The 288,358-nt window shown below is 37.9% G+C and overlaps 2 protein-coding genes, 1 non-coding gene and 2 pseudogenes across 27 annotated transcripts; 3 read left to right on the forward strand and 2 right to left on the reverse strand.

Annotated features, from left to right (window-relative positions):
• Positions 1-593: 593 nt before the first annotated feature.
• Positions 594-79,630, reverse strand: KCNMB4 (potassium calcium-activated channel subfamily M regulatory beta subunit 4). Its single transcript, XM_069584642.1, has 3 exons — positions 78,703-79,630; positions 43,950-44,077; positions 594-3,978 (listed from the first exon to the last, which is right to left on the reverse strand). The coding sequence occupies exons 1-3, from the start codon at positions 79,036-79,038 to the stop codon at positions 3,810-3,812; spliced, it is 633 nt and encodes a 210-aa protein (XP_069440743.1). The 5' UTR covers positions 79,039-79,630; the 3' UTR covers positions 594-3,809.
• Positions 23,774-23,845, forward strand: TRNAR-ACG (transfer RNA arginine (anticodon ACG)). The gene has a single exon. It is a non-coding gene; the product is annotated as a tRNA-Arg (tRNA).
• On the forward strand, positions 45,871-47,157 carry LOC138435837 (acidic leucine-rich nuclear phosphoprotein 32 family member B pseudogene; annotated as a pseudogene).
• Positions 72,424-73,811, forward strand: LOC138437394 (protein Mdm4-like; annotated as a pseudogene).
• Positions 79,631-94,431: 14,801 nt separating the features above from the next.
• Positions 94,432-220,800, reverse strand: CNOT2 (CCR4-NOT transcription complex subunit 2). Of its 25 annotated transcripts, XM_069584652.1 has the most exons (18): positions 220,222-220,292; positions 175,885-176,027; positions 151,272-151,329; positions 143,961-144,062; positions 135,780-135,902; positions 124,924-124,990; positions 115,747-115,894; positions 114,815-114,997; positions 112,508-112,587; positions 109,808-109,933; positions 107,916-108,040; positions 106,814-106,934; positions 106,561-106,717; positions 105,359-105,420; positions 105,220-105,269; positions 103,348-103,448; positions 101,471-101,615; positions 94,432-95,582 (listed from the first exon to the last, which is right to left on the reverse strand). In XM_069584652.1, the coding sequence occupies exons 5-18, from the start codon at positions 135,888-135,890 to the stop codon at positions 95,496-95,498; spliced, it is 1,563 nt and encodes a 520-aa protein (XP_069440753.1). In that variant the 5' UTR covers positions 135,891-135,902; positions 143,961-144,062; positions 151,272-151,329; positions 175,885-176,027; positions 220,222-220,292; the 3' UTR covers positions 94,432-95,495. The 25 variants fall into 25 exon arrangements, with proteins under 25 accessions (XP_069440753.1, XP_069440754.1, XP_069440746.1 ...); XM_069584653.1 differs by lacking the exon at positions 151,272-151,329 and having other exon boundaries at positions 175,885-175,957; positions 220,222-220,475; XM_069584645.1 differs by lacking the exons at positions 143,961-144,062; positions 151,272-151,329 and adding an exon at positions 171,785-171,846 and having other exon boundaries at positions 220,222-220,303.
• Between the last annotated feature and the right edge of the window lie 67,558 nt (positions 220,801-288,358).

The following is a 288,358-nucleotide window of genomic DNA, read 5'->3' on the forward strand; positions in this document are numbered from 1 at the left end:
AAATATTTAAAGCAACAACAAAGTTAATTTTTTTAAAAAAAGAGTGATGATGTGCATTGACTGCTTTATTGCTGTTTTTTGGCAAGGAACTACGAAAAATAGTGAAACAAGAAAAACAACTTACAAGTAGGTAATTCAGCCTTGTTTTAGGAACTAAGACCATACCATTTCTATGCACCAAAAAGCAAATTATTATGCAGTCTCTCTAAAAGTCTCCACTGAGTATCCCAATATTACTGGCCAGACAACGGAAGTCAGCTGAGCAGAAGAGACCAGCTAAAGGGTGCTGCATTCTCACGTAAACCCGGTTTTCCAGACGGCTTCAAAGTGGCTGCCACTCAATTGAGGGATGGAGACATGGGTCAGGCACAGAAACTAGTAAATAAGATGCTGCTGCATTAAGAAGTACAACAAGAGTAGCTCTTTGGCTATGAATATTTTTGTGTGAACTAACAAAACTAAAAGCAAAAATACCAAAAACCATGTTTTGATGAAATTTCATCACCAATGTTGTAAGCACCCCTTCAGAGGCCACATGAAAACCCATTACCTAAAATTTGGTTTGAATGTTGAGACTAATAACCATACACACATCAAGAGGGAATGAAAAGGTTTATTATTCACATAATGAATGAGACTTTCTAGGAGAGTGGAGCAGTTCCCAAGCAGATCCAAAAATGACTTGACTGGGTTGGCTTTATTATTCTTAGGGTGTGGGGCAGGGAGAGGGCTCCTACGAGCAGGCCAGGGCTTGTATGATTTGAACTTCCCACCGAGTCCAAAGAAGGGGTACCCAGGCTCACTAATCAGCTTGCCCAGATATGGAGCAGAAGGGGAAAGGAAAAGGGGAGCAGAAAGGGAAAGGTGTTAGCATCCCAACATCAAAAACAGAGTCAGACTCCTTACTGCAGTCAATTAAACACCAACCCTATAAACTTGAAAAATCTATATCGGTTCAGTCTTTAAAGAAATTTAGGTCTACTCCACAAATCTGCACCAGCAGGTGGGGCCTGCAATAGCTGTGATGCCTCCCAAAAGCTTCAGATGTGGCTATGGAGTCTGATGAGCAAGAATCCCCTAGAAGTCCAAGTAGAGAAAGGTCTAACCAAGGACTGTACATCTGCCAGGGCAGCAGATCTTTGTCATCCCTGCCCAGATTTTCATCGTAGCATGGGCCACTGACAGCTGCCCATCATTCCTGTCTTTAACTCTAGTATCATTCTTCCCTTTTCCTTTTTGCCTGGAACTTTAATAGGACATATGTCCCTCTAGCTGGAGACAACGTGGCCCAGTCTTCCTTGAAGCAAGGTATACTTATGTAATCAGTATTCACGGATGGACTATGAGCAAAGTGATGGCTGGAACTTCCTAAAAAGGAAGCTTTGGGTTGGCCAAAAGAGCTTGTACAGATTTCTCCAAAAGGTTAATACCTTATGAAAAAACCAGAATGAACTTTTGGTCAACCCAATAGCCAGCTCCCAAATTGCTCTCTTTTCACTGTCTGCAGAATGGGTGAGTATCTTTGAGCCAGCTTTGACCACAGGATGAATAACACCTTTGGTAATGAGAGGACAAAGTAGACAAACTTGGGTTCCTGCATTACCTTAAGAAATAGACCTGACCTCCCTGACCTGGATGACTTCTCAATTACGTCTGGATTGCCATATGAGAAAGAAAGAAATTTCTGTCTTACGTGAGTCATCATATTTGGGGGTTTCTGCTCCAGCAGCTTATACCATTTCCTCATTTATATTTACAAAAAAGAGAGTTGAAATATTAAGAAGTTAAGCTTCTTTGTCTTCTGTGATCTTAAAAATGTTCCATTGACTTTTATCTTTAATGATAAGTGTAAATAAAGTACTTCAAATTTAACTGGCTACAAGCAAGGAAGACTTTAAAACTATATGTGACCTCAGTAATTCAGCGTGCTTCTCCCTTTTTCCAAAAATCAACCTACAGAATATAACCAGGTATACTCTTTGAGCCTAAATAGAAGCATTTATTTAATATAAATGGATGAGTAAAAAACTGGTAAATAAAAACTCACATCAATATATATCAACTTCCCTTACCAACACGTATGTTCACGCACTGTTTTTATCAACTCCCTGTAATCAATTAATTACAGATTATTGGATTTAGATAAAATGGATAAAGAGACTTCGTCTACACAATACATCTCCCACAATGTAATGCAATGACGTTGACTTTCTCTGAGGCCCAGTTTCATGTTACTCTGTGCTTCAGAATGGTTCACTTTGTTGCTGAGACAACGGGGATACTGCAACAGAAAATTGGGATTGAAGTCAAGGCACTGTAGCTGCCTCAAAGGATGTCATAAATAGTGTGTTCAAGGCTTTTCTCACAGTGAAATCTGTAACACTTGGAATGGAAGAAAAATATCTTACTCATCCAACACCCTGGTCTTCCACAGATGACAATGGTTCTTTCAGTGAGTCGAGTTTTAAATTTAAGAAAACATTGCTATGTGGACCCAAAGTCAGGAAATCATCAAGCCACTAGTATCTTTCTTAGAATGCTGAGCAAAATAATTGAGGGAAGCTTGTCCTTACATTCCAATTTGGCTTTATTCTACCAGAAACACGTCTGAAGAATATAAGAAGAAAGCAAATAGAGTGTATGTTGTCAGTTTTTCCTCAACCAAAAATTTGTACATCTCTTGTAAGCAAAGGTTTGATTCTACATGGTAAATAAATAGAGGAGATTAGATAGTCACTGAGATTGACTGATATTCGGAATCTGAGTTTATGAACAGATGCAAAGAAGTATTGTCTCCTCCATGAACTTTTGATAAAGGCACAGAGAGCTCAGCAGCAGAGTGATGTGAGCTGGCTTGCATCTCCAGGCTTGTCTAGGCAAACATTAACAACTGCAGCAATATTCTCATTTTAAAACTGAAAACATCAAGGCAAGGACAAAGAAGATAAAATTAACTGATTTTGATCATTTTTTTCCTGACCTAAAAGAAAAATGAAAACAGCATTTAACTAAGCTGAAATGTGTCCTTCACATCATGTACATTCTACTGCAGAGAGACAAAAACCCATCAAAAACAACCTGAACAGGTGAATAACGAGGCACAGTGCTCTTAGAGCTGGGACAGGCCTTGTTCAGAATCACCTCCGTAACTTAAGAAATAATCTGGTGAGAAACAATGGAGTGTAGGGAGAATGTTTTCCTCTTTGAGGGTTCCTTGTTGGAGAGTCACAGAAGTGACTGGACACTGAGTCAACAATGCAGTTTTCCTTTTCAAATAGGAGTCTAAAGGTACTCTTTCATACTAGAGACTGGGGGTTACATTGTGAGGTCAAGATTTGTGCAGGAATCCCTGTGTCCAAGTAAAAGTTTCACCTAGCAAAATCAAATGAAACCCATAAGACCCTTTTTTAAAACCCTGGTGTTCAAAGCATAAAAAAGGAACTAGAAAAGAACACAGACCACTCTACTTTAATATTTTTAGGTAGCATAAATCATAATAGTTTGTATTCTACACTGTACAATTATATACTGTTACTTCCCCGAAGAAAATTAACTTCTATAGGATCTTCTGAAACAGATACTCCATACAGCTCAGAGCTTGACCCTGCAGCTATTGCTACGACACGTGGAAAACAATCGACGAGGTTCCAGGTCTTCCAGTTGTGCCTGCTTCCGCTGTCATTGAGGGGAAGCCTCTCGGAGACCTCTCACAGCCCCTTCCACCTCCTGGGCCGGGAAGCAGGCTCTGCAGGTAGCTGTGTGCAGACGAGAGCAGCTGCTGGGCTTCACTTCCCACGAGCCGACTCCCCTTAAGAGAACTTGCGCTTCTTCATCGCTTCTGCCTTGACTGCTAGGCTCTTGGCACAGATGGTCAGGACCACAATGAGAACACCCACCACGAACGTCACTACGGGCCAAAGGAAGCAGTGCAGGAGGACTATCTCGTCATGCGTGCGATGCAGGAGCACGTCGTCTGGTCTGCAAGACAGTGGAGAAGAGGAAAGAAAGAGCAGTCAACTGCCTGGGCATGGCAGAACTCTTCACAAGTGGAGCTCAGCTTGCTTTCTAGCCCCAAGGGTATCACCATCCTGGAAAATGAAGACTCCACGCTGGCTATAAGTACTGTATTTTGTGCTTCAAATCCATTACAGAAAGGTCTGAGGTCCTGAATTAAGTAACTGGTGCATATTATTTATAATGCAATTTACATGTGAAATGTCAAAAGTGCAGTGCTCTCTTTTTCTATTATTTTCCCCCATTCTTAGTTGCTTAACATATTCCATTTTCTCACTCATCCTTTAACGTCTGCTGACTCAGTCTAAAAATTACTTATGAGCTGGCGCTGTCAAACAAAACCAGACCCAAAGGAGGTTTTGCTTTTTACCTTTTCACACTTTTTGCCCACCTCCCCAACGCTCCACCTCTGGCAACCACCAATCTAATCTCTAAATCTATAAACTTGGTTGTTTGTTGTTTTTGTTATTTGTACATGTTGACATATTTAGATATAATTCCACATGTAAGTAAAATCGTATGACACATACAAAGACATTTGGTTTTCTTTGACTTATTTCACTTAGCATAATACCCTCAAGGTCCATTCATGTTGTCTAAACAGGCAAGATTTTGTGTTTTTTTATGGTTGAATAGTGTTCCACTATATGTACTATATATATATATAAAATCACATTTTCTTTAGCTCCTCCAATTGTTGGACACAGGCTGCTGCCATGTCTTGGCTATTGTAAGTAATGCTGTATTAAACATGCCAGGTACATACATCTTTTCAAATTAGTGTCTTCAATTTCATCAGATAAATACCCAGGAATGAAACTGTTGGATCATATGATAATTCTTTTTTTTTCCTTTTTAAAAAAATTATTATTATTTTTTACTTTACAATATTCCAGAAAAATAAACAACCCAATCAAAAAATGGGCCAAAAAACTAAATAGACATTTCTCCAAAGAAGACATACAGATGGATAACAAACACATGAAAAGATGCTCAACATCACTCATTATCAGAGAAAATCAAAACCACAATGAGGTACCATTTCACACCAGTCAAAATGGCTGCAATCCATGATAGTTCTAATTTTTATTTTTTGAGGAAATATTTCCATACTATTTCCATACTGTTTTCCATACTTCATACTGTTTCCATAGCGGCTGCACTAATTCACACTCCCCTCAACAGTACACAAACAGTTTTTGTTCCAATCCCAAAGAAGGGCAATGCCAAAGAGTGTTCAAACTACTGCACAACTGCACTCATCTCACATGCTAGCAAAGTAATGTTCAAAATTCTCCAAGCCAGGCTTCAGCAGTACGTGAACCTTTCCCTTCTCCACATCTTTACCAATACTTATTATTTTTGTCTCTTTGATTTATTCTGACAGGTATGAGGTGATATTTCATTGTGCTTTTGATTTGCATTTCCCTGATGATGAGTGATGTTGAGCATCTTTTCATGTACCTGCCAAATGATCTTAATTTACACAAAAAGTCAGCTAATAAAAAGGAACACATTTGAATCAGTTCTAATGAGGTGGATGAAACTGGATCTTGTTATATAGAGTGAAGTAAGTCAGGAAGAGAAAGACAAATACCATATGTGCTCAGTTACTTCAGTCATGGCCGACTCTTTGCAGTCTATGGACTGAACCCTTTGTCCATGGGGTTTTCCAGACAAGAATACTGGAGTGGGTTGCTGAACCCTCCTCCAGAGAAATACTGTATATTAACGTATATATATATGGCATTTAGAAAGACAGTTATGACGATCTTATATGCAGGGCAGCAAAAGAGACACAGAAGTAAAGGACAGACTTTTGGACTCTGTGGGAGAAGGTGGGGGTGGGATGATTAGAGAGAATAGCACTGAGACATGTATATTACCATATGTAAAACAGATGGCCAGCGCAAGTTCGATGCATGAAGCAGAACACCCAAAGCCAGTGCTCTGGGACAACCCAGAGGAATAGGGTAGGGAGAGAGGTGGGAAGGGGGTTCAGGATAGGGGGACACAGGTGTACCCATGGCTGATTCATACTGATGAATGGCAAAAACCATCCCAATATTGTAAAGTAACTATCCTTCAATTAAAATAAATAAATTAATTTTAAAAAAGAAACACTTGTGTAGGTGTGCTAGAATCAAAGATTAGAAGCAATAATTATGCATCAACACTCATACCCTCTAATGAAACCTTCACATAGATTTAAAAAAAGTCAACTAAAGTCACTATCTGAATTTAGTCATGAAGACCTACGGTGTAGTCTTTGGGTCAGCTTCACCACAAACAAACAGTGAATAGTTGGATTTAATGCATTTTCCCATTTGAAACCACTGATCACTTTCTTGATAAATTTTGCAAAGTCTTAACAACATAGCTTAAAATGTGGGAGTTCTTTTTGCAATTCCAACATTGGTCTCATTCACATGAAGTAACAATATCTTCCACAAACCATGATATGTCATCTTTGGCCACTTAGAAAGAGATACTGGGAATTTTGCTTTCATACAAGAGGTTTACATTTTCAAGGTGTTGGGTTGACCAAAAAGTCCGTTCATATTTTTCCATAAAATGGTACAGAAATGCCTGAGGGAACTTTTTGGCCAACCCAATATTTCTATTTTGTCCACAGAAAAGTTTGTTCCATTATACTGGAGTAGCAATGCTTCCACTAGAAAATAAAATAATCCAGTAAAATCAGTCTAATTGCCCTCAAGAGCATCGGAGTCTTTAGAGTACAAAAGCAATGCATTTAACAGAAGAAGGCATTCCTGAGGCGCTCTCACTAATCACAGCTCTCATAATTCAAGACCTATTTTCCCAGAAGACTGACAAAGAATGCTGGGTATGTCTCTTCTGTCTACAGTGCAGTCATCATGTAGCATTAATAACACTGGTTTGGCAGATTGGCTTTGAAATTACATAATTCTTGCCCTTTTTGGGGAATAGTGTTTCAAATTCTATAAACAAAGTGAGATTTTTATTGACATTTGATTTCAATTAGAATTTGAACTAAGTGAATGCAGAGTCATTGTAACAATTCAGCAAAAATCATTCCAGCTTGCAGAAGTTACTCCTTTTTCTGAATTCTTGTACCAAAACATTGTCTTCAGGACTTGTGCTACCATTCAGAGAAGTCGGCTCAGTATTACGTGGCAGCATGGACAGGAGAGGAGTTTGGGAGAGAATGAATACATGTGTAAGTGTGGCTGAGTTCCCTTTGCTCTCCACCTGAAACTATCAGGACATTGTTAATCTGCTATACTCCAACATAAAATAAAAAGTTTTTTTAACAAAAGACTTCTGCTACCACTGACTTGTGATTTATATTAATGTGCATATCCTTTGCTCCTGTAAGACCCTTGACTGTGTCATTGTCTGTTATTCTGAACATAGAAGGTGCTTAGTTACAGCTTCCCACTGATCAGGGGAAAACCATCCCAATTGCAGTCTTGTTATCCATGCAAAATTTCAACAAACTTCAAGCCTTCAATGTAAAAAAGTAGAGACCTGGGCCCCAAAATAGGGTGCAACACAGTTTGAGTCATATTTTACAGTCTTTGAAATCCCACCTATAGCACTGCCATGGTTCTTTTTTCAGCTATGAGGGCTCACAGCTGTCAAACTCTCCATCTAAGTGTGTAAGGCAAGTGAAAGCTAAAGCTACCTTGGGATGACCCTCCTTCTTCCCTTCCTTCTTTCTGATTTATTTATGGCTGCATGGGTCTTGATTGCTGCATGGTGTGGCGAATTGGGGCTGCTCTCTAGTTGCAGTGTGTGGGCTTCTCATTGTGGTGGCTTCGCCTGTTGTCAAGCACAAGCTCTAGGCACACAGGCTTCAGTAACTGCAGCACATGGACCCAGCAGTTGTGGCACATGGGCTCCAGAGCAGGCAGGCTTCAACAGTTGTGGTGCATGGGCTTAATCGCTCTGCAGCATGTGGGATCTTCCCAGACAAGGGATTGAACCCATCCACATCCCCTGCACTGGCAGGCAGATTCTTAACCGCTGGACCACCAGAGAAGTCCCTTCCCTTCCTTCTTACCTTTACTCCTACCTACCTGCCTCCTTACTTTCCTTTCCCCTCTACTTCCCTCCCCTTCTTTCTTGGTTTGTTCTACTCATGCAGATTTGTACAAAGATGATCTAGAGTTTTCATCAAAAGGTGAGTGTATAGTAATGTGAATGTACTTAACACCATAGACTATGTAATTATACATGGCTGAAATAGTTAAAAAAGGGGGAGGTTGGTGGAAGGGGACTTGGATTTTTAATGCTGTTTAATTAATTTGCATGTGATTTCCATAATTAATGTGTTTTGCAGCTAATTTTCTAGTAAACTAATCCAGTATCTCTTCTATGCTTTTTCTAGACATTATTCTTGAGGTTGAATCCTTTACCACAGCACAGGCGTCCGCTCCCCTTACCTGTAGTTTTGCTTTCCATAGTTTCAGTTACCTTGAATCAACTGAGATCTGAAAATATTAAATGGAAAGTCCCAGAAGTAAACAATCCATAAGCCTTAAATTGTGTGCTGTGCTGAGTGTCATGGCAGAATCGCTTGTCATCCTGCTCTGTCCGACCCATGATGTAAATCATTCCTCTGTCCAGAATATCCTACCTGATAGTCACTTAGTAGCTGTCACGGTTATCAGATCTACTGTCACGATATTGCAGTGCTTGTGTTTGAGTCACTCTTATTTTACTTAATATTAACCCCAAAGCACAAGAGTAGTGACACTGGAAATTCAGATATTCTCTTACTGTGCCTAATTTACAATTGCCATAGGTATTATGTATAGGAAAAAACATAGTACATATACGGTTCAGTTTCAAGTACTCCCCCACTAGGGGTTTGGAACATAGCTGTATAGGGTTCAGTTTGAAGTACTCCCTCACTAGGGGTTTGGAACATATCCCCCACCTGCAGGTAAGGGGCACCACTGTACTGTACAACTCAGCCAGGAAAACAGTCACAGATGAAAGGTGGTTGGAAGCATTAAACATATTTCTGAAACATAGTTTTGAGGAAAAGAATGAATAAAAGGAGGAAAGAAACAATAACTGGAAATTGCTGGACCCAGATATTTGCTTTATTTAAAAACTGTTTAGCATTCCACACCTACTAAAGCCCTTGGGGGAAAATTTGTTTTTAATATTTCAAATGACAAAACAACATCATTCACTTGAGTTAGCCATGTTGAATTTGTAAATGCTTCAAAAGCCTTCTTTGAGGTAGAAATATTATATAAAAATGTACCTGGTGTCTTTAAAAATAACCAGTATCTGTTTCCGTTTCACATGGTCCTAAAATGCTCCACGGTCTCCTTCAATGGGAATGAAGGGTACAGAGCATCCTACTTTAGCATAAGGATTATTTTGAAATGAAGACAATTGAGAAGAATCATATTCAAGGAAAGCTCTCCACACTTTCCCTGTTTGCCTGAAAGCAGGACATAAATTCGTAAAGGTATCCCCCTCCTTTCTCTTCCTGGAAGGACAGAAGTTAATCACTGGAGACAACTCTAGACCCTAATAGCCCAGGGATGGCACCAATGGAATCTATAAAACGAACTTTATTAACTCAGCACTTATCTTCTATTAGCTCCTCAAATATTTACCTCCCTACAATATGCTGCCCTAGCAACTCAAGGTCCTTCTCCTTCATCTTGCCACTTCTCTAATCATTTATCGCTTTCTTTTCCTTTTTTTTTAAAGATGCCATAAGCTCAAGTTCTAACCATCTCTCTGAATCTCACCACTGAGTGCTCCCTTGCATACACATGGTGCGCATGTTACTAGACTTCTCTGTTTAATCAGTCTTTTTTCAGGCTAATTTACAGGGCCCCAGGCAATGAACCCCTGGAGCAGGAAATGGAAACCCACTCCAGTATTCTTGCCTAGAAAACTCCATGGACAGAGGAGCCTGGTGAGCTAGAGTTTATGGTGTCTCAAAGAGTCAGACAGTCTGAACATGCACATAAACACAAGAAAGGAACCTAAGATGGGTATAAGGAAAAACAGTGTTTCCTCCACTATAGGAAAAACTTATTTCTCTGCAGAATAATGCTTAAGTCCACAGTCAGTTTTAGGTTTTACTGAGATTATCTCTAAATTGTCTTCATGATATAAAGTCTGGCTCTTTCAAACTGGGCAGTTAGTGCCTTAAGGGAAGGGAACCCCCAACTCTGCCCCAGCTACCTGCAATTTCATGAGGCAGACTTCAAATGAGTTATCAAAAATTATTCCCCAGGGGATTTGGACTTAGAATTCAGCTTTCCATAATTCCATAATAGTGAGACTAAAGGGAAACATTGGGGAGAAAAAAGAATCATTATTTTCAGCATTTGCAAACTAGATAAATGGCTTGATGAGATCTGAATATTATGTATTAAAATCAGCATGTTGATGAGGATATAGGCAATAAGCAAAAAATTAAAAAAATCAAAAAAGGATGACTACTTTGTATCTGGAGACTTCAAAGAAGTAAGCAAGAGATTTCTTTGGGGTTGTATAGAGATGCTAATGGAAAGCACTTCTGTGCCCCGAGGAAGGTGCAGACAAATACCATAAAATGAGAGTAAGTGCTGTCTGTGTGTTCCCTTAAAAATACTTTCCTAAGGGTTGGACTTACCCTGAATAGAGCTTTGAAAGTATATTGTGAAAACAGTAGCCAGCATTTATTATGTGCTTACTACCCTCCAGGTACTCTGGTAGAATATTTAATCTGACCTCATCCTTAAAATAACCCTGTGTTGGAAGAATTTTTAATTGACACTTTACAACCAAAGAAACTGAGACAAGGAAAAATTGGTTTCCCAGACTTCCCTGGTGGTCCAGTGGCTAAGACTCCACACTCCCAATACAGGGGGCTCAAATTCGATCCCTGATCAGGGAACTAGATCCTACATGCCGCAACTAAGAGTTCACATGCTGCAACTAAGACCTGGTACAGGCAAATAAATAAATATTAAAATAAAAATAAACAAAGAAAGGTTAGTTTTCCCAAATTTACACAACTTACAATGATACAATGATTTGAAACTCTATCAGTATGATTTTTAAACCTGTACTACTTACTCCTTGGCCAGCTTTTCTCAAATTGGAATCACCTTGCTTTTTGTTGAAATGTAGCTTCCTGGGTTTCAATCCCTGGTTCACTATATCAGAATTGGAGGTTGTGGTATCCAGAAATATGCATTTTTAAGAAGCTCCTATGTGATTCTAGTACCTAATAAAGTTTAATAAGCACTGTGAAAAATTCTATTAGTTAAAAAAAATGAGGGTGAAACATGAGGTTGTTTAGCTGGCTATTTCTGAAACTACCTAATTGATCCTTCAGTCCATTTTCATGACTGCCTCATACTTCTGCACATGTGCACTGCACAAAATGTGCCCTGGGGGACGTCCCTGGTTGTCCAGAGGTTAAGACTTTGCCTTCCAACGCAGGGGTTGCAGGTGCGATTCCTGGTCAGGGAGCTAAGATCCCAGATGCCTTGCCACCAAAAAACCAAACACAAAACAGCAGCAGTACTGTAACAAATTCAATAAAGACTTTAAAAGTGGTCACATTAAAAAAAGTTTTTTTAAAAATACAATAAAGGTGCCCTGAGATAAGACAGGAGTGGGGAGCAGGAGGGCTGGCTATGGGAGGAGAGATGGGGTGGAAATCTAGATCTGAATACTAGATTTGCCTAGGGTTAGGGGGGTGGTCCTTTGTTGTAATTGGTAAAAAAGCACCCTATAGCCTAGCAACTGACCTAGCGATACCAGACAGGAAGACAAAGATTTGGTGTCTATCATCCTCAATATAAAAAACTGATTCCCTTTGATTTTGTCTCACCAAAGGAGATTTCCACCCCACAATGCTTGTTCTTTTGGCTAACAGGGAGAAAAAATGTTGATAATCTCTTTTTTTAATGGAGTGGAAAATTTCTTAAACTTATCTTAACCAGTTCACATAAAAATCTGAACTGCAATGGCACCCCACTCCAGTCCTCTTGCCTGGAAAATCCCATGGACAGAGGAGCCTGGTAGGCTGCAGTCCATGGGGTCGCTAAGAGTCGGACACGACTGAGCGACTTCACTTTCACTTTTCACTTTCATGCACTGGAGAAGGAAATGGCAACCCACTCCAGTGTTCTTGCCTGGAGAATCCCAGGGACGGGGGAGCCTGGTGGGCTGCCATCTATGGGGTCGCACAGAGTCGGACACGACTGAAGCGACTTAGCAGCAGCAGCAGCATCACATGATGGTAACAGTCCCCACTGAAAGACAAGACGATCTCCTTCAAAGTGCTTTCTCCATGAAGATCTTATAGGAAACAGAGATCTTTCTAGATTTACGATCACACATACTTCTTATCTGAGCACAGAAACTTCCTTTTCATACGGGCCGCCAGAACATTAAAATTTTCCCATCTCCAGCAAGACTATGTTGACTTTTTTGGTGCCAATCAGACCTTTCATGCTTTGTCTTATTTTTTTCACGCCTTTCTAATTTATCTTGCAAAATTCTGTGAATCTTTAGAGCACTCATTGAACCTTTCTTAGAATAGGCGTGTATCAATTATGTACATTTACACATCAGGTATACAATAAACATTGGAAATTATTTTAGTTGCCAAGCTTTACCCATATTTTTATGAAGAAGAATATGCTACCTCACTACTGAAAATTGCACTTAAGTATTTTGATGAAATCTCATTTCAGAGTCTACAAATGCCTCATCATTATCACAATCACAGAATAATTCTGCAGGCATAATGTCAGTTCATATATGCCAGGCCTCTGGTATAGCAGCATAGCCAAATGACATAAAAAAGGTCATGATTTCATCTTTTGAACCTTTTGAAGAGATTCTACCTATTCCTGCTCTAAATCTTGTTTATTATTGGTAACATGACCTACTTTAAAAAAAATCTGAAACAGATAAAAATAAAAACAAAAAAACTTAAATACAATAAAATCTTTAAATTGACAGTAAAGAACAAGTACAATGTAATTAGGATAGAGATAAAACAGAAATCCCAGGCTAAGAAAAGCTCCTGCCTTAAAGCATAAGTGGAACTTACCTCTCGAGCATCCCAGTGCCCAAGGAAAAAAGAACAGAGATGAGTTACACATTGTCATTATATAAAAAAAAAGAAATGTGTCAGTTCACCAGATTGAACTTTTTGCTAACGCTAACCTCCATAAATCAGGTTGTGTGCATTTTCACATGAAGCAATCTATATAACACATTTAAAGTCCCTTAACAGCAGGTTTACAAAGCTGGTTAATGAAACCATGTTAGGGGTTTTCAAACACTGATTTCAAGGTCTCAGTTCTCCTGAGGTTTTAAATACGTTTTCAGGCGAGGTTGATGATTACTCACATTTGGTAATACATGACCTAAACATTATTTTACTCCCAGTTTTACTAAACCGCACACACCTAAAGTACACAGTCTGATGAGTTTCACAGTATACACCTGTGAAACCATCACCAAAATCAAGCTGGTAGATGTATCCCTTGCTGCCAAAGTTTCTCTGTACTCTCCGATAAGCCCTCCCTGTCACTCATACCCCGGAGAAGACAATGGTACCCCACTCCAGTACTCTTGCCTGGAAAATCCCATGGGCAGAGGAGCCTGGTGGGCTGCAGTCCATGGGGTCATAAGAGTCGGACACGGCTGAGCGACTTCACTTTCACTTTTCACTTTCATGCATTGGAGAAGGAAATGGCAACCCACTCCAGTGTTCTTGCCTGGAGAATCCCAGGGATGGAGGAGCCTGGTGGGTTGCCGTCTATGGGGTCGCACAGAGTCAGACACGACTGAAGTGATTTAGCAGCAGCAGCAGTCACTCATACCCACACCTCCTACCAACAATGCTTTTTAAATATCAAATGTATCAGTCTGGTTTTCCACAATAACAAGAGCAAGTCATTCAAGACTGAAATCACTGAAAAGCAGTCTCGGTTATGGGCTGAAAGGAGAGGCTTCTGTCAGGTTAGATTCCTGATATTGAAGTGACAACACATTTTATGTCTAATACTGAAGAACCTGACATGTATTCATTCCCAGAGAACTTTGCATGGGGTTGGGCTTCAGTGTTTGAAAGTTTTCTATAAAAGTCTCTAATGTATAGACAAATATTCAGTTGATATAAATCCCTGGCAGTTCAGTGGTTAAGACTTGGTGCTCTCACTGTCGTGGGCCCTGGGTTTGATTCCTGGTTGGGGAATTAAGATCCCACAAGCTGTGCAGCATGGCCAAAAATAAATAAATGAATAAAATAAATATTCAATTGAATTGCCACAGGTGCGAGGTGGCTATGACACACAAGATTTTCAGGTAGGAACTCTTATTTAATCATTGATACCTAATCTGGAAAACTTTAATGTGGGTATTCTTAAATGTTTCTGTTTTCAGCAACATTGAAACTCATATGTTTCAAGTTTCAGAGCACATGGCTCTATAACCTGTGCTCGCTGCTGCTGCTGCTGCTGCTAAATCGCTTCAGTTGTGTCCCACTCTGTGCGACCCCATAGACGGCAGCCCACCAGGCTCCCCCGTCCCTGGGATTCTCCAGGCAAGAACACTGGAGTGGATTGCCATTTCCTTCTCCAATGCATGAAAGTGAAAAGTGAAAATTGAAAGTGAAGTCGCTCAGTCGTGTCCGAATCTTTACGATCCCACGGACTGCAGCCCACTAGGCTCCTCCGTCCATGGGATTTTCCAGGCAAGAGTACTGGAGTGGGGTGCCATCTAGAAGACCAAATTAAAATGTACCCCATGAAGAAACTGACTTGATCCACTGATTTGTGATTTTTTAAAAAATTGCTTGCTACCTATAGATGTTGAAGATTAGCCAGTAAAAACACTGAATTTGGTTTTGGCATAATTGAGCTGTCCTTACTAAGAGTAATTAACCAATGTGTTTATTTAGTTACTGTCTGAAGCAAACATAAGAACTTGGCAAGAGAGGACAAAGCATGTTAATTGTCCTGTCTTATAAAGGATTGTATATCTTCTTATACAATCACAGGAAGGCACCTGAACAGCTGATCCAGAAGCTGTATCAAGTTATTGCTATAAATTACAGTAGGAAACGGGGACCAGAATACAGACCCTTTGTAGTATTCTTTAGGGTGATTTGCTATATGGTGAGCCCATCTTTGTCCACTTGCTTTCAGCTATGATATTGTGATATGGGCTTTTTTTTTTTTTTGGTTGCTCTGTATCTTCCTTCCAGAATGTGGGCTTTCTCTAGCCACAGCGAGTAGGGAACACTCTCTAGCTGTGGTGCCCAGGTTTCTCATTGTCGTGGCTTCTCCTGCTGCGGAGCACGGGCTTCAGTACTTACAGGGCCCAGGCTCTAGAGCACAAGCTCAACAGTTGAGGTGCACGGGCTTCATTGCTTCATGGCATGTGGAGACTTTCCAGACCAGGGATCAACCCCATGTCCCTTGTACTGGCAGGCGGATTCTCATCCATTGTACTACCAGGGAAGTCCTGTAATAGGGGCTTTTAAAAGCTTGAGAGGTATTCTATTGACATCACAGCTTTACTCCAGAGATGGCATCTATTAGGGTGAAAGGTTCATTATAGGTCTATAAGTGTTATGCTGCTGCTGCTGCTGCTAAGTTGCTTCAGTCGTGTCTGACTCTGTGCAACCCTATAGACGGCAGCCCACCAGGCTTCCCCGTTCCTGGGATTCTCCAGGCAAGTACACTGGAGTGGGTAAACATCCTTATATTTTCTTAGCTGTTTTATCCAATTAGATGAACTTAGAGAAGTAAATGTTTTCTTTATTTTTAATTGGTGGATAACTGCTTTACAATGTTGTGTTAGTTTCTGCCATACATCAACATGAATCAGCCATAGGTATACATATGTCCCCTCGCTCTTGATCCTCCCTCCCACCCCATCCCATCCTTCTAGGTTGTCTGGAGTAGTAATGTTTTTTTTTTAAAAAAATATTTATTTATTTGACTGCACGGGGTCTTAGATGTGCTGTGAGGGATCATCGGTCTTCGCTGCTGCTGCTGCTGCTGCTGCTGCTGCTAAGTCACTTCAGTCGTGTCCGATTCAGTGCGACCCCATAGACGGCAGCCCACCAGGCTCCCCCGTCCCTGGGATTCTCCAGGCAAGAACACTGGAGTGGGTTGCCATTTCCTTCTCCAATGCATGAAAGTGAAAAATGAAAGTGAAGTCGCTCAGTCGTGTCCGACTCTTAGCGACCCCATGGACTGCAGCCTACCAGGCTCCTCTGTCAATGTGGTTTTGCAGGCAACAGTACTGGAGTGGGTTGCCATTGCCTTTTCCTCCTTTTGGTATAGATAACCTCATTTCCCTCAGGTTTTTTTGCCCCTTGTAGTCATCATTCCAGTCCTATACAGACAGGCTTAAAGGTAGCAGTGTGAAGAAAGAGGATAGAGGAAGACTTCCTGGGAGGTCCAGTGGTTAAGACTATGTGATTCCACTGCAGGGGGCCCGGTTTCAGTCTCTGGTGGGGGAGCTAAAATCCTGCATGCCATACAATGAGGCCAAAACAATTTTTAAAAAAAGAAAGACAAGAAAGAGAATTCATTTAACAAGCTAATTGTTACAATTGCCCCTGAAAAGCTCAGGGCTTAGGGGTACTAATATCCACATAGTCAAAAATCCCTATATAATTTTACAGTTAGCCATTCTATCCCAAGTTGCTCATCCATGGATTCAGCTAACTGCAGATAATATGGTACCACAGTATTTATTGAAATAAAATCCATGTATAAGTGGACCTTTGCAGTTCAGACCTGTGTTGTTCAGGGTCAACTATACTTTCCATTCTGGTATACGTATCTTGAATAGAGATATGCAAGGGGAAAAAAAATCAGTAACACTAGTTGCTTGATTAGGAACACAAATAGAAATTATCCCCTAAATTTATCCCAAGCCATCATTTAGCAACATTAAATTATTATAATAGTTGGGCTTATTTAGCAAACATTTTCCTACTCGTTAGAATGATTGTCCCTACAGATGCAGCCCAGACAAGTAACTGTCTCAATCCAGCTCTTCTAAAGCAGAGGCCTAGGAAAACCATGGCAATCTTGTGCTCCCAGAGTAAAAAACTTCTTTTAAGTTTTTATTCACACTAGGTAGTAATTATTTTTTGTACATCTGTCTATTTTTGCAGCCTGAGTCTAAGAACCCTGAAGTCATTAGGGATAATCCTTGCCTGAGAAAATCTCTCCTGCATTTTCAAGAAAAAAAGAGGAATTACTGTCAAGACTTGCAAACCAAGAGGATGCTTATTACTTTTTGCCTTTAAAAAGGGCAAATCAAGGAGCTGATTTTATCCTACATTCAGCTTGGCATAATTATAAATCCTCTGTTTTTGTTGTTCGTTTTGTTCCTTAAAAAAACTTTTTGTTTTGTTTTGGGGTATAGCCGATTAACAATATTGTGACAGTTTCATGTGAACAGCGAAGTATGACTCAGCCATACATATACATGCATCCATTCTCCCCCAGTTCCCCTCCCATCCAGAATGCCATATAACCTTGAGCAGAGCTCCATGTGCTATGCACTACGTCTTTGTTTAGATCCTTTGTGTTGTTCCATTTGAAAAATGGAAAAATAATTTAAACTATCTAGATAGTTTCTAAGGCAGAAACCTAAGACTGCATTACATTTGCATGAAATCCTTTCCTTTTCCACCCACCTCTGTGAATTGTTCAGGAAGAGTCACCTGTACCCGCAACTGTGGCTGCTGGGGAGCATGACTCTCAGCTCCATCAAAGAGGACGAGTCTGTAAAGTGGATGATGGTTTCGGCCCAGTACTTCCTCTGAGCTTTTCCTAAGAAAAGCTGTTCTTTGGGGTAATTTGGCTTGTGGGCCTCTGAATTACCAGGTAAGCTATTTATTTCACACAGAGCTGTGTTTTCTGGCCAGAGTGCTTAAATTTAAGATTTAAACAGAAATAAACTAGAGAAAGGAAGACATCTACATTCTATTTAAGACAAACTGTTCCCATAATAGTTCTTACCTGTGTACCCTACTTGGTAGTTCCAGTTTTAAAGTGAAAATCTATGCCATTAAAAATAAATCACCATAGGAAAGATGGGTTATTCAATAAATTGTATTGGGACAATACTGATCATTTGGGGAAAAGGTATTGGTTCTCCATCTTATTCTTTACCAAAAAAGAAAAGAAAAATTCCAGTTGGACTGAAAACCATGAATGCTCTAGAAGAACACCTGAATGTTTAAAAATAACACTGGAATGAGAAACACAAAAAGTCTTTGTAACGGAGTTTTTTGATACAAATATGTCCCAAGTATTCTACTGGACTTACTTATACTAAGAAGTTACTAATTGTTTATCAGAAATTAAAATTTAACAGGGTTTCTTGTATTTCAGTTCACTAAATTTAGCAACCCTAATTTCTAAGACATGAAATATAGAAATTACTGAGAAAATATGAATGATCCAATTATAGAAATGTATACATTTTTTAATAGCCAAAAAACTCCACGAACACCCATAGGTAAAATAAAAACAACTAGCTAATAAAAATAAATTTCTTTTCATATGAAAAAGGTACTCAATTCTTTAATAAAAGAACAGGGTAGTGTCATTGGCCAAGATGGTGGAGTAGGAAGACCCTGAGCTCACCTTCTCCCAAAAGCATCCAAAATAACAACTATTTACAGAGCAACCATCCATGAGAACAATGTGAAGACAAGCAGAAACGATTTTCCACGGCTATAGATGTAAAGAAGGAACCACACAAGATGGGTGGGAGGAATGGAGCTGACACATAGTCAAAATCCACAAGCTCGGGTGCTGCTGCTGCTGCTAATTCACTTCAGTCATGTCCAGCTCTGCGCAACCCCATAGATGGCAGTCCACCAGGTCCCTCTGGGATTCTCCAGGCAAGAACACTGGAGTGGGTTGCCATTTTTTTCTCTAATGCATGAAAGTGAAAAGTGAAAGTGAAGTCGCTCAGTCGTGTCCCACTCTTACCACCCCATGGACTGCAGCCTACCAGCTCCTCCGTCCATGGGATTTTCCAGGCAAGAGTACTGGAGTGGGTTGCCATTTCCTTCTCCAACAAGCTAGGGTAGACAACTCACAAACAGAAAGATAATCACAGCCGCAAAGACTCTTCCCAAAGAGTGAGAGGTCTGAGCACCACACTGAGCTCCCCAGCCTGGGGGTCCTGCACTGAGAAGACAAGCTTCCAGAACATCTGGCAGTGAAGACAGTGGGACCTGACCACGGGAGAGCTGCAGCACTATAGGAAACATAGACTCTGTGCTTAAAGATGCACAAAAGATATCGTGCCATGAGTGCCAGCACAGAGGCAGTGCTTTGAAAGGAACCTAGAAAAACCCACTTGCTGGTGCTGGAGAGCCTCCTGGAGAAGAAGAAAGCAACTGGAACTACCCCTGGGGACACCAGCACCGGTAGAAGCCATCTGGGGGAGCTCATTCTACCATGAGGACATTGGTGCTGGTGAGTGCCATTCTGGAGTCTTCCTGAGCCTATTACTGCTAGGGGAGTATGTCCCCACCAGCAGGCCAGGGCAAGCCCCGAGTCCTCCACGGCAGGATGGCTGTCTTATAAAGCAGGGTCTGACAGTCAGTTGGGGTGGGGCTAGCCCCACTTACCACTGCATCCACAGTAGTCGGCCCTATCACAGCAGATGGATGTAGGTAGCCCAGAGTATAGCTCTGGTGGCTAGATAGGGGTGTGCCTCATCAAACCTCATGGACCTCACAGGACCTCCTAAGACCTCTCTTCCACAGGATAGAATTTCATAGGATCAGAGGATCGAACCTCATGAGATGTCTCTTACATACTGCCATTTTTCCAAATCAGGAAACAACCCACCTACCTGAAAGTGAAAGTTGCTCAGTCGCTCCGACTCTTTGCAAGCCCATGGGCTACACAGTCCATGGAATTCTCCAGGCCATGGGGTGGGTAGCCTTTCCCTTCTCCAAGGGATCTTCCCAACCCAGGTCTCCCGCATTGCAGGTGGGTTCTTTACCAGCTGAGCCACAATCAGGAAACAACCCACCTACCTAATACATACAAATCAACACAGAGAATGAGGTAAAATGAGGCAACAGAGGAATACGTTCCAAATGCAGGAATAAGATATAACCTTAGAAAGAGAACTTTGAAAAGTGGCAAAAGCAAGCTACAAATATTTAAAGGTAATGATCATGAGATCAACAAACTCAAGAGAAGGATGGATGAACCAAGTGAGAATTTTAACAAAGGATTAGAAAACATGAAAAACCACACAGAGCTGAAGATACAAGAGCTGAAAGAAAAGATACACTAGGAGGAGTCCACAGGAGAGTAGATGGTACAGAAGGCTTCCCTGGTGGTTTAGCAGTGAAGAATACACCTGCAGTGCAGGAGACAGAGGTTTGATCCCTGATTTGGAAAGATCCCCTGGAGAAGGAAATGGCAACCCACTCCAGTATTCTTGCTAGGGAAATCCCACGGACAGAGGAGCCTGGGGGGCAGGGGCTACAATGCATGCAGTTGCAAAGAGTTGGAAATGACTTAGTGACTAAACAACAACAGAATGATACGGAGGAACAGATCAGTGAGTGACCTGGAAGGCAGAGTAGTGAAAATCACCGAAATTGAACAGAAAAAGAAAATAATAATGTTTTTCAAAAATTAGGATATTTTAAGGGACTTCTGGGACAACATCAAGCAAACTAACATTTGCATTTTTGGAGTCTTAGAAGGCAAAGAAAGAGAGAAATGGGGCAAACTTATTTGAAGAAATATTAGCTAAAAACATCCTTAACTATAAAAGGAAAGAGACATCTAAGTACAAGAATCACAAAGTCCCAACAAGAGGAATCCAAAGAAGTTCGCGCTGAGAGACACTGTGATTAAAATGGCTAAAAGACAACTTTCTCACACCATAAACTTAAAATGTAAGACCTGAAACCTTAGAACTCCTAGAAGAAATCACAGGGAGTATGCTCTCTGACACGGATCTTAACAACACTTCTTTTGGATAAGGCTTCTCAGGCAAGGGAAACAAAAGAAATACTAACAAATGGGACTACACCAAACTAAAAAGCTTTTGCACACACACACACACACACAAACAAAAGCCTACTGAATGGGAGAAGATATTTGCTAGTGATATATCTGACAAGGGGTTAATATCCAAAGTACACAAAGAACTCCTGCAACTCAACATCAAAAACAAACAAACAGAAACCCTGATTAAAAAATGGGCAGAGGACTTGAACAGACACTTTTTCAAAGAAAACATGGCCAATAGGCACATGAAAAGATGCTTGACATCATTAATCATCAGGGAAATGCAAACTAAAACCACAATGAGATGTCGTCTTGGTAAATCTAAGTAAGTGTTTCCCTGAGTTCTGTGAGCCGCTCTAGCAAATCAAGCCTGATGTGGAGGTCATAGAAACCTGATTTGTAGCCAAGTCAGACTCCAAGTATAGTTAAAGCTATGATTTTTCCAGTAGTGATGTATGGATGGGAGAAGGCAATGGCACCCCACTCCAGGACTCCTGCCTGGAAAATCCCATGGATGGAGGAGCTTGGTGGGCTGCAGTCCATGGGGTCGCTAAGAGTCAGGCACGACTGAGCAACTTCACTTTCACTTTTTACTTTTATGCATTGGAGAAGGAAATGGCAACCCACTCCAGTATTCGTGCCTGGAGAGTCCCAAGGGCAGAGGAGCCTGGTGGGCTGCCGTCTATGGGGCGCACAGAGTCGGACACAACTGAAGCAACTTAGCAGCAGCAGCATGTATGGATGTGAGAGCTGGAGCATAAAGAAGGCTGAAATTGTGGAGCTGGAAAGTCCCTTGGACAGCAAGGAGATCAAACCAGTCAATCCCAAAGGAAATCAACCCTGAATATTCATTGGAAGAACTGAAGCTGAAGCTCCAATACTTTGGCCACCTGATGCAAAGAGCTGACTCACTGGAAAAGACCCTGATGCTGGGAAAGATTGAGGGCAAGAGGAGAAGGGGGTGACAGATGGTTGGATGGCATCACTGACTCAATGGGCATGAGTTTGAGCAAACTCCAGGAGATAGTGAAGGACAGGGAAGCCTGGAGTGCTGCAGTTCATGGGGTGGACTTAGAGACGGAACAACAACAACAGAACCCAGCTAGTGCTAGTGGCAAAGAACCTGCCTGTCAACACAGGAGGCTTAAGAAATGTGGGCTCGATCCTTGGGTTCAGAAGGTCCCCTGGAAGAAGGCATAGCAACCTACTCCAGTATTTTTGCTTGGAGAATCCCATGAACAGAGGAGTTGGCAGGCTACGGTCCATAGAGTTGCAAAGAGTTGGACACGACTAAAGCGACTTGGCATGCACACACAGAAACTGTGGGTAACCTAGTTCAGTTCAGTTCAGTCGCTCAGTTGTGTCTGACTCTTTGCAACCCTAAGAACCACAACAAGCCAGGCCTCCCTGTCCATCACCAACTCCCAGAGTTTACCCAGACTCATGTCCATTGAGTCAGTGATGCCATCTAACCATCTCATCGGACTGGAAAAGGTCAGTTTTCCTTCCAATCCCAAAGAAAGGCAATGTCAAAGAATGCTCAAACTACCACACAATTGCACTCATCTCACACGCTAGTAAAGGAATACTCAAAATTCTCCAAGCCAGGCTTCAGCAATATGTGAGCCGTGAACTTCCAGATGCTCAAGGTGGTTTTAGAAAAAGCAGAGGAACCAGAGATCAAATTGCCAACATCCAATGGATCATCGAAAAAGCAAGAGTTCCAGAAAAACATCTATTTCTGCTTTATTGACTATGCCAAAGCCTTTGATTGTGTGGATCACAATACATTGTGGAAAATTCTGAAAGAGATGGGAATACCAGACCACCTGACCTGCCTCTTGAGAACCTGTATGCAGGTCAGGAAGCAACAGTTGGAACTGGACATGGAACAACAGACTGGTTCCAAATAGGAAAAGGAGCACATCAAGGCTGTATATTGTCACCCTGCTTATTTAACTTCTATGCAGAGTACATCATGAGAAACACTGGGCTGGAAGAAGCACAAGCTGAAATCAAGATTGCTGGGAGAAATATCAATAACCTCAGATATGCAGATGACACCACCCTTATGGCAGAAAATGAAGAACTAAAGAGCCTCTTGATGAAAGTGAAAGAAGAGAGTGAAAAAGTAAGACCTACTAATAATTGGTATCTGAAGTGGCCTAGAAGCCATCTGGTGCAATTGAGCCCTTAACCTTTGGGCTCTGATTCTGTCTCCAAGTATATAGTGTCAGAACTGAGTTATTAATAAACTGTAGGACACCAGCTGGTATGATGGAAAATTGCTTGATGTGGGGAAAAACCCACATACATTTAGTGGTCAGAAGTGAAATTTTTGTATGAAGAATAAAGGAGACACACAGGAAGGAGACTGAACCGAGATTTTCTATTAAAGCTTCAAACCAAGGCCATACCCAAGTTTCCTAACTTGGAGAAATGAATTCGTCAATCCACAGAACACAACACAGATTCAAAATCTTTAGAAACTTGGGGCAATTTAAAAGCTTTAGAATTGAAGAGAGGCTCATAGCCATTCATTGTAAAAGATAATTACACTTAATACTATCTACAGTTTACTACCAGTATGTTTCCTACTGATGCTCTAACAAATTTAGCAGCTTTAAGGAGCCTGGTGGGCTACAGTCCACGGGGTTGCAAAGAGTCGGACTCGACTGAGCGACTTCACTCTCACTTTGGCTTCCCTGGTGGCTCAGACGGTAAAGCGTCTGCCTACGATGCAGGAGACCCAGGTTCGATCCCTGGGTTGGGAAGATCCCCTGGAGAAGGACATAGCAACCCACTCCAGCACTCTTGCCTGGAAAGTCCCATGGACAGAGAAGCCCGGTAGGCTAGAGTCCATGGGGGTCGTGAAGAGTCAGACATGACTGAGTGACTTCACTTCACTTCACTTCAAACAATGCAAATTCATTCTCTTCTAGTTCTGCAGGTTAGAAGTTTGATTCACTGTGCTGAAACGGAGGTGTTAGCAGAGCTGTTCCTTCTGAAGGCTCTGGGGAGAATCCGTTTCTTTGCCTTTCCCAGTTCCTAGAGGTTTCCCGCATCCCTCGGCTCCTGGCCCCTTCTCAGCATCACTCCAGTCTCTTGCTCCCACTGTTTCATCTTATGCCACTCCTTGGATCTTCACCACTCTCTTATAAAGACCCTGTCAATTCAGATCTGCCCAGATAACGCAAATAAACCTTTCATCTCGGGACCCTTTACTTAACTGCATCTGTGAAGTCCCTTTTACTACACCAGGTAACATAAGGTAACAAGGTAAGGTACCATAAATCCATGGAGACCAGGATGTGGACATCTTCACATGTATGTGTGCTAAGTCACTTCAATCGTGTCCAACTCTCTGTGACCCCCTCTCTGTGACCCCATGGACTGTAACCCGTTAGACCCCTCTGTCCATGGCATTCTCCAGGCAGGAATACTGGAATGGGTTCCTATGTCCTCCTCCAGAGGATCTTCCTGATCCAGGGATGGAACCCACATCTCTTATGTCTCCTGCATGGGCAGGCGGGTTCTTTACCACTAGTGCCACCTGGGAAGTGCTGTGGATATCTTTAGGGGCCATTATTTAGACAATTACATAAATTATCTACTCCTTTCCCCAATTAGTCATTCAGAATTAAATCATCAACAGAAGGAACTTTTTAAAAAGGCAAGGGAGTACTTCCCTGGAGATTCAGTGGTTAAGACTTCAATGCAGGGAGCGTGGGTTCAATCCCTGGTCGGGGAAGTAGGATCCCAGCTGCCATGTGACACAGTCAAAAAACAAAAGTTAAAAACAAGACAAAAAAACTAAAGAATAAATTCTTTTCTAATATCCCAACTTGAATTACTTAAAAAAAATCTACTTTTTTCATTTTTTTCAACATTTGCTCTTTTATGACAAAAGCATTTACACACAAAATACACATGATGAAAAATATTACAAAACACCTCTCTTTCCTGCACCCGCACCATTTTCCTGCACTGTTTTCCTGGAGTTCCAGCACATCCCCCAGTACCCGCTGTTCCTAATCATTAATAGAGCTCCAAAAATTTCAATCCTCCACTTTAATCCTCCCTAAGGAACTGCCTCCTTATTTTTTATAAACTTTTTTTCATCTTAATAATACATTAATATAATACCACATCAACTAATACATTAATAATAATAAAATAATACATCTTTTCTGTTTTCCTTTCAACTTTACACTTTATCAAATATGTCCAAAGATTCTTGATTCTCCTTTACTCAGTCTTTCATGAAACAATGTCATGAGTAATTCTCTGTATTAATTTTAACTACAATGCCATACCACATTATAAATTTGACCCTCTTGAACTTTTTCCCCATTATCTTTCCTTCAAATCTTTTCAAAGCTCTGAATTTTAAAACTGAGGTAGAATTTCCAGAGAAATTCAGAGATAATAAGTGCATAAGTTTGATCATGTCATGTTAATATTGTTGATTTCTGGTCCTTTTATCTCTAGTTTATAAAAACAGTTTCATAATTTCTATCCAACACATTCCTAAAAGCATGCATTCTTCCATACAATTATTTTTCTCATATTTAATAATTTAATCTCATATTAAACAGATTTTAATCAGAAATGGGGAAGTTGAAGAGTGGGCCTTTCTGTTTCCAAAGGAAATCTCTCAGAACCTGTTTTCCATTTCAGCAATGCCTACTCCTGGAGAGAAATCCTTAGAAATTAGAAATGTTGATTTATGATGCCAATGGTCAAAATGCTCTTTGGCTTTTCAATTTCTTATTTAGAGTGACTAATACTTTTTAAAATAATTTTTTGATGTGGGTTATTTTAAAAATCTGTATTGAATTTGTTACAATATAGATTGTTTTATGTTTTGGTTTTTCGGCGTGCGGCATGTGGGATCTTAGTTCCTTGATGAGGGATCAAACCCACACCCCTTGCATTGGAAGGTGAAGTCTTAATCACTGGACTGCCAGGGAAATGCCTAGACTAACTAACTCTTAAACATCAAAAGATGCTTGTTGTGATCTAGCATGCCTGAGCATTCAGTGATACAAGCAAGACTTCCTAGCAAGCCAGGGACTGGGAGGGACTAAAATCAACAGTACTGATTAACCAGGATATCTCAATATTCCTCCTGCTGAAAGGTAACAGGACTCTTTAGTCACTTTGTGAAGCCAATACCAAAGTAGAAAGAGAAGCTCTCTTTATAGAAAAGGCTGAAAACACTATATTAAAAAAAAAATCACAGATTTTATTAAGTGCCTTTTTTTTTTTTCAAAATCTTCAAAAACAGGGTAGAGGCTCCCCTTTGAAATGAAATAAAATGATATCCAAAGGCCTACAATTGAGCTAGTGTCCCCCAGGCCATCTGATTTCGTGATTCTGAGATTCTCATATTCAAAGTTACTCCGCTGTTTCAGGTAAAGGAAGACTTGGCTGCACCCAGCATAGTAACTGCACACATAGAAAGGACTCTTTTGACAGATCACTTTAACAGCCATACTTTGTATCATTTCCCTAAGCTGAATCATATTCGCAGCCCTCCCTCCAGGCAAAGAGGACATGAAAAGTAGCAGGAGACAGAATCTCAGATCACACACTTGCAACGTGGGTGTGAGAAACCGTTTCCAGGGAGAAGATGACAAACATTCTGATGCACCCCAGATATGCATATAAGCAGGGATCCCATCGGGTATTTGTAAGGCTGGCAAGAGCCTCAGAATTTGGTCTCAAGGAAATGAGGCAGGTAAGGAATCTCCCCAAATGTCAATGTGTCTTCTTCCCATCTACAGTATGCTGGGCATATTGTATACAGTTTGAACAGTGGCATTTAAAGGGCGGTAGAGAAAACATTGCCCCCATGATTTCTGACATACAATCAAGATGGCAGGGGTTCCTTAACTAGCAAAACTGAAGCAGAGGCAGAGCAACGAGGGCTCACTCACCCACCTTCAGCTCGAATGCAAACGCCCCCACAAAGCGTGATCTCAGGACGTCTGCCCAACTCAACAAAGCCTGGATTTTCTTCCAGTGGTTCCCACACCTAGAAGAGCGTGACACTGAGCTAAGCTCAAAAGGAAAGCTCGGTAAATGTCAATGGAATAAGAAGGGAGTGAAAATCCAGCAACACAGAGTTTCAGTTAAGCAAATCTGGGGGATGGGGAAATGGGATGGGGGGATGGGAGAGCAGGATCCTAGACTTCATGGGAATTCTTTCAAAGGCCATGTATATTTGTTTGGAATTATAAATACCATTGATGTAGTTGCATAAACAGTCAAGTGTATTTGCTTGTGTTTTTACCAACTGTGCCAACTATTTCCAGATAATTTCCAAGAGTGATCGTGTACACTATGCTTTTTGTCATCACAAAATTTCTTTTCTTCTCTTCATGCTCGGTTATTTAAAAATCTGTCTCCAGCCTTTCCAAGCAACACATGTGCATGTACCTACTGTCACTAGTGGTTCCCGTTCCTTCGACTCATCTGCTCCAGCCCTGCTTGGTCGCATTACCCTTCCCAAGAAGCCTACCAGCGCTGCTGTTCCTATGACGCTGCTTCAGGACTAGCATGCTTGGAAATGCTGCCAGGACCTAATAAAGCCAATACCAGATGAGCCCAAGCAGATGAACAGACACTCTACTTTTTCCAAACCTCGGAAAAGGATCCTGTAACTCATTTCACAACTTACTCTCAGGAAATCACGATTAATGTCTGATTGGGGGGAGCCTGGTGGGCTGCCATCTATGGGGTCACACAGAGTTGGACATGACTGAAGTGACTTAGCAGCAGCAGCAGCAGCAGATGAAGTCCAATTCCCTGTAATTAGATCCTCAATGAAGAAAAATCAGCCAGTCACCACAATTTCTTTTCCTTTCCACCTCTCTCCCATCAGCCTCGCTTCATTATTTTGGCAGTTTTGAAGAGAAGATCTAACAAACACATCCTGGGTCGGGGAAGAGTGAACTGCAAGTCTTTTTGATTAGTACAAAAGCTGAAGGAAACAGGGTTACTGCCTATTATAATATTGTCATTCTAGAAGTTTCCCAATTGTTAAAACCCATTTCATTAAAATGTATTATGCACTAAACAGTTATTTTTTTAATTGACTAATTCACAGAGGATCTATACTTTGCTGCTGCATGTAGGAAAACAGAAACAGGCTAGCATTTCTATCAAGGCTAGCAATGAATCCTTCAACCTAACCCCTAAATTATACAGTCAAGAGTACATGAATAATAGCTTTACGTTCTGTTTTGCTGCAGTCTGTAATGCAGTTATTTTTCTTGGTAGAAGTGCACTGAAGAGATATTGTAATACTTCAGCCCAGTAAAATTAGCTAAATTAATTGTCAAGCTCTTTTCCTAACTAGTAAATTGCTTTTATATATATATATGTTTGGAGGACAAAAGTTTTATAAAGAAGTGTGTATAACAATGAAAGTGATGACTTACAGTACAATTGTAGAAGTTTTTAAACTTGAGAAATTAAAAAGACCCTATCAGGCAATCATAGAGTCTCTCTTGGATGTGCCAGTAACTTAACGTTACCTTGGTAGCAGGTGATTTTCAAGATTCAAGAAAGTACACATACACAGTCATCAGATTGTTGGACTGAACATGATAAAGAGTTTGAAAATCACTAAAAACTTTCAGCATGAGTATTCCTAAGGAAACGTGTGTTCTTTCCTTCTGTCACAAGACTAATATTAATGTCCCAGAGAGGGGGACACCCCTTCAGCTGGGATGCTGCAGTGATAAAGGCAGGGGTTGAAGCTGCATGGGGCCCCAGACAGACAGGCACTGTAAGCAGAAGATAAACTCTCATTGTTATAAGCTACTAAGATTTTCAGGTTGCTATCCCAGTGCAATTTAGCCTCAGCTAACTGAATCACACAGGTACAGGTTGGGGATCCTAAAATTTCACCAAGTCAACTAGCCTTCTCTTAATCTCAAACACAGTTTGCAGGTGAACATCTGAGTATCTTAAATGAATTTCCCAGTACTCTGTTCCCTTCCATTCAGCCATTCAACAACACTTGCAGCAGCCACAGCGTGGCCAGCTCCAGGGCGGTGCCTGTGTGTCGGTTCTTATGAGTTAGCGGTAAGCCTGTGGGCAGAACACTGTCTGCTCCTGTATTCTCATCGACCAATGCCAGGCACATACTCCAGGTGCTCTGTAAATGTCTGTTGTTTGTTTACTGTTGAGATATATTTCAAAATGCATTTGTACAAATGCAGAGGCGATAAAAGGGAAGGAGAACTTCCACGTGTCTGGGGAAAGAGAAGTATTATTTGAGCAAACACAAAAGAAGAAGAGGAGTATGGAGCACAAGTTTCTGGGCAGAGGACCCAGCACATGCAAAGGCACACGTTCCCTTATCTGCCATTTCAGGTTATTTTGCCACCAATGGTACAATTAAAGAATGTTATAATTACAATGTCATTGATAAGATTCCATGGAGTCCCTGATGTTATCCGACCTCAGTATGGGCTAGAATCCTGGCTGATGTCAGCAGCTATATAGCAGAGTGCGTAAGAGCCTGGGCCACAGAGGTAGACTGCATAGGTTTGAATCCTGGTTCTGCTACTTGCTAGCTGTGTGATCTGTGCAAATTGCTTTACCTCTCTGTGTTTCATTCCTTTATGCAGAATATGAAAACTATGACAACAATGCTTTATATGGATGCTGTGCAGATTTAATGAGATTCAATGTGTAAAGCACCTAAACTGTTTCTGGAACAGAGTAAGCACTATATGAAGGCGTTGGCTACTATTGGGTAAGGACAGAGGGCCAGATTATCAGGGAAATAGTCACATCTCTGTCTGTGACTCAGTATTTTCCAGCATTTTTATCAATAACTTGCATAAGAAAATTGAAGTCACTTAGGTTTACAATTAGAATAACATTTTTCAATGGAAGAAATAACAACTGTGTTCCAGAATCAAGATTCAAAATAATCATAAAAGAATGGAACAAACAGGAAAACAGCAATGGTATGTATTTATATAGATATCAAATTCTTGCACTGAAATTCAGAACATCATTCTTACAAAGAAATGTTAGAAATGAGGATAGGGAGAGACTTCAAGAGTAGCATGTATAAAATAGATGTGGGTCAAGTAAGTTTGATTAATCATAAGCTCTGTATGAATCAACAGTGTGTTGTTGCTTCCAAAATAATAATAATGCCATGTCAGGCCTCATTAACTGAGTCTGAGTCTCTAGATTGAACAATGGGGGCAGAAGTGTTTTGCCTTCCTCTGTACAGGCCAGCTCAAAGCAATAGTAAGAATAGCATCACAAGCAGTGAGAACAAGTCTAATCTCCACAGCAATGGCATGTGGAACGGAGGACGCCTTCGGTCTGAGGCTCAAGGACTCGGGTTCAGATCCTTACTCTACTCCTCCCACGTAGTATGACCTTAAAGGCTATTTCTTCTTCTGTAAATTCAGATAATATGGTCTACCTTCCTTCCAAGACCATAGTGCTAACCAGGATGAAGTTTTTTTGTATGTGTGGTTAAAACATACATATACATACATACATACATATATATATGGGGGCTTCCCAGGTGGCATTAGTGGTAATGAACCTGCCTGTCAATGGAGGAGACATAAAGAGACACAGGTTCGATACCTGGGTCAGGAAGATTCCCTGGAGGAGCACATGGCAACCCACTCCAGTATTCTTGCCTGGAGAATCCCGTGGACAGAGGAGCCTGGTGGGCTACAGTCCATAGGGTTGCAAACAGTTGGACATGACTGAGTGACTAACACTTTACTTTATATATAAACACACACACACATATATATGTTATATATATATATATATATACACACACAATCTGCCTGCAACACGGAAGACCTGGGTTCAATCCCTGGATTAGGAAGATCCCCTGGAAGAGGGCATGGCAACCCACTCCACTCTATTCTTGCCTGAAGAATCCCCATGGAAGGAGGAGCCTGGTGGGCTGCAGTCCATGGGGTCGCAAAGAGTCTGACACTACTGAGTGACTAAGCACATATATACACACATGATAAAATTTGCCATTTGAAGTATAAAATTTAGTGGCATTAATTAAATTGACAATGCTGTACAATCATCACCATTATCTATTTCCAAACAGAAGCTCTGTAACCATTAAGCAATGACTCCCCTTTTCCTCTTCCCCCGAGTCCTTAATAAACTGTAACCTATCCATCTCTACTTATGTTCCTATTCTAGGTATTTTCCTTAAATGAATTATGGACAACTAAAGACACTGGGAAATGGAGTGGGTTGCTTCAGGGGAGGTGACATATACTATCAAAAAGTTGTTAGAGAATGGAAACTATTAATACCTTCAAAAAAATGGCCAGAGAGTCACTCTGGGTTGTAGTAAATGGCTAGAAGATGTTGCCTAGATTTGATACCCTCTACATGTTCAGTTCAGTTCAGTTGCTCAGTCATGTCCGACTCTTTGTAAGCCCATGGACTGCAGCACGCCAGGCTTTCCTGACCATCACCAATTCCCAGAGCTTACTCAAACTCATGTCCATTGAGTTGGTGATGCCATCCAACCATCTCATCCTCTGTCATCCCCTTCTCCTCCCACCTTCAATCTTTCCCAGCATCAGGATCTTTTCCAATGAGTCAGTTCGTCACATCAGGTGGCCAAAGTATTGGAGTTTCAACTTCAGCTTCAGTCTTTCCAATTCAGGAATGATTTCCTTTAGGATTGACTAGTTGGATCTCCTTGCAATCCAAGGGACTCAAGACTCTTCAACACCACAGTTCAAAAGCATCAATTCTTCAGTGCTCAGCTTTCTTTATAGTCCAACTTTCACATCCATACATGACGAATGGAAAAAAGCATAGCTTTGACAAGATGGACCTTTATTGGCAAAGTAATGTCTTTGCTTTTAATATGCTGTCTAGGTTGGTCATAGCTTTTCTTTCAAGGAGAAAGCGCCTTTTAATTTCATGGCTGTAGGCACCATCTGCACTGATTTTGGAGCCCCCCAAAATAAGGTCTCTCACTGTTTCTGCTATTTCCCCATCTATTTGTCATGAAGTGATGGGACTGGATGCCATGATCTTCGTTTCCTGAATGCTGAGTTTTAAGCCAACTTTTTCACTCTCCTCTTTTACTTTCATCAAGAGGGTCTTCAGTTCCTCTTCGCTTTCTGCTCTAAGAGTGATTCATCTGCATATCTGAGGTTATGGATATTTTTCCTGACAATCTTGATTCCAGCTTGTGCTTCATCCAGCCCAGCATTTCAGCATATAAATTAAATAAGCAGGGTGACAATATACAGCCTTGACGTACTCCTTTCCCAATTTGGAACCAGTCTGTTGTTCCACGTCCAGTTCTAACTGTTGCTTCTTGACCTGCATACAGATTTATCAGGAGGCAGGTCAGGTGATCTGGTATTCCCATCTCTTGAAGAATTTTCCACCATTTGTTGTGATCCACACAGTCAAAGGTTCTGGCATAGTCAATAAAGCAGAAGTAGATGTTTTTCTGAAACTGAAACTCTCTTGCTTTTTCGAAGATCCAGTGGATGTTGGCAATTTGATCTCTGGTTGCTCTGCCTTTTCTAAATCCAGTTTAAACATCTGGAAGTTCACAGTTCATGTACTGTTGAAGCCTGGCTTGGAGAATTTTGAGCATTACTTTGCTGACATGTGAGTGAGATGAGTGCAACTATGTGGTAGTCTGAGCATTCTTTGGCATTGCCTTTCTTTGGGATTGGAATGAAAACTGACCTTTTCCAGTCCTGTGGCCACTGCTGAGTTTTCCAGATTTGCAGGCATACTGAGTGTAGCACTTTCACAGCATCATCTTTTAGGATTTGAAATAGCTCAGCTGGAATTCCATCACCTCCACTAGCTTTGTTCATAGTGATGCTTTCTAAGGCCCACTTGACTTCGCATTCCAGGATGTCTTGCTCTAGGTGAGTGATCACACCATCATAGTTATCTGGGTCATAAATATCTTTTTTGTATAGTTCTTCTGTGTATTCTTGCCACCTCTTTAAGATCTTCTGCTTCTGTTAGTGAGAGGCTTATTCTGCTCCCATTTTGTCCAAGATGAAACTGAGGCAAGAGCTCTTCAGTAAGTAGCCCAAGGTCATCCTCCGAGTCACGAAGAGAGCTATGGATAGAACTCAAGTCTCCTGACGCACAGCCCTGCCCTGCATTCCACCCTCTGACGGCACTGCTCTCTGTGACCTACTTGTCCTTTGGTTCCTGTAGTTTTCCTCCCAAATACCCTCAGGACTTTGTTTAATAGCTGCATAAACTATCTTAAATGAAAAGTGATTTAATAACATCAAATTCTTGATTTTACTGCCATGATGATAAAAACTGTTAGGAGATGAATTTGCAAGCATTAAGAACACTTTGAATAACCATCAGAAAACAGACTCTCCAATTTATATCCTAAGTAATGTATGGCCATTTGGATGTCAGATTTTGGAAGAACACTGAAATGAATTCCATACATATTCTATAGCATGCTAGAGAAGCCACAGAAATCATTGCTTGTTTTTAAAAAAGTACAGGTTTTGTGACCAAACAGAGCTTTCAATTGGAACCAGACACAAATGTACACAGAAAAGAATACAGATTCATTGCTTTAGTTTTTAAGACTCAAAAATACATCATTGGACTTAATGTCTAAAAAGAAAGCCATACTCCTTAAAAAAAAAAGAAACAACTTTCGAATCAGTCTCTTATTTAATGAAAGATTATAAGAAATATTTTTCAGAGTAAACAGAAAACCAAAGTAAAAAGCTCTATTAAAAATTAAATTTTTGTTAAATAAGTCTAGTATGTAGTAATTCATCCAAAAGTCAATAAAATTTCCCTATAAAATTTATTCAAAATATCCTTTTCCACATTTATATGCACATTTCTCCCCATTTGTATCCTAAGGGGTCTACAAGTAAAAATAAGTTTATTTCTTTATTAATTTGTCTTATAGAAAAATGAAAGGAAAGCTTAGAAGCCATTGGAACAATTAAATTCAACCATAAATATATTAAAAAGAAATCTGGCAGATTCTCTGCCAGTTCAGTGGTTAGGACTTAGTTCGCTCACTCTGGGGGCCAAAATTCAATCATCGATTGGGGAACTAGATCCTGCAAGACGAGAGGCATTGCCAAAAAAAGAAATCTGGTTTTAGAGCTTCATAAGTCAAAAACAGATGCAAAGACATAGCCAAAATCAACTATAACTGACCAATCATTTTTCACCATATTGGTTATAAATGCATTCAGCATATATTATTAATCTCACATAATAAGAAATCCAGAGGTAGGTGGGCCAGGGCAGGGGTAGCTACTCAGTGATGGTGTGGGAAAGCTGACTTTTTCTATCTTTTTTGCTCTACCTTTTATAACGTATGCATGCCCACCTTGGCGCATATCACCTCAAAGTTGGAATATGGCTTCTGCACTTCTGCCATCAAGCCACTTCTACCAATTCTCTGCCAGGACAAAAGTAGTAGAAACACGAGGGGATGGTGCTTCTATTAGGAAAGCAAAAGTCTTCCCAGAGACCCCTAATTGATGTTGCCTCCAATACCCAGGACAGCAAACCAGAGTCGTGCAATCCATCCTCCTCTGAATCTGACTCCCAGTCATGCACAGGTGTATCTCTAAGTCTGCGAGCTCCACTTCCATACAGTCTTATACCCAACCCCTCCTTCACTTCTCCACTAATCCTGCCTTTGCCCAAGCTCTTTTCATCCCTTGTTAAGAATGACTCAATAATTTCCAAATTGTTTAACCTTATATCCTGTCTATCTTCCACGCAGTCACAAGACTGGTCTCCCTAAATCACAAACGTGAGTGTTGCTCCTCCACTGCATACAGGGTAAAGTCTAAAACCTCAGCATGCCACAAAAGCAGAGCACTATCTGATTCACCCTCTTCAAGTTTATCTATCACTTTTCCCCTAAATGTACTCTCAAAGAATATGTAGAGCCTTACATTTCATTCAGTTGTCTATGACATTTCAAATCTTCATGCCTCTGTACATTCTTTATTTTACCCGAAATCTCTTTCCTTCAGTTCAGTTCAGTCACTTGGTCTTGTCTAACTCTTTGTGACCCCAGGGACTGCAGCACGCCAGGCCTCTCTGTCCAACACCAACTTCCGGAGCTTACTCAAACTTATGTCCATCGAGTCGGTGATGCCATCCAATCATCTCATCCTCTATCATCCCCTTCTCCCACCTTCAATCTTTCCCAGCAGCAGGGTCTTTTCAAATGAGTCAGTTCTTCACATCAGGTGGCCAAAGTGTTAGAGTTTCTGCTTCAGCATCAGTCCTTCCAATGAGTATTCAGGACTGATTTCCTTTAGGAATATTCAGGACCAATTTCCTCAGCCTTCATTTATCTGGAAAATTCCTACCCATTTATCTGGAAAATTCCTACTCATTTTTTAAGAAGATACAATTCAGAAAATACTCATTTTTTAAGAAAACACAATTCAGACTTTCTTCTATGAAGGTTTTTCTCTCTCCACTCCTTTTCTCCATTCAAGTAGGTCTAAGCACTATACTGTGTGGGTGTGTGTGTGTGTGTGTGTGTGTGTGTGTCATTATGGCGCTTACCACTGAATAAATTACCTTTCAAGTGTTTGTTTACATGTTGGTCTTTCATAGTACTCAGTGAGTTCCCTGAAGACAGAAACTAAGTCTTATTATATCTTATTACCATCACCTGGTGTAAGGCTAGTCATTAATAAATACTTGAATAAAAGAGTAATAGGGTATATGTGCTCAGGTGCTCAGTCCTGTCCAACTCTTTGCAATCCCATGGACTGTAGCCCACTGAATTCCTCAGTGCATGGAATTTTCCAGGCAAGAATATTGGAGTGGGTTGCCATTTCCTTCTCCAGGGGATCTTCCTGACCCAGGGATAGAACCCTTGTCTCCAGCAAGTTTCCTACATTGGCAGGCAGATTCTTTACCACTGAGCCATGGGGGTAGTTCTAATTCCTAGTTTTTTAAGGGATCTCCATACTGTTCTCCATAGTGGCTGCATCAATTTACATTCCCATCAACAGTGCAAGAGGGTTTCTGTTTCTCCACATACTCTCCAATACTTATTGCTTATAGATTTTTAAATGATTGCCATTCTGACCGGAGTGAGGTGATACCTCATTGTAATTTTGATTTGCATTCCTCTAGTAATGAGCAATGTTGAGCATCTTTTCACATGTTTGTTTGTCATCTATGGCAGAAACCAATACAATATTGTAAACCAATTATCTGCCAATAAAAAAAATTTTTTTAAAGAGTAATAGACTAAAATGATGGTAATTCAATGGATGAAATCGAGGATGCTAGGAAGGGTAATACCATGATAGAAGAGTGATTAGCTATTTTGTGGCAGGAAGATTTTGGACTCCCTAAAACAATATTGTTTATTTCAAGGGAAGGAGGTAGGTATTCACATAAGTGATTCTTCCAAATAATTGAAGTTTAACCTTTTAAGTTGAATAAAAACCAATAAAAATATTAAAATATAATTGGTAACATCTTTCTAAAAGTGCCATTACACATTTCCTTACCTATTAAAGAGAGTATATTGAACCAAATTTAACTTTTTTGATGACTCAGTGTCATCATTATGAAACTCAATTACTGTTGAGGTAGGACACTTTGCTCCTACACTTAATGGCTCCTGACTGCTAACCATTTGGTTCTTTGTTAATTTTCTTTCTCTTTTACCATTAGGATTTGATCCATCATTTTAAGCTATTGTATTGTACACACCTTCAGAATCAGGGAATTACAAAATCATAAAACTTGAGAACTTAGAGGACTCTTAGAGATCATTTAATCTATGAAATTTTGTAGGTAAGAAAACTAAGCCCTAAGTAAGTGAGCATTCCTTTTCTATGACTTTCAAACTGTACTCTAAAGAGCTTTCTATTCAACTTTAGCTCAGACCACTATGTTCATCTTTGTCTAAAATGCTAAGGACAAATTTAATTTGGAAAATATATATCACAGGACAAACATACTCTGGGTGAACTTAAAAATTAGGATATATTTGTTCAGGATCAGAAGTACAACATATTTATTTTATTTCACAATAGAATTCTTTCCTTGGAGTTATTTTTGTGTGTTCCATCACTTTACTCATTAATCAAATTTCTATTATGTATTCATTCAAGATCTCACTCAGCATCTAATCAGTGAATAATTAGGCTATGCTCTGACTAGTTGTTTCCACCATTGATGTTAGAAATTTACAGGGCAAGGAAAGAAAAGCATATACATATACTAAGTACTCATTCTTGTGCAGATATGATCACTACCAAAATAAACAAATAAAAAGTAAAATCCTTAAGACAGACCATGTTGTCTCATTTTACATATAACAAAATCAAGAGCAAGAAGTTCCACAATTTACCCTAGGTCACATAGTTATTAAGTGGTAAAGAAGAAATGTAAACCAGACACCTAAGGCCACATGGTTGCTGCATTAAGGAAGTCATAACCTATCCAAGGAGAAAGAGACATATTCAGCCAACTCTCTAACAGAGAGATAAAAGCAATCATAGCCCTGTAGGAACTCAGAAGAGAGAGGGACTGATTATACCTGAAAAGGTGAGAGAAGTTTACACAGTGGCCTTTGAGGCAAGTCTTAATAGTAACAAAAATAAAAATGGCAAACACTTCCATAGGAATTACTCAGGGTTAGGCATGTGCTATCTCATTGATAACCTCACAATAACCTTATTATTTCTCCCTCTACAAAGGGAATGGGGCACACATAGGACCACATGCTAGAAAGTGGCTAGTTTCAGCCTCTCTACCACTGTAGTGTGCTAATTCCTACAAAAGGGAAAAGCTGAAAGAAGGAGAGAGAGACAGGGCAAAGGCATGAATGTGTGTGTGAAACAGGGCGCCCTCTGAGGTGGCTGGCCTAGGTGGAATGAATGCACAAACCTTTAAGTCAGGTCAAGTCACCACGCCCCGTCACTGGCTACTCATTGAGTTTAAGAGAAATGTAAACCCTGCCTATTCTCTCCAGAATCAACACTCACCACTTCCGTCTCCCTAACAGCTCCTCTGTCATGGGGGCCTTTTGGGTCCTAAAACTCACCAAACCTTCTTGCCTCAGAACTTCTGCACACAGTGGTGTCTCATTCTGAAATACTGTTCCCCTTGTTTTTTGCCCACCTAACTCTTGACCATCTTCTGGTCTCCATCTAACTATGATTTATGCATACAGGCCTTTGAAATTCCCCACCTTGTTATAAGATCTCATCGCAGCATCCCTGGCTTTTCCTTCATGGTGTTTACTCCACTTTGCAATTATCTATCTAATGTGACGATAGGCTATAAGCTCCATGAAGGCATGGATCACGTCTGTTTTTCTTTTTCCAGCTTATGGACATGTGAGTAAACAGCAGAAGTTGAACCTGGAATTGGAAGGGCATAGTCTTCATCCAATGAACAATAAGAAGGCAGAAAAATTTAATCAAGGACTGTGACAAAATCAAGGAAGACTTAAATGAAGTACAACAAAACTTAGTGTAGTGTAGATGACTGATGAGAGAAAGGCCAGGCCTAAAAGACCAGTTGAGGGGCACTTCAACAATCTAGATGGAAAACAGTGAGGGCCTCAACTGAGAATGAATTCAAGGCTTCACGGGTGAAGTGGCTGGATCTGTTCATTTGACAGTTGTGTGTGTGTGTGGGGGGGGGTGCACACGTGTGCATGTGTAAGCCTGCTCTGTGCCCTCTGTGAACTATAATCCACTTAGGACAAAAAAAATAAGTATTAAAAAGTAAACCTGTATAGAACAACACAATGCTTTCCTTAAGAGGAAAAATTCAAAAACTAAGGACGGATCACTCTTCCTTGTCTCTATATCCAAAGGGAATTAAGGAATCAGTACCCATTTTCCAGGGACATGTCCTCGTCAAGGGGAAGCTGGGGAAGGCAAAGATGAGGGAGGAAAATTGTATGGAAAGACTAAGTAAGACTCAGAGATGTTTTCGAGCAACTGAATGGAGATTTCAAAACAAACTTGGTGGGCTTCCCTGGTGGCTCAGTGGTAAAGAATCCACCTGCCAATGCAGGAGACACGGGTTCCATTCCTGGTCTGGGAAGACCCCACACACCTCAGAGCAACTAAGCCTGTGTGCCACAACTACTGAGCCTGTGCTCCAGAGCCCAGGAGCCACACCTACTGAAACCTGAGCTCTTAGAGCCCGTGCTCTGCAACAGGAGACGCCACTGCAACGAGAAGCCTGCACACTGCCACTGAAGAGTAGCCCTCAGTCGCCGCAACTAGAGAAAACTCCACGCAGCAACCAAGACCCAGCACAGCCAAAAGAGAAAAAACTGTGGAAAGGGAGCATGGAGCCGTGTGGGCTACAGTCCATGGGGTGGCAAAGAGCTGGACATTACTGAGAGGCTTTGAGAGAGAGAGAGAAGTGGGCACTGCTAGGGTTTTGCTGAGAAAAGATAAGCCAAGGAAAGGCTAACAAGAGACAAAAATATATAGGGAAAGTAACTGTGACCTTGCCTATAGTAAAGGGTGTAAAATAAAAATCTACCCATTGTATGGAGATGCGATGCTTCAAGGTTGAAGGAGTCATAGAGCCAAAAGGCTGTATGGGAAGATCATGAATAGAGGCAGCCAGGGCCTGGTTCCACGAGCCCTGGGCATGAAGTCACCAAACCATGTTGTGCTTTTTGGGTGGCACAGAAGGAAGGGGTGATTTCATGGGGACCATCCTTCCAGGGCAGGCATGGCTACTGACGGCTGCTCTGGCCACTGCAGATTCTATTCCTGAGTGTAACTCACCTAAATAAGCCTTCAACAATGGAAACCTAAGACTCCAATCATCTTTGTCTTAGATTTTTAAAATAACATCCTTTTCTTGAAAACGGAAACTTCTTGATAAATTTTCTCCCCAATCCTGCATTTGAGTGAAATCTAAAGGTTACTTTAAATATAAAGTTCACCTTATCAAGAGCATCTGGGAGTCTTTACAGTGAGTCTATTTTTATTGCATATTTTGCAGTAGTAAAAAGAGTACTAAGAGTAGATGGCACCAAGGAGCTGCCATTTTTCACACCTCCAACCAGCACTCTTGTTTCCTCTTGCAAATGTCATGATAAAAGAGCCAAACTTCAAACTTCTGTTTTCTCAAAGTCACTTAAAATCATGTCTGGAGTGCTTCTGAGTTGTGAGAGACCACCCCTACTTCTGTCTATACCCCAACAGTTTGAAAATTGGGCAGTGAGATGATGGATGGGGAGTGGGTATCTGTTCCAAAGAAGGAATGATGAATTTAAATATACCACTACTAAAGTTGATATACTATAATTGATATACTGTGTTGGCCAAAAAGTTCGTCCAGGTTTTTCCATTAGATGTTACAGAAAAACCCCCAAAACTTTTTGGCCAACCCAGCATAATGCAGGGTGAGTTCTTTACAGATAATTCTCAGCATGCCAGGGAATGGTCCTGTTTGATTTCGTACTGAGGATGTTCAGAGTTCATGCCCTAGCAGAAGGCAGCCCTATTTGGAGGAGGCAGGCTTTAGAAAACTTGGTACCTGAGTGTGGAGTGAGGGCAAGTTACCAAGATGACCAGCAGCTGGGTAGCACAGCCCGTGGGAGGGGGTGCCTCTCGGCTTCCTCCTGCAAGCTCAAGGTCATGCACATTCAGAAACCAGCTGCGGGTCCAGGGGTTGGGAGCCTAAAGGATCACCTGGTGCAGACTGTGGTGGGTTCAGTATCAAACTGTCTTGACTGTTAGTGCCTATTTCCCATGGCTGGGCTCCCCGTCTCACCGGAAAACATATCCCCACATCACCTTTGTATTTCATTCCTCCCCTGTTTTCCTCAGGGAGTGTTCCCTTTTTTCCTTATTTCCTATGTGTAGTCAATATTTCCTTCTTCCTCAGCAGTTTTAGTCCATACTCCATCTCATTTCTCTGTATCCATTCCTATTTCCCTCTCAATTACTCATCTCCTCCCTCCAAGTCTTTTTCCAGTCACGGCAAGCTTCTTGAAAAAGTAGTCTGCACTTGGTAAAGCCTTCACAGGCTCATCTCAGCCTAAGACAAAGTGATTGCAAACCCTTTGCTTTAAGGCAGTACCTAAACCGTGTTCACAAAGATCATTTACACACTCGGAGCTGCCACAGTTGACGACTTCTCAGCAGTGGATCCTGATTATTCTTTTCCCCTTAAAACACTCGCCCTTCCAAATCTGTTCACTTTCCTCTCAGCATCTGGCCACTCTCTCTCCATCTCCTCCCCCTCATACCATCAACACAGAGGATCCCAAGATTCTGCCCACATTCCTCTCCTCACTCCAGGGCGCATTCTTTCCCAGTGTGCATTCCTTCTCTTTGCTTCAACTGTGGCTTGGGTGCCAACGATTCCCAGATCCTATTACACTGACCCTGACTTCTTGCTCTTGAACTGAAAGTCTGTACTTCTACCTCTTTCTTTTGGATATTTTGAGACTCTCAAATTCAGCATAGTCAGAGCTAGACTATCCTTTTCTCACACTCAGTCAAATGTGATACCTCCCTTTTCCTCATCACTCACATGGCTGCTAAGTTATGTTGACTGTGATTCTAAATGTCTTTTCTGATATATCCCTCCATGGGCTACTGCCACTGCCGCTCTCTCAAACTGCTTTACTGGGATAAGAAGATGGCTAACAGAAGGAGCTCAGGGAATCAGATGAGCTGGTTTCAAGCTGCATTCTGTTTCTTTCACTTCAAGACTTCAGCTGGAGTCTTTAAGGCTCAGTTTTCCCACCTGTCAAGTGGGGCCAGTATTTAGAACTATTATAAGAAATTTAGTGCTCTAACCAAAATGTTATTCACAATGATTGGCACAGGTAGCCACTCAGAAATGCTACGTTTTTCACTCAGTACTCTTATTACTTCCCCCCCATCTCTGAGCTGGAGCTCCTTGCTTTCAGCCATCTTTCCTCTCCAATACACATTCAACTCTCACACCCCTTACTTTCTATATCAGAGATCTACTCAAGTGAGTCTTTGGTTCAAAAAAAGAAAATTTTCTCACAAATTTTAATTGCCCAAATGACAAAGATCATTCTCCTTAACATGGCATTTACGACCCTTTGGAAGTCTAACCCTAAGCTACGTTTCCAGCTTACAAATTCACCACTCCTTGCTATATATAACCTATGCACTGCATGTAACTTATACTGTCAAACTTGTTTTTTTTATCACAGCCACCCCATCTTCAAGGTCTTCCTCCCTTTCATTTCTAACTGATGAAATCATACTTTGCATGAAATTCTTGCCATCTCTTCTTAATATCTTCTGCTTCTGATAGGTAAACCATTTCTGTCCTTTATTGTGCCTTTACATTGCATAAGCTCTGTTTCCCCCAAGAAAGTCTAATTCCTTGGAAGCAAAGAACCCTCCTTATTATTCTGGCACATTGTGTTCATTGATTCATTCCTTCACCAAACATTTCTTAACTGAGAACCAGCCACTGTGTTAAGTACTAGGGATACAAAGCCAAAGAAGATATGGTCCATACCATTAACCAGTAGGCAATCTGGTTGGGGAGATGGGCATACAAACAATTCCAGTAGAGGGTTATGGGTGAGAGGATAGAGCAATGGTTCTCAATCCTGACCGTCTATTAGAATCCTTAGAATTGATTTTTTCAATGTTAATACCTGGGTTCAACCACCAAAGATTCTAAGTTAATTCATCTGTGATGCATTTTTTTTTTTAAGTTCTTTTGGTATAGTTAGGACAGTGAGGATTGAGGAAGAGCTCTAGACAGCACAGAGAGGTATATCTTGTAGCTGGCACTTCTGGATGTTCTACAGATTGCCCCTTTTACGTACCTCCTTCCTCTGCATGAATTAGGAGACTCTGCCATATCCATGCCCCAGATGTAGATCCTACCTGCCTATTCTTGCTTCCAAGTTTAAGAAAGATAGTCTTGGCAGCAACGTGGAGAATGTCTTGGAGTGGGGCAAAGGGTGAAAGTAGAAGGGCTAGTTAGAAGACTATTGTGGTGTTAATAGTTAGAAGACTATTGTGCTCTCAGATTCACGAGAAATAACATGAATCTGAACCAAAACAGTGGCAGAGGGAAGACACAGAAGAGTTAATACAGGATAAAATCAACAGGATGATAAATATAGGTTATAGAGCATAAAGGAGAAAAGTGAGTTAAGAATTGCTCAAGGTTTCTAGACTCAGTAAATGAGTAGACTATAGTGCCATTCACTAAGAGGGATTATGAGAGGAAGAGGAAAGTCTGACCTAAGTGTGGAACACCCAAATGGAGAGGGACAAAAGAGCTGAGACTACTCAACATTCGATGAACAAATTACTATGATTAATCTGGGTGGATACTGGAGTATTCTAGTTCAAGGAACTGTTGCTGTATGCTATAACTTGAGTTCTCTCTAGGTCAAGTAAAGTTTTAATGATGGAAACATTTGAAGATATCTGGTCAGAATAGAAAGGAAAAAGAAAGATAAGATTTGATGCAGCCCAAAATGATGATAAATCTGAATGTTGTTCAGTTTGTGATCATTAATCACAAATGATTCGGGAGAACACTCCTAGTATACAGTCCTCCTACCTAAAGGCACTTCCTTAGTGTATCCAGAGGGTAAACTCTATGACGCATGATACAAGTTCTCATCTTTCTTGGCTGGCAGGTTCTTTACATGCCCCTATCCTATAGAGTAAGAAAGGGCTACCCTAACTACATGCTAGGAAGAGCCGAGACTATCTGTCTCCATGTTGTATGTTTTGTCAAGTGAGCACAACCTATGATTTATTAATATAATTAGCTACTGAGGCTACAAACAACTTTAATATGCACATGTAAATATTCGCTTACCTTTGAAATTGATTAAAATAGCAAGTAAATGGCTGGGAACCAATCTCATCTTTCCAGTACTGTTGCCAATTCATGACACTTTCCAAGTTCTTCTGATTTTCTCTCTTACAGGGAGGAATATAGGAGCACTAACAAAACAGAACACAGAAAGTAAACCTATTATTCTATAGAATATTGAAATATAGGCCGTTTTTATTAGATAGATGGCATTATGCTTATGGTAAATCTAATTTGACCTACTTAATTTTCAACTTAACCAAATTGGAATTGCTAAACTATATTTCAAATTTTGAATTTGGCGCAATTACAGGAAGTATTCCAATAATAAAGGTACAGCCAAAAATAACTTTCAGCCATTACACTATAAAGATACTTTATAAACAATTAGTTACAATCTACTAGTGGGTTGAAAGCATAATATGGGCCTGCTGATCAATAAGGGGAGGAAACACAAAAGTTGATTTTTATCCCCAGTCTCCAGCGGACTTTGACATTTTCCTCTTCTACTTTTAACTAACAAAGCAAGCACACAGCTCTCCTCTGATACTGATCTCAGCCGATGAAACTCGTTTCTTTTCTTACATGTTCTTGAACAGCAAAATCAAAGGGAAAGTTCATCTCAATTACATAATCAACGCATTTTGCTAACTGTTGCCCTTTCTAGCCATGCCTCTGACAAAGTAGTTCTCTGTGAAGGGACTTTATTACTTGAAGCAATATACTCAGCAGAGTTAGAAGACTGCTCTTAACCCTAGATGTTACAGTTAACCCTTAGCATTCTAATCCATTTTTCCCATTTCAGTCTTTTATGATGATGATCATGGCGAAGACGATGCCAGTTTACAGCTATTGAATGTTTATTATGCCAGTGAAGTGGAAGTCCCTCAGTCATGTCCAACTCTATATAGTCCATGGAATGCTCCAGGCCAGAATACTGGAGTGGGTGGCCTTTCCCTTTTCCAGGGCATCTTCCCAACCCAGGAATCAAACCCAGGTCTCCCGCATTGCAGGCGGATTCTTCATCAGCTGAGCCACAAGGCAAGTCCTTACTATGCCAGACATGGTAATAAATGTTTAGTAGCCTTTCCGCTACTTCTTACAACAGCCCTATAATGACCCCCACCTTACAGATGAGGAAACTGAGATTTCCGTCAGTTCTATAGCTGCAACTAGAGTCTGGTGACTCATCACATTCCACTCTCGGATGTTGTGTCAAGGTGTTCAGTATTAAGGAGCAGAAAAAAATCCACTAGCTCTATAGAAAAATTTGAGTCACATGATTTTAGAGCGTCTATTTTCTCAATGTCTTCTAGCCATTTTGGGGTAAAATACAAACATTTTAGTATGATGTACAAAGCTCTCCATGATCTGGTCCCTGCCTGGTCCTCATTCTCACTCAAGCCTGGGATGCAGTCGTACAGAAGCTCTTGCTCCCAAATCTGCCATGTGGAATCCACAGTATCATGCTTGTCTGTTTTATGTCAGCCTCTCCAATTTGTTGGCAAGCTGGGACAAGGGCTATTATTTTCTCTTCTGTATCTTTAAACCTAGGACTATACCTGGTTAACATGGAAGTTTCAGAAATGTTGGTAAAATTAATTAATAATAACACATGTGGATACATCTTTATTCAAGAAGAGGAAGATACTTTTTATAGCAGTTAAACATTTTAAAGTATATATAACATGTTTTAAATTTTATTTCATTTAAATTTTAAATATTTTTATTTAAAATTTTTAAAACTAAACTTTTAATTTAAAAAACTAAATTTTAGCTTTTCCCTCCATGGTTTCTCTCCGCTCCCGCGAGTAACTTGGCTCCGGGGGCTCCGCTCGCCTGCCCGCACGCCGCCCGCCACCCAGGACCGCGCCGTCGGCCTGTGCCTCGAGCAGACCCCTTCCGACCCCTTCCGACAGCCCTCGCTGCGCAGGCTGGGACGCCTCTCCCCCCTCCGCCCCCGCCGCGGAAAGTTAAGTTTGAAGAGGGGGGAAGAGAGAGAAACATGGACATGAAGAGGAGGATCCACCTGGAGCTGAGGAACCGGACCCCGGCAGCTGTTCGAGAACTTGTCCTGGACAATTGCAAATCAAATGATGGGAAAACTGAGGGCTTAACAGCTGAATTTGTGAACTTAGAGTTCCTCAGTTTAATAAATGTAGGCTTGATTTCAGTTTCAAATCTTCCCAAACTACCTAAATTGAAAAAGCTTGAGCTCAGTGACAATAGAATCTGTGGAGGTCTGGATATGTTAGCAGAAAAACTTCCAAATCTTACACATCTAAACTTAAGTGGAAATAAACTGAAAGATATCAGCACCCTGGAACCTTTGAAAAAGTTGGAATGTCTAAAGAGCCTGGATCTGTTTAACTGTGGGGTTACTAACCTGAATGACTACCGAGACAGTGTCTTCAAGCTCCTGCCCCAGCTGACCTATCTGGATGGCTATGACCGAGAGGGTCGTGAAGCCCCAGATTCAGATGCCGAGGTGGATGGTGTGGATGAAGAAGAGGATGATGAAGAAGGAGAAGATGAGGATAAGGAGGAGGATGAAGATGGTGAGGAAGAAGAGTTTGATGATGAAGAGGATGATGATGAAGACGAAGATGTAGAAGGGGGGAGGATGAAGATGAAGTCAGTGGGGAGGAAGAAGAATTTGGACATGATGGAGAAGTTGATGAAGATGATGAAGATGAGGATGAGGACGAAGATGAAGATGAAGAAGAGGAAGAAAGCGGGAAAGGTGAAAAGAGGAAGAGAGAAACAGATGATGAAGGAGAAGATGATTAATAAGACCCCAATAACCTGCAAAAAAAAGAACTGTTCAGTATTGGTTGGACTGCTGACATGGATTTGGTAGCTTTTTTTTTTTTTTTTTTTAAGAAAAATAAAAGGGTAGCTGTGATACAAACCCCAGGACACCCACCCACCCAAAGAGCCAAAGAATAGTTCCTGTGACATTCCACCTTCCTCCATTTAGTCCCTCTTGGAAATCCACCACCAAGCTTGGGGACTTCACCCCAACAAAATTGTAAGCGTTGTTAGGTTTTTGTGTAAGACTTGCTGTAGCGTGTGTAGCTGTGATTGGTGAGGCAACTGTCCGTGGCTACCAGTTACACCAAGATTGTAACAGCATTTTTACTTTCTGTACAACAAAGAAGCTTTGTAAATAAAATCTTAACATTTTGAAAAAAAAAAATAAAAATAAAAACTAAATTTTAAATTAATTTTAAAAATATTTTAAAATTTCTTAAATTTAAAGTTTTATTTATTTAAATTTAAAATATTTTTCTATTATATGTAACAAAATTCACATGTTATACAAATATTGTCTCAATGCATATTTACCCTCTGCACATATAGTTTCACTTCTACTAATAACAATAATATATAGCTAAAAAATTCTGTGAAATTATGAATCCTGAGCTCTTCAAAGCAGCAGTTGGGCTTAGAAGCAATGGAGACCGTTAGATAGGGTTTCAGTCTTATTAGTTGTTACATGTTTGGGCTTGAAGTAAATTACTTTTTTTCTGAATTTCATTTTTCCTAATCTGCTAAGTCTCCAAAATAAATTCTAGCTCTATATCTCTATGATTCTCTTCTTGGAGATACAGCAAGAAGGCAGGACTGCAAACACTGTTGCATATTTTCTCCAGAAGAGATCCTGCCCACTGGGGAGATGGTCAGGAAGCCTGATGAAACCACCATTCCAGCCAGCAAGGAGGACAAGTGTGGTTAGTCTTTACTTGGAGACATGTATTTTACATTAGGAAAATGTTTATAAAGGGCTTCTGATTTTCCTATTGCTTATTTCCTATAATGTGACAGATGTTCCTTTCCTTCTATTAAAAATTCATTTTCTGTATCATGGTCAACTAGTTTATGAAGTGAGAGTAGCTGTGTCAAATGACTATGCTCTTTGTAGGGGCAGAAGTTTCTAGATCTGGAGGTAGAAGCCATGAGGTGTGAAACTTGAAAAACTCATCAGAGCTCTTTTTGCAACAGGCACACTCAACACAGGGCTTCCCTAGTGGCTCGGCAATAAAGTATCCACCTGCCAATGCAAGAGATGCAGTTTCAATCCCTGGGTTGGAAAGAGCCCCTGGAGAAGGAAATGGCAACCCACTCCAGTAATCTTACCTGGGAAATCCCATGGACAGAGGAACCTGGTAGGCTACAGTCCATGGGGTTGCAAGAGTCGGACGTGATTTAGCAACAAAACAACTGATACTCAAAACAAGAGGTACGCTAAACATTTTGGGGAATAACAACCAACAACCAAGTGTAATTAAAGCAGATTTTAAAATTCTGTAATTATCTCAGTTTGAAAACCTTACTATTCACTTTTGGGAGGAGGTGGAAAGAAGTGGATTTAAAAGAAATGTCTTTACTGAATGACAGCTCTATAGTCTGACCAGGAGAATTACAGCTACACATTTCTGAAAAAGTTAGACTAAAACTTTCACTGAGGGCGTAAAGTTTTATATTAGGTATGTTGTGATTTTATGTGGGATAAAAGGAACATTTATTGCCTCTAGGAGACTTTGAGCTAGTATAGATGGATTTTTGGAAGCAAAGTACTCTCTCACATTGGGGAAAATAAGCTGTGATCAAAATTTAAGTATTTTTTCCAAGGACTGCATTCTTTCCAAAGAGTATCATAGATTAAATAATGAGTTTACAATACTCCAGTAACTTCTAAAGTGCACATCTCCTTGAAAGGAAAATTGTTAAAAGGCTAAACTTTAAGGCTCTTAAAAATCATTATTATCTCTTTTGTTATACCTTGATTGTCCATTTAATTGGTCTTTAAAATTTCTATGAAGCCTAACTCAGATTTGCTCTGGATTCTTTCTCAATTTGGTGGATCAGTGTAGATTGTTAGAATTTTAAAATAAGGTATAAGAGAAAATTCGAAGCAGTGTTCCAGAAAAAAGAATTCAAAAATCAGTCATAGAGATTTTCTTTTCTGGGTTGTTCAAATTGTTCAAGGTTTTCCTGGTACCAAATAGCATCCTCATAAATCTCTCTCCTTTGGAGGAGGGGCACAAACAATGTGTGTGTTATCACCATTATCATCACTATCACCAGCATGGTTAACATTTATTGACTATATGTCAAACATTTAATTAATCCAAATCTCATTCAATTCAAATGAGCAAATATTATAATCACCCTCAATTTACAGATGAGGAAACTAAGGGACAGAGGGGTTTCAGAAAACCTTCCTAAGGGCTTCCCTGGTAGCTCAGCGGTGAAGAGTCCGCTTGCCAATGCAGGAGACACGCGTTTGATCCCTGGCCCAGCGTGCCATGGAGCAGCTAAACCCGTGTGCCGCAACTTCTGAGGCTGTGCTCTAGAGCCCAGGAGCAGCAACTACTGGGCTCGTGCACCTAGAGCCTGTGCTCCACAGCAAGAGAAGCCGCCGAAATGAGAAACCTGCTCACTGCAACTAAAGAATAACACCCACTTGTCACAACTTGGGAAAAGCCTGAGCAGCAACAAAGACCCAGTACAGCCAAAAAAAATTAAAAATTAAAAAAAAAATCTTTTCTTAGATTACAATGGTAAATGGAACAGCTGGGATTCAAATCGCAGAGAATTCTTTTTTTCCTGAGCTTCTTGAGTCATTTTCTTATTTTTTATTTATTTATTTTTTTTTTTGCTGCTTATGGGGTCTTAGTTCTCTGACCAAGGATTGAACCGGGACCCTCGGCAGTGAGTGTGCAGAGTCTTAACTGCTGGACTGCTGAGGAATTCCCTGCAGAGAATTCTCAACCACTGCACCATAGTGCCTCACTTTAGGGCTTCCCAGTTTTCCCTTTTTGGAGCCCCCTGATTTAGCGATCAGGGAGATGGCCCAACTTCCACACCCCTCTCTTGGAGAACTAGTGTAATGTTTTCTTGGGAATGGACTTTGTGAAGTCCTCCTGTGGATCGGCAGGCTGAGGTTGCAGCCCTTTGGTTTCCCGTACATTCTCAGAGAAATGTATTGTAAGTCTTTGCTTGTTCCCTCTTGTCTCAATTTGGCTTCAGGGTTGGTTTTTGGTGCCACAGATGTAATTTCACTTAGGTGAATTTATAGACACAACATCTTCGGTCATGGAGGACACTGAGATTTCCCTTGGAGAAACTTCTTTGTGCTGTTATGACCTTTCCTTGTTTTTCATTTGCAAAGGCTGCATTTCCCAACTTCTAATACCATTATTGCCCAAATAACCTTCACTAGAGGCTGTGTCATTTGCTGCCTAGAATTGCATGAAATCACTCTCTTTAAAAAGTCAGGAGAAAAAGAGGTACATGATAAAATATATTTGTTTAATGCCTATCTTTTAGAAAGGAAATGTGACTTTTGCATTCATGAAGGAAATTGATGGAACTGAATGGGCTATTCTGAGTGTATTAATGTAAAAACTTTCAGGGAGTTTATAAAGGGAAGAAACTATCATCACTAGAAGTGAAATATCTGATTATGTATGCATTATCACTTATTTTACATTATCTTATTTTAGGACTTATCAAGATTCATAACAGCATTCTTTTTCAGCCTACCACAATGAATTTGTATTTTAATAGAACACTTCTTGAGTGGGTTCTTTGTGATGTGTCTTGAGGATTGCGTTTCAATCCTGTGGGCAGAGTAGGCAAAATTCACTTTCTTCCTTTACTGAGTCACTTTAAAAAAACCACTGCACAAAACACACCATCTACTTAACTAAACACTGGGGGCTGGGTTCTATGTTAGGCATTACCTAAGAAAGAGAAATGAAGACCTTTTTTTGGTTCCAGTTTCTTTCTTGACTTGACTTGGTTAGGGAGGTAATTATTGAAAGACATAATATTGGAATGGATTTAGTAGATTAAATAATTTCCAAAGTAAATTTGGTTAGAAAATGAGTTCTTAAAACATTATCTACTGGAACATAGATTTAATTATATTTAATACCATACTTTCCTATTTTCTGAAATCCCGTAAGACCTCTCTGTGTCAGCTCTGGTGTATAGTTTTAATGACATTTCTGAAAATATAAACATACAATCAGAAAAGCACTTAAAACAAAGGGGGGGGGGAATTCCTTGGGGTCTAATGGTTAGAATTCATTGCTTTCACTGCCATGGCCCAGATTCAGTTCCTGGTCAGGGAAATGAGTGTCAGACTTCATTTTTGGGGACTCCAAAATCACTGCAGATGGTGACTGCAGCCATGAAATTAAAAGATGCTTACTCCTTAGAAGAAAAGTTATGACCAACCTAGATAGCATATTCAAAAGCAGAGACATTACTTTGCCGACTAAGGTCCATGAGGTCAAGGCTATGGTTTTTCCAGTAGTCATGTATGGATGTGAGAGTTGGACTGTGAAGAAGGCTGAGCGCCAAAGAATTGATGCTTTTGAACTGTGGTGTTGGAGAAGACTCTTGAGAGTCCCTTGGACTGCAAGGAGATCCAACCAGCCCATTCTGAAGAAGATCAGCCCTGGGATCTCTTTGGAAGGAATGATGCTAAAGCTAAAACTCCAGTACTTTGGCCACCTCATGCAAAGAGTTGACTCACTGGAAAAACTCTGATGCTGGGAGGATTGGGGGCAGGAGGAGAAGGGGATGACAGAGGATGAGATGGCTGGATGGCATCACTGATTCGATGGATGTGAGTCTGAGTGAACTCCAGGAGTTGGTGATGGACAGGGAGGCCCAGCGTGCTGTGATTCATGGGGTCACAAAGAGTCGGACACGACTGAGCAACTGAAGTGAACTGAACTGAACTGAACTGAACAGCCAAAAAGAAAAAAAAAAAAAAGCTCTGTAGAATAAAAAGTTTAAATGAGTCATTTATAAACCCTACAATATTTCACATGCCTCATGACTTCATTAATTGCTTGCAAACGTGTGCACTGCATGCAAACACAAATTCCTTATGAATGTAGGTTAACTGAACAAACACATACGGAATTATTTGTCAGCTAGTGGAAACAGTGTCAGACTCTATTTTGGGGGGGGGGGCTCCAAAATCACTGCAGATGGTGATTGCAGCCATGAAATTACAAGACGCTTACTCCTTGGAAGAAAAGTTACGACCAACCTAGATAGCATATTCAAAAGCAGAGACATTATTTTGCCAACAAAGGTCTGTCTAGTCAAGGCTATGGTTCTTCCAGTGGTCATGTATGGATGAGACAGTTGGACTGTGAAGAAGGCTGAGCGCTGAAGAATTGATGCTTTTGAACTGTGGTGTTGGAGAAGACTCTTGAGAGTCCCTTGAACTGCAAGGAGATCCAACCAGTCCACTCTGAAGGAGATCAGCCCTGGGATTTCTTTGGAAGGAATGATGCTAAAGCTGAAACTCCAGTACTTTGGCCACCTCGTGCAAAGAGTTGACTCATTGGAAAAGACTCTGATGCTGGGAGGGATTGGGGGCAGGAGGAGAAGGGGACGACAGAGGATGGGATGACTAGATGGCATCACTGACTCAATGGACATGAGTCTGAGTGAACTCCAGGAGTTGGTGATGGACAGGGTGGCCTGGTGTGCTGTGATTCATGGGGCTGCAAAGAGTCCGATATGACTGAGCGGCTGAACTGAACTGAAGCTAAATTCTAGGGCAGTTGGTTCCAGTATGCGCACACACATCTGAAAGCTAAATGGAAATAATCTTATGGAAGAATCCAAAGGCCAAATAAATGGCTTAGAAAATGTGAAAAGTAGGGCTAAGAACAAAGGGGCGCTAAAATGAGCTCTTCAGAGAGAGCAGGCTGGACAGGTACAGAGCGGTGCCCAGCCTAGAATAGGGTTCATCCAAGAATGGTCCCACAGACCCCTAGACTGTCAAAAGATCCACCCTTCTGAGAATTTCATTCAGAGGCACTAGGAACCTGCATTTTTAACAGCTTTCTTTCTTCCTTGGAATGACAGGTTTGGGGAATTGATCATTTATGCACTAAACCATTCTTGATTGCTCAGTACAGGATACAAAGCTTAGATGTTACTCCCTAGCCCTCTTCTTCCTCCCTTCCCAGGAACATGTAGTGCAGCAATAGTGCTTTATAGTCACAAAAGAGAAAGTGAAAATTTTGGCTTTGAGGGGAAATAGAAGGCTTCACAAAAGAGACAACATGATTGTGTCTTTAAGGTTGAATGGGAGTTTGTTTCTCAGAGAATAGGTTGGGAAGGGGACATTCCAAGAAGAAGAAATGGAATGTTATGGATGTTCCAGAAAGACTGAATCATCTAATGTGCTTGAAGGTGAGGGACATGGAAGAAGACATTGGAAAATGCCCCAATTATCTGAACCACTCACTACTCATTAAGAATTGTTCTAGCCTTACCAGTTTCTGTAAAACACAACTCACTACCCACCACAGAGTATTCCCACCTGCCCCCAACTCTCCTTTAGTTGGACTGTATTATTACATGTTGAGACTACATCTGCATTTTTGTAATTTGACATTATTTATTTAACTTCTGGATTCAAATAGACTGCTAAAGTTGGTGACATTATGAAAACTGAAAAAAGTTTGGAATAACATTCCACTTTCAAGAGAAAATATTTCATTCAGCTGGAAAGTCAGGAAATAAAAATGCAGTGTCTTTGCCAAAAAATAGAGGTTGAATCTCAATAGAAGTCAGACCCAAACAAGAAGTTTTAATCTGGAAGATGCTCAACAATAATTATTTATAATAAGCATGGCAGTATATGTAAAGATGTGTTCAACGGCTTATGATGATAATTTAAAATCCTTGAGATGGCCGATCCTCTTATGACCATATAGAACACTGAAATGAAATGTGTTAAATGCTCTTGCATGCCTTCAGAAATGCCTCATAATGTGTGTATATGTGAGTGTGTTTGGTCACTCAGTCATGTCCAAGTCTCTGTGACCCCACGGACTGCCACCCCCTAGGCTCCTCTGTCCATGGGAATCTCCAGGCAAGAATACTGGAATGAGTTGCCATTTGCTCCTCCAGGGGAACTTACCAACCCAGGGATCAAACCCACACATCTCCTGCATCTCCTACACTGGCAGGTGGATACTTTACTACTGGGCCACCTGGGATTCATTGTATAAATGTGTGTGTGTGTGTGTGTGTGTGTGGGTATAAAATAAAATATTAACAACCATCATTTCTGCATGAATGAAAACAACAAGTCCTGTCTGTGGTAAGTCCCCTAGAACCAGAATTGATAAATAGTGGTGATGAAAAATTGATGCTTCCTATTTGTGGCAGAATGTATTTTTCCATAGATGGCTCCACCAATATCTATCCTATTTTACATGCTCTTACAATGTGACATTGACCCTCCTCTACTCAGTGTCGTGGGTTTCCCTTCCCTAGAATATGGATGAGTCTGTGATTACAGAGGAAGTGATGCTGTGTGACTTCCAAGGCTAAATCAGAAAAAGAGGGCATAGCTTCTGCCTGCATCTTTCTCTTGGGAATGCTTGCCCTTGGAGTTCTGACACTCTGCTGTGCGAAGGCCCAGAGTAGTCCATGCAAAGAGACCACGGAGAGGCCTGTGTGGAGAGGAACCAAGGCCCCCCACTCAACAGCCAACATCAACTCTCTGATACGTGAGTGAATGAGCCTTCAGATGGTTCTTGCCTCCAGGCTTCGAGTATTTCACTAGAACCTCAGACATCAGAGGGCAGAGATAAACTGTCCCATGACGCCATCTATATTTATGATCCACAAAATTTGTGATCACAATAAAAACAATACACGCTCCTGTGTAGTTGATCAGCTGTGTCCGACTCTCTGTGACTGGACTGTAGCCCGCCAGGTTCCTCTGTCCATGGGCTTTTCCAAGAAAACTACTGGAGTGGTTTGCCATCTTCCGCCTCCAGGGGATTGTCCCCACGCAGGAATCGAGCCCAGGTCTCCTGTGTCTCCTGCACTGCAGGCGGATGATATCATGCTGATGATACACACTGCTGATATCAGAAATTGGGAAGTACAAAGTGCTCTAGATTCCTTGGTAAAGTACAGGTGTGCCAGAGGGTGGGCAATGCAGTGGTCTGTTACCTAAGTGACAGGGGGTATCATGGCACAAGGAATTTCTGGATGTCTCCTCCAAAGTGAAACAGATTGCTGTCCCTTTCACTCGTTAAAACTAAGAGGAACAGTGCTTGATGGACCCTTGACATTTTGGAGGAAACACTTACCCATATTTGGGACTGTACCTCTGATCCCTTACTGAGCAATCCACAAACCTGACCCCTTTCAGTGGCAGCCAGAGCAGGAGAACTTGCTCTTTTCATTGATTTCTGTGGCCCAGGACCTCAAATGGTATCCAAGGAGTGCCGGATGGGAGGGATAGATGGAGCCTGTGGAGTTCTGATAGTGTAAATCAAACCCACGCTTTCTTTGACAAATTGCTATTCTCCTTTCAAGAAACTCTTGGTTTGTTACTGATGCCTAAGCATGGAATGTCCAATCACCATGTCATTCACTGTATATTGGGCTATTCGACCCACCTAGACATAGAGGTGGGGTTTTCAGGGCTAACGCAGCTCCTGCAGGCAAACAAGATTCATAAGAAAATGCTTTGCATTCCTGACACCTCTTCACTTTTGTACTATGGCCTTCTCAACTTATCGTAATGTGCAGTTGTTAATCTAGGCTTATTTTTCTCAGACTAAGATATTCAGGGAGGCCTGGCATACTGCAGAACATGGAGTTGCAAAGAGTTGGACATAACTAGGTGACTGAACAACAACAAGATTTTCATCCCTCTAGGAGTACTCTGCAGTGTGCTTGAGAGTGTTTAAAGCCTGTGACCAGTTCTGGTCGAAGAAAACATTAGACCTCAGTTTAGCATAACTTTGAGCAGAACTTCTAATCGTTTATTTCTCTTTAAAGGAATGATGTTGGATGTACAGGCCTATATTGACTTATGGGCAATAGATAAATAATAAATTGCATTTTGACTAAACTGATTAGAGTATCTTACAGCCTCAGAAAAAGAACTCTGATCAATACATAAGATTCAAAAGTTGTATTTCCCATGCACCCTTTCTCAGGAAGCTACCTGAAGATGTATCTCACCAAAGCAAAGATATATAGACAATGGCATAGGGTCAAGGAAACAGAATACCTAGTAGAGGAGAGACACAGCAGGCCCATGGTGCAGCCAGCACAGTTTGGGGCAGCAGGCTGAAGGAGTCCAGAAAGGAAAGTTTTTTAAAAGAGAAAAAAGTAGTATGAAACAGTTACACATTATGAATAAGCATATGGGCTCTCCAGGTATTGGCACTAGAACCCACCTCCCAGTGCAGGAAACATAAGAGACGAGGGTTCTATCCCTGGGTGGGGCAGATTCCCTGGAGAAGGGCATGGCAACCCACTCCAGTATTCTTGCCTGGAGAATCCCATGGACAGAGGAGCCTGGTGGGCTACAGTCCACAGGGTTGCAAAGAGTCAGACATGACTGAAGTGACTTAGCATAGAACATACATGAAAAACAGTATACAAAGGAGTCTTACAATTCTGTGGGAGAATTTTGTAAAAGTAAGAGAAAGGTACATAAGGAAGTAAGAAAATATTAAGAGCATGGTTATTATCGTAAAGAAAAAGTAGCAATAAAAATGAACATTAGTTAAAATAATGTTAAGTACTCTATGTTAATTTGGCCCAAAACTATGATATCTGAGGGATGAATGCCTGAAAAATGAGATGGACTGGGATGGTGTAAGAAAGTTAAATGCTCAGATTCAACCATTGGCAGGTGATTGTCTAAAATATATACACTGGAGAGACTATTGTTTGAACATGGATTTACACAATGGAAAAAGAGAAAAGTGAAATATAGTTGTCTCTGGACGCCAAAAGGGATTGGGACAGAGGAGTCCTCTTGTAGTTCTATTGAGATCTTTTTCTACTTCCTCCCTAGTAACTGGTCTACTTTGAAAAAGAAAAAATCATTACCAGGTTGTTGTAGTTTGGAAGTTTGTATTATCCTAGAGAATCACCATATCATCCTATGGTTTCAAATCTACTAGCATAGTATTTCATCCAAGTATTCAGGAATCAGTATAGAATAACAGGCAACTTGTTTTGGTTTTGTTTCTTAACCATACCATGCAGCATACAGGATCTCAGTTCACCCACCAGGGATCAAACCCGCGCCTCTAGCAGTGGAAGCCCGGAATCCTAACCAATGGACTGCCAGTGAAGTCCTCAGAGATTTCATTTTACAGCAATATTTCTGGAATGTCTCTCATTACAGAAATAATGGTTTACAAATATCTGGACATCCTTTAGCCCAGTTAAGTTGACACAGGAAATTAACCATCACATCTATAAGTCTCCCACTGAAAAGAAAGCCATTTATTGCCAAAAGCTCTTCACGTAATGAGTTTTGAATCACTGCTCTACCATAGTGCAAATATTCTCCCAAATTGGTATTTTTTTTCAATTTTAATATTTTTGAAAAATATGTTAACTTTTTTCTTACTGTGTCATTAAAAAAGTGTATTATTTCATATTTGCTCTTGCTTTAAAAGGCTTTGTCCAGTGACAAAATTATGTAAATATTTACCTATATTTTTAGGACTTTCACAGTTTTTGTAAATTAAAAGTTCATCCCATCAAAATTATAATTTTTAATTAAACATTTTCAGAATAATTTTGAGTATTTTGCCAATAAACTTTATTTGGAAAATTACTATTTAAAAATACATAACATTCAGAGATCAGATCAAAATAGCAGAGGTGTATGATATGGAGCCCACCTTCTCCCCTACAGATACATCAAAATATATCTACGTGTGTAACGACTCTCACAGAACATCTGCTGAACACTGGCAGAAGTCCTCAGACTTTCAAAAGAGAAAATCTCCAAGTAACTGGGTAAGACAAAAGAAAAAAAGACAGAGAAAGAAATTGGGATGGGATCTGCACCTTTGGGAGGGAGATGTGAAGGAGGAAAGGTTTCCACACACTGGGAAGTCCCCTCACTGGTGGGGACAGAGAGGGAGCTTTGGAGTCTTGGAGGAGAGCACAGCAGCAAGTGTGCTGAGGGCAAAGCAGAGAGACCTGCATAGAGCGTGGGTGCTGACCCACCTGAGAAGCTTGAGAAGCTGACCCAGCCTGAGAAGCTTGTCCACTCGCCCAGTGGAGCGGGTGGGGGCTGAGTACGGAGGCTCAGCTTCGAAGGTCAGATGCCAGGGGGAGGACTGGGGTTCACTGTGTGAAGATGGCTTGAAGGGGCTAGGTTGTAGAGCACCACAAATGAGGGAGTCCAGGAAGAAGCCTCCCACTAGAGAGGCAAGGGGCCATTGTGGGAGGGTGTGCATGGAGACAGGGGGGTCTGCCACAGGAGCTTCTTTCTGTGTGTGCCTACGGGTGGCGGGGCACTGCTTACAGGAGCTCCAGGGAAAACAGAACTACCAGATGACCTAGAAAACCCACTTCTGGACATAAACCTAGAGGAAAATCCGTAAGTCAAAAAGATGCATGTACTTCAAAGTTCACTGCGGCACTATTTATGATAGCCAGGATGTGAAAGCAACCTAAATGTTCATCAACAGAGGAGTGGATAAAGACGACGCGGTACATAGACACAATGGAATTGTATTACTCGGTCATTAGAAACAATGAGACTGTGCCATTTGCAGAGGTGTGGACAGACTGAGAGACTGTCATACTGAGTGAAGTAAGTCCGAAAGAGAAAAACAAATATCGTATAATATCACCTATATGTGTAGAATCTAGAAAAACGGACACAGATGAACTTAATTTGGAAAGCAGAAATAAAGATACAGACAGAGAGAACAAACATATGGATATCAAAGGGCAAAGGCGAGGTGGGATGAATTGGGAGACTGGGATTGACATGTACACACCACTGTGCATAAAATGGATAACTAATGAGAACCTACCACACGGCATGGGGAACACGACTCAATGCTCTGGTGAACTGAGCAGGAAGGAAATCTAAGACAAGAGAGGGCATTTGTATGCATACAGCGGATTCTGTACAGCAGAAACTAACACGACACTGCGTGTGCGTGTGCTCAGGCGCTTCAGTGTTGCCCAGTTCTTTTCGACCCTGTGGACTGTATGTAGCCCTCCAGGCTTCTCTATCCATGGGATTCTCCAGGCAAGAATACTGGAGTGAGTTGTCATGCCTTCCTCCAGGGGATCTTCCCGACCCAGGGATCGAATCTGCATCTCCTGCATTGCAGGCAGATTCTTTACTGCTGAAGTCCTCTAAAGCAACTACACTTCGATAAAAATTAATTTAAAAAAACAACAAAAAATCTCCTGGACTCCTACCACCCAGAACTCCTACTACTGGACTTTCTCCTTTGCTCCCCGCCCCAACAGTTTCCCACAAATTAAATAAAAGTAAAAACCGTATTTCGCGTTTGCTTCCCTCATTCACTATTAGTGAGTATACGTATACCCTGCATTATCCTTTTTGATGGCAGTGCTTCTTGGCTGCATCTTCATCTATTTCACCTTCTTTAATCAACAGACATCATCTTCCATTTTTTTTTAATCACTATATACAATGCTCATTAAATTTTGCTAACAAGTGTGGCATTGATTCTTAGGAGTAGAAATCCTACCTCAGGGGGAGGGGGGAGGGATAAATTAGGAATTTGGGATTAACAGATAAACATTGCACATGCAGGCTTAGCTGCTTCAGTCTTGTCCGACCCTATGTGACCCTATGGACTGTAGGGTGCCATCTCCTTTGTCCGGGGGATTCTCCAGGCAAGAATACTGGCATGGGTAGCCATTCCCCTCTCCAGGGGATCTTCCCCATCCAGGGATTGAACCTGGGTCTCCTGCATTGCAGGCATATTCTTTACTGTCCTTCTTATAGCCAAATAAAATTCCTTTGCATGAATATAGCACATTTTATTTGTCTGTTCATCAGTTGATGGACATATGATTTATTTACACTTTTTGGCTATTAAGAATAATGCTACTATGAATAGTCATGTACAAGTTTTTGTGTGGACATGTGTTTTCATTTCTCTTGGGTATATACCTAGGAATGGAGTTGCTGGGTCCAATGGTAATTCTGTTCAACTTTTCGAGGAACTGTCAACTGTTTTCCAAAGCAGCTACAAATCTTTTACATTCTTATCAACAATGTATGAGGATTCTAATTTCTCCACACCGTTACTGTCTTTCTCCACAAGTTATTGTCTTTTAATTTTTAATGGCCACTTGGTGGGCTAAAAGTAGTATCTTACTGCAGTTTTGATTTGCATTCCCCTAATGACTAAGGAGTAAGTGTCTTTTAATTTCATGGCTGCAGTCACCATCTACAGTGATTCTGAAGAAAAGTTATGACCAACCTAGAAGCAGAGACATTACTTCGCCAACAAATGTCTGTCTAGTCAAGGCTATTGTTTTTCCAGTAGTCATGTATGGATGTGAGAGTTGGACTGTGAAGAAGGCTGAGCGCCATAGAATTGTTGCTTTTGAACTGTGGTGTAGGAGAAGACTCTTATGAGAGTCCCTTGAACTGAAAGGAGATCCAACCAGTCCATTCTGAAGGAGATCAGCCCTGGGATTTCTTCGGAGGAAATGATGCTACAGCTGAAACTCCAGTACTTTGGCTACCTCATACGAAGAGGTGACTCATTGGAAAAGACTCTGATGCTGGGAGGGATTGGGGGCAGGAGGAGAAGGGGATGACGGAGGATGAGATGGCTGGATGGCATCACTGACTCAATGGACGTGAGTCTGAATGAACTCCAGGAGTTGGTGATGGACAGGGAGGCCTGGTGTGCTGTGATTCATGGGGTCACAAAGAGTTGGACACGACTGAGCGACTGAACTGAACTGAACTGAATGACTAAGGGGGGGGGGGGCATTCCGTTGTAGCTCAGTTGGTAAAGAATCTGCCTGCAATGCAGGAGATCTGGGTTCAATCCCTGGGTCGGGAAGATCCCCTGGAGAAGGAAATGGCAACCCACTCCAGTATTTTTGCCTGCAGAATTTCATGGACAGAGGAGCTTGGCAGGCTACAGGCCTTGGGTTGCAAAAGTCGGACACAACCCAGCAACTACACCACCACCAATGACTAATGAGGGTTTCCCAGGTGGCACTAGTGGGAAAGTATCCTCTTGTCAGTGCAGGAGACATGAGACTAGGGTTCGATCCCTGGGTCAGGAAAATTCCCTACAGGACAGCATGCCAACCCACTCTAGTATTCTTGCCTGGAGAATCCTATGGAGAGAGGAGGCTAGTTGCTACAGTCTATAAAGTTGTGAAGAGCTGGACACAACTGTGCACACTTTGGACGTGACATAGTGACTTAGCACACATGCATGCTCTGACTAATGATACTGAGCATCTTCTCATGTGCCTGTTGCTCATTTGTATACTTCTTTGGAAAAATATCCGTTTCTAACTTTTGTCCATTTATAAATTGGGTTGTTTTTGTGTTACTGTTGTTATTGAGTTGTATAGGTTCTTTATATATCCTGGATATTTAATTCTTACTAGATACATAATTTGAAAATATTTCCTCTCATTTTGTGGTTATCTTTTCACTTTCTTGATAGTATCTTTCAAAGCACAAAACCACAAATATTTAAAAAATTTTTATTATGTCCAATTATCTATTTTTCCTTCGGTTGCTTGTCCTTTTTGCATCCTATTAAGAAACTGTGCCTAATTTAAAGTCACAAAGATTGACAACTGTGTTTTCTTCCAATAGCTTTATAGTTTTGCTCTTACACTCAGGTCTCTCATTGATTTGAATTAATTTTTGTATTATGATGTGAAGTAGAAGTCCAACTTCACACCTTCGCACATGCATATACAATTGTTCCAGCATACTGGTTGAAAAGACTGTTTTTTTCCTGTTGAATGCTCTTGACACCCTTGTCAAAATCAATTACTTATAAACGTATGCATTTATTTCTGGACTCTCAACTCTATTCCATAGATTTGGAATCTATTCCTTATGCCAGTGCCATACAGTCTTGATTACTGTAGCTTTCAAGTAAATTTTGAAATTGGAAAGTGTGAGCCTTCCAACTTTGTTCTTGTTTTTCAACATTGTTTTGACGATCCTGGGTCCTCTGCACTTGTATCTGAATTTTAGGATCAGCTTGTCAATATCTGAAAAAGCAAATCCTACCAAGTTTTTTTTCATAGGAATTGTGATGAATCTATAGATCAATTCGGAAAGTGCTGCCATCATTACAATACTAAGTTTCCCAACTTATGAACAAAAGTTATCTTTATTTAGTTCTTTCTTTCAAGTGTTTTGTAGTTTTCAGGGTACAAGTCTTACATTGTTTTGTTAAATTTGCCAAATATATTTCAATTGTTTTATTATTTTGATGCTACTGTAAGTAGAATTGTATTCTTAATTTCAATTTCGTATTGTTAATTGTTACTGTATAAAATACAATTATACATGTACTAAAAATACTGACATTGTACACTTAAAATGGATGTATCCTTATGAAGATCTCAGTAAAGCTATTACAAATCAAAGCTTTAAAAAAACAAAAATACAATTGATTTTTGCACATTGACCTTATATCCTGCAGTCTTGCTAAATTTATTTGGCCCAGTAGCTTTTTTTTTTGGCTGGAGTTTTCAGGAGTCTCTATACACAAGATCATGTGATTTGTGAATAGAGAGAGTTTTATTTCTTCCTTTCCAATCTGGATGTCTTCTGTTTCCTTTTCTTACCTAGTTGTCCTGACCAAAACCCCCCAGTACTATGTTGAACAGGAGAAGGAAGAATGGACATCTTCATCTTGTTTCTGATCTCAGAGGGAAATTTTCAGTCTTTCATCATTAAGTATGATACTAGTTGTGGGTTTTTCATAGTTCCCCTTTATCAGGCTGACAAAGTTCCCTTCAATTCCTAGTCGGTTGATGTTTTAAGTCATGAAAGGATTTTGTCAATTTTTTTCTGCATATATATATGCATGTGATTTCTGTCATTTATTCTATTAACATGCTGTATTGATTTTATTATGTTTAACCAAGCTTGCATTCCTAAAATAAATCCCACTTCACCATGGTGCAATATCATAAACTCTTCTCAAAAAAAAAAAGAAAAAGGAGAGAATAAATCCCAATTCATTCTGTTACTATGATGCCAAAAAGCAGACAAAGATATCATAAGAAAACTACAGACCAATATACTTTATGAATATAGAGGCAAAAATCTTCAACAAAATGCTAGTAAACCAAGTTTTGGAATATATAAAAAGAATTATATATCACAACCAAGTTGGGGGAATTGGGAGTGGGAAATAATATGCACGAGATTTCCTTTGGGAGCAATGGAAATATTCTGAAATTAGCAATGCTGCTTGCACAACTTTGTGAACATACCAAAAAACTGTACACATTAAAAGGGCAAACATTACAATATTTGAAATATATCTTTTTTACAGGAAGCTGTCTTTCCTTTATTTTTCCTCTTTCATTCTTCTTTCTGCCCACAAGGCAGATGTGATGCAAGTTAGGAAAAGCATGTTAAGGGACATGTTAAGACAGTACGAAACTGGGTGTTTGAATGACCTTCCAGATTAAAATGGTTTAGCCCCATAGGCTGCTTACAAGCTCAGACATTTACAAAAGAAAAAACCTAGTACTTCCTTAGATGGAGGAGACATGGGTTCGATCCCTGGGTGGGGAAGATCCCCTGGAGGAGGAAATGGCAACCCACTCCAGTTTCTTGCCTGGGAAATCCCACGGATCGAGGAGCCTGGTGGGCTACAGCCCAGGGAGTGTCAGAGTCTGACACGACTGGAACAACTTAGGATGTGGTACTTCCTTAGGGTTTTTTTTTTGTTTGTTTGTTTAGGTTACTTTTGTTAGGTTCTTATTAAAGCATCCCATCCAATATCCTAATTAATTCAGTTAGATTGTTCCTATTTTTTCACTACTACAAACAGTTCTGCAATGGGCCAAAGAACTAAATGGACATTTCTCCAAAGAAGACATAGAGATGGCTAACAAACACATGAAAAGATGCTCAACATCACTCATTATCAGAGAAATGCAAATCAAAACCACAATGAGGTACCATTTCACGCCAGTCAGAATGGCTGCGATTTAAAAGTCTACAAGCAATAAATGCTGGAGAGGGTGTGGAGAAAAGGGAACCCTCTTACACTGTTGGTGGGAATGCAAACTAGTACAGCCACTATAGAGAACATTGTGGAGATTCCTTAAAAATTGCTCAGGTATCATGTATTCATAATCTCACACTTTTACTGATGAACTTCCTATACTATCTATGTCTCTCAGTAAAATTTAATCATTTCTACCTTAATTTCACTGAGGATATAATGTTCATTATTTCACTCCTTTGAAATTTGTTAAGGCTTGCTTCATGGCCCAAATGTGATCCATTTTGGGAAACATTATGTGGGCACTTGAAACCATGTGCACTGTGCTGCTACTGGATATATTAATTTATAAATATTACTTGGGTCCATTGTTAAACACGTTATTCAAATCTGTTGGAGGTGTCTTAATATTACTGTTGTCTGAGATTTATCAGTTAGAAACAGAAAGGTCCTAAAATCTCTCATCGTGATAGACATGTATATTTCTCCCTCAAGATATTTCTATATATTTCTGCTTTACTTTTCTGTTTTTATGTATTTTGAGTTAGTATTTTAGGTACATCCTAGTACAGAATTGTTATATTTTATTAACTTTTGTAACTATGTCTCTTTTTAGCTCTAGTGACACATTTTTGTTTCAAAGTCTCCTGTGTTTCATATTATACAAGTACTCCAGTTTTTCTTTCTTCATTTTTTTGATGGAAGTATTGATGTTTGTATAGTGTGTTTTCCAGTCTGTGATCTCTACCTTTAAATTGGAAGAGTTAGTCCATTTCTATTCAATATAATTATAAATTTGGGTTTAACTCTATCTTATTTTTTAACTTTTTATTGGAGTATAGACGATTAATGATATTATAATAGCTTCAGTTCAGTTCAGTTCAGTTCAGTCGCTCAGTCGTGTCTGACTCTTTGCGACCCCATGGATCGTAGCACGCCAGGCCTCCCTGTCCATCACCAACTCCCGGAGTTCATTCAGACTCACGTCCATCGAGTCGGTGATGCCATCCAGCCATCTCATCCTCTGTCGTCCCCTTCTCCTCCTGCCCCCAATCCCTCCCAGCATCAGAGTCTTTTCCAATGAGTCAACTCTTCGCATGAGGTGGCCAAAGTACTGGAGTTTCAGCTTTAGCATCATTCCCTCCAAAGAAATCCCAGGGCTGATCTCCTTCAGAATGGACTGGTTGGATCTCCTTGCAGTCCAAGGGACTCTCAAGAGTCTTCTCCAACACCACAGTCCGAAAGCATCAATTCTTCGGTGCTTCAAGTGGACAGCAAAGGAACTCAGCAATACATATATAGGTATCCTTTCTCTTCCATCTCCCCTCCTATGTAGGCTGCCAAATAACATTGAGTAGATTATTACTTTTTAAAATTTATTCTACCTGTCAACAGTCTTTTTACTCTCTTTTATTGCATTCTTCTAAACTTACTGTTTTACATTACTTCATTTTCCCCACCTATTAGCTTGGTAATTATTTTCTGCTATACAAATTCTTAGATTCCAACACAGAACTACTAAATCAGAAACTAGGGTGGAATCTCTGATTCAGTGGGTTTAGGATGGGTATTGAGAATATGCATTACTAACAAGCTCACAAATAATGCTGATGTTTCTTGTCCACTGATTGCACTTTGAGAATCACTGATTTGAAGGAAGAAATTAACTAGAAAAAGGGGATTAGTGAAAATATACCTTAATAACCAAAGAAAACTGTAATATCTTTGACCAGAACAGTTCAGTTCACTTCAGTAGCTCAGTCGTGTCCGACTCTTTGCGACCCCATGGACTGCAGCACGCCAGGCCTTCCTGTCCATCAAAAACTTCCAGAGCTTACTCAAACTCATGTCCATCACGTCAGTGATACCATCCAACCATCTCATCCTCTGTCATCCACTTCTCCTCCTGCCTTCAATCTTTCCCAGCATCAGGGTCTTTTCCAATGAAAAGGTGGCAAAGTATCAGATGGCCAAAGTATTGGAGTTTGAGCTTCAGCATCAGTCCTTCTAATGAATATTCAGAATTGATTTCATTTAGGATGGATCTCCTTGCAGTCCAAGGGGCTCTCAAGAGTCTTCTCCAACACCACAGTTCAAAAGCAGCAGTTCTTTGGTGTTCAGTTTTCTTTAAAGTCCAACTCTCACATCTGTACATGACCACTAGAAAAACCGTACTTTGACTAGACAGACCTTTGTTGGCAAAGTAATGTCTTTGCTTTTTCATACACTGTCTGGGTTGGTCATAGCTTTTCTTCCAAGGAGTAAGCGTCCTTTAATTTCATGGCTGCAATCACCATCTGCAGTGATTTTGGACCACCCAAAATAAAGTCTCTGTTTCCACTGTTTCCCCATCTATTTGCTATGAAGTGATGGGACCAGACATCATGATCTTTGTTTTTTGAAAGTTGAGTTTTAAGCCAACTTTTTCACTCTCCTCTTTCACTTTCATCAAGAGGCTTTTTAGTTCCTCTTCACTTTCTGCCATAAGAGTAGTGTCATCTGCATATTGATATTTCTCCCAGCAATCTTGATTCCAGCTTGTGCTTCTTCCAGCCCAGCGTTTCTCCTGATGTACTCTGCATACAAGTTAAATAAGCAGGGTGACAATATATAGCCTTAACGTACTCCTTTCCCGGTTTGGAACCAGTCTGTTGTTCCATGTCCAGTTCTAACTGTTGCTTCTTGACCTGCATACAGATTTCTCGGTCAGGTGGTCTGGTGTTCCCATCTCTTGAAGAATTTTCCACAGTTTGTTGTGATCCACACAGTCAAAGGCTTTGGCATAGTTAATAAAGCAGAAGTAGATGTTTTTCTGGTATTCTCTTGCTTTTTCAATGATCCAGCAGATGTTGGTAATTCGATTTCAGGTTCCTCTGCCTTTTCTAAATCCAGCTTGAACATTTGGAAGTTCATGGTTCATGTACTGTTGAAGCCTGTCTTGGAGAATTTTGAGCATTACTTTGATAGTGTGTGAGATGAGTGCAATTGTGAGGTAGTTTGAACATTCTTTGACGTTGCCTTTCTTTGGGATTGGAACGAAAACTGACCAGGACAGTGGCATTAAAAATCAGACAAAGTATTAATACCAGAGAATAATGATACCATTGCTAGAAACAAAAGATTCTAGAACAGAAGCTGGTTTTAGAGAGATAAACATGATATTCTTTTGCCATTTTTATCCCTGTAATAAAGGAAATAGAAGATAATTATAATCAAAATGGAAGATTTTAGTCTTAGTAAGCAGTATTATTTTCTGGCTTTTAATTCTTAAGAATTATCTTAAAATAAAGTTGTGTCGATAAGGACAATTACATAAATGTGTTTATTACACAGGAAAAAAGTATTTAACTTCCGAGATTAGAATTTAATTTTACAGGATATATTGATGAGATGGTTGGATGGCATCACCAACACAATGGACATGAGTTTGAGTAAACACTAGGAGTTGGTGATGGACAGGGAAGCCTGGCGTGCTGCAGTCCATGGGGTCGCAAAGAGTCAGACACGACTGAGTGACTGAACTGAACTGAACTGAACTGATTGATATCAGTTCAGTTATTATTATTTCCACTAATGAGATACAACATCAAGTGCTTCTACAATGTTGTTAAATTATAACTGGTATATTGGACATCAGATAAGGTTTCAAAGTCCATTTGGTCAATTGCATCAGTTAGATGAATGGATATTTCTTCACATGTGCTTCGAGGTACAGAGAACTCTCAGTGACCCAATCTGCTGGATTCTGCTAACCAAACAAGCAAATACATGAAATAAATGTTTGATTAGTTTATTTACCAAAACAGTCACAGATTTAAATAATTTAATAAACATATGGTTTTCAATTTTATAACCAATTATTTTAAAAGAAAAGAGGATATTACCACAACTCAAATTACAAATTTTTACACATTAGTTTATGTGTCTTAGAGAATACCAAAAGCACAGCATGAGGAACATTTAGAAACATATGTAATATTGAAAACCATTCTGTTCAGTATTATACTGTGAGTATTCATGGTAATCGTAATATAAATGTACTGTTTATCTAGGAACTCAATTGTTAATATGAAATTCTGCTTAAGACAGAGAAAAAAAAATTAAAACCCAAGGTAAATAAAATGAGTGACATCTTCACTCATAAATGAGTATTAAAAAACAGTTCAGATAAACAAAACTGACAACTTATAAAAAGCTTTATAATTCTGAGGTAAGTTTGTAATAATGGAAAATATATGCATTTTCCCCAAAACTTAAACTGAAATATATTGTAATATTACAAACCTCTCATGTAAAAGTAAAAAGTTTCTGATTAGAGTTTGAGATACATAATTTGAGAGTTCTTACAAATAATTAAGACCTTCATAAACAGCATCCACAAATGGATGCCAGAGGTGGCTCATGGTTAAGTACTCTCAGACAGGAAGATCCTAGCAGTCTGCAGAGTAGATTGTTTGCAAAGAGCTGTAATAGGTGCACATAATCTGACCAAGCTTTCAAATATCTAATCATATTAGTCACCTACTCAAAAGCCTTACTTGGCTTCTGTGTTAGTTTCCTATTGCTGCTATAGCAGAAACTTAGTGGCTCAAAACAAATGTATTAACTTGCAATTCTGGAGGACAGAATTCCAAAATGGGTCTCACTGAGCTAAAATCAAGACACCAGCTGGGCTATACTCCTTTCTGAAGCCTCTAAGAAAGAATCCATTTTCTTGCCTTTTCCCGCCTGCATTCTTTGGCTCATGTCCCTTTTCTGTATTCAAAGCTGCCAACAGTCAGTTGAGTGGTCTTCACATTGCATCACTCCGACCTCCTCTTCCACATTTAAGGGTGCTTGTGATTCTAGAGTCCACCAGCACATCTCCCTATTTTAAGGTCAGCTGATTAGCAAATTTAACTGCGTCTGCAACCTTGACTCCCCTTTGCTGTATAACATAAGATATTCACGGATTCTAGGGATCAGTATGTGACCATCTTTGATAGATAGGCATAGATTCTTCCTACCATGGGTTCCCAGTGTTCACTAAACCCACCCTGTCTGTCAAGGACCTCTACATTACTGGCCCCAATTTACTCTCCTGCCTTATCCCAGGTGGCACTAGTGGTTAAGAACCTGTCTGCCAATGCAGGAGACTAAGAGACATGGGTTCGATCCCTGGGTTGGGAAGATCCCCAGGAGAAGGGCATGGCTACCCACTCCGGTACTCTTGCCTGGAGAATCCCATGGACAGAGGAACCTGGCAGGATATAGTCCATAGGGTTGCAAAGACATGACTGAAGTGACTTAGCATGCATGCACACCTTTTCCCCAGACCTCTGCTCTTTGACCCCTAGGTTCCAGCCATACCAGTCTACCTGCTGGTTCCCCAACACACCTCATACTCCACAGCTCCAGAGCCTTGCTCCTGGCATTCTTCTCTTCCTTGACGTTCTCTTCATTTTTCCTAAACTTTCCTCCCAAGATAAAAATTCTATTCATTCTCAAAATTTCATGGCAAATGCTTCCTTCTCCAGGAAGCATTCCCCCTAGTCATTCCCCTTTAGATGTTTATCATATTCTTTGCACCTCCCAGTAGAACATGATGTTTTGCTTTGTTTGATAGTTATTGTGTTCTTATCTCGTCTGCTAGGTAATGATCTCCTTGAGGGCAGAAACTCAAGAATTCATCCTCATGTGTACATCAGTTGCCTCCAAGGGTGTTCAGTCGTTTCCGACTCTGTAATACCATGGAGTGTAGTCTACCAGGCTCCTCTGTCCATGGAATTTTCCAGGCAAGAATATTGCAGTGGGTTGTCATTTCTTACTCCAGGGGATCTTCCTGACTCAGGAATTGAACCTGTATCTCCCGAGTCTCCTGCACTGGCAGGAAACTCTGCACCACCGGAGAAGCCCATAAGTCAGCTGCTGCTGCTAAGTCTCCAGTTGTGTTTGACTCTGTGCGACCCCAGAGATGGCAACCTACCAGGCTCCCCCGTCCCTGGGATTGTCCAGGCAAGAATTCTGGAGTGGGGTGCCATTTCCTTCTCCAATATAAGTCAGCTGCTGCCGCTGCTGCTAAGTCTCTTCAGTCATGTCTGACTCTGTGTGACCCCATAGATGGCAGCCCACCAGGCTCCGCCATCCCTGGAATTCTCCATGCAAGAACACTGGAGTGGGTTGCCATTTCCTTCTCCAATGCAGGAAAGTGAAAAGTGAAAGTGAAGTTGCTCAGTCATGTCTGATTCTTAGCGACCCCATGGACTGCAGCCTACCAGTCCATGGGATTTTCCAGGCAAGAGTATTGGAGTGGGTTGCCAGTGCCTTCTCCACTAGGCATATCTAAAACTGAACACCTGCTTTTCATGCAGTGTGTTTGTGTGTGTGTGCTCAGTTGTGTCCAACCTCCAAAATTACTTCTCCTTCAGTTTTTCTATTTATAATGATAAAACCACCTCTCTTTTTCAGTTGTGATTGCCACAGACCTTGGAGCCATCTTCATTTTTTCTCCCTCATTCCTCACATCCGGTCCATCAGTGGGCCTTATCAATGCTACTCCCTGATCTAAGTCACCACCACCTTTTGTTGGTCCTACTGGACTCCTTGTTTCCAATCTTGCCTCTGATGCTCTCACCTTGCACAAGTGAGCATGAGTGTGTACACAAACGCTTCTCCCCCCATACAAATTCTATCCTCATCTCAGCATCCAGATGGATCGTTCAAATTGTTTAAAAGTCTGATTATATCTTGGTCCGGCCTAGTGTCAAATAACTCACCATCACACTTAGACTAGAATCCAAAGTCCTTACAAAGGTTTCTGAGACCCTCATCTCATCCCGCATTGTTCCCTGTTCACTCACCGTCGTCCTCACTATTCCTCACGCTTGCCTCAGCGCCACTGTACTTGCTGTTCCTGCAGCTTGTGGAACAGCCTTTCTCTGGAGAGCCACGTGATTCATTCCTCTATGTCCCTTAGGCCACTGATAATCCTCTCATGTCCTTTGGGTCTCTGTGGAAATATCACTTCCTCAGAGCCACCTTCCCTGGCCATCTTATGTAAAAGAACAGCTCTCATTCCTTCCATAACTTTCTGTACCTTTATGCGGCTTAAATTTTCTTTGCCCATCTATCATTATATCTATCATTACATTACATCTATCATTATCAATTCATTACATTATGAACTGATTTCTTGTCAGTCACTCCACCAAAATGTAAGCTCCAGAAATCTTCTTTTGATCTCTGTTCCAGTCTTATCACCTAGAAACACACCTAGAACCTAAGCAGGCATTTAATAAATATTTGTTAAATGAACTCATCTTTGTACATCCTCTCATTTCTTGCCCAGTTCTTTGATCATAATAGATGCTGAAGAAGTATTTGCGGACTTAAATTTGATGTACATCCCCAATATTAATTCATATTATCACCAGAGGAAAAAAAACCACGGTAAGTCACTTTTTCATGGAGAAATAAAGGCTACAGATAAGTTGTCACAATTCAGATTAGTCTTTTATTAATTTTGACATGATGGACTCCCTAGAGCACAAAGTATATCACGTTGAACATCTGACTCAAGAATGGAGCTCAGAAATTAACCCCAGCAGGCCTTACTGTCTATACAGGGAGTGTGTGTGTTGGGGGAAGGGGCACACTAGAATGGATGAGAAGGGTACCAAGAAGGTGACTAAGCCACAAAGGCCTATAGTTAATTACATCCAATTTCCGGGGATATTCTTAAAGCCTGAAGCCTCTTCCAGTTCTGTTCTAAGTTTGTCTTCTTCTCAACGCATTTCTCTTAGGTTTTTGGTAGTACTGATTTCTTAGAATAGACATTTGTCCTCTCTTTTTAGGTTTTTCTTATCAGAGAAAAAAAACTCGAAAATTAAACATACAGCCTCTAATCACCTACTTTCTCTGATCTTTCAAGAGGCCAGTTTTAATAATCCATCTTTTCTTGGCCATCCAATATCTACAATGAGGCAAAGGCAAATGTTTGGAACTCCATAAGTTCATTTCATTTAAACTAATTTTAAAGGATTCTCTTCTTTTCCTTCAGAATTTGAGTCCTTCCTTTCATGCCAACTCTCTATATTCAGTAGCATCAGTACCATCTTTTAACCTAAACACACAAATCTTAATCATGATGAATCCTTTGGGTTCTTATTTTACTTTTCTTGAACAACAGATGAAGACATTTTCTAAGCCAGTGTTGATTTTCACTCCGTCTACAGACTAGAATTACTTGTAGAACTTTTTAAAAATTACCAATACCTAGGACACACCAAAGACCAAGTGTGAATCTCTAAAGGCTAGACGCAGGCATCTGAACTTCTTTTTAAAGTTCCCCCAGACTACTGGCCGTTTCAAAATGTTGCTAAGACCTTAGGGACAGTTGAGTGACACCCCCATACCCGCCAGGCTCAGTGGAAAGCGACTCATGGAACGGCCGTGAGCAGACTTCACGTCACTTCACTGCCAAAATGACGTCATTTTCCACCTCTGCCCAGTGTTCAGCATCTGACAGTGCTGGCAGGATCTCTAGAACAAACCAATCGGGTACGGCCAAAACTGCCTCTTTTGAAGATTTTGCAAGCAGCAGGTGCACAAGATAAAATGTTCACTGTTAAAGAGCCCTCTCTATGGTATGCTAAGGAAGAATCTTGTCACATGAGCTACTGCTACTACAGATGCTGCTCAGACTCTCGCTATCGCACAAGAGCACAGTATGGATATTCCAAGTCAAGACCAACTGAAGCAAAGCAGAGAGGAAAGTTCCAATTCCAGGAAAAGAACTGAAGAAGGCAATATTCCCACGCTGCCTACCTCACAGTATAAATGCAGAAATTCTAGAGAAGATGAAGACTTGGTAGCAAATTGAACTCAAGAAGAGACGTCAAGACTGGACCTCAGGTTTGAGGAGTGGGATGTAGCTGGTTTGCCTTGGTGGTTTTTAGGAAACCTGAGAAATAACTATACACCTAGAAGTAATGGCTCAACTGATTTACAGACAAATCAGGATATAGGTACTGCCATTGTTTCAGACACCACAGATGACTTGTGGTTTTTGAATGAGTCAGTGTCAGAGCAATTTGGTGTTGGAATAAAAGTTGAAGCTGCTGATCCTGAACAAACAAGTGAAGAAGTAGGGAAAGTGAGAGACAAACAGGTGATTGAAGTGGGAAAAAATGATGACCTTGAGGACCCTAAATCCATAAATGACGATACTGACATAGAAGTTACCTCTGAGGGTGAGTGGCAGTGTACTGAGTACAAGAAATTTAACTCTCCAAGCAAGAAGTACTGTTTTCGTTGCTGGGCCTTGAGGAAGGATTGGTATTCAGATTGTTGTAAGTTAACCCAGTCTCTCTCCACATCTGATATCACTGCCATACCTGAAAAGCAAGAAAGGGAAGGAACTGATGTCCCTGACTGCAGAAGAACTGTATCAGCTCCAGCTGTTAGACCTAAAGATACATACATAAAGGAAGAAAGCTCGAAACATTTTGATCCTTGCAACTCGGTGGAATTCTTGGATTTGGCTCATAGTTCTGAAAGCCAAGAGACCATATCAAGCATGGTAGAACAATCAGATAACCTTTTTGAACAGAGAAAAGATACAGGAAACATGGAGGATTGCCAGAATCTTTTGAAGCCATGTAGTCTGTGTGAGAAAAGACCACAAAACGGGAACATTATTCACGGGAGGACAGGCCATCTTGTCACTTGTTTCCATTGTGCCAGAAGACTAAAGAAGGCTGGGGCTTCTTCTCCTATTTGCAAGAAAGAGATTCACTTGGTTATTAAGGTTTTTGTAGCATAGCTGAATCAGTGAATTACAGACAGATATTAACAGAGCTGGTCATGTATCCAAATATCAGTATTGAGCATCTCTACGCAGGGTGACCCATTTCATACTTTCATTTATTCGTGTGAACTTTTATGTTCTAGGACATTTTTACCTCTAAACTTATAGAATTTGAGAATGAGTTCTTTAGAACTAGATTATCAATTTGGAGACTATTAACATTAAAAAAGAAGTTAATCATCCTGTCTTCAAAGTTGAGGATCTGGGAGGGAGCAGTACAGACAGAAATACATTCATTTTTATTTAATTTAATTTCTTACTTTCTTTTCTGGTAGGGAATGTTCTTGGGCATCAAAATCCAAGGTGGCTATTAGAAATATATCAAAGCTATCAACGTATAAAGTAGATTACTTTATGTTGTGTGGTTCAGAGAAACGATTATTTTTGTAAAGAGCCTAGAACAGTGATATCCAACATTTTTGTTAACATACCTCAAAAAACAATTTTGAAAAAGTACATACGACTTTTTGCACCTTTTAAAAATTGAGGTGTAGTTAGCAAAAAATAAAGTCAATAAAGTGTTCCCTTCTGCTGAAAAAATAAAATAAAGTTCCCCCAGTGATTCTAATGGATTGTCATGGTTGAGAACCAAAAACCTTAGCATACACAACAGCTAGTCACAAAGAGATAATTCAGTGATAAGAACCGTAGTCAGAGGAAGCTGACCCCAAATTTAGATTTTTTTTTTGCAGTGGTCAACTCAAAGAGCAGTTCACTGCCCTGTGGATAATTAGGACTTGACTTGATAATTAGGATAACTGACTTGAGTACTACATTACATGAAGTACTACATTACTTGAAGGAACCAGAGATCAAACTGCCTTCATCCGCTGGATCATCGAAAAAGCAAGAGAGTTCCAGAAAAATATCTACTTCTGCTTTATTGACTACACCAAAGCCTTTGACTGTGTGGATAACAACAAACTGTGGAAAATTCTTCAAGAGATGGGAACACCAGACCACCTGACCTGCCTCCTGAGAAATCTGTATGTAGGTCAAGAAGCAACAGTTAGAACTGGACATGGAACAATAGACTGGTTCCAAACCGGGAAAGGAGTACGTTAAGGCTGTATATTGCCACCCTGCTTATTTAACTTATACGCAGAGTACATCATGTGAAATGCTGGGCTGGATGAAGCACAAGCTGGAATCAAGATTGCTGGGAGAAATATCTATAACATCAGATATGCAGATGACACCACCCTTATGGCAGAAAGCAAAGAAGAACTAAAGAGCCTCTTGATGAAAGTGAAAGAGGAGAGTGAAAAAGTTGGCTTAAAATTGAACATTCAGAAAATTAACATCATGGCATCTGGTACCATTACTTCATGGCAAATAGATGGGGAAACAATGGAAACAGTGAAAAACTTTATTTTATTGGGCTCCGAAATCACTGCAGATGGTGACTGCAGCCATGAAATTAGAAGACGCTTGCTCCTTGGAAGAAAAACTATGACCAACCCAGACAGCATATTAAAAAGCAGAGACATTACTTTGCCAACAAAGGTCTGTCTAGTCAAAGTACGGTTTTTCCAGTGGTCATGTATGGATGTGAGAGTTGGACTATAAAGAAAGCTGAACGCCAAAGAATTGCTGCTTTTGAACTGTGGTGTTGGAGAAGACTCTTGAGAGCCCCTTGGACTGCAAGGAGATCCAACCAGTCCATTCTAAAGGAGATCAGTCCTGAATATTCATTGGAAAGACTGATGCTGAAACTGAAACTCCAAAACTTTGGCCACCTGATGCGAAGAACTGACTCACTGGAAAAGACCCTGATGCTGGGAAAGATTGAAGGTGGAAGGAGAAGGGTATGACAGAGGATGAGATGGTTGGATGGATCATGGACACGATGGACATGAGTTTGAGTAAGCTTGGACAGGAAAGCCTGGCATGCTGCAGTCCATGAGGTTGCAAAGAGTCAGATACAACTGAACAACTGAACTGAACTACATTACATGACTGGATATAATTTCTGCTTTGGAAACTAGGACATGTTTCAAAACATAAGTTGAATAGGACTTAAAGATATTTTAAAGAAATTATTAGTCAAAGGTCAAATTTATTCACACTATCTCTTTAGTAGTCTGCAGCATAAGAAGTTATATATTTGCATTATTCTTTCCCCTTCCCTGCTTTTTACTATAACTAATGTGGTAAACTTGTGGGAGAGGAGAAAGCCCTTGTTCTCTTTTTCTAAGAAGAGATCTCCCAAATGGCTTCTTGCTGCAGTGGGTCATAAAGCAGAGAAGGTTGGAGGTGATCAGGATCTAATACATTGTAGGGAATCTAGACATTCTGCAAAGAGAATGGATGGGGAACCCAGACCTTCAATAAAGAGGTAAGTCCTGGGTAGCCAAGATGCAACAGCCCTTGGTGGTGGGTACTGCTTAACTGGAAGGGCACGGTGGAAACATTCTGCTCATGTGATGGGCTCTGGCACAATATTTTGGTTACACTGAATTTTTCCATCACTAATTGCTTACCAGAATTTCCAAACTGAGCATTTCATTGCTCAAAAGTGGAAAGGTGACTCCAAAAGAACATGTCTAATGTTCTATAAATGGTCCAATGCAATCATAATTTGGATAAAGAGACATATACTGCTTTGGCTGAGGAAAACTTGACTAAATCGAATGGGATCATTTTCTGTAACATTAATGTATCTTTCTCCAGTTCTGTCATTTCTTTAATGCTTTACTTTAAAAAAAAATCTTATTTTGTTCAGATATTTCTTCAAAGTAATCATTGCCAGGATCCAAACTGGCACAGGAAGGAAACTGCTTATTTGCAACAAAAAGAGATCAAATCTTAGGATTTCATATAAGCCATTACCACTCTTTCCAAGTGATTTAGAAATCTATGTCCTGCTGCTGCTACTGCTACTGCTACTGCTACTGCTAAGTCACTTCAGTCGTGTCCGACTCTGTGCGACCCCATAGACGGCAGCCCACCAGGCTCCCCCGTCCCTGGGATTCTCCAAGCAAGAACACTGGAGTGGGCAACCTATGTCCTAATAATCTATGTCCTAATGATTCAAATTTACTTTTTCAGCCAAATTCTACAAAATTACCTGGAAACTGTGAAGCATTCTTTGTATAGTAAATTCTGTCTTCTCGAAGTCTTGATTAGGTATTAGCTACTTAGTGGAATATGTGTATATAATTTATTAGTGCCTGAGCCACAATCTTAAACTAATCGCAATGTTTCACCAAATATAATACCTTCTAAATGTTAAACTACCATATAATTTCTAAATGACTACTACTGCTCTACACCTTTCTTTTATATTAATGGCTTAATCTTGAAAAAAAAAAAAAGTGACATTCCTAAAGCCTTGCAATTTGTTTTGAAATTACTGAGCACTGAGCTGCCTAACTTAAAACATCTGTCTTTGAGATCTGATTGCTTCTTTGAGACTTTGAAGTTTATACTCTAAATTCTGTATTTCTATACTTACTACTCATTTATTATCTTCATTTTTAAGATACTCTTCCTTTGTCAGCAAGAGCACTTTTTTTTTTTAAGAGAAGTCATTCTTTCTTTTTTTTTTAAAGGAATTCTCTTTTAAAAATGTCCCAAATTCAAGAATTAACTATTTAGGAGACAAGAACGGGAGTTTTGCTGCAGAGAAATGATAAGCTTATTTTTAAATACTTTAAAAATATTGATATAGGATTCTTCTTTCGGATTGTTCTAATTATATCCTGTCACATGCAAGGAAAGTTTTCCTGTGTACACAAGACTCATTCCCTTTTGGACAGTTTTCTTGATCTTCAAGCACTGCTCTAACAAACTGGGAAGATGTCAGTAACTTTAAAGAAGATACATACCTTTTCTTTGATAGTTAAGTAATCAGAAGAGTGAAAAAAGGCCAAGAGAAGAAAAAAACAAAAGAAAGAAAAGCCTTCTTGGAAAAGCAGGTGTACTACAAAGCTCAACTAGTTCACAGACTGAGGACACTGCTTTTTATAAGTTTTTTCTCCACTGGGAACGGTCTTCTGAGTCTCCCTTTCTCTGCTTTCCATCCCTCGAGTCCTAACCAGGTTTTTTTTTTCTTTTTTGCTTGCGAGAACGGAAAAAGTTGCCAAGGCAGGCATATTCGGTACATTTCACGGAGGCTTTTCTATTTTCAGAAAGTTTTACCGTTCCCCAGATGGCTCCCAATTGTTCTTAGACACACGGAGAACCTAGGCTTCCTCTAGACGCTTCTGAGAATCTATTTCGTGACAACTAGAAGTCCACAGTACCCGCCCAAGATGGATCTCCATAGAATTTCGCATTTGATTCCACGTCGTTTGTCCACCCACGAAAGTTCATCTTTGTACCCCAAGTTAAAAACATCTGTCTAGAGTGAAAAGGTAAGGAAACCTCTAACACCTCTCAAAGGGCTAAAGAACCCCCTGCAACCTCCAAATGCGAGTTCTGGACGCGGCCAATGGGAGCTCGGACCTTGACCATGCGCCGGAGTTGGTGGTATCCCCGCTACGCACTGGATTTAATCTGAGGAAAAGTTAACTTTCGGCTCCTCGCATCTCTGCAAAGCCCGTCCGGTAGGGCCCGAACCGAAGCTGGGCCAAGGCCTCAGAATCTGAGACCAGGCAAGACAGGTGTGTAAAGAAAGCCTCCGGGTTATCACAGGTCGCTGCACACAAACCCTCCTGAAGGACCGGGGGGCCCCGGGCTCCGCTGTGTACTTACTCCCGGTTTAAGCATAGTCCGCGACGCCTTGTCGCCTCCTGGTAACGTCTGCATACTCCGGGCCACCCCGCGCAGGGTTTAACACTGATCCTCCCCCAAACCCCAGCATCTCCGTAGGAGCGAGGCAATCCTCCTGGGGCGTCCTTACCTTGGGGTTGGTCAGGAGCTGGTGCTCGTCGCTGTGCAGCAGCGCCCTGGAGTTGGACTCGGAGTTGTTCACGTAGACCTGGACGCAGGGGTACTGCGAGGTGCCCCTGCAGTCGGCACCACAGGTGAAGGTGCACTCGAACACCTCTCCGATCTGCTGCACCGACAGCACCGTGCAGTTGGCTGCCGTGGCTTGCAGATCCTGCAGCGCGGGACTGAGCCAGCAGAAGCCGAAGATAAAGAGCGACACGACGCCGGAGATGATGAGAAACAAGCCGAGCCGGATGCTCTTGTCCTCGGCTTCCGTGTACTCGTAAGCCACCCGGAGCTTCGCCATCGCCCCCCACTCCAGGCGGCGGGCGCGCTCCCCCCGCCCCCTCCCGCCCCCGGCGCCGAGCCCGACTGCCTCGGCGGGAGGAGCCGCCGCCGCACGACAGCAGGGGAGTGGGCGGCCAGGGGGAGCGCGTGAGAACAAAGGGGCCGAGGCCGGCGACGCCCCCCGGCGGCGGCAGCGCCCCCCTTCCACCTCCCCGCCGCCGCCCGAGCCCTAGAGGCTCGCAGCGCGGCCGAGGTTTCAGAGCCTCCTGCACCCTCGGGCGCGAGGAGTGCACGGGCGGCTCCTGCCTCCGGCGCCCCCTGCCAGCCTCCGCCCCCGCGCTTTCCCCGCCTCCCCCACCCCGCCTCCTCTCGCCCGGTGGCTCCCAGTCTCCATCGCCCGCCGGCCGCCGCTCCGCGGACTCGCCTGGCAGGTGCCCGGAGGGCAGAAGCTGCAGGGCTGAGGCGAGCCCCGGGGCTCCCCTGCGCGGGAGGCAGCTCCGCCGGGCCCCACCCGCCGCCGACCCGGGTCCTCCCGCCCCGCCCCGGGGCGTTTCCCGTGGGCGAGGGGCGGGCAGGCGCTGGGGATCGCAGCGCTGGCGCCCGGGATTCTCGTTACATTCCCCTGGGAGGGACATCAGCGATAAGAGGTTAGGATCAATATAACTTAATGAAGTGAAAGTTTAAAAAACAAAACAAAAAACAAACGAGGGAGACGGTGTCGTGCAAGTGGAGCGGCGGGAATTTTGAACTCCAAAGGGGGACTGGTCAGCCAGCGGCGAGCCAGCGGCCGGGAGGCGTGCGCTCTCGGAGAGACTGTTCGCCGGCACCAGGCGGACAGGGATGGAAGCCCCCGGACCGAGCGGCGTGCGCCCGTGCGTGTGCCCCAGAGAGACCCGGGCCGCCGGTTCGCATGCTTGGGGCGGGCGCGTGCGCCGCAGCGCTGGAGGCGTGACCTGCCGCCGCCCCCCTTCCCTCGGGCGAGCGCGGTAACCGTCCGGCCTCGGGGTCCCGGCGCTCCCAACTGCCCAGGAGCATCCCACGATCACCCCCACCCGCGACACCGCCCACCTCGCCGACCCCAGCCGGTCCTGGAGGGCAGCAGGTCAGAAGTGAAACAGGCTGAGTCAGACGGAGTTTGCGGTGGAGGCAACGCGCGTGGGGGCAGGAGCCTGCGATCCTCCCTCCCCGACCCAGGAAACTCGCTTCCTGGGTCCTGGGTGGACCACGCTGCAATGCAGGTCTTCGGGCAGCCGGGCCGACCCCAGCTCTATGTGCCAAAGGCTGGGGCTGACTGAGTAGGGACCCAAGGGAGCGAGTGCAGAGGCTTACAGCCCTGGAAGGAGACACCATGTTCCCCATAAGGGCCGTCTTCTCGCTCCAAACCGAGAGCAGAATCCTCTCTGTCCTGGCTCCATCCTCAGGAGTCTTGCCGCCGTTGGCCCATCTCGAAATTTGTAGATGAGCTTTCCAGGAGCGCTGTACGAAGCGACAGCGGCGTGCCGACCCACTCTGGGACAGGTACCGTTTCTAGAGCTGCGCCCTGCTCTCCTAATTCTTTCTGCTGCTCCCTCCATGCCACCTCCCCACCTCGCCTGTGCATACCTCAGTCTCTGCTCTTTTCTTGACTTTTAAAAAGAAGATTATCTTTTTAAAATCACACTGCTATCAAAATATCAAACTTGGAGAACTATTTCGACCTACATTTTGAAGCATCAGAGTATTCACTTGGCAAAACATATAAACATGTCTTTTTCTTGACTTGCAAGTCCCAAATGAATATATTCTTAATTAAATTCAGTCATATATTCATATTCTGTTCCTGATGAATATGGAAACACCAAATTCTTGACTTCTCTTTCTTGGATTTCAAATGTTAGTTTACTGGTATAGTACTTTTCTACTGAGGTCCTGATCTGTTGCTTTGAAGCACTCCTTTATGTGGTATTTCCAAGCAAGGGGTAAAAGCAAATTTAATTACAGGAAGACCCCAAGTGTTTTTCTGAATAAATTAAGAAGATGCAGGGTTTGGAAATTTTCCAAGTCAGGAAGACTTTGTCCTTTAATACCTTTCAAGTTTTGCGAGACTATTTTATTATTTTCTTCCCTTTCTGTTGGCATAAAGACAATTGTTAGTGATTACACACACTACCTGAAAGAAAAAGTGAGTTTATTAGTTGAAGCATATTAACCTAAGATTACAGATTTTCAGTGTGAATCTCTTTCCTACAGTAGGTTATAATTATTTTCCTTTTCATGAAGGCTAAAGCCTTCTTGAGGCAGTGGTGAACAGATTAGATTTTTTGGATCTCATAGCTCTGATATGGTGAGCAACTTAACCTTGAGGCAGAATTAATTCCTATAGCTGTTCATAAAGCACAGGGATGGGGTTGTCTAAAAATAATTTAATGAATATGATTCACTTTTCAATGATTCTAAAGATCAGAGAGTTGTGTGAATGTAACCTTTGCCTCAAAACTGAGGCAAGATAGTCTTCCAAGTAAATCTAGAGAACAAACAACAGAAAATATTGTCTTAAATTCTTAAAGGCTTTTAAATCCATTTTTTTCAAGTTCTGCATTTAGTCACTTTTCTTCTTTATAATTATTCTAAAAGTATTTGAAGAAACTGTTGGCATCTAGCCTCCTGCTCTTTACTCATTTTTTCATACTTTTTTGCTTTTTCATACTGTTCATGGGGTTCTCAAGGCAAGAATACTGAAGTGGTTTGGCATTCCTTTCTCCAGTGAACCACGTTTTGTCAGAACTCTCAGCCATCATCCGTCTTGGATGGCCCTACACGGCATCTACATTTCAGGCAGAGATGAGCACAATAAAGGACAGAAACAGTATGGACCTAACAGAAGCAGAAGATATTAAGAAGAGGTGGCAAGAATACACAGAAGAGCTATACAGAAAAGATCTTCATGACCCAGATAACCACAATGGTGTGATCAAGCACCTAGAGCCAGACATCCTGGAATGCAAAGTCAAGTGGGCCTTAGGAAGCATCACTACGAACAAAGCTAGCGAAGTGATGGAATTCCAGCTGAGCTATTTCAAATCCAAAAAGATGATGCTGTGAAAGTGCTGTACTCAATATGCCAGCAAATCTGGAAAACTCAGCAGTGGCCATAGGACTGGAAAAGGTCAGTTTTCAATCCCCAAAGTTCCAATCCCAAAGAAAAGCAATGCCAAAGAATATTAAAACTACCAAACAATTGCACTCATCTCACACGCTAGCAAAGTAATGCTCAAAATTCTCCAAGCCAGGCGTCAACAGTGTGTGAACTGTGAACTTCCAGATGTTCAAGCTAGGTTTCAAAAAGGCAGAGGAACCAGAGATCAAATTGCCAACATCCGCTGGATCATTGAAAAAGCAAGAGAGTTCAAGAAAAACATCTACTTTTGCTTTATTGACCATGCCAAAGCCTTTGACTGTGTGGGTCACAACAAACGGTGGAAAATTCTTCAAGAGATGGAAATACCAGACCACCTGACTTGCCTCATGAGAAACCTATATGCAGGTCAGGAAGCAACAGTTAGAACTGGACATCAAACAACAGACTGATTCCAAATTGGGAAAGGAGTATGTCAAGGCCATATATTGTCACTCTGCTTATTTAACTTACATGCAGAGTACATCATGCGAAATGCCGGGCTAGATGAAGCACAAGCTGGAAAAAGATTTTCCAGAGAAGTGTCAATAACCTCAGCTATTCAGATGACACGACCCTTATGGCAGAAAGCGAAGAACTGAAGATCCTCTTGATGAAAGTGAAAGAGGAGAGTGAAAAAGTTGGCTTAAAACTCAACATTGAAAAAACTAAAATCATGGTATCTGGTCCCATCACTTCATGGCAAATAGATGGGGAAATAATGGAAACAGTGAAAAAACTTTATTTTATTGAGCTCCAAAATCACTGGAGATGGTGACTGCAGCTATGAAATTAAAAGACACTTGCTCCTTGGAAGAAAAACTATGACCAACCTAGACAGCATATTAAAAGCAGAGACATTACTTTACCAACAAAGGTCCGTCTATTCAAAGCTATGGTTTTTCCAGTAATTTTTAATTAATTAAAAATTAATTTAAAAAAAGGCAGAAAACTAGCAAATATATCAGAATGTTCTTCGTGTCCACAGGGAAATATGATTATATTCACCTTTTTGAAACATGTGGCCCTGTTGATGCAGCTTTTGTTCTCCCTTTTCAACAAAAACATAGGTAGTAGAAATATTTCTTTTCTGTTCTACTGTACCTGCATCCAAGTGTGTTCCATTCCTATCCTTAAGGCTGTGAAGTTTGGGCACCTGCTCCCGTGCTATGCTAAAATCATAATTGTTAAAGATCAAACAGTATCCCCGAGGTTTGCTTGTCATTCGGTAAACTGTGTCGGATGTCTGGAAAACAAAAATCCAACCCAGGAGCTGACTCTGTGGGTCAGCTTTGGTTAGGCATCACCCAAGCCCAAATGGGATGCGAATGCACTTTCCATGGCCCCACCCCAACTTGGCACTGCTCCCCTAAGGAACTAGTTTCCATTCATTCCCCTGACAAAGGATCCCCAGACTTCTTCCCCACAGTTTAGTGTATAAGTCAGTGTCCCAATATTTGAGTCTCCTGAGCATTCGTACTTATATTAATAGTGTTGTTGTCATATAATTGTCATGTAGTGTTGTTGTCAAATAATATTAGTATTATTTATTCTCATCTCTGCCCAAGGCACAGAACATCTGTGTCAGGGGCTAGGATTTATTATTCATTTGAGAGAGCTCAATCAGGAGTTGCGGGACTAAGGACTATTGTAGTGCTGTCTTTAGGCTGCCCCTTTGTGACCTTGTGATTCTCTTGGCTCTCTGATCATCTCATCCACGCTCTGGGCTAGCAGCTGAGGACCTATCCATCACACAACACAGCATGGTCCCAGGATTTTTAAAGCCGATGGCTTAACTTGGCTCTGAGGACCACAGTGACTGGAGGAGACAGACAGGTTATTCTATGGGTTACAATATCTAGGTTCTAGTACTTGACAGTGACCCGGGGACCTCCTGATTTCCCCAGGGCTGTTTTAGTGCTGAGATATTTAGCATTTACTGGGAAATCCATGCAGTTCCTCAAGGTAGAGGAAAGGGCCCCAAACTAGGGGGCTAAATTCCTGGCTCAGTAACGTCAAGACTTGGGACAAGTTATTGAATCTCTCTTGCCCTTGGGGTCATTAGCTGATGGGTGGGGATGACGTCAGCAGAGTGCTTTACTGTTTACAAAGTGCCACATGACTTTGGCTAATCCTTGATGTTCACATCAAGAGAGGTCTGGTGATTTGCTCAGAAGTCCACTAATGAATGGTCTCTCCTAAGCTTAATTTCAAGTTTTTCTCACTAGACTTTTGGCTAATAGCAATTCCTCTGCTTCCCTGGGAAGAGTGAATGGGCTGATGAATAAGAAGGTGGTAAAGTGTTGAAGGCTACAGAAACATAAGTGATACCAGGAAAGGCAATTCTTGGGCCTGCTCAATGGGAGGAGAACATAGAGATGACTAGATTGTGAACATTTGCTGCTTAACGCCTAATCACAAAGGAGAAACAGTTCTGAAATACCAAGCTAAACGAAGACTTTGCTTCTTCCAGTCCTGCTCAACTTTCCCCCCAAAAGCCCCCTCCCATTTAGGCTGAGGCAGCTGCTAAAGGGATCAGGTTAGAGGCTCCCTACTCCTCTGTCCTCCAACTCTTCCAACATCTTTGGTTTTAAACTAGACATTTAACACACGGGAAACCAAAGAGATCACCTTTACCAAATTCTAAAGTCACATTTTAAACTTGTGCTTTTGTGGAATTTTTCTATAGTTCTCAACACTTTTCGTTAAGTTTCTGTCCCTTATTAGTTTGAGTTGGACTATAATGAAAGCTGAGCGCCAAATAATTGATGCTTTTGAACTGTGGTGTTGGAGAAGACTCTTGAGAGTCCCTTGGACTGTGAGGAGATCCAACCAGTCAATCCTAAAGGAAATCAGTCCTGAATATTCATTAGAAGGACTGATGCTGAAGCTGAAACTCCAAAACTCTGGCCACCTGATGTGAAGAACTGACTCAATGGAAAAGACCCTGATGTTGAGAAAGATTGAAGGCAGGAGGAGAAGGGGATGACAGAGGATGAGATGGTCGGATGGCATCACGGATGCGATGGACATGAGTTTGAATAAGCTCCAGGAGTTGGTAGTGGACAGGGAAGCCTGGGGTGCTGCAGTCCATGGGGTCGCAAAGAGCTGGACACAACTGAGCGACTGAGCTGAACTTACTCCTCTTAATTCTTATTTAAATTAGCTTGCTTCTCTTCTGAACCTTTCATTATTTCATGTGTTTCTTACTAAAAGTCAAACATATTAAAAAGACTTTCCATACTTGTATTTTATCCTTAATGGAACGCTGTGTGTTAGAGTTTCATTTATTTGAACTGGGGCTGCCTTTTCACATTTCCGAGAAAGGTTGGATATGTCAGCCCCTCAATTTCTGAAAAGAGGTCACCATCGACTCTCTTAAGTTAGGATAATGGTAAGAACACTTAGGACGTCAGAGATTCTGAACTCTGAGGCCACTGAGCATCTTGTTTCCTGTGGAGGGCAGAGGCAACACAGGAAAAGGAAAAGCTAGTCTTTTCTTTGCATAGTTGTCCACCAATTAAAATTGAGATTTAAACTGCAGTTCTCAGGACCAGACTAACTTACTTGATGTACTTCTTTGATTACAGCAATGTTTTCAGGAGAATCGTGGTCAAGCCTTGATGAAGTTCTTTAAAAGAAAAAACATCTAAACAAAGACATTAAAACCATTGTTATTTATAGTTTGTTCTCAAGATCAATATTCCTCAAGAAGTCCTGTGACTGATGTTAAAGTTGCAATATACAATTTCATATGTATATGTACCTTTATTAAAACATTGTAAAAAGAATGATCATAAGTAGGGCTAGGAATAGAAGTGAATTTGGAATATGTTGGGAAAATGTTTTATAAATGATTTTCAACATCTGCACACTATGAAGTTTTTCAAACTGAAACTACACACTTGGATAGCTAAAATATAGGGGAGAACATTAATATTGTATCATCACCTTTTCTCATTAAAATTCACATGCTGGATAGGTTTTAGACATTTGCAATTCGAGAAGAGTAAATATGAATGAAAGCATGAGTGATCCAAAAACAAAAAATATATAGAAAAAATTTATCAAACTTTTTCATTTAGTAATGTAAATTTAGATTTTGTTATTGTCACAGAAAATTAAGTTTTCTTTCTTTGGTCTTAACTTTAAAAATGCTTAAAGTTGTAATAAATCATTTCCAGCTTGCTAATATTAACTTTCTTGCCATGCTTCATTGTAGAAGTAAAATATTTGCTATTAGCGTCAGAATTTTACATTCTAAATAAACTTCCTATGGCCACTGTCTTTTCTACTTGCTTTTATTTTTTCCTGTCTATAAACTTTACCTATGATATTGAGCACATAATTATCATTGAGAACATGACTTACTATTTTTAGATAGTTATAATCATGTTAGAACAGGAAGGAATCTTAAATATTACCTAGTTAAATATTAAGTAGGAAAAAAAGCTCCCAAAGACTTTGCATTTTGTTTTAAATAGTAAATAACAATTATTAAAAATATTTTTTCAAAGTTCAAATTTATTTGCATATAGCCTTTATCTTTGCAATTGAAAAAGAAAAGCAAAAAGCCCAGATAATCACTTCATATTAGTAAATTCATAATACTGTACTGGAAGTGCTGGTTGGATTTCCTAAATTCTTGCCATCTGTCAGTCTTTCATGTTAATGGAAGTGAACTTCTATGTATATAAATACAAATGTAGTAAAAGGGACATCAGCTTTGAAATTAGAAAGCATGAAGCTAATAAGTTTTGGTCTTAACATTAAGAATAAATAGTTTGACATAACGGATGTTTCAGACTGGAACATTTCATGATTTTTATTCCAAGTTGATTTTGTTCTTCCCATGTTCTTTGAAAACTTAGATATTACTCTCTTAACAGTTCCCAGTTCTGTGTCATTTAATAATTCCCAAATATGGAAAGTGCCTCTTAGTACAGTGACTAACAGGGGGAGTGTCTGTCTTTGGAGAAATGGACCAACGTCTACTGAACACCTACTATAAGCAAATGCTCTAATTTAATCTTACCATGAGATGAAGAGGAACAAAATTAAATACCTCTTCCAAGATTCTGCATGTGTTTATTATGGCATAGTACATGGCCCATTCTTTTACTCTTTTTTTACTCTACTAAGTCACATGCAACTCTTGTGACCCCATGGACTGTAGCCCACCAGGCTCCTCTGTCCATGGGATTATCCAGGCAAGAATACTGCAGTGGGTTGCCATTTCCTTCTCCAGGGTATCTTTCCTACCCAGGGATCGAATGTGGGTCTCCTGTGTAACAGGCAGATTCTTTACCAACTGAGCTACAAGGGAAATCCCTTCTTCTGTACTACACCATTGCTAAGGAATTATTGTCTTCAATACAAAAGAAGTGTAGGTAATACAAGTGGATTTCAAATGTGCTTTTATATGTATATTCAAGTATGGTTAGCCTTGATCAAAATCCATATTGTGAAACCTGACTATGAAGCAGCGGTGGCGGGAGGGCAGTGGGTAGAGAATGCAGGAGTTGATGACTTCATCTGGTCCTCCTCTTTAATTTCACTCAGAAATACTTGTGTTGAAAATAGCTCATTTTTAGATGCATAACAAATATAAGTAGTACTGTGTTATGCAGGAGAGGGAGATTAAGTGTAGTATTCAGGTTTCAGAGAGACTAAATTCAAGCTATTCAAAGCTTCTGTTACTGTAGAGGTAAACACAGGGAATGAGATGTTAACACAAATCATTAAATCATTTTAGGGTAGAAGAAAAGCCCAAGTGAGTGAATGAAAGTCCCTCAGTCATGTCTCTTTGCCACCCCATGGACTATAGTCTGTGGAATTCTCCAGGCCAGAACACTGGAGTGGGTAGCTGTTCTCTTCTCTAATGGATCTTCCCAACTCAGGGATCAAACCCAGGTCTCAGCATTGTAGGCAGATTCTTTACCAGCTGAGCCATCAGGGAAGTCCAAGAATACTGGAGTGGGTAGCCTATCCCTTCTGCAGAGGATCTTCCTGACCCAGGAATCAAACTGTGGTCGCCTGCATTGCAGGCAGATTCTTTACCAACTGAGCTATCAGAGAAGCCCCAGAAGAAGAGTCTATCTTCCTCTTAATGCAGGGAATCACCTAATACTTCTAATAATAGCTTCCTCGATTTTGCTTGGACACTGCCAGTGATGAAAAAGTCATTAACTCCTAATGCTATTCATTTGATTTTTGGACATTTAAAACATTTATGGTGTAGTATTTTCTTGTAAGTTGAAATCTGCCTTGCCGTAACATCCATGTAAATATCCTTATTCTGCCCTCTGGTGTTACACAGGTTAAAGATAGTCTGTCTCACAAATGATAATCTGCCTTACAAATTTAAGATATGGGAAGACCACTGTCATGTCCTTAGGCCCTTTTTTCTTAGGCTATTCTTAAATTTCTTGGTATTCTCTTTTGATATGGTTTAGAAAACCAAACCAAAATGCTAAGAAAAATAGATAACTGGAGGTTGGAAACATTCTCTAAAACAAAAGTCTGAACCTTTCTTTTCCATGTTTTCCTGCTGACAAACATTTCTGGGACAGAGGACATTGCTGTTCACTAATGAACAATATAACTGCAAAAAGATTTTGGCTTTATTCATTAGATAGAATTGGGATTCCAAAAAGTGATATGCAAGTCAACTCATTTAACATTCAAATATTAAATCATTTAGAGTGAGCTGAAAAAAATTATTTTTAAAAACAGGTATAATTTTCCACTCAATAAAGGGACATAACTTGTTTTATATCTGAAGACTATTAACCATTTGAAGATTATAACCTAAAACATTAAAAATAAAAATGTCTGACTCCTAAGAGGAAAAATATTTAACAGCTCAAATTTTCTCTTAAAACAGACCATTTTTTCATGCAACTGTTACATATGGTAATTACATCTTAAAATAAATGTTCAGTATGTAAGATTTAAAGGTAGCTTCAAAACATTCTGGCTGCCCTAAATCTTTATTTTTGTACAAAGGATAAAACTATTTATATCATTCCTGCATGTAATTTTTTCTCATTGAGCTGTATATTTTTGAATAATCATCAATTTCAAAGTTCAATTTAAAAGTCTTTTTATTATAAATGAGTAACCATAGAGCTGGTCCTAAAAATAATCCTGTACACCCGGCCATTTGTTGACATCATAACACTCTTTGAAATTTGATGCATTTCTTCCAAAATGTTTAAAGAACTCTCAAGTGTTATTCCTAAAATTATCTTCAGTATATACTAGAGAATAGATTGGTCTGGAAGAAAAACATCACCTGTTATAAGTTTTAAAAATTAAATTATGTGGTCAAAATGTTACTTAGGCTAAATACAAATGCATGTTAGCAGAACATTATGTTTCAGGGTATGCTTATGAAAATTCAGAGACTAGCTCTGATTCATAGTAAGAATTTGTTTTCCTCAGCTAGTTATCCTCAGTTGTTGCTTAAAGGAGCTACCATGTGGGGCAAGGGCTATTTTATCTCACCTTCTCTAACAAAAATGTCAAAATATATTTGTGGTGTGATAGATGCCTTCTCAGGCCTTAGAAGTGAAAACTTAAGTTTTGCTATAAAGAAGATAAGTAGTTTATTAGCTAAAGTATTAAATATTTTGGCAAATGCCAAGTTGTGGCCATAAGCTGTTAAGACTATGCAATAACTTGGGTTTTCGATAAATAGGAAATTATGACAGTGAAAACCACCGTTGACTTCTTGGCATTTTCAAGAAGTTATTTAAATGACTGGATTAAAAAAACAACTTTTCAGTTGATGGACATAGAGTTGATAGTGCACCTAACTGCCCTTAGCAGTTTTTACCCATATAAGTTGAAGTAGCAATCTAATGTCTAGCAAAAATATCCCAAGGAAATAACTAAGGTTTAAAAAAAAAAAAAGAGAAAAAGCATCTTTGCTGTGTTGTACTTGGAAATGGATTTAACTCCCTCAGTATTCTGCTCTAATAAATACTATTGTTAACAATGCAGCGTCTGTACTAGAACCCTGGGTGATGCCCTCGATACACAGTAATGCATTATCCCAAGATCAACTTGGTTTGAGTTTCACCAGGATCTGAGGATTTTATTCTAGTTAATACTTATACAGTAGGCACAGAATAGTATAAGTGGTACTTCACTAACTTCAGAAATGACTTGTGGTATGTAACTGAATTTTGTATTCTTGGCCTCTCCATAGATATTAAAAAATCAGTGTGTAAACATGAGACCTAAAATATATTTTTAATATGCTCCCCAGTTGATTCTTGTGCACATCCAGTTTGAGAATTGCCTAAGTAGAGGATAACTGGTGAGTGAGTTCCTGCAGCTGTCTCAATCCAAATTAGGCTTTCTATAATCAAATTTAATGGTTTTATGAATAAAAAATAGTATTGCTTAATCAAATTTTTGTGATCACCAATGTGACAGAAAACAGGAGACTGTACACTAATACAAGGTATTAGTGAAATTCACCTCAAAATTTTTAAAACTCTTCTCTCCTTTGAATGTAGAACTAAATGCAAACATAAATAAATCTGGGGAATATACACATGCACATGATTTACTAGTCTTTGTGCTTTACTGTTTCATGTTCCTACTCCAAAATTAAAAATGCAAGTTGCCTTTTTGGATTAAATCTTTCCAGAGATATTGCAGTAATTTAAAGTAAACCTTACCTATGACTAAGAGCACATTTTAGACTAATCAGTTTTCAGTATGTAATTTTTAGCCCTGATGACATCATGTTCTTTGACTTCAGATCAAGAAGAGTATCAACATATGAAAAGAGCTGAAGTTATCAAATCCAACATTTTACTCAAAAAGATAGTTGCCTCAACAGCAATTCTGACAGTCACCTAGTTTCTGCTTCAACATTTCTGTTGATGGAAATCTCACTTCATGAAGCATTTAACACTGTAGGATAGGCACCTTCATATAGAGAACAAAAAATTGTCTCAACTTCCATCTGCTGGTTTGAGACTTGCCCTCTTCATTTAAATCCTTCTTGTATTTGCAGACAGCCACCATGTCTCCCCATAGTTGTCTGCTGTCTCTCCTCCGAGGGCTGCATCTGATTAACTCAGTTCTTCCCATACGTGACATCTTTGAAACTGCTAGGCATTTTGAAATTTGTGATTTCTCTAACTGAACTACTTTTGTTCCTTTGTGAATACAAAATAACGGTACCTTAAAATTGTTGGCAATTACGTTTGCTGAGATACAGTAATTATCCCACTTAAATACGTTTTCAATCAATGACAGAAACTCAGTCATCCAGTTCAATTCCTTACCTTATACACAGAACACTGTCCAGCCAGTCTCTCCTTTGTTACATCATGTTGAATTTAATGCCTTACAAATGAACTCTTTTCAAAATCTCATCTCAGTTACATTTTAATATTGTGCTGAAATCTTTACTGGTTGTAGTTCTGCCCTTCAGTCACACAAATGAAATTTGTCTTTCAGCGATAGCTCGTTTGATACCTGAAGACAGATTATTGATTCCAAAGTTTATTCTCCAATGCTAAACATTCCTTCTTCCTGGTGGGTTTTTTTTTTTTAATGATACTTTAACATATGAGGATACTCAAAAACCTTACCTCTGATGCTATGCTTAAGACAACATATTAATCCATGTAAAACACTTAAAGAGTGTTGCTTGGTAGCTAGAATGCACGTCACATTTTCTCCTGCCTTCCCTAGTCATGGTAGCTCTTAAAATACATCAAACTTTCCTATCTTGTTCTGAGCACTGTACTTGTGTTAATGTAGTTGAAGATTAGATTAGTGTTTTTGGCAATAAAATAACAATTTGATCTACATATGAACAACTTTTAAGCCATGGTATATCCCACCAGGCTTTACTCAATAGCAACCAAAGTGCAAAACTAAGTAATTTTTCTGGTGCAATGTATCCTAGTTGATGTAATTTTAAGAGATTACTGGGTTAGATTGAGATTCCAATTTTGACTTTTAATGTGTTTATTTGCTTCATCTCCTAGATCTGTCATCTATTCATGGTATGATCTAATTCATTAGTGACGCTGTAGCACTAGCAGCAAAGAGACAAACTTGGCTGCCATTATGATCTACGTTTTAAAGACACTGAGATATATATGGCTCATGTCATCTTCCAGAGACTGTTTTAGAACCAGTTACCAGGTATTCCTGTATCTTCTTTGTTAACTCACAGACAAACCATGGTGAAGAGAACGTTAAAGACGGACATACCCTTTCTTTACACATATACACATTTAGTTTCTCAGCAATTTTTTTTGCAAGGTTGATGCTATTAAGCAAATTTAAGTTAAAATAAGTGAGTCCTCCTTTGCAGCCATGCTCAGAAGCAAAAGAATGGAAGATCTATGGTTTTGGAATGAAGGAAGATTCAGAAGGACTAGCTAGAGTGGGAAAAATTTCAACGTTTTGAGAACTGAAAATGCCTAAAAAGGTTCTTTTAAAAATGGAATTACAGCAGAAAAGTTATTTCAAAGCCCACTGCTTTGTTTTATTTTCAAATTGGAATTATCCATTTATACCAATCAACATGTATTTATCAAGCACCTACTGTGTCCCAAGTTTAGTGGCAAAAAGGAAAAGACCAGACAAATGGAAACTGGAAAAATTTATATACTGTGAGAATTTAAAATTTCATTTCTTAATTAAAATGTTGTATCCAGTGAAAACTATCTGTGCAGTGAAAAACCCCTAAAGGTGAAATTTATATTACAGTATCACCACAAGCAGCACATCTGAAACTAAACAGCTGAAAGGACTTTCTTTTGCAACTAAGTAGCTTTTGTTTCAGAAAGCCAATTATAGTATAATCACGACATTTATTTAACAAATGTAAGTGTCACTAGTTATAGAGGGAAAAGTTAACAGAATTAAATCTAAGGCAACTGGAAATATTAGTTTAGGTCAACTTCTGTCCATAGGTAACCACAAATTATAAAACCAAGGAATATAACAGTGTGTTAAAGAGTTTAATATAGTATTTTAAAGCTTTCAGATAGAATTTTAAAACTTGAAGTCAAGAACATGGCACTTTCTGCTATCAACAAGTTATAAAAAGTTTGTTTACATGTAAGAATTTTCTCATTTTGATGATTCAGAGTAAAAAGGAACTCGGAAAACGGGAAAAATATGCACTTAAAACTTTGCATTTAGCAGTTTAAACAAACAAGTAGAGAGCCAAACCACCTGACGAGCTATCTTGTTTTTGTGAGTTATTCATACAGTCCCAATCGTGATAGTGCTAACACTTGTTATGTTTATACTTGTAAGAATAAAGAGCCCCTTCCATTTTTTTCTACCCGTTTCTTTTGATTATGTAGGAAAAGTTACATTTTACATAGTATATTATTATGAAAAAATGTGATCTGCTTTTAAGAAATTGATTTCTGGATTTAATTCTTATTTATGCCAAGTTAGGTATGTGTTCTGTGAAGTTTTTTTATTTGCACAAAAGTTAAATTACATAAGTATCATCTTCCTAAAGAAGAGATGCTTTGGTTTAAATCTAAAGATTATAAAATCTTGATATTTTGATGTCAGTTTCTCCTATTTCAAAATATATGGAAAAAGGTAAATCTTGAGTGATTTTATATTCCTGATATACAAGTAAGTTTATATGTTTCATTTTCAAACATGATTTAGTAAATGTCAATAAACTTTCATTCTTCATAGAAAAAAACTGCTTAAAAATGAAAATTTTAAAGAATAAAAAATCATTGCTTTAAAAAAAAATTTCCATCTCTAGTTCTACTTTCATAACTTCAATATTTATCTTTAAGTGGAAAAGAATCTATCAACTTGTACGTGAAATAACCAGGCAAGCAAACTGAAGGGAAAGATGATTCCACTCCTTTTTGGCTTAATTTGTACATTATTTCTTAAAGATATATCTCAAAGGTCTATTAAATTTCTTACACACTTCTCACAAAAGCAAAGTGTTTTGACTGAGTGTCTGGAGTGTTCAGTTTTATTTCTAATGTTGTTATTATTCACTTAAAAAATAGTTTTCTTTGTTTAGATTTGGTTAACACTAAGAATGTCTACATTTTTAACCTGCAAATGATATGGTATATGGTTCCATTACATGAGCTGTCAAAACCAAAATAAAAAAAGACTGCATTTTAAATTGTTCAGAGATACCATTCAGTTGTAAAAGTTTTTCTTCTCTGTTTTTTCATGTTGAAGAAATAAGTTCACAATTTCAAATCAAAGTCAACACTGCAGTGAGGAGAGCTTTTCTACTTTATTACAAAGAGAAGAAGCCTTTATGTGGTCAGAAAATACAAGATTGATCTTTTTTTTCTCTTCCTATGAAACGCTGCTGTTCAAACAGCCAGAGTGAATTGTCTCAGTTCACTTCTTTAAGTCCCATCACATTCACTTGGGTATGGATGTCCTTGGCTGCTGAAAATCTGGCCCTTTAGTGCACAGGGCGACAAAGTCCCCTGACCAGCAGTTCCAGAATGTCCCATTTTCATATATTGCATCCATGCACACCTCCTAAAAATGAGGTACAGCAGGGCAAACATTTTCCAAAATAGATGTCATATATATAATATATACACATTCGTACATACATACCTTTATTCATGTGATGTCCAAAAATTTAAAAAAAATGTACACATTTATTACAAAATCGTAACAAAGACTGGACAGTGTTTTGCTCATTCTGGAAAGATGAAGCTCAGTAATAACACAACCCTGGAAACCATCCAGAGATTGTGGCAATATCTTTCTTCTAAACAGTCAGATATTCTTGCGTTAAGCTTGGCGAAACTGCCTTTCAAAAACAGAAGGGGAAGTAAAATGAAGGAAGCAGACCTTGCTCATCTTTCCAAATGAAATACGAGAAGGATCTTCACATAAAAATGCACAAACATTTGTTATTTTATTACCAATAGTGCTACAATGAACAATGCAAATTTTGTGGTCTAATTCTGTTGAGTCTTTTGTGGGTTTTCTTTTTTTACATTTTAGAAACTAAATGGTAAACTTCTGTCAGTGTACTTGCTTGTCTTTACAGACCCAAGTCTGTCTGCTGGCAAAAAAAAAGAAAATAAATGAAAAAAAATTCAGACCCTGCTCGAACTAGAGAAAAACAAATTACAAATTTAGTTGTTGGGCAGCACATAATTAGTAAGGCAGGACCTCAAATGGTGACCCTTTGCGTAAGCCAATTGCCAGATCCTCAAGGAATTAAAACCAGGGTGCCTGAGCCACATCAGTTCTGCAGTTATGTTGAGTATTGTGCTGAGACAGCCATACCCCAAGAAAAGGGAAGTCTTTTTTTAGAAGGCTTGCTGAGCAGGGTTGTAGTTGAAGGTGGATGGCAGGTGAGGCCGTTCTTCTAATTTGTCATATTCCAGATGGAACTCCTATAAAACCAAATTTAAAAATTTAGATGATTTCCTCTCTCTCTGATCTCAGATTTTTGTCAAAATATATTTTATTTACTATATGAACAAATTAAATACCTACAAGATATGTGAATGTAGAGATATACCAACTCTTTTTTTCCCAAGTAAAATATAGCTTGAAGAAAAATAATGTGCTGTAGTTTCTATCTGATAAATACAAAAATGTAGACTTTCTGCATAAAAGTCAGAGACTAGTCACGAGCATCTATTTTACGACACAAATTTTATGCATTTTTTGCTCAAAAATAAAAGTTTGAAGGAAACAATTACTGTATTGCTAATAAAAAGTATTAAAAATTATAATTTAAAGTAAAGCTACCTTCAATGACGTATAAAAGTTAAACATCTTTTTTTTTCATGAAAAAAGTTTAGAAATAAAGGATTTCTCAATTTGTCTTATCACATGTTTTTTAAAAAACAAACATTAAAGTTATTTTAAGGTCATTATCTGGGGAAAACTCACACCTCTCCAGACTTCTCACTTCACAATCCTCAAATCCTGAAAAGATGTAACTGCCACCCCAAAACTGACAGTGCTTTTGCTACAGGCACATCTGAAGATGAACTATATATAGCTCATTTTAATTAAACTTTCAAAACACTACATGAGCTTTAAAATTTAAGAATGATAAAGCAAATTCTTCATACTTCACCAAGATCAAGAAGAGTGATGAAGACTATAACTTTGTATATTAAAAAAAAGAAACAAACCTTTTTAAACCAAAAGGCCAGAGGTTCTAAAATTATTAATTCTACAACCTGAATTCAGGTAGCACAAACCATCTCAGTTAATCCCATTTAAAACATTATGAACCATTATATGTACTACACACTAAAGAAAGCCAAGTAATGTCAGTACCATGGCTTAATATATTTTACCTGTTTTATTTCAAATTAATTCATGATAGATATTTTCATTATTAAATTAAGTGAAAATTTCATTATTACAATGAAAACCTAGGTCATGAGTTCTAAAACCAAAGATTTAAAATTTTAGGATATTACAATAAGAATCATAGAAATAGCAGGTATCGGAAGCCTAGTATGTGTCAAAACTAGAGACAGAACTAATTTTGTTCTCATCTTCGTAACTGAAAAGTAGTCATCATTATCTTCATATTTGCACTGGAGGAAAATGAAGCTCACAAGTAACCTGCCCAAGTCATACAATAACTGGCAGATCAAGGAGTAGGATCTAGACCTGTAGGACACCGAAGCCCATGATTTTCCTGGTGTAACACATTTTTAGCCCCAAATCCAAAACTACTTAATTACACTTCTATCCAGAAATAACGTTGAAAAAATTCAGTCCAGTGACTGTAAGGAAGGCACACTGTGATGACTTTTAAAAAGTTCACTTTAGCGTTAACTAAGACACAGAGCTTATTTGCTTATCAGTAAAACTTCAGCAAACACCAGCCATCATCATCATACTCAACATAGCCTTCCTAAAGCTTTGTGTAGGCACCTCTCCCTCTCTCGATACCCTGTCTAGGTTTTAAAAGGATTTGTTGCCTGGCCAAAGTATCTAAATTAGTGGAGAAAGTATCTTCCTGTTGTATTATTCTTTAGCAATTAAAATCGGCTAACTTTAGTTCCAAAATATGTGTAGTTATTGGGTATAAAGTGTACTTGTAGCTGACAAATCATATAGTCCACTATCTGAGATACAGAAATTAAAATTTTGTTCCATTGTCCTGTCCTCATCATTGTACACTGGTGAATTACACTGTATTATCAGAATTTAAACTAGAGTAACTTCATCATATTAGAAGATCAGTCTAAACCTAGGGAGTAAATATGATAATTAAAATCTCAAAGACTTTATATAATCAGAGATTCAGAAATTAAAGAGATCAAATTCGGTCTCATTTTTAAAAACTTTTTGTCTTCTATGTCTTTTTTCTTAAAAGACATAAAGACTTACAAGACTTTTTCTTTGTTCCCTAACTTTACTGATCATATCTTTTATACGTGTTTATCTTACATGTACACATGTACCACACACCACACACACATTTTTGTATAATCTGTAGGGGCAAGAAGTGTGTCTGTTTTGTGTATCACTATCTACTGCCCAGAATACTGAGAATACTACTGAGTTGCGAGTCTCCCAGCAGGGGTATAATGAATGGCTAATGAATAAATGAACATAAATTTTCATTTGTTTTAGGAACAGAACACTTACAATTTTTAAATATTCAAAGATTAGGTATTTGAAGGTCTATCATATAATTGCTTTAATAGAAAAAAAGATTTGTAGATGACAGTTAAATGGTTTAAAGATTAGAAAGAGTTCTAGGCACTAAAAATCACATCTATAATAGGTTATGATATGATAAAGGATCCTAAACATTAAAAATCCTACTCAGTCTTGGACCCATAAGGTAAACTCAGCCTGAAAGAATTCTGACACTTTAAGTCTTTGTAGTTTGAGAAAGCTATTTTCACCTAAAAATTCTCCGTGGGTAAAATTATTTTTAAAATCTTACTCATTGAGACTGTATATAACAAAATTTTTAATTAACAGGATATTTAATAATTCCAACTTAATTACATAGGACAGATCACACAGTGTGTCAACAAAATAGATTATCTAAAAAAGAATAAGCAAATATGGTGTAAAATTTTTTTTGCATTTTTTTTTTGGTTACAGTATCAAAATTTTTATGAAAATACATTATTGAGATATAGGAAATTATTTATATAAATAATGGGGCTGTATCCTAGAACTCACAGAAAATTTTAGGGGAGAAAGTATACTTCTGATTTAAGTAATCTAATCCCTTTACTTGAAGGTATAGTTCTTCAGTTCTCTGAAAACATTAAGTAATTTGCAGAAGTGAAATACAAGTATGACTGAAAACATGATTACAGTCTTGATCAGGTCAATACTTTTCAATAATACCATAATATCAAGCTATTAATTTATAATACTAATTCATACAGAAGGCTTCTTATCAGTTGATGCTATTAAATTCATGTTCTTTACCTGTGAATAATAAACCACAACCACTTTACAGATGGGGACTTTGACTTGGGACATGGCACATCAATGGATTTTCTACAGTTTGAGGAAGTCTGTTAATAAATATACTATGGGATTCTTAATCCCTAATCCAATTTCTAGAAAAACAGTGAAAACATCCTTAAAAAAAAAAAACCAGAAGCCTTTGTGAAAAGTTTATTCTGTGAATATAACATAAAAGTTTTAAGTCCATGAATTTTTAAAATAGAATCAAAAGAAGAGAGCTGCATATTAATATTTGATAGAAACCAGTATTTCTGCTTATTTTCATTACTATGAAAATAATTTTGTTGAAGAATATCAGTGCAAGTGGCCAACAAATTACTTTAAGAAAGATTTCTCAAAAATAGTTTGATAATGATATTTCTCAAATTTTATTTTTCAACTTCACAGCTAAACATTTTAAAGGTAAAAGTTAAGGCAAATGCTCAACTTACACAGGAGAGATCAGACAAAACTGGGTAAAATTATTACTTTACATAAACACACACATATATAATTTTCTTTAAAATGACATTTACCTGAGAAATTGCTTTCGTGGGAAATTAGGGGACTTATTAATGTTCAAGTTGTTTCTGAATATTTCTCTTTCTGGAAAACTGATTTTTTTTTTCCACGTAAATTGATTTCCTCACAGATTTCAAATTAAAATTCAACTAAAATTACACATCTACTGATTTAAATATCTATTTCTTTTTGCATATGTTTGGAATAATTTATGATCTTGAGCAAAACGCTTCAAATGAGTAGAACAAACTTTAGTTATTTACTATTAGAATTTTTCCCTTCCAAAGATACTCCTCCTATAGAACCAGGTTTTCTAACTATGGTGTCAAGGACCAGCATTATCACTGGCATCACTCGGGAATTTGTTAGCAAAGCAACTTCTCATATCCCACCCATAGACCTACTTGAACCAGAAACAAAGCAGGTTGGCCCAGCAATCTGCCAGATGATAAAACAAGGCCTCCAGATAATTCTGAAGCAAGCTAGAACTGCTGACCTAACAACAATCAGAATTTCTCTGTCCTGGAATTATGGTAATAATCTATAATAATAACACTGATAAAAACAACAACAACAAACTACCACAACTACTCTCCCGTATCAAATACCTAATGTATGCCAAGCAGTGCACTCAGTGTATGTGTACCTGCGTAATCTCAATTAATCTACATGATAATCAGAGGTAAAAATCATTCTGATTTAAAAGATAAGGAAGAGAGAGAGAGAGAGAGAGAGAGAGAGAGAGGGAGAGGGAGAGAGAGGGAGGGAGAGAGAAGTCGCTCAGTCATGTCTGACTCTTTGCGATCCCCATGGACTGTAGCCTACCAGGCTCCTCTGTCCATGGGATTTTTCAGGCAAGAATATTGGAGTGGATTTCCATTTCCTTCTCCAGGGGATCTTCCCGACCCAGGCATCAAACCCAGGTCTCCCACATTGCAGGCAGACGCTTTACCGTCTGAGCCACCAGGGAAAGGAAGCAGGTATGGAAAGGAAACTAGTACAAAGTCAAAGTATAAACAGCATAAACAGGAGTTAAATTCAAATCCTGATACAAGAGTTATGGTTTTCTACTTCACTATATTTATTAAAGAACAGGTTAATATACACAATGTCCTATATACTATTTGTAATTAATTATTTGTATTCAACTAAAAGGTTAGGTCATGAATCTACCTTTTAAAGTCAAGAGATGCATATTAGAATTGTTAAAATAACTCCAGTACAGTGTAGAGTGATATCTGGACTTGGACTGAGAAGCAATGACATTTACCATTAGAGAAATACCCCAAAATAATAATAATGAGGAAAGGTTTAACCTTTTGTATGTGTTGTCGTCTTTTTTTTTTTCTTAACTCACCTTTTCAATTTTTTTTTTCATGTTTTATATGAAGTCTTTTAGGGATGTAAAATTTTGTAATAATTATCTGGTAAGCATCTTATACGATCTCTAAAAAATATTTTACTCTTCAGTTTAGTAAAGCTGATTAAAAAAAAACACTAAAAAATTATCCAATGAAAAGAAATAGTTTTTTCTGTTTAAATTTAATAAAACCAACAAAACTAACTCTTTAGTTGTGAATCCTTAGATTTGTCAGTGGAAAGAACACTCAGAGAAATCCTGAAGTTATGAAATCAGACACTGTGAACTGTATTTTCTACCAGGTAGAGTAAGTACCTACACAAAGAACTAAACACCAATGTGTAATATGCTACAGCACTGATGAAAACTGCATGCGGGACAGTTAGAAAGGTGAGGAAAAGTGGCAAACCAAAACAATTTTCCATTGGCCTCTTCCCCCCACTTATTTCACATACTAGTCAAATGAACAATCATGATTAATGCATGCAATTTTCTTTATATTTACCTGCAAATAAAAACTCAACCATATTTCCTGCAATGAGTGCAAGTGTTCAAAAAGTCTACGTCTATTTATATACTGGTTTTAGGGGAAAATCTCGTATTTGCTTAAAGTAATAATAATATAAGAATACATGACCGGGATTGAAAGAGGGTATCTTTATTTTACAACTGAGCAGACACAAAAATATTTCAAATGTCACCAAGGCTTGTGAAAAATTACAAAATTTCTTACCAAGTTCAATCATTTTCCTCAACTATAGGTAAAATGAACTACTTCCAGATACTCCCAGAATTTAAAACAAGCCAAGGAGGTGGAGACAACGGACTCAGCAAATATATGGCACATTATTAGAATGGATGTACTGGTACATATAAACAGATAAAAGAGAACACTTCTTATTAAAATCTAGATTTATACATTTACACATTTGCACACGGAAAAAAATATACCTTAGCTACTTTCCTCCAGTTAAGACAGTCAAAGAAGTAATATGTTCCCCTCTCATATGTATTGGTTTTCATTGTTGGCTCCATGCCTGGTGCCCTGGTAATCCATACTCGTTCTTCTTTGTGGTATCTCCAATCACGGTTAAAACTTCAATTTTTAAGAGAAAAAGACAATTAATTTTTTCCTGTAGCTCACATCAAACATTTTCTACATCTTGTAAAACACTTTTCAGAAAATAATCAACACAACAACTATTTGAATATTGATGCTTTTTTACCCTGATTTTTATTGTTATTAAATACAAACCTAGCAAAATAAATATAGGAAAGACTTTTTAAAATTTCTCCTAAAACCACACTCTTTAATTAATACACACATCTTTATTTAACTGGAGAAATTTTTTATGCAAACAAAATGAGATCTTAAAAGCTCTACGAGCAATGTGATAAAAACTTTGGCAGACCAAATAAAGATCCAGTGTTCCAAAAACTTCATTCCTTTTTCATTCTTAATATTTAATAGAAATTGAGATATCTATGAAAACAAACAAAAATCTCAACTATTTGTGTTATTTTGTAAGAAACTAAATGTAAAGCCTATTTAAATTAACTAAATTCACATAAAATTTGTAACTAATTTCAAATTTAAAAATATTTAGAAAATTCTTAATGAGTGTATTACTTTTATTTTTTATTCAGATCTCATTGATCCTAAATTCTCAATAGCCCAAAGGATATCCATTAATATTCACATAATAATCAATGATAGTTTACACCACCTGTAAACCAGGGAAGTAACATCCAAAGGAGGTAAATGTACCACAGAAAATGTCTCTGGTAGAACAAACCTCCATGCAAACAAATTCCTTCCTATCAATACAATGAGGAGTTATTTTAGACATATATTTTATATATGTTTATATATTTTTAGACATAAATAAGATATGAGACAGAACTGCCAGTGATGGATGAATGAATGACTGATGAATTTATTTATGTATGGATGAAATCAAAAGGAACAAGTAACAAACGCTATCTTACAAAAAATGAGGGGAAACATGGAAAAAGCCAAATTCTCAACTGAGAAATTAAAAACAATTTATTACCAACACAGTGAATTTTACATTTTAAAAGTATCTGATCCAATGCCATTTATAGAAATGTTAATAATGTTAAATAATATGTTAAATAAAATGTTAATAATATAAAATACTGAACTCTATAAAAAGGTCTCCCAATCATTACGTCGTAAGTTTTTGGTAACAATTCACTTTAGAGTAAACACAATTAATAGAATGTTTATTGCTAACAAAGTGTTACCAACTGGACATATAAAAAAATGACACAAAATTTTTATTCTTAGAGCATAAGGTAAAAACAGAAATGCTCAGAAAACAATATATTTAATGGACCAATTTCTTAATAGTAGTTTATTTAAGTTGGCCAATACGCTTCTGATAATAACTATGGAGTTCATTTTATCAATACTTCAAAATACACAAGAAATATGCACAGTGCCTTGCCCCTATAATGCTCAATATATATAATAAATGATGAAATTCACTGTCATTAGCATTAAGTGGTTCCACAAGGAGAAAGATGACCCACAGTTATGAACCATATCTTATACTTAATTTATTTATAAAAATCAGATTTACCAAATGCACGAATCAAGCTGATCCTGACCTTTTACAAATTTAGAGTTATTTAAGTTTGAAAATGCTTTTTATGTATACAGCTAAAAGCAAAACAAATTTCTTGATGAATATTTCCATTCTAAAAACAAAGACTAAAACTACAGCCATTGTCATTAAAAAAAACTTTTAGAATAAACAAGATCTACTGTAATACAAAAGTTTTTAAAAATACTTTGAACATACAGCTCTACTGCAGCTAAAAGTTGTAATACGTCTCCTCCGTTCATGTAATAGAGATAGAAAAGAAGGTCTTCTCCGTATCGGCCAAGTTTTATTGCAGCCAGCTGGAAAAGATACATTATTCTGAAATGTAAAATGAGTTTGAAAATCCTAGCATATAACTGATTCCGCTAAAGTAAAAATGTAAAGATAAAACAAACTCCTCTCTGCAGCAGATAACTGCCATTACATGATTACAGAGGTAAGTTATGTAATTTTAAAGGGGAGTTTCATCATTTGAATAACTAAATTCAATGAACAATTATTTCTGATATATCTATTTTATGTATTAACAGGAGGAAAAAGCTAAATAAAACTTCTGAGCAAGCTCTAATGCTGTCTTACTTGAGGGTCTATTAATAATCAATGTGGCAATAATAGTGGAACACTGTGTTCAGAAATAAAGGACTTACATTCAAGTCCTAGTTTCATTACTAATATGAACATATCCAAGTTCTGTAATGTCTCTGACCTTTCAATTATAAAACGTGGTCAATGATACCAACAAGAATTACTAAAAATATAACTGAAATTAAGTGATAATGTGAATGCACTTTGTAGAGTGCCTGATACATACAAGCCTTAAATATTAACTGAATTTACAACTGAGAGTGATTCACAAAATGGATATGTACTTTTAGCAAAACACAGATAAGTATAAAAATCATAATGGGATACGTTCTTTATTTTGTTTAAACGGACGACTAAAAGATGGCTACTCTATATGTCACTCCACAGAGGAGAAACAACTGCCTAACAAACTATCAAACACAAGTTCAATAGTCTCAAATTTTCACATTAAAAATAAACATTTTTTATGTCTTTATCTACACTTGTATTTAAATGTTTATTTAGTTATTGTTACACATTCTTTGAATGTCATTTTTCTCTCCTTTCATATTATCCCCATTCAAGCAACAGTCTTCAATGTGACAAATTATCCTAAGGCATTATTTCTTAAGTTGTTACAAGAAAAGGTTCTGGATTGGAGCAATAAATGAGTGCTACTGTCAAAGTGGCAGCAAATCACATAATCCATAAACAGAAAAAACTAGCTCTATCTCATACTTCTTGTCTTACATCCAGTCAAGTATTAAAAGACATATTGATAAATACATGTTTCCCTTTACTTGCCTATCCACAACATCAACATCCATTTGACTACACAAACTGTGTGGTACAGATGCAGGACCCCATTTATACACATTTATATTACACATACTTACACACATAACACAAATGTATAATTTTTAACAAACTTTCACATGACCAAAATCTAGTCCCCTAAAGCAGAAGTGTTTTCTTCCTTAGAATAACAATAAAAAAAATTAAAGCTGTAAACTCTTAATAGTTATCTATAACTAGAAATTTAGGTAATTAAAAATAGAAAATGAGCCAAAAAGTCAAAGATAATAGCTTTAAAATGTATTTTTTTCATTAAAACATTGTACCTGTAGTATTCATAAAGAAAAATCTTTCTTATTGATACATATATAAAATGAAAATATCAGGATGAAATTTTCAAATTTTCCATGTTACTTTGTTCCCATCAACTGTGGTTATGGTTACACTCTGTTATTAACAACTATAAAAAAGATTTTACTGGTCCTAACATTGTTTTTAAAATATTTAAAAAATCTAACCCAGACCTCATCAAAACACAAGATTATAAACAAAAACAGAAATTAAATTGTTACATATAACAAAATGGATATACAAAAACATACCCAAGACCACTGCTAATTATTTCAAAAAACTATGCTGTCAGAATTGAAAAACAGCACCTAAAAACAGATAAATTCATGCTGACTGAGTAGAATAATAAACTACACTCACCTTATCCCTAATGTGAATGTTCGTTAAGTACTCAGATGGAACATGGAAGTCTGGATAATAAAATGAAAAAAGCCTTATTAACTGATTCTCAGTTACAAATACATTTTTTAAAAGTCTAAACAAAATTAGATTATCCTACCTATGTCTTGAGGTCGACAAGGTGAAGATGCCCAGGGTGATGCAAATTTGGGGTAGAGATTTCTGAATAAGGGGAAAAAAAATCATTCTGAAGTCCAAAGTAGAAAAAGAGATTTCCAATTTTATTTTAGGAAATCAGGAAAAACAATGACTTAATACATTAAGATGTGCAACCTCAAACTTTCAGTTTCTTTCCTTGGTTTGACTATGATTTACACAGCAGGAAACTGAAACAAGGTTGAAGAATATACTTCCATTGTGTGCACATCTGTATATGCTACTACTTCCACTCAGAATGCTTTAAACTCATTAATACTATGTCTTCAAGTAAAATTACTTTCCCATTTTTATAGCCAGAAAAAAAGTAATTATGACAAACCAAAGTTCAAATTCAGCAAACATTTACAAAGTATCTATTATTATATACCTGGCACTAGATGCTTATACATTAGCAAGCATAACAAAGATCATCAATAACATGAAACTTACTTTCTGTTTGAGGATGGTGGATTGGGAGGGAGACAGACAAAAACAACTGAGAAATGAAAAACATCAAGTGGCATGGCAGCACAGACAATCTTACAGACAAACTGAGGTTACCAAAAATGACAAAGTCAAAGGGATGACTAGAAGTGAGCAGCTGAGGTATCATAAAGGGTAAAATTTCTGGAGGAGAGAAATTCAAAAAGCTGGGATTTCAGGGTTTAGGAAAGACTGCTGCTGATGCTGCTAAGTTGCGTCAGTCGTGTCTGACTCTGTGCGACCCCACAGACGGCAGCCCACCAGGCTCCCCCGTCCCTGGGATTCTCCAGGCAAGAACACTGGAGTGGGTTGCCATTTCCTTCTCCAATGCATGAAAGTGAATGAAAAGTGAAAGTGAAGTCGCTCAGTCGTGTCCGACTCTTAGTGACCCCATGGACTGCAGCCTACCAGGCTCCTCTGTCCATGGGATTTTCCAGGCAAGAGTACTGGAGTGGGGTGCCATTGCCTTCTACTATATATGTGTATATAGAAACTGCCAAATTATAAGAGGAATATTACTATAAAGTGAGAGTGATCCAGCAACTAACCTAAGAGGGGATGGCCCAGAGTCAGCAGATACCAGCAACTATGAGTGGTAGAAGATGATACAATTCGAACACATACATTAAAAACTGTAGGGAGGTATTATACACAAATATAGAAGAAAGGAAAAAATCTTACTCGGGAGAGTTCAGATTGAGGCCTAATGTTGTTAAGTCACTTCCTAATGCAAGATGTACCATTCCTGGGTCTGTCTCTGCTGCCCTGATAAATGTTAACAGGCCAATCATTCCAAATTGGTCCGTCACCATCCCTTGGGGAATGTTAGTAACCCGACCTGGATAAGAAAAACATAGTCGTTTCTATCTTTTAGGAAAAAGGAAATAAATAAATAAATTTTATAATATCTTTGATATACTCTATAGAGTCTCACCATCAGGTAACACCTGGATCCCTTTTTTCTGCTGGTTATTATTTTGTGTCGTTGAACTTTTATCTCCAGGGAATTTGGGTCCATCTGTATTTGAAGTTGTCTTGCCAGATGTATTCAAATTCTAACATGAAAAAAAAAATTTAAATGTGATGTTAAAATCTGTTAAGTGTAAAAATTTCAAGTTCATATAGTAATACTTTTTTACTCATTTTTATTATATTTAAGTTGACAGTAAGTTACTGCCTATTTTTCAAGTTCCACATGAAATTTTTTGTCTCCACAATTGTTCCATGGTATACAAATAAACCCTGTATTATATACCTTTGAGTATTTAAAGGACAAGAAATATATGGAAAATATTCTTATTTATCTCAGATCTTCAGTCACAGACCAAAAAATCCATCTCTCTATCTTAGAACTGTTTGTTACAGGATACACTTGAAGTTATATTTCTCAATACCTTTATTTAGAAGACAAACTAAACACAGCATATTACCTAAAACAGCACCAAAAAACCTCCAAGGTAAATCAGAAAATATGAATCTTTAAAATTATATCTATTTTAATTCTTACCCAATAATCTTCTCTATCAATTATTTTAACAATATACACCTTCCATCACACACACACACAAAAAGCACTATTTTCATTGAAATGTGGAAGAAATAAACACAATCGTTAAGTCAGAAACAGGAAGCTGAGTTGGTTGAATCAACACAGGAATAAAAATGTGTATAAAGATTCTTCAAGGAGAAAACTTACTCAAGAAAAACACAGCTCCTTAGAAGGCTATAATATCAAACTTCATGGGATCCAGCTGACAGGGACTATAATAAAAGTCTACATTAACTCTGAGAAGTTCAACAGAAATTTGCAAACCTATATGAAATAGGAGAAAAATAGGCTATCTTCTAAGTTACAAAGGTTTTCCACAGTTTTCAGAAGTTATATTACTACAGATATTCAAATTAAATAATTTTCTAATAGTATTTAATATGTCCTTAATATAGACTATAAAACTATTAATATAAGAGAAATCTGAAGGGAAAAAACTATGTAACTCACATAGGTTAATTCTCAGATTACTACTATTATTACTTACAGATTTACTGTCATCGTTACTTGATGTTGGATCTTTATAACTGGAACCAGGTAATGCTGGAAAATCTTCATTGTGTATTGAGAAGTCCTGGGATTGCTCATTTGCTGGTTTTGTTACCATTCCAACTATATAATGAAAATAATCCAGAGAACTGCAATTGATATTTACGAAATTTTGCTACAAATTATAAAAAGTTAACTTTCCTCATGATAATATACCAAAAGGAATTGTTTTTTATTATGCTATGAAAACACACTTCAAAAAATTAGTATTCTGGATAACAATGAATAAATTCTTATATAATTGATTAATAACTGAAATATATAAAATAATACAAGGGAAATAAGTGGTAATCCCATAATTCTAATCTAATGTCACACACAGATGCTGAAAAAACATAATCTGATACTGGTAACAATTATTAAAACTTTTTGTTTAAAAGCTTGCTTTAAATATTTGACTAGTTACTATAAATATCAGTTAATTGTCAAATAGCAAATGAACAGAATAAATTTTAAAGAAAATGTCAGTATTCTACTTGAAAGTGACTTACAGAGTGAGCAAATTGCAATCAATTATAAAACAACTCCATATTATTTCAGATTTTCTTGGACTCCATGTAATAGATGTAAAACATGCAAGAACTGGGAAGTAATCCTCCCACTATACTTGGCATTAGTCAGGCCCTTATTGGAGAACAATATCCAGTTTGGGGCTCCACAATTCAAGAACGATATGGAGAAACTAGAGATGGTCCAAGGAGAGCAACGGGAATGATTAAAGGGATGAAAAAATGGACCTATGAGGAAAGGTTAAAAACATTAGAGTCTGAACTGAGAATCAAGTAGCTAGGTACTCAACTTCCAGGGCAGATCATTTTTGCTTTTTTGGTGCGGAGGAAGGCTAATTAGGAAACATTTGAAAGTGAATAATAAAGTTTTCCCTTCTTCAGATATTATTATTTGTATTCATATTCTGAAAGTAACATAAACCCACGTTGGTTGAAAATGGGAAAAACAGGTATCTTAGAACTGATGAAATGATCCCTTTAAGTTTTTACTATTAGTCTTTATCACATTCTACCAAAAGGAAACAATTATGTGCAAAGGATACAAAAAAATATTGCTGTTACATAATTCCCATGTCTAGCCAAATCTCTCATTTATTAAAGATAGTGAAAAAGGGTATGAGTGGTGACCAAGAGTCTACATAAACTATATATACATGACCCATAAGCAGTTCTCAACAGGAGGCGATTTTTTGTTCCCATAAGACATGTGTCAACATCTGCGGTTGTCACAATGGCCAGGGGCAGGGGGAAGGGGGCGGGGAGGGGGGCGTGCACAAAGGGTGGGAGTAGGGGTGGGGGTGCTACTGGGCATTGAGTAGGCAAAGGGCAGGAATGCTGATAAACATTCTGCAATGCACAGGACAGTCTCTCATTTACAAGAAACTATCTATTCATATATCAGTAGTGTGGAGGTTGAGAAACTGGCTTAGAAAAAATCATCAGTGTACGGTTAGTCATTATTAATTACTAGGAATGTGAGAATGTATTCTTTAAAAAAAAAGTGTGATGAACTGAACAAAGGCAAACCATAGATTATTAAGGTGTACTAAGGCAGAAATGCCAGAAAAAAATAACTTCTGAATACCAATGAAGACTTCCTTTTGGGGTTTCTATACAAATTAAGTTTTCCCATTTAACTCTGCTATCATGGTATTCTGGGGAAAAAAAGCACTTTGCATTTATCGACTCTGACAAAACTACATTACTCTGATTAGAAAATACCTAAATACATGTGTGTACACACACATGCATGCAAATATACACGTGTGCGTGTGTAACAGAAAATTTTCACTAGCCATCCATAAAAAGCTTAATTAATTACCATAAGGAGCTCTTCCAGCCAAGGGGTTTATTAATGGAGTTGGGTTACCACTTCCTTCCCTTCTGTTTCGGTCTGCTAATGCTGGAAAATCTGAAAGGTCCAATCCTGTCACATTTTCACTTCCATCTAAATAAGAAGAAACAAACTAGTTACTGCTCTACAAACATTTTAAAGAGATTATTACTAACTATAATAAAATTTGAAATGGCAGTGTCTTCTTCCTAAACAACGTACAGCACTGTACTTGGTATATGTAAATGTACAATGAATATTTGTGGATTGACTTCATGTGAAAGAATTTATGAACAACTCAGCAAAGCAGTATGTACCTACTACACAGTAACAAACCCAAAATCCTAGAGACTTAAGACAGATAATAAGGAGTAAGGTGGTACATTATTTCCCCTGTGAAAGATGGTATTCAAGTTATAAGTTGCTGATTAGTAAGAGGGGAGACTGTTGTGATAAAATTGTTCTTTTCACTGTATTCAAAAATAGAGGTTGTATCTGGAATGCTTGGGGCTTCATTTATAACACTGGTGTGATAATGACAGTGCCTCCTGCAAATGGTCTGAATCATATTTGAGGCACAAGCAATGGGAACAGAATCCCTAAGGATATTTTTGGTCTATTTGGCCTATTCCATATACAAATGTATATACATGCGAGTATGTGAGTATGTGTGTTTTGCAGTTGAGAGTATAAGTAGGGTGGAGAACATAGGATACATGTAGAGCTCTCATGTCTGGTGAGTGAATTGTATGAGAATATGACACAAAGCCCAGAAGTTTATATTACCTATTACACAGTAGGCGCTCAATAAATTGAATAAATAAAATATCTGTTCATTTTGAATTTTAAAATATCAGTTTCTTTCCTTTTAAAAACTAAAATTTAATCCAACATTTCTACTTTGCCTATTTTAATCATTACTTTGATCTCTTCTCAATGTATTAATTATTCTAATATTCTAACAATCTTATATTCTTAATTTTTGAAGAATTTATTTTCTATCTTACTGTTAGTATGCACTATAGTTTTACTTTGTCTCATCTAGTGTGTTTAACCAGTTTCAATTTATCTGCCCCCTCTTTCACTTTAATTTTTCTCTAATTTTCATAACTAGAAGGATCTCAGAGAGAAACAGCTCAAGATTACTCTGTTCATAGAAAACAGTTACATTCCAAGTCAGGTGACAATTTAAAATTATGAAGGGTAAAAGATAAAATAATTCAAACCCATTGCTTTTAAAGAAACTGCAGCTTACGAATTCTGAATTCTAAATAGGCATTATATAAAAAGGCAACAATACATAACAATAGCTTATACAGTACTTTAAAAAGTAATCTCTCTTGAATTACTTGGTTATGAATTCTAACTATAAACTTATAGTAAGCATTAACTTTTAATACACTTCTTCAGGTCCTCTAAGATGGAGTTTAAAATTGGCATATATTATTTAAAAATCACTAAAAATAGTATTAACTCACAAATTTTTATTTTTAGGGTGTAAGACTTGGAAACAACTTTCCTAGTATAAAATATACTTAGTTAAAAATGACTTCAAAAAATAATTGTAAAATTTACGGAAGTGTATAAACCATATTTCAGAAAATAAGATGGCACTGTGAGACACACTGTCACTTTACGGTTCATTTATGAGGGAAAGAAACCTCTCTAAATTATGATCTGCATCCTAATTTCAGAGATATTTAAATATGAAAAAAACGTGCTTTTGAGAAACAACGGAATATGGTACTTCATATCAGAACACAAAACTTTTTTAAATGCAAAAAACTGAAATTCTTAAGTGTCACTTGGTCAATCCAGGCTGCTAGTAAACATACAATAATGTTGAAAAATTAAAAGCCAATAGCCAGAACTATCATTTCAATTGCTAATCTCATGCTTCCACATACACCCCGTTTCACTAATCATTCTTTCACCTTCCACTTCCTTTACTGTATTTCTCTCTCACAATCATACTCGTTTTTGCTCCTCTGACTATAACAATATCCTTCATTTGCTTTCTCAGGAAAGGGTCTGGAGGCAAGTGTGGAAGAAGATAAAACCTGAAGCAGAATAGTAACAAAGCCTCCCGTTCTCTTCTGTCTAAAGCCAGCTGATAAAAGAAACCAATAGACTGCAAAAATTCGTTACTGTCAAAATCAGAATTGGCTTTCTATGTACATAAATTTTGAATTTTACACATAAAACCAGATTAAAAATTTATGAGTTAAATGCAAAAATTAGTATTATTAAAACTATTAAGAAAAAATTGTAAGTGCTCCATATAGTTTTAAAGGTTTCTTCAATCTGGGTCTCTATAGCCAGAATGCCACAACGCTCAACCTAGTTCAGACCACAGTGAAAGGACTGAGGATAAGAAAAGCTCTTGAAGCAAAAAGATTCTGAGGCACAAATATAGACTAAGTTAACGTTCATGCTTTCTCCAGGTGTTAAGGAAACAAATCTGAGGTTATAACACTGCTATACCATGCCAAGTGAAAAAATATATTTAACCATCTTTTAACTACTGACTGAATTAAATCCTATTTCCTGTCAAATTCTCCCCTAAATTAAGTTCTATCATTTAAACACAAAAATTCCTTTAATTATTTTAAGACTAGTACGTTGAACTGCTTTATATTTCAAGATCTATCATATTTTTATAGGGTACTAGCTCCAGAATAAGCTTACCTGTTCCATTAAAAATGTTACTTGATAAGGAGTTATTCATTCCAAATGCCTGATTCCTGTTCATTCCAAATCCAGACATACTGGGTACATAGAAAATAATTTTAGATATACAGTAAGAACACTAACTTTCAGATGAAGAAAAACAAGTGTTTACTTTTGATCTCCTCATATAAAACAACATGTCTAAAAACAAACACTAATTTTATTTTTGAGTTGAATATTTTTATTTAAAGGTTCCCTAAAATCCTTCCATGAACAACTGAGAACCAAAACGATCAGTTAAAAAACAAAAAGCAAAGAATTTATATGAAGCAGAGATTAAGGGTGTCATTCTGTGTACTTGGCAAGTCAACTTACTGAATATACTGGAAGAAGTTACTAAACTCAAAAACAGGTGATTTAGTTTAAGACTATTCTTGAATATTTGCTTTTCTTTCACTACTGGTAAAATGTGCTATTATTACTTTTCATAAAAGATTTTCATTCATATAGTCTGCCTTTTCCCAACTAGAATGGATAGAGTTCATGTCAGACACACCTTTGCATCTCTTTGCCCTTAGCATTCAGGAGGATACAAAAGGTACTCAATAAATGTTTAGTTGACCTGAATTAAGTGTTGCTTTTCTTTAACTGAATTCAGTGTTCTAAAACACATCATTCTTATCAAGTGCATCTTTTAGTTATTTTTTTTTAAAAATCTCTCCATAGTACCCTTAATTCTAAATTAAGGTACTTGGTAATAAATAGTTATCAAAGCCTCCCTTTTCTACACAAGCCTAAAGATGGGAAAACAAACAAACAAAAAATAAGGCTGAATTTAAAGTGAGGTCAGAGTAATTAAACACATCAAAAAGAACTGTTAATGCAAGTTCTACCATGAAAGAATGCATTTTTAACATCAAATAGTCTGATAAAAAGACAGTTGTATTAGTGTTATGAGTAAGGTTAAATTGAAGATGACAGGGTTTTTTTTTTTGCCTAGATTTGGAAAACTAACTATAGCCAAAGCTAAACAATATTTTCATAAAATAATGCAGCTGGTGAAACAATACTCTAGAGAAGAGCAGAAAAGTCAACAGAAACTTTTGTTTAATACCATGTTAGAACTGCTGACGATAGAGGTACCCTCAAACATTGAATAAGCAGTAAGAGATGAAAACATTCCATAATAATACATCTTATCGATAGTACTAAGCAGGGCTTTAGAGACCCACACTTCATTGACAATATATAAGAAAATTTACAAGCAAAGTATTTACAACTAGAATGTGAAAAAATGGGAAAGCAAAAATTTAAATATACATTGAATAACATACTACAAGAATGCAGAAAGATGTGTTAAAGCCCAAGAAGTATTACATGATTAGGAAACTGTCAAGGAGATGAGTCTTGAGAACCCTTTACAGAAATAACTTTGGTAAAAATTAAAAGAGCAGCCAAAATTATAAAAGAAATGCTCATATAAGTCTTAAAGTAAGAACTGGAGGTTATGGGATGAACATTAAATTGGAAATGTGCTAATAACCTATTTTTATTCAGAATTTACAAGTACTAAATAAGAGAAAGTGAATTAAATGAGTATCATGGTAGCACCTACATCCTTTACCCACTATGCTGCCCATTAAAAAAAGATCAAACTAAAATATCACTTTCACAGTAAAGAAAGCCCTGTATTACAGATATAATGCTCATAGAAATAATCTGAACAGCTTTAAAATCCTAACAAAATATGTAACTTTTTAATATTGCTAACTTTTACTTGCATAGCAGTATAACACTGCAAAAAAAGGAGTGAAAAGCACAAATTCTTCCTTTTGTTTTAAATCCCAGGACATGACACTATTTCAAATACTACAGATGTAGTCTTCAAAAAGTCTTTGGTCAGTAAGTCTCCAAAAAACAAAACAGAAATTCGGTTGAAAAGGAACTTAACCAAAGGATAAATGAAGCAAGGCAATAATATTTCCAGTGCTATTCATAAATATGGAGCTCTTACCACACAGGTGACCAGCCTCATTTAATAGAGGAAGGACATTTCAACAAAAATTTTGCTGGTTGGCAACCTAACAACAATCCTTTTCTAACAACAGCAACAAAAAGCAAACTGATTCTCAAAAGAGTTATGTCTTTAAGTTTGGGAGTTTAAACTGCTATGTGTAACAAAAAGAGAAGCTTTGGTCAAAATATATGATGAAACACACTTATGAAACAGAAGCCAAGACTCAAGAACACAACGTTGAATATGAAAAGGCAAATTTGAAAATACCCAGAAAGAACAATTATACACAGTATCAATAAATCTCTTACCTGTTCACAGTAAAAGGTTGTCGAGAAGGCTGCTGCTTTGGCATACATATTATGCTCGGCGAGCTTCTGTTGGGGCTACCTAACCCTGAACTGCTCATACTATTTGTCCTGCTAGGAATTCCAATGCCCTGACCAACCTGGGAGTGGTTCATCATATTCCTAGGATTCATAGGCAAAATACCCCTGAAAAAGAAGTCCAGTATACTAAATAAGCTCTCTATAATCACTCATTAAAATTCTCTGTAAATAATCAATTGACCTAACCCTAGAATTTCAGATATACGTTCAAATTGCATTGTAAATTTTTATTCATTTAATTCTTTTGTCTGGTCATTTGAAAAGAAAAAAAAAGCTTTCTGAAAAGTCAAAGTAAACAAACCAACAAGAAAGGGCAAATCATAGAAGAATATACAGTGATAGCAAAGATGAGAGAACTACTGAAGTGACTATCACATAAAATACAAACATATTTCACATATATATTTTGAATTTCATTCCAAATGTATGTCATTCTATCTTAATACTAATATGCATCATTTTTGTGATCTGCTTTATTTTATTCTCACTAGAACAATGGATGTGTGGTGAGGGAGCAATAAACAGAATCATCTGAGGAGTGATTTGAAATTGCACATTCTCCTTTGAGGAAGAGAGTTTGCTTTTTTGAAAAAAAGCTCCCCAGGTGGTGATTGATCCTTGATACCTATCCCAGCTGATAACCAGTATGCTAGTTGCAAGATAAAAGCATCTCACACTATACTTATAAATTTGCAATGAAATTAAATGAGCATAGGGTATCAACTTTCTTTTCCTCAGTGAAAGGCACTGAACCAGAAAATCAAATAAATAGTTACTTTATTAAAAAATTAAAAAGCTTGCTTACTCTACAAAGATACATTTTGAGAAATATTCTGGTCCATCAATATAAATACCTGCTTGGAGATGGAGGCGTGTGAAGTGACATTGTTGGTACCCCTGTTGTTGGCGTGACGTGGCTCGGTAACTGAGTGCCTTGTGATAAGCTGCGATTTAACTGAGGGGTATTGTTGCTCATCCCCCTCATTGGAAGGCCTAGTGCACCTATTAAAAAAATTCAGAAGAAGGAAACTCATTGCCATCAGGAATGAAATTGCTATCCATCTTCTGGAGTTGGTAATTTAAAACATTTAAAAATGACCTAACATAAAATAATATGCGAATTTTAAATGGAAATACTCAATTCACTCCAAATGGACTCTAATCTGATTTTAACAAAAATGTTTGTCTGAAATTTCATATTATGAATTTTCATATTGTTTCCATTTTTAAATTTTTTCTTTGCTTTCATCTATCTTTTCATATTTCTATTTTACAATATACTATGTCTGCCAATAACAAATTAGATGACTTGTTTCAATAAGAAACATTTTGTACAAATATGCCTTTAAGAAATTTGCAATCTTGTGTTTTTATGTTTTAAATTATAACTGAGTTACACAGACATTTAATCCCCACTTTGCTGAAGTAGTTTAGATTTTTATTTGATCCTTTCTAAATGCATTTAAGAAATAGTTAATTTACTACTATTTACACATACATATTTCTCAACATTACAATTTTTATAAACACAGTATGTCAGCAACTGTTAAAAACTCAACCTGATATAGCTATGAGATAAGAATGCATAATATTTCAAAAGATTTCAAAGTACAGTGACCTTCTATTTATCTACCATTTATGGGGCCAGATGTGAGGTTAGATGTGTTCAAATATGTGTACTTTAAAAAAACTATTGAGTTTACCACTCAGAAACAAAACATTAAAATAAAAATCAACCAATTGGGATAAATCATTTCCTGCCTCGTGTTAATATAAAATGATATCAATGATTATTTTCTGAATAATTCAGAATAATTATCATAGATATTTAATGTCCTAGATGCTTTCCTCCCCTTTTATCTCTCAAAAGTAAGGATGTTCAGCTATCACTTATGTTGTCATCACACCTGCCTATGAATGCCAGTATGCCTCCTTCCCTCTATCCTCATACTTTTTGATGCCTTCAGTTTCTAGTTTGTTGTGGAATGGTGTATCAGTCAACTACACTTATTCTGAACTGGAGATTAAATAAAAATGGCAAGATAGAATGAAAGTTAATGAATAAGAGGATTTTAGCACAAAGCATCAGACTCCCTCCCCCTCTTTCTGGTCTATCTTTGGGTTCAAGAATTTCAAAGACCTGAATATTTTGAAACTGTGACTTTCAAAAAATTGGAATATATTGTATATGTTCTGAATATTTTCCTTCAAACATCTGTGCAAATTTATCTTCTGGCATAACAGTGTACCACTTTGTAATTTGGGATACCAGTGAATCCCGAAGATTTAGCTGGAATCTGTCAGCTTCAGTACTCAGCTTGTAGCCTAATTGCATCTTAGCTGAATGAAGCCAACAAATCCAATTTAATATAACTACTACATTCTATATATACTTATATTCCATGAAGACCTGAGCTTGATTCTGTTATTCTTTAAGTCACATACATAAAGGGAACTGAACTAGATTATATGTTGGTTTAGTCATTATATGCATGTCTGATCACTACAAGTTTTATGACCTTGAGTATACCACTAGCTACAGCCACTTCTCTGAATTTAGGATAAAATAAGGAGGAACAAGAGATTAAAAACCAGCCCACACAAGATTTCTTCAGAAGTCATTAAGTCTTTGTCTTTTCTCAAGCACACTAGCTTTCCTCTAGGCCCTCTAGATGCTTCTCCCATAATGAACCACCAACATGACACTTTTCACATCACTTACTAAGCAACCATCTATTGAGTGCCTAATGTGTCAAGCACTGTGTGAGCTGCTGGGGATATGGCAGTGAACAAGACAGAAAAAGCTCACATCCTTTTCCCTAAATATGCTGTTCTAAAGTCAGCTATAGCTGCAAATTACAGGAATGTGTTTCTCACAGTTACTGACCACCAAGAAAAATACAATTTTAGAACCTGAAGGGACCTTAGAGATCACCTAATCCAATGTTCACATTTTACAGATGAGGAACCTGTGCCTCTGATAAGTTAACTGACTTCTCCAAGGTGACTCAAAGAACCAAGATTAGAATTTAGATTTCTTAGTTCCTGGTGTTCTTAACTGGAACCCTATGGGAAACCAATTAAACAGTAAATAAGCACCCTTGTGAGTACTTACTGACTTGTAACACCCTTTATCTATTCTATTTTTTTCTCTTGCTTTCTTTTTCTGAACACGTTTACTTCTCTTCAAACTTTTTCTAAACCAACATATCTTATCTTTCCCCTCCATCTGCTTTCTCATCTTCTCTGTATCTGTCAAGTTTCCTTTTCCTCTAGATTTACTTTCCCTTCCCATTTCATTCTCTCTATACCTTTGTCATTATAAATAAACATACATGTTCAAAAGAATTGCACCCTTTTGGCTCTTCAGTAAGCTCTTCTAAAGACTCAAGAGATTTGTTTACTTCAACCCTTCATATACTATGCTGTACTATGAAAATAAATAACTTGAGAAATATTGTCAAGACTGCAGATTATCTGACCATTTTCAAAATAACTTCTGGAGAAGGAAACAAGAATGGGTAAGATAATTTATTTAATTAATTTTAGATAGGAACACTTGAATTAACCTATAGTGAGGAAAGCAGAGGAAGACAGTATGAAATAAAGAACTCAAAGATTAGCATTTAATTTTATTTTTTCCTTTAACATTTTGATTTCATGAAAACAGCTAATAAATTCAAATGGTCTGAGCTGCATTTTATTGAGCCAGGTGGGTAGGGGAAGAAAATCAAAAGAAAAGAGAGGAATGAATCAATTTCAAACTGGATCAATAACCCCTGAATACTTAATAATGGAGTTACTTTAAATTCAACTGAATTCCTTTAAAACACATATAATACATACCACTGACTAGAAACAGAGATTTATTTTTAGGAACAAAACACAGTCATTAAATTTGAGTTGCTTGAGTCAAACTATTAATATTACAACGGGGTAGGGTCAAGGGAAGGGAAATTTTACTTTTACTACTTAAATTAGAAACATCACAAAAAAATCATCTCTGTCCATGAATCTCCAGGCGAGAATACTGGAGTGGGTAGCCATTCCCTTCTCCAGGGGATCTTCCCCACCAGGGATCGAACCTGGGTCTCCCACATTGCAGGCAGATTCTTTATGAACTGAGCCACCAGGGAAGCCCAAAATATTATACCAGAAGATATATAAGCTGAAAGGGGAATAAGATATCCAGCTCATTAAAAAAAAAAAAAAAACTGACATGAAATAACTACAAGTAGAAATGGTTAAATATGTACACATAAGCTTGTGTATTGGAAGGACAGCAGAATTAAATAAAATATATCAAGCACCTAAGAACTACGTGAAGCACTATGCTACTTTATCTCCTTATAAAGTATTATAGAGAAGGTATTTATCCCTTTTTTACAGACAAGAAATAAAAGAATGGACTCCTCCCCCCCCAAAAAAAATACCAGTTAAAAAGCAGTTTAAAAGGTTATAGATCTGAAGCAAATTTTTCTTTAATCTAACAGATAATAAAGTATAATACTGTATTAGAAGAAATAAATGAACATATTCTAAGTAGATTCCTATTATTTGGCAGGGTGCTAAACAAAAAATGAATTCTTTATTGATCATTTTTCAGAAATCCAAGATATCACCTAAGAAATGTTTCCATGAACTACTTCCATTGCACAAACTGGTTAATAGCATATTCCTTAAACAGTTATGGCATGATATGTCATACTTTATTCAATATTTTGCTAAAAATTAATAGCATTAATGACATAATAAGAAAAAAGGTAACAGCAACCAAATTCCTGAATACTCATACGTAAATAGAGTCTCCTGAAATCTTTAAAGAGAAGGGAGAAAACTTAATTGATTTAAGAGGTCTTCAAGTATCCCCTTTCCATTCCCAAAGCAACTGGCTTCCTTAACTCACTGTCCTGCCCACACATAAAGAGCAACCATCTTCTTACCTCCTACCTATCCCCATATACTCTTACCTCCAGCTTGTCCTGCACTAATCTAGTTAATCTTCTCTATATACTATTTCACTATGCCATTTCCTTCATTAAAATCAAAGAAATTTAGAGATTAAAAAAAAGTCTCCAGAGAGTATCCAATTAAATTACAGATGAAGGTCATTCAACTTAATTTATAGATGAACTAACATTAGGCATTAAGTGACTTGCCCAAGATCACAAACAATGAAGAATAAATACACTGATTCAATTCCTTGTCTCTAATTTCAACCAATCACACTTTCTGCTTCCTATAGTAGGTGCTAACCTTTGCATCATATGGAAAACTTTTAACATCTGGGTCCCTGCCCAGAAACCATGACTTAGTCTGGGTCCAGCAATTCACAGGCAGTGGGATTTTTTTTTTAACTCTGTGGGTGTTCTTTTTTGCAGGGGAGGGAGCAGTAAGGGTTGAGAAACACTGTTGTATAGTTAAATCCAATTTCAGTTTGTTTACTCTTTAAAGTGCTCTGTCAACACCAAAAAATTCTTCTAGCCTTTATTTTTCCCAGCTTTACTGAGATATAACTGACATAGTACTTTTCCAATCAACTTAATACTTTACTCACCCAATACAAACTCCAGTTTCTAGACACCACATACTCAACTTACACTCTTCTTCATAATTTCCCTAGCCTTCTTCCCAAAATATATCCCCATATTTTTATTCATATCCTTCTCCCCACCTAGAATTCTTTCCCTCCTATTGTTTTACAGAGATAAAAGACTATTTAAATCAAAAAATCAAAACCCAAACTGCTATGATCAAGGTGTTTACATGCAGTACACGTACAGTGTACTTGGGTGTATATGGAAGGTGCCTCTAACTCAAGACATGAAAGCAGAATGAATTTGGGATCAGAAAATGTTTGCTAGAGAATATTGCACATTAGCTGAATAAAGAAAGAGCCCTAGTCAGGCATTTGGTAGTGGTGCTAGGAGTTGGGTTGGGGTGAGGGGTGATGTAAAAGTGTCACAGCAGTTCAATCTGAGAAAACTGCGAGATGTGTGAAAGTGAGGACAAGAGATATATGCCTGGTGGGAGAGTGGGCTTGCTTCTGAGCCCTAAAGATACACGAGAGAAGCATGGGTGAAGTTAATCTGGCTTTAACATCCTCAACTATGAGAAGCTGCTATGTTAGAACCAGCCACAATTCCCAAACAACATTTGTATGGATCTTCACAGCAGGTGGTACTCTATCTGTGGAATAAACTGTGTCAATCTCCTACCGATACCTTACACTCCTCCTCAACCCAAGTTTGCACAACAGATTAGTGGCACATTTTCACAAAGTAATGCAGGTCTTAAACTTTAGAGATCACACTTGATCCTTCTCTTCCGTTCATATTCCACATCCCCAAATCATATTAGCTGTATGTCCAAAATATCCCAAATCTAACCACCTCTCAACATCTCCATCACTAATCCAAGCCACCCTATTTTCTTGCCTAGACTGCTGCAGTAACTGCCCTTTCTTCCTATCACTTGGCCCACTTCCACTCAGTTCATTTTCTACATAGCAAGGTGATATTTTAAAAAGAAAACTGTATCAAATTCCCTCCCACTAAACTTAGAATAAAATCCAAATTCTTTATCAAGCCTTCACAAGACTCTATGATCTGACATCTGCTACCCATTTGTTCATTATGCTGGGCCTCTCATTCATCCTTTAACACATGAGGTTCACTCTTACATTGTCATGAATTAAGAACGTTTGCATTCACTGTTTTCTGTACCTGAAAAATCTCTTACCCAGATCTTTCCAAGGACCTCCACTTCTCAATAGTCTGGTTTGCATTCAAGTATTACCTTGTCAGAGATACTCTTTGCCTACTTGAAAACTGTTTATCCCATCCACTCATCCACTAATATGGTAATTTTTATAGTACTTATCACCAGAATATTATTTGTTTACTAAATGTTTGCATACTTATTCTGTGTCTTCCTTCATTAAAATGAAAGCTCCATGAAAACAGGAACTTTGTTATTTGCCACACTCTTCAATCCTGGAATAGTTCTTCACTCATGGTATAACACAATAAATAAATAACTGCTATCATAATTCCTTAGTCAGTGGACTCTTGGAGTCTGTGGATTTAACATTTATAGTTTCTACTCTGTGTAAATTGCCCTCCAGAGTCATGACATTCAGTAAGTAATATGTGGCACCCAGGTTTCAAAGAAACTCATATTCGAAAAGTTAAACTTGTAAAGTAAGGCAATCTTGGCTCTACTATTTACTATCTTAGGCAAGTCCCTTAACCTTTAATAGGGTTATTGAATACCTTAAAATAGGGAAATTAATTTCTGGTTCCCTGATCATTCCAATCCAGTACACAGCTTCCGGGAGCCCAGAGGTCCTTAAACCTAGACAATGTACCTAAAATATTACACACTAGTAGAGAACATCATGTAACTTTAATACAAGATTCCATTCATCAGCTTCTACAGTTACCACTTGATGCACAGCAGTTACACAAACCCTTAGATGAAAAGTTAATTACATATTTGTATACAATTATACTATACTAGAACCCCCACTTAGCCCCAAGTCCAGGGTTTTCTGGGTATCATTATGTACTACACAATCACTTCCACCCAAATCTGGCAAAATCCACCTTTAAGCAGCTCTGTATCCATTCAAGGGAACACTCCTTCCCTTGTTTAAACTCAGTGAGTCTGAGGTTTGGAGAGGGCACTCTACCTTCTTCACCTTTTCCACCTCTGATCTCTCTAATTACCAAGAACAAAAACAGACAATAGACCTTCATTTTAATGGCTCAAATTCCTACTGAACTTTGCCCATCTGTATAAAGAGTTAATAGTGGTACTCAATCCACTTGGGAGGCAAAAGAATTTTGTTGTATCAAGTCCAATGCACAATTAAAATTAGCTGCCATAAGAATAGCATCATCAATCTATTCCTACCTACTTATTCTATCTCCCCATCCTTTATTAAGGTCAGCCCCTCAAGTTTTCTCTTTCTGACTTACTTGTACTACTGAAGCTGTGATCCTAAATGGTAGCTGATGTTCTCTCTGACCAGGTTCAAACTACTTTGGCCCTGCTAGGTCTATCTTAACAGACAGCCCAGGAATGCAGGCTCTATTTTATTTTACTTTACTAGTTGTAGCTTCCAGGCCTGTGCAATAGAAAGAAATAACTACTTCCTGACTTGAGACATTTCAGTTCCAGGTGACCTATGGTTCACTTTTTTATAAGCTAATACCTACAATGTCAGTTAAAAGAATAAGCCATGCATTGAAAACGCTGGTTCTTCATCACTACAGTAATATAGCCATTTATTATTTTAAACTCCAACAGGAAATATTTGTCATATATGACTTCTTTTTAAATTAATAAGTACCTTAAAATCTTTCCTAATGAAAATAACTTTCCACATTTATTAATCTTTGTAAAACTATCAGCACAATCATGTACACAAATTAAGAGGTCAATAAACGTTTATCATACCAATGAAATAACTATATTCCAAACCTAGTCCAGGCTCTTACTTAGCTCAATTACAATTTCACATTTGCTGGTTAAAAAAATTAGGTCACATTTTCAAAGTCCATACAGCTGATAACGCTGTAAAATAACTGACGTTCTTTCTTCATTAAATAATCTTGGCTTCTCAAATTTAACTTTTTCCTTTCCATTATCTACTTTCTGCTGTGATAAACTGCGGGCTTTAAAAGGAAAACAACTTAAGTTCTTTGTAGTGATTCTATAGGAATAAAGGGAAGCTTTAAAATAACTAGATATTTCCAATGTAAGGGTTACCAGGAAAGTGAAAGTAGCAGATTTCAAACAAAAACAGTCCAAACAAAATGGCTAGCTAATAATATTCCCTTAATAAGGAGAATGAATATTTGCTGATAAATAAGCAACATCTTTTTTGTGTAATAAAAGGCTTTAAAAATGTTTTCTACTTAACTAGAGGAAAACTGTTAATACCAGTAAGTGATTAATAATTTTCCTTACTAATTCTGTCATCAACAAAAATAGGGCTATGAAACAAAAGATGGAGAGAAAAAAATAAGATGGAAATTATAATGTATTTTTCTAACAAAATACGTTATTTCCCCCTGCTGAATTTCAATATACAATTGAAGGGTAAAGTGGTATGACAAACTACCCTGATATCTATCAAAATTTGCCTTTTATTGGGAAAGAGTTCAAAATGAAATATCTGAGTTTTATTTGAAGTTGGTTAAATTACTTGGTTATCATATTATCTGCTTCAGTTACTCTATTATTCTGTAATTTTTCATGGGAATTTATACCCCTTTTAACACTTCCCTCCCACTAAAGAGATGAGAAATCAGTAGTCTCTGACATTAAGAGAGATGGTATACCTTATTAATAGATAAGTTTGGAAAATTAATTTGAAAAATTGGTGACAATTTTTAATTTAGTTTTATAAAAATTTTATGTCACAATAATAGTTAACATTTATTGAGCGCTTACTATGCGCTAGGCACTGTGCTAAGCGCTATAAAAGTTATTACAACACAAAATAAGAAATAAAATCTTGTATATGGAAAAAGCATTGAACTATGAGTCAAAAACAGAGATTAGATATACCCAGAGTGAGCTACAGTAAAGAAGTATTTGCTAAACAAAGAGAGCATTTCACAAACTGCTAGGTATGGGCTTACATTAATAATGAGGCCAAAAAACATAAGCAAAACAACCCACTTAACTGGCCAATCAAAATTCCTTTAACTTCCTCTAACTGAAAACACAGAGGATGTCTACTTTTAATTTGTTTAGCAAATCTTCTCCAAAACTACTGCAAAGGAACATACAGATATGAAAGAGGTAGAAGTAAATTTTGATCTACCCTATATCCAAATAATTGTGAATCAGAAAGGTCTGAAATAATGAGGTTTTGCTAAGTAAAATAAGGAAAACTGAAAATTAAATATCCTTCCTTTTAAATCCTAGAATAAACCCACAAGGGCAGCATTATTCTTTATTTGATAGTTACTTTTTTCTTTAAATAAAGTATCCCAGAATAAATACAAAATTCTTACTTTGTTGCCCGTATAAACTTGCCCCAAACTGAGACAGCTGACCTGACGTAGATGGTGATGCCAGCATCTAGAAACAAATTAATTATATTAGAGCATAAAGAAAGTACACAGAACATTGCATTGACACTTTACATACAACATATCATAGTATGTGAGTCAAATCCACATTTCTTCTCAATCTTCAGAAAAACATAAACATTGCATAGTGAATTCCACATTAATTAAGAGCATATCACACTGGATGACATCCAACTATGCAAATAAAATACAATTTTTGATCACTATAAGGTATTTTTTCTCCAAATTACTCTAAATAAAACTATGACAGCATCATTACTTTACTTAAAAAAAACAAAAGCTAACTAGGACAATAAATACATGAAGACAGTACCTCAAGTCAGTCTCTATAAATTTAAAATTACTTGATTCTTAAATAATATATTAAGCTAAGTTTTAAATTCAGTTTATTATTTTATTTATTGAAAATTAAATTATCTAAGTAGAAAGCTTTGTATTTTATAATAGCTACTGATTTTTATATAGAAATAATTGATGTGTATTAAGTGGGTAGAAAAATCTAACAGACATACACACACAACCATATACACGGAGACATGATACAACACCAAAGGACAAACCCAAAATACTTACAAAAACATTTACACCTGGTATATAATGTGCGTTGTATGTACAGGCATGGCATTTGTACACAATGCCCTTCAATCTACTGCATTATCTCCCCCCCGGCCCAGAATAAAATTCTTTGAAGGCATGTTGTATTCATGGAACATGTCATTTTTTATTTCCTCATAGAGACTAGCACTGCATGTAGCAGTGCTATAAAAAAGCTAGATACTTAAACTGAGTAAATGAAAATGTGTATGCTTAAGTGTATGTTTGTGTATTCCCTGTCTTATATTAAGCAACCATCAAAACACCTTAATTAAATAACATGAGTCATGTCATCAAAAGGGTTATAATCTAGTGCAAGAACAGAATGAATTGTATTAATACAACTAATTATGTTCCAAGGCACAGTGTGATAAATGCTCTAAAGGAAGTATAAAGCATCACTGGAGGAAAGTTATTTCTAAAAAAGGGTAGACTACTTTGTACAGTGTTAACATCTGATGTGGGTACAGATGAGGGGTCTTCCAGGGAAAGTATATGCAGCGAGTGTGATAAAAGCTAGTGACATAATTAGAAAACAAAATACAAGAAAAAACAGTGACTGAACAATAGAGTAATTAGGAAAAGGAGGTAAGGCCAACCCTATGCACACTGGGGCACAGAAGAATGGGAAATAAAGAGTATGATAGGGCCAGAGGTAAATGGTGTTCTTAAATGCTATGCAAAGATGGCTACTAACTATGGCAATAAAGAGAAAATATAATTTTTAACACTTTCTTTGGGAGCCACACTACGTGGCACGTAGGATTCTACTTCCTTGAGCAAGGATCAAATGCAGGCTCCCTGCTTTGGAAGCCCGGAATCTTAACCACTGGCCTACCAGAGATATCCCAGAAAAATAATTTTAAGCCGGGAAGTGACATGATCAAACTGTGTGCTTTGGGAAGATAATTCCAAGAGCATAACTGGATGGAAATGGTAAGATACTAAGTTAGAACAGAAGCGGGACTAAAAAGGAGTCCTACTGAAATGGTTGAGGTAAAGGGGAAAGGAGGTGGATGGAGACTCATCAGACAGGGAACTATCAGAGGCCATTCTGGTTTCCTGTGACGAACTGGGTCGACATTGACAACATTAAGAAAGCCAGGAGGAGAAATATTTTAACAGTAGAGTCTTATACAATATACATTTCCTGCTATCTTAATGCTGAAATTCTGAATTGTTTTAATTATTCTGAAATTCAGGAAAGTTTTTATACACAGTAGTTTTAAACTAATGACACACCAGACTCTTCTGGGGTATAGCTAAATTCACACTAAACACTATATTTAAATACAGCAACACATTTTCTAAAGAAGCATCAAACCTTATAAATATTCCTTCTGAAATCTGAAGCGTAAACAATATAAACAATTAAACTAAAAGAATATGCATTTTATGCCTGACCAAGTTCTTTTGTTAGGTACAATTCCTGTTACTAGTACCACATAACCACAAATATTTTAAGCACATTAAAAGTTCATTTCCAACTTGCAAGAAAAAGATCAAAGAAAATGTATAATGAAGCTTTAGTTGGTGACAGAAGGCCTTAATAATCATGATTTTCTATATCATTATAATCTATGAACAAAAGTAAAAGAGAATAGTTTTTTCAGGCTTCACATAAAAGATGCTGGCCAACATGAGCCCATGACTTAGAATGATACATAAAGTAAATATTCTAGAATGGACCACTGAAATTTTACTTTTCCCAGAAATGTATATGCTTACTGTGTACATAACTCCAAAGAACAGACATTTTATCTACTTTCTCACAAAGGTTATACATTCACAAGTGAGTTATAGGTATCACTCATCTCAGCACTGAGAGATAACGCAGAGGAGGAGACACCATGAAGGTAAAGGAAGAATGGATCCCTGGGCCAAAAATACTTGAATCAAAGAGCAGTAGGGTGACCCAACTACCCGTGTGACACATTAAATATTATAATTTTCTCTATGTATGAGTACATGAGGAAGGTTAGTAAATGCTGCTTTACAGAAATATGAAAGCATCCAAGTAAAATAAGCATTGATCAGCTAAACATATATTCAAATGACTTCAAAATGTGTCAAAAATGCAAATATATAATTTCTTATGAAATTAATCCTATTGGTCTGTTAGTCGCTTGGTTGTGTCTGACTCTTTATGATCCAATGGGCTGTGGCCCACCAGGCTCCTCTATCAAGAATACTGGAGTGGGCAGCCATTCCCTTCTCCAGGGGATCTTCCCAATCCAGGGATCAAACCCAGATCTCCTTCATTGCAGGCAGGTTCCTTACCGTCTGAGACACCAGGGAAGTCCAAGTGGTATGTATTTTTAAACTCTGAAAGCATGCTTCATGAAACATATTAGTGGTAAAAACAGACTTTAAAATACATTTAACACACAATGAAGGAATATGGGGTAGAAATGGTATTTGTAAGAACAGAAAAATGTTCAAGAAATGTACACTGGCACGGAAATAACTATAACTAGCAAACAACAGAAAATTTACATAATTTTTTTAAATGTTGAACGTTGACTATATACAGATAAATGTCTTAGAAAAATATAGAACTTTAGACCAAGAGACATACTTTGTTGTTGTTTAGTTGCTAAGTTGAGTCCGACTCTTGTGACCTCACAGACTGAATGAAGCCTGCCAGGCTCCTCTGCCCATGGCATTTCTCAGGCAAGAATACTGGAGTGGGTTGCCATTTCCTACTCCAGGGGATCTTTCTGACCCAGGAATTGAACCTGTGCCTCCTGCATTAGCAGGCAGATTTTTTGCCACTGAGCAATCACTAATACCCTAGTTTTATATTCATTTTTGCTTAAGAAAAAAAGTTTATCAAACTAATTCTAGGTAAAATGTCACACAATCAACCAGTAAGTAGGTTACTGTGTTCCCAGTGTAAAACTATCATAACAATTATATTCTTCTTCATTTCTCAGTCTACAACACATTTCAGTCAAAAACCAACACTAAAAACCAGGAACAACCAGAGGAAATAGTAATGCAATTCAAGTCATTTCCCTCACTCAACAAAGAGCTCCTTTACCTTTTTGCTCAATATACAGAAAGCCAAGGAAATCAACAAGTAAGAAACTGTGCTTTTAAGTCATTTCCACTGTTACTAGATATAATTCTGAAAATGATGACCAAAAAGTCTAAAATTATTTTGTTTTACAAAATGTGTATTTGAAAACTTTATAGTAGGCAAATCTGGCTCCTTTGCCTAATAATAGGCAAAACTGCTCCAGCAATCCGTAACAGCAAAGAAGTGTTAATTATTCTGTCCCCCCTCATGCTTCCCAACAGTGACCACCTCTCACAAATATTCCCTCCAATAAATGTACCTTCAGTCACAAAACCTATTTCAAGAAACATTAAAATCAATCTGGTCAAGAAATAATTTTCTCCATAACAAATGACTTCAAAATACAACAAAGTTTTATTAAATTAAAACTCCATGACCACAAAAGCAATTTAAAAGTGAAATAAACTTTTAAGTGTTCCTTAAAAATCCATTGTACAATAAACTTAAAGGTATGGTGACAATATAATTCCAAGCATTGTCATTTTTTTCTAGGATGAAAACAGCATATGACTCTGACTATATAATATATACAAACAGAAAAAGAAACAAAGGTAAAGAAAGCTTTAAAATCTAGATACAATCTGAAAAATATTTTAAAATTAAAACAGTATGGTTAAAAAAATAAGAAACCACTAAAGTCAGAATGAAATCTAGCAAACAAAAAGAAAGACTATGAGAAAATAATATCTTAAAAAGACAAAAAGAAGAACGGGACAAAGGAGGGTGCAGGCAGCAAAACAAGAGTCATTAAGTCATAGGGCCTTGGTAGTTTATAATCACAAGCCAATAACAGGCATTTCAAGCAATTTTGATTAAAACATCAAGTTTTCAAGAATAACATTTTTTAAGTATAATATATGCTAAAATAATCAATGTAATACATTCTAATCGAACATTTAACACAAAATCTTTACTAAAAAGAGTATGGCAATGAACATCTTTTATTGTCTTAATTTTAGATCAGAGTCAAAGCACAAATTTATAGAAGGCATGATAAAGGCTCTTAATATGCACCGCTAAACCGTTTTCTACAAAGTTTGTATTAATTATGCTTCTACAGCAAGTTACTTCAATGTTCCCTTTCAGGCAATGACTACTCTTCCACTTAAAAGCAAACAAAGAAAAACATCAAAAAAACAACAAAAGACCCTCTCTACCACTATGATAGGATGAAATGGTATTTTCTGACTATGGATTTTTATGATTGTTATTAATGAATAAACATATTGCAATTATTTTTGCAGATATATCAAAATTTGTTATACCTTTTAAGTGTATCATTTTAACTCCCTTTTATAAATAGAACTTTATCTTTAAAATACAGTCTGAAGATTATTTAAATGCCAATGAAATTGAGATTTTAGAACATTCCCTTCAAATGATTTGATATTTAATTCTAATTTCTTTAGAGTCTGATTTATTTACATTTAACTCTATTAGGTTACTGCTGTCATATAAAATTCTGACATATTTATACACATTCAAATTTTCTATTAAAAGTTTTAAAGGTTATTTTGAAAGATTTTTAGGTAAACAATCATATCATCTGCAAATAATGTTAACTTTGTTATTTTCAATATCAACTCATTTCCTTCCCTTTCTCTAACAAAGACTCAGTAAGAGCCTACTATCTCCTACACCTTATTGTAAGTTCTAAGAACACAGCAGTAAACTAGAGAGGCAAGGTCCTTGCCTTTGTTAAACGAATTCTACCGCAGTAGGCAGGGTAACAAATAATTAATAAATATATACATCAGGTAGAGATTGGTGTTATAACTGTTAAAATGCAAGAAAGAAGTTAGAAGGTACAGCAAGAGTAGTACTGATATTATATACAAGACTACTTAGGAAAAGAGTGATCAGAGAGGCTTCTCACGTGAAATATTTCAGCAGGTACATGGATGGAGTGAGAAAAAACTACGTGCAAAGTGCAAGCTCCTGAGACAGGAACAAATTCAAAGAGCTGGAGAGTCAGCCAGCATGACTCCATCTGTAATGAAATACTAATTATGAATATGACAACAATAATGGTGATAGATGGTATCCTTATTTTAGACTAGATTTTAATAAACTATCGATTATTAATTGGCCTGAGAGAAATCTTAGTTGCCATAATTGCTATAGGCTAACACAAGTATGAAAGGTAAAAGTTCATAATGGTTGCTATTTGTCAAAATGGGAAGTAGCTTACTCTAATAGGTTTTAAGAGTTACTTTTTTAAAAGTAAGGACAGACAGGTGCTACATTTTGTATGTCTTTCCAGCACATATTAAAACAAGGAAAAAGGGGTTCCCACAAGTTTGTGCTTCCAAAATGCTTATGCTTAAGTTATCAAATGAGTGCAACAAAGACTTAGATTAGAAAATGTGATCAATTTATTACAGATATATTTTTAAAGAAAACCCTACATTGCTTAGATTATATTGTCCCCAAAGAGTTGTCTATTATGTAATATGAATATTTTTTCATTTTCTGTAAGTTCCCTCCGCCAGAACTGCCCAAAGTCTCAGACCTAATAAATGGCAGCACTAAGATTCAAAAAAGGGAAAGGGAAAAATCAAGCTTCCATCTGCCTATGATTTACTTAATCTTGTGAAAACATTTAAGTAATTCGTCTGCAATATTTATAAAATTACTTTTATACCTTAAAACCAGGAAACTCAGCATTCTATAAAAGGACACATATACGTACAGGCATCTCTTAAAATAAAAGATCTTGGAAAATATAAGTAGTTCTAAAGAAATATTTAGCAATTTAATCAGCACACAATCTTACAAAGAACAGTTTCCCAAATACTTCTACCATCATGCATATGATGAAGACACAAGTTATATGCTCTACAGTCAGGGCAGATAGGAATCAGTTAGGTTTTGGAGGTCTTTTTGCTTCCGAGATTTTTCTGGATAGTTGGACTGAAGATTCACTCAACTACTGGCCAGTTTTTCTTTATCATAAATTATAATTTAAAATTATTTTCTCACCAGGGAGAAAAAAAATTGCAAAAATGTCCCAGTTACTATGTCAAAATTTTTTCTCTTCAAAAGCCTTAAAAGCACAAAATGACCATTATCTGCAGATGATATACACAACTACTGAAAAAAAACAAAAAGAATTAAATGGATTGTCATAATTATTCTTATCAGCATCCACATTTAATATTTACTATTTGCTCTTCTTTAAGTTTTGCATATAGCTATTCATTCAGTCCTTAAAACCACCCATGAGTCATGTATTATAGATGAGAAAACTTAGATACACAGAGACTGAGTAACTTGCCTAAGGACACAGCTAATAAACCATGTGACTCAGATATAAATTCATAATACAGCAGAATTTTCAGAGTCCATAGTCTCAATCAAAAAATAATAGAAGAGTTTTGTCAGGTAGCTGGTTATAAAATAAATATATATACATACCAACTATTCCATATATCAGTAAAAAGCAATTAGAAAATGAAAATGGCTACCATAAAACCCTACTTACTAAAGGACATAAAGAACAGAAATAAAAGAAACACACACTTCTGAAATAAGGTAAATACCAGTATAAATGTGTAACAGTCAAAAACATTTTTGTGAAGGATGTGAAAGATCTTATATAAAGATGTGAAAATTGCCTATAAAGCTACAGCAATTCAACTATGTTGTAGTTCTTCCACAGAATCAGTATGATAAACAGAACAAGAGTTTAGGAACAGGCCAAACACATCAGATCTTAGTATATATTAAGGGAGAATTCCAATTAGCCTAAATAAATAGTCTAACTCAGGGGTGGGCAATTTACTGAATGCAGGCCAAATCCAGTACAGTGCTTATATTTGTAGGATGCATAAATTAAGAATAGTTTTCCATGTTTTAAATGGTTATATAAATACCTACATATTATCCTTTATTTAGCCTCTAGGAGAAGGAACTGGCAACCCACTCCAGTGTTCTTGCCTGGAGAATCCCAGGGACAGAGGAGCCTGGTGGGCTGCTGTCCATGGGGTCACACAGAGTCGGGCACGACTGAAGCGACTCAGCATGCATGCATGTGTGCACTGGAGAAGGAACTGGCAACCCACTCCAGTGTTCTTGCTTGGAGAATTCCAGGGACAGAGGAGCCTGGTGGGCTGTTGTCTATGGGGTTGCACAGAGTTGGACATGACTGAAGCGACTTAGCAGCAGCAGCAGCAGGCCCACAAAACCTAAAATATTTACTATCTGGCTCTTTATGGAAAAGTCTTCTAATCTGTGACCTGAACTATAAAAAAATGTTTTCAGACAACTGAATACCAGATAGCCTTAGTGGGTATGGGCAGCAAGAAGGGTAACCTGGCACCACAAATTCATACCTCTATCCAACATTTCTAATGAAGTTACATATGAAGAATTAAGCACAAAAGTTCTAGAAGAAAGTAGTTGGGAAAAGTCTTCCGGAGGTATGACTTCAAATACAGAAATCATTAAAACCATAAAGTTACATAAAATATATGAGTCAAATGCAATAAAAATGATAAATATTCTTATATTTAAAGAAAAAAAAAACAGCCTGAAAGCAAAAAACTGAAAAAACAAAATTTGTGACAAATAACAGAAGGTTATAATCTTAATATATTGGAAACACTAACAAATAAATAAGACCTATCATTTCAACAGAGAAACAGAAAATGGCATAAAAAGCAGTAACCCACAAAGGAAGAAATAAAAATGGCCAATTAAACAGAAAAAAATATCACTGGTGTGTGTGCGTGTGTGAGTGTGTGCGTGTGTGTGTGTAAATTTAGCAATATTTTAATGTACATTACAACAATAAGTTTCTTTTGTCTACTGGCAAAAGTTTAAAGGTAAATAGGTGGTATTCTTAAGGGCGCTGATGACAGTAAAAATTGGTACAAACTTTCTAGTGAAAAATCTGTCAATATGGCTCAGAGATTCAACTAAATATATTTTTAAATAAAAATATTTGAATTATAGAATCAAAAAGTTTAGCAATAAATTACTCCCAACTTGCACCATTACAGGTAATTTTTCCTCTCCCTGCTCCATGCATATTTTCTAAAATTTGTACAGTATCTCTGTACTGTTTTCTAATGAAAACAGATTCAGCAATAGCAGAAATTCATAAGTAGCCTACAGTATTATAATTTCCATTTTCAGATGAGAAAACTGAGGCTTGAAGTTTTTGCTAATGGGCAAAGCCAAGATCCAAACCCATATCTGCACTGTGTTAGGGCCCAAATTCTTAATCCCTATGTCTTACTACCTTCTTAATTAATTTTTAAAAGAAGTTTTTTTGAAGCAAATCATTCTGATATTTCCACGACAAACAACTAATCTGGAGTAGTAACCAGCATATGTATATGCCATGTATATAATAATTCTGACTAAAAAATTTTGACATACAGTATTTCTGTTCCTTAGAAGACAGATATCCCTGTCATTCATTCTCTGAAAATGCTTTAAGAATTTCAGTTAGACAGCTTCTTATCTTCCTGATCAGAATGAATACTTTCCATCAATAAGCAATAGTGCAACACCATTTTTGCATCAATCTTAACTTGTACTGTACAATCAGAGTAACACACCACACAAATAAGTTTCTGCAATGATGCTACCAGAAAGACAGCCCAAATTATTAACTGTAATATCAAAACGTAACCTTAGAAATTTATGTTAAAAAATTCAATTATAATTTACATCAAATAGCAAATAGCTAGAATGGCAGTAAAATAACAGAACATTAATCAGATGACACTATTCTGTGAGCTACTCAACTGCACAAAGAAAACCACCAAACACTGAATTTGAAGAGTCCTAACTCCAGTACTCTTGCCTGGAAAATCCCATGGATGGAGGAGCCTGATAGGCTGCAGTCCATGGGGTCACTAAGAGTCGGACACGACTGAGCGACTTCACTTTCACTTTTCACTTTCATGCATTGGAGAAGGAAATGGCAACCCACTCCAGTGTTCTTGCCTGGAGAATCCCAGGGACGGGGGAGCCTGGTGGGCTGCCATCTATGGGGTCGCACAGAGTCGGACACGACTGAAGCGACTTAGCAGCAGCAGCAGCAATAATGCATTTAATAATTAGTTGCCAAAATGACACAACTGTCAACTAAAAAGGAATAACATCAAAATAGAAAAACAAAACCAAACCCCATGAAAATTCTAGCTTAAACCTTGAATAACCTATTTGTAAAATTCTAAAAGATAAAGGAAGTAATTTACTAATGATTAACTTTAATGAAAAATGAGGGCATTTGTTGTATATCTTAAAATTTTGTAAGTGTTTTAAAACATCAGCAAGAATCTCATTAGGTTGATACCTAAAGTAAATTGCTATAGAGAAATCAGGAATAACAAGTTTATAAAAGTTTGAAAGGGGAGGAAAAAGTTTGGCAAGTACAAAATACAAGAATGCAACTGGTTTGACTACAGTATACAGTGTATAATTTAAAGTAGCTTACCAGAATTTGAAAATAACAATGGAATTTATTTTAAAATACTTTATCAGCTTGCTAATTATGACTTGGCTGTGTTCTAAATCCTTTCATTACAAATGAGATTACTGAACTAATAACCTTCCAAAGCAGTTAATTCATACTTCTTTAATACACAATCTTCCATGTCGTGAATACAGTTCAATATTTTTCTACTGCAGCATCCCTACAGCTAACAGAGAAGAGATGTCTTCCTATCTGAGGTCTAGGATTATAACCAGAATAGTACAAAGCAAAGAAAGTTTCACTGAAGCCTGCCATTAAAGCTTTAAATCTGTACAAATCAGCTTTCTGTTCTTTATAACAGTAGTATTTTAATAGGAAAACTTACTTCATAAATTTTAAAAATCAATGATCTAGAAGTAATTTCACATTTACCTCATGTCTTAAATACTTCCTAGCACAGTATTACCATATCCCAACTTGAAATCATACAACATTTTGTTTCCAATTAGAATGTTAGAAAGTTCATCATCTCGGTATCCTAAGGGCCTACCACTGCGCCTAAAACAGAGTCACTCAACCAAAGATGGTACTCTGCAGTTCATATACTGCTTTTGAGGAATCAGAAAGAAACAGACATACACTATGTAAATACAGCTTAACCGGTTAACTTACATCTTTTTCTGACCGATGTGGAAACATAGAAGACTGGCTGTAGTACATGTTTTCGTCATGGTAGTCACTGTCGACCCCCTCTACAAACTTCTTTCTTGAAGCACCAAACATGCTGTTTGTCACCTAAACAAAAATATTACTTTTATCAAGAATAATATTTTGGAAAATGTCAAGCTTTACCTTACTCCTATATAAAAAACAAAATGGAGGGAGTACTGCTAAGATGAAGAAACAGGTCAACTAAGGATTAAGGGGACAGGTGAGAAACTCGCAACAATGTAGTAGTAAATGTTTATTTGCAGGTCCTGAAAGTAAGAGGAGAAACTTAAACTCTGTTGTATGCAAAGATTCCAATTCCTTTACAAGAAAAAATATCACTATTCTTGAAAAATGGCAACCCAAAATACTTTCCATACAAAGATTTTTTAAAACATATTTGGGTTTAACTATTCAAAATCTTTACATGCATATTCACTATTATTCAATATGAATAATTATTATTCAGTATGAATAATCCTTAAGTATCTGAGGATTCTTATATCCAGGAGTGTCTCTGACATCACTATATCTACTTTCTAAACTAGCTGTTTTCCGAAGTATATCATCTTCACTAATAAGCTAAGTTTATTGAGATAAAACACTTTTTGAGCCCATGAATAGCATACTGGAAATTTTATCTCAAGTCACAAGCTTTCATTCATGTTAACAGTAAGATAAATTTTTCATTCATCATCCTGGTGTAAATTTAAGATCTTCACCAAATAACCTGCTTACTCTTGTGTTTTAAGTCTTTATCACATCCAACACTAGTAATTTTGAGCACTCATTGTAACTGCTAAATTTCTGCAAACTTTTTCCCCCAACATGACCTCTATGAAACTTCCAAAACTGACAGGTTATTTACTTCAGGTCAATGTGTCTATCCCTAGTAGTACACTTTGTAATTCAAAGTCAACTGAAATGTCATGACAGGAGAGATTTATAAAGACTTGAGAACATACAGTAACTGCATGCTTTCACAAAAAAATTGGGGGAAAAATTCATCAAATTTGACATCCATCTGGTACATTATGAATAAGTGTATTCTTTTGCCACTCTAAGTAAGAATAAACAATTTCTTCTCATTTCAAAATAAAGACTGTAGTTACTACCATTTACCAGTAGATATGATAAACTGATAAGACTGCAGGCTTTAAAGGCCAAATGTGATATGCAAGTCTGTTGAAATCACCCAAGCTATTTAATAATCACTTAATCTCTCAAGTTCCATGTTAAATCTGTATGAAACTGAGACGCTACATATTTGTGTTTACTCTCCCTCAGGCAAACACCCAGGGAGTCTGGGCAAATTTGGTATTGATGGAAGAGAAACATTTTTGTCTTCCTCTGTCTAGGCATTTTATATGTTTAGTTTTGCTTTCAAAAAAGTAAAACCTCTTTGCACAATATTCTGGTTAGGTTCAGTTCAGTCGCTCAGTCAGTCCGACTCTGGAACCCCATGGACTGCAGCATGCCATCACCAACTCCCGGATCTTGCTCAAACTCATGTCCATCAACTAGCTGACGCCATCCAACCATCTCATCCTCTGTCATCCCCTTCTCTTCCCGTCTTCAATCTTTCCCAACATCAGGGTCTTTCCCAGTGAGTCAGATCTTCCCATCAGGTGGCCAAAGTAGCGAAGCTTCAGCTTCAGCATCAGTCCTTCCAATGAATATTAAGGATTGATCTCCTTTAGGATTGACTGGTTTGATCTCCTTGTAGTTCAAGGGACTCTCAAGTGTCTTCTCCAACACCACAGTTAAAAAGCATCAATTCTTCAGCACTCAGCCATCTTTATGGTCCAACTCTCACATCCATACATGACAACTAGAAACACCATAGCCTTGACTAGATGGACCTTTGTTGGTAAAGTAACGTCTCTGCTTTTTAATATGCTGTCTAGGTTGGTCAGAGCTTTTCTTCCAAGAAGCAAGCAACTTTTAATTTGTTGGTTGCAGTCACTGTCTGCAGTGAATTTGGAGGCCAAGAAAATTAAGTCTTTTGCTATTTCCACTGTTTCCCCATCTAGCTGCCATGAAGTGGCGGGACCTGATGTCATGATCTGTTGTTTGAATGTTGAGTTTTAAACCAGCTTTTTCACTCTCTACTTTCACTTTCATCAGGAGGCTCTTTAGTTCCTCTTCGCTTTCTGCCATAAGGATGGTGTCACCTGCCTATCTGAGGTTATTGATATTTCTCCCAACAATCTTGATTCCAGATTGCCCTTCATCCACCCTGGCATTTCACATGATGTACTCTACATATAAGTTAAATAAGCAGGGTGACAACATACAGCCTTGACATACTCCTTTTACAATTTGGAACCAGTCTATTGTAGAAAGAAGTTTTTTATTCTGTACAATTAATTTCAGAATTCTAAGAGGCTATTAGTTGGTTTTTATGATAAATGTTATATCAGAATTGTCAAAAGAGGAGTTCACTTTGCTCCATTTGAATTAACTCATGTATGTAAAATTGAAAAGAGATATCCTGGTACTCTCCTGAAATTTTTTTGAATTCTGTAAGTTCCACGCCATTTTCCTGTGATTTTCCTTTCCTAGAATTATAACTCAGTAGCAATTATGATTTAAAGGGAATTAAATGTATCTTTAAGGTTGTTTTACAACAAACCTTTTAAATCTCATGTGTAAAGAGCCTTAATTTGCAGACAATAAAGTGTTTTTTTCCACTGTCACTTTGCTGAAACAAAACTTATTTAAAAAAAAATATTTTTCCTTTTAGGGACTACTTGGACAGTTAGTGGATAGGTGTATGGGGTTCTAGCCCCTAAAATTACAGTCAGAGTTACAGAATAGCTTCAGGACCATCACCAATCTGCAAGCACATCTGAAGTTGGACTGGATGTGTTTCAAGGGCTCAGGAGCTGTGGTTACCAACGGCTACAGCATCGAACAATGCAGTGCTAGATACGGAGTCAGGAAAGAAATTAAGTGGATTCCACAGCTAGTGGCCATGGCACTCAGCTTGAGAGGATCTGGGGTTAGGGTTAGGGTTGCCCAAAGAAGATTAAGTATGTTCTAACAAATTAATCAGGCACTCTATCAGATCTAGTCTCGTAAATCCATTTCTCACGTTCACTGTATAATCATAAGGAATTTGATTTAGGTCATACCTGAATGGTCTAGTGGTTCCCTACTTTCTTCAATTTAAGTCTAAATTTGGCAATAAGGAGTTCATGAGCTGAGCCACAGTCAGCTCCTGGTCTTGTTTTTGCTGACTGTATAAAATGTCTCCATTTTGGGCTGCAAAGAATATAATCAATCTGATTTTGGTCTTGACCATCTGGTGATGTTCATGTGTAGAGTCTTCCCTTGTATTGTCGGAAGAGGGTGTTTGCTATGACCAGTGGGTTCTCTTGGCAAAATTCTATTAGCCTTTGCCCTGCTTCATTCCATACTCAAAGGCCAAATTTGCCTGTAACCACAGGTGTTTCTTGACTTCCTACTTTTGCACTCCAGTCCCCTATAATGAAAAGAACATCTTTTTGGGGTGTTAGTTCTAAAAGGTCTTGTAGGTCTTCATAGAACCGTTCAACTTCAGTTTCTTCAGCGTTACTGGTTGGGGCATAGGATTGGATTACAGTAATACTGAATGGTTTGCCTTGGAAACGAACAGAGATCATTCTGCTGTTTTTGATTGCATCCAAGTACTGCATTTCAGACTCTCTTGTTGACATGATGGCTACTCCATTTCTTCTAAGGGATTCCTGCCCACAGTAGTAGATATAATGGTCATCTGAGTTAAATTCACCCATTAGAGTCCATTTTAGTTCGCTGATGCCTAGAATGTTAACGTTCACTCTTGCCATCTCCTGTCTGACCACTTCCAATTTGCCTTGATTCATGGAACTAACATTCCAGGTTCCTATGCAATACTGCTCTTTACAGCATTGGACCTTGCTTCTATCACCAGTCATATCCATAACTGGGTATTGTTTTTGCTTTGGCTCCATCCCTTCATTCTTTCTGGAGTGATTTCTCCACTGATCTCCAGTAGCATATTGGGCACTTACTGACCTGGGGAGTTCCTCTTTCAGTATCCTATCATTTTGCCTTTTCATACTGTTCATGGGATTCTCAAGGCAAGAATACTGAAGTGGTTTGCCATTCCCTTCTCCAGTGGACCACATTCGGTCAGACCTCTTCACCATGACCCGTCTGTCTTGGGTGGCCCCACATGGCATGGCTTAGTTTCACTGAGTTAGACAAGGCTGTGGTCCATGTGATCAGATTGTCTAGTTTTCTGTATCAGATCATGTACTCCTTATTGGCAAATTTAGACTTAAATTGAAGAAAGTGGGGAAAACCACTAGACCTTTCAGTTATGACCTAAATCAAATCTCTTATGATTACACAGTGGAAGTGAGAAATCGATTTAAGGGACTAGATCTGATACACAGAGTGTCTGATGAACCATGGACAGAGGTTCATGATATTGTACAGGAGACAGGGATCAAGACCATACCGATGAAAAAGAAATGCAAAAAAGCAAAATGGCTGTTTGAGGAAGGCTTAAACAAATAGCTGTGAAAAGAAGAGAAGCGAAAAGCAAAGGAGGAAAGGAAAGATAGAAGTATCTGAATATAAAGTTCCAAAGAATAGCAAGGAGAGATTAAGGAAGCCTTCCTTAGCAACCAATGAAAAGAAATAGAAGAAAACAACAGAATGGGAAAGACTAGAGATCTCCTCAAGAAAACTAGAGATACCAAGGGAACATTTCATGCAAAGATGGGCTCAATAAAGGACAGAAATGGTATGGACCTAACAGAAGCAGAAGATATTAAGAAGAGGTGGCAAGAACACACAGAAGAACTGTACAAAAAAGATCTTTATGACCCAGATAATCCCGATGGTGTCATCACTCACCTAGAGCCAGACATCCTGGAATGTAAAGTCAAGTAGGTCTTAGAAAGCATCACTACAAACAAAGCTAGTGAAGGTGATGGAATTCCAGTGGAGCTATTTCAAATCCTAAAAGATGATGCTGTGGAAGTGCTGCACTCAATATGCCAGCAAATTTGGAAAACTCGGCAGTGGGCACAGGACTGGAAACGGTCAGTTTTCATTCCAATCCCAAAGAAAGGCAAAGCAAAAGAATGCTCAAACTACCGCACAATTGCACTCATCTCACATGCTAGTAAAGTCATGCTCAAAATTCTCCAAGCCAGGCTTCAGTAATACATGAACCATGAACTTCCAGATGTTCAAGCTGGTTTTAGAAAAGGCAGAGGAACCAGAGATCAAATTGCCAATATTCACTGGATTATCAAAAAAGCAAGAGAGTTGCAGAAAAACATCTATTTCTGCTTTACTGACTATGCCAAAGCCTTTGACTATGTGGATCACAAGAAATGGTGGAAAATTCTGAAAGAGATGGGAGTACCAGACCACCTGACCTGCCTCTTGAGAAACCTGTGTGCAGGTCAGCAAGCAACAGTTAGAACTGGACATGGGACAACAGACTGGTTCCAAATAGGAAAAGGAGTACATCAAGGCTGTATATTGTCACCCTGCTTATTTAACTTCTATGTGGAGTACATCATGAGAAATGCTGGGCTGGAAGAGGCACAAGCTGGAATCAAGATTGGTGGGATAAACATCAATAACCTCAGATACACAGATGACACCAACCTTATGGCAGAAAGTGAAGAGGAGCTAAAAAGCCTCTTGATGAAAGTGAAAGAGGAGAGTGAAAAAGTTGGCTTAAAGCTCACCATTCAGAAAACTACGATCATGGCATCTGGTCCATCACTTCATGGGAAATAGATGGGGAAACAGTGGAAACAGTGTCAGCCTTTATTTTTTGGGGCTCCAAAATCACTGCAGATGGTGACTGCAGCCATGAAATTAGAAGATGCTTACTCCTTGGAAGAAAAGTTATTACCAACCTAGACAGCATATTCTAAAGCAGAGACATTACTTTGCCAACAAAGGTCCATCTAGTCAGGGCTATGGTTTTTCCAGTAGTCATGTATGGATGTGAGAGTTGGACTGTGAAGATAGCTGAGCGCTGAAGAATTGATGCTTTTGAACTATGGTGTTGGAGAAGACTCTTGAGAGTCCCTTGGACTGCAAGGAGATCCAACCAGTCCATCCTAAAGGAGATCAGTCCTAGGCGTTCACTGGAAGGACTGATGCTGAAACTGAAACTCCAATACTCTGGCCACCTTATGCGAAGAGTTGACTCATTGGAAAAGGCTCTGATGCTGGGAGGGATTGGGGGCAGGAGGAGAAGGGGACAACAGAGGATGAGATGGCTGGATGGCATCACCAACTCAATGGACATGAGTTTAAGCGAACTATGGGAGTTGGTGGTGGACAGGGAGGCCTGGCGTGCTGCAATTCATGGGGTCGCAAAGAGTCAGACCCGACTGAGCAACTGAACTGAACTGAACAAATTAATAGTTCCTTTAAAAATATCTTTCTATATTTTACACCTAAAGAGATTTATAGCCTAAAAACATGCAACAAAGCAGAAGTTGTCTTCAGACTTCAGTTCATATTTAGCTGAAGTTCATATTTGCTCAGACTTTAACAGGAAGTAGTAAGGTCACCTAATTAAGCTATCCGGCCTGTACCCTGAAAATGTTTGTTCATGTTCTTCCCGAAATAATAAACCCAATCATCTTTATCATTATTTTATCAACTATAATACTAGGAACTATCATTGTTATAATTAGCTCCCATTGACTACTCATGTGAATTAGATTTAAAACCCAAGTTCAGTCCCTGGTCGGGGAACTAAAATCTTACAAGCCACACAGTATGGCTTTTTTTTTAAAAAAAGGAGAGGATTTGGGGGGCAGTTTAAGAGTGACATAATTTTACATATTTTCTGTAAGTATACATTTAATATGACTGCAGCTAAGTTGTAAGGAATGGACAAGAGGGGACAAGAGTGGAAACAGGGAAACAGGTGTGAGAGACGATGGTGGCTCAGCATACAGTGGTATGGTAGAAGTGATGAAGAGGTATATAAAGGGTATATTTTGAGAGAGTTCTGACACGAATGAATATAAGAATGGACGGATATGAAAGGGTAAGATATTCACATTACCCCCTGGAAGAGAATAAGGAAGAATCAAAGGAACCTAGAAATCTACTTTTTATCAAAGGGGATATGTCAACACTAGGCCAAAATACGTTAAAATTACTGGGTATACCATATATATTGAAGTCAACTCAGTAAACAGAAATTTTAAAAACTAATTTAAAAACAAAATCACGCTTTACTCTACATTACATATAAAATTTGTTCAAATATTTGGTACATATAATTTTCAGGTTTTTTCAAGAAAATATACAAAAGGTTTACACCCATTTTAACTGACCACCTTCTTTCTCAACTCTCATACCAGATATATTAACAAAGGAGAAGCAAAAGTTGAGATTTCACCGAGAAAAATACACGCAACACATATATACCAAAGGCAAGCTTTCTAAAGCCTTTTTGAACACAGATCTAAAACAGGTAACTAAGACATTTTTTATTTGCTTTGAGTTCATAAGCACTAATCTGAATATATATATACACACATACATACATATATATATAAAAATATATATAACATAAGCTAGCATACACTAATTCTATCGGCCTGACTTCCCCCACTGCAAAAAAAAAAAAAAAAGAGAGGTGACCTCAAAATGTAGTAGAGAGGAATTAAACTGAGAAGCAGAATAGAAGCACTAAGTTGGCTGGATCTTCCCAGTAAACATCTTCATTACTTAATTAGGACTAGCCATGAATTCCTAAGGTCTAACATTCCTAACATCTAAATATAATATTTCAAAGCCAAATTCAGTAAGTCAAAATAATCACAGAATTCATAAAACCTCAAACGTGAGATAATCTTAACCAACAAACAACTTCAAAGACTGGTAAAGTGGCCCCTGATCCAGGTGGGATGAATGGTAATTACAAAAGGGAAGGAATAAGAGAAAAGGCCTGGAGCTTTTTAAACGGTCAGAGAAACAACACTAGGACAAACAGAAGTGAAACTTTAAAAATAAAATTTAGATAGATAAGAAACAGTAAAAAACAGACCATATGCAAGGCAGGACAGATGATATTTAATCTTGCACAGTTTTCTTTCACCAAGACCTCTGGAAGGAACTTACTCTAAAATCCTTTACTGTCTATGATGCTGGACATGTTGGCTCAGGCATGGAATCCTATTCCCAGGGAATAGAAACACAATCCATGGCAGAGTGGTCCTTTTCCTGAGAGCAAACAAATGCAGTTTGATTTTGAAATCTATCTCCCAAGGTTCCAGCAGCATATTTTAAAGTGCTGCTAGGACATTTCTATCTGAGGAGAAGCACATTTTAATCAACTTAATCAGTAATATTTAAAACTGACTTTCCAAGTTGTTCTCTCCTTTTTTGTTCTGCATATCATCACGTTCTATCCATTCTTCACATGGTTTTCATGTTTTTTGCCATTCTTCCTTTCATCATCTTAGTTTAAGATCTGGACTAGTTTTTTTAAGGCCCCTGACTGATCTCTCTTTACATTTCAATGAACATGCTAAGCGTTTACTATATGAATTATGCCAAAATTTGTGCTAATGAACACAAAAACTGAGTAACAGCTCTAAGTCTTGACCAAGCTTACAGTCTAGCTAGGAAAAACACCTGTAAACAAAAAATTGTTCTATGAATATCTGTACAGATGTTTTGGGAACACAAATAAGGAAATATCTAACTTTAACTGAGGGAAACCGACTGAAAGATCTTATTATAAACCAATATGTGAACATATGTTTAAATTTGTTAATTTTTTTTTATTACAAAAAAACACAAAGTGTGTGGGATGGGTGATGCAGCAAACTCTGGCATCAGAGACAGCATGGATAAGTGCTTGGAAATGAGAGAAAGCCCAAGAAACAAAAAACTTTTAATATAGTCAACAAGGAGGATGCCTGGAAGGACAATGATAGATGGTAAAGAAAAGTAGGTTAAATTCCATTGCCAGGTTAAGAGGGCATGCATAAAGACAGGAAAATCAGGTATAAAAATCTAGGTGAAGACTTCCCTCAACCAATATTTTACTATGATGTCACATTCATAACCACTACACTGAATTTGTTACTTTCTTACTCTCATATCGCTTTTTAATTTTCCCTAAAGGATACAGTCCATTCTAAAGGAGATCAGCCCTGGGTGTTCTTTGGAAGGACTGATGCTAAAGTTTAAACTCCAGTACTTTGGCCACCTCATGAAGCGTTGACTCACTGGAAAAGACACTGATGCTGGGAGGGATTGAGGGCAGGAGGAGAAGGGGACGACAGAGGATGAGATGGCTGGATGGCATCACCAATTCAATGGATGCAAGTGTGAGTGAACTCCGGGAGTTGGTGATGGACAGGGAGGCTTGGCGTGCTGTGATTCATGGGGCTGCAAAGAGTTGGACACGAGTGAGCAACTGAACTGAACTGAACTGAATAGATCATGACCTTAACACATAATTTTGCTATAGTAATTATCTCAAAATTCAACACAAACCTTATGCCTCAGCTTAATTAGGTTCTTCTTTGCTTTCTGCCATTAGAGTGGTATCATCCACATATCTGTGTTGATGTTTCTCCCACCTATCTTGATTTCAGCTTGTAATTCATCCAGCCCAGCACTTCTCATGATGTGCTCAGGATATAGGTTAAACAAACAGGGTGACAGCAGACAGCCCCATTGTATTCATTTCTCAATCTTGAACCAATCAGTTGTTCCATACAGGGTTCTAACTGTTGCTTCTTGACCTGCACACAGGTTTCTCAGGAGATAGGTAAGACGGTCTGGTATTCCCATTTAAGAGCTTCCCACAGTTTGTCAGGATCCACACAAAGGCTCTAGCATAAGAAACAGAGATAGATGTTTTTCTGAAATTCCCTTGCTTTCTCTATAATCCAGTGAATGTTGGCAAATTGATCTCTGGTTCCTCTTCCTTTTCTAAACCCAGCTTGGACATCTGGAAGTTCTTGGTTTGCATAATGCTGAAGCCTAGCATGAAAGATTTTAAGCATGGTTTTACTAGCATGGGAGACGAGTGCAACTGTCCAATGGTTAACATATTCTTTGGTACTACTTTTCTACGGGATTGGGATGAGGATTGACCATTATCAATCCTGTGGCCACTGCTGGGTCTTCCAGATTTGCTGACATAATGAAAGAAAAAACCTTGATGGCATCATCCTTCAGGGATCTGAACAGTTCTGGAATTTCGTCACACCCCCTAGTTTTACTAGCAGCAATGCTTCTTAAGGCTCTCCAGAATGTCTGACTCTGGGTGACTAACCATGAAGATCTTTTATATACAGGTCTTCTGTGTATTCTTTCCATCTCTTGATCACTTCAGCGTCTATTAGTTCTCTACCATTTTTATCCTTTACTGTGCCCATCTTTGGGCAGAATACTCCCTTGATGCTTCCAATTTTCCTTAAGAGCTCTCCAGTCTCTCCCCTTTTGTTGTTTTCTTCTATTATTAGCACTGTTCATTGACGAAGGCTTTCTTGTCTCTTCTGGCTATTTTTTGGAACTCTGCGTTTCATTGGATGTACCTTTACCCCTTTCCCTTGCTTTTTGCTTCTCTTTGTTCTTCTGCTATTTGTAAAGCCTCCTCTGATAACCACTTTGCCTTCTTGCTTTTCTTTTTCTTTGGGATGGTTCCACCTCTGGACCATCTGCTTAGATGATACCTCTGCTTAGAATGCTCTTTCTCCCATTCTTTGAAACTCTCACACCAAATCAGGACCCTTGGATTACACAGTCACTGAAAATACTTTATCATAACTATAATTACATAACTTTTATTGACCACCTACTATATGCCAGGGAATATATTCTAAATGCTTTAAAATGTATTTATATACTCTTCATAGTTAAAACTAAGATCATGGCATCTGGTCCCATCACTTCATGCAAATAGATAGGGAAACAGTGTCACACTTTATTTTTGGGGGCTCCAAAATCACTGCAGATGGTGACTGCAGCCTTGAAATTAAAAGACACTTACTCCTTGGAAGGAAAGTTATGACCAACCTAGACAGCATATTCAAAAGCAGAGACATTACTTTGCCAACAAAGGTCCATCTAGTCAAGGCTATGGTTTTTCCAGTGGTCATGTATGGATGTGAGAGTTGGACTGTGAAGAAAGCTGAGAGTCGAAGAATTGATGCTTTTGAACTGTGGTGTTGGAGAAGACTCTTGAGAGTCCCTTGGACTGCAAGGAAATCCAACCAGTCCATTCTGAAGGAGATTAGTCCTGGGATTTCTTTGAAGGGAATGATGCTGAAGCTGAAAACTCCAGTACTTTGGCCACCTCATGCGAAGAGTTGACTCACTGGAAAAGACCCTGATGCTGAGAGGGATTAGGGGCAGGAGGAGAAGGGTATGACAGAGGATGAGATGGCTGGATGGCATCACCGACTTGATGGACATGAGTTTGTGTGAACTCCGGGAGTTGGTGATAGGGAGGCCTGGCATGCTGTGATTCATGGGGTCGCAAAGAGTCGGACACGAATGAGTGACTGAACTGAACTGAACTATGTAACATGTATGTAATTCTCATGTATTCACTTATTTAGTCTTCATTTTTAGATGAGAAAACTGAGAACTGCAGAAGTTGGGTAATTTGCCCAAGGTCATATATCTGATGCATCCAAGGTTTTATATATGATAAGTGCCAAAGAAGGGCCATGAACCCATACAATTTGCTAGAGTCCCCGATTTTAACCATGATAGTACACTGACTCTCAGACATACAACTAATAATTTAATGTGTGTATTCTCCCAAAACGATAAGCTTCATTATGGGAGAAGCAGTAAAGGGCAAAAGAGGGTGAGGGACTTTCCTTGCAGTAAACAATGGTAGAGGGTGCCACATCAAATATGTGTGCAAGTCAAAAAGATCCCTTTAGCAGAAGAATGAGAATGGACTGACTAGACATATGTGAAACAAAAGCTAGTCTCTATCAGACTGATCTTATCTCTTTTAGAGAAAGAGACAATTTTAGAATAAAATTATGCTTAAGAGAACATTACTACACCAATTAAAAAGTAATTATTGTTTCATATCCCAAATTAATATTTTTACTTACTTTCAAAATATAATGAACATAATGGAATCATTCAAGGAATTAAAATGGTTATTATAAAACTATACTTTTATTATAAGCTACTGAAATAGACACTGTAGCATTAAACAAGTAGAATACATTTACCAACTAGGTTAAAATAAGAACAAATACCTAATGGCAACATTTTCTTGGGGATTCCATTTCTAAAGTAGCTAGAAGTTTTTACTATTAACATGCTGATACCTGTGACCCATCACAAAATTAACCATTTAACAATATTAAAGCATGAAGACTTTTCTATAGCCAACAAATTTTCACCTTTAGCAACAGAGTCTGTACTCACCTTATATTATAAAGGATAAAGAGAGCCAAGTATAGGTAGTGGGTGTGAGTAACAAGACTGTTTTTTACTCCTGTTTCCCTAATGAAGACTTTACTAATTCATTCTGATTGCTGAACATAAAATTTGACTTCTAGCCTATTTGGCCCTCCCAATTTCATATTCACTATCAGAAAACATTTCACACACATGTATATACACTGAAGTTTTTCGTTATCTATAAAGTAGGCAGAAAATTAATTAAAAAAAACACAGTCAATTGCAATTAACATTTATCTGCCTTTACCAAGATGTAGTAAACCAAACTGAAACCAATCACAAGAAGCTAAGATATCTGAAATCTACTTATCTTCAATACTGGCCATCAGGAAAAGTTGATATGTCAAATCCATTAAGACACTGCCCAAATTCTATGAAACAAGACTACTGTGCACCTATATCAAATATATACTACCACCCAGAAATATTTATAACCCAAGGAACTTCTGTTTAGTGGTATTTTTTGGTAATAGGATTCTGAGCTACCAATCCTACTTCACGACTGTAATAAATAATACTAATTTTCATTCCTAGAAAACACTAAAAAAAAACTGAAATGGGATTAAATAAAAGGAGAGAGAGGCATTAACATTGGGAAAAAAAATCTAGCTTCTCAAAGAACAAAGAATTTAATATCTGGAAGTCTTTAAGAAAAAACAAATGATCTTTCCTTCTATTAAAAAAATAAACTACTCTCTAAGTCCTACTAGCTCTAGAACACTGTGGCTTGATACTATAATATAAATAAATGTATAACGAATAGTTTAATAATCTGCCTTGGATGGATCCAAGAAAAGTGAAGATTTAGATAAATTTTAAATTGATAATTTCTAAAATCATCAACTTAAATTGGTAAGGAAATAAAAGCAATTCACTTCACAGTTTTAGTAAATGCAAAAGGCCTGATAAATGAGCAATAAAAGCCTTAATGAATTCTGAAAAGGCAGCACAGGAAACTCTGGATGGAAACGTGATTCAGCAGAAAACAGAGACTTATATGAACATATCCACAATCATTATCTTGGAGAGTAGTTAAATATTCTGGCAGAAGATTTTTTACAGGGGTTACAGGACTCCTTTGTAAGAGGTGCCATCCCCCGCGAAACAGGGTAGCTCACATTTCATAGAAAGACAGAGAGGGCATCAAGGGGAGATGAAAACAGACCACTCTTCCTAATCCAACACCTGTTACTGAAATCTGGTATCTGAAGCTGCCTTTCTGAGATGACATTCCCATGTCTGGTATGTACACCATACCTTAAGATGTGCCCCTCCCCCAAACCTACTAATTCTGTAAAGTATTACCAGAAAGTCTATAAATGCTCCTATCAGTCTGACTTTGATCTAGGGAGGATATGTTGTGCATGCTTCAACTTGAAGCAAAATAGATTTTGTGGTTTTCCAAAATCTTAGTCGCTTGTATCAATCGCCTCATACAGATTCAAACTTTAACCATCAACATACAAGCTCTAAAAGATAATTGTATCATCCTAAAATCAAAACTCTTCAATTACTCAAAAAGTGCTAACAATCATATATTATATTAACTAAAGAACCAATTATAACTGGTATGCCTTACCAGCAATAAGATTTGAGAACTCACAAAATATGGACTAAAATTAAAATAAGCATTATTTTATCCTTGAATACAACTGGAAGAACATGTAACAGTAAGCCTGTTAAGTTCTGAATATAAAACAAATATGAAGGAAAATTTTCAAATGAAGGTGGAGATCTTAAACCAATGTTAAACATGGGGTCAGAGGTAGGGAGCTCTAATAAAGGGGAGAGGAAGGGAATTCAAAAGATACTGGACATATGGTCTGCTTTGCTGGGAGATATGGATGTCTATAAGCCTCCTAGTAGATTTAAGAAACCCTGGAACTTGAGATAAACTGTTGAGGATTCTGTATTTCAAGATCCTGCTCTGAGATGCGAAATGCCAAATACCTGGTGCCCCAACCTTTTTAAACCTGACACACTTTCTTTGAAGAAATGTTAGCAATCACAAGCCAAATTAATTCTATTTTTCCTGGGTATAATTTTGCACATCTTAGTATGTGATAAAGAATTTAGAAATCACATGAATAAAAATCACGTGGTATAGATATGAAAGAACTAAAGAACAATTTCTGAAGGCTTTCTGAGAAGCAAACACCTAAAATGATAATAAAGTGCAGACCCAGGGCTATACTGCCACAGAACTATTTCTAAAAAGTATGCATTAAGAAAAAAACCTGCATTGTTAGATCATGATTTTAGATATAAGAAAGACAAGTAGAAAACGTCAAGAGTGTTGGCATTTTACACACACACAAAATTTGGTGAACTTGCTCACTCAAGTATTGGCTAAACTTTGTACTAAGGATTGTGCTGCTTCTATACTTATTTTTATTAACCTCAAACCTAGAGATGGGTAGAAAAGTTTCAGCCTTCCTGTCTAGATTTCAAGGAAAAAGATGTTTCAAGTTTCTATTCCTGCAAATTTTAAAAATATACAGCTACCTGACTAAAACTTTGGGAAAGGGAAGGACAGCATGTCTACAGCTACCAGAAGGAAACTAAAATTTGCCTCCTTCTGATATCAAGCTAAACATGGCAAAATTTTAACTCTATGTAGTTATGCTTTCCCTGACTTCTCTTAGCTTCTTTTCTGAAAACCAGTTTTTTTGGTCCTGCAATACTTTGTGGAGAATATGAAGTTTAAAACAATCTAATACCCTTCCTTTGTATTATAATATTTATGATTTATTCAGTTTAAGGTTGTCCCTTTCACATCCAATAAGAAAAAATTATTTCTTAGAACACATTAGGATTTTGTTTAATAATTAATGAGGTCACTTTATGAAAAATAATTTTAAGAAGCATCATATTTTTAAAGTAACAAAATGACTCACTGGTAAAATGGCCCAACATCCACCCTTAAAATACTGATGACACTACCGTTTTTTCCCCCAGCCTTTCCCACCACATACTTACCTGTGCAACTTCTTTCAACATTTGCTACTCTGGGGATTGGAAAGCTCAGAGCTGGAGGCTGAAGTGAAGAAGGAAAGGTTGGAGGGTGAGCCATGGCACCAGCCCCACACTAGGAGCTCCCCTGAGACACTACAGCAGGGTTGACACCATAGCTCTGAAGTTCAAACTCCAGCAAACGATAAGAAAGGAGTCCAACCAGAACATGATAAACGATGGGATTCTTCTGCTCTTTGAAAAATAAGGAAATCATGCTATAAAGATCTGAATGTCCAGTTTCAACATTATGACTCCCTGTTCACATCTTCATTATTGCCCAACCCCAGATTCACCTCTCAGACTGATTCAAAGTGCTCATCAAAACAGAGGATGGGAGTCCTACAAACTTGTACACAGAAAATGAGGATAGGGCTTACCTGGCCAGCATAAAAACGTCCAAGACAAAACGTTAAAATACTCTGCCTATCTGCCCCTTGGATATTTTCTTGCTGTCCTAAGCGTTCAACATTTAAGGCTCTCAAACACATTTACACTAACATCATCAACCAGCAAAATGACAGCCAGGCTACTTAGATGCATTTAAACTCCTAAAAGTAGACTGCAGCTGCTGCTGCTAAGTCACTTAAAGTTGTGTCCGACTCTGTGTGACCCCACAGACGGCAGCCCACTGGGCTCCCCCATCCCTGGGATTCCCTAGGCAAGAACACTGGAGTGGGTTGCCATTTCCTTCTCCAATGCGTGAAAGTAAAATCGCTCAGTCGTGTCCGACTCTTTGCAACCCCATGGACTGTAGCCTACCAGGCTCCTCTGTCCATGGGATTTTCCAGGCAAGAGTACTGGAGTGGGGTGCCATTGCCTTCTCCGAAAAGTAGATTAGTGACCTTTTTAAAACCCATGGATAACTTTTGGTGTAAGGATATTCCTTGGAGGAATTTCCTGGCAGTCCAGTGTTTAAGGAGTTTCACTTCCACTGCTGGGGCCCCAGTCCTATCTCTAGTTGTAGAACTAAGATTTTACAAGTTGTACAGAGTGGCAAAAAAAAAAAATTCCTGGGAGGAAACTAAGTTCTTAAAAGTGTTCCACTCTGATAAAAGCAAATAAGGACCCCCTTTAACTAATATAACTCTAATCAAACTAGATGATACAAAATTAGACTTTCAGAGAAATAAATCTAAATATAGGACTTAAATGTGACTTTTATGAGAATAAGAATCCTCATTTTATAATATAGAAAGTAAACTATCAATTCAAAGGAAACTAGATTCTGATAATTATGACTAATAAAGCTAATAGAAGAAGATGTTCATTTGAGTTATTTAAAGATAACATCTATTTAGTAACATAAATATTACTGAAGGTGTCAAATACTATAAAACCGTAAACTAGGAGAAGGAAATGGCAACACACTCCAGTATTTTTGCCTAGAGAACCCAATGGACAAAAGAGCCTGGGGGGTTAAAAAAAAAATTGTAAACTAAATTCACTTAAGTTAAAGAGTCCCAAATTATTTCATACGAAGCAATTAAAAATGACAAGTATCCCTTTAGCAAGGGAACACAGGACCTTTAAAATACTTCTAAACAGCCTGCCATATTAATTCAGTAAACATTATTCAGTAAACATCTACTATGTGCTAAATATTTACATTTATACCCTTATATACTTTATCCATTAGATGCTCAGAACAGAGAACATCATAAATCAAAGTGAGTAAAGAAAACACATTTATAGTCCTCCTGTACTACTCTGGCCTCCAGGCCTTAGTGAACTTACCCTTCATTACCTCTAACCTCCCACCATTCCTGCCACACTGCCCTGCTCCCCTTGATATTTCTCAGACTCAAAGGGCACACTCCTGACTTCAGGCTTCTGTATTTGCATACTCCAGGAAAGCTTTCTTCTCAGGTAGCTACATGGCTTCGGCTCTCTTTACTTCGGATACTGAGCCATCCTGGTGAGGACTTCACTGTCTATTCTATTTTAGATTATACTATCCTTTGCCCTAATCCCTTGGCACCCTTTACCCCTTTTCCTATATGTGTCAACATATAACACACAATGCATTTTATCTGTTTTGTTTAATGTCTTCCTATGCTCTAAAACATCCGCTCCTTGAGAATTTATTTTTGTTTCTTTGCTCACTTTTGTCTCTGCAGAATCTGGAACGGTGCCTGGCTCTGAATAGGCCCATACATGCACGTGTCCTCCTCTTACTCCACACATGCTGTTACCTGTGTTATCTGACAGGAACCCATCAATGCAGTGCTTACAGCACATGTGAAAATTTTATGAGGACAACAATTATTTTTAAAAGTAATGTAATTATGTAAAAAATTAATTTTTGTCTTTCTGAAACATATGAATAAAACTGTTTTATGCCTTTTTCCACTGAAATTGACAACCACTTCCAAAATACCTACTAGACACCTTCAGTGGTTAGAATGCCATACCATGAGAAGTAAATAAAAACTTCAGGATTTAAAATTATTTTTCTATTTCTTAAACTTTTTCTCAAGTTAGATTGTCTTCTTAAAAAAAGTTGCTTCATGAGTATTTCAGATTTATCAGTTTAATATGATGAGACAATACATGTCTCTTTTCTAGCAAAAAAAAAAAAAAAATCCCCCTAGAAGAATTATACTACTCAGAGCCACTGGGTTGCACTGTAGTCCATGGGAATATATACTCCTTAAAGTTAGCTGAACCATTTACTGCTAGAATAGTCTAACACAGTGGGCCTGGTACAAATATGCACTAACATATATGCACTAACATGTACTGAGTGTTTACTAAATGGTAAGCACTGCTCAAAGCACTTTATACATATTACCTCACTTAATCATAACAAAACCTCTATAAGATGTACTTTTACCTCAAATTGAGGCACAGAAGGGTAGGGTCTACATACTCTCATCAGACTGAAAATATTTCTCTATCACAGTTATTATGAATACCCAGTTCTTGCAACCCAAATGAGATACAAAAGGCTTATTTTCCAGAAAAACCCAAGTGGACAGACTTCAAATTTTAGAAGCTGGCCAAAGCATAGGTAAGGGTGAGGCACTGGCTTGAAAATTGAGAGATGAAGTAAAGACCCACATTCTCAACTGTGGGATCCTCAGCTTTCTTTCCCTAACTTGCTTACAGAACACCGTCAGATGTAAGAATCACCCTGTCCACTGCACTTTGATACTACCTGTGGAAAAACTGAATTGCTGCAGAGAAATAAACATCACACACTAACAAAGTGAGGTCCTTCCAATGACAAGGCTAACTCAACTACATGTTAACACACTGTCCACAAACACCGTAATCACTTTACTTTTTTAGAAATAATTTTAGAGTCACAAAAGAGCTGTAAAAATAGGACAGAGTTCCTATATGCCCCATTTTCTTCAAGTGGTAACATCTTGTTAGGACAAGTATCAAAACTAAGAAATTAGCTATTAACTAACAACTTCACACAGATTTCACCAGTTTCCCACTAACTTCCTTTTTCTATACCAGGGTAGACGTTATATTTAGTTTTACGCTTCCTTGGTCTTCTGCAACCGCGGACTTTACGTCAGTCTTTCACAACACCGATGTCTTCAGTCATACCAGTGCAGCTAACACTACAGGATGCCCTGCAACTTGGGTAGGACTGATGTTTTGTCATGACTAGACTGACGTCATACATTTTCAAAGACACATTACCACAAATGTGACATGTCCTCAAGTGCACCATATATGATGGATGTATTCCAATATATGCATGCATGTGATGATAAAATGTCTTATTACAAGTGATACTAACCTTGATCTTGGTTAAAATGGTGTATCTGCCAGTTTTCTCCATTGTAACTCATTATTTTCCTTTTGAAAACAGTAAATATTCTGAAAAAAGTACTTTCAGATCATGCAAATGTCTGTCCTTAAAGTTTTGGCTCACTACTTTGAGCATTCATCCATGGATACTGCCTATAGCACCTATTACTGTGATGGTTTAATGATGATTTTCTATTTTCTTCATTTCTTTTACATTGTATTTGTTCATCAAAATGTTTCTGTAAGTAGACAAACCATCTTTTAAAGATCTCATTCTCAAACATGAACACAAGTGTCAAAGATGTAACCTAACTGACCCAAAGTGATATAGACAGAAAGTGAAAAATAATGTCTTAAAACCAAGAGTCTTTTATTTTTTTTTTTACCAAGAGTCTTTTAATCTATAACAATACATTCTTTCAGTTTCATTATACTACTCTTATCCCAGTAGAAAAGAGCACTTTTAAAATTTCATATGCCCCAAGCAGTCTCTATCAGTACTTACAGCCCTAAATAAGAAAGATCTTTTCTTTTTCCTAAGAAAAAAAAAAAAAATCTTCCTATTTTCATTACTATACATCATTATACACATTTACTATAATACCTTTAATCTACTGAGGCAGATTAAACAATGAAGAGATAATATAATATTCTATGTGACAGAATAAGGAATACTAATTAGTAAAATTATGACCTCAGTTGAGAAGATAAATGGTCATTATATTTACAAGTCTACTGGGCTTCCCTGGTGGCTCAGTGGTGAAGAATCAGCCTGCCAATGCAGGAAATGCAAGAGACTTGAGTTTGATCCCTGGGTCAGGAAGATATCCTGGAGTAGCACATGGCAACCACTCCAGTATTCTTGCCTGGAAAATTCCATGGACAAAAGAGCCTGATGGGCTATGGGCTATGGTCCATGGGATTGCGAACAGTCAGACAAGACTGTGAGACTAAGCACAACAACCATATTTACAAGTGTACTAGATTCCAGGGAATCTTAAGGGAGGGAACTGACGGGGAAATCATCCAATTTTTAGATTTAGGTAAAACAGAATCACAGCTCTGATGACTCCATATATGAATTGGAAGTTATTTACTGACTTGTACTGTTTGATGTTTCTTCACAAATGATGCTAAGTGCTGAGAACAAGTCTGATATTTCTTTGGATTGCATTTCACATAGTGTCTTACACAATAAAAAAGTATTCAAGTCTTGACGGAACACTAACTTAAAAGCTTATTTTCTCAGTCTCAAGAATAATTTTTCATCCATCTTAACCAAAATAAAAATTTTTTAAAAGATGAAACCTTTTAATATTTAATAGAACTTCTACTTCCAACCAAGATGGAGGAGTAGGGCTCCCCTTGCTCCCAAGTCACCTGAAACAACTTTTAAAATGGATTTTAAAAAATGGGTAAAATATATTTACCAATAGTTTTCAGACATAGGACGTAAAGTGGTATAAAACAAGAACCCCTAAGAGAAGAGAAAGAACTGATATGAGCCCTACAACCGTCCCTGCTTACTGAATGGGGGAGTTTCCAAATTATAATACCAAGTTTCAATACAAGGAGAGGGAGTCCTGGTGAAGGCCAGAAATTTCTGTTAATTGAGGAAGTGTAGCTGAGAAGGCAGCTAGAGCACCAAGTAGGAGAAAGCTGCAAAGAGAAAGCATTAGAGAAATCTGGAAAGGGTTCCTCTTTGGTCATCTGTGCATATGCATGCATGCAGAGGATGGGAACAGAGACAGCACAAATAATCTCTAGGCTCACACAACTGTTCCCTAAGCCAAAATAGAAAAACATAATTCACAGGGCATCAGATAGAGTACTCAGAATACAGTCTCAGTACGTGGGAACAATTAGCCTAGACTAAAAGCTACTGTGGTCCTTTGTAACAAAACTTACCATTAAAAAGGGGGAGGGGAGAGAGGAAGAATGTCTCAAAGGCTCAAAAAGCTTCTAAGTAACTAAGAAAGCTCAAGAACACTAACAAATAAAAAAAATAAAAACAGATTAAAAATTCTAAGAACTGGCATCCAAGCAGAAGTTTCCTGGCTGTGCAAAAACATAATAAAATACATAATGGGGAACCAACAAGAGAACAGACCCAGAAATGGTACAGGTGACAGAATTAACAATGACATTATAGAGCTGTTATGTCTTGTATGTAAAGGGAAGAATAACTGGCATGATGAAGAAAAGACTGGTGAACTTTTAAAAACACAGATATAAAAAACCACCCTAAATACATGGAGAAAAAAAATATTTTAAAAACTGAACAGAGCAAGAGTAAGCGATGGGACTTCAAGTGATTTAATGTATGTATAATTGGAGTCCCCAAGGTTGAATAGGTACAGAGTAAATATTTACAAAAATAGAATAAAATATCAACTGATTCACTTTGCTATACACCTGAAACTAACACAACACTTAAAGTCAATTATACTCCAATAAAAATTCTTAATAAAAATCCCAGATTTGATTCAAACACTTATAAATTCACAAACTGAAAAGGTTCAATGAATCTCAAGCATAAGACATGAAAACTATACCAAGATACATCATAGTTAAATGTGTAAAACCAAGGCAGAGGAACCAGAGATCAAATCCAGTGCCAACATCCACTGGATCATCAAAAAAGCAAGAGAGTTCCAGAAAAACATCTATTTCTGCTCTATTGACTATGCCAAAGCCTTTGACTGTGTGGATCACAAGAAATTGTGGAAAATTCTGAAAGAGATGGGAATACCAGACCACCTGACCTGCCTTTTGAGAAACCTATATGCAAGTCAGGAAGCAACAGTTAGAACTGGACATGGAACAACAGACTGGTTCCAAATAGAAAAAGGAGTACATCAACGCTGTATATTGTCACCCTGCTTATTTAACTTCTAGGCAGAGTACATCATGAGAAACGCTGGGCTGGAAGAAGCACAAGCTGGAATCAAGACTGCCAGGAGAAATATCAATAACCTCAGATATGCAGATGACACCACCCTTATGGCAGAAAGTGAAGAGGAACTAAAAAGCCTCTTGATGAAAGTGAAAGAGGAGAATGAAAAAGTTGGCTTAAACCTCAACATTCAGAAAAAGAAGATCATGGCATCTCGTCCCATCACGGGGGAAACAGTGGAAACAGTGTCAAACTTTACTTTTCTGGGCTCCAAAATCACTGCAGATGGTGATTGCAGCCATGAAATTAAAAGACGCTTACTCCTTGGAAGGAAAGTTATTACCAACCTAGATAGCATATTCAAAAGCAGAGACATTACTTTGCCAACAAAGGTCCATCCAGTCAAGGCTATGGTTTTTCCAGTGGTCATGTATGGATGTGAGAGTTGGACTGTGAAGAAAACTGAGTGCTGAAGAATTGATGCTTTTGAACTATGGTGTTGGAGAAGACTCTTGAGAGTCCCTTGGACTCCAAGGAGATCCAACCAGTCCATCCTAAAGGAGATCAGTCCTGGGTGTTCACTGGAAGGTCTGATGCTGAAGCTGAAACTTTGGCCACCTTATGCGAAGAGCTGACTCATTGAAAAGACCCTGATGCTGGGAGGGATTGGGGGCAGGAGGAGAAGGGGACGACAGAGGATGAGATGGCTGGATGGCATCACTGACTTGATGGACATTAGTCTGGGTAAACTCCGGGAGTTGGTGATGGACAGGGAGGCCTGGCGTGCTGCGATTCATGGGGTTGCAAAGAGTTGGACACAACTGAGAGACTGATGAGTGACTGAACTGAACTGAACTGAATGACCAAAAAAATGTTAATAGTAGCCAGAGAAAAAGTTACAGTATGCAAAGAGGGCCAAAGATAAAACAACAGCAGGTTTTTTGCAGAAATGGTCTAAATTAGAAAACAGTGGAGCAAAATCTTCAAAGCATTAAAACAAAAATCTGTCAGCTCTGAATTCCACATCCAGCATAAACTTTATCAAAAATAAAGGTGAAATAAAAACTTTTTCAATAAACGAAACCTAAAAGAATTCATCACCATCAGAAATGTATTACCAAGTTTATCCATCGGGATAGACTGACTTTTTTAGGTCAAAGTCTATCCCAATGGAGCTTTTTCTATAGATTCACATTGCTGGAAAACCCTCATGGTATAAATATGTGGTTTGTTTTACTGTTTGTAGGAAAGAATTATAAGACGAGATGCTACTAAAGTATGAAAGATCTAGTAGTCAAATTTTTTTATCTTAAGATACTAGAATATCCCAAAGGTCTACCCTATGATAGGATGTGATTAGGGTGAATATGACTTGAATTTATACTTAGAGAGCATGTGAAATTAAGAACCAGGTAGATCCATCGACTCTGACCCTAAAAGTTACCCTAAAGTAAACTGCTTAATAGTCGCCTGCACAGCAAGGAGATCAAATCAGTCAATCCTAAAGGAAATCAACCCTGAATATTCGCTGGAAGGACTGATGCTGAAACTCCAATACTTTGGCCACCTGATGCAAAGAGCTGGCTCACTGGAAAAGACCCTGATTCTGAGAAAGACTGAGGGCAGGAGGAGATGGGGGCAATAGAGGATGAGATGGTTGGATGGTCATCACTGACTCAATGGACATGAGTGAGCAAACTGCAGGAGATAGTGAAGGACAGGGAAGCCTGGCATGTTCATGGGGTCACAAACAGGACACAAGAAGGACACAACTTAGCTACTGAACAGTAACAAACGGAAGACACTGAATCCTCAAGATTACAGGTAGGGAATTTTTGAAGTCATCAGTATGTTAATATTCAAGTAGAGACCAAAGCAGCTCAACTGAAAGAACTGTGAACTGACATGACAACCGTGGGTTAGGTGAGCGTTCTTTTAAAATGCAAACTTTCAAGGAACTAAGGTAAGGTGAAAGGCAGGAGAAGGAATCACAACGTGCAAAATTCTTAAAAGCAAAAGTTTAATGACTTTAATTTTGCCTGTGTTACACATAACTTAAAAAGCTTTAAAAAAAATTTTAAGTCCTTCAATTAGAAGGAAAATGATAATACTATAAGGAAGTGAAGGAAGGAAAAAGAAAAGAAAAGGAGTGAAGGAAGGAGGCAAGCAAGGGAAGGACCTGGAAGGAAAAGCAGAGGAAAGTTTAAAAAAAAAAAAGGAAGAGAAGCAATAGAAAGAGAAAGAATACGATGAAAATGGATCACCAAACATTTTCAATTACTGGTAATAATAAAAAGCAGAAGTAACGATAACCCCTCCCCACCAAATTACAGTAAACAATGAGAATATGTCACAGAAATTGAAACAATTGTTTCTCTTAAGAAGTAAATTCCCACTGAGACCTAGAGAATGGTAAATAAATAGGCTTCTGGCAGTCTAGCAGACTATTAAAAAAAATGCTTCACTCAAAATCAACTAAAAATGCTCCACAAAATACTCAGCTAACAACAAAACATTTATTAAGCAGATACCAAGCATTATTCTCAGGTAGGGATACAGTGTGAAGAAAATATTAGTGAAATCTAAAGCAGAGATTACATTCTGATTTTTAAATGAACTTTGAATGTGGAAGATGGGGAAGAGGGAAATTCAGCACCCCCTCAAAAAATGCTTACATTTCCAAACAGGATTTGCTCAAGGTAGAAAAGCTATTAAAAGACTTCTCATAAAGCAGGTAACTTAAAACCCCTTAGTGAAGAATGCATCAAAAATTCTTGATGGCCCTAACTAAATTTGATGCTGGCAGAAGCAGGTAAAGCAATCTCTTCTGAGAGTTTATAGCCAAAGCAGCCCAAATTCACATTACCTGTATGGACTACAACTTCAAACCAACATTTTATTTTGAATTGGGCCTGGATTTGGTAGTGCCTTAGGCACTGGCAGAAGCATAGGCAAATCCCCTTGGGAAAAATGTCTTTTCATCCATTCCTCAAAGAAATCCCACAGATTTTTAAGAAACATAAAATGGCAACTTACACACAAATACAAAGAATCAAGGTACCATAAGTGAGAACCAGCAGAAACAAGAAACATTAGAATGATCTGTGTCAACTTTCAACTGCTGGAGTCAAAATCTAAACAAAAAAATAAATAATGGTAAAAATGTGAATAATGATGATAAATATGCAGGTACAAAAGATACGGACAAGATTAACAGAGTTGGTCTCATGGAAACAGCAATATACCTGCCACCTGGTCAATATGCATTTTGTTCAAGTATATAAATAATTGATATCATACTGACCACATTCTCTAGCTATAGTGGAATACATGAGAAATCAGCAATAGGAAGATAATAAGAAAAACCTCATAAGGTTAGAAAATTAAAAACACTTAAGATTAAAGAACAGTAAAACAAGCCCTAAAAGAATAAAAAGAAATAACTTAGTAAAGAGCATAAACTGATGAATATAAAACAAAAAATAAATTTAAAAAATAGGTAAATGAAGCTAGAAGTTGATTACAAAGTTACAAATCCCTAGCAAGGGTGACAAATTAAGAGGGAAAGGCACACAATAAAAAACCTTAACGATAAAAAAGGTGCTAAAGAGAAAAAATATATATAAGAAGGCAGCATTATGAGTAATTTCTTAATCCTAATAAAGCATATCTATAAAAAAAAAAATCCTGCACCAAATATCTTATTTACTGACAACTTAAAGCTTGTAGGACAAGTAACAAAAGAGTTCTACTATTAACACTTCTATTCAATATTGTATCTAAAATACAAGTGAGTTCTGAAAAGATATCCAAGTCATAAAAATATAAAGTATCAAAAGAGTAGCCTACAGATAATATATTTATTTACACAAAAGCCCCCCAAAGAACCCACAGATAAGTTACAAGAATAAAATTTCAGTAACATTAACTAATGGATACAATAATCAAGTTTAAAAGTCAAATGTATGTCAATATAACAGTGACATCTATAAAACATAGATGTCATATATTTTAAAAATATAATTTACCAAAAAAACAACAAAAAGTACTTATGTATAACCCTGACTAAAGATTTATAAGTCCACTGCTTAAAAAACTTTTTTGAAAGAAATAAAAATTTACTGAGAGAAAATATAGAAGACCTCAGTGTATGAATTCAGAGAGAGGAAGAATATCATAAATATGTCAAATTTTCCCCAAATAAAAATGAAGGTAATAAAATTCCACTTGTAAACACAATACTTTTCTTTTCAATTCTAAATCTGTCATTGAACAAAGGCCAAGAAGTTAAGACAATAATAAAAACCAAAGTAGAGAGACAGACATGAACATCTGATGCAAAGCTATAGTAAAAGAAAATGGGATACTGGTGCAGGCAGAGACAAACATATCAAAGGAACCAAATATAGACATAAGAAACAGATCCATGAATAAATTCAAACTGATTTATAGCAAAGTACTGCTGACTGACTTCCTTGGTGGCTCAGACGGTAAAGCGTCTGTCTACAATGCGGGAGATCTGGGTTCGATCCCTGGGTCAGGAAGATTCTCTGGAGAAGAAAATGGCAACCCACTCCAGTAGTCTTGCCTAGAAATCCCATGGACAGAGGAGCCTGGTGTCCATGGGGTCACAAAGAGTCAGACACGACTGAGCGACTTCACTTTCACTGCTGATTAGGAGGAAGGCAGAACAAGATCAATACATGATGTTAATATAACTGATTATCTTTATGCTAACAAAAGGAATTTGGTCTCCTCACACCATATTAAAAGAAAATTCAATCTCAGAAGAATATGGAAGACAAAACTAAAATTCTTTAAAAAGACATGACAGTATCTTCATTTACTTAATTTCAATAAGGAAATATTTCTCCAACACAATCTCAATAAATTTGAAAATTTTTTAATGTGACATTATTAAATGTCAGATCAATATAAACACTGCTGATGGGACTCAAAGTTGGTATAAGCACATCTAAACATATTCCTAGAAGATCTGTTGTGAATCTAATTTTCATAAAATTCAAGACTATGACATAGTTCCGAAAACTTCTCTAACTTCATAAAGCTCCTTCTATTTTTATGCAGTCTCTAAAAGTACAATGGCGTGTCTTGTAAGGTTTTCTTTTATCTCCCTCTCCCACTCTGTTCCCCTTTCCTACTTTTATCTCCTCTTTTTCTTTCCTCTGTCTCTGTTACCCCTATGCTCCTCAATTTTGGTTCCACTCCCAGAAGCTTCTCAATGGGTCCTAAAAGCGAGCATTAGCGGGTAAGTCTTGAGAGCTCAGAGCTGGGGGACTCAAGTCACTGCAGGCCTCAGCACAGGTCCTTTACACTGATCCAATCAAGCAGGCAGAAACTCCCCAATTTCAAAAGGCCTAATTACACTTACACTTTCAAACAGGTTGCTCACCACTTTGAGGTGCTTCTATGCTCAGGTCCAGACACCCCAATGTTTCTCTCTACTTTCTTTTATGCATAAAAACTGATGAATTTAAGTCTTTTGTTAATCTTTCATCTGCTTGTATTTTGAGGTTCATGGCGATACTCCATTTCTAGCTTTTGTTACAAATGTTTTCATGGGTTTTGATTTTCTATCTAGTTGTTCTATTTTCATGTGGGAATTCAGAGAGATAAAAAGCAAAAAACTAAGTTTCACCCTCAGTGCAATCATTCCAGACCTAAGTAAGGTCTGAGACTATATATTTTTTTTAATTTTAATTGGAGGCTAATTACTTTACAATATTGTGGTGGTTTTTGCCATACATTCACATGAATCAGCCATGGGTGTACATGTGTTGCCCATCCTGACTCTTCCTCCCCATTCCATCCCTCAGGGTCATCCCAGTGCACCAGCCCTGAGCACCCTGTCTCATGCATCCAACCTGGACTGGCGATCTGTTTCACATATAATATACATGTTTCGATGCTATTCTCTCAGATCATTCCACCCTCACGTTCTCCCACAGAGTCCAACAGTCTATTCTTCATATCTGTGTCTCTTTTGCTGTCTCACATATAGGGTCGTCGTTACCATCTTTCTAAATTCCATATATATGTATTAATATATTATATTGGTGTTTTTCTTTCTGATTTACTTCACTCTGTATAATAGGCTCCAGTTTCATCCATCTCTTAGAACTGATTCAAATGCACTCTTTTTAATAGCCGAGTAAGATTCCATTGTGTAAATGTACCACAGCTTTCTTATCCATTCATCTGCTGATGGACATCTAGGTTGCTTCTATGTCCTGGCTATTATAAACAGTGCTGTGATGAACACTGGGGTACATGTGTCTCTTTCAATTCTGGTTTCTTGGGTGTGTATGCCCAGTAGTGGGATTGCTGGGTCATAAGGCAGTTCTATTTCCAGTTTTTTAAGGAATCTCCACACTGTCTTCCATAGTGGCTGTACTAGTTTGCATTCCCACCAACAGTGTAAGAGGGTTCCCTTTTCTCCACACCCACTCCAGCATTGACTGCTTATAGACTTTTGGATCACAGCCATTCTGACTGGCGTGAAATGGTACCTCATTGTGGTATTGATTTGCATTTCTCTGATAATGAGTGATGTTGAGCATCTTTTCATATGTTTGTTAGCCATCTGTATGTCTTCTTTGGAGAAATGTCTGTTTAGTTCTTTGGCCCATTTTTGATTGGGTCATTTATTTTTCTGGAATTGAGCTGCAGGAGTTGCTTGTATATTTTTGAGATTAATTCTTTGTCAGTTGCTTCATTTGCTATTATTGTCTCCTATTCCGAAGGCTATCTTTCACCTTGCTTATAGTTTCCTTCATTGTGCAAAAGTTTTTAAGTTTAATTAGGTCCCATTTGTTTATTTTTGCTTTTATTTCCATTACTCTGAGAGGTGGATCATAGAGACTCCTGCTATGATTTATGTCAGAGAGTGGTTTGCCTACGTTTTCTTCTAGGAGTTCTATAGTTTCTGATCTTACATTTAGATCTTTAATCCATTTTGAGTTTATTTTTGTGTATGGTGTTAGAAAGTGTTCGTTTCGTTCTTTTACAAATGGTTGACAAGTTTTCCCAGCACCACTTGTTAAAGAGATTGTCTTTAATCCATTGTATATTCTTGCCTCCTTTGTCAAAGATAAGGTGTCCATAGGTGTGTGGATTTATCTCTGGGCTTTCTATTGTATTCCATTGATCTATGTTTCTGTCTTTGTGCCAGTACCATACTGTCTTGATGACTGCAGCTTTGTAGTATAGTCTGAAGTCAGGCAGGTTGATTCTTCCAGTTCCATTCTTCTTTCTCAAGATTGCTTTGGCTATCTGAGTTTTTTTCTAACTCCATACAAACTGTGGAATTATTTGTTCTAATTCTCTGAAAAATACCGTCAGCAGCTTAATAGGGATTGCATTGAATCTATAGATTGCTTTGGGTAGTATACTCACTTTCACTCTATTGATTCTTCCACTCCATGAACATGGTATATTTCTCCATCTATTTGTGTCATCTTTGATTTCTTTCATCAGTGTTTTATAGTTTTCTATATATAGGTCTTTTGTTTCTTTAGGTAGATTTACTCCTAAGTATTTTATTCTTTTCGTTGCAGTGGTGAATGGAATTGTTTCCTTAATTTCTCTGTTTTCTCATTGTTAGTGTATAGGAATGCAAAAGATTTGTGTGTTAATTTTATATCCTGCAACTTTAATATATTCATTGATTAGCTCCAGTAATTTTCTGGTGGAGTCTTTAGGGTTTTCTATGTACAGGATTATGTCATTTGCAAACAGTCAGAGTTTTAATTCTTCTTTTCCAATTTGGATTCCTTGTATTCTTTTGCTCTGACTGCTGTGGCCAAAATTTCCAAAACCATGTCGAATAGCAGCAGTGAGAGTGGGCATCCTTGTCTTGCTCCTGACTTTAGGGGAGATGTTTTCAGTTTTTCAACACTGAGGATAATGTTTGCTGTGTGTTTATCATATATGGCTTTTATTATGTTGAGGTATGTTTCTTCTATGCCTGCTTTCTGGAGGGTTTTTATCATAAATGGATGTTGAATTTTGTCAAAGGCTTTCTCTGCATCTATTGAGATAATCATGTGGTTTTTATCTTTTAATTTGTTAATGTGGTGTATCACACTGATTGATTTGCGGATATTGAAGAATCCTTGCATCTCTGGGATAAAGCCCACTTGGTCATGATGTATGATCTTTTTAATATGTTGTTGGATTCTGATTGCTAGAATTTTGTTAAGGATTTTTGCATCTATGTTCATCAGTGATATTGGCCTGTAGTTTTTTTGTGGCATCTTTGTCTGGTTTTGGTATTAGGGTGATGGTGGCTTCATAGAATGAGTTTGGAAGTTTACCTTCCTCTGCAGTTTTCTGAAAGAGTTTGAGTAGGATAGGTGTTAGCTCTTCTCTAAATTTTTGGTAGAATTCAGCTGTGAAGCTGTCTGGTCCTGGGCTTTTGTTTATTGGAAGAGGTCTGATTATGGTTGTGATTTCTGTGCTTGTGATGGGTCTATTAAGATTTTCTATTTCTTCATGGTTCAGTTTTGGAAAGTTACACTTTTCTAAGAATTTGTCCATTTCTTCCAAATTGTCCATTTTATTGGCATACAACTGCTGACAGCAGTCTCTTACGATCCTTTTTATTTCTGTGTTGTCTGTTGTGATCTCTCCATTTTCATTTCTAATTTTATTGATTTGATTTTTCTCCCTTTGTTTCTTGATGAGTCTGGCTAATGGTTTGTCTATTTTATTTATCTTCCCGAAGAACCAGCTTTTAGCTTTGTTGATTTTTGCTATGGTTTCTTTTGCATTTATTTCTGCCCCAATTTTTGTGATTTCTTTCTGTCCACTTACCCTGGGTTCTTCATTTCTTCCTTTTCTAGGTGCTTTAGATGTAGAGTTAGGTTATTTATTTGATTTCTCTCCTGTTTCTTGAGACAGGCTTGTATTGCTATGAACCTTCCCCTTAGCACTGCTTTTTCTGAATCCCATAGGTTTTGGGTTGTTGTGTTTTCATTTTCATTTGTTTCCATGCATATTTTGATTTCCTTTTTGATTTCTTCTGTGGCTTGTTGGTTATTCAGAAGTGTGTTGTTTAGCTTCCATATGTTTGTATTTTTAATATTTTTTTTTCCTGTAGTTGATATCTAATCTTACCACACTGCGATCAGAAAAGATGCTTGAGATGATTTCATTTTTTTTTTTTTTAATTTACCAAGGTTTGATTTATGGCCCAGAATGTGATCTATCCTGGTTGAAGGTGCTGTGTGCACTTGAGAAAAAGATGAAATTCACTGTTTTAGGGTGAAATGTCCCAAAGATATCAATTAGGTCTAACTGGTCCATTGTATCATTTAAAGTTTGTGTTTCCTTGCTAATTTTCTGTTTAGTTGATCTATCCATAGGGATAAGTGGGGTATTAAAGTCTCCCACTATTATTGTGTTGCTGTTAATTTCCCCTTTCATATTTGTTAGCATTTGCCTTACATATTGCAGTGCTCCTATGTTGGGTGCATATATATTTACAATTATTATATCTTCTTCTTGGATTGATCCTCTGATCATTATGTAGTGTCCTTCTTTGTCTCTTTTCAGGGCTTTTATTTCAAAGTCTATTTTATCTGATATGAGTATTGCTACTCCTGCTTTCTTTTGGTCTCCGTTTGTGTCCCTAGGTTTGAGGTGGGTCTCTTGTAGATAGCATATATAGGGGTCTTGTTTTTGTATCTATTCAGCCAGTCTTTGTCTTTTGGTTGGGGCATTCAACCCATTTACATTTAAGGTAATTACTGATAAGTATGATCCCATTACCATTTACTTTGTTGTTTGGGGTTCGAGTTTATACACCCTGTCTGTGTTACCTGTCTAGAGAAGATTCTTTAGCATTTGTTGGAGTTTGGTGGTGCTGAATTCTCTCAGCTTTTGCTTGTCTGTAAAGCTTTTGCTTTCTCCTTCATATATGAATGAGATCTTGCTGGGTACAGTCATCTGGGTTGTAGGTTTTTCTCTCATCACTCTAAGTATGTCCTGCCATTTCTTTCTGGCCTGAAGAATTTCTATTGAAAAATCAGCTGTGATCCTTATGGGGATCCCCTTGTGGGTTATTTGTTGTTTTCCCCTTGATGTTTTTAATATTTGTTCTTTGTGTTTGATCTTCATTAATTTGATTAAAATGCATCTTGGGGTGTTTCGCCTTGGGTTTATCCTGTTTGGGACTCTCTGGGTTTCTTGGACTTGGGTGGCTATTTCCTTCTCCACTTTAGGGAAGTTTTCAACTACTGTCTCCTAGGTATTATCTCATGCCTTTCTTTTTGTCTTCTTCTTCTGGGATGCCTATGATTCGAATGTTGGGGCGTTTAACATTGTCCCAGAGGTTTCTGAGGTTGTCCTCATTTCTTTTAATTTTTTCTTTTTTCCTCTCTGCTTCATTTATTTCCACCATTCCTATCTTGCACCTCAGTTATCCTATCTTCTGCCTCAGTTATTCTACTGTTGGTTTCCTCCAGAGTGCCTTTGATCTCAGTTATTCCATTATTCATTATTGACTGACTCTCTTTTATTTCTTCTAGATCCTTGTTAAACGTTTCTTACATCTTCTCAATCCCTGCTGAGACTATATTTTAAAAAGTAACTTTGCACCAATGTTTTCTTAGGTCAGTCTCCCAAAACAAAATGAGACCTAATCAAGCTTATAAGCTTTTACACAGCAAACGAAACCATAAATAAACAAAACAAAAAGACAACCTAGGAGCTGGAAGAAAATATTTGCAAATGATGCAACCGACAAGGGCTTAATTTCCAAAATATTCAAACAACTCATACAATTCAACAACAAAACAATCCAATCAAAAAATGGGCAAAAGAACTAGATAGACATTTCTCCAAAGAAGACATACAGATGGGCCATAGGCACATGAAAGGATGCTCAACATCACCAATTATCACAATAAGGTACTGTCTCACTCCAGTCAGAATGGCAATCGTAAAAAAGCCTACAAATAAATGATAGGGATTCCCTGGTGGTTCAGTGATAAAGAATCTGCCTGCCAATGCAGGAGACATAGGTTCAATCCTTGATTTGGAAAGATCCCACATGTGGCGGAACAACTAAGACCATGAGCCACAACTTGAGCTGACATGTTGCAACTACTGAAGCCTATAGGCCCTAGAACCTGTGCTTCACAACAAGAGAAGCCACCACAATGAGAAGCTGACAACTGCAACTAGAGAGGAGCTATGTTTGCTGCAGCCTAGCCTAAGACCCAAAAACAACCCTGCAGCAACAAAGACCTAGCACACCCATAAATGAATAAAAGTATATATATATGCGGGTGTGTATATATATATTTATATACATATAAAAGAGTCTGCAAACTCTAAAAACAAAAATAATAAATGCTGAAGAGGGTGCAGAGAAAAGGGAACCAACCCTCTCACACTGTTGGTGAAAATATAAATTGGTATACTCACTATGGAAAACACTATAGAGGTTCCTCAAAAAAACTAAAACTAGAGTTGCCATATGATCCAGGAATCCTACTCCTGGGCATATACCCAGACAAAACTGCAATTCAAAAAGATACATGCACTCCCATGTTCACAGCAGCACTATTTACAACAACCAAGACATGGAAACATCTATCCATCAACAGATAAATGGATAAAGATGGGGTACATATACATAAAGGAATACTAATCAGCCATAAAAAAAAAAAGGATGAAATAATACTATTTGCAGCAACATGGATGCAACTAGAGATTATCATACTAAATAAATCAGGAAGAGCAAGACAAACACTACAAGGTATTACTTATACATGGAATCTAAAATATGACACAAATGAACCTATCCATGGAACAGAATCACAGATACACAGATACAGAGAACAGATGGTGGTTGCCAAGGTGGAGGGGAGGAGGGGAGGGATGGAAAGGGAGGTTGGAATTGGTAGATGTAAGCTTTTATATACAGAATGGATAAAGAATAAGATCCTACTCTATAGCACAGAGAACTATATTCAATATCCTATGATAAACCATAATTTAAAAGAATATTTTAAAAAAGAATATATATGTACAACTGAATCACTTTGTTGTTCAGCAATAATTAACACAACGTTGTAAATCAACTGTATTTATACTTCAGTTTAAAAAAGGTAACTGCTTCTATAGTTTCTCTGATTGACAAAAGTATCTACATTAATGTTTTACTTTGCTATTTAATCATGAACATATTCCATATTCATGATTGGGGCAAATCACTTCAACGTAAAATGTATTTCTGAAAGAGAACACAATTCTTTCATATGCAAAAGCCTAGAACTAAATTCCCAAAGAAACACCACAGTGAACACATCGGGATGCTGCCAGGTATTTTAAATCTTCTTGGGAAACAAGGCAGTATCTGTCAGATACCATATGAACTATGTGAGTGTTTAGACCTAGTTATTTAATTTAATGAAACTTTTAACATTTCTGTTGGCCGAGGGGCACCGTGAAAAAATTACCAAGATACCACGGGTTCCATAAAACCACATATCTTAATGAAACTTGCCTTTTGGAAAGCAAATTTCATCTCATTTGATCATTTCATAAGATGAATAAAAGAGTATCAGAATATACACATTCAAAGAAAGAGCAACACTGTTAGCATCATATAATAAGCCAACCAATGAGGAACTTGGGAATTCAGTGGATGTCTTTGGTTGGCCAGAGGAAGAAAGGGAGCCATAAATGACAAATCATTGTCAAAAATTTATTTGAAACCAATATTTAGATCGTGGAGTCAAAATAACTTTTGTGGCTGTTAATATGATCTTGAAATGAACAGAAGCATTGCATTTTAAATGCAACTTTGAAAGCAATCTCATTTTGGTAGGAATTATGTTAACTGCAAATTAAGAAAACTTAATAGTCACGCAATTTGAGGGTTTTTTAATTCCCTGTCCTTCATCTGTGGCTACAGCCATTAGTTTCCAAGATTTTCAAGAGCAATGAACTGTGAACCAGTTCACTGGCTTCAGGTATTTTATTTATTTTTGAATGAATTCCTTCCTCAGCTCACTCTTGCTCCCCTCAACTGATGCCAAAGAGCAACAATGACTGAAACCTTCATCCTTCTGCTCTATGCACTGTATCTATTCTGACAATTCTTTGCTAAGTATATTCATTTTTCAAAAATTCTTTTTCATTTTAAGTGTTCTTTATATTATGTATCTGTAACATTAACATAACAGATTCTAAAATGCTTTAATGCTAGTGCTGTTTTCCATCATATAAGAAGTTATCAAGAAAAGGTTATAAGCTACTAGATGGCATCCATTGTAAGATGCATCCTGATAGCAGAAAGACAAAAATTTCCAATACTGTGTTATAACTTACAATAAAGGAAATAGAGTACACCACTGCTCATTTACATTTTCACTGCAGTAAATAAAAAGAAAAATATTAATTTGTATTCATTATTGTACAATACTCTTGTATACTGAATGGAAGCTCACCTACTAGATGCATTTGTATGTGCACCATCAATTGTTAAATAATTAGGTAACTTGTGTTTTAAATGCTTTCCTTATGCAGAATTGTCAGATATCTGAAACGCTGATCTGAACTGTCAGATAGGTGTTGAGTGTTTTCATAATATCTGGGAAACTGTTTATGGTTTGAGGTGGGCTGGAAATTTATTATTTTTTATTCAAAATAACAGAATATAGGGTACCACTTCCTAAAAAACTGACACACAATAAAGATGCACCTGTATACTGAACTATGTATGTAACAAAAATATACAAACAAAAAGGATGAAACAAAATTCAAACTAGTAAGTACTTACGAGGAAGGAGGCAAGTTGAAGGGTGGGGCATGGAAACATCTACATTAGGTACAATACGCAAGCTGCTGAAATATGTATATTTGTTAAAAACGATAACAAATCATATTTGCACCTATAGAATTACTAGAAAAAAAAAGACACACTAAATTGTTAACAGTAAAATTACAAACTTTTATGTTCTATAGCTCTGTAATTAAAAAATAAAACAGAAATAAAATATTTAATGGAAGGGGAAGAGAGGAGGAACCAGTAATACAATCACTGCCATCGTTTGCTCTCTGACATGACATATTTCACAAAGTTAATGTGGTATTTTAGATTATGAGGTACTCTTAAGGGACATACAGACTGGGATGCATTAGATCTAGTTTATAGATAATATACATTGAACTAGCCAACATATGACATGATCACTAAGCTCAAACTAAAAAAAGGTAATATCCTAAAAATACTGGATATATCTATGTAGCATTTCCCTCAGCACACTGTGCAATTTCTGTTAACTTCTTTCTTTCTTTAATTTTATTACAACAATATGCCTTTGAACACCTATTATGCAACTGAAACCATCTGGTACTGGCGGTAACAAAATATCAATAAATATGGCTCCAGTTTTCAAGAAGCTTAATATACATAAACACTGCCCAATACAACTTTCACCAATAATGGAAAAGTTCTATATCTGCACTGTTAAATATGGTAGCCATTAATACCATGCAACTATTGAGCATTTGCAACATGGCTGACATGACTAAGAATTTAAATTATTTTATTTTATTTACATGAATTTAACCAGGCCATTCTGAAGATCAGCCCTGGGATTTCTTTGGAAGGAATGATACTAAAGCTGAAACTCCAGTACTTGGCCACCTCATGCAAAGAGTTAACTCATTGGAAAAGACTCTGATGCTGGGAGGGATTGGGGGCAGGAGGAGAAGGGGACAACACAGGATGAGATGGCTGGATGGCATCACTGACTCGATGGACGTGAATCTGAGTGAACTCCGGGAGTTGGTGACGGACAGAGAGGCCTGGTGTGCTGCGATTCATGGGGTGGCAAAGAGTCGGACACGACTGAGCGACTGAACTGAACTGAAATACCACTTATGGGGCTAGTACCTATGGTATTGGGCAGCATGGGGCTACAGCAAGACAAGGAAAAAATAAACATAACTTCAGTTTGTCACGGTACACACTAAACTAGAAATAGATACAAAGGTTATGAAAGCAAGGGAAAGGAATGCTGAAGGCCATCACTTTGAATGGCTTCTGAAAGTACTGATGGAAGAAAAGGCATCACACGAACAGGAATCCAAACAAGTAAAGGCATACATGTAACAGTGCACTGCAGGGAGATTTAAAAGTAGTTTTATATTAGTCATGGAAAAACTCACTATAAACAGAGAAGACAATGGAAATAAAGGCATGTGGGATCACAATGTACAAAGATTATATGTAAGGTTTAGGAGCTCATCTGTATTGTATTAGAAAGGGGAATAGGCACTGGTAAGTAAACCTGGTAGTTAGTATGATTAGATCTGTGCTCATAGTTGGAATAAATTATGTAAATTAGAGGAAGATAAGAAATTCTAGCCAAAAACTGAAGTTACATTTCCTTGGAAGAAGCTTGACAATTCTTCTAAGAATAAACTGCAAACCATTTATATGATTAAATTGTCCTGTCTGTACAGCAGTCTGTCCATCTAAACAAACTTCAAATACTCTATTCAAATTTTAGTTCAGAAATAAAACACAAAAAGTAGATAGCAGTAGAAAAATCAATACTTCAACCAATGCCCATTTGAAAGTCACTAAGTTTTAGCACAAAGCTGAGGAAATGCACCTTCCCAAATGAGTTCCTAAGTCTTTAATCAAGTCCACAATGAAATAAGAATTGGCAAAGTATTATCCTTTTTATTAAATTCTAGAACATAAGCTTATTATTATCAGAATGCTTAAATATCACTATAAGACATCAACTGCATTCCAAAAATAAAAGGCCTCAAAGATAAATTTAAACAAGTAAGATAAATTAAAATAGGTATAAACATGAATACAAAGAAATCCTACTTTATCCATGAAAAACAAACAAAATTCCACAAACATGGAATTTAAAAAAATCCAAATCATTTCATCTCAGCATACATATACAGACTCTAAGTGCTACCAATACAGTAGTAATTTATCTACTATTCCTTTGAATTTCCCATATGTAATTAGTATATCATCATAATTATTAGACCAGAATTTTATATTTCTATACATGTACTTTTCAGAAAAAGCTTTTAAAAATAAAATAATTTTACAATAGAAATTTAAACAACTGTTTCCAAGAATATTCCAACATGCATTGACTGTCACTAAGTAAAAAGAAAAGGAAAAATATTTTCAGGCAGAAAAACCCTAACTAAAAATGAATTTTCTCATAAGCTAAAAAGCCTGGATTATTTATAATAATGTGACTGAAACAGTGTGGACAATTTTTTTTTAGAGCAGAATAAACAGAAACTAGGAAATCTCTTCATGTATAATAATCTGATTTTATTCTTACGTGTAAAGTTTGGAATTCTCTATTAATATGATTTCATGAAGTAAATTAATCACACTGTGTGATACAAAACTTCTATATTTACATTTTACAAACTGGATTATGAATACTGAAAAGCCACATAATCTAGAATTATGATATTCTTAAAAAAAAAAAAGCATAATCTATCAAAATACAGAACAACCCAAGTAGTGTAACCAATGAAATCTTTTATGAGTCAAGGTAGTTGGAAGTGGTTGTGAGGTAGGAGGAGTCACAGCTAGTGTAATTAATGAACAAAGGCCATGCTGATCAAGTCTATAAGAGCAATTCAGAGCAGAAAAGGTTACAGGGAGAACTGCTTCTGCATAGCCACCGCTTACTTTGGCTTATTAAATTGTAAAAATCTGGCAAGAAACTTCAGACATAAAATTGGGTCAAATTCTAGAAAGGTTAAATATGACTCTATTTTTCATTATGTACAGGACCTAAGTCTTGTGTTCAAAGAAAGGTTCTTTGTTATTTCACCATGAATTTTCTCCACTGTTCACTTTTCCAATCTGAGGGAAGAAAAGACTAACCAGACTAAAATTAATGATTAGAAAGATAAATGGCTAGTTAACAAAGCTGCTACTATCACACTAGTTGCCTTCACAGCCTGCAGAGAATAACACCTGGTGGTAAGGGGCAGAGAGAGGTTGGATATGTATTTGTGAAAGAAGCCTAAAGCGTATTCCTACTTGAGTTATGAACTACTGCTTATTCTGAATCATTACATAATTTGACATTAAATTATTAGCAAGTTAATAAAACATTTTCTTTGAGAAAATTAAACTCAAATGTTATGGGTTTTTTAAAAAATCACTATTTAATAGTACTATCTTTAAAATTCACTTTCTTTTCAAAGCTCAGAAAGAAACAGGAATATTACATTTCAACTATCCTTTCAGCATCCTTACACATTTAGTAGAGGATGGATAATATTAGCTATGTAAATAGAGAGCAAGAATTCAGTATTTTAAGGAAAGCAATCTAATGATAACAGATAAGCTAATTCAATACAACTTGAGTGTCTGAGTACCCTGATCTCTATTTCTTTTATACTCTAACCAACTGTGTCTACATCTCTGTGATGCTATAGTACCCTGAATATAGTCCAAAACTTCAGGCTTAGTCTTACAGGAAGAATATGTGTAAAGGCAATCAACATTTTATGGAACACTAACTCTGAATCCAGCCATGAAGTCATAAATTGTGTATTAGATAATCTAAGTTTTGACATATATATACACACCAGGAAATTTATGCTGACACTAAAAGAACATATACATATTTATTATATAACTATGTACATCATTTGTAATAATATACATTTATTATAAGCATGGTTTAGTCTGAAAAATGTTCCCAACTATTTCATCTGTCTAAACCAACATGCATATTCTTAAAACTATAACTCCAATTTTTCAAACTCAGGTGTATCCAACCTGCTGATTCCAATTAAATACAACATATTAAGCAGTTCATGTAACTATATGACCAATAGAAAATAAGAAAAAAAAATTGATCTTACCTGGTAGTTTCTTTTCTCAGATAATGTATGTCCATCAGTCCTCACCATAGAGTCGTGTCCTTTCCTCACAGTACTGGAGGCAATCAAATAGAACTGTCACTCAAGGGTCGTGTCACAGGAAGGACCGCCCACCAGTTCTCCCTCTAGAGTGGAATTATCCAAAAGCCGTCATAATTACTAACATGTAAACAAATGAACAGCAGCAAAAATATCCAATATGATACATAGAAAACAAAATCAAAAGTACTTTAAATATTCTAACTGATCTTCCTCTTAACCATCTAGGAAGGGCTGGACTGGCAGACATACTTTATTTGAGATAGAAGTTATTAAATATGAAAACCTTTTCCTTTGCAATTAAAACTGTCCGCCAGACCACAAACATAGGAAGAAAGTTATAATGAATAAAAATGGAGTGGACAAATAAATGCAGCCCTGAATTGACATATTTTTTCTTTTAAATAAACATTCTCCTGTTAATCTTAGAAATGTTCAGTTAATTCAGATCCAGTCATTTAATTTCAAATTCCTCTCCTCCAAATGCTTATTTATATAGCTGCTATTTATTCAGTTTATGAGGTTTATTCCTATGCCACAGGATGTGAATACATCATATAATCTTAGAATTGTAAACAGATGCAATAGTCCATTAAAATTTACCCCAATGAAGAATAGCAACACATTGTCAACTTTCTGGATGCCTTGGTCCTTCAGTCCTCCAATTTCATGCATGCTCTAACAATTTGCTTTTTTACATTAGAGCAAAAAATTAACAGCTTATTTCTTAACCTGGCTAGAGATAAACAAGTCGAAAAATGACTAAGCACTGTAAACCTCAGACATATTAAAAGAAGAAAAAAAAAATCACTGAGGCAGAGCTACTAATTGTCAGATATGCTAACTCAAAAATGTAAATTGAATATGAAAGACCAAAAATTCAAAAGCGGTATCTACAAAGAATTTGTAAACAGCTGTTTTCAAAACACAAGTTTTACTTTTACCTAACTTTTAGTAAAATGTTTACTGCTTGCAATGTGGGGCACCTGGGTTCGAGCCCTGGATTGGGAAGATCCCCTGGAGAAGGAAATGGCAACCCACTCCAGTACTTTTGCCTGGAAAATTCCATGGATAGAGGAGCCTCAGTAGGCTACTGTCCATGGGATTGCAAGGAGTAGGACACAACTGAGTGACTTCTTTCACCTTCCCAAGTAGCATACATACAAAAGTCACAACAGTTGCTAACCACTAAAAATTATAACCAAATTTAGAGCAATTATTTAACATCAGACAAAATTCACTTTGGAAGAGGATGATAAAAACATCTAACTTAAATCCACAAGAAGTATGAATCAATTTTATTAAAACCAATAAACATGCATATACACATACATATGGATTACCCCTAAAAAGCAATCTAGTAAGAAGAGCAGAATATTTTTCAAGGAAAACATTAAAATTAGTATTATTAGGTTTACAATTTAAGAAGAATTCAAGTAGTAAAAACCTCTTCGCCACCTCCCATTTTATGTTTGGTAACAAGCTGCTGCTGCTAAGTCACTTCAGTCGTCTCTGACTCTGTGCGACTCCATAAACGGCAGCCCACCAGGCACCCCGTCCCTGGGATTCTCCAGGCAAGAACACTGGAGTGGGTTGCCATTTCCTTCTCCAGTGCATGAAAGTGAAGTTGCTCAGTCGTGTCCGACTCTTAGCGACCCCATGGACTGCAGCCTACCAGGCTCCTCCGTCCATAGGATTTTCCAGGCAAGAGTACTGGAGTGGAGCGCCATTGCCTTCTCCTTGGTAACAAGTTAGTGGGTACTTAATTGTGACCATCTTACATTGAAAATGTTTCACTAAAATACTTCAAAGATGCGTGGCTCTATGGCAAAAATGTAACTGTGCATTACCAAATTTATATGTACTACTGGAATTAAACATCTCTTTTAAAAGTAACAAAGGAGAAAAGTCTCTTAAAGAATAAGTATATTTATCACTATAAATATAATCCTAGCAAGGAACTGGATTATTCATAAAGAAAAATGATCTAATGAATTGGGGGGTCAAGAACAGTTTAAGTGACATATATTCAACTTCAATTTAAACATTCATGACAGTCACAAAATGAGAAGAAAAGTATTTATTATGCATCCCACATCCCCAAAACAACATGAACCCTGTTTCAATGTATTTTATAATATTAACAGATTGAAACAGCACTTGCCTCATTAACATATTCATGACAACTTTGAATTCAGTGAACATTAAGTGTAAAATTTCAGTTTTTTCTTAGGAAATAAGCATGTTTTCCTTCTTAAATAAGTTTAAAAATAAGCTGATGCACTACCTTGCATTTTTACTAGTTTAATAAAAGATATATCAGAAATCTAAAGTCAGGCAAGGCTATCCCATTTTCAACAGCATAACGTTATACATATAAAAGAGATGATTAGGACTTTTTCTACTAAATAATATTATAATTAAAAATAAAAGTTAATATTTAATCTGTACATTCACCAGATAAAAGAAAAATACTAACTTTGGAGTACTACGGATTAGTACAAAAGTAAAACTTGTTTCTTTTGTTTCCCCAGTGTGGGTAACGTTAAATATTTCATGGCTTAGGGTTTCAAACAGCCACTACAGGCATACCTCCAAGCACTGCAGGTTCGGTTCCAGATCACAGCAATAAAGCAAATATCACAGTGAAGCAAGTCATGCAAATTTTTCGGTTCCCCAATGCACATAAGTATTTGTTTACACTATACTGCAGCCTATTAAGTGTATAACAGCATTATGTCTTAAAAAAAAAAAAGTACATCTCTTAACTTAAAAAAAAATTATTGGTAAAAAATATTAACCATCTCTGGAGCCTCCAGTGAGTCACCATCTTTTTGAAATACTAACATCAAAGATCACCGATCACAGATCACCAAAACAAATACAAGAATCAGAAAGTCTGAAATAATCTGAGAATTCCAAAATGAGATAAAGACATAAAGTGAGCAAATGTTGGAAAAACACCACCAACACTTGTTTGATGCAGGATTACCACAAACCTTCAATTTGTAAAAACACAATAGAATTAAGCACAATAAAATGAAGTGCAGTTGTTAGGGCAACCACTACCGAAACTACTCACCCTGGCCAGACATGCGAGTAACCACTTAACAACAGGAGGTTTTGGTAAGGAGCACAGAACTAACAAGCTACCACCAAATGGAATAATTTGGGAGAAAGAAGACACCAGTCCACATGTCCCATCAACCTCTCAGAATCCTCCCTGGCTGAGTGACACACGGGCCACCAGGAAGGACCCTGAGTTAGAATGATTGGCCAGAGACTACCCTGAAACTAATCCCATTTCCATAAAAGCCAAGACTGCAAGCCACGTGGCAGAGCAGTCCTCCTGGGTTCCCTAACTATGCTACTCTTACCTGGACACCCCTTCCCAGTAAAGTCTCTTGCGTCAGCACATGTGTCTCCTCGGACAATTCACTTCTGAGTGTTAGACAAGAGCCCACTCTTGGGGCCTGGAAGGGGTCCCCCCTCCTGCAACACAATGAGACAATAAGTGTGCCTGAGTATGTCCTAACCAGCATAGGAATCAATATTCTATATGGAACAATAACTAAGAATCATTATCTTTTTGTAGTAAACAAAGGAAAAAAGAAATGAAGATACTCCGTTTTCTTCTAGGTAAACAGAGAACATCTGTCAAAATTATCTTATATTAAACTAACATTTGTCACCACTATCTTATATTAAATAAAAATGCTCAGTAATAGGCTGTGTTGATGCTCATATTAGGAATGGAAGGACAGTGAACAGATAAAAGAAAGTGTGAACAGATGTGTGAGACAGAGAATATGTGAAAGGAAGTAACCGTGAGAAAGAACATGTACCACAGGTGCCTAAAGTTACTGAAGTTTATGCAGTTTCACCAGTAAATTTTAGAAAGTCATAAAAGACAAGTATTTATAAAACTAAAATGAAGTTTTCTATAAGGCAGTGATGCCAAGACAGAAAAACAAACTGTATTTACCTTTCTACCTTAAATAACTAAAACACTAGGAAAAAATATATCAAACAATGATTTTCAGAAACTGAACATCATCTCAGCCAGAAAGAGAAAAAACCAAGTGAAGTAAAGCTTTATTGCCTATAGAGTTATGAGGCTGAAACACAGGGAGGGGGTTAGGGGCTGGAACCCAATCTGAGCCCCAAGAGTCTCTACGAGTTAAGGGAAAAAAGAGTTGAGTTAGGGGAACCACCAAAACAGAATTTCCCGGGCAAATGGAGAGAAGGAAGCTGCAGACAAAGGGCTCCAAAGGTCTAGGGAGAGATTCTCCTCAACGTCTTCACTAAATCTGTGCATGCATGTGAAAAAAGTTGTTGAGTCTGAAGAAAAAGTCTCTGAAAAGGAGGAGTCAGAATAATCCCCTCAAATGCATGTTCCCATCAACCAGTTAAAGGCGCTCTGTCATGTCTGACTTTTTGCAGCCCCATGGACTGAAGCCTGCCAGCCTCTTCTGTCCATGGAATTCTCCAGGCCAGAAGACTGGAGTGGATAGCTTATCCCTTCTCCAGGGGATCCTCACACCCAGGAATCAAACCCGGGTCTCCCACATTGCAGGCGGATTCTTTACCTTCTGCGCTACCAGGGAAGCCCCTCCCATCAACCAGAGTAGACCTTTTAACACAGGGGGTACCGAATAGAGTTCAAAAATTAATGAAATTTCAGTAATGAACCCAAAAGAGCTTTAAACCAAAGAATGTTCTTGACCAGCAGTAACACAGCTTAAAATCAAGCCACAAAAAGATCAAAACAATTCTAAATAACATTTTACCCCAAAATAAAGTTGAAAAATATTTAAAATAATACAACATCAGCATTAAATAATGTAAAATTAAATGTTTGGCATCCAGTCAGAAACACTAGCCATGCAAAGAAGCAGGAAATACAATCCACAGCTGAAATATAAAATGGAAAAAAAAACCCAACAGTGATACAGATGATAGAATCAGTGGACAAGGAGGTTAAAAGGTATTATACATGTATTTTATGCTGCTGCTGCTGTTGCTAAGTCGCTTCAGTCGTGTCCGACTCTGTGCGACCCCATAGACGGCAGCCCACCAGGCTCCCCCGTTCCTGGGATTCTCCAGGCGAGAACACTGGAGTGGGTTGCCGTTTCCTTCTCCAATGCATGAAAGTGAAAAGTGAAAGTGAAAGTGAAGTCGCTCAGTCATGTCTGACTCTTAGCGACCCCATGGACTGCAGCCCACCAGGCTCCTCCGTCCATGGGATTTTCCAGGCAAGAGTACTGGAGTGGGGTGCCATTGCCTTCTCCGAGATGTATTCTATACATTCAAACAAATAAAGAAAACTATGAACATAATAACAGAAATGCAAAGTATCAAACTGTATCACGCTCTTGGTGGTGGTGGTTACATGAGTCTACACATGTGAAAAATACCACAGAATGATGAAAACATGAAAAGGTGGACACATGAAGAGAATGGTGCAGTGAGTTAATCTGCATATCTAGTCAGCTACATTGACTTCTGGTTCTCATAATTAATGCACTATAGTTATATATGATGATATCACTGGAAGAAGACAGGTAATGGGCATCTGTACTAATTTAGCATCTTATGAATTTATAATTATTTGAAAGTCCAAAGATTCTTTAATGGCCCAAGCTGATCATTTCAGAGATAAAAATCTAATATCTATAACTAAACATGCATTGGAATTCTTCTGGAGTAAAAAACATCTTAATGAACTTGAAAAGAAAGGCTTAACGAACTTGAAGATACAGCAACAGAAAAAAATCCAAAATTAAACACAGTGAGAAAAGAGGCTGGGGTAGTGGCGGGGGAGGAACCGTGGGACAATGAACTGTGAGTTAATATCAAGTGTGGCAGTGAACTGCTGAGCAACATCACAGGGTCTAACATTAATGTAACAGTATCCCAGAAAGAGTACAAGAGCAAGAAGGACATTAAAAACAAATTAAAAAAAACAAACGCCAAATTCTTCCTAATTTCATGAGAACTATAAACTCATAGATCCAGTAACTTCAACTTTTGGTTCTAAGGAGAACCAAAAAAAAATATTATCATTTGAGAGTCAAACTACTGAAAAACAGTAATAAGGAAATCATAAAGCAGTCAGAAGGAGAAAAAAAGAATATACATAGAGAAACAGAGACATAAATGATGGCCAACATGTCATCAGAAACAAGAGGAGAAAAATTAACTTTTTTTTTGGATGGGGTGGTGTGAGGCTTGTAAGATCTCAGTTCCCAGATCAGGAGGGACTGAACCCATGCCATGGCAGTAAAAGCCCAGAACCCTAACCTTTAGGTCATTAGAGAATTCCTCTCAACATTCTTAAACTACAGAAAGAAAGAGGAAAATAAAACATTAAACCAAGAACTCTAAATCTATCTAAAATACCTTTCAAAAATGGAAACAAATACAGTCACTATGGAAACATTTGGCAGTTTCTGGTTTTTTTTTTTTTATAAAGTTAAACATACACTGAACATATATATAGCCCAGCAATTGTGCCCCTGGGTATTTATCAAAGCATACTGAAAATTAATGCTCATACCAACCTATGTGTGAATGTTTATACCAATAAAGGTGTCCTCCAGCGTGTGTGCTTAGTTGCTCAGTCTTGTCCGACTCTTTGCAACCCCATGGACTGTAGCCTGCCAGGCTCCTCTGTCCGTGGGGATTCTCCAGGCAAGAATACTGGAGTGGGTTGTCATGCCCTCCTCCAGGGGATCTCCCCAACCCAGGGATAGAACCCAGGTCTCCTGCATTATAGGCAGATTCTTTACCATCTGAACCACAAGGGAAGGGACAAATAAAACGGTATATTTATACAACAGAATTCTATTTAACAATTTTCAAAAAGCTATTAATTCATGCAACATGGATGAATATTAAAAGTACTTCCTAAGAGAAAGAATTCAGACCAAAAAGGGCATATAGTGTTTCCATTCATATGACATTCTGGAAAGGCAAAGCTATAGAGACAGACGGACCTAGATCAAAGGTTGCCAGGGAACTGGAGAAGGGTGGATGAGTGACTGAGTACAGAGGAGACAAAGAGGGAACCTGCATGCCCTGAAATCCATAGAACTTAACCACATGAAGAGTAAAGCTGAATGTATGCAAATTTTAAAAATCACCCAGGAGTCTAGAAATACGAAACTGGCCGAAGAGTAACTGTATTACAAATGTTTGGCATATCCACACTGAAGAGGGTATGGAAAATGGTGCTGACCTTAATAACTTTGGTAGACAGTATTCTGACTGGAAACTGTAGCAGAAAAAGAACTGTATATGAACACTGTGTTCTGGTTGGTAAACTGATTCCTTACAAGGCTACAGATTACTAGTAATGCTGAAACAACTATACATGTCTACTGAAGACAAGCAATCAGTAAAATAGATGGTGGCTGGTGCGAGCCAGATTTTCCACTTCAGGGAAGTTACAGGTAAGCAAGGAGGAACAGTCAGAACAAACTATGTGGTACTGGAACAGAGTCAGAGATACTGGCACCAATTTGTTCTCAACCATGAGACACTTTAAATAAGGTAATCATTCAGATTATTAGAGATGGATCATTTTACTGGTATGTTGTGTGTTGCTTGAAAATAAGTCTGTAAAATGCTACATATATCAAGCTTGATAAAGTAATATTTAAAAGATTTGTAAGCAATGTAAACAAAGCTGATTTTCTAAAGCCTCCATATTGTACTAAATATTTCCAAATAACTAGTTGAATAAGGATCTCCAATCATTTTAACACACTGATAACAGAATTAAATTTCAAAAATGCAAAGCATGTAATACATATATCACTAGGGTCTACTCATGCAGTAACTTCTATCATATTCAAGATACTTTTAGAATAAAGTTACTGAATATACCAGTAGAAATGATAAACATTTTATGCCTTAACTCCGTTAAAAACCCTTAAAATAGATTTAGTCATGCTATCTGCTTAAATTTGACAAGAAACCAGTAAAAGGAAAACTATATACCAAATCTTAAATAAGAAAAAAAGAAAGCAGGCTTATTCATCCTACGCCTTTCCCTAATATGAGGCTAACAAAAATTAAGCACCTAATATTCTCTAAATAAATGCAAACTGAACCCTGATTTTTATTTCAAAAAAAGATTTCTCAAAACAAGAAATCGGTTAATCAGTGGTAAAATTTCTAGAAAATTTACTTTATTAGAGAGGAGAAATAACCACTAACTATATATCATTATCATACAAAAATATTATACCTTGAATAGGACAAGAACCAGACAATCTGAATTCTAGTTAGTATTAGCCTGACCAATCTCCTCTCTGTCTTCAGTTTCCTAGTCTGTAAAATAAAGTGATCAATTTACATGAATTTTTTAAAATGTGTGCAGCTCCAATGTTCTGTGTCAAAGCAATCCATTTAGGAAAGTGGACAATTACAGTTGACTTTTCCCATATTTTTTTCCTCCCACTTTATTTCTCAGTAGTACATTGTAACACTGCCCAAACATTTTGGAGGTTGGGAATGATATCTAAAAGATTTTAATTTGGTAGTTATTACCACACTCAACTAAGCTACAATGTGAAATTGGTCAGGTTAAAAGAGTTGAACTTGTTCAGTTCAGTCGCTCAGTAGTGTCCAACTCTTTGCAACCCCATGAACCACAGCACGCCAGGCCTCCCTGTCCTTCACCAACTCCCGGAGTCCACCCAAACCCATCTTCATTGTGTCGGTGATGCCATCCAGCCATCTCATCCTCTGTCGTCCCTTCTTCCTCCTGCCCTCAATCCCTCCCAGCATCAGAGTCTTTTCCAGTGAGTCACCTCTTCGCATGAGGTGGCCAAAGTATTGGAGTTTCAGCTTTAGCATCATTCCTTCCAAAGAAATCCCAGGGCTGATCTCCATGCAGTCCAAGGGACTCTCAAGAGTCTTCTAAAACACCACAGTTCAAAAGCATCAGTTTTTCGGCACTCAACTTTCTTCACACAAGAAAGTCCAACTCTCACATCCATACATGACCGCTGGAAAAACCATAGCCTTGACTAGAACTTACTGCTGCTGCTGCTGCTGCTAAGTCGCTTCAGTCGTGTCCTACTCTGTGCGACCCCAGGCAGGTTTTATTTTCTGATATAGAGGATATTTATATTCCAGATAAGGTATGAATTAGAACACATTACCAGATGTAATCAATTTCACTGAAGCTCAACAAAAGCTGAAGCAAACGCACACAGCTGTTATTTATTTTTTAAATCTTAGGTTTCTCAAATCCCAGAACTGTTTCAAAGAAACATTTTCTTGTTAGTAGGCAGGCTGTACTTACAAAGATTTTATAAACTATTCTCTGACCTAATTTTTGGTTCGATCACATAGACAAATGTTTTCAAAATTTTGAATTGATGACTTATGTTATATACAAGAAATTTGGGCCGACAAAATAAAAATAAACTCAGGAATTTCTGTTTCGTACCAAACTTAGTTTGGGAAAATGTCACATTAACTAAAAATAGTTTTTCTGAATGTTTCAATAATACAGGTTTCCTGGGTCTATAATTAACATGCAAAGTGAAAAGTCACCAAAGTCACCAACAAAGAAAAACAAAATAAATCATTATTTATAAATAATAACCATTCTTTTAGGGCTTCCCTGGTGGCTCAGAGGTTAAAGCGTCTGCCTCCAATGCGGGAGACCTGGGTTCGATCCCTGGGTTGGGAAGATCCCCTGGAGAAGGAAATGGCAACCCACTCCAGTATTCTTGCCTGGAGAATCCCATGGACAGAGGAGCCTGGTGGGCTACAGTCCATGGGGTTGCAAAGAGTCGGACACAAAAATCTGCTTACTCCTGGTTGTCGTAATTTAATGCTTTATAACTTAATTTTGCGTGTCTTCTATTTTCTCCACTGGTACCATTCCTGACACACTACTTCTATAGTACCTGTGTAGTTATGTCACAAATATTTCAAGGAGGTTTTAGGCACCGGACAGCTGTGCTGTGTGTGCTTAGTCACTTAGTCATGGCCGACTCTTGCAACCCCATGGACTGTAGCCCGCCAGGCTCCTCTGTCTCTGGTGATTCTCCAGGCAAGAACACTGAAGTGGGTTGCCATACCCTCCTCCAGGGGATCTTCGCAAGCCAGGCATGGAAAAGTTAAAAAATCAACAGTCTAAAGGCCCAGCATCTCAAGCCAGAAAATATCTACTACCAAGTCTTAAAAGTTCCAAATAAAATGAAATACAATACAGTCCTACTGAATGCAAATGACAAAAGTACAATAATTTCTGAACCACAGGCTTTCAAATTAAACACTCATTTGTTTTAGTCTTAAATGAAATTGGGGCCCCAAATTAAAACAATTAGGGGGTCTTCCTCTGCCTGAAACTTACATATATGTTTAGATAAGTTGCTTAACCTCTGTGTGATTCAATTACTTCATATTAAGGTAGTAATATGGCTTCCCTGGTGGCTCAGAGGTTAAAGCATCTGCCTCCAATGCAGGAGACCTGGGTTTGATCCCTGGGTGGGGAAGATCCCCTGGAGAAGGAAATGGCAACCCACTCCAGTATTCTTGCCTGGAGAATCCCATGGACAGAGGAGCCTGGTGGGCTACAGTCCAAGGGGTGGCAAAGAGTTGCACACAACTGAGCGACTTCACTCACTCACTCACTCATCTACAAAGTCTAGCTCACGAGTAAGATCAAAAAGTTTGAAATAAGTTTATAATATAAAAACCTCATTTCAGTAAATAGCTGTTTAGGCAACCCACTCCAGTACTCTTGACTGGAGAATCCCATGGAGGGAGGAGCCTGGGAGGCTACAGTCCATGGGGTCGCAAAGAGTCAGACACGACTGAGCGACTTCACTACACTACAGTACTAGATCAGACTACCAGATGCGTTTAACAACCTGAATGTGTAAATGGCCAAACTATTAGTACTTACTGATTTTCTGTGAAGAACTGAAGCATTGGAAAAGACACCGATGCTGGGAAAGACTGAAGGCAGAAGAAGGGGACGACAGAGGATAAGGTGGTTGGATGGTATCACTGATTCGACAGACATGAGTTGGAGCAAACTCCGAGAAATAGTGAAGGACAGGGAAGCCAGGCCTGCTGCAGTCCATGGGGTCGCAGAGTTGGACACAACTCAGCAACTGAACAACAACAATTTTCTGCAAGTTTATAGCTAAAGAAAGTTATTAGAATTAATGAAATGTTTTTGTTCATTGAAGTTAGTTACAAATCCACAAACGTTTCCAAGGAGGAAGCAGCTACCACCAAAGCAGTCCCTCTAAAATAAGACCAAGTAATACTAGTCTCAGGACCTCTCTGGTGGTCCAGTAGTTAAGATTCCACACTTCTAATGCAGTGGGGCACAGGCTCAATCCCTGGTGGGGGAACTAAAATCCCACACGCCACATGGTACAACCAAAAAATTAGAAACAAACAAAAAAAAACCAACCTAGTTTCACAATTTACTAGAAGGGACTTACTAGTTCTATTGATTCAACAAGGAAATTTGTGTAAGTTATAATCTATAAGTCAAATTCTTTAGAATATATAAAAGCTCCTTTCTTAATATTCTCCCTTGCAAAATGGCTGTATATTCAACAAATTATTTTATTTTATACCAGCAACTGAATATAGCACATGGGACCAGAAATCTGAAAACTGCAACTTTAATACTAACAATTTTTATAGGTAATACATACATATTTTTCTCATAATTTATACAAGCTATTCATTCTGATAGGGTGATATTAAAAACTAACTAATTCATATCAACTATTTAGACTTAATTACCAAATTCATAACAATTAAGCTCATCAAATTACCTCATTAAGATGCTGCTCTTAACATAAATCTAGAAAGCCAGTTATATATTAAAGCATGTATTTGAAACCTCATAACTAATTTTTTCCAGGTTTCATAAGAATATTAAAACAAAGCTTAAATAGAAAGCAAAAAGAATAATCACAGCTCTCCATTTAAAGATAACATAGTCAGTGAACATTAACTAATAGATATTCTGTCAACTCATCAAAGTTGTTTTTTGTAAAACACAAAGCAGTAGCTACTGGCCCACTACTTTTTGCATGAAATACAAGGGAATAGCCACAGATGCTCTTCAAGGCACTGGTACATGACTGTCTAGGGCACTAACACAGACAGGAAGAGACAACAGGCCTATTTATACAGGACAGAAACAGGCTGAAGGATTTACACTCTTTTTAATCACAGAATGCACATCAGAATCAGAGGGTTTTGGGGGGTTTTTCTGTTATTGCTGTTTTTTAAGAAATATTGATTTACCCTTGCCCCTATCTTTGGAACCTGGTCATCAGTTTTTTTGTTTTCTTTTTTAAGTGCTCCCGATGATTCTAATGTATAGCGAGGGTTAAGACTTTATAGCAGAGTGAAATTCAAAAGTGTTTTCACCTCAGTGTAAATACTAGGCAAAAAGAAACATTATATATATTCAGAGTAAAGTATAAGAGCATTTTACATTTCCCATGCATGCCAATGCATCATTTCCTTGCCTCTTACTCTACCTCTGAGAAATAATGGTGGGCCTAGAAAATTAATTTTTAAACTGCTTTTTAAAAGCACAAGATTCCCTTTGTTAAAATACATACAACGCAAGTGCAGAAGGAAATAATCAGAAGTAGATGAAAAATTCCAGTAAAACATCATTACGAGAAATTTCTAAAAAATGTTCTTCTAGTATATTCAATCAGTTCAGTTCAGTTCAGCCGCTCAGTAGTGTCCAACTCTTTGCAACCCCATGAACCACAGCACGCCAGGCCTCCCTGTCCTTCACCAACTCCCGGAGTCCACCCAAACCCATCTTCATTGTGTCGGTGATGCCATCCAACCATCTCATCCTCTGTCGTCCCCTTCTCCTCCTGCCCTCAATCTTTCCCAGCATCAGGGTCTTTTCAAATGAGTCAGCTCTTCACATAGAGTGGCCAAAGTATTGGAGTTTCAATACTTTAGGTTTAAAAATACGTCCACTATCTTAACATTTCTTCCTAGAAATGCAATATTAAGTATCATTCGTGAGGCATGAGGTACTGTGCACTTCAACTCTCAAAATAATTCTATAAGGTAGATATTACTGTCTACCTTTTTTACAGATGAGAAAAAACCTCTGACAATAAGAAAATTACACCAGGTCAACAGGTAGTTAAGTAAGCTGGATAACTGCCATAATTTGAGCTCATTTTCACTTGACGTGAATCCAGTCTTTACATATCTATATATGTATATACACACACAAAGATATAAGTGAATGTGAAAGCTGCTCAACTGTGTCCAACTCTTTGCGATCCCATGGACTATACAGTGCATGGAATTCTCCAGACCAGAATACTGTAATATGTAGCCTTTCCCTTCTCCAGGGGATCTTCCCAACCCAGGGTTCGAACCTAGGTTTCCTGCATTTCAGAGGGATTCTTTACCAGCTGAGCCACAAGGGAAGCCCCAAAGACGTAAACGTACACGTATATATCTCATACCAATGACAGTTTCATGAAGAAAAGGCGCTGTTCCTTCATGAAATGTAACTGGTATGATGGATATCATATAAGTATCATAGATACTACATATATCTATCATACCAATTATGGTTTCAAGAAAAATGAAATCATTTTGGGAAATTCCAGCTGTCAAAAGTTCTACTCAAGTCTCACTATGATTCTAGAAGAAGGAAATCACCAACAGGGTGACAAGTGACAGACATTAATCAGCTGGAGTTTCAAAGTTCTACAATCAGGAAATAACGTACCCACAATATCCTCTCAGACACAGCTTCAGACAACTAAGAGAAAAAACAGGCATTACGTCACAAGGCAAACTGCTAAATTGTTTTGTTAAGTTTTAAAGCTAGATTACTATTGTCAATCTATGCTTTTGTGTCAACCAGAAATTTACACAGAAATTAGTAAATTCAATGTACCTTATCTTCATTCAATTCTCTAAGGAAGCATCAAAATTCCTTAAGAAGTCCACTTTCTACGCCTTTCTGAATTTCTGCAAAAGCTTTCTACCTTTTAAATTGTCTCTCTATAGCAGACACTTCTGGGTGACTCCTTAACAGTCCTCCCTGTGATTGCCACGGTTGTTCAGTGGTTCAACCTTACCCACATGACTTAAAGGGAAATTCTGATTGGTCTAAGTTAATATGATAATACAAAGCCCCCTCCCAGACCCATTCAGTAAATGATTTACATAAGGGCATTAGAACCAACTCTGGCCAGTGAAATACAAGGAGAAATCTGATTGTAGGGTTTTAGGAAAGGAGAGGGGGACAGCCTCCTTTGTTCCCCTAAAAGTTATTATCAGGCTATCACATTTAGAACTACTTACTGTAACCATCTTACAACCACAATGAGAGCTAGCCTGGGGAATTCTCTGGCAATCCAGTAGTTAGAGGACTCTGCCCTCACTGCCAAGTGACTGGGTTCAATCCTTGATCAGGGAACTAAGATCCCACAAGTTGTGGGTAGTGTGGTCAGAACCAACCAACCAACCCTATAGTGAAGCTAGCTTAAACAGAATCTCACATTTTAATAATGGCAGAATTGAAAGATGACAAGAATTTTGCTCAGGAATTAACTCCAACTTACAAACAGTCAATATTCCAAATATGGGAGAAAATACACTTTATGCAGTTGAACCAAAATCTTCCTAAACCTTGAGGCTTATCCACACTTAATCCTTCAGTAATTTTTAAATCATTTTATGTAAAGTCTTTCCAATGCATCCACCCTATTTTTCCAGAGCATATACACAAATAGCTTAAACATTTCTTTCTACCTCATTATTTCATTAGCTTATACTTAAGCTAAAAGTTGCATTAACACTGGCATAAAAACAGCTGATTCTTAGCATATACCTAGCCCAGTAGGGCAAACGGTACATAAGTAAGCTAGAATGATTCTTCAGCTGTAAGTGTTCAGAACACTCTAGACTACAGGAATTGAAAGCAATGGTTTAAGAGCATGTCAGTTAAGCGGAATTTTGTTAAGGACACATGTCACAAACACATTTCTGTATATGACTGATTATGTATTTAACAAAAAATATATCCTTTTTCTATGTGAAGTGGGGGATGGGGTGGGGAGACAACTAAGAAATCGTACCAAAAAAAAAAAAAACCAAAACAAAAAAACCTTGGACAAATGTTTCCAAGAGAAAATGGAAGTAAACCTAGAATCAAGAAGTGTGAGTATTAATCTATTTAGTCTCAACTCCAGGCAAGTAGCACTACAGTAAGAGAACAGAAACTATAAAGAACCTTTACAACCTTTAGGTGTTCTACTGCCAATGAATTAAAAATGACAAAATCCCACAATTCAAAAAGTTCAGGTAATACAGACAAGATGTATTATTTGCTTAATCTGCATAACAGCCAAATTCATTTTATCATATGTCATATCAAGGCTAACTATAGCAGTGTTCCACTGACAAAAAATATTTGTTTTCTCTTTTAAGAAATATTAGCTGGACAAATTATTTCAAGTAGAAATTTATCAGAGATTCTGGAACAATTATTCAGTATTAAAACAGCCAAATACTCTTGATATTAATAATCACATTATTTTCTACTTCCTAGCAAAAATATTTAACAAGCCTTACTATATCCCAAGACTTCCCTAGTAGCTCAGCTGGTAAAGAATCCACCTGCAATGCAGGAGACCTGGGTTCAATCCCTGGGTTGGGAAGATCTCCTGGAGAAGGGAATGGCTACCCACTCCGGTGTTCTGGCCTAGAGAATTCCATGGACAGAGGAGCCTGGCAGGCTACAGTTTCATGGGGTCTCAAAGAGTCAGACATGACTAAGTGACTTTCACTCACTATAACCCAGGTAGTATATGGAGGTTTCAATTAGAAATCCCCATATGAAGGACTTCACTGTGGTCTAGTAGTTAAGAATCTGCCTGCCAAAGCAGGGGACACAAGTCCGATTCTTGGTTCAGAAAGATCCCACACACTGCAGGGCAACTAGCCCCATATGCTCTAGAGTCTGCTGCTGCTGCTGCTGCTAAGTCACTTCAGTCGTGTCCAACTCTGTGCAACCCCACAGACGGCAGCCCACCAGGCTCCTCATCCCTGGGATTCTCCAGGCAAGAACACTGGAGTGGGTTGCCATTTCCTTCTCCAACACATGAAAGTGAAAAGGGAAAGGGAAGTAGCTCAGTCGTGTCCGACCCTCAGCGACCCCAGGGACTGCAGCCTACCAGGCTCCTCCGTCCATGGGACTTTCCAGGCAAGAGTACTGGAGTGGGGTGCCACTGCACCTCTAAATAAATAAATCTTTAAAAACAAAAAAAGAAAGAAAAGAAGGACCCATAAGAAGCACAGAACTAAAGAATTTATTTCTGGAATAAAAACTCCAATTTGTACAGATCTTGGAGTCAGAAACTATGTTTCCAAATTATTCTCCATAGAATTATAAAGTAATGAACAACACAAAGTTACAAATGGCAATAACATCCACATCTTTAACAGTAATATTCATTCATTAAGAAAAGCACTTAATATTTATTAAACACAATTTATGTTCACCTAAGTTGAACACGACTGAAGCGACTTAGCAGCAGCAGCAACACACTAAATTAAGTGTCTTGGCAGACTAATAAGAGCAGGAGTTTTTAATATGGATTTTTAAAATATTTAGTTTGTTGGAAATTTCCTGGCAGTCCAGTGGTTAGGACTCAGTGCTTTCACTGCTGTGGCCCAGGTTCATCTCCTATAACTAAGAGCCTACAACCTGTGTACTACAGCAAAAGTAATAATAATAATAATAATAAATTTAAAAAATTTAATGCAGAGTTTGTTGATCAAACACAGTGGGTATGAAATTGGATGGGAAAAAGTTACATCTTTATTCTACTAATCTCTAATTGATATTTAGCATATCTTTAATTAAAAATATAAGCAATAATCATCAAAAAGACCACAAACAAGAAGTGCTGGCAAGAACGTGGAGAAAAGAGAATCCTTGTACTCTGTTGGTGAGAATGTAAATTTGACAGCCACTGTGAAAAACAGTATGAAATTTCCTCAAAAAAACTAAAAAGAGAACTACCAATGATCTACCAATTCCATTCTTGGGTATTTATCTGAAGAAAATGAAAACACTAATGTGCACTGAAGCATGCACGTCCATGTTTACAGCAGCGTTACTTACAAGAGCCGAAATAAGCAGGCAACAAAAGCGCCCATCAGCAGATGACTGGATAGAGATGAAGTGGCGTGTGTATATACAACAGAGTGCTATTCAGCCATAAAAAAGGATGAAATTCTGCCACTGGAAATACCATGAATGATGAACCTGGAGGGTATTAAGCTTACTGAAGTAAGTCAGAGGAAGACAAATGCTATATCTTATCACTTATTGTGGAACCTAAAAATAAAGGAATGAATACAGCAATACAGAAAAAGACACAGAGAAGAAACTAGTGGTTACCAAGCAACTCTATGGCAAGAGAGAAGGGTGGAACAAGAAAAGGACAGGGAATTAGAAGGTACAAACTACTACATATAAAAAAACTACAAGGATATACTGTATAGCACAGGAAATATAACCATTATTTCAAATTTAAATGAAGCACAATCTATACAAATTTAGAATCACTATGCTATATAACTGAAACTAATATTATAAATCAATCACATCCCAATTTTTTTAAAGTGTCAAAAAAAACGGTAAGTAGCAAGCCATAGTGGGATTATCTACCGCTGTGATTTTTTTTACCATTAGAAAATACAGATATTTTCAAAACAGTTCAGCTGCTTCAAGTCTCAAATTCTCCTTTATGTGCATTATTAGTCTAAAAATTACTCTACACCATTGGACACTGTTGATATGCACATCACTGAATTTACTTTTTAAAAGTAAATTTTTTAAAATTTTGTTTTAAAGTTTTACTTAAAAATCATATTCTGGTGTCCTCACCAGCATGTATATTTAATTTTGCACAATTAAAATACTACTTTAAGAAAGGGTCCACATGTGTCAACAGAGAATCAAAGGCATTCACAGCCCAAAAAAAGGATAAGAATGCCTGGGAGAGAATTTCAGAGCAAGAATAAGACTTTCCAGAGGATAACAAAGCATAGCAATTTAAGAACAAGAAAAAGCCTCAGAGCATATTTAGTTGAAACTCCTTGTTTCAGAGATAAAGAAACTGTGGTCTGGTGACAGCATCCCTGTTCAAGGTCACACACACAACTAATTACTGACAGAACCAGAGAAAACAGAATCCACTGTTTTCTGGCTCAGGATTCAAGGCTAAAATTAACCTTGAGGCGACTTGGCTATAACAAAGCAAGACAGGGCAAAGACGACTCTGCAAATACATGCCAAAAAGTTATTAGAAAAAGAGAGAAATTATACAGAAAGATGAGCTGGTTTGCAAAAGAAAAGGATGGGTCGAGGTGTGAAAGCACATTGGAGATAAATGCTACTACAGGGCACGCCAAGACAAACGCTGAAGACAAGCAAGAAAACAAAAAGGTGACACCCTCTTTGCACAGAATGCATAGGCATAGTTTAAATACCTAGATATTCCAAATGTTATTAAAATATATCATCTCTCCCACTTTTCCTGAAACATATACTTCTTGGTCGTTTTTCCCACTTTATACAGTGATGCAGGCAAAGTGAAATTTTTACTTTCCTCCTTACCTATGATAATAAGTAAAACAGCATACGCACAACAGCAAAAATCAAATAACAGTTAGTATCCATACCAAGGAAACAACAGAAAGAAGGTAGTTGCTACTACTCAACTCTAGCTAAATGCTACCAAGAAAAGAACTATCACCTTAGAATTCTAGATGGAACAAAAGTATCCCTCAAAAAATGAAGGTGAAATACATCTTCAGAGGAAAAAAAAAGACAAGATCATAAGACAACTTGTTCTAAAAACAGGAAGTTTCTTTGTGCAAATGTAAATAATGAAGCTTAGAATTTTTTGAATGAAAAACAACAAAAATGCCAAATATGTGGCAATGTATAGTCGACCAGGAGATGGCAAACTTTTCTGTAAAGGCCCAGCCTAATGATAACAGCAGGTTAAGACGCAACAGTTAGAACCTGACACAGAACAACACGCTGGTTCAAAATTAGGAAATGAGTACATCAAGGCTGCATATAGTCACCCTTCTTATTTAACTTATATGCAGAGTACATCATGCAAAATGCCAGGCTGGATGAAGCACAAGCTGGAATTAAGATTGCTGGGAGAAATATCACTTTCTTTCACTTATGGCAGAAAGGAAAGAGGACTAAAGGGCCTCTTGAGAAGGTGAAAGAGGAGTGAAAAAGCTGGCTTAAAGTTCAACATTCAGAAAACAAAGATCATAGCATCTGGTCCCATCACTTCATAGCAAAGAGATGGGGAAACAATGGAAACAGTGACAGACTTTATTTTCTTGGGCTCCAAAATCACTGCAGATGGTGATTGCAGCCATGAAATTAAAAGGCGCTTGCTCCTTGGAAGAAAATCTATGACAAACCTAGACAGTATTTTTAAAAGCAAAGACACTACTTTGCCAACAAAGGTCTGTCTAGTGAAAGCTATGGTTTTTCCAGTAGTCATGTACAGATGAGAGCTGGACCATAAACATGGCTGAGGGCTGAAGAATTGATGCTTTTGAACTGTGGGGTTGGAGAAGACTCTTGAGAGCTCCTTGGACTGCAAGGAGATCAAACCAGTTCATCCTAAAAAATATTAGTCCTGAATATTCACTGGAAGGGCTGATGCTGATGCTGAAGCTCCAATACTCTGGCCACCTGATGCAAAGAACTGACTCATTAGAAAAGACCGTGATGCTGGGAAAGACTGAAGGCGGGAGGAGAAGGGGATGACAGAGGACGAGATGACTGGATGGCATCACCAACTCAATGGACATGAGTTTGAGCAAACTCTGAGAGATGGTGAAGGACAGGGAAGCTTGGCATGCTGCAGTCCTTGGGGTCGCAAAGAGTTGGACAAAACTGAGCAACTGAACAACACACCAGGAGACGGCAAACTCTTCTATAAAGGGCCACCATGGTGATAAATGTTTTAGGCTTTGCAGGCCAAAAAAATCTGTTGTAAATAACCAGTTCTGCACTTGCAACACAAGAGAACCAACAGACAATAAACTGACAGGTGTGGCTGTATCTCAGCAAAATTTTCTTTACTAAAGCAGGCAGCAGGTGTATTTGGCCTGTAGTCATAGTCTAACAGGCTTCCCAGCTGGCGTAAGTGGTAAGGAACCTGCCTGCCAGTGCAGGAGACGTGAGACAGGGTTCAATACCCTGGAGGGGGAAACAGCAACTCACTCCAGTATTCTTGGCTGGAGAATCCCATGGACAGAGGAGCCTTGAGGGCTACAACCCACAGGGTCACAAAGAGTCGGACACAGCTGAAGCAACTTAGCACGCACAGTCTAACAATCCTGATTCTTTTCTTTTCAAATTCTTTAAAACGTGTGATAATTTAAAGCAAAATTTGCATCACTGTCTGAAGGGGTATGTGAACCATGCAGATAGACAACTACAGCATAGATGAGTGTAAGGAAAGGGAGCTACGTGGCGACAAGATTATAAACTGTATTAAGTGTAGCAGGTTGAGTTGTGTACCAATAAAGATATATTCAGGTTCTAACCCCTGGTATCTCTGAATGTAATTATATTTGGAAATAAAGTCTTCACCAAGGCAGTCAAATTAAAAGAAGATAATTTCTCAGTTTGTGGGGGGCCCAAATCTGATGACTAGTATCTTTTTAAGAAAAAGGAGAGAGAGACACAGAGATGTACAGAAAAGAAAGATAACCAAATGAAAATGAAGGCAAAAATATGAGTGACAAAGCTGTAAGTCAAAGAACATCAAGGATTTCTGACAACCAGAAGGTAGAAAAGGCAATAAAAGTTCTCTCCTAGAGCCTTGAGAAGAAGCATGGACCCGCTGCTACCCTGACTTCTGACTTCTAATCTCTAAAACTAAGACACAACATGAAAAGTCTTAAATCTATCGAAAAAACTGAATTCACACTTAAATTCCTCCAGGTTCAGACAGTTTCACCAGTAAATCTTCCAAAGATTTCTAAAGAAAGAATGCTAATCTGACACAATGTCTTCCAGAAAAATAGAACAAAACTGATAGGAATACTTCCTATCATTTTTATGACACTACCATCACATGGATACCAAAACCAAAGACAATGTAAGATTAAAAAGAAAAAAAAAGAAACTGTAAGACCAATATCCCTTAAAAAAATAGAGTAAAAATCCTCAACAAAATATTAGCAAATCAAATTCAAGAAAATAAAGATAAATGACAAATAACCCTTATTCTGGGATTGTATTTGCTCACCCTTCTCTCAGTTTCTTGAATAAGATAAAAACATATGAAATAATAACAACATACTGTTGAGTTTGTAAAATACTAGCTGTGATATGTTTACCAGCACAAAAAGGGAGAAGAGAGAGCTGTATAGAAATAAAATTTCTATACCTCACTAGAATTAAACTAGTGTGTCTAAGTAAATTCTAGTAAGAATACAGTAAGCCTGAGTGTAACTCGTAAGAAAATAATACAAAAGAATATGGTGAAAATAACATTAGAGGATCTAAAATGTTATACTAGAAAAACACCATTTGATGTAAAATTAGAAAGCAGTAGAGGAGGAACAAAACATCAGGCAAGATACGAAAACATACAGAAAACACAGCTAAATGGCAGACTGTGTATCTTACTACATCAGCAACAATATTAAATGTAAACAATTAAACAATCTAGTCAAAAGGCTGTGTCAGACTGCAAAAATATAAATAACACAATCTAAATGTCCATCAACAGAAGAATGGATAAAGAAGATGTGGTGTGTATATATACATACAAGTGTGTGTATATATATATATACATATACATACATATATATATACACACAGACACACGCACACAGACACACACACACAGACACACACACACACACACACCCCCTTCAAGATGTACATGTTGGATTTAGAAAAGGCAGAAGAACCAGAGATCAAATTGCCAATATTCACTGGATCAGAAAGCAAAGAATTCCAGAAAAACATCTACTTCTGCTTTATTGATTATGCTAAAGCTTTAGACTATGTGGATCACCACAAACTGTGGGAAATTCTTAAAGAGATGGGAATACCAGACCACCTTTTCTGCTTTCCAAGAAACCTGTATGCAGGTCAAGAAGCATCAGTTAGAACAGCTGGACATGAAACAACGGACTGGTTCCAAATTGGAAAAGGAGTACGTCAAGGCTATACACTGTCACTCTCCTATTTAACTTATATGCAGAGTATATCATGTAAAATGCCAGGCTGAATAAAGCACAAGCTGGAATCAAGACTGCTGGGAGAAACAGCAACAGCCTCAGACATGCAGATGAAACCATCTTCTGTAAGAAAGAGAAGAGGAACTAACGAGCCTCCTGATGAAGGTGAAGGAGGAGAGTGAAAAAACTGGCTTAAAACTCAAAGCTCAAAAACTAAGATCATGGCATCCCATTCCATGACTTCACGGCAACTAGATGGGAAAAAAGTGGAAAACGGTGGCAGATTTTATTTTCTTGGGCTCCAAAATTACTGTGGATGGTGACTGCGGCCACAAAATAAAAAGATGCTTGCTCCTTGCAAGAAAACCCATGACAAACACAGACAGCATATTAAAAGGCAGAGATGTCACTTTGCCAACAAAGGTCCATCTAGTCAAAGCTAGCCTACTGATTTTTCCAGTAGTCATGTACAGATGTGAGAGATGGACCATAAAGAAGGCTGAGCACCCAAGAATTGATGCCTTTGAATTGTGGTACTGTAAAACTGTTTAAAGTCCCTTGGACTGCAAGATCCAACTAGTCAATCCTAAAGGAAATCAACCCTGAATAGTTACTGGAAGGACTAACACTGAAGCTGAAGCTCCAGTACTTGCGCCACCTGATGCAAAGAGCCGACTCACTGGAAACAACCAAAAGACCGTGATACTGCAAAAGATTGAGGGCGAGAGAGGGGGGTGATAAAGGATGAGATGGTTGGATGGCACCACTGACTCAATGGAAATGTAGTTGTTGTTCAGTCACTCAGTTGTACCCGACTCTTTGCAACCCCAGGGACTGCAGCACACCAGGCTTCCCTGTCCTTCGCTATCTCCCGGAGTTTGCTCAAATTCATGTCCATTGAGTGCTCAAATATGCTCAAATTCATGTCCATACACACACACACCCCCCTGAGTCACTTCACTGTACACCTGAAATTAATACAACATTGTAAATCAATTTTATTTCAATTAACACTTTATTGCTAAAAAATGCTAACCATCAGAGGCTTCAGTAAGTCATAATCTTTTGGCAATAGTATCATAAAAGATCATGGATAACAGATCACATAAGAAATACAGTAACAATAAAAAAAGTTTAAAATATTGTAAGAATTATTGAAGTCTGACACAGAGACACAAAGTGAACAAACGTTGGAAAAACTGGCACCAACAGATTTACTTAACAGAGAGTTGCAACAAACTTTCAATTTGTAAAACACAAAATATCTTCAAGGCACAATAAAAAAGGTACGTCTGTATGGGTTGCTCCCCCTCAAGACCCAGTGGCTGACGGGGTGCTGCTGGTTTGCTGTTGCTGCTGCCCAGCATCGCTAGTTTTCTACTAAATATTGCTAGCCTGGGATAAAATCAAAATTCAAAACTGTAAATACAGTTTCTACTTGATTGCTTTTGTACCACTGCAAAGTTGAAAACTCAAACTGAACAATCATAAGTTGGAAACTTTCTGTAATGGATTTTATAACAGTAAATGAGTTCAGCAAGTTTGCAGAGTACAAAATAAATATGCCTAAATCAACTGCATTTCTAATCTGAAAATGAAATTAAGAAAACAATTCCATTTATGAAGCATCAAAGAGAATGAATTACTTGGTAATGAGTTTAACAAAAGAATTACAAGACTTATCTTCTGAAAACTACAAAACATTGTCGAAAAACCTAAAGATCAACTATGTAAATGGAAATGACAGTACACAGATCAGAGCAAGTAAGATGCAATACTCCCCAAACTGACCTGCTAACTCAAAACAATCTGGTTTCTCTGAAGAAAATGACAAATTACTTCAAAAATTCACATGGAAATTCAATGGACTCAGACTAATAAAAACTATCTTGAATAAAGAACAAAGTTGAAGGATTCATTCTTCCAGACTTGAAAATTTCACAATGCAATAGACATACTGGCATGATGATAGATAGAGCAACAAAGAAGAATTTAGTCTAGAAAAACCGTCACATTTTATAGTCATTTTGTTTTAGATGGTATGCCAGGATAATTCAATGGGGAAAAGTATAGTCTTTTCAACAAATAGTGCTGGGACAACTTAATACCCACATGTAGAACAATCAAACTGGACCCATTTTCTTGTATCACATACAAAATGTACTCATATGGCCCATAAACATAAATACATGAGCTGAAACTCCGAGAAAACATAGGAATAAATCTTCAAGACCTTAAGTTCTCAACATGAAAGAATGAACAACAAAATAATATGCTGTATTTCATCAAAATTTAAAACTTTTCTGATGAAAATTATACCACTTAACAAGTAAAAATAAAACCCAGAGAATGGGAGAAATATTAGAAAAATTACATACCTAGTAAGGAATTTGTACCTAAAATAAAGAACTGCTACAATCGGTTAATAAAAAGACAAACTGGTTTAAAACTAATTTAAAAATAGACAAAGGATCTGGATCTGAATAGACATTTTTTCCAAAGAACATACACATATTTGTGGCCAAATATGTACACACACACCCACAAAATTTGATGTCCTTAACCACCAGGATAATTTTTAAGTGAAGTATCTAGATCATACACAGGAGGATGAGAACAATAAAAACACAAACAATAACAAGCATTTGCCAGAATTTGTAGCAACTAAAACCCTCACACATTGCTGGTGGAAATATATAATGGTTCAGCAGCTTTGGATAACAGCCTGACAATTCAAGAAGTTAAAGAATCATCATTTGACCAAACAATTCTACTATGTACGTAGTCAAGAGAAATCTACATGCCTACACAAAAACTGGCACATGTTGTTCACAGCACCATTATTCATAACAGTCAAGACGCAGAATCAATCAAAATGTCCATCAACTGGTAAACATATAAATGAAACAGGATATGCCCATTCTGTGACATATTCTACAGAAATAAAAGGATTAAGATGGTAATAATACCTCATCATGTATGAGCTTTGAAAACATTATGCCAAGTTTAAGAAGCCAGTCACAAACGATCATGTATTCCATTTACATGCAATGTATAGGACAGGAAAATGTACAGAGACAGGAAGGAGATCTGTGGCTGCTTAAGTTGGTGGAGGTGGGGGTTGGAAAGAAACGGCGAGAGCCAGCTAAAGGGTATGAGTTCTTCTGAGGTGAGAAAAATGTTCTAAAATTAATTGTGGCAGTGGTTACAAAGCTATAAGAAAATACTAAAAACCACTAAACTGCGCAATCTTACATGGGTGAGTTAAAACATGGTAGGTGAATTGTAACTCTATGAAACTGTTTACACTGTAAGACTGCAGATCAGGCAAGGATGTTCCAGGCAGTGCAACAATGCAAAAAAAAAAAAGAAAGAAAGAAAAGAAAAGAACAGACAAACAACACAGATGGGAAAAATAGAAAAAACAAATCTTCCCTGTCTGCAGATGACACAGACTGCCTGAGCAAAATATGCTAAACCATCTATAAAAAAGCTCCTAGAATTACTATGTAAGTTTTGCAAGGTCAAAAGCATGATCAAAGTATGAACAAAATCCTATTTCTACATGGAAGTAAAAGTGAAGTGAAAGTGTTAGTTGCTCAGTTGTGTCCAACTCTTTGGGACTGTGGCCCACCAGGCTCCTTTGTCCATGGGATTCTCCAGGCAAGAATACTGGAATGGGTAGCTATTTCCTTCTCCAGGGGGTCTTCCCAGTAGGTAGTATATTATAACTCCAAATAGTTCCCCCAAATTAGACATTCAGGTATAAATATAAAATATAGTTATAAATTTAACAAAAGGTGCAAATTCTATATGCTTAAAGCAACAAAACGTTTACGAGATAAATCAAAGACATACTATGTCTAAGGATTGGAAAGCAGTATAATTAAGATGTCAACTCTCTCTCCTAATTGATCAACAGATCAACTAAATACAATGGCAACCAAAAATCCCCAGAGGATTTTTTTAATAAAGAGAAACAGATTTCCATCAATCGTTAGGAAAATCCAAATAAGAACCACAATGAGCTCAAACATACAAGAACGGCTATATCACACAAATAGACAAGTATTGACAAGGAAATGGAAAAACTGGATCCCTGACACATTGCTGGCAAAATGTAACACTGCTCCAGATGCTAGAAATACAGTCAGAAATGAGGCAGGGAGATACCTGCTCTCACAGAATTTTCTTCTAGCTAACAAATAATGAACAGAAATGACTTTTTCAAAAATATTTACTAAATTATTTGCCACACCTGGCCTTATGGTTGAGGCACTGCACGGTCTTCAGTCTGTGTTGCAGCATTCAGGTTCTTCAGTTGCGACACGTGAACTCTTAGTTGGAGCATATGCGATCTAGTTACCGGATCAGGGATGGAACCCGGGCCCCTAGCATTGGGAGTGCGGAGTCTTAGCCACTGGACCGTCAGAGAAGTCCCCAGAAATGATTTTTGATACTGACAAATGTTAAGCCAGAGTATTATAATACTGTAAAAGGTAAACTGGATAAAAGTAATCAGGAGTTACTTTTTGAGTTACAACTGATAAGTCATTCAAAGGATGAGGGTGTATGTGTATGTGTGTACGTATAAAAAAGCTCACCAATTCAATAAGGACTCAAAATTATTTTCTATTTATCATCCGATTAAATAAAATAGCTTTTCTCTCTTTAATAAATACATGTAACTAACCAAGATATTTTAATCTACAGAAAATGATTACTATTATCATAAACTGATATGCTGTTTAGAAGAACCCAAGAAGATTGATTTTAATTAGGCTTGATTTTTTTTTTAAACAATGAAGTAAAAAACACACTCCTATCTTCATCGACCCCATGGGGTATAAGTCACTCTGCATTAAGAACCACAAGCCTAAATGAAAATGTTTCTAGTCTACCTTGATGCCTAAATACTAATACTAGTTTTTAAGGATCTTGACTCATTTTTTTTGTCTTCAAAGGCACAATTAGTATCTTCCCACTTTCATCATCATGTGTATCCCCACTTATTTCCACTTTGTATCATTCTATTAACTTCTTTCTTCTACATGACATGTTTTCAGAATGAACATCCTGCTTCGTTTTCATGTAATCTTTTCTCCTTTTGATTGTACAGTTAAAAAGTTATCAATATTTGGTTTAAACAATTACCAACAAGACAATAAATCACTTTTACTCTGTAAAAATTGTTTTTAAAAAATGCAACATATTGGCAAACTAAAATTTTGTAGTGAAAAAAAAGCCACCAGAAGACAGCCTTCAAAATTTGGCATCCTCATTTCAAAGTTTCTATATACTATATACAATCAGCAAAATTTACTATTATTCCGCTACCATTTTAATTTTTTCTTTCCAAAGATCAAGCCTAATTTGATACAAGCAAAATCATTGTTTATGGTCAAAATATAAGTTGTATTAGCCTTTTAATTATTTAGGTAAATTTAAAATTATCTTTGGCCACAAATACACACTGATTTAATTTGCTAAAAGCCACATTAACTCCTCAATTTCAAGGCCAAATAAAAATATTATTGCATTCAACAAACAGGGGAATTAAAAATTAATAGTCCACAAAGTGAATTATGTCTTAGAAAAGTATCTGGTACCTGCTGCTGCTGCTAAGTCACTTTAGTCATGTCTGACTCTGTGCGACCCCATAGATGGCAGCCCACCAGGCTCCCCCGTCCCTGGGATTCTCCAGGCAAAAACACTGGAGTGGGTTGCCATTTCCTTCTCCAATGCATGAAAGTGAAAAGTGGAAGTGAAGTCGCTCAGTCATGTCTGACTCTTAGTAACCCCATGGGCTGCAGCCTACCAGGCTCCTCCGTCCATGGGATTTTCCATCTGGTACCTAATAGGCATTAATTAAAATTTGCTGAATGAATAAACTGTGTGTGAAAAGCACTTACTACAGAACATGACTAAAAAAATACTAGTTTCCTGACTGCTTACTCCCCAAGAGCATATTACTCTTTGAAAAAGTTATCCACAATAATGAAGAGTTGATCTTATTGGTTTCCCCCCTTCCTTGTATTTTACTAAGCTTTCCAAGCTGTTAAAAAAGTTTTACGAATTGTCATTTTTATTACAACTTTAATTAGCAGAAACCTACAATTCTGTAACCTAAAGTTAACTAATCAAGACTTTAATCACTTTCACTATATGAAACTTTTTGCAAGCATAAACATATGCTTCTTCAAGCCAGTAATGAAGACTAATTAAAAATACAAAGTGCAACTCTATAGGTTGACACAATTGTTAATAGATAAAAAGCAGGTGTTAGACATCACCACCCAAGAATCATCACTACCATTTTTACAACAGTCTACATACAGTGTTTACATGTAACACCCTAAATACTTTACAGCAATATTCACGTATAATTACATCCACTTAAAAAAAAAAAAAGGAAACTGAACTCCAGAAAGGTTAAGTAACTTGCCTATACTTATAGGGTGGGAGAACATGGACAAGGTTCCATGTCAAAGTCATTTAGCTCTAAACCCTGTGCATTTTTCACTATTAAATCACACCTTCACATAATCTATACAAATTTAAGTCTAGCAATACACACAATCCGGAAGAGATTTTAGCATCCTCATGACACAAGATGGAGAATGAAATGGCAACCCACTCCAGTATCTTTTGCCTGGAGAATCCCAGGGACGGAGGAACCTGGTGGGCTGCCATCTATGGGGTCGCATAGAGTTGGACACGACTGAAGCAACTTAGCAGCAGCAGCAGCATGATAGAAGAAGAAATGCAGCAAAATTGTGGAGGAAGGGATACTCACTATCCTAAACATCCATTCATTCAATCAATGACCTCAATCAACGTTTTTAGGCCCAGTTAGCACAAGAGAAAACTATCCAAAAGAAATGAGTGATTGATACAGGAAACAACACCAAAAAAATCAAAATGTTATGCTGAGCAAAAGATGTCAGACACAAAAAGAATGCGTATTGTACAATTCCATTTGTTCAAATCTCTAAAAACAATTCTAATCTACAGGGACAAAAAGCAGACTAGTGGTTTGTCTGTGGCTACAAATAAGGACTGCCTGGAATAATGAACTCTGGGTATGATGGGCATGTTTGTATCTGGACTGTGGTGATGGTTACACAGGTATATAAATTTGTTAAAACTCATCGTGGGGAAAAAAAAACTTAAATGGATGTGTCTTGTATTACATGTAAACTTCCTTGACAAAGATGATTTAAAAATACAAATGGCAAGAAAAAACCTGAAATTAAAAAATGGTAGTAGTTCCTACAGATATCAAAATGAGTATCTTGCCCTAAGTAGGAGCAAAATCTTAATAGGAGATACATGTATACACATTTTAAATCTTTCTAAAATGTTTAGGAAGCGAATTAACATGCTTTAAAAAAATCTTAGTACAATAAACATTTGACAGAAATTAGTTGTAGTAGAACTTGCATCATTAAGCTGCCTGATTGTAACTGTCCTGTCCTCTTACTACAAGATTTATTTTTAGCCAACTAAAGTTTCCTTACTAAGTTATAGTTTTTCTACAAGGAATTTAAATCACACATGAGCCTTCAAATGTTACATATATATTTTTATACTCTACTAACTGCATTACATCTTCCTTCCCAATTTAAGAGCTAGCTCTATAGATACAAGGGCTTGCTTCCCTAGTGGCTCAGACTTTAAAGAATCTACCTGCAACGCAGGGGACCTGGGTTTGATTCCTGGGTTGGGAAGATCTGGAGAACCCAGTATTCCTGCCTGGAGAATCCCGAGGACAAATGAGCCTGATGGGCTACAGTCCATGGGGTCTCAAAGAGTTGGACACAACTGAGCAACTAATGCTTTTACTTATTCACTTTCTATAGATATAACAAATGCTTCTTAAAAAAACATAGCGGCTACTCTTAGCATAATTCCAAGCCAGAGAAATATGAACTTCTGGCATTCCAAAAAGACATGGTGCTGTGATTTTAAACTATGTACTCCAACAGTGGACCATGAAATCAATTCAGTGAGTCAAAACTAGCATGTTTAAAGACATGATATATAATAGGAAACATCTGAATGCACCTTGCAGTAAGGAAAATATTTTCTGAGATTTGTTGTTCTTTTTTTCTCTCAGTCACATACAGATGCATAAACACTCGACCTGAATCCACACTATGGATACTGGTTTGAGGCGGCAAAAAATGTCTCTAGAAACATGGCAGAGCAAGAATAATAGTGTGATGAAAAAGCAGTAAGCTTTGAAGTAAAAAAAAAAAAAAAAAAAAGTTTTTAATCTCAGTTCTGCTACTCATTAGCTATATGAACTTAAGAGAAGTGAATTATAGGTTGTCTTATGGAACCTTTATTTAATCAACTATAAAATGAGACGTATTCAACTAATTTTGTATATATAATAATTGTGAAGAGTACAGATAAGATCATTATATGAAAAGTGAAAGCCAAAGAACTTTTGATGGCTTTACAAAATCTTCCCTGACTTACCTTTAAATAAGTCATCCATCTACCTTTTCTCCATCTGTCTACCTTTCTCCTTTCCCACCACACCCCAGTCACATATACCTCTTGCAATTTTTCAATTGCAAGACATCAAATCATAAAACATCCTCTCCCAGGGCATTTGCTCCCGTTTTTGTCCCTTCCTGGAACCCCTTTCTCTTGAACATGCACAAGATTGCTCCCCCACTCACGTCACCTTCTAGGGGAGGACTGCCATGACCAGGCAATTTAAATATGCATCCCAAAGATATAGTCCAAAGCGCCAATACTTTGGCCACCTGATGAGAAGAGCTGACTCATCAGAAAAGACTCTGACGCTGGGAAAGATTGAGGGCGAGAAGGGAGCAACAGAAGATGAGATAAGTTGCATGGCATCACCGATTCGATGGACATGATTCTGAGCAAACTCTGGGAGATGGTGAAGGACAGGGAAGCCTGCTGCAGTCCATGGGGTCACAAAGAGTCAGACATGACTGAGCAACTGAACAACATATGTTATGGGCTCTGATTTGATATCCATGGATGAATTTGAAAATAATAGGTGGTTTGCTAGTGGAGGGTATGCGAAGTACCATTATATGTTTGCTAACTTTATTTCTGGGAGAAATATCAACAACTTTTATTTGCCAGAAGAAATATCAACAACCTCAGATATGTAGATGACAATACTTTAATGACAGAAAATGAAGAGCAACTAAAGAGCCTCTTGATGAAGGTGAAAGAAGAAAGTGAAAAAGCTGGCTTAAAACTCAACATTCAAAAAATTAAGATCATGGCATCCGATCCCATCACTTCACAGCAAATAGATGAGGAAAAAGTGGAAACAGTGGCAGACTTTACTTTCTTAGGTTCCAAAATCACTGTGGATGGTGACTGCAGCCACAAAATTAAAAGACACTTGGCTCCTTGGAAGGAAAGCTATGACAAACCTAGACAACATATTGAAAAGCAAAGGCATCAGTTTGCCAACAAGTCTGTCTAGCCAAAGATACGGTTTTTCTAGTAGTCATGTACAGATGTGAGAGTTGGACCATAAAGAAGGCTGAGAGCCCAAGAATTGATGCTTTTGAACTGTGGTGCTAGAGAAGACTCTTGAGAGTCCCTTGGACAGCAAAGAGATCAAACCAGTCACTCCTAAAGGAACTAAACCCCGAGTATTCATTGGAAGGACTAATGAAGCTCAAATATTCTGGCCATCTGATGGGAAGAGCTGACTCACTGGAAAAGACATTGATGCTGAGAAAGACTGAAGGCAGCAGGAGAAAAGGGTGACAGAGGATGAGATGGTTGGATGGCATCATCAACTCAGTGGACATGAGCAAACTCCAGGAGATAGTAAAGGACAGGGGGGCCCGGCAGGCTGCGGTCTATGGGGCTGCAAAGAGTCAGACAAAACATGGTGACTGAACACACAACTCTGTTTCATATTTGTGTAATAATTATTTACTGAAACTATCTCTTAATCACATTTTGAATAAATATTAGACAGTGAAAAATGTTTATTACATACATTTTTTTTAAAAAAATTACAAATCAGTAAGAATAGCCCAATTTCCCTGTAACAAAAATGGGAAGAGTGATTGTCTCTGGATGGTTTTTCTCTTTTTATATACTTCTCCAGATTTTCTAAAATTTTCACACTCACTTGTGTTACTTTAATAATAGTGAGTAAACACACAAAAAAATTTGAGTGCTTTTTAACACACAAACACGGTGAGTGGAAACAAATAATGTTCCCCTTCAATACACAATCATTTTCCAAATTCGTTACTCTGTGATTCACTTTCCTGCTACTGCAGCTACTTAGTACTATTCACTTTCCTTATATGGTATTTATTTAAATGCTCCCAAACACTAAGTATCCAACAGATCTTTAAAGTTACTCATACACATTACATAACACAGAGAATATACAACAGTTTCAAACTACTGCACTGACTTCTTAATGCTCTTAATTATAAATTACAAATGAATTTCATTTATAGGAAAAAAACAGCATGATGTTCACAAAAATATGTTTGGCTAACAATAAGGAGAAAACACACAGGTTACAAAACCTAGGGGAAAAATATTCTAATTCAAAATCTTTCATCCTTAATGAAGAGGGAGTGATGAGAAAGGCAGACTTCCTGTCATATATACGTACACACAGAAAGTATTAAGAATTCAGCATGCAAAACATATCCAAATACTAACGAGCCTACTCTGAAACACAGCAGAATCATTTTTCCCCTCTTCCAACTCCCCAGTACAATAGCCAAATATTTAAATAAAAATAAAGGACAAACCACATGAATACCAAAGTACCACAAGGTAAAAGAAGTGACTGAATGAGTAACTGAACCACACAACTTAAGAAACTAGTTTCATTACAACCACTATTAATCAGGACTTTATACTTTCACATGCTTTATAATTAGTCAAACATTTTTGCTTTTAACATCTTAGTTCTCATCAGCAACATTAGGAGGTAAGTGACTAAAAGGTTGAAGTTATCCAATACTAATCTGCACAGGCATATAGCTAACAAATTCATAGAACCCATCTTGTGAATCCAAGTGTTGTAGTCTCTTGAAAATAACATTATTATCCCTCCATTAAAGATGAGCACATACTCAAACCCTTCTCAACTTCTAAAAAGTAAATGATAGGTGCTATGTTAAGTATTTCTTCTGAACTTCCTCCAGACTCCTGACATAGGAACTAACATTGCTAAGAACCTATCGTCAGGTGTTTTGCACTGTATTTAACCTTCTGCTGCTGTTGCTGCTAAGTCGCTTCAGTCGTGTCCAACTCTGTGCAACCCCATAGACAGCAGCCCACCAGGCTCCTCTGTCCCTGGGATTCTCCAGGCAAGAATACTGGAGTGGGTTGCCATTTCCTTCTGTAATGCATGCATGCATGCTAAGTCACTTCAGTTGTGTCCAACTCTGTGCAACCCTATGGACAGAAGCCCACGAGGTTCCTGTCCCTGGGATTCTCTAGTCAAGAATACTGGAGTGGTGTATTTCTGCTTTATTGACTATGCCAAAGCCTTTGTGTGGATCACAAGAAACTGTGGAAAATTCTTCAAGAGATGGGAATACCAGACCACCTGACCTGCCTCTTGAGAAACCTGTATGCAGGTCAGGAAGCAACAGTTAGAACTGGACATGGAACAACAGACTGGTTCCAAGTAGGGAAAGGAGTGTGTCAAGGCTGTATATTGTCACCCTGCTTATTTAACTTCTATGCAGAGTACATCATGAGAAACGCTGGGCTGGAAGAAGCACAAGCTGGAATCAAGATTGCTGGGAGAAATATCAATAACCTCAGATATACAGATGACACCACCCTTAACGCAGAAAGTGAAGAGGAACTAAAAAGCCTCCTGATGAAAGTGAAAGAGGAGAGTAAAAAAGTTGGCTTAAAGCTCAACATTCAGAAAACGAAGATCACGATATCCAATCCCATCACTTCATGGGAAATAGATGGGGAAACAGTGGAAACAGTGTCAGACTTTATTTTTCTGGGCTCCAAAATCACTGCAGATGGTGATTGCAGCCATGAAATTAAAAGACGCTTACTCCTTGGAAGAAAAGTTATGACCAACCTAGATAGCATATTCAAAAGCAGAGACATTACTTTGCCAACAAAGGTCTGTCTAGTCAAGGCTATTGTTTTCCCAGTGTGGTCATGTATGGATGTGAGAGTTGGACTGTGAAGAAGGCTGAGCACCAAAGAATTGATGCTTTTGAACTGTGGTGTTGGAGAAGACTCTTGAGAGTCCCTTGGACTGCAAGGAGATCCAACCAATCCATTCTGAAGATCAGTCCTGGGTGTTCTTTGGAAGGAATGATGCTAAAGCTGAAACTCCAGTAGTTTGGCCACCTCATGCAGAGACTTGACTCATTGGAAAAGACCCTGATGCTGGGAGGGATTGGGGGCAGGAGGAGAAGGGGACAACAGAGGATGAGATGGCTGGATGGCATCACCGACTCAATGGACGTGACTTTGAGTGAACTCTGGGAGTTGGTGATGGACAGGGAGGCCTGGCGTGCTGGGATTCATGGGGTCACAAAGAGTCGAACACGACTGAGCAACTGAACTGAACTGTGCCATTTCCTCCTCCATTTAACCTTCTAAATAAGTCAAAAGAAGATATTTTATTCATTTTAAGGAGATGAAAACTGAAGCACAGAGAAGAAACTTGTTATAGATAACCTGACATAACTCAAGTCCTAAGTGATAGACACAGTATGAGTCCTAAGTCAGTGCTCTCCCTGTTAAGACTTTTCCCATTTAGCAAAAGAAATTATTAAATACCTATTGTGTGCCATGTACCGTGCCAAATGCTTCAGACAGAGAAATGCTAAGATGGATCTATGTTACCCAAAGTGTTACATATAACCCTTAACACAACATCATCTAAACAAATTTCTTGGTAGGAAAAACATGTAAGAACAAAACTGCCCTCTTCTAGTTTACATTTATGAATTCAATACAAAAAGAGCACATGGGGATGACCCAGAGAGATGTTGTGGGGAGGGAGGTGGGAGGGGGGGTCATGTTTGGGAACGCATGTAAGAATTAAAGATTTTAAAATTAAAAAAAAAAAGAGCACAGAGCACTCTATGAAACAAATTGTGGCTAATTCTCATTTGCTTCAGAAGCTTATCTTTAACTTGCAACCTCACTCCAAAAAACAAACAACCCCACAAGAGCCTTTATGCGTTATATCAACTTTATGAGGTAAATACAGTTTACCTATCCACATTTTCCCAATGAGAAACCTGAAGTTTAGGGAGGATAAGTCACACAGCTAATCAATTCAGGCTGGTGAGTACCAGAGACTTCAACACAATCATGTAAAATTCCAGCACAATATAACTCTCTTTAATAGGAAATAGTTATAATCAGTTCCATTTTATTCAGTCAAAAACTCAACAACAATTAGGCAACTTGGGCAGCTCCAGGTCATCATGTGGAATAACATACTTCTGCTATGGAAAAAAAAATAAAGAGGTACATAGTGAATCCTATCAAAGTAGTAATTTGCTCAAATTGCATTCTTAGGGAATCGTTTTTATTTAAAAACAGTTCATTTGGGCTCTTTTTTAAAATGTCAGAATTAATAATGTTAGCAACTAACATAAATTCATAATTTATGTACAGCACTTTGAAAAACACACACATCAGCATTGCAAAATAGGTACTGCTAGAAATACAATATAGGTATAAGTTCCTAAGAATGATTATATCATTAATTTAGACTCTTTCAGTATTTTAATTTACTGACATAATGTTAAATTTCATGCCTGCAAACAAAATCAAATACAACATTCAAACTCTGCCTGCCCTAAAACTTACACAACAAATCCCAATTCCATTCATTAACATAAAAGCTTTCATTATGGACACTGGTTTATATATATATAGCAAGTTCTCTGGAAAATAACTACAAAATTTCAAAGTTGTTAATAATTAAAAAATCCTGCCAATGTAAATACAGAATATGTTATATTTAACAGAGGAAAAAAAATCCTTCAAAATACACTGAAACATCAAGTCTGTAATTTAATTATAAATCACCTGTGGAACCTAAAATTTCTCCCTGAAGTACAAATCTGATTTTCACTCACATTGTTCAAAAAAACTGGTTAATTATTCCTCATCATATAAAAAAAAGTCTCTCACTTTTTTGGCAATTCATTCCTTCAGTCAACTTCTCATGAGGTCCAAAGATTCAATCAAGTACTACAGATTACTTTGTCATTCTCTAAATCTAGTCTATCCTTCCAGACTTTCTTGTATTTGCAGGGCTGATTCCGTATCCCCCTCCCCCACCTAACTGAACCACCAAATCACCCTTCAGAACCTGGTTCAAACATCACTGACCTGAAACCAACTCTTTCCTTTCCTCAGACAAGGTTGTTCTACTCTAGTATGTATCCACAGCATTCATCACAAAACTGAACTTCAAGAATTAATTTACTGCACCTCTAATAGGTGCATTCATGGCACATGGTAATATTTCTTGAACTGAACAAGGAAATCTAAGTAAACGTGAAAATCATTACTGATTAGTTTCTAAGAAAAGTCTATCAAAATACTGCAAAGTCAGAATCTCTTAAATGTTTTGATTATCCTATGCAAACACAAAGTTTTAAGTTTGTTCTCCTTTATAATTTTCCACTAATAGAGAGAGATACCCCTCATTCCACCAGATCCAGAAAACATTATCATGACCTCTTAAATGGAGAGTAATTCCTCCTCTCTATAAGCTACTGGGTCTATCAAAACATTTTCAGCAGTTGGAAGACAAAGATTTACATCTGAATCATCTCTTTTTCCCTTTCGAGTTTGCCCCTATTTATGCAGAAAGCACTAAGTAACTACTGATGAAATTCCTTGTTTTCATCAAACATGAAAAACTTGACTCATTTTAGGGTCTTCTTTCTGCATGGAAAAACATTACCCAGATTTTTGCATGGCTGTCTTCTTTCTCACTTTCTGTTCAAAAGCTACCACCAGAGAGGTCTTCCCCTCATTACCCTACTTACTTAAAATAGTCTCCTCCTTCCATCCATAACCAATTGCTGTAACTGTACACCCCCTTTATCTTCTTCATAATTGCCATCCTCTGAAATTGTGTTTGTTTACTATGTCTCCCCACCTAAGACGTTAGTTCCATGAAGGCAGAGACTTGTCCTGTTCACCATCATATATACCCAGCACTTACTATAATATGTAGAAGAGAATAAACACTCAAATTATTAAAGGGTTTAGTTGAAAATGTCTACTCAAAAACAAGCAAATTCTGTGAGAGAAGACAAAGTCTTGATTTTTTAAAAATACATAATTATAGGTTGGAAGTGACTCTACATCAAGTTCAGCAGTTTTCAAACTATGCTTGAAAGATCTTCATACAAGCAGAGGTCAAATTTCCTGAAGCGCTGGACTATGTATAACTATTCTACACATATGTATCTATTTTCAGATGTGTGACTCATAAACATACAAAACATACAGAACACAGAAGTGCATCAAGTGTCAAATTTAAAATTTGGTGACTGTAATCTGTTCTGTCAGGTTAAATAGTTTTGCTATAGACCTCAAAGATTGGCCTGGCATGTCAATAAATATATGTACAATTTCTCTTCAGTGTGCATAGATTAGAAAAGTTCTATGGCTCTGAAATTTTTCTAACGTAAGGCCAGACACGCTCACTCATAAAATTATAAAAACAATACCCTTAAAGCACTATTTCGTGTACTACTAAATCAAGACAAAGTTCAACACATGATCTCCTCAAAAAATAACTGTGCAATAGTAAGTAAACTTGTAAAATGTGGTGTCTGTGATACAGTATTATTACTTACTCTCATTATAACACAGGATTATCATTAAAAGTTTTGGTGCTTCTTGAATATGTTTATCATTTTTTAAAATGTGAGCAGCTGTGTTCTGCCAGAAAGTCACTTGAAACACAATTTCCTAATATTTCTCTTTCAAATTTCCATATTAAATGATCCTGAATCTAAAGGATGATCAGTTAAAAACAAACCTTCTACTTACACCTACTTGATTTGATAAATCAGGACTCTCCCTATAGAGCAGCATTAAATTAAGTGAGAGAGACATTAGATGCGAGATTCAATCTAAGGATAAAATGGCCTTCAAAATTCCCAATTACTAATTTTCATGCTAATCAAAACAAATTGACTGTTCTATCTTTAAGTTAATGTTAAAATTTAACCTTATTAAAAAGTTTAAACTTATTTTAACACAACATTAAAATGACACTATAAAATTATAGTGGTATATTATGAAAGTGCTTTGAAGACTACCAAGTATTTTTTTTTTAACGTACATGATTAAGTAGTAAAACAAAGTCAAAAGGAATGAGGTCCTTTGAATAGCATAGTAAACTTAGTGATTATTATTATTTTACCAACCTATGAAGGACTCTCACAAACAGAAAATTAAGTACAAAATTTGTATGAATAGCATCACAATCTATAATGTAAAAAGTTAATATAAAAACACATTCCTGCCAGATATGACACAAAACCAAATGTTCCTCTCCCAAACACATTGTATTATTAATACTTGATCAGTCATCACATTTTGTCCAATGTTGATAAAAAATGGTTGTTTCAACATTCAAAAATATAAATGGAAAATGATATATCAATATGTTTGAAAATAGGCAATCTATTCACTGTTACCTAAACTGCCAGAACACAAATTTTTCTCTTATTTTATCATTTCTTAGCAAATACTTGGCAAAGTAAATATGTACTGTGTGTGCATTCTCATCTACTGTCACATAAGGAAAGACATTTCAATTCAGTAAAAGCACAGAAAAAATTGGTGTCCCAAGTACTAGAACAAATTCTCTCTGTATCTTTCATAGCTTTCTGTCATTAAAAAGTCAATGAAAAATACACAGGCAAATGAGACATTTCTAAGATCTTAAGTCAAATGTTAACATCTCCAGTATGCAATTCTGGAAGTCATTTACTGTTTTTATTTCTATAGCTCAAAAAATGAACAGAGTATTGGTGCACAATCTCTTACCCAAACCCTTAAAGGCCAGATATTTCTCAGAACTGGAATTTGTCAGATTTTATAAAGTTAAGATAGCATATGTATCATATATGACCTAAAACCTCACAGGGTGGCCTAGGCAGCACTTGTAATCAAATACATTAATATTTCTACATAAAAATGGAAAATCAGGTTAAGACTGCTAAGACTATGATTAGGCTACTAATTTCAGTTGGAATTTGCCATCATGTTTGCTTTTTTGAAAAAGTCCATTTTTAGATCTTTTTGAAATTTAGACAGCCAATAAAAATACATTAAATCATCTTACCCAATTTTCATAAGGAGAACAGTATTCAAAAACTAGAGAACTCTTACTTTGTACTAGGCACTGGGCCAGGCATTAGGAGTAAAAAGGTGGAGAAAGGCAAGGACATAGAATCTAACTTCAAAAAGCCCAAGTCTAACAGTATCTCATGGTTAAGCAACTGTAAATATATATTATGGGGTAAATACAAAATATCTCCTTCATGCTCTGATCTTAATCATACAATACAGCAAGAAATGTAGACCTAGATACTGCCAGAAACATTCTGCTACTTTTTAAAGTCCTGTTCTTACTCCAAACACACTTCTCTTAGAAGCTTGTTATCTAGTTTCCCATAGGTTATTACGAAGCAAAACTGTAAGAAACAATTCAAGGAAGTAAAGGAATACAGGATGCCCTTCTTCCCCATCCCCTTTTCCAATCTTCTTCCAACGTGTGGACTAGGAAACGGCATAATGACAGCACTAAGTGTCAAGTGACAATCTGGCACTAGTCCAGTTTATTGGATATTTATTGATAACCAAGTATTACACATTTAGAAGGTACTAGAAATGTAAATATAAGTAAGACAAAGCCCTACCTCTCAGGTGCTTACAATCCAGTGGAGGTTATTATGGATGGTGGGGATGGACAGTAAATTAGAATACAGTGTGACACACTCAATAATAGAAATCTGAGGAATAAAAGCAGTACAGCAGAAGGATTTGGGAAATCAGGAAAGCTTTCATTCAGAAAGTGACACTATCGGTTCATTAAGACAGTGGCACTATGTCGTTTTGAAAAATAAAGTTTGTCAAACAACAGAGAAGTGATAGTAAAAATATCACCACCACTATCCCATTCAAGCCCCACATAAAAACATAAGCATGAAAGGAAAAAAAAAAAAAAAAAGGCACGGGGGAGTTGGGGGCGGTATGTGAGGGTAGGGGGGATACCTTCAGGGTAACTGGCAAATATGTCCAAAATATCAAGCTTTATCTAAACAGACTTAAATTCCCCAGTCTAAATATATACAAACCATTAAAGTGTATCCAGAAAAAAAATTTTTTTTAATTTATTTTGCATCTCATGATTATATAAGCTATGAGGTCTTACCAAAAAACACTATAAAACATTTTATTAATTCACAGTATAGCATACCCCCAAGCAATAATATCAAGAGATTATCATCTGTATTTCAGAGAACTAAGAGAAAAAATAAACCACTAGGAATTCCAGGTCATTTCTAATAGTACAGACAAAGTAAATAAACAAACAAACCATATCATCATGAGCCATATCAGACTTGTCACAAGAGGAGTTTTAAGAGTTTAAAAAAGGATGTCAAACAGAAAAGCAAAAGCAAAGGAAAAAATATATATATAGTCCAATGAAAAAAACCAAGGTAAAAATTATATAATAATTTTATATATAATATATAATAACTTTTACAACTCATTAGTCTGTTCTATTTGTTTTCAAAAGTAGACTTTCTAAACAGACATCAATTTTAAGTATAGATATTTCAAAAAAATCTAGTAAAATTTACAAGGAAATTCTACTCCTTTAAGCATTTGGGGTAGAAATCATCCATAGTAAAGGAAGAACAATCACACCTATCATCAACCAAAATGATTCCTTTGTTATCAATACTATGATATCAGTAGTGTGTGTGATTCTATTCCAACATTACAGTGCAACTCAGTTTAACTCTGCCTCTAAAGAGGCCCTACCTGGAACCTTGGCTTCTTTTGCTTCTTTGTGTCACAACATCTACTAGATGTCTAAGTAACAAATAAAATCTTAGTAGTATCTTTTCCTAACATTGTATCACTATTTGCATAAGTTGTTCTCATGCCTAATAAGCAAGTACATGGACAGTTTGCTTTTAAATATGTAATTATAACAGAATGAACTTTCTACAGTTAAAAATGTTAAGACAATTAAAAAATACTGTTTAACACTGCTTTTAACAAGCCAAAAAAAAAAAGTTGACTTATTTTTATCAATCTAGTAACGTCTAGTATTATTTCATATGTAAACATGAAGCATACTTTTTCTTTTCACACATTATTAGAAAATCTTATGAAGCATATTTGTGAATGAAAAGGTAAACCTATCATTTCCCAGAGGTTGCAAAAGACTTTGCAAAGGTCTTTCAAAATACAAATACTTTTAATACCAGTATCTACTGAAAAGATTAAAAACCAAAACAACTGGGTTAGAAGCACTTCTAATAAAATCTACTCATAAATCTAAGTAATTACTTTTGAACAAAGAATTTTCAGATTATAACTAACTGTGAAGTATCTCTGAGAAATCAAAGAGTAAATTAAACATCTAAAGTTATTAAGTAAAAACATAAGTAAGTAGGTCTCGGGGAGGAATATCATTCTGAAGTTTATTTTATCTTCAAGATCAAGTAATTCGAAATGGAAGGGAACATGAATCACTCATGCATTATGCTCTCATTTTTCTGCCACAAAAATTTACTTTAAAACTAAAGTATTTCAGAAACTAAAAATCTTTAAAAGGCTGTATCTGTTGGTTGGTTAAATATATAAGCAATTCTAATTCCCCAAGAGTATCAGATTAGGTTACAGATATCTTTATACAGTATACTTATAATAAAAGGGTTCTGCCAAAAAACGATGCTCACAGTATTTTTATTGTTGCAGCATTAATCAAGATGCCAAAATGTGAGTTTCTCAATTTCTATCTAAAATACAAAGTAATCACAGAAGTCACTGGACTTCAAGCCCTCAAGCAGGGGAAAAAATGAGAGAAAAGAACCTTTTTAAAATTAAATGAGGATCTTAAAAGGTTAAGAAACAAGTGGAACACAAGTTCTCTTCTTTTTACATGTATCTTGTATTTTTCCTTTAGGTTTAATATTACACAAGAACTACAAACTGAAGAGATGTTCAACACGACAAAGTTAACTAAAGATCTTGATCTACTAAGGAGTATTTCAGGAAAAGAGATCTGAATGTACACATCAAACTGTCTGAATGTAGCCATTTAGTCATTTCAGACCACTGCGATTCTTAACCAACTCCTTACACCTAGGACAAAGTTATCTTCCAAAGTTGCAAGAGAGACGTGTTCACTGGTAACACGTTTGAGAACTTGTCAAATATACTAAGTATTTACAAACAACATAAACCCAGTATGTAAACAAATATTTTCAAATTTCTATCCCCTGCCTCCGTATTTATTACTTCCACTTAAGTTGTTTTAAGGGGCAAATAAAGCTGCACTTAACGATTCCAGAGGTCTAGAAATTCCTAATATCAAGCATGACAGAAAATTTGTTCAGCTTTGAACTCTAAATTCAAGCAAGGCCTCCCTCGTGACAGATTCTAACTAGGTGCTTCCTACCATTTCACCAAGAATCCAAGGGTTGCCATCAATGTATTTAATTATTAGAAAACGACTAGAAGATTAAGAAAGGAATAGAATTCTCTGACCAAGAGTTTTATGAAACAAAATGTATTGCATTCCGTCTTCTGGATGTTAAAAACTGAAGGCATCTGCTCAGATTCTAAGAGAGTTGATGCTTAGGTTCCTCTCAAGAGGGTGGCACCCGTATTTAAGACTTTTATGGTTGTAATATCGTACCCACAGGGCCTGAAAGAAATGCAAACTTAAGACCTTGGAAATGTTCTCATTAAAAACAAAAACAAAAAACCTCATATTCGCTAAGGACCACAGTTACCAAGAGTTAGAGGCTTTTTCTCCTAAACGGACAAGAGCCTGAACTAAGTTTTAACCCTACTCACTTCTTCCGTGAAACTTTTCAGTTAGACTCAAGACAGCAAAAGGTGTAGAGGCCCCGGCGGAAGTAGAAACCTAGGGCTCGCAACTTCACAGACCGAGGCGTTTCGGGTTCCTCCGCCGCCCCAGGACTCTCCGGACTCAGTCACTACCAGACTACGGAAGCTTCACCCTCCGGGTGCGGAAGCAGAGGAAGCATCACAGTTGCACTCCTCCTTCCACCATACACAGCCTTCGGTACCCCAGGGCCTGGCAGCTCCTGAGACCCGTTAGCCAGTCCAGGATCCCCCATCTTTCACATATACATACACAGAAACAGACAAGTTGCAGATGATGTACGTGTATTGAGAATGTGAAATGCCAAAGACAGGGGCAACTGCTGGGAAGGCGGCAGCGCCGTCTAAAGCGGGCCCGGGGTCCTTGGCCACCGCCGCTGTCGCCTTCTCTTCTTCCCCAAGAAGCAGCGCGGCGGAGGCTTCTCCGTGCTGGGGGTAGCCCGGGGGAGAGGAGTCTGGGGGAAGCCCCAGCGCCAGCCGAAGGGACAGGGCCTAGGATCCAGAACTGCCGCTGCAGCTACCCGACTACAGCGACGCTTTACGTCCCGTCCACCACCCTCCCTATACACACCCCCTCCCTCCCTCCACCGCCACCACCCCCCCTTCCCCGCCCGCTCCGCTCTCCCTCTCTCGATTGGAGCCGAGACAAAAGCAACGGGAAGCGGCGGGCCGGGACGCTGCCCGCGGACCCCGGGCGCGACCGGCCCGGCCCCGAGGCATTCCCCCGCCTTGCGAGGGCCCCGAATCCGCCGCTCCCGCCGCGCGCCCCGCTGCCAGACTTCCGAAAATTTGCCAAAAACTCACCGCATGAATTTTCTTGTCCCGCGGATCCAAGATGGCGACGTATCCACCGCGGAGGCTGCTGGGAGCAAGACCTTTACCCTCTGACCCCCGCCGTGACCCCCGCCGTTCCGACTTCCCTCCAGGCGGCGGCGGCGGAAGAGGGGAGCGGCGATTGTGGACGGGACAGAGTTGGGGTTGGGTAGTCTGTTTCTAACGCGTTGGAGAGGGTACTCGGAGGGGCCCTTCAGCACCTCGCTTTCCTCCTCGCGGCCCCCACCTTCTCTCTCACCGACTCACCGGGAGGCTCGTAGCTACTCCGCAGTCGTTACAGAGAGTAGGAACTCTGCTGCCGCTAGGCTCCCCTGGGTCCAGGTTGCTTCGCGCGGGCCACGGGCCCTAGGTCCGGGAAGGATCGCGGGGTCCAGGGGCGGGGAATGGTGAGGTGGCGTCGGTCCGCCCTTCCCGGGGACTCGGAACGTGTTTGTGTTTGTGTTCAGCACTTGGTTCCCCACCCCCCTACCCCCGTCGTCTGCCTAGTACCGGCCCTCCCTCCCTCTGCTCCCTGAAACGCATCTGATCACTGTCCAGTTTTCTTCCTTCAGACCCCGAAACCTCCGGTGCTTGTGCGCGCACTTCCAGGGACAGCAGCACGTCACCGTCACTTTCTGAGAAGTGAGTGATCGTCAGCCGAAACAGTTGGTATTTTAACTCGTCACGCTTCCTATTTTATTATTATTTTAACTTTTTGGGAGGGAGCATATTGAGGGAGGGGGCAGGTTTTTGAAACTCTGTTGGTTGAGCTTTCCTGAGTCAGTCTAATAGCATTTTCTCACTCTCACTCCCCAATGCCCACGTAAGCTGGAGTGACTGCCTGAGCTATCAGCGAGACCATCTGAAATTACGATGGCTTTTTTGGAAACTTCAGCAGAGTCTCTGCTTCCCAGAAAAATAATTGTTGCTCAAAGTAAAATTAGTTTTCTTTGAAATAATAACTCTCTCTCTATTAGTTTGTATATTGCTCAACTCTTCCCTCTTGCTTGATATTTTTGGGCCTGAAAAAGAGCATTTGCATCTGTATTAGGAATCGTATAGTTTCATAAAGTGAAAATTGTTACTTCCTTTCTAGTTGAGTTATAGAATTTACTAATGTAAAGTACACTTTATTTGGGGTAAATAAAGTTTCTACTTCCCTTGTTTTGTTTCTTTTATAAAATCATCCTTCCAAAAACTGACTGTAATCCAATTTAAAATTTATAACTGAAGGGAAAAGGACATCTGTCAGTCAAAAATAGCAGGAAAAATAAGCGTACTGTTAAATTATAGATGACTTCTATGTTCATAAGTTACCAAGTATTTCCATGAATTAGTAGATCCTGTGTGAATTTATTTAAACTCTTAGGTGATGCTGATGTAGCCAGTAGAAAATGTTTGCCTGGTTGTTCGTTTTATTAAACATTCTGCTTCATTGTGTTCTTTTTTACTTTGGGAAAATTCAAGAAGGAGCAAATCTTCTTATGTCCTTCCCTCCCTTTTTCCTCCCTTTCCCCCAACAGTTCCTTCCTGCCTCTTCATCTTTCTCTTCAACTTTGTAAGATGGTGTGTTAAAAGATTAAATACCTTTAAGTACATATTAATACATATATCTGTGTATTACTGAGCTTTTTAATTTAGCTATTAATAAATTGAAAGTCTAACTGATATTTGGAATTGTAAGATAAAATGAGAAAAGTTGGATGGATATGTGTATGGTAACATCAAATATCAGTTTGATTTATATAGCAAATGTTGTCTAGTTGCCAAGTCATATCTGACCCTTTTGTGATCCCATGGACAGGCTTCTCTGTCCATGGGATTTCCCAGGAAGGGATATTGGAGTGGGTTCCCATTTTCTTCTCCAGGGGATCTTCCTGACTCAGGGATTGAATCCGCATCTCCTAAATGGCTGATTCTCTATCGCTGAGCCACCAGGGAAGCCCAGTAAAGAGCATGTGTGTGCACATGCACACATGTGCATAGGACTTTGTTGAAGCCAAAAAATGACCCTTATTTGTATCATCTCATGTTTACTCAAAGCACAAGTTTTAAATTGTATAAACTTTGGGTGAAACTGAAGAAATCACTTACAAAAGGAGACAGTCTAACTTGAGGGTTTTATTACCGTGGATATTTTACTGGGAAAGATAGAACAGCAGACATTTTCATCTTAAATGTGTATGGTAGCAGTGTTAGGGGAAAATACCTTGATACTATTGTTTTCTTGAGAACATATTTGTTGATGATAAATCTGCTTTAAGCCTTGCTGAAGAACAAGTTTAAAATTGTTCTATTAGTGCTGTCCAATCTTTTATATTGGTAAATTTGTAAAATTTATGTAATACCTACCTTAGGGGTCAGTTCTAGATATTAAACAAGCCAACGTTTGCCAAGGGCTTGTATTTATGGCTTTCTAATAAGCACTATAAGTGGTACATTTTTAACATTGTCCTGTTGCTTCCAGAAGTTTGTCTTTATTGCTAACGTTGATAAATTCTGCCCATTTGATAGGTTGTGAAGTGTTGGTTTTTTTTTTAAACTATTCACTCTGATAGATTGTCTTATTTGAAAACTAGCCCATACTGAGTGTGTGTTTTTGAAATGTAAGATGCATCTTATAGTAAAATTGCCAATTTGGGTTGAGAAAAAAATTCCTTAAGGGAAGAATGCATGTATGCATGCTAAGTTGCTTCAGTCATGTCCAACTCTTTGATCCCGTAGACTGTAGCCTGCCAGTCTCCTTTGTCCATTGGATTCTCCAGGCAAGAATACTGGAGTGGGTTGCCATGCCCTCCTCTAGAAGATCTTCCCGACCCAGGAACTGAATCCATGTATCCTGTCTTGCCTCCTGCATTGGCAAGTAGATTTTTTACCCCTCACGCCATCTGGGAAACCCAAGGGAAGAATGACTTTATACATGACCATTAATAGTTGTCCCTCATGGCTCAGTTGGTAAAGAATCTGCCTGCAATGTAGGAGACCCTTGTTTGATTCCTGGATGGGGAAGATCCACTGGAGAAGGAATAGGCTACCCACTCCAGTATTCTTGGGCTTACCTTGTGGCTCAGCTGATAAAGAATATGCCTGCAATGTGGGAGACCTGGGTTCAATCCCTGCATTGGGAAGATCCCCTGGAGAAGGGAAAGGCTACCCACTTCAGTCTTCTGGCCTGGAGAATTCTATGGATTGTATAGTCCATGGGGTCACAAAGAGTTGGATACAACTGAGCAACTTTTTTACTTTCATATTAATAGTTGTAGAAAAGGGAAACCGCCCATTGTTTGAAAGGTATAGACATTACTGAAAATCTTACCATGGCAAAAAAATAAGAAAGGTGTCTCAAAATTAACATGTGCTGAAACAAAACATTTGAATCCAAACTTTTCCTGTAGTCTTACTGATTTCCATAAACAATACTCCCAACAGTTCACTCACTTGCTCTGGCGAAATAGTAGGAATCTTCTGTGATAACTCTCACTCTGCTTATCAGTCAGTATCATCAGCTCTTCCTTGTATTTATTGTGCCTTCAACCACATCGCATCTGATGCTACCACTCTGTCCACCATCATCACTTAGACAGCAATATCCAACTGTTTCTGATACCATTTTTCCTTGTACTTTTAAACCATTCTCTAGAAACCAGCCAGAGTGACCATTTTAAAAAACTTGATTCGATTATGTTACTCGCTTGTTTAAAAGTCTCCAATGATTTCCCTGAAATAGAATAAAGTCCAATTTCCTTACCATGGCCTTTAAAATTACCTAATCTGACTAATTCTCCAAACTCATCTTATCCTCACCCTTCTCTTTGCCTCCTTTCTGTTTCTGTCGCGTACCAAGCTTTTTCCAGTCTGTAGCAGACAAAGACTGTTGTCCCCTAAAATTTCTTATTTTTTTTCATAGCAATATATATGGGCGTCCAGAATAAAGACTATGTTCTAGCCTCGTGTAGCTGTGTGGTAGTTCTGGCCAATAGAGTGTAAGCAGGTGTATGTGACTCCCTTCCAAAACTGTTCTTAAAAGATAGCTGCTGCACACCAGTGCTTTCCTTTCTTTCTATGTCCTGCATCCTGGAATATAGATGTGACAGCCATTTGGCATATGCAAGCTCCCTTTTCCTGGAGGGATGGCAGGACCTCAGCCGGGTGAAAATGTGGGTCCTTGAGATCTTTGCAGAGTAGTGTATCAGCCCTCACTCCTTATGTACAAGTACCGATGTGAGGAAAATGTAAACTTTTATCTTGCTAAAGCAACTATTTCAGTTCAGTTGCTCAGTCATGTCCAACTCTTTGCAACCCCAGGGACTGTAGCACGCCAGGCTTCCCTGTCCATCACCAACTCCCTGAGCTTACTCAAACTCATATCCATCGAGTCAGTGAGGCCATCCAACCATCTCATCTTCTGTTGTCCCCTTCTGTCTTCATTATTTCCCAGCATCAGTGTCTTTTCTAAAGAGTTAGTTCTTCACATCAGGTGGCCAAAGTACTGGAGTTTCAGCTTCAGCATCAATCCTTCCAATGAATATTCAAGACTGATTTCCTTTAGAATAGACTAGTTGGGTCTCCTTGCAGTCCAAGGGACTCTCAAGAGTCTTCTCCAACACCACAGTTCAGAAGCCACTATTTAGGGCATCTTATTCTCAGTTGAACTGATACTCCATCTCAAAACCTGTGCACTTCCAGTTTTTTTCTGCCTGAGGTGTGTTTTCTCTATGTCTGTATGGCTAACTCATCAGCTTTTAATTCAGGTATCATTTCTGACCAGCATTCCCTGACCTCTGTATCTAAAGTAGCTCCTTTCCCCATTTTTCTCACACATGGCCCTTTGTTTTCATAACAGCATTTGTAATTGTATCATCTTCTAATTTATTACTGCTTATCTGTTTCCTTTCACCCTGTTAAAAATGTAAGTTCTGTGGGAGCAGAGACTATTTCTGTATTGTTCACTGCTTTATTCTCTAAACAGTATCCATTACATAAGTACTGTTGAATGAATGAGAACAGTGAATAAAAATCATTGAATGAATGAAATAGGTCCTTATCCAAGATTACGTAGACTTTTTAAAAATAGATGTCATACATTTTCCTTCAACAGGTAATGTATAAAATCCAAGGTAGGAAGCTAGGAGAAATAGTCTAAATTAATGGTGTAGGCCCTTAATAATAAAGATATATGCCTTTTTTTTGGTATACATAATAAGGTTGGGCTTTCCTGGTGGCTCAGATGGTAAAGAGTCTGCCTGCAATGCAGGAGACCTGAGTTCAATCCCTGGGTGGGGAAGATCCCCTGGACAAGGCAACCAACTCCAGAGTTCTTGCCTGGAAAATGCTATGGACAGAGGAACCTGGCAGGGTATATAGTCCATGGTGTCACAAAGAGTCAGACACAACTGAATGACTAACACTAATAAGATTATTATAGAAAAAGCTTACTTGGTGAACCAAACTGGCAAATCAAAAAGCACTGCAAAATAATCTGGGGCAGAAGCTCCCACTACATAGTGGTCTGATTTACTCTGACAATTACTGGACCTTAGATTCTTCATCTGTAATACTATGGAAGAATCTTAAGCTTTGAATGGTAATATTATGAAAGTTTAATTGTAAGTCCAACTTACGAGTGACCTGATACGTTAAACATTAATTTGGTCTTCAGGTATTATTTTAACAGGTGACTGTGTCTTGATAATACTGGCAAGGGATCAGAGAAACAGGACTTGTTACACTGCTGAGAGTATAAATTAGCATATCTCTAGTGTGCAGTTTGGTAATATGTATCAAAGGCCTTGAAGGTCTAGTATGCAGTTTGGCAGTATGTATCAAAAGCCTTGAACCTATGCTTTGATCCTGCAGTTCCTCTTCTAGAAACGTATCATAGAAAATAGGATATGTGTAACAATTGGATTGCAAGAATATTCATTATTGCATTGTTTATTAGGATATTATTTAAATTAAACTCAGCAATAGAGGAAAACAACAGAATGGGAAAGACTAGAGATCTCTTCAAGAAAATTAGAGATACCAAGGGAACATTTCATGCAAAGATGGGCTCAATAAAGGACAGAAATGGTATGGACCTAACAGAAGCAGAAGATATTAAGAAGAGGTGGCAAGAATACACAGAACTATATAGAAAAGATCTTTGCTGCTGCTGCTGCTGCTAAGTCGCTTCAGTCATGTCCAACTCTGTGCGACCCCATAGACGGTAGCCACCAGGCTCCCCTGTCCCTGGGACTCTCCAGGCAAAAACACTGGAATGGGTTGTCATTTCCTTCTCCAGTGCATGAAAGTGAAGTCGCTCAGTCATGTCAGACTCTTAGTGACCCCATAGACTGCAGCCCACCAGGTTCCTCCGTCCATGGGATTTACCAGGCAAGAACTGGAATGGGGTGCCACTGCCTTCTAAATTATTCCTGCTGCTGCTGCTAAGTTGCTTCAGTCGTGTCCGACTCCGTGCGACCCCATAGACAGCAGCCCATCAGGCTCCACCATCCCTGGGATTCTCCAGGCAAGAACACTGGAGTGGGTTGCCATTTCCTTCTCCAAAAAGATCTTTATGACCCACATAATCACGATGGTATGATCACTCACCTAGAGCCAGACATCCTGGAATGTGAAGTCAAGTGGGCCTTAGAAAGCATCACTATGAACAAAGCTAGTGGAGGTGATGGAATTCCAGTGGATCTATTTCAAATCCTGAAAGACGATGCTGTGAAAGTGCTGCACCCAATATGCCAGCAAATTTGGAAAACTCAGCAGTGGCCACAGGACTGGAAAAGGTCAGTTTTCATTCCAATCCCAAAGAAAGGCAAGGCCAAAGAATGCTCAAACTGCCGCACAATTGCACTCATCTCACGTGCTAGTAAAGTAATGCTCAAAATTCTCCAAGCCAGGCTTCAGCAATACGTGAACCGTGAACTTCCTGATGTTCAAGCTGGTTTTAGAAAAGGCAGAGGAACCAGAGATCTAATTGCCAACATCTGCTGGATCATCAAAAAAGCAAGAGAGTTCCAGAAAAACATCTACTTCTGCTTTATTGACTATGCCAAATAAACTAGAAAATTCTTCAAGAGATGGGAATACCAGACCACCTGACCTGCCTCTTGAGAAACCTATATGCATGTCAGGAAGCAACAGTTAGAACTGGACATGAGACAACAGACTGGTTCCAAATAGGAAAAGGAGTACGTCAAGGCTGTATATTGTCACCCTGCTTATTTAACTTCTATGCAGAGTACATTAGAAACACTGGGCTGGAAGAAGCACAAGCTGGAATCAAGATTCCCGGGAGAAATATCAATAACCTCAGATATGCAAACGACACCACCCTTATGGCAGAAAGTGAAGAGGAACTAAAAAGTCTCTTAGTGAAAGAGGAGAGTGAAAAAGTTGGCTTAAAGCTCAATATTTCAGAAAACTAAGATCGTGGCATCTGGTCCCATCACTTCCTGGCAAATAGATGGGGAAACAGTGTCAGACTTTATTTTTCTGGGCTCCAAAATCACTGCAGATGTTGATTTCAGCCATGAAATTAAAAGACGTTTACTCCTTGGAAGGAAAGTTAATGACCAACCTAGATAGCATATTCAAAAGCAGAGACATTACTTTGCCAACAAAGGTCCATCTAGTCAAGGCTATGGTTTTCCCTGTGGTCATGTATGGATGTGAGAGTTGGACTGTGAAGACAGCTGAGCGCCGAAGAATTGATGCTTTTGAACTGTGGTGTTGGAGAAGACTTGAGAGTCCCTTGGACTGCGAGGAGATCCAACCAGTCCATTCTAAAGGAGATCAGTCCTGGGTGTTCTTTGAAAGGACTGATGCTGAAGCGGAAACTCCAATACTTTGGCCACCTCATGCAAAGAGTTGAGCCACTGGAAAAGACTGATGCTGGGAAGGATTGGGGGCAGGAGGAGGAGGGGATGACAGAGGATGAGATGGCTGGATGGCATCACCGACTCAATGGACATGAGTTTAAGTGAACTCCGGGAGTTGGTGATGGACGGGGAGGCCTGGCATGCTGCAATTCATGGGGTCAGCAACAGTCGGACACGACTGAGCGACTGAACTGAACTGAACTGAACTGAAGCTCCATGCATACAACAGAACAGTATTCAGTCATTAAAAATGATATGGAAGAAATTTTATTGACCTCATATATAAAGTACGAAGAGAAAGTTTTAAAAATATCCAGTTTTGTAAAAAAAAAAAAAGTTTGTAAGTCTTGCAAAGGCCCAACAGGATATGTGCAGATTATTAATTCAGTCCTTTAGAAGTAACTTAATTATTTTTGTTTCATTATTTCTATTTCATAGTTTTTATTAACATTCATAGAATACGTTTTTATACTAATTAAAATTCTACCTTTATCTTTAGAGAAAAAAGTGGATGATTTGGGGAAATAGTATCATACGTATACCTGATACACAAGCCTGATATTGTATATCCTTTTTCGTCCTATGCCCCACAACTAATTTCCATTTCTTTTATGGTTTACCTTCTAAATACTTCTGAGATCCTCCCTTAACTCTCCATTCCTTCAGCCATTCTCTTAATCATTTCCTCATCATCTCTCATCTGAACTTTGAAAGAGATTTTGTTTAAATTGGCCTTTAGTAAGTTTTACCCCTCCTCAGCCTTCCAGCCTACCACCAGACTTTACAGTATACATCTTAGGAGACCCCCCCCCCCCCCCCGCTTAAAATCTTTATAATGATATATACCTCATCCACCACAAATTAAAAGTGCAAATTTCTCTCCATGAGGCATAAAGCTCTTCATGTTCTAACACCTTCCTATGTTTGTAGCCTTAGGTACTACTTGTGGGTCTATCCTAATACATGATGCTTCATGCTTCGAATCTTGCAGTTTTCCTTCTGCCTTGAGGACCACTTCCACCCCCCAAAATATATTAAACCAGTATAGTCTTCTATGCTTGTTTAAAAAATATGTCCATAAGGGAATTCCCTGACAATCCAGTGGTTAGAACTCTGCACTTTAACTGCTGGGAGCATGAGTTCCATCCCTGGTCAGGTAGGGTACTAAGATCCCAAAGCTGTGTGGCATGGCCAAAAAAAAAAATATGTCTGCAAAATATTTGGTACTTTATTCTTCAGGATGTGAAACTACTTAATTCACCTCCTTCTAAGTGTGAGTTGAACGCTGTGAATTTCTTCTTGTAAATAGAATAAGATAGAAGAGACTGTGACTCTGAGACTAGGTCATAAAAGGCATTGAGTTCTTCCTCCTGCATATTCTCTTGAGTCACTCCAATGGAAGCCCGCTGCCTTGTCATGGGACCTTCAGACAGCCTGTGGAGAAGCCTATGTGCCTAGAAATAAGCTATCCCAGCCGACAAGGAACCAAAGCCTATGGACAACGGTGAGTGAACTCAAAAGCTAATCTTTGGGCCCCTTTGAGATGACTCCAGCTCTAGCCAGCAGCTTAACTATTACTTCATAAGAGACCTGAACAAGAACCACCTAGCTAAGCCCTTCCTGAATCTGAGATAATATTTGTTGTTTGAAGCTGCTACGGTTTGGATTAATTTGTTATTCAGTAGCAGAACCCATAAAGCTTCCTTTGGGACTCATCTTGTGTGAAATTTTTCTTCACTTCCGATAAAATTGGGTTTTGCCCAACTAGACAGTGAACTGCTTACAGGCAAGAACTATATTTGCTTTATAATTTTTTCCCTTTTTCTAGCACAGTATTCACAAATGTTAAGTCCTCAAAAATTTTTTACCAGAAGGAAGTGTAAAATTCTTTCACCAATTGTAAGCAACTTGAGGGTAGAAACCCTGTATTTTTATCATTTTATCTTCCTTTACACAGTATAGGAAAGCAGTTAAGTAGGTGCCCCAGAAGGATCTATGTGATAAGGTTAGACCTAAGAATTTTATGCATCAAGTGTTTTTAGTATTAATATGCCCAGCGTTGTACTAAAAAGAGTCTCATGAGTAACATGATTTGATTAGAGAAAAATATAACTAGGAAATAGAAATAGCAACAGATAAAGCAAATACATATAACCACAGGCACTGTTCTAAGCATTTTACCTGTATTAACTCACGAAATCCTTTTATGATTTCTACTTTATTTGCTAGAAATTGCTAAAATCTGTGGTAGAGTCTATATAAACTCTGCTAGATCAGTAAAGGGAAGTGAGGACAGACCAGCTTGTGAGGGATAGCTTCACCATGTGGCTGCTTAAGTTTCATGTTCAGCGACATAGTTTGGATAGATGTGGATGAAAGGAAGAGACATTTTCAGTGAGAAAGAACATGACAAAAGGCAGATTGCCACAACAGAGTACCAGTGATGATGACTTGAACACATCACATTTATTTTCCCTGTGAGTCTGTCTCCAAATTTCCCTTTTTTATAAGAATACCAGTCATATTGGATTAGTACATATCTATATGACCTCATTTAACCTTAATTACTTTTTAAAATGGCCTATTTCCAAATACAGTCACATTCTTAACTAGCAGGGATAAGTGAAAGTGAAGTCGCTCAGTCGTGTCCCATTCTTTGCAACCCCATGGACTGTAGACTACCAGGCTCCTCTGTCCATGGGATTTTCCAGACAATAGTACTGGACTGGATTGCCATTTCCTTCTCCAGGGGATCTTCCTGAACCCAGGTCTTCCCTGGTAGGTCAGACCGAAAAGCATCTGTCTGCAATGCGGGAGACCCGGGTTCAATCCCTGGGTTGGGAAGACCTCCTGGAGAAGGGAATGGCAACCCACTCCAGTATTCTTATCTCCCCCGTGTCCAAAAAGACGGGGGCAGGGGGGCGGGGCTCAAAGCAGGAATAAATTTGGGAGTGGGGACACAATTCAGGCCAACTCAGATGCTGAAATGAGCATGGACCAGAGGCAAGAACTGGCCTAAGATAAGCAGAGAGGTAGTGGCATTTGTGTAAATTGGGGAGGATTTTAAATGCCAGGCAGAAGAGTTGATATGGATGGCTTTCAATAAGTCACCAATAATCAATCCATTCCCAGGTTTTAGGATTTGTTTTCATTTTATCTACTTTTATCACTGCTGTTATCTTACCAAGATAAGATCTTATCTGTGAATCATCCCAAAACTAATGAGATATAAGTTTTTACCTTCAAATCAGTCCTAAAGTAAATGCTGATTCTTCTGCAAGATGTTTCCCCACACTTGAAAAAGACTCAACAAAATACAGTTGACCCGTGAAATATAGTTCAACCCTGAAAAGGTTAAATATAAATTTTAATGTTTCTAACATTACCTCTCATTACTTTACAGTGCTTGGTAACATGTAAGTCTGGCATAAACTATTACACATTTGTTCAATGCATATTAGAAACAGTAGCTTTTGAAGAGTGAGCATTGGTTTCAAAAAGGAACCTTCTGTTGATTATCTGGTTAAACATGAATAGTTAATTTAGTTCACAAAGACTGTTAGTAATAATGTGTGAGAACACAATACCAGTTTCATTTAAACAAAATAGTTATCACAAGTCTGTGCAGTAAGAGTGTCAAATATTTCAGTAATACATATGCCAAAATGCCATTAAGTTACCAAGATTTAATAAAAGAACCCATTACATTCAGTTCAGTTCAGTCGCTCAGTCGTGTCCAACTCTGCGACCCCATGAATCACAGCACGCCAGGCCTCCCTATCCATCACCAACTCCCAGAGTTCACTCAAACTCACGTCCATTGAGTCTGATGATGCCATCCAGCCATCTCATCCTCTGTCGTCCCCTTCTCCTCCTGCCCCCAATCCCTCCCAGCATCAGGGTCTTTTCCAATGACTCAACTCTTTGCATGAGGTGGCCAAAGTACTGGACTTTCAGCTTCACCATCAACCTTCGAATGAACACCCAAAGGACTGATGTCCTTTAGAATGGACTGGTTGGATCTCCTTACAGTCCAAGGGACTCTCAAGAGTCTTCTCCAACACCACAGTTCAAAAGCATCAGTTCTTCGGTGCTCAGCTGTCTTCACAGTCCAACTCTCACATCCATACATGACCACAGGAAAACCCATAGCCTTGACTAGATGGACCTTTGTTGGCAAAGTAATGTCTCTGCTTTTGAATATGCTATCTAGGTTGGTCATAACTTTCCTTCCAAGGAGTAAGCGTCTTTTAATTTCATGGCTGCAATCACCATCTGCAGTGATTTTGGAGCCCAGAAAAATAAAGTCTGACACTGTTTCCACTGTTTCCCCATCTATTTCCCATGAAGTGATGGGACCAGATGCCATGATCTTAGTTTTCTGAATATTGAGCTTTAAGCCAACTTTTTCACTCTCCTCTTTCACTTTCGTCAAGAGGCTTTTTAGTTCCTCTTCACTTTCTGCCATAAGGGTGGTGTCATCTGCATACCTGAGGTTATTGATATTTCTCCCAGCAATCTTGATTCCAGCTTGTGCTTCTTCCAGCCCAGCGTTTCTCCTGATGTACTCTGCATAGAAGTTAAATAAGCAGGGTGACAATATACAGCCTTGACGTACTCCTTTTCCTATTTGAAACCAGTCTGTTGTCCCATGTCCAGTTCTAACTGTTGCTTCCTGACCTGCATATAGGTTTCTCAAGAGGCAGGTCAGGTGGTCTGGTATTCCCATCTCTATCAGAATTTTCCACAGTTGATTGTGATCCACACAGTCAAAGGCTCTGGCATAGTCAATAAAGCAGAAATAGATGCTCTTCTGGAACTCTTCCTTGTTCCAATGATCCAGCAGATGTTGCCAATTAGATCTCTGGTTTCTCTGCCTTTTCTAAAACCAGCTTGGAAGTTCATGGTTCACATATTGCTGAAGCCTGGCTTGGAGAATTTTGAGCATTACTTTACTAGCGTGTGAGATGAATGCAATTGTGTGGTAGTTTGAACATTCTTTGGCATTGCCATTCTTTATTCTTTGCAGCCAGAGATGGAGAAGCTCTATATAGTCAGCAAAAGCAAGATCGGGAACTGACTGTGGCTCAGATCATAATGTCCTTATTGCCAAATTCAGACTTAAATTGAAGAAAGTGGGGACAACCACTAAACCATTCAGGTATGACCTAAATCAAATCCCTTATGATTATACAGTGGAAGTGAGAAATCGATTTAAGGGACTAGATCTGATAGAGTGCCTGATGAACTACGAACAGAGGTGCGTGACATTGTACAGGAGACAGGGATCAAGACCATCTCCAAGAAAAAGAAATGCAAAAAAGAATGGCTGTCTCAGGAGGCCTTACAGATAGCTGTGAAAAGAAGAGAAGTGAAAAGCAAAGGAGAAAAGAAAAGATATAAGCATCTGAATGCAGAGTTCCAAAGAATAGCAGGGAGAGATAAGAAAGCCTTCCTCAGCAATCAATGCAAAGAAATAGAGGAAAACAACAGAATGGGAAAGAGTAGAGATCTCTTCAAGAAAATTAGAGATACCAAGGGAACATTTCATGCAAAGATGGACTCAATAAAGGACAGAAATGAAACGGACCTAACAGAAGCAGAAGATATTAAGAAGAGGTGACAAGAATACACAGAACTGTACAAAAAAGTGCTTCACGACCAAGATAATCATGATGGTGTGATCACTAATCTAGAGCCAGACATCCTGGAATGTGAAGTCAAGTGGGCCTTAGAAAACATCACTACAAACAAAGCTAGTGGAGGTGATGGAATTCCAGTGGAGCTATTTCAAATCCTGAAAGATGATGCTGTGAAAGTGCTGCATTCAATATGCCCATTACATTACTAGTGTTCAACTCTGAAGTCTTTGAAATATGAAAGGAATAAAGCCATTAGCTTGCCTTCCCAGTCTGACAAATTTAGTAGAATAAAAAGTGTTACTGGATCACAGGTTCAGCTTTACATATTATTAGAAACTGCATAGAATCATAAATGCATAAGATCTAAAACAAAATTTGAAAAAAACCCAGCATACTATACATTAAAGGAAGCATTCACCATTCTAAAATGAGAGTCATGATAAATTTATCATAAGACTGCTATCTTTCTGGGGAGGGGGACATGTTTTATTGTACATATTCTTAAGATCACTTTTTATGAACTTCCACACAGATTAGGGTTGCTGTTTACTTATATAAGCATTTTTTAATGCTTGAGAATCTTTATTAAACTTCTTTTGTTTAATCTCGTAATGATGAAAACAGTAACTCTTATCAAACACATAACCAAAATATCTTCAATCTTCATCCTGTCATCTGTACATTTCTTGAAATTTTCAATGCTGGAAAATGCTATAATGACAATGCAAATAAAGTAAAATAAAGTTTGGACAGTTGCTTAGAGTTTGTCATATAAAGGATTTCTATAATTGTGATTCTCTAAAGCTTTGCATTATTTTCATGGCATTTTTTCTGATATGTAAGTTTTCTGTATTTATGAGTTGTTTTCCAGGTATGAGCATAAAAGTATGTTTTTAATATAACCAGATTTGAAAATAATAGAACAAATGCTTCAAGTTAATAGGATGTTCTGTTCTGACTTGGTATTCATTTATCATTCATTATTCAAATGTGGCTGAATCTCAAGTTTGTACCCCACATTGTGTTTTATTGTCATTTAGTTCTCAAGAAAGTACATAATGTAGGTATAATAGTATAATTTCTCCCATATTCTGGTATGCCACATGTATGTGGGAGACAACCAGTGTAAACTTCTAAGCCAATGTTATCTTTCATGTATCCTGTTCTTATATTGAATTTTTTTCTTTTTTTATTATTCATCACCTTTGGAATTGATAGCAGCAATATTAAAGCCACTTAATATTCTCAGCTGAACATTAAAGATGTTATTACTCTCAAGTGTTTTTATGGGTCGTGCATGCATGCTCACCGCTTCAGTTATTTCTGACTCCTTGTGACCCACTGGACTGTAGCCTGCCAGGCTCCTCTGTCTATGGGATTCTCCAGGCAAGAATACTGGAGTGGGCTGCTATGCCCTCCTCCAGGGGATCTTCCCAACCTAGCGAGTGAACCCACATCTCTTGCATCTCCTTTACCACTGAGCCACTGGGGAAGCCCTCATGGGTCATTATCATGTAAAAAATAGGTGGCCTGAAAATAAAAGCCAAGCAACCAATGAGAATAATATGAGATCCTTGGGAACCATATAGTGGCTGTGACAAACCAATCAGCACGAGAAAGCCTCAAAGAAAGAAATAGAAGGTCAGTATTGGCCTGATAATAATTACAGCTACAACTTGGCATCTACTAAATTGCAAGCACCGTAATTACATAGTTTGACTCAATCTGCATAAACTGAGATAGCTAGTACTTTACAGATGGGAAATGGGGGTTTTAAGAGTCTTTAAAAGAGAGGCCTTAGATTACACAGATTATTTCTAACTTCAGAGCCTGTCTCTGATTTGTTGTTAAGGTAATTTTAATATTGTATATAATATTTTTATATATCATTTTCTTGAGTGGGGGCTCATGGGTATCATAAGATTCTTTAAGGGGTGCTAATGATAGAAGTCTAAGAACCACTAAAACTGTGAGTTCTGTGCTCTTACTGTGAGGAAGAGAGTTATGCTGAGATAGTTTTGGCTGAGTCATTCAAATGAATAAAGGTGGAGAAGCTAAGTAGAACGTGAAAATTCTGATTCAACTAACATTTATTGAATTTCCATTTGCATCAGCTACACAGATTGTATAATACTTTTTCAAGATGAATATATAGAAACACCTTGTAAGAGTTGTGTATACCCAATGAGTGAAATATGGAGAAGGAAATGGCAACCCAATCCAGCATTCTTGCCTGGAAAATCCCATGGACAGAGGAGCCTGGCAGGCTACAGTCTATGGGGTTGCAAAAGTCATACATGACTGAGTGACTAAGCACAATGTGAGGAATTATTATACAGTAGAAAACTTGGTTTAGGCCTGTGCTGATCAGTCGCTCAGTTGTGTCCGACTCTGTGACCCCATGAACCATGCACGCTAGGCCTCCGTGTCCATCACCAACTCTCAGTGTCCACTCAAACCCATGTCCATTGAGTCGGTGATGCCATCCAACCATCTTATCCTCTGTCGTCCCCTTCTCCTCCTGCCCCCAATCTTTCCCAGCATCAGGGTCTTTTCAAATGAGTCAGCTCTTCGCACCAGGTGGCCAAAGTATTGGGAGTTTCAGCTTCAACATCAGTCCCACCAATGAACACCCAGGTCTGATCTCCTTTAGGATGGACTGGTTGGATCTCCTTGAAGTCCAAGGGACTCTCAAGAGTCTTCTCCAACACCCCAGTTCAAAAGCATCAATTCTTCAGTGCTCAGCTTTCTTTATAGTCCAACTCTCACATCCATACATGACCACTGGAAAAACCATAGCCTTGACTAGATGGACCTTTGTTGATAAGGTACTGTCTCTGCTTTTCAATATTCTGTCAAGGTTGGTCATAACTTTCCTTCCAAGGAGTAAGCGTCTTTTAATTTCATGGCTGCAGTCACCATCTGCAGTGATTTTGGAGCCCAGAAAAATAAAGTCTGACACCATTTCCACTGTTTCCCCATCTATTTCCCATGAAGTGATGGGACCAGATGCCATGATCTTAGTTTTCCGAATGTTGAGCATTAACCCAACTTTTTCACTCTTTCACTTTCATCAAGAGGCTTTTTAGATCCTCTTCACTTTCTGCCACGAGGGTGGTGTCATCTGCATATCTGAGTTTATTGATATTTCTCCCAGCAATCTTGATTGCAGCTTCTGCTTCTTTCAGCCCACCATTTCTCCTGATGTACTCTGCATAGAAGTTAAATAAGCAGGGTGACAATATACAGCCTTGACGTACTCCTTTTCCTATTTGGAACCAGTCTGTTACTCCATGTCCAGTTCTAACTGTTGCTTCCTGACGTGCATACAGGTTTCTCAAGAGGCAGGTCAGGTGGTCTGGTATTCCCATCCCTTGAAAAATTTTCCACAGTTTATTGTGATCCACACAGTCAAAGGCTTTGGCATAGTCAATAAAGCAAAAGTAGCTGTTTTTCTGGAACTCTTGCTTTTTTGATGACCCAGCAGATGTTGGCAATTTGATCTCTGGTTCCTCTGCCTTTTCTAAAACCAGCTTGAACATCAGGAAGTTCACAGTTCATGTATTGCTGAAGCCTGGCTTGGAGAATCTTGAGCATTACGTTACTAGCGTGTGAGATGAGTACAATTGTGTGGTAGTTTGAGCATTTGTGGCATTACCTTTCTTTGGGGTTGGAATGAAAACTGACCTTTTCCAGTCCTGTGGCCACTGCTGAGTTTTCCAAATTTGCTGGCATACTGAGTGCAGCACTATCACAGCATCATCTTTCAGGATTTGAAATAGCTCCACTGTGCTGATAGCTCTTTTTAACTATTAATTTGGAAAAAAATGGAAATTAAGCTAAAATATTTTAAATTAATTACATTGATTTTAATGTAACAGTATTGTTTTGTTGAGCCTAAAATCATTGGAAATTTATACAGCATATATTTGGTTTGGGGGGGTATACTTGTATTGCTACATAGTAACTCAATTTTCCCAGCCGGTTTTTAAGGCTTTGTTCCAGAAGCAAGCAGTCACAGCTTTTGAGCTTTTCCTGGCATGTATGCACCATTCATTTGTTCATTTCTATTTCTTACTGTATAGCTCAGGGCACTTTAAGTTTTATAACTTGGCTCCAACTTATAAACACAAATGAAAATATGGCATTCAAATCGGGCAAAAGTATTTTATATATTAATCTTCCCTGTGATCCAAAGTATACTTATTAATTTTAAAATCATTTTTGAAATGAAATTTCAAAACCAAGCATTTTTGATGAGAAATCAAAGATATTTAAGAACATGGTAGTGAATTGCCAAGGATTTGAAAAGCAAATGTTAAGAGCTTAGCGTTTTAGAATAGCTCAGAACTGAAATTATATCCAGTTAAGACACAGGCAAGCTAAGTGGCCTTGGGCAAGGTACTAACCTCACTAAGCCTCAGTTTTGTTACCTAAAAATTGCATGTAGAAATATGCCTTTTCAGAATTAAAATTTAATTCTAAGAGATGATCTATGCAAATGCTTAGCATAATATATGGAATGAACCAAACATTCAAAAACAGTAGTTGCTATAATGTGTAATAACCATATAACCCAAGGATGTCAAAGAGAGAAGCATAATTATTAATGTAACATCTGAAAAGAAAAATGAAAGAAAAGATTGTAAAAACAGACACATTTGCAGCAACATGGATTCAACTATAGATTGTCATACTAAGTAAAGTAAGTCAGAAAGAGAAAGACACATACCTTATGATATCACTTCTCTGTGGAATCTAAAATATGTCACAAGACTTCCCTGCTGCTTCTGCTGCTGCTGCGTCACTTTAGTCATATCCGACTCTGTGCAACCCCATAGACGGCAGCCCACCAGGCTCCCCCATCCCTGGGATTCTCCAGGCAAGAACACTGGAGTGGGTTGCCATTTCCTTCTCCAATGCATGAAAAGTGAAAAGTGAAAGTGAAGTCCCTTGGTCGTGTCAACTCTTAGCGACCCCATGGACTGCAGCCCACCAGGCTCCTCTGTCCATGGGATTTTCCAGGCAAGAGTACTGGAGTGGGTTGCCATTCCTAGCAGTGATTAAGAATCCACATTTCTGCTGCAGTCAATCGCTGGCCAGGGAAGTAAAATCCCGCATGCCTATGTTGAATAGTAGCGGTGAAAGTGGGCACCCTTGTCTTGTTCCTGACTTTAGGGGAAATGCTTTCAATTTTTCAACATTAAGGATAATGTTTGCTGTGGGTTTGTCATATATAGCTTTTATTATGTTGAGGTATGTTCCTTCTATTCCTGCTTTCTGGAGAGTTTTTATCATAAATGGATATTGAATTTTGTCAAAGGCCTTCTCTGCATCTATTGAGATAATCATATGGCTTTTATTTTTCAATTTGTTAATGTGGTGAATTACATTGATTGATTTGCGGATATTGAAGAATCCTTGCATCCCTGGGATAAAGCCCACTTGGTCATGGTGTATGATCTTTTTAATATGTTGTTGGATTCTGATTGCTAGAATTTAGTTAAGGATTTTTGCATCTATGTTCATCGGTGATATTGGCCTGTAGTTTTCTTTTTTTGTGGCGTCTTTGTCAGGTTTTGGTATTAGGGTGATGGTGGCCTCATAGAATGAGTTTGGAAGTTTCCCTTCCTCTGCAATTTTCTGGCAGAGTTTCAGTAGGATAGGTGTTAGCTCTTCTCGAAATTTTTGGTAGAATTCAGCTGTGAAGCCATCTGGACCTGGGCTTTTGTTTGCTGGAAGATTTCTGATTACAGTTTCAATTTCTGTGCTTGTGATGGGTCTGTTAAGATTTTCTATTTCTTCCTGGTTCAGTTTTGGAAAGTTGTCCTTTTCTAAGAATTTGTCCATTTCTTCCACGTTGTCCATTTTATTGGCATATAATTGCTGATAGTAGTCTCTTATGATCTTTTGTATTTCTGTGTTGTCTGTTGTGATCTCTTCATTTTCATTTCTAATTTTATTGATTTGATTTTTCTCCCTTTGTTTCTTGATGAGTCTGGCTAATGGTTTGTCAATTTTATTTATCCTTTCAAAAAACCAGCTTTTGGCTTTGTTGATTTTTGCTATGGTCTCTTTTGTTTCTTTTGCATTTATTTCTGCCCTAATTTTTAAGATTTCTTTCCTTCTACTAACTCTGGGGTTCTCCATTTCTTCCTTTTCTAGTTGCTTTAGGTGTAGAGTTAGGTTATTTATTTGACTTTTTTCTTGTTTCTTGAGGTATGCCTGTATTGCTATGAACTTTCCTCTTAGCACTATAGTGAAAGCTGTGGTACATATACACAATGGAGTATTACTCAGCCATTAAAAAGAATACATTTAAATCAGTTCTAATGAGATGGATGAAACTGGAGCCGATTATACAGAGTGAAGTAAGCCAGAAAGAAAAACACCAATACAGTATACTAACACATATATATGGAATTTAGAAAGATGGTAATGATAACCCTATATGCGAGACAGCAAAAGAGACACAGATGTATAGAACGGACTTTTGGACTCTGAGGGAGAGGGAGAGGGTGGGATGATTTGGGAGAATGGCACTGAAACATGTATACTATCGTGTAAGAAACGAATCACCAGTCTATGTTCGATACAGGATACAGGATGCTTGGGGCTGGTGCACGGGGATGATGCAGAGAGATGATATGGGGTGGAAGGTGGGAGGGGGGTTCAGGATTGGGAACTCATGTACACCCGTGGCGGATTCATGTCAATGTATGGCAAAACCAATACAGTATTTTAAAGTAAAATAAAGTAAAAATAAAAATTTAAAAAAAAATCCCATACGCCTCACAATGCAGCCAAATAAAATGTCAGAAATGAACCTACCTACAAAACATCTGTGAGTAGACTCACAGATAGAGAGATCAGACTCACGGTTGCTGAGGGGAAGTAGGGGAAGAGAGAGGGATGGACTGGGGGTTTGGAGTTGGTAAATGCAAACTATGTCATTCAGAATGGATAAATAGCAGGGTCTTACTGTATGGCACAGGAAACTGTATCCAATCTTCTGAGATAAACCATAATGGAAAAAAAATTTTTTTAGAATGTATATATTGGGTTGGCCGAAAGGTTCATTCAGTTTTTTCCGTAAGAGAGCTTTAGTAATGCTTAGGTGTCCTTAACTTCATTTGAAACAATTCTTACTGTGACAGCTGTCATAGCAGCATGCATTTTTAAAAAAAATCAAAATTTTGATGTTTGTGTAGCCATTTTAATACGAAAGATGGAAGAAAAACTTTCTTCATATTATGCTTTATTATTTCAGGAAAGATGAAAACACAGCTGAAGCAGAAAAAGATTTGTGCAGTGTTTGGAGAAGATGCTATGACTGATCAAATGTCTTAGAAGTGGTTTGCAAAGTTTTGTGCTGGAGATTTTTTGTTGGAGGATGCTGCGCTGTAGTCAGATAGACCAGCTGAAGTTGATAGCACAATCAAATCAAGACATTAATTGAGAACAATCAACATACCACAAGGTAGATATTTTGAGCTGACATCCTCAAAATATCCAAATAGAGTGCTGAAAATCATTTACACTAGCCTGCTTATGTTCATTTCTTTGATGTTTAGTTTCCACATAAATTAAGTGGAAAAAAAAAAGACTGTATTTCTGCATGTGATTCTCTACTGAAATATAATGACAACATTCTGTTTTTAAAACAAATTAAAGAGGATGATGAAAAGTGGATGTTGCACAGTAATGTGGCGTGGAAGAGAGATCATGGGGCAAGTGTAATGAACCACTGCCAACCACACCAAGGACTGATCTTCACACAAAGAAGGTGATGTGTATATGGTGGGATTGGAAGGAAGTCCTCTATTATGAACTCCTTCTGGAAAACCAAACAGTTCCAATAAGTACTGTTCCCAATTCGACCAGCTGAAAGAGGCACTTGAAAATTGCAGAATTAGTCAAGAGAAAAAACATAGTCTTCCATCAGGATAACACAAGACCACATGTTTCTCTGATGACCAGGCAAAAACTATTGCAGCTTGACTGGAAAGTTTTGATTTCATCCACTGTGTTCACCAGACATAGCACCTTTGGATTTCCATTTATTTCAATCTTTACCAAATTCTCTTAATGGGAAAAAAAAAAAATTCAATTCCCTGGATAAGAAGAAGCACCATTCTTTGCTTAAAAAGCAAAGTTTTGGGATGATGAAATTATGAAGTTGCCTGAAAAATGGCAGAAGGCAGTGGAACAAAACAGTTAATACATTGTTCAATAAAGTTAGTGAAAATGAAAAATTTGTCTTTTATGTTTACTTAAAAAATTGAAGGAACTTTTTGGCCCACCTGGTATGTGCATAACTGAGTCACTTTGCTGTACAGCAGAGGTTGCCACAACATTGTCAATCAAATACTATACTTCAATAAATTGAAAAAATTTTAAGGCCACTTGAAAAAACAACAGAAACATAAATGTGCTAGCTGGCTGACAAATACTTTCTGTTAAAAAATAAAACTCACGTAAAGTAAGAAAGTGAAATATATTCTTAAATGATTGTATTTCATGGTAGCAACTTAGTTACTATGCTTTGTTTTTGTAAGAATATTTTTTAATTGTGGGTTTTTAAAAATAAACCATTAGCTAATCCTTTTCATTTCTTGTGATATTGGATTTATATTCCTTCCACAGTTACCAACAGAATTTTAAAAGGACCATCACTTTTAAAAAACATTGTTTACGAGCTCCCTGGTGGCTCATTGGTAAAGAATTCTGCCAGTTCAGGAGACATGGGTTCAATTCCTGGTCCAGAAAAATCCTACATGCCCTGGAGTAACTATGCCCATGGGCCATAACCACTGAGCCTGTGCTCTGGAGTCCATGCTTCACAAGAGAAGCCGCAGCAATGAAAAACCCTTCCACTGCAATGAAGACTAGTCCCTGCTCTTTGTAACTGGAGAAAAGTCAGCATAGCAACAAAGACCCAACACAGCCATAAATAAATAAATATTTTAAGAAGACATTGTTTACAAGATGATTACAATTCTCAATTTTACCTTTTTAATGTGGTTTTCAGTTCTAAATGAAGTAGAACTTTTAGTCATAATTCAGGTATTTTAAAAACACTACCTAAAATATAGGTAAGCACAGTATTTCATAAAACACTTGTATTTTGATGAGTGAAATTAGTTCCTTTTGGCTTCTAGATTTTAAAAGTTGCTACATCTGCTCTAGCTTTGACTGGTGAAGGTGGTCCTGAAGGTCTATTATCCTCAGACCATCTCATCCTTTTAATGACGCAGCCTATATAATTAGGAACGAACTTTTCATAAACAACATATGTAAGTGGGCACAGGACAGTTAAATGGCAGAACCCAGAAAAACAGTCGGTTGATCAATTACAAATTCAGAAGCTACCACAAGGAGATATTTTATAATGTAGTGCAAAATAAGAACACTTCTAATAATAAGAAAGACCTTTTCTGTTAGCCTCATCCCTAAAGCTAGTTTTCCTGCTAGAAGCCAAGAAACCTTATTTTAAAAAACAAAATAAAAACCTGTTAACCATAGCAGCAGAAGGAAGAGAAAACCTCTATTTTGAATGAAATGATACCAAATATATTATTATACTTCTTTAAGCTGAAGAACTTGTGTATATCTCTATTGTTCCTTATGGAAACAAAAATTACAAAAAAGGGAAAGAGGAGGGAGAAGGGGTTCCTCAGACCAGTTCTGTGAGATATTGGTAAATATTCTGTGGGAAAAGATTGCATTGTAAAGTAGACATAGGAGTTACTTAAACCAAGTATAAGACGTTTTATGACTGCAGTGTTTGTTGAGATTTTTAATATGCAAATATGTTACTAAATGCCTTAGTCCTTTTTTATTGACGACTTCAGTTAATACCTCCCAAAACCATGAACTATCTACAGTTAAGGAAATAAATGTAGAAGTAGTGCTTGGAAGGTTGAATTTTGAGTTCCTGTAAACAGACTGAGAATTCTCTACTATCAACTTTGTTGGGATTTGAATGGGCTGTTATAGATGTTTGAACCAAACCAAATAAGAGATATTTCTCGTATCCACTTAGACTAAGTTTTACCAGTACTTTAAGCAAGGACTGGCAACATTTAAAACCAATGCTGTAGTTAGAGCTCAATATTTTTGTATTTTGTATACACATAGTGTATTGAATGGGAGTTTCCCTATAATTGTCCTATTATGCCTCAAAACTGAAGGTGAAATGCATGAATCCATCACATTATAAGTTAAAATAACTTTAACCTCACGGTATTAAATGAGTAGGGTCACAAGCAGTCCTGTCACCACCACCGCAGCCACTCCTGTCCACTCTTGGTCAAAAAAAATTAGAGATACAGAGGAGACCTGTTAAGAGAAAGCAGTAAGCTATTTCAAATGTGTAATTGGGGCGGAGGATGCTCAGATTCGTTTCTGAAGATCGGATTTATGAAAGAAGTGGAGACATTTTCTTTGTTGGATGTTTGCTTGGCCGTAGAACTTGCTTATCCCCTGAAGCTGAGGAAAGAGACTTTGAAGGATGATAGACTGAGAGAGGCCAGGACCAGGGGAATAGCCTTCATGGCCACCATTTAGTGTGGCGAGAATAATAGGGTCCCCAGGGATGGTGTGAATACTGGAGAAGGTAAGTGGGCTTGAGCCGTTTTGTCAGTATGAGAGCTGACAACAACAAGAAGGAAGCCCTGAAGGGAGAGGAATGAAACATCTGGTAAGCTGGAGCCCCGATAACCACCATCAGGAAAGTAGATAGTGGTAAACCCCTGAAGACTTACTGAAGATCTAGCTTTTTGGATACTGTCATAGAGCGGTCTCAAAAATCAGTCAATGAAGACTGTGTTCTCAACCAGTCAAGTAAGGAAGCATTTGTCCTTTTCATGTAAGGAAGCATCTACCCTTTTTCACTCCATTCCCTCTGCCACAGGCCACGAGCACTAAGCCTGGAAGCGAAGTGGGAGGAAAGGGAGTTGTCTGAGAGCCAGATTTTCCCCCATCTCCAAGCACTAGAGCTTTGCCTGTACTGGGGATGGCTAGATGGGAGGAGCAGATGGAAAGAGTTTTGAACTGAGTAGAGATAAAAGCTTTCAAGTTGGTGGTTCCTTTTTTTTTTTTTTTTTCAAGACTGATTCTTTAATTTTAGATTGTAACTGTTGTAATAAAATGACTAGAAATCATAACCATTAAAGGAGCCACCATTCTGGGAAATGGAAAGTTCTACCGTATATTATTGAGGATAGTTATTGAAAGAAAATAAGGATGTTTCTTGTCTCTCAGTCTGAAACACTGAAAATTTATTTTTAGTAAATAAATACTTTAAAACATTTGTATGCTCAAATTATCTAGTTCTTTTTTTTTTCTTTTTGATTGAGCAGCATGACTTGAGGGATCTTAGTTCCTTGACCAGGGATTGACCGCAGCCACAGCAGTGAAAGTGCTGAATCCTAACCACTAGGCCACCAGGGAACTCCCTATCTAGTTCCTTTCAAAGTATGGTTTCCATAATTCATCCATTTCTTTTGTGAACTTTATAAACTTTTGAAATGTAAAATATCTTTGCAAGTATCTAAGTTTTGCTGAAGATTCTGGGGCCCAACACTCTTTACAGGATAGTATTTTTACAACTCCTTTTTGCATTTGCTAAATCAGAAGAATTGGACACGACTTCATATGGTAAAGAGACTGCCTGCAATGCAGGAGACCTGAGTCCAATCCCTGGGTTGGGAAGATTCCCTGGAGAAGGAAATGGCAACCCACTCCAGTGTTCTTGCCTGGAAAATCCTATGGACAGAGGAACCTGGTACGCTATATGGAGTCAGACACGACTGAGTGACTAACACTAACACACTAGTGACTAAACAACACGATAACCCATCACAATGATGAGCAGCTATGCCGTTCAATCCTGATAGCCACTCAGTCCAGATTTTAAACAGGAAAACAGAATTTAAAAGCAAAGTAGTATAAACTACTTCCACTTTCATGTTGGCCTTGCTCACGTTCTTAAATGAATTCCACAGAATTTTAGATTTGTCTTTACTTCTAATTTTATCAAATTATACTTCCACCCAGAAAAGGGCAAAGTAGATCTAAAACTTTAACATGATTTAAGATTTAATCTTCCAGATCAATATTAAATTTCATCGATATTTGGTGGAAAAATATCTAGACTATATCTACTCAAACCTTTTAACCATCTTACTTGTTGTGGTTTAAAGCATGAAGAACAATTGCTATTTGGTTGTTTGTTTATTAGTGAGGAACTAATACAATACAAATGATTGCTGCACAACTTTGAATCTGGAGACAAACAATTGGATCATTCTCAGATGAAGAACAATATGAACGCATGCAAATTCCCAGTGTATTCAATGCTGACAAGTATTTACTGTGAGCCAGGCACTGATCCAAACACAGGGAAATTGAGCAGTAAGGAAAGTATGTAATTCCCTGTTTTCCTGGAGAATATAGATAATAAATGAATATTCAACATAATATTATGCAATTATAAGAATTATGAAGGAAATGAGGCAAGATAAGGGCTAGAAGAGACACTACTTTGCCGACAAAGGTCCATCTAGTCAAGGCTATGGTTTTTCCAGTGGTCACGTATTGATGTGAGAGTTGGACTGTGAAGAAAGCTGAGTGCCAAAGAATTGATGCTTTTGAACTGGGGTGTTGGAGAAGACTCTTGAGAGTCCCTTGGACTGTAAGGAGATCCAACCAGTCCATTCTGAAGGAGATCAGCCCTGGATGTTCATTGGAAGGACTGATGCTAAAGCTGAAACTCCAGTACTTTGGCCACCTCATGCAAAGAGTTGAGTCATTGGAAAAGACTCTGATGCTGGGAGGGATTGGGGGCAGGAGGAGAAGGGGACAACAGAGGATGAGATGGCTGGATGGCATCACCGACTCGATGGACATGAGTTTGGGTGAATTCTTGGAGTTGGTGATGGACAGGGAGGCCAGGCATGCTGCGATTCATGGGGTCGCAGAGAGTCGAACGCGACTGAACGACTGAACTGAACTGAATTGAAGGGCTAGTGAATGATGAGGGGATGGGATGCTCTTTTAGATAAGGTGGTCAGTTGACTCAGGAGGTAACAGAGCAAGATATCTGCAGGAAATGAAGTTCAGTTCAGTTCAGTCGCTCAGTCGTGTCCAACTCTTTGCGACCCCATAAATCGCAGCACGCCAGGCCTCCCTGTCCATCACCAACTCCCGGAGTTCACTCAGATTCACGTCCATCGAGTCAGTGATGCCATCCAGCCATCTCAACCTCTGTCGTCCCCTTCTCCTCCTGCCCCCAATCCCTCCCAGCATCAGAGTCTTTTCCAATGAGTCAACTCTTTGCATGAGGTGGCCAAAGTACTGGAGTTTCAGCTTTAGCATCATTCCTTCCAAAGAAATCCCAGGGCTGATCTCCTTCAGAATGGACTGGTTGGATCTCCTTGCAGTCCAAGGGACTCTCAAGAGTCTTCTCCAACACCACAGTTCAAAAGCATCAATTCTTCGGTGCTCAGCCTTCTTCACAGTCCAACTCTCACATCCATACATGACCACAGGAAAAACCATAGCCTTGACTAGACGGACCTTAGTCGGCAAAGTAACGTCTCTGCTTTTGAATATGCTATCTAGGTTGGTCATAACTTTTCTTCCAAGGAGTAAGCATCTTTTAATTTCATGGCTGCAGTCACCATCTGCAGTGATTTTGGAGCCCAAAAAATTAAGTCTGACACTGTTTCCACTGTTTCCCCATCTATTTCCCATGAAGTGATGGGACCGGATGCCATGATCTTTGTTTTCTGAATGTTGAGCTTTAAGCCAACTTTTTCACTCTCCTCTTTCACTTTCATCAAGAGGCTTTTTAGTTCCTCTTCACTCTCTGCCATAAGGGTGGTGTCATCTGCATATCTGAGGTTATTGATATTTCTCCCGGCAATCTTGATTCCAGCTTGTGCTTCTTCCAGCCCAGCATTTCCCGTGATGTGCTCTGCATATAAGTTAAATAAGCAAGGGAAATGAAGTTGCATCGTTTACTCGATAGACATGATTTAGATGTCAGGCTATGAGTTTAGTATCCCTTGCATGTTCGGTCACATTCGACTCTTTGTGACCCCATGGACTGTAGCCCACCAGGCTCCTCAGTCCATGGGATTTCCCAGGCAAGAATATTGGAGTGGATTGCCATGTCCTACTCCAGGGGATCTTCCCAACCCAGGGATCAAACCCAAGTCTCACATCTGTGTTGTCAGATGGATTCTTTACCACTGTGCCCTGTGGGAAGCATGTAGTAGTCCTTAGAGACATATATATATATATATGTATATATGTATATATATACATATATATATATATTTTTTTTTGAACCAACAACCCTATCTAAGAAACACAACTTTTTACAATGAACAGCATTAGGGATTTCCCTGGCAGTCCAGTGGTTAAGACTCCCAGCTTCCACTGCAGGGGACATGAGTTTGATCCTTCCTCAGGGAAATAAGATACCACATGCCACACAGTTTAGTTCAGTTCAGTTCAGTCACTCAGTCGTGTCTGACTTTGTGACACCATGAGCTGCAGCACACCAGGCCTCCCTGTCCAACACCAACTCCCAGAGCCCACCCAAACTCATGTCCATTGAGTCAGTGATGCCATACAACCATCTTATCCTCTGTCGTCCCCTTCTCCTCCTGCCCTCAATCTTACCCAGCATCAGGGTCTTTTCAAATGAGTCAGCTCCTTGCATCAGGTGGCCAAAGTATTGGAGTTTCAGCTTCAACATCAGACCTTCCAATGAACTCCGGGAACTGATCTCCTTTAGGATGGACTGGGTGGATCTCCTTGCAGTCCAAGGGACTCTCAAGAGCCTTCTCCAAAACCACAGTTCAAAAGCAGCAGTTTATCAGCACTCAGCTTTCTTTATAGTCCAACTCTCACATCCATACATGACTACTGGAAAAACCATAGCCTTGACTAAAGGGACCTTTGTCAGCAAAGTAATGTCTCTGCTTTTTAATATGCTGTCTAGGTTGGTCATAACTTTCCTTCCAAGGAGTAAGCATCTTTTAATTTCATGGCTGCAATCACCATCTGCAGTGATTTTGGAGCCCCAAAATAAAAAGTCTGTCACTGTTTCCACTGTTTCCCCATCTACATGCCACACAGTGGGGCCAAAACAAAAAATACAGAAGGTAGCATATTGCTTTGTACTGTTATATCTTCATAGAAACTAATTTTTGTTTTTGATGCTGTTGCTTCTGGTCTCATTTCATTATTAATTAATTTTTTGAAATTTATTTTTGGCTGCACTGGATCTTCGTTCCTGCACATAGGCTTTCTCTAGTTGTGGCAAGCAGGCTTCTCATTGCAATGGCTTCTCTTGTCGCACAGCATGGGCTCTACAGCTCGTGGGCTTCAGTAGTTGTGGCACACGGGCTACGCTGCCCTGCAGCATGTAGAATCTTCCTGGATCAGGAATCAAACCGGTGTGCCCTGCACTGGCAGGCAGATTCTTAACCACTGGACCACCAGGGAAGTCCATTTCATTTCACTTTAATTCAGCAGATCTTTTTTCTCCGATTGCTATATTCCAGGCTTTATTCTAGGCTTTTGCAGTGTTCTAGTGAATAAAACACACACAGATTCCTGACTATATGGATATTACATTCTAGCAGGGAAAGGCAGACAATAAATATGCAATATTAATGTATAAATAGAATAAATTACATATTGTGATAGAAGGTGATTTGTAATATAGGAGAAAAGTAGACCAGAGACAGAGAGATACATAAATACTGAGAGGAAGATAGGTTTCATTAGTAAATAGGCTAGTCAGCGTGGGTCTTGAGATTAGACCAGAGCAAACATCTGAAGAGTTGAGGGAGTTACCTGAGTGGGAACAGCTCTCATTGACACATGCATAGCATACGCACATGACACACATACATATGCTTTTGCCTTCAAGGAAGTTCCTATCTTCAACATGTAATTTTTAGCTTATAAAAATAGAGTAGCTATATACAACTACTTAAAAGTGTACATGTTATCTTTTATTTACTTAAAAGCCACTTTTATAGATAGATATGTTGATTTTTTGTGATCAGATTATGTCACTACCATTTTAAAAATCACTGAAAAATAACATGATTAAAAATATACATAATTTTGGACTTCTCTGGCAGTCCAGTAGTTAAGACTCCTTGTTTCCAATGCAGGTGATGCGAGCTCAATCCCTGATCAGGGAACTAAGATCCCACATGCTGAGTGGCATGGCAAAAAAATATGTACATATTTTTATGTACTGGCAAGTGTAGGTCACACAGCAATTATACTATATCTTTTATTTTTTTAAATTGAAGTATCAAGTGTAAGTGTTAGTTGCTCAGTCATGTCTGACTATTTGCAACCCCGTGGAGTATAGCCTGCCAGGCTCCCCTTTGCATGGAATTCTCCAGGCAAGAATAGTGGAGTGGGTTGCCATTCCCTTCTCCAGGGGATCTTCCTGACCCAGGGATTAAACCCAGCTCTCCTGCATTGCAGGCAGATTCTTTACCATCTGAGCCACCAGGGAAGTCTAGTTGATGTACAATATTATGTTTGTTTTGGGTATACAACATAGTAATTCAATTTTTAAATACATTACAAAATGGTCAATAAGGTTAATTCATGTCAATGTATGGCAAAGCCAATACAGTATTGTAAAATAAAATAAAGTAAAAAAAAGTCAAAAAAAATCATCTGTCTTCATATAAAGTTATTACAATACTTGACCATATTTCCTATATTATATAGTGTATCCCTGTGACTTACTTATGTTATGACTGGAAGTTTGTACTTCTTAATGCCCTTTGCATATTTTGTCCAACCTCCCATCTTCCTCTGCTCTGGCAACTACCTCTGTTCTCTATATCTATCAGTCTGTTTTCATTTTTTAGTTTGTCTATTCATCTGTTTTCTTTTCTAGATTTCACATATAACTGAGATGATACAGTGTCTGTCAGACCTAGCTTAATACTCTCTAGATCCATCCGTGTAGTCACTAATGGCAAGATTTCACTCTTTTTAGCGGCTAATATTCCATTGTATATACATACCAAATATATCCACCTGTATATGTATATGTATGTACATATATGTGTACATATATACATATACATACATATATATGGCTTCCCCAGGGGCTCAGTGGTAGAGAATCCACCTGAAATGCAAGAGACACGAGTTCAATCCCTGGGTCAGAAAGACGCCCTGAAGGCAGGCATGGCAACCCATGCCAGTATTCTTGCCTAGAGAATCCTATGGACAGAGAAGCCTGGTGGGCTGTAGTCCATGGAGTCACAAACATTCAGACACGACTGAAGCAACTGAGCCCACACACACATGTGAATATGCATGCCACATCATCTTTAGCCATTTATCTATCAATGGACACTAAGATTGCTTCGGTATCTTAGCTATAATAAATAATGCTGTAATGAACATAGGGGTGCAAATATCTTTTCAAATTACTGTTTTTGTTTTCTTTGGGTAAATACCTAGAAGTAGAATTTCTGGATGGTATGGTAGTTTTGTTTTTAATTCCATGCCGTTTTTACTAGTGGCTACACTACTGTATCCTTTCTCTTTTTTTCAAGGGTAATGATATTCTCAAAGACGTATTAAAAATCCAAAATAATTTAAAATAAATTGGAAAACATGGCAGATTAATTACTTCATGCTATAAATTGAGTGCTTGTAAACTAGCAAGCAAAATGATTTGTCAATATGAGTAGAAAAATGTACCTTTATGAGTTCTTTCAATAAAATTAGAACAATTTATAGTCTTTTATTTTCCTTCATTCCATCTGTTTTCCAGTTATCACTTTATTATAAATCTGTTTAAAGTCAACCTTCATCAATTTGCCTGTACTATCTGTTGTTCTGCAGAATTAAATAAAATCTTCTAATCTTTGCGTTTTTAACCCATAACTTTTTAAAAAAGTAACTAGACAATTACAAGTAGCCATAGAGAAATAGTAACTAAATTTCTTTTTTAATTTAAAGTTGCTTTCTGTTTTATTCTGTAATAACAAAATTACATTTTACCTCCTTGGTTTGTACTTTTGAATCGGTAATGAATAACCGATTTTTAATTTATATTATTTATTTTTTTATTTTTTGGCCAAACTATGCAGGTTGTGGGATCTTAGTTCCCTGACCAGGAATGGAATGCACACCCTTGTCAGTGAAAGTGCAGAGCCCTAACCACTGGACCGTCAAGGAATTCCCAGCAGTCAATTTTTTATAACTTTTGGTACATTGTCTTATTGAAAAGGGCACAAATGTTTTATGAACTTAAACATTTTGCATACTTCTTTTACTAATATGAAATAATATGTTTGATTTGCTAAAATTTTTTAAACTATTTTTCATAAAATCCTTCCTTTCCAGTCTAGTCTACAGTGTTCCTCTCACTCTTTAGAACAGATTTTTCTATACCACTTATTTCACACTTTATACAAGCTGTCTTGTGTTTTGTTTTAGCTTCTAGAAATAGACTATACCTTTTCCAAGGACAAAGATTCAGTTCTTATCAGTTAGCATAATGATTTTTCAAAAAGTAACTGTTCCACTAAAAGTTTTTGTTCAATACAAGTATAACTTACATAACTCAGAGTTACTATTATGATATTGTGATTTTTAATCAGAAACATAATTTCGTTTTCATCCTCATTTTGGCATAGATTTTGTGAAACCCATGGACTTTCTTAAGTGATGAGAGATAAAAAAGTACAGTTCATAACAAGCTCTAGTCAACCACACCTGAGTTGATGTTAACACTATGACTTTTACACAGCCTCAAAGAATGGAGGCTTGTTGCCAAAGGTATCACCCACATTACTAAAGGACTGAAGTTTTCAGCTCATCATCCAGCCTCTAGGGAGAGGAGAGGAGCTGGATGTTGAACCAATCACCAGTGACCAATGATTCAATCAATCAATAGTGCCTGCTATAATGAAACTTCCATGAAACTTAAAAGACAGGATTTGAATAGCTTTCTGGTTGGTAAACATAGAAGTGCTGGGAGGGTGGTACACCAGGAGGGGCATTGGAAGCCCCATGCTTCTTCCCCCCATACCTTCCCTGAGTCATATATGATTTTATGACAAACCAGTAATCTATTAAATAAACTGTTTTTCTGAGTACTGTGAATAATTTTAGCAAATTAATCATGAGGAAGGCTTGTGGGAACCCCTAATTCATAGCCAATAGGTATCAAACTGGACTTCTGATTGGCCTCTGAAGTAAGGACAGTCTTCTGGGTCTGAGCCCTTACCCTGTGGGATCTGATTGTTGTGTCCAGGTAGATAGTGGCAGAATTGAATTGAATTGCAGGATACCCAGCTTGTGTTTGCAGAGAATTGGAGAATTGCTTGGTGTGGGGAAAAATTCCTCACATTTGGTGAGTAGAATTGGCAGAAATGGCAGGCAAGGGAAAAACATATGACATACTGTAGTATACAAAGTTATACTCAAATTGGAGTCTCTGTGAGTTTCAAAGTGTTTTTGTAGTATGCCACCCTAAGCTAAGGAAGGAGTTGAGTTTTCCACTATTCCTCATTTCTCTGTGGCAGTTGGAATTCTATTATCAAAAATAATTGTGTATCCAAATTTGTAATTGCCAGCTTTTAGATGTAAAAAGTTGGTCATGAGCAGTGTTAGGGAGAAATAGTTTAGCCCCCAAATGGTTTTGTTTTATATTGACACCAAAATGTTTTTCTTTTATAGCAACACAGCCTGAAGATATAAATGTTAAGGAAATGGGAGGGCAGAGTTCCATGCTTTCCACCTCTAACCTTCACAGATGTTAAATATAACAGTGGAAACATTCTTGCCATTAAAATATGAGCAGTATATTTTAAAACCAGTCATGAGAGTCCTGCCATGTGATAAACTTAATCTTTGAATAACTAAGGTGACATGGTCCCTGGTTCTACCCAGATATACATATCCTCAACTACTGATGCTAAACCGGATCATGTATAAGGATCAGTTTTGTCTAAGATGTCCTTGTGGTGGTTCAGTTGGTAAAGAATCTGCCTGGAATGCAGAAGACTGCCTACAATGCAGGAGACCTTGGTTCTATCCCTGAGTTAGAAGATCCCCTAAGAGAGGAGAAGGAAATGCCAACCTGCCCCAGTATTTTTGCCTGGGAAATTCCATGGACAGAGGAGTCTGGCAGGGTTCTGTCTATGCAGTCGCAGAGTCAGACGTGACTGAGTGCACACACAGCAGCAGCAAGATGTCCTTAGGAAAACAAGTTAATCTTTGATGTCTACCCCTTACTCACTTTAGATCCTTATCCCTGATGAGTACCTTTTTCCCGAAAGGAGTGCTCCAATTCCAGAGTAGGTTGGGGAAAGGGAAAGAGAGACTCCAATCTTAGAAAAATCGGGTACTGCACACGTTATCAAGGCCTAGGAGCCCAACCACTTTCACTAGGAAGTTGGAGAAAGATTAGCCAGTTAACCTAATGAAGAGAAAAGTGAGGTATGGACATTGTGCTTCCTAAGTTTTTCTTGACAAAGGACAACAATGACCTATTAGCTCTGGGCAAAGCTGAAGCTTCACATGAACTTCTAAGTTCACATCTATAGGTTTTGTGAAGAGACTGAACAATCCACACTGACTTCCAGTTTCTCAGAATTTTTTGATTCTCTATTTCTCCTCACCCTACCTTCCCTCTACCTGTACACATTCTGTGTGGAAATTTACTTGTTCTGTATATGATCTCCTCATACACAAAAAGTAGAGTCAAGGGATCTCTACTTTTAAGGGCTATCAAGTAGTTAGTCTGATAAAAGAGCCAAGCACAGAACCCTCTGGCCCTGCACAGAATGCATGCCCATGTAGCTGGCCCTCTACATCAGTGTGAGTCATATAGTGAAAATCCTTGAACTCTGCTGTGACTAGCGCAACTGCTGATCCTGTCTTCTGCAAGAGTCCTTAAGAGTACCTGTGCTTGGGACTTCCCTGGCAGTCCAGTGGTTAGATCTCCACACTTCCACTGCAGGAGTTTTAATCCATGGTCAGGGAACTGAGATCACATATGCCTTGGTGGCATGGCAAAAAAAAAAAAAAAAAGTACTTGTGCTTTTTAAGATTTTATTTGGAAAATATTTGATATCATAATTGTAAAGAGTTGTCATTAGCATATTTTCTCATAGTCCAAATTAAAATGTTTAGTTATGTTAAAAATTCAAAAATCAGTATTGGTTAAACCATAGTTTTTGTTATTTTTCTCAATGGTTATAAATTCAGATTTTCTAAGGAGGAAAAAAAAGTTATTTTTCAGTTCTGATGAAAGTGTAAAAAACTTTTAATAAGTAGTCTTAGGTCTTATTTTATGTAAGTTGATAATATCAGCTTAAATTATCATAGTTTCAGTAGAATATTTTTCGGCCTCATTAATCAAAAGTTATACTTTAGTGAAGGAACCCTAGTATTATGCCAAATAACTGCTCCGTTAGCTTGATCATCAATAATCACTAGAAAAATAGCTAGGGGATGGAAAAACACATTTGTCAGACAAGCTTATGACTTTAGAACTTAAAAAGTTCAGCAATTAACTTGCAATGTACTTAATCAAACTTGCTTAGTTTACATATTCATGTAATGTGGAAAGTGGAATTTGACCAAGAACCTGTCAACCTATTCTATTACAACAGATGTAATACCCTTTCTTTCCTTAAAAACTACAACAGTTGAGAAAGTCAAACTTACTTGAATTTTTTTTTTTAATTTTGGCTTTAAGTTTTAGGATGACTACCTGATTAGTGGATAAAATTGATAAATAGGCATTATTAATTCTCACTATGACAGTTCTTTGTAAAAGAGAGGAGTGGCTATATAAATACAGAACTTATATTTCAACCCTTCTAACGTGTTGAATTTACAACTTATTCTTGGCTTTTAATTGGATCACTGAATGAAACCTCTTCTTACACCACCCTCTCTAGCAGTCTTTGTGCCAGATGGAGATAAAGCAGACCAAAATCCCTGCCTCATGGAACTGAAGCAGTAGAGAGGGTGAGACAGGCAATAGATGAAAATAACATCAGTAATATTTGGTATGTTAGATGTGGTTAAGTACTAGGGAGAAAGAAAAAGCCAAGAAGGAATATAGGAAGTAAAGAGTAGAGTTAGGGGTAGGAAAAGATTGTAATGCTAAACAAGTTGAAAGGAAGTCCTTTCTGAAAAGGTGACTACAGAGAAACCTAGAGAAAGAATGAGTATGAGCCTTCGAATTTTGAATATTGTGGCAAGAGCATTGCAGGCAAATGCGTGGGTACTCAGTCGCATCCAGCTCTTTGTGACCCCATGAACTGTAGCCTGCCAGGCCCTTCTGTTCATGGAATTTTCCAGGCAAGAATATTGGAGTTGGCATTTCCTACTCCAGAGGATCTTCCTGACCCAAGGATCGAATCCCCATCTCTTGCATCTCTTGTGTCTCCTGTAGCTCCTGCATTGGTAGGCAAATTCATTACCACTGCGCCACCTGGGAAGCCCCAGAAGGGAACTGCAAATGCAAAGTCCTGATGTGCTCAAGGTTCAGCAAGAAAAACTAGAAGACTAGAAAGGCGTGAGCAGGTGGGAGTACAACAGGAGACAAGGTGAGAGACTGAGGTGAGGGCGGACAGAGTCCTTGGAGAAGGGTACAGATTTCAAGCACTTAGGTCATTGTAAGCTCTTTTGGCAGCTTTTACTCTGAGTGAGCTAACGATCCGCTAGAGCAGAGGTGTGACACGATCTCTTTTATTAAGATCTGACAGAAGTGGGACGGGAAGCAGAAGAAAGAAGCCCAGTTAGATGCAATAACAATAGTCCGGATGAAGGAAGATGATGGGTTGGACAAGATTCTGAATAAAGAATAAAGAGGTTCCAAATATATTTAGTTTGTCATTGATTGAAGTATTTTTTATAATTATTTGTGTTATATATTTCTGTGGTAAAATACTGTGATCATTTCCCATTTCTTTAAATATTCTCCTACCACATAATACTAGTGGCTGCATGGTATAGTTTGGAGATAGCATAATGTAGCCATTGTATAGGTGGAATAATGTATTTAACTCTCCTCTGCCTAAGCACTTTCTAATATTTCTCTATTATAAATACCACTACAACAAACATCTTCATCGTTATATCTTCGCTAATATAATTGCTACATAATTTAGGAATCTCTATTGATTTTAAGAATGACTGCTTAAATTGTGCTAGAAAGACAGAAACTGGAAAAACAGACATATTACTATCAACCAGCAACCTGGATTGGTATTTTTTCAGACATAACCATAGAAAGATTGTCTGTATCAGATGCAATTGATCTTAACATCGATAGAATTTAAAGGCCACCAAAAATATTTGAATATGAAATATCTATAAATTCTTACTCAAGATTGAATAAACAGTCGTGTATTTTAGAAGTTTTTTTCTATTTCTGATACCCTTGATTATAACTAGGAAGAGATGACCAATCACAAGAGCTGTCACCATTTTAACATTCGACATGAACTGCGGCCACAAGGGTTTCTGGCACCTGAGTATTCACATCCATCTGTTTTCAGGGCACTCTGCCCATTCATGAGGTTTATGCCAGTTTCCAAAAGCCAGGTGTGAATCAAGATAGGCAATGTGTATTTTTAAGATATAAATCATCTATCATTTAATCTCTTTGAATTACGTTTTTAGAAAGAACTTTAGCTACTTACTGATTTCAGATAACTTTCAATTAGGCAGGTATAGACAGAAAAATATAAGTAAAAATTTAACTTTACTAAGTAATAAATAGAATACTAGACTTCTTGAGCATGAAAAAGTTGAAATTAGAAAAGTTGTTATAACAAATCTGTGAAAAGAGGTTTTTGAATATATTAATATTTGAGGCAAAGAAACTTTACATTTATTTGGTCATGCTGTGTGCAAGGTGCTTTTGCATAATTTGTTTATATAATTCATAATAATCCTGTGAAATAAAGATCATTATCCCTGTTTTGCAGATAAGAAACTGAAAGAAATGACTTACCTAAGATCACACATAGGAAATACCAAGATCATTTCAAGCCAGTTCTATCTCACTCCTAAACTCATGTTTTCTCAGCTCTACCACGCTATGTAAATGGTTGGAATCCAAATAGTAAGGCAAATTTACAAATCTGTGATGTTGATTGAAGATGGTTTTTAGATGTTAAAAAACAAACAAACAAATTATTGCTTTACTCTTAAAGCTCAACTAAGTATTCTAAAGTAATATAAATTAGCTCTCATCAGGAGGGCAAAATCAAAGAGCAATTATTTTTTACTATAAGAGAATACTTACTTAGATACAATATTTAAGAAAAAAAATCTAATGATCTGTTTGCTCAGCTGTAGGTCAGTGATTTTCAAACTTACAAAAAAAATTTTTTTAAACTATTTCTTTTCCCCAAACAAAACTATATAAAACAAATGAAAAGGGTTGAAATAAGGGTGCAAGTGGGAGATGGTAGCTGCTTGCCCCCTGCCCATTTCCACCCCCCCATTTCCTCTTGTAACTTCTGATAGTTACTTATAAATCTGAGGATGTCCTTTAAAGCCCATGTTTGGCTGGAACACTTGGTTAATTGGCTTACTTTCCCAATATTTAACTGATTTATTTTGATTATCCACTGATTACAATAAAAATGTACCTCAAAAGTGATGGGAAATTTCCTGCAGCAGTGGCTAAAAACATTTTATTTTAAACAGAATTTTTTTCTTTCAGTCAGAATCAACTAATTCATCTTTCAAATGTGTTTTGAACATCAACTGAGTGCTTGACACTAAAGCTGGTTTTTACCTTCAGGAAGCTTAGATTCTAGTTGAGAGACACAGATAACAAAGAAGTTAAAAAAATTAATTTGTGCTGTAAAGGAAATATGTATTTTTAATAAAGAATTGTTATGGTCTATTAAACTACTTTATCTTTGTCTTATTGGTAAGAGTTATTTGTATTGGCTTGAATGTGTTCCCCAAAAGTTCATGTGCACCCAGAACCTCAGATTGTGACTTTCGTGGAAATAAGAGTCTTTGAAGATATAATTAGTTAAGATGAAATCATATTGGTTTAAAGTGAGCCTAATTAGTGTCTTTCTATGAAAAGAGAATGTGGAGGAGACACAGATACACAGCAAATTCATACAAAGGAGGCAAAATTGAAGTGTTTTATCTACAAGCCCAAACCAACATTTGCCAGCAATCACCAGAAGCTAGAAAAAGCAAGGAAAGATTCTTTCTTAGAGTCTTGGGAGAGAGCAAGGCCCTGCCAATGCCTTGATTTTGGATTTCTAGATTCCAGAACTATGAGAAAGTAAATTTCTTGTTTTAAGGAGCCCAGTATATGTTAGTTTGTTATGGCAGCCCTAGGAAACTAAAATACTGTTTTAGATAGAGCAGGTAGAAAGGCTTCTGTTAGTAGTTGTAAAACATTCGTTATTTTCTCCTTCATTCCAAATGTGTTTTCTTTGCAAGAAAAAATAAAAGATGTATAAAATAGATAGTATTATCTCTACTTTTCACATACAGCCTAAGGCAGGGTCACACACCTAGTGAGTGGTAGGTACCATCTACATTGAAACTCAGGTGATCCAGCTTCAAAAGCCTAAACTTAACAGATCATACTGGCACTAACTTTCAAGTTTCAAGCACCATGCTTTCATGCTGTCCACAGGCTTCAGAGTTGCCCTTTTGTGATACTCCACTTTAATCAAGTCTTTTATGTGGAATGTAGCTTCTCTCTTTTGTCTCATACTTTTCATCTTCCTCTTTAAAATAACAATAATAGTAATGACAATCATGATTGCTAACTTCATTGAGCACTAAGTATGCCAGCTCACTTAATCCAAGCAACAACCCCATGAGGTAGATACTATTGTCCCATTTTAAAAAAATATTTGTAAACCAAGGTATAACATATATAGTAAAATGCATAGTGCTTAAATAGAGAGTTCCATGGAATTTCTGATATCTTGTTTCTTTCTGGAGTCCTCAGTTTTAGTGACCAGATCCAACAAAATTGCCAGGTTCTCTGTCTTACTTCCCTAGACTTTTATTAAGTAATTAATATTGATGATTTAATAAACTATTCTTTCTGAAATATTAGTGAGTGAATGTGGTTTGTTAGTTTTTTCCAGATAACTTATTAGTATTATAACTGGCCTTAGGCCTAGAAGAATAACTCTTATGGACATTGTAAGCAGAGTCAGAGAGGCTTTTTGGAAGGAGAATAGAGAGAAGGTTTTGGTTTTTTCTTAAATCAGAACACATAATTTTTTAATGAGTACACTAATTGTGTACCTGTCAGTCTTTCTTCTAAAATGTAAATGCTGTGTCTATGATTGAAATTGAAATACTACAGAAGAAATCTTAGATGCATAAAAAGAAAACTTAATATGACATAGAAAATTAAGCATTGAAGTTGTCAAAAAACTTGAGATTCTGTTTCCTGCTCTGCAATTTACTAGCTCACTTAAATCACTGAATTTTTCTGACTCATCATAAAAACATTTGCCATGCCTGACAGGATTGGTGTAAAGGTCAAATATGAAATAAGCTAATGCATATTAAAGTACTTTATAAAATCTCATATATGATACTTGCCATATATGTATAAGCAAACTTTACAATCACATTTCCATAAAGCATAATGGGTATACATAAAATTGAATATTTGGACCATCTGGTATGTAAGAGGTGATAGGGAAATTGTTTTTGAAGAACTTTTAATTTAATAACCCAAACTGCCAATTGCTTGGTTCAAGTTTGTCAGATCTCTAAATTAATCGATTTTGGAAAACACAGTGATGTATGGGGGCTTCCCAGGTGGCCCTGGTGGTAAAGAACCCACCTGCCAATGCAGGAGACGTAAGAGATGCGGGTTTGATCCTTGGGTTGGGAAGATCCCCTGGAGGAAGGCATGGCAATCCACTTCAGTATTCTTGCCTGGAGAATCCCCTGGAGAGAGGTGTCTGGAAGGCTACATTCCGTAAGGTCACAAAGAGTCAGACATGACGGAAGTGGCTTATCATGCAGTCAAGCATGGATGTGCGAGTTGCACCATAAAGAAGGCTGAGCACCAAAGAATTGATGCTTTGAGATTGTAGTGCTAGAGAAGACTCTTGAGAGTCCCTTGGACTGCAAGGAGATTCAACCAGTCAATCCTAAAGGAAATCAGTCCTGAATATTCATTGGAAGGACTGATGCTGAAGCTGAAGCTCCAGTACTTTGATTACCTGATGCAAAGAGCCAACTCTTTGGAAAAGACCCTGATGCTGGGAAAGATTGAAGGCAAAAGGAGAAGGGGGCAGCAGAGAATGAGATGGTTGGATAGCAACACTAACTCAATGGACATGAATTTCCCGGAGATAATGAAAGACGGGGAAGCCTGGCATGCTGTAGTTCACGCGGTTGCATGGAATCGGAATTGACTTGGTAACCGAACAACAACAACAACTATTTGCTTTTTTATTTTCGTAGATCTTGTTTTTATATTTTACCTCTCCTTGGTTCTAAATTTCGTTGAATAGCAGCACTGGTTTTTAGTTTTAACTGTTTCCTTAGACCTGCTTCCCTGGTAGCTCAGGGGTTAAAGCGTCTTCCCGCAGTGTGGGAAACCCGAGTTCGATACCTGGGTTGGGAAGATTTTCCTGGAGAAGGAAATGGCAACCCACTCCAGTATTCTTGCCTGGAGAATCCCATGGACGGAGGAGCCTGGTGGGCTACAATCCACGGGGTCGCAAAGAGTTGGACAAGACTGAGCGACTTCACTTCTTGCACATTACATAGATTTGTCTAGGGACTCTCCTTTAGCAAGAATTATCTAAATGCCATGTTAAAGTGTGAAGAATTTATTAGAAAAATGCGGAAGACTTTTCTCACTGAAAACCACTTACTGAGTAGTCTATAACCAATGAAAGCAAGTTATAGGGAGGGAGTTGAATAGGAGAGGGTGGGTAGTAATAGCCTGTTCAGCTTTATTTTGGAGTGCCACCTGCTGGTAAATGAAGTCCAGTAGAGTCTGACAAACAAAAATAAGAACTATTTTGGAAGATTAGAACAATCAAATCGTTTTAAAGTATATCTAATTATTTGAATCACTGTGGAAAATGCTGGTTTGATTTAGTAACTGAATAATTCAATTATGAAAGAGATTTTTCTCAAAGCTTTTTGTGGGGTAATTTCTTTATTTTAAATTCTGAACTCTAATCAGAAAACTGAAAGTATATTTGAAGGTCCATTATGTTAGCTAATTCATCAAATATTTAAGTGTTTAAGTGTCATATTTTGCTAGACATGAGCTATGGTGGTGAACGGAGCAGAAAGAATCTCCCTGCCTTCATGGGACTTAAGAGTTCAGAGTAAAGAGAAGTAAAATGACAGATTGCTAAAAGAGGATATGAATAAAACAAATAAGGAGTGGAGTGAGAGAGAGAGAGAGAACAGTGAGTGGCAGGAAAGGTGTTTCTGATAAGATCTTTAAGCACTTGTTCTTTGCTACAGTCCCAGCACTGAACACAGTGCTTGGTACGTAGTCAGTGTTCCGTGAACATTGCTGAATGAAAGAGTAGATGACTCTAGATGATAACCTTGAACAGATTTGAAACATCATTAGCTTTTCTTCTTGTTCTGGTCATATATTCATGGGTCAGGTTGGTCTAATAATATAAAAATGTGTTAGAAAGAGAGTGGAGGAAAACTGCTGAAAATGTATGTAGCATACTCTTTTCCCCTTTGAGCTGGGCCAGTTGATAAAATCCAATCTAGGTGCAAAGACTGATGAGAATGATAACTCAGTTCAAGGTTACTTTCACTTTAGTTTACTGCTGAACTACGAAGCAAGCAGTGCTAGGGATACAAGAAGTATTACGTGATATTTCTGGAAATTCTTTAAAAAAAGGAGTGTGTATGTATTCTTTCCCTTCTTCAATCTTGCTGCTTGGAATATAGTTGTGGTGACTGGTGCTCCAAAATTGATAATGGGTCAAGAGTTCAAGGGCTACAGAAATAAACCCATGCACCTATGGTCAATTAATCTATGACAGAGGAGGCAAGATTACACAATGTAGGAAAGACAGCCTCTTCAACAAATGGTGCTTGGAAAACTGGACAGCTACATGTAAAAAATGAAACTAGATCACTCTTTAACACCATTCTCAAAAATAAGCTCAAAATGTTTTAAAGACCTAAATGTGAGACCAGACACTATAAAACTCTTAGAGGAAAACATATGTTGAACACTCTCTGACATAAATCATAGCAATATCTTTATTGACCCATTTTCCAGAAAAATAGAAATTAAAAAAAAAAAAACAAATGGGATCTACTTAAATGCTTTTGCACAGCAAAGGAAACAACAAGCAAAATGAAGAGACAACCCCAGACTAGGAGAAAATATTTGCAAATAACTTGACCAAAAAGGGATTAGTCATCAAAATCTACAAACAGCTCATGAAGTACAACATAATCAAAACAGTCCAATCAAAAAATGGGCAGAAGACCTAAATAGACATTTCTCCAAAGAAGACATACAGATGGCCAAGGGGCATGTGAAAAGGTGTTCAACATCACTGATTATTAGAGAAATGCAAATCAAAACTACAATGAGATGTCACTTCATATCAATCAGAATGGCTATCATCAAAATATCCACAAATAATAAATGCTGGGGAGGGCAGTTATTTATTTTCTGGGCTCCAAAATCACTGCAGACAGTCACTGCAGCCATGCGATTAAAAGGCACTTGCTGCTTGGAAGGAAAGCTATGACAAACCTCAGTTCAGTTCAGTTCAGTCGCTCAGTCATATCCTATTCTTTGCAACCTCATGAACTACCGCACTCCAGGTCTCCCTGTCCATCACCAACTCCCAGAGTTTACTCAAACTCATGTCCATTAAGTTGATGATGCCATCCAACCATCTCAGCCTCTGTCGTCCCCTTTTCCTCCCACCTTCAATCTTTCCCAGCATCGGGGTCTTTTTCAATGAGTCAATTCTTCGTATCAGGTGGCCAAAGTATTGGAGTTTCAGCTTCAGCATCAGTCCTTCCAATGAATATTCAGGATAGATTTCCTTTAGGATTGTCTGGTTTGATCTCCTTGCAGTCCAAGGGGCTCTCAAGAGTCTTTTCCAACACCACAGTTCAAAAGCATCAATTCTTCGGCACTCAGCTTTCTTCACAGTCCAATTCTCACATCCATACATGACCACTGGAAAAACCATAGCCTTGACTAGATGGACCTTTGTTGGCAAAGTAATGTCTCTGCTTTTTAATATTCTGTCTAGGTTGGTCATAACTTTTCTTCCAAGGAGCAAACATCTTTTAATTTCCTGGCTGCAGTCACCATCTGCAGTGATTTTGGAGCCCCCTAAATATAAAGTCAGCCACTGTTTCCACTGTTTCCCCATCTGTTTCCCATGAAGTGATGGGACCAGATGCCGTGATATTAATATTCTGAATTTTGAGCTTTAAGCTAACTTTTTCACTTTCCTCTTTCACTTTCAAGAGGCTCTTTAGTTCTTCTAATGACAAACCTAGACAGCTATTAAAAAGCAGAGATATCACTTTGCTGACAAAGGTCCACATAGTCAAAGCTATGGTTTTTCCAGTAGTCATGTACGGATGTGAGAGATGGACCATAAAGAAAGCTGAGTGCCAAAGAACTGATGCTCTCGAATTGTGAGACTGAGAGTCCCTTGGACTGCAAGGAGATCAAACCAGTCAATCCTAAAGGGAATCTTTCCTGAATATTCATTGGAAGGACTTATGCTGAAGCTCAAATACCTTGGCCACCTGATGCAAAGAGTTAACTCTTTGGAAAAGACCCTGATGAGGGATCATGCAAAATGCTGGGCTGGATGAAGCACAAGCTGGAATCAAGATTGCTGGGAGACAGAGAATCCAAAAAAAAAAAAAAAAAGAAAGAAAGAAAACTACAAGCCAATATCACTGATTAACATAGATGCAAAAATCCTTAACAAAATTCTAGCACTCAGAATCCAACAACATATTAAAAAGATCATACATCATGACCAAATGGGCTTTATCCCAGGGATACAAGGATTCTTCAATATTTGCAAATCAATCAATGTGATACACCACATTAACAAATTAAAAGATAAAAACCACATGATTATCTCAATAGATGCAGAGAAAGCCTTTGACAAAATTCAACATCCATTTATGATAAAAACCCTCCAGAAAGCAGGCATAGAAGGAACATACCTCAACATAATAAAAGCCTATGTTAAACACACAGCAAACATTGTCCTCAATGGTGAAAAACTGAAAGCATTTCCCCTAAAGTCAGGAATAAGACAAGGATGCCGACTCTCACCACTACTATTCAGCATAGTTTTGGAAGTTTTGGTCACAGCAATCAGAGCAGGAAAAGAAATAAAAGGAATCCACATTGGAAAAGAAGAAGTAAAACTCTCACTGTTTACAGATGACATGATCATCTACATAGAAAACCCTAAAGACTCCACCAGAAAATTACTAGAGCTAATCAATGAATATAGTAAAGTTGCAGGATGTAAAATTAACACACAAAAATCACTTGCATTCCTATACACTAACAATGAGAAAACAGAAATTAAGGAACAATTCCATTCACCAATACAGTATATTAATGCATATATATGAAATTTAGAAAGATGGTAACGATGACCCTATATGCAAGACAGCAAAAGAGACACAGATGTAAAGAACAGACTGTTGGACTCTGTGGGAGAAGGCGAGGGTGGGATGATCTGAGAGAATAGCATTGAAACATGTATATTATCATATGTGAAATAGATCGCCAGTCCAGGTTCGATGCATGACGCAGGGTGCTTAGGGCTGATTCACTGGGATGACCCTGAGGGATGGGATGAGGAGGGAGGTATGAGGGAAGGTCAGGATAGGGAACACATGTACACCCATGGCTGATTCATGTTAATGTATGGCAAAACCCACCACAATATTGTAAAGCAATTAGCCTCCTATTAAAATAAAAATGAAAAATAAAAGAATGGCTATCCCACACATCCCCACCTCCACCATCCTATAGCATGTCAGCTCATAACTAATAATGGATGCTTTTGAACTGTGGTTCTGGAGAAAACTCTGAAGAGTCCCTTGGACTGCAAGGGGATCAAACCAGTCCATCCTAAAGGAAATCAACCCTGAATATTCATTGGAAAGACTGATGCTGAAGCTCTAATACTTTGGCCACCTGATTCAAAGAGCTGACTCATTGGAAAAGACCCTAATGCTGGGAAAGATTGAAGGCAGGAGGAGAAGGGGGCAGCAGAGGATGAGATGGTTGGATGGCATCATTGACTCAATGGACATGAGTCTGAGCAAACTCCAGGAGATAGTGAAGGACAGGGAAGCCTAACATGCTGCTGTTCATGGGGTCACAAAGAGTCAGACACAACAGAGTGACTGAACAACAACAACAATAATGGACAGATGTGGGAGGATAAATACCTCTGCTCCCTCTTCCCTTGGCCAGGACAACTCAAAGGCATGACCTACACTCTTCCTGAACTCTTCTGTGGAACTGAGCCCAAGTTACTCTCTCTATGACTGCCTAACATCACACCCTGGCACACCCTCCTCTTCATGTCCCAATCCCCTACTGCTCTACAAGTCTCCTTCTGGGAACATTTCATAATAAAACTGGAATTTTTATCTCAAAAAAAAAAAAGATTGCCAGGAGAAATACCAATAATCTCAGATATGTCGATGACACCACCCTTACGACAGAAAGTGAAGAAGAAGAACTAAAGAGCCTCTTGATGAAAGTGAAAGAGGAAAGTGAAAAAGTTGGCTTAAAACTCAGCATTCAGAAAACTAAGAGCTTGGCATCTGGTCCCATCACTTCATGGCAAATAGAAGGGAAAACAATGGAAACAGTGACAGACTTTATTTTTAGGGGGCTCCAAAATCACTGCAGATAGTTACTGTAGCCATGAAACTAAAAGGCACTCGCTCCTTGGAAGAAAAGCTCTGACCAATCTAGACAGCATGTTAAAAAGCAGAGACATTGCTTTTCCAACAAAGGTCCATCTAGTCAAAGCTATGATTTTTCCAGTAGCCGTGTATGGATGTGAGTTGGACTATAAAGAAAGCTGAGCACCAAAGAATTGATGTTTTGAACTGTGGTGTTGGAGAAGACTTTCTAGAGTCCCTTGGACTCCAAGGAGATCCATCCAGTCCATCCTAAAGGGAATCAGTCCTGAATATTCATTGGAAGGACTGACGTTGAAGCTGAAACTCCAATACTCTGGCCACCTGATGCGAAGAACTGACTCACTGGAAAAGACCCCGATGCTGGGAAAGATTGAAGGCAGGAGGAGAAGGGGACGACAGAGGATGAGATGGTTGGATGGCATCACCGACTCAATGGACATGAATTTGAGTAAACTCCGGTAGTTGGTGATGGACAGGGAAGCCTGGCGTGCTGCAATCTGCGGGGTCGCAAAGAGTTAGACATGACTGAGAGACTGAATTGAACTGAATTGAACTGATTCTGGGAAAGAGTGAAGGTAAAAAGAGAAAGGAGTGGCAGAGAATGAGATGGTTTGACACCATCACTGATTCAGTGGACGTGAATTTGAGCAAACTCTGGGAGTTAGAGGAGGACAGAGGAGCCTGGCTCGCTGCAGTCCATTGTGTCACAGAGTTGTACACAACTTAGCGACTGAATAATAAGGGAGAGATAGAGAAGAGAGAATGTAAAATGTTGATAAAAGAATTGTTCAAAATGTATTTATTAAATGGCCTTGCATTTGGTTATTAAGCTTGAATTTTCTTTTAATTGGCATTTATCAGCGATCATTTACTCCCATGCTTCTGTCCTGCTTGCTCCTTCATTGAGAGAGACATCAAAGTCCTTTGTAAAATGTACAGTCCTTTACCTAGGCAACATATGTGTGTTATTTTGCCTTCAAATTCCCAAGCGTTGCCTCAGTAATTAAAGAAATTAATACCCACCTAATAGAAGGACACAGTGAATGAACCAAACCCACAAAAAATATATATACTAGTTAACCAGGGCCTTTTGGAAATTGTACCTCTTCTTCCTTGACTGTCATGCATGCTGACAATTATTTATGATGGAATCTAAAGCCAGATCGTTGTGGATGTTTGTGCTAGATGGACCTTCCAGGGACCTTTAAGTCAAGTTGTATTGGAAGACTCTGTTCAGTCTTCCATAGGACCAGTCCAAAGGAAGGAAATCTTAAACACACACACACACACAAAGTCAGAGATTCAAAAGATGTAGAGATGTGATAAATTTAACTCTCTCATTGTACAGATTAAAAACTCAAGTCTTGACAACTTGCTTGTCTTACCCTGTATTATCACTAATTAATAGCAGAGCCAGGATTAGAACCCAGGTCTCTTAGCTATAAAACTAGTGGACTTCCCATAATATCTAGTTGGCTCATGTCTAGGTGTTAGATACACACTTTCAGAGCCCACAAAAACACCAAACAAAGCAAGGCAAAATGCCAAAAGCAAGATCCTACAAATCTGATATCAAACACTGGGAGAAAAGTGTAAGTATTAGGTGGAATAGAATCTCAAGCCGTTGCTCTTTGAAGAAAGTAGATTGCATCAACTGTACGAAATGATTTGTTTTCCTACTAAAACTGCTAAACAAAAGAATAGAATATGGCTTGCTACTTATTTGGGACTCAAAATATTTTTTTTAATATAGTATGATGTGTATCATTTGAAATTTGGCTTCAGTAATTTGTGCAACGGTTATTAGCCATAGACAAAGAGTAAGAATGGGGCTATTGTGTGAAGATGCCTGATTGAGTGCAAAAGGAGTCAGAATAAGGCCATATTTATTCTACTGGACATTTTACTCCTTATCTGGACACTAGGAAGGCAAAAAGCATGATAATAAGGCATATTGGTGACCTAATTTGGGAGGCATTGTCAATGTGAATGAGGAAAGAAAAGTAAAATACATGTATACAAGTTTAGACATATATGCCAGGGAAGATACAAGCAGGACTTCATTTCAAAGGAAACCTGACAACAGCTTGGAATGGAATTGTGTTCCAGAAACTCTAAGGATAGGAAAGACATAGAAGATGATAATGACTAACAAAGAAACAGGGAATTTTAATAGTTTGCAAGATGATAGAACATTATAATACAGTAGAGAGAAAAATATACCCTAACCAAAAAGTGCAACTATGAATTCATACACATTTACATAAATTTTTCACCTCAAAACCTATGATTAAAAATATTTCTGTTATATTGGAGATAAAAATATTCTTGGTGTGAAATGGACGTGGTATCAAAATAACCAAGTAAAGGGATGAGTTGCTCAGAAACAGGATTGCGAATACAATGTGAAGGTGTTGGTAACATCCTCACGATCCCATTTAAATTAAAGACAAGAGTAGAGAGCAAAAAGGAAGTTGCTGTGTCTACCTCATCTTGTGTATTATGCTTTTTTTCCTCTGTTGCTTCATGGAGAAAAATTAAACAAAATTTTTCTCTTGCCCTTGTCAATTTCTAGGTCTAGAAAAGAGTAGCCAGTCGGCTATAACACGTGGCAAGGAGGTGAAGCTGAGGCTCCTGCTATAATCCTAGGCGAACTCTTGATATCTCAGCAGACTAGAGCCAGTATTGCTCAATATTCATCATTCTCCCACATTTTAGGAGTTTACAGGGTTAGAATCCTTTCAAAGCTCCTTATCGGAGCATACAACAGTCTGTTCCCCACTATATGAAAGTGTCCAACTCTTTGCAATCCCTTGGACTGTAGCCCTCCAGGCTCCTCTGTCCATGGGATTTCCCAGGCAGGAATACTGGAGTGGGTAGCCGTTCTTTCTCCAGGGGATCTTCCTGACACAGTGTATAAGTAATGTTATAATGAAATTCAACACATGTGATCACTATGTAGTGAGATTCTTTCAAAAATCGTATGCCATTGGACCAGAAATGGATCCTCCTACTCAGCTGGATGAAGTACTGGGGTGCCCTTTTGGCAGATGCCTCTATTTCATGATAGAAGGAATCCATGAAAGATTGTGAGAGATTTAAACTAAAGGCTGACTTACCCAGAAATATTAAATGATCCAAATACACAAATTCTCACCAATCTACAGGTATGCAGAGGTTTAATTGTTCTGCAAAAGTATAAGAGAAATGATAGATGACATATGATAAGTAAAAAGGAGACAGACTTATAAGAAAGAAAAGATACTTTAGCCTGAATTTTAGTAAACATCCATCTAGCCTTCAGTTCTAAGAGGACAATCTGCCCAACAGTGAAGTAGTCATTATTTACCAGTCAGGATTGCAAGAGCTTTAGGAATGATCTGGATACCAGATTTTCCCTTTCTCTATTCTGAAAATCTGCCTGTTTAAAAATTTCAAATGTAGCACAGCCATCAGAGATGCTCTATTCTTCCTTAGCCAGCACATAAGCTGCTTGGGGTCATTTTCTTAGACCGGCACACTATTTTGACAAAGGACTCTGTGTCAGCATTACTTTACCTCACTATATCCTTTCATGAATCAATCCAGGGACTCCTAAACGACATCCTCTTTCTTTTGCCTTCTCAGTTCTGTGTATCTGAAAGGTTTAGCTTTTAAAAAAACAAACTAAAAGAAAGGCCACAACTCTTCAGATTTCTGGAACAATATCATATGCACTGTCAGGGCAGTAAAAGAGGCTGCTCTGACCTGATTTTGTGCTCATCACCCCTGTCTGTGATAGCACAGTGATGATTATAAAGAATTTATTGAATGCATCAGATAAAAGCCATCATTGACAGAACTGATTTACATTCAAGGACCTTAAAATAATTGTTTCATGGCTGAGGGAAATCTGTTTCTGATACAACTAATATTTACGAGATGTATTTATGAGTTCCTGCTACATGGGTCAGGCACTATTTACTTCATTTCAATCTTACTAAATGAAAAAAAAAATCTCACTGAATGCCAACTATTGTGTTTATGCTAGGAACACAGAGATTAATGAAATATAATCGTTGTTTTCAAGGGATTCACAGTCTGGTAGGGAGAGAGAGTCCAAATAAATATTAAATTAAATAGTCACATTCAGTAATGATACAGTAAGTGTAAGGAAAGAAGCTCGCATGGAGGGCTGCAGAAGCAAGTAGGAAGCCTTAAGCAAGGTTTTCTGCAGAAGTGGCTTGTGAAAAGTCTTGAAGAAGACTAGAAAGAAGAAGCAGCTTGAACTAGGGCCAAGGGCTGAGAACCAATGCTTGAAGGGTACTAGAGAATAGAGTAGGATGTGAGGAACTGAGGGCCAAAGAGTCAGGCAGAGTCCAGATCATTCAAGGCCTCATGTGATATGTTAAAGAGCTTTCCTAGCAGATACTGGATGGAATATTTTATTCCTAGAAGGAGAATTCCATAGGGGGAAAAAAAGAAACTTTGGGAAACATGGGATCACAAAGATCTTCTTTAAAGTAGAGTCTCAAATATGTTAATGTGTATTATGACTCTCCGAAACAAGGGTATACTATACAGCTTTTTAAAATGAAACACTTATAGAAGATCATTATTGGGGGCTAGAGTTCTGAAAAGCACAATTTGGGAAGAAACGTACAAATTTTGGGGGGAACCATTAAGAATTTTAAATAGATTCATGTTATGGATACTTTTGCATTGCAGAACTCACTGGCAGCACTTCAGACCTCTCCAGCCATTGTGTAGTCAACAATTGCATGGGGACAAAATTGATGGCAGAGAGAGAATTTAGGAGACCATCGTTCCAGGGGAGCAAAAACAAGGGTCTGCAGTTAGGTTGTTGAAGGAAGATAAGGATTTTTTAAATGTTTAGGAGGTTGGAGTGATGAACTTGATCATGGATTGAATCAAAGAGACTGAGGGATAGGAAATACTCAAAATTTCTAATATGGGTGATTGAGTGAATGGGATGCCAAGAATTAAGTATTTTTTGGTCAAATTGATATTGAGGAAGTCTATGTCGTATCTGATGGTATTTTTGGAGGTAAATGGATATGAATTTGAAGCATCTGTTAAATATACAGATTTGGTAGTCAACAGTATATAGGTGAAGTAAGCCAGAAAGAAAAACACCAATACAGTATACTAACACATATATATGGAATTTAGGAAGATGGCAATGACGACCCTGTATGCAAGACAGGGAAAGAGACATAGATGTGTATAACGGACTTTTGGACTCAGAGGGAGAGGGAGAGGGTGGGATGATTTGGGAGAATGACATTCTAACATGTATACTATCAAGTGAATTGAATCGCCAGTCTATGTCTGACGCAGGATGCAGCATGCTTGGGGCTGGTGCATGGGGATGACCCAGAGAGATGTTGTGGGGAGGGAGGTGGGAGGGGGGTTCATGTTTGGGAATGCATGTAAGAATTGGGGATTTTAAAATTTAAAAAATAAAAAACTAAAATTAAAAAACAAAACAAAACAAAACAACAACAACAACAAAAAAAAATTATGACAATATTAAAAATCAAGTGGAATTAGGGGAAATACGGACTAAGGTTGGGAGCCAGGGAAAATTCTAATAACAGTGTTCGCATACAAACAATTTAAAAACTTTAAGTCAACTCACATCATAAACTCACATTGCTGTATAAAACACCAACACCACATATTAGGTCTATTTCAATGATGACTTTATTGTTGTTGTTCAGTTGCTCAGATATGTCTGACTCTTTATGATGCCATGGACTGCAGCATGCCAGGCTTCCCTGTCCATCACCAACTCCTGAAGTCTACCCAAACTCACGTTTAGTCAGTGACGCCATCCAACCATCTCATCCTCTGTCATCCCCTTCTCCTCCCAGCTTCAATCTTTCCCAGCATCAGGGTCGTTTCCAATGAGTCGGTTCTTCACATCAGGCAGCCAAAGGATAGGAATTTTAGCTTCAACATCAGTCCTTCCAACGGACACCCAGGACTGATCTCCTTTAGGATGGACTGGTTGGATCTCCTTGCAGTCCAAGGGACTCTCAAGAGTCTCCTCAGGCACCACAGTTCAAAAGCGTCAATTCTTCAGTATTCAGCTTTCTTTATAGTCCAACTCTCACATCCATAACATGACTACTGGAAAAAGCATAGCTTTGACTAGATGGACCTTTGTTGGCAAAGTAATGTCTCTGCTTTTTAATATGCTGTCTAGGTTGGTCAGAGCTTTTCTTCCAAGGCACAAGCACCTTTTAATTCTATGGCTGCAGTCACCATTTGTGATTTTGGAGCCCCCCAAAATAAAGTTTGTCACTGTTTCCATTGTTTTCCCATCTATTTGCCATGAAGTGATGAGACTGGATGCCATGATCTTAGTTTTCTGAATGTTGAGTTTTAAGCCAACTTTTTTACTCTCTTCTTTCACTTTGATCAAGAGTCTCTTTAGTTCTTCTTCGCTTTCGGCCATAATGGTGGTGTCATTTGCATGTCTGAGGTTATTGATATTTCTCCCGGTAGTCTTGATTCCGGGCTTCCCTGGTTGGCTCCACAGTAAAGAATCTGCCTGCAGCAAAAGAGCCACAGGAGATGTGGGTTTGATCCCTGGGTTGGGAAGATGCCTTGGCGGCGGGCATGGCAACCAACTCCAGTATTCTTGTCCGGAAAATTCCACGGACAGAGGAGCCTGATGGGCTACGATCCAAGGATCATAAAGAGTCGGACATGACTGAAGTGACAGCATGCTCGAAATCTTGATTCCAGCTTATGCTTTATCCAGCCCAGCATTTCGCATGATGTATTCTGCATATAAGTTAAGTAAGCAGGGTGACAATACACAACCTTGATGTACTCCTTTCCCAATTTTGAACAAGTCCGTTGTTCCAATGATGATTTTGGACCTACGTTAAGTTTGTGTCTTTTCTTACTTAGACTTTATTTATATCAAATATTTTCACAGCATTCTCCATTCCCACTCCAATTAAATTACCAGAGTTTTATTTTATTTTTTAACTCAGAAGTGCTTTTTCTCTTTTACTCACTCTTTGAAAATAAGTTCAGTAGCAAATAGAGGTTTAAACTGAAGCTGTCCAAAGAAGACGACCAACAGGCACACGACCATAAGAAGATGGGTACAGCCAAATAAAATTTCTTAAAAAATACAGTCATCCATGGCAAAACATAGTTTTGTTTAATTCTATTGTTGATTTGCAGTTTTTATAATGTAGATACTAAAATTTTTACATAGCCATGTAAATCTTTTTGTAGAAAAAGTCAGAGTATAAATAAAAGTTAGTAAATAAGTATACTGATTTGGGATAATAAAATAAATTATGTATCTCATTCATTCATGTTGCAAATTCCATGCTTTGGTATTTGAGTTGCAAGTTTATGTTATATGAATGTGAAGGACTATTAAGGAAAAGGGAACAAGCAAAACAATGATGTATTCTGTGCATATATCAATAAACAGTAGTTCAGCAGATTATAGGGCTTCCCAGGTGGCTTTGCAAAAGGCAGTTTTGCCTGAAATCCTTGCGCTGGGTACAATTAAGTTGAAGCTTAATCAAGGTCAAGGTGGTTTTCAATGCTCAGGTTCATGCTTAAAACAATGTTCATTGTGAGGTTCTCAGAAAGATTAATGCATGGCCCATACATTAGCCCAAAAGATGATGTTTAGTTAAAGGAATAAAGCAATACCAGCAATTACTATTTCCAAAGACAGTTTCTTTCAAAGAATGCCAAAGAGAGTACATTTTATGTCAACAGAATCTTTGCAAATTTAGAGCAGAGATAATAAATTGGATCTCATACTAGGTCAAAGCCAGTTCTTAAAAAAAAAAAAATTATTTAGGAAGAAGAAAGACATGTAATAAGACTCAGTTTTGGAGACAAGATATTTCATATTTTATTCTTTGTCATAAGAGATTAGAGTTTAGGGGTTTTCCTGTTGGCTCAGTGGTAAAGAATCTGCCAGCCGATGCAGGAGGCACAGTTCGATCCCTGGTCTGGGAAGGTTCCCACATGTGATGGAGCAACTAAGACCATGTGCTGAAGCCCATGTGCCTTAGAGCCTGGGCTCTACAACGAGAGAAACCACCATAATGGGAAGCCTGTGCACTGCAACTAGAGAATAGCCCCTGCTCTCAGCAACTAGAGAAAAGCCTGTGCAGCAACATGGACCCCACAGTCAAAAATTAATAAAATTTTTAAAAAAGATTAGAGTTTAGGCATTAAAGCTGAAATTTTAGTTAATAAGTAGATGATTATGTTAACTGATACATCTTAGGAAACTTAGCTACTATTCCTTGGGAAATTCTTATAAAACCTGCTGTTACTGATAAATAATAAAATGTTTATGAGACCCTATCTCCCTTCTAGAGAGATGTCAAGCCCTTCTTTGGTCTGAGTTTTCTGGCTTCAAATTGCTAAGGAACCTCACAAGATGTGAATCTGGAGTTTAAGAATGACTAAAAGGGAAAATTCTGAGTAGAAAGGCTGAAAAGAATTTCATGATCTTGAGATATTTCCCTGCCTCATTTCCAGAATATAAACAATCCCCAAAAGACCAAGGAAAATATAATTGAGAGTCAAAGAATAGCAAAATAATATCAGTAGAGGAAATAACTAAATATTTTTCAATCAGATATATATATAATGATTTCCTTGAGACTTTATTTATCATATACACAGGTTTTATTTTTGTCACTTTATGAAAACCAGACCACATAAATGATGAAGAAATTCAGGCAGATTTTTTATTTTGGGTTTGTTTTTTATTTTCCCCACAACTCTGCTTGTGAAATCTTAGTTCTCCCACCAGGGATTGAACTGGGGCCACAACAGAGAAAGCTCCAAGTCCTACCCACTGGACCATCAGGAAATTTCCCCAGGCAGATGTTTGTGAAACAACCTTGATAGAGTTTCTGAGTTTAAATATGTGTTTTCACTTAATCCACATTTTAGTAATATATAATAAATTTATAGTAAATTATAGATTTGGTATTGGTAGATTTCAGGAGTAACATATATATCTTGTGTTATTTCTAGCCGTATTTTCAATTTCAAGTAATGGCAGTTTGGGGTCATAATGTGGTTTATTTCCTGTTTCCCACATTCTCAGTTCAGTTCAGTCACTCAGTCGTGTCTTCTCTCCATGACCCCATGAACTACAAGCACGCCAGGCCTCCCTGTGCATCACCAACTCCCGAAGTCTACCCAAACTCATGTCCATTGAGTCAGTGTGCCATCCAACCATCTCATCCTCTGTCGTCCCTTTCTCCTTCTGCCCTCAATCTTTCCCAGCATCAGGGCCTTTTTCAATGAGCCAGCCCTTTGCATCAGGTGGCCAAAGTATTGGAGTTTCAGCTTCAGCATCAGTCCTTCCAACGAACACCCAGGACTGATTTCCTTTAAGATGGACTGGTTGGATCTCCTTGCAGCCCAAGGGACTCTCAAGAGTCTTCTCCAACACCACAGTTCAAAAGCATCAATTCTTAGGGGCTCAGATTTCTTTATAGTCCAACACTCACATCCTTACATGACTACTGGAAAAATCACAGCCTTGACTAGACAGACCTTTGTTGACAATGTAATGTCTCTGCTTTTTAATAAGCTATCTAGGTTGGTCATAACATTCTAGGCAGATTCTTAATCATCTGAGCCACTAGAGAAGCTCCATAATTATAGATACTCATATACTATTTGGCTTCCCAAGTGTTCAGTTCAGTTCAGTTGCTAAGTCATGTTCAATTCTTTGTGACCCAGTGGACTGGAACACACCAGGATCCTCTGTCCTCCACTGTCTCTTGGAGCTTGCTTAAATTCATGTCTATTGAGTCAGTGATGGTATTGAACCATCTCATTCTCTGCCACTCCCTTCTCCTTTTACCATCAATCTTTCCCAGCATCAATTCAGTTTAGTCGCTCAGTCATGTCTGACTCTTTGCAACCCGATGAACTGCAGCACGCCAGGCTTCCCTGTCTATCACCAAATTCCGGAGCTTACTCAAACTCATGTCCATCGAGTTGGTGATGCCATCCAACCATCTCATCCTCTGTCATCCCCTTTTCCTCCCGGCGGCAATCTATCCCAGCATCAGGGTCATTTCCAATGAGTCAGTTCTTCACATCAGATGGCCAAAGTATTGGATTTTCAACTTCAACATCAGTCCTTCCAATGAATATTTAGGACTGATTTCCTTTAGGATAGACTAGTTGGATCTCCTTGCCGTCGAAGGGAGTCCTAAGCATCTTCTCCAGCACCATAATTCAAAAGCGTCAATTCTTCAGTGCTCAGCTTTCTTTATAGTCCAACTCTCACATCCATACATGACTACTGGAAAAACCATAACTATGACTAGATGGACCTTTGTTGGCAAAATAATGTCTCTGCTTTTTAATATGCTGTCTAGGTTGGCCAGTACTTTTGCCTGGGAAATCCCATGGATGGAGGAGCCAGGTAGGCTATAGTCCATGGGGTCGCAAAGAGTTGGACACAACTGAGCGAATTCACTTTCACTTTTCACTTTCATTCACTGGAGAAGGTAATGGTAACCCACTCCAGTGTTCTTGTCTGAAGAATCCCAGGGATGGGGGAGCCTGGTGGGCTGCCGTCTCTGGGGTCGCACCGAGTTGGACACGACTGATGTGACTTAGCAGCAGCAGATTGGCCATAGCTTTTCTTCCGAGGAGCAAGTGCCTTTTAGTTTCATGGTGGCAGTCACCATCTGCATTGACTTTGGAAACCCCCAAAATAAAGTCTGTCACTGTTTCCACTGTTTCCCCATTTATTTCCCATGAAGTGATAACAAATGGCAAATGGGTAACAGGGAGGCCTGGCGTGCTGTGATTCATGGGGTCGCAAAGAGTCGGACACGACTGAGTGACTGAACTGAACTGAACTGAATTGAAGGGACCAGAGGCCATGATCTTAATTTTCTGAATGCTGAGTTTTAAGCCAGCTAAAAAGCTCTACTTTCATTTTCATCAAGAGGCTCTTTAGTTCTTCTTTGCTTTCTTACATAAGATGGTGTCATCTGCATATCTGAGGTTACTGATATTTCTCCTGGCAATCTTGATTCCAGCTTGTGCTTCATCCAGCCTGGCATTTTGCATGATGTACTCTGCATATAAGTTAAATAAGCAGGGTGATAATATACAGCCTTGACGTACTCCTTTCCTAATTTGGAACCAGTCTGTTGTTCCATGTCCAGTTCTAACTGCTGCTTTTTCACCTGCATACAGATTTCTCAGTAGGCAGGTCAGGTGGTCTGGTATTCCTATCTCTTTCAGAATTTTCCACAGTTTGTTGTGATCCACACAGTCAAAGGCTTTGGCATAGTCAATAAAACAGAAGTAGATTTTTTTTTTGAACTCTCTTGCTTTTTTGATAATCCAGTGGATGTTGGCAATTAGATCTCTGGTTCCTCTGCCTTTTCTAAATCCAGCTTGAACATCTGGAAGTTCATGGTTCGCATACTGTTGAAGCTTGGCTTGGACTTTTGAGCATTACTTTGCTGGAGTGTTAGATGAGTGCAGTTGTGCAGTAGTTTGAATATTCTTTGGCATTACCTTTCATGGGATTGGAATGAAACTGACCTTTTCCAGTCCTGTGGCCACTGCTGAGTTTTCCAAATTTGCTGGCTTATTGAGTGCAACACTTTCACAACATCATCATTTAGGATCTGAAAGAGCTCAACTGGAATTCCATCACCTCCACTAGCTTTGTTTGTAGTGATTCTTCCTAAGGCCCACTTGACTTCACATTCCAGGATGTCTGGCTCTAGGTGGGTGATCACACCATCATGGTTACCTGGGTCATGAAGTTTTTTTTTTTTTGTACAGTTCTTCTGTGTATTCTTGCCACCTCTTCTTAATATCTTCTGCTTCTGTCAGGTCCATACCATTTCTGTCCTTTATTGAGCCCATCTTTGCATGAAATGTTCCCTTGGTATCTCTAATTTTCTTGAAGAGATCCCTAGTCTTTCCCATTCTACTGTTCTCCTCTATTTCTTTGCATTGATTGCTGAGGAAGGCTTTCTTATCTCTCCTTGCTGTTCTTTGGAACTCTGCCATTAAATGGGTATATCTTTCTTTCTCTCCTTTGCCTTTTGCTTCTCTTCTTTTCTCACCTGTTTGTAAGGTCTCCTCAGACAACCATTTTTTTCTTTTTGCATTTCTTTTTCTTAGGGATGGTCTTGCTCCCTGTCTCTTGTACAATGTCACAAACCTCCATCTATAGTTCTTCAGACACTCTGTCTATCAGATCTAATTCCTTGAATCTGTCACTTTCACTGTATAATCATAAGGGATTTGACTTAGGTCATACCTGAATGGTCTAGCGGTTTTCCCAACTTTCTTCAATTTAAGGCTTCCCAGGTGGCTTAGTGGTAAAGAATCTGGCTACCACTGCAGGAGACACAAGAGATGTGGGTTTGATCCCTGGATAAGGAAGATCCATTGAAGGAGGAAATGGCAACTAATTCCAGTATCCTATCCTTGCCTAGAGAATCTCATGGACAGAGGAGCCTGGAGGGATACAGTCCATAAGGTCACAAACAGTTGGACATGACTGTGCAACTGAACCTATAATATTATGTAAGCAATGTTGAGAGTCCCTTGAACTGCAAGGAGATTGAACCAGTCAGAAATCAACCCTGAATATTCATTGGAAGGACTGATGCTAAAGCTGAAGCTCCGATATCTTGGCCACCTGATGTGCTGAACTGACTCATTGGAAAAGACCCTGAGGCTAGAAAAGACCCTGACACTGGGAAAGATTGAAGGCAAAAGGAGAAGGGGGTGTCAGAGAATGAGATGGATAGATAGCCTCATCGACTCAATGGACATGAGTTTCCGCAAACTACAGAAGACAGTGAAGGACAGAGAAGCCTGGCATGTTGTGGTCCATGGGGTTGCAAAGATTCGGATGCAACTTAGTGACTGAACAACAACAAAGCAATAATAAAGTTTTATTTTTGTTTAAACAAAACAACAATAAAGCAATGTTTATATTCATAATTACTATTTGTTCTTGTTATAAAAAGGACTCTAAGCTGTTAATTTTTAAATCTTAATTAGGCTGATATTTCTTACTGCCAGCAAATATCCTTACATCTCTATCTTATCTGCTCCAACTCTCTCGGTAGCCATCTCTTCCAACTGCTATTCTCATTCTGTGTTTCCCTGGTCCTACTGAATCCTGTCAGAATGACTTTGCCTGAGAAAGCATGAGTTCAAACACACATATATCTCTAGATTTGACAAAAGCTGTGAATAATATTTTTGTTTAAGAAATCAAACACTTTCTAGAGAATCTAATTTAGGGGCAGCATTCTCTAGAACGGACATTTAGTTTGTGCAAGATGATCCATAGAGTATGTGATAAAACTTTGGGTGTTTCTGTTTCTATTTCTGTTTTTTTGTTTGGTTTGGTTTCTTTTTGACTGCACTGCACAGCATGCGAGGTCTTTGTTCCCAGCCAGGATGGAACCTATGCCATCTGCAGGGAAAGCGTAGATTCTCAAACCACTGGACCACCAGGGAAGTCCTTCAGTTTATGTCTTCTTATCCTCTTAAAATGTCAGCCTTCACACATTTTACAATGTACATATTTTCATAATATCTTAGGCTAGTAGAACATGTGGATAGAGCAGAATTCCCCCCGCTGCTCCCTCCCAAAGCTTTGATGATGATTGAAATTGCATTTTAATGTGTTCTTTTCCTTTTGTTTTTCAGTTTGGTTTGTGCTGACCCAATGTTCAGTCACTTGATTCAGAGAACCCTCATAGAACCTAAGTAGAAAGATGCCTGGATAATAGTCTTTTTATATGGTCACTGTAGAATTCTAAGAGGAAGGGATGAAAAGGGATGAAAATGGACTCTGAACACTTGTGACAATTGATGTGACATCAGACTTTTATTTCAGTCAATATGTGACTTTAGCATAAATGTATTTTAGAGAAATAGTAATGAAAATCAGATTCAATGAGATATTCATAAAGGGCCTAACATGCTTAAGAAAAGTACCTTCTATGTACAAGACATCACGAAATTCTGAGAATGAAGTAGAAGGAGATAAAAAATAGTAGGATATATAGATGAAAAAGATACAGTCTTTCTCCCCAGGGAAATTCCAGCCTGGTAAGAGAGATATACAAAGTAAGCATGTAAAATATGAAAAAAGCTGTGAGATGGTAGAAAGAGGACTAGTAGAATTGTATCTCAGGTGTGAAGAATTGTATTTTCTCTTACTGATTTAGACTAAATTGACACCCAGCTAAATTTGAATTTTAAGTAAATAAGGAATAATTATTCATTTTAAATATACCCCATTACATGGAACATACTTACACTAAAATTTTACTTTTTAAAAAACTATGAAATTCAACTTTAACAAGGCATTCTGTGTTATTATTCCCTAAATTTGGCAACTCTATTTTAGGCAAGCATGTTGGTTATTTATAGTCTGCCAGACTCATCCACCCTCTTCTGCCCTGCTCTGTATCCCTCCTGGAGACCGCCTCCTGAGATCTCTGTTTCCTGTGTTTCCTTGCCAGTTGGCTTCTTGTTGAATTCAGCCAGTGGGAGGGGCTGGGAGCAGAATAGACAGCAGGAGCAGGGAGAGGTCAGGTCTTCTTCCTTGCCTCTTCCATGCCTCAGTGAAGCTTCTCCGGTGGTGTCAATATTCCTGTACAGCAACAACTCTTGCATGACAGTTTACATGCCTTTAGCTCTCCTGCAACACTGGTCACACTTTTTCCCCTCCCATGGATCTTTCAAGTTTGGCAGTAGCAACAATTTCCCTTTGTTGCTAAAATCTGGATGCCTCAGCATTCTTTTTGGTTTCCCTAACTTTGCATATATCTCTGTAGGTAGTCTATTATAATCTTCTATTGAACTGAGTTTCCTTCCTGGTCCCTGGTTGGTAAAGCCAGTCTCTTTTTCTTTGAGTCACATCTCTTTATTTGTGAGATGAGGAAGATAATACCTCTTTTATAAATATATATATGTATTTTGTAAGGAGATTATATGCATGGATATCATGGAGTTAGGGAGGGATCTCACATTTGAATTCATACTTAGCACACATTTTACAGCTCTGGTATAGCTGAGTGTTGCTGTTCAGTTGCTAAGCCATGTCTGACTCTTTGTGACCCCATGGGCTGCAGCATGCCAGACTTCTCTTTCCTTCACCGACTCCCAGAATTTGCTCAAACTCATGTCCATTGAGTTGGTGTGCCATCCAACCATCTCATCCTCTGTCATCCCCTTCTGTTCCTGCCCTCACAGTTCCCAACATCAGGGTCTTTTCCAATGAGTTGGCTCTTCGCATCAGATGGCCAGAGTATTGGAGGTTCAGCTTCAGCATCAGTCCTTCCGATGACTATTCAGGGTTGATTTCCTTTAGGGTTGACTCATTTGATCTCCTTGCAGTACAAGGGACTCTGGAGAGTCTTCTCCAGCACCACAATTCAAAAGCATCAATTCTTTGGGACTCAGCCTTCTTTATGGTCCAACTCTCAGATCCATACAGGACTACTGGGAAAACCATAGCTTTGACTATATGTTCGTTTATCAGCAAAGTGACATCTCTGCTTTTTAATACGCTGTCTAGGTTTGTCACAGCTTTTCTTCCAGGAAGCAAGTGTCTTTTAATTTCATGGCTGCAGTCACCATCCAAAGTGATTTTGGAAACCCCATCTACTTGCCATGAAATGATGGGACAGGACACCATGATCTTAGTTTTTTTAATGTGTTTCAAGCCAGCGTTTTTACTCCTCTTTCACCTTGATCAAGGGGCTCTTTAGTTCCTTTTCACTTACTGCCATTAAAAAATGGAGTTGTTATTATAGTCACTTGAATGCAAACCCTTTCACCTCCCTCTCTTCCCACCATGAGCTAATTATATAGCATTGCTGGTATTCCATTTAATCTCTTTGAGTCTCAATTTCTTCATGTGTTAAATTGAGATTTTACTTATTTCACCTGCCTCACAAGATTTTTATGTTAAGATCATTTTTGTTGAAGCACTTGTAAAACACTACAAATATCAGTTAGCATTATTGTTTATTTTGCAGGTTACTTTCTTATGTTATTTATAATTCTGTCTCAAATGACTTCGAATAACACTCAATGCTTTTCTGCAAGAAAACAGAGATGAAACTTCCACTCACATAGAAACTGCTTTCAGGTGTGCATTTTCTAGACATTATTCATAGATTCTGTGATTGCAGGTAGGGTGTAAGATCCCACTAGCCCACTAATCTTTCCTCTCCTCTGTGCTTAGCTGCTCTCCTACTTTAACTGAAGTTTCAAAATCTGGGTTTCTAGTAGGATAGACAAGAGGGTTCTAACTTCTGAAAACATGTTCATATTTTACCTTGACAGGTAAGGCTAACTTAAGGGTTGAGAGAGGAGATTATCTTCCGAACTTCAGTTAGCACAAATCAATTGATTAGATTAACCCAGAGTTAGCTAAAAATATCCAGAAGATAAGATGGGCACATTTCAGTGGAGGAACAATACATGATCACAAACATCTAAGAATAAATAGCTCAACAAGTTTTCATTCTATTTATACCCAACAGAAGGTGGCTGCTTCCCTAAGATGCCTCCCACCAGATGGTGACTTCTCAGTTCATTTTTTTAACTACCTGTAAAATCATAACACATGGCTCTGACTTCTTTTCATTTTACAATTCACCTTTCAGCGCTAGATTACTATAGCTTCTGATTTCCATCTGGGTAAAAAAATTCCTTAAAAGGCAGGAGGTCAAAGTCACTGGCAAACACACATGCACACAAATATGTTTAGTTTTATAAAAAGAATCTTCATTCTCCATCTGTAATTATGGCCAACTGATTTCTTGTTTCAGACAATGTTATCTTCTCTACCTGCATAATAGCAGTCACCTCTGTTGACTCGAGAAATGAAAGCTGATTTTAAATTATCCTAGAGAAAATGTAATTACAAAGGATATTGAAAGTTTTCCATATATAGTGCATTCTAAACTCAATATAAAATTCCTTGAATTATCTATATCAATCCTCATTCCCCAAATCTCCTTTTGTTAGTATTTATGATTGAGAATTGACAGCAGATATACTAAGCCTCTGAGATAATGAGGGTAAGACTTTTCAGTAATGAGGTGTCACTAGGGCTTAGCTACTACTCTAATCAATTACTTTGTTTTTCCTGAATTTATGACCACATATTGCTCTCTTAAATTTAGCTGAGAGCAGACAAATAGGTACTGCTGGTAGAAAGAGGTATGGAGCCAGTAGAAGGATTAGGATCTGCTCATCATCACTACTGGGAAAATAATTCACAATAACTCAAGGGTGGGCTAGTTTATCATTCTCTTACATGCAATTTAGCAAATGTTCCTTTGGAGAAATGAAATGATGTCCTGCTCTGCCATCAAATATAAATTCATCTCAGCTGTTTTGATCTTTATTTCCAGGGTGAGCTGATTATTGACTGGGTACAATAAATATGCTGTGTGCTTAGTAGCTCAGTCATATCTGACTCTTCATGACCCCATGGACAGTAGCCCACCAGCCTCCTCTGTCCATGCGGATTCTTCAGGCAAAAATACTGGAGTGGGTTGCTATGTGCTCCTCCAGGGGATCTTCCCAACCCAGGGATTGAAACCAGGTCTCCTGCATTGCAGGCAGATTCTCTACCATCTGAGCCACCAAGGAAGCCCAGATACAATAAATAGGTTATGGGGAAAAGTCATATGTGTGTATGAAAAATACTATTCATTTAAAAAACACAGTGAAATTTAAAGATTTTTTAGGAACAGTTAAATATTCACAGCAAATTTGAGGGGAAAGTACAGAGAATTCCTATATAACCCCAACACTGACACAAGCATAACCTTCTTATTATCACCATCCCCCTTCAGAGTGGTTCATTTGTTACAACTGATGAACCTACATTGATATCATCACCACCCAGCGTCCGTAGTTTACATTATGGTTCACTCTCAGTGTTATACATTCTTTGTCTATGTTTGGACAAATACATAATGACATATATCCATCATTGTGGTATCAAAAAAAACCACAATAAAAATATTTATAATCACTAAATAAACAATGATAATAATAACGCTCAACATCACATAGAGAACTTTCTGTTGTTGCATACTTTTTAAAAGTTTAGATTTTATAGTATAGGATGTTATAGCTATTACCCGCCCCCCCCAAAAAACCATGAAGTTAGAACATTTGAGAATGACTAGTCCAGCATCCTAGTTTTACATAGAAAACTAAAGCCCATATAGATTAGGTGACTTTCCCAAAGACACAAAGCTGGCTCATGGCAGAAGATTGTACCAGACATGATCCCGCATCTTCTGACTTTTAGTTTTGCCTTCTTCCCACTTCTTTGCACACGGATATTTACTTCTATGTTAAAAATTAAATTTATGCTTATAGTTAATAATTTTATTTTAAAAAGTGGCCCTCATCCTAGACACGATAAAATCACCTGGACTGATGTTTAAACTATCAATGCCAGACTACAACCCAGATCAATTCCATTACAACATGTATTTATGTGTGTGTGTGTGTGTGCTCAGTCACTCAGCTGTGCCCATCCTATGTGTTTACAGTTAAGTGTAAATAAAGAAAGAAGCTATGTGCTGTTTGGGAAATGTTGTGTTTTTTTTTCCTATGTGTGTGGGTGGAATGGGTGGGGTAGACAAATTATGGGCGTGAGAATTGCATATATCTTCTCAATGCTTTGTAATAGATCAAGTTATGGGCAATAAAAATTAAACATTTATACAGTGAATACTTACTATGCACTGTGAGGATATAGAAATAGAATATGTGAATTTCCCATCCTGTGAAAATTCACAAATTTCTATAGGAGATAAAACATGTACACACATTACTCTGAAAGGAAAAACCAAGTTCGATTATATGTAGAAACTAGTATTATAAGCACCTTAGAAATTCAGAGAGAAAGGGAGAGAATGCACCATTCTCTAATCAGAAACACTCTGTAGAGAAGTCAGGATCTGAGTTAGGATTTAGAATATGGGTGATGTTTTCTTGTGTGAAGACTAGATGGAGAATTTTTAGATTGAGGTAAGAGAATAGCAAAGCATGGAAGCAAAGAAGTATAATGCCAGCTAATCTAAAGAGAATATAGACTAGGACAATTTGATACACCAAAATTGTGTGATTTTAACTGATGTTGAATTTCTATAGGATCAGTTGCTTTTTTCTTATTGATTCAATTGACTCTTTGTATACTATGAGCAATAATAATAGCTCTCAGCTAACCCTATTATTATCTCCATTTTACAGATGAATAAATTTGAGGCTCAAAGGAGTTAAGTAACTTGCCTAAGATCAAAAGGCTAGAATATGGTGTAGCTAGTATCTGTATATGGCAATCTCATTCCTGAGCCTGTGCTCTTAAACATCACCTATACTGGTTTTATGTGTCTATCATATGTATTGCAAATATGTTCTCCATTTTCATTTATCTTCTTAGCTTTTTATATGATATCTTTTACTGTTTAGACATTTAAATTTTTATATAGTCAAATTTTTAATATTTTAAGAAATATACTCAGTTTTGTTTTATACTAAGGCTAAATGTGAAAAATAAAAATTTTGCTGTATTTTAGTCTGAAGTTTTATGATTTTAACTTTCAACTTTATGATAATTAATCTTGAATCTCTTACTATGTGTGTCTATCATCTGAGGTAGGGGTCTAGTTTCACTTTCTCCCAGATGGCTATCCATTTATCTCCAAAATATATCTTTTCTCTAATGAGTTGATATCCCACCTTGATACAGTAGATGTTCAGAAATTTGCTAAATTACTGGACATTCTGTCAATTAGTGTTTCATTCTGGTTAAAAAGAATCCTTGTAAAAATTCAACCTTGGTGGAAGGGTTACTAATTAGAAACACTACAGTGCAAGTTAGATAGCACTGAGTTTTTAATACATAGCTGAGATAAATGTAGCAAAAAAAACAACAACAGTAATTTTGGCTCTGGAGGTCAAATCTTCATGAAGAAGAAAGATGATGAAAGAAAAAAATTTAACTTTAATTTAGGTTATGGTGAAAGAAACTATTGCCTTTTATAGGCAAAATCCTCACATTTTTTGATGGCAATAATTTAAGGACACCTGGCAACAACTGAAGTAATGAGGACTTAAAACCTAACTTTTTTAGTAAGCAAGTATCTCAAAAGTGTTCTATTATCTCCCAGCTTTCGACCAATGCAAAAGCCATCAATCAAGATGACCATAATGATAAAAAATCTAGTGAAGACCCTTTCTCCGGAAATGTGAAACTAAGATGTGCTTTGGGGGGAAATGCCAAAACTTTTAATGTCTTCCAGGAAAACATCATACATGTGTATCAGTGATTCTTCTCTGTAGAGTATTGGGAAATTCATGTGCAATATATTGAATAGTTTCCCCCCATTTCACTGTGTGCATGCTCTGAACAATTAATGTCCCTACTTGCCTTCACAGTGGTTCAGAGTGATCTAACACAGATTCAACCATCTGTCCGTGTTTTGTTCCATTTGCAACATTTGTTCTTCCTGCTGATCTGACTGCTTCTTTCCTCTGCTTCCTGATTCAGATAGACCAAGCTGTTCCAGAAATGTGTTTGTTAGCCAAAAGCAAGTCCCTTTGACTATAGAAATATAAAATTCACCCCAGCTAGTAATGTTTAAGAAAACCATTGAATTTTTCTTTTTTCTTTTTAAAAAACATTTTGCTTAGAAAGCATTCAAAGCCTTAATGACAGAGGCTTTTGAATCTGTTGGTAAAATCAAATATAGGTAAATCTAAAACCGTGGTTGGAAGAAATAAACAGCATTTTCTTTATATGTGGCTCTGAAGATCTCTGGTGTCGTGTTTCAGTAAAGTTTCTACCTTCCTGCTTGATAGGTGCATCTCAGGACATCTTATTGGAATCACTTACCTTCTTATTGAAGTACATTCTTGAGTTGTTCCCTCAGTGAGAATCATTTCTTGGTAAATCCTCTTGGTTTTATTTATTTATTTATTTTTGAATAGTGCATTTCATTTTCAGAAGGTCATTCTGATTATATATTATTCCAATATCTTCTGGCCCCCATTATTATTATTAAGGCATTAGCTGCCAGTTTAACTATGTCTCCCTTGTGGGTAATCTATCTTTTCTTTCTAGTTGCTTTTAAGACCTTCTTCCTGTCTTTGTTGCTCTGCAGCTTTATTTTGTATGTAGGTATGGATTTCTTTTTGTTTATATAGTTTGGCATTTATTGGATTTCCGGAATGTGGTTACGTCTTGAATTTATTTTAGAAAATTCTTAGCCATTTTCTTTTTCTTTCTTTTTGGCTGTGCTACACAGGTTGTGGGATCTTAGTTCCACAACCAGGGATTGAACCCAGGACCCTGGCAGTGGAAGTACAGAATCCTAACCAATGGACCACCAGGGAATTCCCTTAGTCATTATTTCTTCTCGTATTGTCTTTCCTTATCTCAATTGCCTGTTGAGGAATTCTAATTAGCCCTTCTCACTCTATACTTTATGTCTCCAAAACTCACTTTGGTGTTTTACATCAATTTGTCCCCTCAATCTGCAA

Source organism: Ovis canadensis, chromosome 3 (assembly GCF_042477335.2).
Source record: "Ovis canadensis isolate MfBH-ARS-UI-01 breed Bighorn chromosome 3, ARS-UI_OviCan_v2, whole genome shotgun sequence".
In the NCBI taxonomy this organism is placed as follows: Eukaryota; Metazoa; Chordata; class Mammalia; order Artiodactyla; family Bovidae; genus Ovis; species Ovis canadensis.

Bases quoted from the DNA above. Each gene is read 5' to 3' on its own strand.
- CNOT2 (XM_069584643.1), bottom strand. The intron at 135,903-175,884 runs GTAAGATCAATT...ATTTTTGTTTAG, and splicing joins CTGAGAAAAGAAACTACCAG to GTGACAAACAGCATGTTTGG. The intron at 105,270-105,358 runs GTAGGATAATCT...TTTATTATCCAG, and splicing joins TTGTCGACCTCAAGACATAG to ACTTCCATGTTCCATCTGAG.
- KCNMB4 (XM_069584642.1), bottom strand. From the start codon at position 79,038: ATGGCGAAGCTCCGGGTGGCTTACGAGTACACGGAAGCCGAGGACAAG. The intron at 44,078-78,702 runs GTAAGGACGCCC...CTGTTTTGTTAG, and splicing joins AGCTCCTGACCAACCCCAAG to TGCTCCTATATTCCTCCCTG. The intron at 3,979-43,949 runs GTAAGCGAATAT...ACTGTCTTGCAG, and splicing joins TATTTTAATCAATTTCAAAG to ACCAGACGACGTGCTCCTGC.